At 46.1% G+C, this 229,954-nt stretch overlaps 8 protein-coding genes and 1 long non-coding RNA gene across 34 annotated transcripts; 3 read left to right on the top strand and 6 right to left on the bottom strand.

Annotated features, from left to right (window-relative positions):
• Positions 1–344: 344 nt before the first annotated feature.
• On the top strand, positions 345–8,711 carry LETMD1 (LETM1 domain containing 1). Of its 12 annotated transcripts, none has more exons than XR_008665979.1 (10): positions 364–833; positions 1,001–1,152; positions 2,732–2,847; positions 3,670–3,752; positions 5,293–5,479; positions 5,603–5,704; positions 5,808–5,960; positions 6,468–6,564; positions 7,361–7,479; positions 7,676–8,711. XR_008665979.1 is itself a non-coding variant. In XM_055337043.1 (10 exons), exons 1-9 carry the CDS (start codon positions 571–573, stop codon positions 7,439–7,441), a joined length of 1,278 nt encoding a protein of 425 aa, XP_055193018.1. In that variant the 5' UTR covers positions 364–570; the 3' UTR covers positions 7,442–7,479; positions 7,676–8,711. The 12 variants fall into 12 exon arrangements, 11 of the variants coding, with proteins under 11 accessions (XP_055193024.1, XP_055193025.1, XP_055193028.1 ...); XM_055337043.1 differs by having other exon boundaries at positions 7,317–7,479; XM_055337049.1 differs by having other exon boundaries at positions 345–497; positions 7,317–8,711.
• A 2,933-nt stretch (positions 8,712–11,644) lies between these two features.
• On the bottom strand, positions 11,645–25,335 carry CSRNP2 (cysteine and serine rich nuclear protein 2). The gene is made up of 5 exons (XM_055337041.1): positions 25,199–25,335; positions 19,906–20,142; positions 18,525–18,784; positions 14,636–14,932; positions 11,645–12,654 (listed from the first exon to the last, which is right to left on the bottom strand). The coding sequence occupies exons 2-5, from the start codon at positions 20,054–20,056 to the stop codon at positions 11,731–11,733; spliced, it is 1,632 nt and encodes a 543-aa protein (XP_055193016.1). The 5' UTR covers positions 20,057–20,142; positions 25,199–25,335; the 3' UTR covers positions 11,645–11,730.
• Positions 25,336–25,622: 287 nt separating this feature from the next.
• On the top strand, positions 25,623–33,797 carry LOC129517317 (uncharacterized). Of its 3 annotated transcripts, XR_008665981.1 has the most exons (3): positions 25,623–26,090; positions 27,181–27,261; positions 32,042–33,797. It is a non-coding gene; the product is annotated as an uncharacterized LOC129517317 (long non-coding RNA). The 3 variants fall into 3 exon arrangements; XR_008665980.1 differs by lacking the exon at positions 27,181–27,261; XR_008665982.1 differs by lacking the exon at positions 25,623–26,090 and having other exon boundaries at positions 26,098–27,261.
• TFCP2 (transcription factor CP2) lies at positions 33,717–92,421 on the bottom strand. Of its 8 annotated transcripts, XM_055337060.1 has the most exons (16): positions 91,738–91,867; positions 68,450–68,544; positions 51,586–51,737; positions 51,040–51,116; positions 49,283–49,388; positions 46,110–46,216; positions 43,687–43,839; positions 42,563–42,673; positions 42,124–42,212; positions 40,257–40,323; positions 39,770–39,863; positions 38,757–38,847; positions 36,841–36,965; positions 36,270–36,412; positions 34,586–34,637; positions 33,717–34,163 (listed from the first exon to the last, which is right to left on the bottom strand). In XM_055337060.1, the coding sequence occupies exons 2-16, from the start codon at positions 68,536–68,538 to the stop codon at positions 34,126–34,128; spliced, it is 1,494 nt and encodes a 497-aa protein (XP_055193035.1). In that variant the 5' UTR covers positions 68,539–68,544; positions 91,738–91,867; the 3' UTR covers positions 33,717–34,125. The 8 variants fall into 8 exon arrangements, with proteins under 8 accessions (XP_055193035.1, XP_055193031.1, XP_055193030.1 ...); XM_055337056.1 differs by lacking the exon at positions 68,450–68,544 and having other exon boundaries at positions 36,853–36,965; positions 91,738–92,421; XM_055337055.1 differs by lacking the exon at positions 68,450–68,544 and having other exon boundaries at positions 33,717–34,160; positions 91,738–92,421.
• Positions 92,422–99,617: 7,196 nt separating this feature from the next.
• On the bottom strand, positions 99,618–129,503 carry POU6F1 (POU class 6 homeobox 1). The gene is given in 12 exon segments (XM_055337140.1): positions 99,618–102,912; positions 103,913–104,081; positions 104,642–104,783; positions 107,902–108,105; positions 108,713–108,841; positions 109,337–109,540; positions 109,542–109,609; positions 110,164–110,389; positions 111,281–111,402; positions 115,747–115,942; positions 117,718–117,812; positions 129,189–129,503. Coding segments are annotated over 11 exon segments (1,854 nt in total). The 5' UTR covers positions 117,766–117,812; positions 129,189–129,503; the 3' UTR covers positions 99,618–102,566.
• Positions 129,504–146,955: 17,452 nt separating this feature from the next.
• DAZAP2 (DAZ associated protein 2) lies at positions 146,956–151,204 on the top strand. Of its 2 annotated transcripts, none has more exons than XM_055337025.1 (4): positions 146,956–147,071; positions 148,096–148,214; positions 148,646–148,814; positions 149,759–151,204. In XM_055337025.1, exons 1-4 carry the CDS (start codon positions 147,059–147,061, stop codon positions 150,079–150,081), a joined length of 624 nt encoding a protein of 207 aa, XP_055193000.1. In that variant the 5' UTR covers positions 146,956–147,058; the 3' UTR covers positions 150,082–151,204. The 2 variants fall into 2 exon arrangements, with proteins under 2 accessions (XP_055193000.1, XP_055192999.1); XM_055337024.1 differs by having other exon boundaries at positions 146,957–147,071; positions 148,646–148,891; positions 149,759–150,035.
• Positions 151,205–152,046: 842 nt separating this feature from the next.
• On the bottom strand, positions 152,047–168,922 carry SMAGP (small cell adhesion glycoprotein). Its single transcript, XM_055337023.1, has 4 exons — positions 168,543–168,922; positions 167,792–167,863; positions 153,518–153,598; positions 152,047–152,796 (listed from the first exon to the last, which is right to left on the bottom strand). Exons 1-4 carry the CDS (start codon positions 168,889–168,891, stop codon positions 152,618–152,620), a joined length of 681 nt encoding a protein of 226 aa, XP_055192998.1. The 5' UTR covers positions 168,892–168,922; the 3' UTR covers positions 152,047–152,617.
• A 4,417-nt stretch (positions 168,923–173,339) lies between these two features.
• Positions 173,340–205,592, bottom strand: BIN2 (bridging integrator 2). 5 transcript variants are annotated; one of them, XM_055337240.1, is made up of 13 exons: positions 205,494–205,592; positions 197,195–197,275; positions 188,263–188,317; positions 187,875–187,969; positions 187,211–187,306; positions 185,313–185,420; positions 184,683–184,768; positions 183,459–183,534; positions 182,510–182,592; positions 178,817–179,531; positions 177,089–177,169; positions 175,489–175,563; positions 173,340–174,349 (listed from the first exon to the last, which is right to left on the bottom strand). In XM_055337240.1, exons 1-13 carry the CDS (start codon positions 205,572–205,574, stop codon positions 174,320–174,322), a joined length of 1,662 nt encoding a protein of 553 aa, XP_055193215.1. In that variant the 5' UTR covers positions 205,575–205,592; the 3' UTR covers positions 173,340–174,319. The 5 variants fall into 5 exon arrangements, with proteins under 5 accessions (XP_055193215.1, XP_055193214.1, XP_055193216.1 ...); XM_055337239.1 differs by having other exon boundaries at positions 178,817–179,534; XM_055337241.1 differs by lacking the exon at positions 205,494–205,592 and adding an exon at positions 198,337–198,351 and having other exon boundaries at positions 178,817–179,534.
• Positions 205,593–208,344: 2,752 nt separating this feature from the next.
• CELA1 (chymotrypsin like elastase 1) lies at positions 208,345–227,280 on the bottom strand. The gene is made up of 8 exons (XM_055337166.1): positions 227,147–227,280; positions 226,423–226,505; positions 225,310–225,410; positions 224,289–224,414; positions 222,728–222,864; positions 221,102–221,247; positions 209,223–209,372; positions 208,345–208,452 (listed from the first exon to the last, which is right to left on the bottom strand). Exons 1-8 carry the CDS (start codon positions 227,229–227,231, stop codon positions 208,435–208,437), a joined length of 846 nt encoding a protein of 281 aa, XP_055193141.1. The 5' UTR covers positions 227,232–227,280; the 3' UTR covers positions 208,345–208,434.
• Positions 227,281–229,954: the final 2,674 nt, after the last annotated feature.

Consider the following 229,954-nt stretch of genomic DNA (forward strand, 5'->3'; position numbering starts at 1 on the left):
GCGCCGCGGCTCCAGGCCCCGCCACGGCGCCGCCGGGCACCCACCGCGTCGACGCCCCGAAGCCGGGGATACGGGCAGACGGCGAGGGCGGCGCTAGGAAACCCTTGGGAATCGCGGGGCATCGGCAGCGCCCTCGGCGAGAGACCGTCCTCAAGATCACAGACCCTACGTCCTCGCGGCCTCGGCGACGGCCCGCTTCCGGCGCCTTTAAACCAGGAAACACCGGCTGCGACCAATCAGGGCCCTTCTCGCGCTACGTCGCCTTAGCACCGCCTCCTCGCCGGCGAGCGCCCGACGGCCACCAATCAGCACTCAGGGTGGGCGCAGGCGCCCTGGCACGGGCGTGACGTAAAGGCGACCTCCCTCGCGGTGAAGATGGCGCTCTCCAGGGTGTGCTGGGCTCGGGCTGTCCTGTGGGGCTCGGCGGCCACCCCCGGGCCTCATGTCCCTCGGAAGCTGCAACTTGTTCGCTGTGGCCTGGCCTGGGGGGCCCCTCGGTGAGGGACCTGGGACAAAGGAGAGCGTTTCCGACATACAGGCCCTCCCTTCCAGTGTCTCAACCTTGTTTGCATGCTGGTCTCTAGTTGTCAGCATCCCACGCCCTGGCCCCGGGGGTTTTATTCTTCGGCTTCCAGGCCCTCAGGGCTGTCAGTGGCCCGTGTCCGAATTCCCCAGTGGCCTGGACTCCTCCTTCAGCCTCCCTTTTCCGGCTCAGGCTCCACGGCTACTCCTCCGGATCCCATCGCGGGCCTTAGCTTGCTGTTGAAACGGCCCCTGCAGCCTCATCCCACGCCCGACGTCCCTTCCCGCCGGATCTTTCATCGGCCCGATATGTATGTTTCCCGGGCCGATTGCTTAGCTCTCCTTGAGCCCAAGATCTTCCTTGGATTTCGGAAGGTTCAGATCTCAGCACACGTCCTCTGAGCCTGGTGTTTGACATTAGTTCCCAAGGGGGCTCCGGGGACCGATTCCCACCTAGTCTCTTTGATCTTCCTTGTAGGTCTTCAAAGCTTCACCTTTCTCCAAAGGCAGACGTGAAGAGCTTGATCTCTTACGTGGCGGCCAAGACCAAAGTGATTAATGGGAAATATCATCGTTTCTTGGGTCGTCATTTCCCCCGCTTCTATGTCCTGTACACAATCTTCATGAAAGGTAAAAACCCCCAAACAGCGATCCCTGGAGTCCATTCCCGGGCAAAGTCCAGGAGTGTTAGAAAAAGGAAGATTATTTGCATGTCGCGCTGCGTGGTGTGAGCTGGGGTGTTGTAGAAATGCTTGGCATTAAATTCTTAGAAGTTTAGCACTTCTGGTGAATATTTCTAGAAAAAAAGTGTTAGGACAGACGTCTTTGACCACATCCAGGGGGGAATGTAGGTATTTTTGCACTTTTCGTAGCCACACGCAGCTGACTGTTGTAGCGATTCTTTGACGTGCACCAAGCCAGGCATCTATGGCTGCACAGACCTGCCCTGTGGTTTATCAACTGACTTGGCCCATAAGAAAGTGTGGTCTGATGCTTGCCATAGATCTGTCCTAGATACGTGTTGTGGATATACTCACGTTCTGAATGTTTTCGTTCAGATCAGAGCTGTGCTAGTTACTAGAATACGGTGCGATGATGATGACAGGTGTCCACTCTTGCCAGACTGCCTGGGTTCAAATCCCAGCTTGTCACTGACGATGTGATTGGACTAGTTACTTAACCTCTCTGTCTGTTGGTTTTCTCATCTGTAAAACATGGAAAATAATAGGACCTACCTATTGACCGCGTGGTTGTGAAGTTTAAATAAAAACACCAATACATCTAAAGTACTTAGGGCCCGATCATCATATGTGCTCAATAAATGGGTCTATGACTATAATACTTTTATCATAACAGCAGTTACAGTAAACTGCCATATCGTCGGCTGTGAAAATTATCAGGATTGCTCCTAGCTTCATAGACTTGCAAAATCTGAAGTAGAAGTAGAATGGCTGCTTTGTCTGCTACCAGGTTTATAACTAGGATTAAACAAGAAAAGGGTCTGGAAGAAGAATTTTGGTTGGTTGGTTTTTAATTACAGAAAATTTTAAACATACACAAAAGTAGAGAGAATAATACAATGAATTTTCACGTACTCAACCTTACTTCAACAGTTTGCAACTTGTTGCCACCGATCTTACTTTATTTATACACTTGCCTTCTCCTATATGATTTTGAAGCCAACCTAGGCATAGTGTCATTTCATTCATAAATATGAAAGCATTTTTGAAAACTAAAGTCTTAGACAAAATGTAAGAATTATCATCAGATGAACAGAAAAATGCAATCATAGAAATATGTTGAATTAATACTATTTCTAACAGTGTTCCTGAAAGGAGATAAGTTAATATCTTGTCTGGGGAATACATAAGGGTAATTGAGGAAGACTTCTCAAGGTTATGGAGCTTTTGAATTTTTATTTTAAAGTGGGAGTGAGTAGTGAACCAGAAGAGGGAGAGCATTCCATAAATAGATCACAGAAGGCCAACTTGGCTGGAAGAGAGGTGATGTGCCGGGGGGGAAAAAGAATGAGAAGAGAGATATAGGTTGGCCTCACAAGAGTTTCGAATGTCCTCATTTGGAGCTGTGACTCAGAGTGGTATTGGGGAGGGACAAGTTTGTGTGTTGTTAGTAAACAGGGAGTTGGGAAGTTGTGATAAGATTCAAACTGGGATAACATCACACTCTGTCCTCTACTTTAATGAGGCAGGATTGCAGATGTTTTGGGCTGATGCCAAAAAGGCTAGAAGAATAAAGACAAATATGTGGAAGCACAATATAAAGTTTCATCAACTTCCATACCGGGAGATGGAGCATTTGAGACAGGTACGGGCCAGGGGCAGATACCCAGAATTTCATGGTGAGGTAATTAAAGTTAACCAAGATCTCAAGGTTTTGTTTTGGTTTGGTTTTCTATCTTGTTCACCACTGATCAGCCTTCTCCCCTCTGCTGTGAGATCAAAGTATTCATCTAAAGGAGAGCATCAGGTTATTTGTCAGAATTTTTTTTTTTTAAGATTTTATTTATTTATTCATGAGACACAGAGAGAGAGGCAAGACACAGGCAGAGGGAGAAGCAGGCTCCATGCAGGGAGCCGGATGCGGGACTCCATCCCAGGTCTCCAGGATCACACCCTGGGCTGAAGGCGGCGCTAAACTGCTGAGCCACCCCGGCTGCCCAGTCAGAATTGGTTTTATTCCGAGTTGTAGCCCTCTGTAACAGAGCTCCATAAAGAGCATACTGGCATACTTGATGAATAGAAGTCGTAAATACTAAAATGTAGTTCATTTCCGAATATGTAAATATCTGCAGGGATTAAAAAGGCAGCGGGAAAGTAGTATTTGGTGGTGACTTGAGTAGTTTTAAAGCTGAAACTGAGGACCTAGGACCCATTCGTCACATCAGGAAAAATGTGTTGAGGGATTTGGTATAATGTCAGGCCCTGTACTAGACATTATTTGGGATACAAAAATGAACAAATCAGGGCTTCTGTTCTCAAGGAACTTACCAGGTAGAGGTAGATAGAAATAACCTTGATCCTTCTCTGGGCTGCAGTAGGAGTTAACTGCACAGTGTGGGGGAGGGATTGTTCACTGTCTTAAGAACTTACCTGGGTTAAAACTGCATCTGTGTTTATTTCTGCTTAGTTCCGTCGAGACGTCACCAAGTGTCTTTTCCTAGGTATTATTTCCATTCCACCCTTTGCCAACTACCTGGTCTTCTTGCTAATGTGAGTATAGACTTCTATCTTCCCAGAATATTGAAGAAGCAAAGATTTTTTTTAATTAAAAATTATTTTAAGAACTTTCCATTTCAGAAGTAGGCAGAGATTATTGCACTAACTGCTCCAATCTTCTAATTAGCCACTCAGTAACACTTGGATTACTGGATCAGCTGTAGGTATAGGTAGCTTAGACTTTTCTTGTCTCTTAGCTGCCCCTATATGATATGAAATAAGATTATGATCTTTTCCATCATCCCTTGAGGCAGCAACCCACTCCCTGGAAGCATAGCAATTTGGGAGATTTTTTTTTTTGGAGAGAAATGCATTGCATATTCTGATAACATAAAATAAATTTTTATTACTTTACTTTGGATCCAAAGATGACAGTTTTTGTTTTTGTTTTTTTTTTAATAATTTATTTCTTTTGAGAGTCAACAAGAGCAAACAAGCATAGTGGGGAGGGGCAGAGAGAGAGAGAGAATCTCAACCAGACTCCCCGCTGAGCATAGTGCCCAACAGGCGGCTCGATCCCACAGCCCTAAGATTATGACCTGAGCTGAAATCAAGAGTCAGATGCTTAACCAATGAGCCACCCAGGTGGCTTTTAAACTATGACGTTGCATGTTATTTTAGCTCTCTGTTGCTGTATGGCAAATAACTGTGCGAAGCTTAACAGCTTTTCCTGGTTTTGTGGGTCAGGAAATTGGGCAGGTTTCAGGTGGGTGACTGATTTTTCTCTTCCATGTGGTGTTGACAGAAGTCCTTCAGGGGCAGTTAGCTGATGATGGTCTAAGGTCACTTTTATGTCTGGTGCCTTAGCAGGGAAAGCTGGAACTCTGAATCAGATTGCCTGCATGTGGCCTCTTTAATATGGTGGCCTCAGAGTAATAGGACTTCTTACATGGCAGCTCAGGGTTCCAGTGGTGAGTGTTTTAGCAAATAAGAATCTGCGTGGCCTTTTATAACTTAGCCTCGAAGGTCACAAAGACTCAACTCTGCTCTGTTTTATTGGTTGAATCAGTCCCCCAGATTTAAAAAATAAGGGGACACAGACCTCACTTCTCAATCAAAGGAATGTCAGGGATTTGCAGCTGTGCTCTGAAACCACCACCCGTGCGGAAAAATAAATTAAAAAAACAAATTTGCCTGTAACATTTTATATACACATACGAATCGTGCTGTAGTTTGAAGTTGTCAGCATCACATCCAGTGACCGGCTCTATCTACAACTCTCTCCAACTCTATCCAAGATATGTTCTTCAAATGCTTTAGTTCGAGTGAAGTCCCTTTTTCTAATCACTGCAAGCGAGGCTATCCCACTACTGCTTCCTTTCACATAACCTCAGTAACGTTGCTTGAAATTGTGCTTCAATGTATCTTTAAACCTCGAGCTGAGACTCATTTACAGAAAAGAACAGTGGGCTTGGGAAGTAACGTCTCCGTCTCTTCTTCCCAGTGTTCATGTCTGCCAAATGCTTTCGGGGAGCTCTTTGAAAGGAAAGAGGCCTGTTTCAGCAAGTGACATTGTGATTCCTTCTCCTTTCAGGTACCTGTTTCCTAGGCAGCTACTGATCCAACATTTCTGGACCCCAAAGCAACAGATTGATTTCTTAGATATCTATCATGCTCTCCGGAAGCAGTCCCACCCAGAAATCCTTTGTTATTTAGAAAAGGTTATCCCTCTCGTTTCCGATGCAGGACTCCGATGGCATATGACAGAGCTGTGCACCAAGGTATTCCTTCAGCTACCCCTTCCTGCAAACTGTGACTCTTGTCAGACCCTGTTTGCACTAAAACTAGGAAAGAGGGCCAGGCAGGACCTTCCTAACCTCTACCAATCTCTCACCTCTCCCAAGATACAGCATGGTACCCACCCAACAGTACATGATATCCTGGCTCTGAGACAGTGTTTCTCTAACCATCCTCTGGGCATGAACCAACTCCATGCTTTGCAAATGGTGAGCACTTTGAGGCTTTCTGTGTTCCGCAGCCTCACCTTGCCTCAGGTTTTGCATGTGGTAATGACTGTTGACTTTGCCCTCCTGTGCTGTTGTGTTACAGAAAGCCTTGAGTCGAGCCATGCTCCTCACGCCTCATCTGCCTCCTTTCTTGTTGAGACGCCGTTTAAACACTCAGATGGCTGTAATTCACCAGCTGGACAAAGCTTTGGCAAAGCTGGGGGTTGGCCAGCTGACTCTCCAGGAAGTGAAATCGGTAAGAACTTACTGCAGTAGCAACCCTCAGTCCTTGGTGGGCTCTCGAGCCAGCTCACGGGGCTGGGAGCTTACAGAGAGCTCCCTGTTTTGCTTGTTAGAACAAAACCCAAACTCTATTCTTTCACCTCATTTCTGTGTATTTTTTTTTCTCAGTGAATTTCACTCATGGAAAGGAATTGCCCATAGTAATTTTGATTTATGTTTCTTTTCTTTTGGCCCTTAAGAAACTAAGGACACCCTTCTTTAGACCTTGTGTTTTAGGTGATGTAGGCCTCTTTGGTCGTCCTCTTGTCTGTCCCTCGTAGTTCAGCTCGCCATGGGGAAAGCTTCCTTCTGGGCATGGGGTTGTGACTTATTTATATATATATATATATATATATATATATATATATATATATATATATATTATTATTTAAAGGAGATTTTGAATTATATGTGTGTTTACAGTTCATGGGCATATTTGCTATGTGACTGTGGAGGACTGTTTCTCTTCTGAGTGATACAGGCTTGTTATCTTCGTGGTCTGAATTCTACCCATATTGCTGAAGAGAAGTGTCGAACGTGGCTGGGAGAGTGGCTACAGATTTCCTGCAGCCTGAAAGGTAAGACACATCCCTATGGTTATGCCATTAAAATCCACAGAATTGTATTTTATTCTAAGATTATTTTGGAGTAGATTATTAATTACTGTAAAACCCTCGTTTAATAGACATCTCTAATTGAAAGGGTGTAAACTCTTGCCTACAGGGGCTAAGCAGGTAATGAAGTAGACTCTGCAAGACATGAGGGAGTAGTGGGGACTGTGGGAGCCCAAGACTGCACACATGCCCGTCTGAAGCAGTTTCTCAGCCTCGGCACTATTGATGCTAATGTCCTGTGCCTTAGAGGGTATCTAGCAGTATCCCTGGTCTCTACCCACTAGATGCCAGCAGCATCTTCCACACCAGTTCTTCTTCTTTTTTTTTTTTTGTTAAGATTTTATTTATTTATTCATGGGACAGAGAGGCAGAGACACAGGCAGAGGGAGAAGCAGGCTCCCTGCAAGGAGCCTGATATGGGACTTGATACTGGGTCCCCAGGATCACACCCTGGGCTGCAGGCGGCGCTAAACCCCTGCGCCACTGGGGCTGCCCTTCCACACCGGTTCTGACAACCAAAAACGTCCCCAAACATTGCCAGATGTCCAGTAGGGGACAGGAGAACAGAATGATCCCTACTGAGAAGCACTAGCCTAAAGGCATTCAAATTCAGAACAAAAACACTCAGTTGGTTAAATAAAAAGTACCTGAGGCTGCGTATTAGGCCTGTGGGTCTCTTGTTGGATCCTTCGGCTAGGCCTTGATGTTTTTCTAAGCCTGTGAATACCAGGGCAGGCCCACTAATCTCCTTGGAGTCCAGAAATGTTTCCAGAGCACCCGCTCCTACCAGAAGAATCCCAAGGGTGACTGTGGTGTTGTGTATCATCGTTACCATCTCTGAATTTTCTACTGCCACCACATAAGAGTCAAGAAGTGAGGGTGAGTAGAAAGGAATATCTGGTGGAAGGAAAGGAAGGTGTACATGCGGGGACTGGAGTGAAGCAGGGAGCATTGAGAACAGTAGTCCCTGGTGTCCCACGTTTGCACTTGGCTTCCTGCCTCCAGTATCAAGCCCCAAGGCAGTTAGAAAGCTGAGTGTTCCTGGCCAAACCATTAACGCTGATGGTGTTTACAGAAGCTGAGCTGTCCCTCTTGCTACACAACGTGGTCCTGCTTTCCGTCAACTACGTTGGGACAAGGCGCTGAGCGAACACGGAGTGGATGGCATTGTCCTGCAGCCACATAGTCACAGCAGCGTGGTACCAAACAGCACTGGGCGGCAGAGTGTGTGTGCACTCTTAGGTGTGCGGGAGGCAGAGGAGCAGGTGCCACAGGCTTCGTAGCGTGGTACCCATGTTGGAGCTGGAACTGAAACAAATCCTCTCTCCAGAGGGGGCCCATGTGAGGTCTCTTCCCAACTTCCTCAGAATCAGCCTGAGCTGCCTCTGTACTGGGCTTTAATTGTGATGTTTGAAGTCCAGATCCTAGAAGTGAGCTTTTGCCCCAGGTGGAAATCCTCATTTGGCCTAGGACTTACCCACGGACGGCCACACTCATTACAGCTGTGTTTTTGGTAGTTTCTGGCTGGTGAGGGGAATAGCACTGTTTGAATTGGAGCATTGACATCTATGGGTGTACCTCAGTGCTGCCCTCAAAACTTTTTGTTATGACCAAAAATTGGCTTTTTTTTGGTTCCTTCACTGGGTTAACCACTCCCTTTCCTTTCCAAATCCTTGAACATCTTTTTATTTTTTTTTTAAGCAAATAGTTATTCATGTACGGGAACATTCTAGTGGAAAAGATAGAAGGAAATACAAGTGTTTCTTGACCCTTCCCTTATTTATAGCCTTCATGCCCACCCCGCGCCCCCACCCCCTTGTCTTAATTTCTGGGCTGTGCTGCCGCCCCTAAGGATCTTGAACTCTGCTACCTCCACTGTGCTACAGCGGTCCAGCTGTGATGGACAGTGGCCACCATCTTTGGGCCATGGATTAAATCTCTAAGGTAGTAGTGACTGCCCCGCGGGGGGACCAGGAGAGGCCTGCATTGTGAGTAAGTTGGGTTTAGCTTTTGTCTGTGTACATCAGTGGCTTGTAGTAACTTATTGTAAATGCATGAAGCACTGTTTCAAAGCCAAAGTAAAGACTGCCTGAAACTGGTTGCTGAAATGACTTATGCATCTAATTATTTTGCTGAAGCTCCTCTGACAAGACTGACATAAAACCTAACTAATGGGGAGGTAGCTGGTTGGAATAGAAGCTTCTGTTGGGATGGAAGTTCGGAGGGAACTGATTTGACACTGATGCTCTTTGCTGTGTTTTAAGATGGTAACAGGGAACAGAGGCTCTGGAATTAGCAAGTGAGCCCCCAGTGGAGGGCCTACAGGAAGGGAAAAGCTCCAACAGGGCAGGACCAAGGCCTGCTTCAGCTGAAGAGGCACATAAGGGCAGATGCTGCAAGTGAAGCTCTTGATGCTCCAAAGAGAATGTTCTATTTTCCCCACCATGATGTTAACATTAATCTCAAACTGACCTAATTAGATTTATATAGGACTCTAGAGAAACACCCTTTCTCTAACAAGTAACCAGCCTGCCAAGATAAAAAATAACACACTGGTCTTTTGAATATTTCTTTAATATTACATTTAAATATTCTCTTTAAATACAGCATTATCACAATGTAAAGGACCTAAAAGGCAAAAAAAAAAAAAAAAAAAAAAAAAAAAACCTTTTTCAGAGAACCAGACAAGCTTTGGATTCACATTGAAAATACTACCTGTATACAGTATGTGAGAAAGGAAACTGGAAAGAATGAGTTGCAGTAATAAATTTCTTTTGTCGAGGCCTAGATGGAGCAGGGCCGAAGCGGTCTGCTCCTGCGATCAGAGGCCGAGGCTTAGCTTTTCTAGCAACCGTGAGCTAGAAGCCCGTCCAGCTCAGGTAGCACCAGAAACGAGATGGACTAGGTCGTAGAAAAGGCCCTTTGCTTGACAAGACGGTTAATGTTCGATGTTAATATTCAGCATTTAAAAATGGGATCGGCGGGAGTCGGAATTGTTAACGGAGGGATGGACTTGGGTTAAGAAACTAGTTTTTCAAATACCGCTTCTTGGCCTTTTGGCTAAGATCAAGTGAAGAAACTAGTTTTTCAGAAAAACCAATTATCTTGGGGGTTGGCAATCAGTTTAACAGATTCAGATTCTTGGGTTGATCCCAAAGGCTAGTGTCTCTTCTGGAGCAGCTGGAATCCGCTTCCTAGGTGAGGCTGGAGCCTCCCTAAGGAGGGAATGTGTAGAGCCCACCCTCCCCTTCCAACAGACTCCGCAAGAGTCTTCTCCATAGCCGAGTTTGCAGGGAAGCTTCAGTCTTGTAGTCGGGGCTGCTGAAGGTGGGAAAGTGGGGCTCCGCTTAGGAGAGCGCTAGATCTCAGGTACCTAAGACTCTCTGCTTGGTGAGGCTAAAGGATGGGGGGAGACAAGGTCCTGTACTTAAGAACTCCCCTCCACTGTAAAACCAAGCACAACCGGGAATGAACAGGAGAGGCAGACTGGGCTAAAGGATGTGTCTGTTTAAGTACAAGGCCTCGCAGGCTCAGTTTAGAAACGTGATAGGCCAAATGCTGCTGTGACACACATAAAGGGTGCTTGAACGTCGCACGGGAAAAGGCTCCGTGAGGAAGGTAAGTGGGAAGAGGTCTCTCCCCCACCAAAACCCAAAAGGGGTTCACTTGTTCTTTCCTGGTTCATAAACCATAATAAAATTGAGGCATGACGTAAAGGATGCTAGAGAAGTGTGTTTTGCTCCCCACTGTCTCCGTTTTAAAACGGAGGCAGAGATAACTGGTAATAAAAAGAACTCCGCGGTGTTCAGCGGAGCACATCCTGGAGCATAGGCCGGACATAAAAGGAGCAGACACCGTGTCCCCCCCACCGAGGTAAGAAGTGAATTTGAGTCCCGCTTTATAGATCGCAAAGGTTATAGTCAGAACTTGAGTTCTTGGGAAGCTGGGGGCTGTATTTAAGTTTGGCTTCCAATTTTCATGTATCAAGACGGAGGGATCCAATAAACCTTGGCAGTTCTGGGGCTACGGGGAGGGAGGAAGAGGAATAGTATAAGGACTCTAACCCTGTATATCCAAGGACCACAAGGGCAGAAACAGAAGAAATAAGAACAAAAACTAGTTGGTGACTTTGGGTTGCCACATCCTATATTCCTTTAAAGCTCAAACCTCCCAGAGTGGGGGGAAAACCTGGGTGAAAAAGCAAGCGTGGCACAAATAGAGTCTTCTTCCCAGACAGCAGCCTGTTCCTGCTGCCTCTTCCGGACGTAGTTAACGCTCCAGATGTGCCTCCCGTGGGCCGGGAGCCCCAGCCTAACGCTGCCCGGCACAGCTAGCGCTGGACTCCTACCGAAGACTCGGGCTCTTTGGGCCACGTCCCCAGCCAATCTAGCTTTTTCTTCAAGGGAAAAGGAAGGAAGGGGGGATAAAAGACAAATAGACAAGTTTAACTCTAGTACCTAAGAACATGTGAAAGAAATAATTCAAGTTACAGACCAGGACTCCCCAGTGTGGGGAACAGGTCAGAGAACACGAAACATGTCAAATATTAACTTATTTACCAAACGGGGGGGCCAGGGAAGGCAGGTTAAATTTTGATAAATCCTGGAGGTTTTCTTCAGAAGCAGAGACCCTTCCATCCACTCCTCTCTAGACCTGACCAGGTGATTCTCCAGCGGACTATGATACACCAAGGTGGGCTGCCGGAGTGGCTGAGGGGGGACTCGAGCTTGTTCCCCACCTGGAGCTCAGGAGAGGAGAACGGGCTTTTCCATGCTGTTCAGATTACTGTGTTCTGGTCCCTACATAAAGATTAGCTGCTTGAATTACCCGGCTTCTCCTGTGAGATCCTCATTCTTCGTTCCAGTGGCCCCGAAAAGCTCAGTATTGGGCACCATGCAGCCTCCTCTGCCCCGAGACTCTCCCCCAGATCAAGCCGGGACCGGTCTCCTTGGTTCTGTTTACCCTTTAAAAAATACTTTTACAAACAATTCTTTCCCACCCAGCCCCCAAAGACCCCAATAAAATAACATGGGAGTAGCAGCTGCTTCTACAGTTTTGTTTTGAAATGGTGTTAGATAAAATAAGGGAATAAATAGAGAATGGGTACGAGGCAGGCCCGCCATCCCTGGGTCACACTGCCAGAGGGAGTTCTAGGGAAGACTCTTCGGGGGGCCTGTCCTCGCTCTGCTGTGAGGTCTTCTCCGCCACACAGCCCTCTTCATGGTCCGTGCGGAAGGGGAGGCCCGAGGGGGGCCAGGAGGGGCGGAGGTCTTCACTCTCAGGCTCCTCGGGGTCACAATCTTCGGGCACTAGCGCCTCTAGGGCGGACGCGTTCCCCACTTCTGATTTACACAGGGCAGCGGGGTCTGTGGGGCCGCAAGCCACCAGTGAGGTAACCGGGAGAGAGAAGACACTCAGATCCTTCTCCTTGGGGAAGGAGGCCGGGACTTCTTCCGGGCCGGGCTCTCCCTTCAGCCCCAGGACCGGCCTCTGCTCCACCTGGTAGTAGACCAGGGGCCCACTGTTCAAGTAGGAGGGGCTGTTCACCGCCGAGGCAGCCGCGGGGTCGGAGTTCTCGGCAAAGCACAGGACGGAGGAGCCCGGGGGCAGCTGGGCCTGGATGAGGATGGGGGCTGCGAGGCCCGGGCACAGCTCTTCGGGCACAGCCAGGGGCTCCTCCAGGATGCACACGCCCAGGCTCTCGATGCTGGAGTCCAGGCTGGCGCTGGAGCCGCTGGAATCCTCCTCCGCCTTGAGCCGCTCCAGCTCCTCCGCGCTCTGCAGGTGCATCACCGCGGTCTCGTTCTCGGCAATGAACTCCTGGAAGTCCTGCGTCTCGGAGCCCTGCGCCCCGGGCAGGCTGCAGCCGGCGGCGGGCGACGGCTCCTCGTCTGGGGCTGGCGGGCGGCTCACCTGCCGCTTGCTCTCCAGCTCCAGCTTCATGATGGTGTGGAGGTAATGAGTCCGGACCCGGATTGGATTGAATTCAATGCGCCCAGCCATGTTCCCACAGCCATCCCGGGAACAGCCACATGGGAAGGACATGCGATCCACCTGAGGAGAGGACAAGAAGGTTGAGGGAGGAGGAGGAGGAGACCCACAGAAGACCCACAGATTTAATGACGGGGACGGGAGGCAGTGGCTGGGGATTCGAGGTCTTACAACAGGAACAGCCAGGACAAACGTAACCTGCAGACCAGCTGCGTTTCAGTTCCAACACAGCCGCTAATGAGCGGTGTGCCCTCTAGAAGGGCCCTTACCTCCCGGGCAACCTGGGGGGCCCAGTCAGTTAAGCATCCAACTCGCTTTAGGCTCGGGCCATGATCTCAGGGTCGTGGAATCGAGCCCTGCATCGGGCTCTGCGCCCCGCACGGTCTTCTTGTCCCGCTCCCTCCCCCTCTGCCTCTCCCCCTGCCTGTGCTCGCTCTCTAATAAAGACAATCTTTAAAAGAAGAGAAAAGAAGAAGGTCCTTTATCTCTCCAGGGCTTTGTTTCCTCTTCCAGACAAAATGTAGCTAAAAATCACATCAAAGGGCCTTTCCAGTTAGAAAGTCCAGAGACGCTGCTCTGAAAGCTGACGGTTCTCAGAGAAGACATTTTTTTAAATATTTTATTTATTTATTTATTCATGAGAGAGAGAGAGAGAGAGAGAGGCAGAGACACAGGCAGAGGAGGAAGCGGGCTCCATGCAGGGAGCCCGACGTGGGACTCGATCCCAGGTCTCCAGGATCACGCCCTGGGCCAAAGGCAGGCAAACCGCTGAGCCACCCAGGGATCCCTTGAAGACATTTTTGCGCCTCAGAGACCTTCCCAGAATTTACCTAGTTTACTGAGAAAACAGGCTGGGGCCTAAGTCTACGGACTGCCTTCTGCGATGACAGGGAAAGGAAGCAGAAGATCTAGCTGGTCTAAAGGAGCACATTCTAGGGAAACTAAGGCAAAGTGCCTCAGTTGTGCCGGGGTGCTCTACTGATGGTTCAAACATGGTAACGGCCAGCTTTTCACAACCTGCTTCATTTTCCCCTGATGGTTTAGGTCTGGGGCAAGTACTGCAATAATTAACCTACAGACCAGGAACACCTGGAAAGGAGCTCCTCTACCTCCTTATCTCCCTTTTGGACCCCCAAAAGGAACCAAAAATAAAGCGTAAGCAAATATGTGTATATATATATATATATATATATATATATATATATATATATATGTATATATATAAGTCACAATGTCTTCCTATGATATCAACTTCTAGAACTCTCCATTCCAGTCCTTAGGAACAGTCCAATTCTTAGGACTACTCTCAGGACAGTATAACTGATTCATTATGGGACTTTGGTCTGAAAAGCAGTACTTGGCCAGATACGCTACAGCTATTACCGACCTAAAAATAGGAAAGAAGAGGGTCATTAGGGAACCTTCAACCACAAGGACTCAGCACCCACATCCTCAGTATACAAGTTCCAAATAAATTTCATCTTTTGGGATGGTACTGCTGCTTTCAACGGAGATGAGCCTTCTAAGCGGTCCCTTGTCAAACCAGCGAGCGGATGACGGCTTCTGTCTTTTAAGACCCTGGACTCCAGCTCTGCCAAGCCGCGTCCGATCCTGAACTACAGGAACCTGACAATTATTTTGGGTTTTACAGAACTGGAGCAGAGGTCCTGTGAGTGTTTGCAAGACAAAATCCGGAGGCCTACCTCATCTCTCTGCTTCCTTTCATCTCATGACATCAGTCCATGTTTAAGGAACAGCTACTAATGTTAAACTCACCAACCCGTCTTCCCCCATCTGCTGACAGCTGCTGCTTACCACTTCCAGGATGAGACACAGCAAAAGCTAATGGCTCTCTCCATGGCCTAGGAATCCTGCCATGCTTGGCTTTCTCCTTGGTGGGGGAGGGTCGTGGAACTAGGCAGTGCTGCCCGTCATGGGAGTCCACCCGTGGATGACAGGCAGCCTCCCACGTTCACCAGGACCCACATCATGCCCCCTGACTCCTCTAGTGTGGATATCACCTCCCAGGCCAACCTGGACTGACCTGGCATTTAATCCCAGCCTGACTACAGGCACAGGCTTCTGGGTCACAATAGAGGCGACAGTCACAACCACACTCTTCCCGAGACAGGCGGATGGCTCTAAGCTCTTGCTTCTCTTCGGCGTCAATGCGGTGGACCCCTGAAGCCCTCAGCAAAGCTCGTCGCCGCTTGGTAGGCAGGGGCTGCAGGAAGAAGTAGTCATCCACCTCCACATTTTCCACATCAATGTCTTCGTCTGAGACGTCATCCAGGGTCAGGCCATCGGCCTCCACCGACTCCACTGTCCCATTCTTGGTCAGCTGCCGGGAGACGGGAAGGAAAGGTTAGCCTCGAGTATTATGGGCAGGCACCTTTTTTTTTTTTTCTAAAGATTTATTTATTTATTTATGATAGACATAGAGAGAGAGAGGCAGAGACACAGGAGGAGGGAGAAGCAGGCTCCATGCCAGGAGCCCGACGCGGGACTTGATCCCGGGACTCCAGGATCGCACCCGGGGCCGAAGGCAGGCGCTAAAGCCACCCAGGGATCCCCGGGCAGGCACCTTCTCACAGAGCAGCAGGGTCCAACTGAACTTCCTGCACTGATGGAAATATCCGTGCTGCGAGCAGCACACGTGCCTACTGAGCACTGTGAATGTGGCTGGTGCGAAGGAGAACTTAATTTTAGTTCATTTTAACTAAGTCTAAGAAGCCGCACGTGTGGCTAGTTGCCACCATACTGGAGAGTTGAAGAGCATAAATCTAGAGCAGGAAGGCAGGAAGCCCAACGTAGCTCTAACACCTGTCAACACAGGAGGGATCACCTTTCTAGACCAAAGTTTCTCAAAGCCTGTGTCTCCTCTTCCCTCATTTTCCCACAAATACACCCTCCATCCTCAAACTTGTGTCCTGTAACGTCAGCTAAGTTGCCTTCTGACACAGGGAGGTCTGTCAGCGGCTGGATGCTCCTTGTATGTATAGATAACCTTGCAAAACACCCTTCAATCTGCACCCCGAAGGACCCAAAACCACATTCGGGGAACGGTAGTACAGGCTACCAGGTCTTTGTCAAGGACCCTGAGTCCCCACAGAGTGAAGACTTCTCTGCACACACAGAAGGGCTTCACTTCGCTGGGAGGAGAAAAAAATGAGCAAATTATTAACAGCTATCCAAGAAAGCCCTCACTGCCAACCCACAGCCTAGAATACACTTTCTCCTTTCTAATCTTTTTTGATTTCAAAGAAGAATGCCGTATGGGGAGTAGGGTGGCATGCGAAATACTGAGGTACTATCCACGGGCAGAAGTCTGGGTTCTCTGGGCCAAGACAGAGAGCCAGGCAAGGAGTCTTCGTGGAAGGGCAGGTTGAAGACAATCTGGCTGAATGAGTTCTGAAAACTCACTAGAGAATTCAAGGAAAGAAAATGAGACTTTGTAATTCCCAGAGGTCTGGAAGCTACCAGCAGGATGAGAGCCAAGCTCCTGGAGGGGTTGGCTTATTTCATCAGACCCAGCCACAGGTTAGTGCTAGTAAAGGGACAGCTCCTGGGAGCGAGATGATGCAACGGCGGGGCTCATCAGCTCCACACCTGTTTGTTTGTGGGAAGGTGGGAGAGAGAGGGGACAAATACAGAGGTGCTTCTGGGGGTTTCCTGGCCTGTTAGTTCGGTACCAGGCAGACCCGCGATGAGGGGCCCTTCTGCAGACCTTGGGGCCCCTCCTCCTTCCTATTTTGCCAGCAATGGCTTCTTCCTTAGCACGCTCCCTCCTGCTGTCCTCTCAAGGGAAAGAGGTTAGAGATGCAATAGGAAGAAACCCACGTAGATATAAGAATTTGATGTAACACAGTAGAGGTGGCATTTGAAACCAAGAAAGAGAGTCCTCTGGTCATTAGATGATATTGGGATAACTGGATGGGCTTTTTGAAAAATAAATAAATAAAGCTGTACTAGTAAAGCATACTACCCATAATAATGAATTCCATATGAATAAAAGGCCCAAATTAGAAAAAAGTAATAATGAGGGGCGCCTGGGTGGCTCAGTGGTTGAGTCGCCTTCGGCTCAGGGTGTGATCCTGGGTCCTGGGATCGAGTCCCACATCGGGCTCCCCCCAGGGAGCCTGCTTCTCCCTCTGCCTGTGTCTCTGCCTCTCTCTGTGCCTCTCACGAATAAATAATATCTTAAAAAAAAAAGTATTAGAAAAATGATAGGTAATTGAAGCTCAGAGCATCAGGAGGTTTTTTTTTTTCCTTTTGTGACAGCCTGAAAAGGAAAATAAATATTAGATGGTACATCAGAGATGCGAAAGATGTATTTTTTAAGTCTCCCCTGCAGTGTACTGCAGTCAGGAAAAATTTCTAAGAAAAGCAAGCGCATTGGCCCTGGGAGAGGGCAAAGGAAGCGTCGTCTCTCGACACGGAAGGATCTATTAGTTGCCACCAGGGCTGCCGTTCGCTAAATCAGCTACTAGGTAGGAATCCTAGGTAGGGATCCTGTGTCGGCCTTGGGTTTGCTTAGCTTTGTCCCTAGACCTGCTCCCGGTGGGGGGGCACAGAACAGGAGGGAGTCGTGCTGTGACAGGCTATCCCTCTATCAGATCTAGGAGAGAGGTTTCTTTAGGGGAAGGGAAGAAAGCCTTCACTGCAAATGATGAGAACAGTGTTTATTTCCCGGGCCGTTGCTATAGCAGCAGGAAGGTGACAGGGTCAGTGATGGAATTCCTCAGACACAAGAAACGGGACGCCTCGGTGTCATTCCAGTTAGAAAAACAGGTGTGAGGCTCCGGGAGTAGGCTGCGGGAAGGGGAGCGCGCTGTCAAAAGGAGAAAGGAATGAGATGTCGTTAGCTCACGTCCTCTGCTGTGGGTTCTCCAACCACACCATGTTTTGGGGTGGCTCGTTCGGGTCTCATCTGCCACCCTGCAAATAATGCAGCCACCTGTTTTAATATGGGTCACATGTTTGGGGCCCACAAGAAACTTGGCTAGACCTACAGCAGTGTCTCCAGACCTGGAGCCGGGAACTCGTGGGGGGGCGGGGGGGATTTTGTGGCCTGATGCGAAGTATGGCTGTGGAGTGCTGCGTGGTGCCGAGAGCAAGCGGGTAGCTGTAAAGAGCCATCCTGTAAGGCAGGGGTCATCCTCCAGCCTCACTGTCGCCTCCTAAACTTGAGGAGCTGGGGTGGCATCAGATGGCAGGCCTAGAACCAGACAAACTGAAACAGCTATTTGGCGATGCTGTGGTTTACACCTCAAAGACCATCACCTAGAGGTGACGGGGGTTACAGACAGGGGGGCTACATGTGCAGGGTCTAGCAGAGAGAACCTGTTGGTTTGTTTTAAAGATTTTATTCATTTAGAGAGACTGAGCGAGCGAGCTAGTGAGAGAGAACGAGCAGAGGAAGAGGGAGAGCAGGCTCCCCACTAAGCAGGGGGCTCAACACGGGGCATGCTCCCGACCTGAGCCACAGGCAGATGCTTCACCCCCTAAGCACCCCCCAGGCGCCTGAGAAAACCTGTTCTGTGCATTGGGACAATAGACAGTCATTTAACAAGAAACTGAAACCTCATGCTTCCTCAGGTTCCAAGGGTGACAGACTTGAATGTTTTCAGGTATTCGCATCTTAAACTTTAAAAAAATTTGCTGAAGGGGTGAGGTTAGGGAATTCTAGGGAAGCCACTTTGCTCTCCTGCGTAGACTCCCCACCAGAGACAAAAAAGAATGGGGTTTCAGACTGAGCTTTGATTCCAGACCTGAGACTTCTCACTAGAAAGATCGGGAATCTCAACATGCCAAGGGCAATAATCAAATTACAAGGAAGAAATAAATAATCCAGAAGAAATATAAATAATCTAGATGGTTCCCCACTTTATCTTGGCGCATGGGTGTACCCAGACCCCAGACCCCTTAGGCACCTTCATCTTCTTGGCGTGGAGTTTCTCTTCCTTCAGGTGTTCACGGAGAATCTCCCGATGGTTCACCTCCTGCTCCTGAGCAAACTCACAGAGTGTGTAGCTGCGTACGGAGTTGTGACGCTGGGCCATGCCCAGCGAGCTCCCACCCTGGCTGGGCACGCTGGTGAAGCCCTGGCGCCGGGCGAAGTAGTACACGGTCACCTGGTCAAAGCGGACATTCTTCCTCCGCAGCTGCTTCTGCCGCTTGAGGATGGATGTGGCTGAGAAGGGAGCACAGAGCGGTTTTACCAACCCTGAAACGGCCTCCCTGGGGCCCACGTTCTTTCTCACCCATCTAGGCTCAACCGTTGTCCAAAGCGCTCTCTGTACCTTGAGACATGTCCAGTCTTCACATCATAAGCGCACAGTTGGGAGGGGCCCTGAACATCAGCTGGCTCATACCACTCCCGCCACACTGACTTCACCCAAACAGATGACCACAAAATCTAATTTTGGACATCAGCTGGGAAGCGGATCTCTAGGTAATCTTTTCAGGATGTAACCATCTCTATAGCTTCTCTGTCCGATTCAACCACTATTAGCCACGTGTGGCACTTTACGTTACTCAAAATAAAATTTCAAATTCAGCTCCTTGGTTCTACTAGTCACGTTTCCAGTCTCCTGGCTACATATGGCTCCCATACTGGACAGTGCAGGTGTAGAAGAACTCCGCTATCATAACGGGGACCTCTGTGGGACGGCTGGGGTTGGTGTATAGCTGGGGTTGGTGTATCTCTTCTTTAAACAGCCTGACGGTGAATACTTCAGTCTCTGCAGGCCATCAGGTCTCTGCCACAACCACTCAACCCTGCCATTGTAGCATGAGAGCAATTCCAATGTATGTGGCTGTGTGCCAATAAAACTTTATTTACAAAAACGGGCAGTGGGCCAGATTTGGTCCGTAGGCAACCTCTGTTCTATAGAATCAGAAGTTCTTTCCAAGAAATTAACTGAGCCATTAGAATTAAGAAATCTGGAGTTGCCCCAGTTGACCAGGCAGTAATCACTTATGTCCTTCTAGATCTACAATTGTGTGGGACTCTGGTGGGTCAGGGTAAAATCCTGGACCTCTCCTCCCTCAATTTAATTAAGCCCTTCCTGGGGAGCCATAAACCATGGCATAAAAAAAGGAAAAAAATCAGCTAGAGTAGGTCAGGCCTAAGTCTATGATACGAGAGCAATAAAGTCCTCCAAAGAGCAAAGTTGGGCTAAGAGTGGAAAAGATCATGGTTAGCGGAAAATCCCCCAGCTGGAGACAAGGAGCGGTCTCTTTCTCAAGGACTGCAATGGGCTCTGATGCCTGGAGGATGTGGGTGTAAACGGGGTGGTGGGGCTCACTCACGTGTGAAGCTGGCGGTTGTAGGAGGATTGAGGCTGTCACAGCTGTCAGCACTGTCACTGCTGGAGATCTCATCGTCTGAGTTGGAAACTGATGAGCCCACATCCACATCATCAAACTTCCTCTTGAGACTCGAACCCGTGAATGCATCCATTGGTTTCAAAGGGGCTTCCTTGGGGAGCCCACCACGTTGGCCCCAAAGCCCCTGCTCACCACCAGTTAGCCAGGTGCATTAGGATTCTGCCCAGGGGAAAAGAGGAATCAGCATTCCCGTCCTGAGCCAGACCCCTCCCAAGTCTATACACGCAGCTCTCCAAGTGAAGAAAGTCCCTGAGCTAGCACTGAGGTCTGGTCTCTCGAGACTAGGTCATTTCTTTACTTATCCTGGCCAATATTCTCCTACTTTTGTTTCCCTTCAGCCCCTGCGGTCTCAGTCATTCGTAGAATAATGAGATGAGTAACAGCAGCACCTTTCCGAATAGAGTGGAGGCCTCTGGTTCCAAGCCAGCTGGGCTCTGGGTTTCATTAGCCCGGGGAATAACGGGAATAACGGTAGCTGCTACGGTGCGCACACAGGAGCGCTCTCCAAGGGGCCAGTGGGAGGGACTAGGGATCAAAGGCAGAATTAGGCTGTGCCTAAACCTAGACTAGATCCAATTATTTTTCCTTTTTTTTTTTTAAATTTATTTACGATAGTCACGGGGGGCGGGGGCAGAGACTAGGCAGAGGGAGAAGCAGGCTCCATGCACCTGGAGCCCGACGTGGGATTTGATCCCGGGTCTCCAGGATCGCGCCCTGAGCCAAAGGCAGGCGCTAAACCGCTGCGCCACCCAGGGATCCCCCAATTATTTTTCCTAGTGAAAATTTAGCCTGGCTTTTCCCAAAGTATATATATTAAATAAACTAGTTCCATGGATATTAATAGCTTTACATGGCAATAGGACTGGTGTGTCCAAATAGTTTAGACAGATGCTTAGGAGAGGACTGCATGGAGGCTTTTAATATACTAATGAGCATGGTGAAGGGTGAGAGCAAACATAGTGCACACAGGGGTCCCCACATCTCCTTATGGAACCCTGTGTTTCCAGAGTATCTTGGGGGCAAGTGATTCTTGGAATGCACTTTGGGAATTAATACGCTCTAGGCCCTAAGTTTCAGAGTATATCAGAAGCCAGGGAGACACTTTACCCAGATCTTCACAAGGGTGAAGTTTCTCACCAGGCTCCCAGAAAGGTCAAATTTGGTTCTAAAGAATGGACTGAAGATTAGAATCTGCACTGCCTTCAGAGCCCAGAATCTTCTCCAATCTCATTCAGCTCCATAAAATAGGGCTCAGCTGGTCTATCCTCATCCCCTGTGCCAGAACAACTTAGCTTTACAATCTTAGCCCTCTGTAAAGAACCCGGCAAGGGGAAATCAAATGGCAAAAGAAGGGACAATTGACTATGGTTACGTCAATATGGCAGGCAGCATTTGCAACATGTCACACACACAGAGTCTGGGATAGTCCATTTCCCAGGTACACATCTTTCTCCTTCTCCATCTTTGGACTTAAGTTCCTAAGAATATGAATCTGCTGGACAGAAATGCTGTTAGAGCTGGAGCCACATGTGATGATACGAAGCCTCCCTGCTTTGCCTCAGTAACGCCAGAAATCTCCCCAGACTATGATCTCACTAGTTGCTAATTATGCAGCAGGAATAACAACACTGCCCAGAAAGACAGGGCTGCATTACTGCGGAGCAGCTACCCAGAATATACTGTGGTGTCAAGAGATGCCTGCTACAGAGCTGTTTTTCTGGACTGTGTCTCTCGGAAGCAATTTGCCTGCTCTTGGATCAGCTCTACATAGTCAACCAGACCTAATAAGTACTTTAGCGAAGATATTTCCTGATCTGTCTAGATCTCATCAAAATTCTGCATTTGAGTAACAAGATATACCTAAGAAACCTCAGCCATCACAGGTCTCAGACAAGCACGTTCCTGAAATAAATTTGGCCAGGGACGGGGGGAAAAGAAAATCAAGTACTTGTTAAGAATTGTAATGAAATTTAAAAACAAACCTAAGGTGTCAATTCTGTTCTTCAGGTTACTGATCTTACCATTAGAGATCACATTCCTAGGATATATTAAGAACGGAGAGAGCCAGGGACCTTTTAATGGGTTAAGATTTGAGCTGGGTTTAAAGATACCTATTAACTAACAAATTTTGCATTCCATCCTGTGGGGGTGGGGGTGGGGGTGGGGGTGGAGGTAATCTTTACAATGGAGAGCTTATGTGAGTGGGATAAAAAAAAAATAAAAGAGAATAATGTTGACCACTGAATTGAATTTTTCCTCCCCACTTAAAAGCTTTATCAACCACATGAAAACTCAGACTGAGCTGAAAAATCTGCTTTCTCAGAAAGGGCTTAAGTCCAGCTTCAGCTTTAACTGAGATCTCTAGTGTTGCTACTGGGAAAGTAGCTTCTTCCTCAGTCTGGAAGCATGCAGGGTGTCATGACTGGAAGCAAATGTGCAGTCCTGTTCTTTCCTCCAACGTCCCTTTGCTTCCAGTAGGGTGGCTTCCCTCTAAGTATTTCTCTGTAAGCCCTGCATGAGGCTGGGTTTGGTCCAAAACCATCTTTATTATTAAAATTCTCACTGTCTTAACCCAGTTGCCCTCAGGGGTATCACTTCCTCTGGTGCGGCAAGGGTTGCTGGCTGCTTGTTCCATTCTCCTTTGCCCTTTTTTCTATGTCTTCCCCACTTCCAATCCTGGAATAGTGGCTTCTGGGCAATGATAAGAGGTAGGTAAGAAAGAGGAAGAAAAAAAAAAAGAGAGAGAGACAGAAAGAAATAAAAGATGTGAAACCTAGGAGAAAGATATTTTCCTTAAAATGCCGGAGAATAATCTGAACCCATGGCTACATATGTAAATGATGTGTGTACTGACTTGGCTCTCCTCACCCTGGCCAGGATCCATCTGATTCGCTTTCTGACATGCACCCCATTATATATAATCCATCAATGCTGTCCTGACCACAGTATAAGTTTCAATTTCAACCCAGCCTTCCTTGTCCAACTCTGGTGTGAACCTGACTCGTCAGGAAGAGATGCTCATTGGGCACCAAAAACAAACCTCCCATCCACTTCCACAGTGGCCTGAAGAGATCTTTCTTTGCAACCGAAACAACTAGAATAGGTCCCACAATTTCCAGCTCATCCAATCAACCTTTCTAACTGATTAGAAATCAGTCATTCCCACCTCTCTCAACCATTCACTGGTAGAGAATCAATGCCTGTGTTCAAGAGAAACAGTTGTGAGTTATACCCTTAAACCGAACAGAACCCTTAAACCCATACAGAAATCATGAAGGTGAGACTGGAAATGCAGGTCCTAAGTGACAGTTAACTGCCAAAATGACCAACTCAAACAACAAATGCTTTTGGAGAAAAGAATGCGAGCCCCTATAAAAGCTTTTTAATGCCAGTTAAATGAAAGGGCAGCTGACACTTTCTGGCTCCCTGCCTTATGGCCTTTTCTCAACTGTTTCTAGCTGAGTATTTCCCAAAGGTATAAGAAATACAGCATATCCACGGTAAACAAGAGATACGCGGCTAGCGCCAAATAAAGATCTATAGTATATGTGCACTTTAGTACTGGATCTAAGCCTTTTCAGTCCTGTAGGATTCCTTTAACAATCTGTCCAAAAAAAAAACAACAACCAAAACCCCCCCAGCTTTTGTGAGGCTAGCAAAAGAGGGATCACCCAGAAAAATTTCTGTGGATTCAAAATATATTTCCAAAGTTTAGTAACGAAGGCCTCTCTCTTAAAGGAGTATAAAATACTAATTAAGACAAGGTATATCTCACAGGAGAAAGCCTCTCCAGGCCACTGGAATCCAACCTTCTTGGAAAGGTCAAGGGACCAAAATCTCCGGTAAGATTGTCAGGGTTATCTTCGGTAGCTGGGTTAGAGGAAGGAAGGCTTGTTGCTAAGTGTTAGGATAAACCTGAGTAAGATGACCTGACCTGTTTCTCCTTTTACAAGATATTGCAGTTGATTCTCATATACCATGAATTTCATGGATCCATGTGTCCTTGGGATTACCAGGATCATGAACTCATAAAGTGCTTGAGTGTAAACATACTGTTTGGGTATTTTAAGGAAGCCCTCCCTTCTAACCCTCACTGTTTTGTTTGTTTGTTTGTTTGTTTGTTTGGCCCATTCACTGACACAAGGTTAAAACTTGGCTTTCCACGTCTAAACTACCATGGTATGGAGGACACAAGATCTTGGTGGGAGACCAGGAACATGATGCTGCAGGAACCATTAATTCTCAAGGATATCCAGTCACTTCTAACTCTGGCGCACACCAACCTCCTCCTGGCTTTGGAGATTAGCAAGATGTGAAGTCCGTAAAGAAAATGAAAATATGAACCAACCACGGGTTTACCTGAAACTGAAAACGGCAGGACAAGAGGACACACTGTGTCTCTCGGGGATAACTCCTAAACATTTCGCACTGGAGGGCGGTCTGTGTGTGTCACACTGCCACTCTAACCCCTTTAGAAGGATAAATCAAGACCATGGCACTCAAAGGGATGGATGGCAGTCGGCTGCGTGTTTGGGCCTATGAAAAATGATCGAGCTGGGAGCCAGGGCAAGGGATGCTTTCGTCCCCCCCCCCACACACACACACACACAACGCCAAAAAAAAGAAAAGAAAAAATGGGAGAGACGTGAGGAACCTGAGCCGAAAGGACAGGTCAAGGCATCGGTTCCCTTTAATGGGCACCCCTGCTGAGCCCTTGGGCTCCCGGCCCATTTCTCCGATGCCCGCTAACCTTCCCGCTCATTCCCAGCGTCTGCGGCCCCTGCCCAGCCTTCCCCATCCCTTCCTGCCTGCTACTCACAAATTCCCCACCACTCCTCCCACATTTTCCCCTCCTCGCCCTCCCCTTCCTTCACTTCCCTCCATCCTGCATCACCTCCACTCCGCTCCGCGCTCAACCCTCACCCGCAACCCCGCCGGCTCCCGAGCCGCCCCCGGGTCGTGCCCCGAGCTGCCCCCGCAGCCGGGGCCCGCGTCCTCCGCGCCCCGGGCTCCCACGCCTCTCCCGACTGCTTCCTTCCCCGCGGCGACCCGGCTCCCCGCCCCCCGGCCGCTCCCGAGCGAGCCTCCCCCGTTTCTGACCCCTCCAACCGCGCGGCCCTGGGGGGGCGGGGGGAACCTCTCCACAGCCGCCCGCGGGCCGATCCCGAGAAAGGACGAGGCGGCACCCTCCGCCCCGCACCCCCAGGCCCATTACCGGCCCCGCCGCGGCTGCCTCCTCCCGAGATGGTCTCTGCCGCCCCCGCGGCCGCCGCCGCCGCCGCCGCCGCCCCAGCCCGGGTGGGAAGCAGAGAGGACAGAGCGAGTCCCGGGCCCGCGGCGACGGTCGGGGAGTTCCCAGGGCGGCAGGGCTGGGAGGGAGGGCGGGTGGGCAGGTCGGCCGGCAGGCGGCGGAGGGCGGGCGGCTCCAGCGACTCGGGCGCCCCCGGTAGCAGACGCCCAGAACCGCCCCGGCTCCGGCTAACAATAGGCTCCGGCCGCAGCGCTCCGGCTCTTATAGGCGCCGGCACGTCCTGCCCGAGCCCCGGGGCAGGCTGGGAAATGGAGTCTGCGTGCCAACCCCCCCCCGCCCCCCCGCCCCCGCGGCATGCCGGGAGTTGGAGGCGGCGACCGGCGCCGAGCCCGAGAGCCGCCGCCTGCGGACGCGCTTCGGGGGCGAGGTCCTCGCTGCGCTGGAAGCTGGGAAAGCGAGTTTGGCGCCGCTGCAGCCCTTCGGGCCGGAAGGGGGACAGCCCGGGCCACAGACCTGCGGTGACTGAACGAGGCTGCCCCCGACGCTCCCCCGTTCCTCTCGTCAGGAGCGCACTCCCGTGCGTAAAGGCCGTAACCGCCTCAGGCTCGCCCCTGGGAGCCGAGGCGGCCGCCCGGGAACGGCGGCGGGCAGGGCGCGCGCCTCGCCGCAGCGCGTGTGGACCGGCGGATGGCTTCCTGTCAGAACCGACCTTCCGCGGTGTCCGAGCCTCACCACTTTGCGACTCATTTTTAAGGTGTGGAAAACGGCGTCTGATGCGGAGGCCGGGAGTTCTGCGTCGTTTGCCAAGGAGCCCCAGCCCAGGTCTCCTCTTCGACGCGTAAGGCCCCGCACTGTGGTAGGTGCCCCAGGTGCCCCTCCCTCCCCTCCCCCACCACGGCTCCGTGCTTCCCTCTACTTTGCCCCTCCTGGACGAGATTTTACTCATTTATTCACGAGAGACACACACGCACGGAGAGAGGGAGAGGCAGGCTCCACGCAGGGAGCCCGACGCGGGACGCGACCCCGGGTCTCCAGGGTCACGCCCCGGGCCCAAGGCGGCGCCACACGGCTGAGCCCCCCGGGGAGCCCCGGTACTGTTTGCACTACGTTGGCCCACTAGCCTCCTTGCACTTCCTTCAGGGATGGCGCTCTCCCCCCAGGGCCTTTTGCCTACCACACGGTCCCTAGCAGGCCAGGTAACACACACGCCTTCACTTAACTAGTTGCTGAAATGTCCCCATATCAGATTTTCCTTTAACCATTTTTCTGAAATGGCGCTTACATCTCTTCTTAGCATTTACCACTTGATGTATATTTTTTCAGTCCTCTCACAATTGACTAAATTCCAGGAGTCCTACGAATTGCTTTGTTTATTGTATGGTGAGCAGCACCCCGTACAAAGCCTGGTATTTGACATTTAGGAACTCACTAGATGTTTACTGGGTATTTATTGGTTGGATGGCAGGACTTAAACTCACGTTAGGATGGTTCCATAGCCTAGTGCACTTTTCACTGCAACCAAGAACTATGGAGCCAGATCTGCTGGCTATCCAAGGCATCTCTCAGCTTTATTTTATTTTATTTTTAAGTTATTCATGAGAGACACACAGAGAGAGGCAGAGACACAGGCAGAGAGAGAAGCAAGCTCCATATAAGGAGCCGGATGCGGGATGCGGGATGCGGGACTCCATGCCGGGACATCCGGGATCACACCCTAAGCCAAAGGCAGATGCTCAACCGCTGAGCCACCCAGGCGTCCCATCTCTCAATTTTAATACTAAGAACTGGCTTGGGACAAAATGCCCCAAATCGCAGTCCTCCCGCCTCGGTGACATGAGAGGCTCCATGAGGCCAGGAAACAACAGTGCAAGATGAAAAAGCAGATCACAAAAAAGCAGGCCTTAGCTTACCACGCACTGATCATCTCCCTATCTGCTGAGATTTAGGTATAACACGTGTTCTGGAGCCAGACTGCCTGAATACAAACCCACTCCTCCTCCATCAGTAGTAGTATGACCCTTGGCAAGGTATGTAACTTCCCTGTAACTTAGCTTCCTCATCTGCAAAATGAGGAAGACAGTATGGAGCTCAAAGGGGTTCGCGAAGTTTACTTAATATGGTATAAAATGTTCACAATATAGTCAGTGCTATGTAAATTTTCATGATTGTCTTTCCCGGACACACAGATCATAACAGCTCCAGGCTACTCTGTAGAATCAGTGAGCGGAGTTATCAAATACTAGCCAAAAGGTCACACTGGATAGGTTAAAAAAGCATCTCATATGCCCACACATTCACAGTTTGAGTCATGGAAATTCATCAGGGTACCATTAGCCTCAACGCCCATGATTTGTAGGTTAATGACACCAGGATAGCCAAACCGAAGTTAGTGCATCACTTGAAAACAAGCAGAATCCAATTTGGCAGTAAGCTCTACATCAGTCGGCAGCTCACCTGGACCTGTAACGTCACAACTACAGATCATAGAGCCACTTGTTCACCATGTTTCATGGTCTTGGTAGAATCACTAGATGAGTTACTACAATGGTGCCTCTGCCTCCTGCCTTAGCAGGGCCTATAGAGGCCAAGTGACCAGAAGCTCAAATGCAGAATAGAAACTACAAAACCAAAGTGAAAAGAAATGCTAATAGCGTTTGATCTGCCCAATACTAAATGTTACTGCTGTGTTCCAAATCACCTGCAACGTACATATGAACCAGCTCAGAATGCACAAATCACGAATGGGTGGTTTGTTTTTGGGACAAAAATGTCAAAGCAGAACAGGAAGAGATATAGAACCAAGATCATCAGCCACAGATGAAAACCAAAGGTCAGATTTCATGTCCTGGGCAGTGTTTACAAATCTGTCTTGTAGTTATGCCTCTACACATAGAGGTGATTTTGTAATCAGTAGTATTCTAAGTTTATTGAGCAATTGGATTAAGAGTACTAAATACAAAAGAAAACTGTTCTATGCTCAATATTCTTTTAAATCTCCCAAACAATCCTATGAATTAAGTATTATCTCCTTTTTAAGATGAGAAAGTTGAGGTTTAGGAGAATATTTTGTTCAAGGTCACATCCAGGAAGAGCAAGATCTGAGATTTGAACAGAGGTTTATCTGACACCAAAGTATATATTGTATCAACTATTCTTTACCACCAAAACAAGAACACACTCCCTGGAGGGGAGGGCAGGGGAGTTGGAAATTAATAGGTCAGAGGATACTATGTGTAAGCTGCTGCTGCTGCTTCTTTTTTTTTTTTTTTTTAAAGATTTTATCTATTTATTCATGAAAGAGACACACAGAGAGAGGCAGAGACACAGGCAGAGGGAGAAGCAGGCTCCATGCAGGGATCCCGGGACCGGGATCATGCCCTGAGCCGAAGGCAGACACTCAACTGTTGAGCCACCCAGGCGTCCCCTGTGTGTAAACTTCTTAGAGAAAAATAGTTAACCTGTAGATTTAGCCCTGAGGTTGACATTACCTTACTAATTTATATTTAACAATAATCCAGATCTAGAGAGGCAGGCACCTTCCGTGACTAGTTGCACAACAAAAAGATCAGTATCAGGACTTAAAAGTGCCACAGCAATTTAAAAGCACAAACAACAAAGAAGCTACATGCTTCAGGAAGATTTCAAAAAGGACACACACAAATTGATTAATATAGGTGGAGAACACACACTCTACTTAAAAAAGCAAAATAACAACTAAGTTTAAGGAGGTAGAGTGCAGGGGGTGAGTTTAGTGAGGGCAAGCTTGATAAGCCTAAAAGAAGTGGATGAAAATTTGAAGTTATAAAGATATGTAGGGAAAGATAAATTAAAAAATCAGACATTAGGGGATCCCTGGGTGGCTCAGCAGTTTGGCGCGATCCTGGAGTCCTGGGATCCAGTCCCGCGTCGGGCTCCCAGCATGGAGCCTGCTTCTCCCTCTGCCTGTGTCTCTCCCTGTGTGTGTGTGTGTCTATCATGAATAAATAAACAAATCTTTTTAAAAAAATGCTTTTCTTAAAAAAAAAATCAGTTCAGAGAGAAAACAGGAATCTGAAGTAATTAAAATGAGGAATGTTTACCTCATCTTAATACAAATATATGAAAACACAGATTCCATGAGAAATACTGGTTAGTACTCATGCCCCCAAAAAGCCCATACAGTACAAAATAGTATAATAATATAAACACAATGTTTTTTAAATAGCAAGTTTCCTTATAATTTATATTAATGCAACTGAAAATTTTAATTCATTGAGACCTTTTAAATATCTGAATTAGAGAATGCAAATGCTAGACTTAGGTACAATTTGTTGGCTAGGCCTGTGTTCTCAGGAACAACACAGAGGAGATGTAGAAGTGAAAAGGAGAGATGAAAAAGGAAGAAGTGGAAAGAGATGGATGTTTAAGGTCAAAGGTAACATACAAGGTCATTAAATGAAGCAAGAAGGAGAAATAAAATATTCACAATACAGAAAAATAAAAAACAGATGCTGGTGTCACAGGGCATCTTCTTTCCAGTTCATTCCATTTTGTAGTGGTAGAAAATTCTTCCTCATTTACACCTTAGAACCTGTATAATGAAACAAAAATTTAATCGCAAAACTAAAAATAAATGTTCTAGCTTTAGGGAAAGCCTTAGCCTACAACTGAGAACATAGATCATTTCCAGGAGAAGCAGAATGGTGCAGGATACTCTGTATGAAATGGTACATAAATGATGCAGCTAGGTGGGGCGTTGGTAGCATTCCTGTTGAGATGGGAGTTCTTGTAACGGGCCAGTAGAGGCCACAAACAGATCAAATTCCTATAGAGGAGCCATCCATAGCCAAAGAAGCAGAAGGACAATTCAGTAAAATGATAAAACAGCCCAACTTCAGCTCTCTGAGGAAGTTATCTGGAATTGTTAGGTATTGGCTGGAGAAAAAACAACTACAGTGAAGAGGGATTAAGTTCAGTCTTGACCTCAAATATTTGCACCCCAAATTTGTGTTACTTTCAAAACCAAAAGCTGAACCTTCACTCAGTCCTTCGCAGTAGTTTACAAGACAGCCCGAATCTCTGCAGCACCCCTGTACAAGACTTGCTGAGAATACTTGGGGACAAAGGGTTTTCAGAACACTCCTCCATTAGGCATAAATTAGAAAGGACTAGTTCCATTTTACCAAGCCTTCTTCACTCGCCAAGCTTCCCAATGCTCCTTCAACCCAGTGGTGAAATCACACTCTACCCTTCACAGCACACCTAGTGCCTGACTGTGTCTGACACCCAGAAATAATCAAGAGTATCTGCCCCTTCGTGTGGACCTCACTCTCAGGTCTCTCAGGCTCTGGTTGTCTTGTATTTGTTGTACTGTACTCTTTCAGGCACTATGACCATTTCCATTTCCCCTCCCTTTAAGTAGCTTCCTGAATAAATCATTTATGGGGTAAACATTCTGACTAGGCCATAGTATTGGACAACCTTATTATTTAACAGCCATATTTATGTAACGACTAGTACCTAATCCTTGAAGTTCTGCAATGACCTACCCTCTCTTTTATTTCCCAATAACTCCCTTTTAACTATCAAGTCTTTAGACAGCTGATTCTTCTGGATACAATCCATCCCTTCAAGGGAACAGTACATACAATACTAAGTCGAATAGGAGCCTACTGCACTTCTTAGGAGGGCCTAAAACCTAACCGTTCTCCTTCTCAAATACCCTCACTCTAATAAAACCATTAAACCATCTGCACAGTTTAAATATCAACTGTCACATTGTTAAAAAGATAAAATCCAGTAAATTTTACTTCCAGGAATATATCTTAGAGGTACATGCAAAAAACTTATGAAGATGCACGTTCAAATGCACTTAACCTAAACATCATAGGGAATGGCCATCTTTAAAAAAGAATGATGTGGGATCCCTGGGTGGCGCAGCGGTTTGGTGCCTGCCTTTGGCCCAGGGCGCGATCCTGGAGACCCGGGATCGAATCCCACATCGGGCTCCCGGTGCATGGAGCCTGCTTCTCCCTCTGCCTATGTCTCTGCCTCTCTCTCTGTCTCTGTGACTATCATAAATAAAAAAAAAAAAAAAAAAAAAAAAAAAAAAAAATTAAAAAAGAATGATGTATACTATGAATTCTAATAATAGATGTTCAAGATATGTTAAATACAAAAAGCAAATTGCAGACCGTTAGTGTAACATGAGCCCATCTGAATATTTGGAGGGGGGCAAGGAGGGAGGTACTTTTAGCCATGATTATCTATCTATCTATCTATCTATCTATCTATCTATCTATCTATCTATCATCTATTTAAAAGATTTTATCTACTTATTCATGAGAGACATAGAGAGAGAGAAGCAGAGACACAGGCAGAGGGAGAAGCAGGCTCCATGCAGGGAGCCTGACGTGGAACTCGATCCTGGGACTCCAGGATCACATCCTGGGCTGAAGGCAGGCACCAAAACTGCTGAGCCACTCAGGCGTCCCACGATTATCTCTTTAGAGTGGGACTAGGAGGTAAGTAAGAAGGTAACCCTTCTTTATTGTTTGAATTTATCACTTTATGTATTATTTTCATAATAAAAAAGCTAGTTTAAAATTTTCATTTAATTGAAAGGATCAGTAATAGTAAATAGATGTGACTCTTAAAAGCAAGTTGAATAGCAACATTCTATCAATATACCAACTCTTACTAATTGTATAGCATTGGCACTATAAATACTTTTTGGAGCTAAGGAAAGCCTAAGCAATTTTCTGGTTAATTTAGGGATCTGTGATTGCAAACATGTATAAATTCATTTCTTTTTTTTTTTTTTTTAAGATTTATTTATTTGAGAGAGAAAGCGTGCACAAGGTGGGAGAGGGACAGAAGGAGAGAGAGACTCTCAAGCAAACTCCCTGCTGAGCACGGAGCGAGAGCATGATCTGAACCAAAATCAAGAGTTGGACACCCAGCTGACTGGGCCACCCAGGCACCCCCAAAAAATTCACTTCTAAAATAAATTTGAGATTACTCTGAAAAAACTCTAATCCCAATTAGTAACTGTAATTCATGGTAAATACATTAAAAAGAATTCTGTATATCATTTGCAGTAACGAAGAGTCACAGATTCTGAAGGGACCTTAAAAGTCATCTAGCCCAACCCTCCTAACCTAATATTTAGATAGAATAATAAAAAAACAAGAAACACCAAAATCAAAAAAATAATAGCAGCTTGCTGAGGAAAGAACTGACTTCTCTGAAACTGAGAACAGTCCAAGGAATATAATACAACCAGAAATATCCCCCTTTTCAAACAGGGACATCTGGTAATCAGTACTTTCATTAAAAAAGTATTTTGGCCTAATATGTCAAGTTGCCCAGGGCGGTTTTATCAGTCACTTGACTTCATTTTCCAGTTTCAAAGTTTTCAATTTGTTTCAAACCAAAAGAAATCAGACCATACTGTGGGTTGATTTTAATGAACAAAATTATCTGTATAAAAACATTTAAACTTTATCAAATGCTTTAAAAACACACACGCACAGATCCAAATCCATTACATAATCTTTGAACATTATCTCTTTTCACCTCAACATGAGTGAAGGGACTTCTGGATAAAATTCTACATGTGAAAAAAAGACAACCCATAGTCTCACACATGTATGCGCGCGCGCGCACACACACACACACACACACACACACACTCTTTAAGAACTAAAATACTTGGGAAAAGTGTGACTGGGATGGGAATGAATTTCTCAGAAAGCTTCTATAAAAGAACACTACACAGGTAAAAGAAGTTCCTATGCCAAGGGAAGATGCAGAGAGGGGAAAAAGAAAGCAGGGCTTAGCCAAACTCATTAATAAATAGTTTGAGAAGTTCATTCAAGAACAGTGAATTGGGGGAGTTACAGAGGACCCCTCATTTTCACCACCTCAGAGTCTGTGAATCTGATAACCGATGATGCTTCAAAAGTACGTTACGTTCTCGGTTTTTTACAGGTCTTGATCTATTCATCATTATTTAGGTGTGGTTTGTCCCTGTCAGCGGTGGATTCCTCAGTTGTCATGCAGTGCTCTGCTGTCCTATCCACCAGAAGAGCCATGGTCAGAGACGGCAGCAAGCGTGACATCGCAGCTGGTGGTTAAAGAGCCAAGATTGCCCGGGTTTGGATTTCAGCGACACTATGTGCTAGCTGCCTGTCACTCGGCAAGCTCCTCAGCCACTTTAGGTCTCTGTTTCCTCACGTTCAATTAGGGATCATTATTGCCTACTTCATAGAGGATTGTTAAATAGGAGCTCAACAAGGTAATCCACTTAAAGGATGTGTCACACTACGAGGCACAAGCAAATGCTCAGTAAATGTCAGCTAAAATTACTATTAGTCTTGGTATTACAGGGCAACCAAAAGAAAAATTCTATTTCTGTATTTCTCCTCTTTGGTGAGGTTTTCGGGGGCCAACTGTGGCAAAAGCCAGTACATATGATGCAAAAGAGACTGAGGATCTAGTCTTAGGAATATAGATGTTCACTTTTATATTAAAAAAAAATTACATGGCTCCATATCACAAAATTTAACATCTTTCCATTAAACATCACACAATTATCATCATCATTATGCCCTACAAACACCCTAAATGGTGTGGAGTTTCTAATGATATTCAACAACAACAGAGTCCATAAATTTTAACTAAGAAACGGCTTCGGAAATGCACATTGGGCAATAATCTGTGTGTGCCACAGGAGCACGGCCCACAGATGGCTAGGGTTCTGCTTCTTTGGCCAGGACTCCCCCATACACAGTCGGGTGGGTCAGGTTCCTGCAGACCTTCAAATCTCCAGGAGCGAGCGACTCCCCTCAGGAGGGAAGCTTGCAAGAGGTGAAGGAAGCAGCAACCACTGAGGATGGAATGCCCGGCACCTACTTCAGTATGATATGATAGCTATCATTGGTTTCTGCTGTAAAAAAAAAAAAAAAAAAGAAGAAGAAGAATCTTTAGTCACTTCTAAAACACAGCAGGAGGAAAAATATATGGTAAGGATCTTTTGAGAAGGGAGGAAAGGAAAAAACAGCAGGACAAAGGGCAACATACTTAATTAGCACAAAATGCTTACAGTAAATATGCGTTATAAAAACAATTGCTTTAGTTCCTCATTTGACCACAGAAAATGGGAGGGAATGGGAGAATCATCAGTTACACTTTGTCTACCCTGATGATGGCAAGAAGCCAATTCATACAAAGGAATAATCTCCAAAGCTGTCACTTTCCCCACTTCAAGTATGGTGTTAATACTTTCATTTTCTCCTCAAAGAAGTAAAACCATGAAAAAAAAAAACTCAAATTCCATAGAGAGAGGCATCTGTCTTACTATTTTATTACCTTTCATTGTGTCCAGAATAAAACAGGCTTCTTCCTGAAAGTTCTGTATCATCTGAGAAAAGTAAGAAAAGTTGCTAATTATTAAAAACTTGGGTTTGCTGCATTTATTCAGACTATATGGCTTTTCATTATATTGGATTTAAGGGAAAAATAATCCTTTGTTTTGTGTTCTCCCATTCAGCTTTTAAGTTTTAAAACCTTAACAGTCTAGGGGTGCCTGGCTGGCTCAGTTGGTAAAAGCACACAACTCTTACTCTCAGGGTTATGAGTTCAAGTCCTAAGTTGGGCATTGGAGCCTACTTGAAAAAAATTTTAAAATAAAAAAATAAAAATAAAAGCTAAGCAGTCTAAAACAACTGATCTTAAAATAACAGTATGCGTTTTCCTGGGTTAACCTCAAGTTCCAAGGGTACTTGGACACTGATGGGCTCATTCGGGAAAATCCAGGTATGTATCTTCCATATATACTCTTACCCCAAACCATGGGAGCGCCTCTTTGATTTCCCCTACCCACTTTGCCTTCTAAACTCCCTTCTCTCATTTTATAAAATAAAGGCATAAGTTTCACCCTCCTGGAATCCTACCAAGCTGCCCTGCCCCAGGGTACAAAAGTCCCCAGGATGCCAAAGTGGACTGTTAATGTGAACTTTAATGACTGGGTAACAAAGTCTTATGTGAGTCACATGGTTTCTAATTCTTTCCTTGCACCAGAACCAAAGACTGACCTAATCACTGTCAAATGATAGGTGAATCAAAATAATTCTTTGTAACATCACTATATAATTTCTGGCACCTAACGCAAAAAAAAAAAAAAAAAAAAAAAAAAAAACAACAACAACAAATCCAGTGATGCTGTTATAAAAAACTCCATCCATTCCTCTCTGTCAATTTGTGGGAATCAGATTCCATAGCACTTATATCTAGGAGGATAAAACAGAAGGAAGTGGTGCTGAACTCTTTCATTCTAGAAATCAGTAGAGAGTATTCATCTATACATGAATTAATGTGGGCAATCCCATCCATCTCATTAATAGATACACTTCTAATACATTTTTCTTAATGTTTAATAATTTATCAAAACATGTAATACATTTATGTTTATTGATTATATAATTACGGTGATCATTCTATTCAGAAGAAATAATTTTTAAATTTTAGTGAAATTCTTTTGTTGAAGCAAATCTGTTTCAAAGAAATATGATATAATTAATAAAAGATGTTTGAGCATAAAAATAGGTTTTGGAAAGATAAAATTCTATGGGAGAAGTGAATTGAAATAGGAGCTCAAGGAAACAAAGAAAGGATACAAAAACTTAAAAATTATATCCATGTATTTCTTTAAGACAGTGATGGTGGTATTAAATCACTCTTCTATTTAGGTTACATGGAATATAGTTAGAATAGTGATGTAACCATTTCATTTTTAAAGGTTATATAATATGCCCAGAAATGACATATTTTGCAACTATTTAAATTTAAAACAAAAAAAAAATTTTAAGTCAACCTAAAAATGTGCAAGAGGATACGTGGTTTTTAAAAATTATTTTAGAAAGTAAGTAAGCAAAAACATTGGAAAAGCCCTGGTCTAATCAACAGAGCTCTGTGCCCCCGTAGGACTGCTCTTGCTCCTGTCACATGCCCTGACGAATTGTCATGTGGTAGTTCAGCTACACCGAAAGTCTACCTCGTCACTAATGAGCACATGGATTCCTGTTGGCCCCTGCTTGTAGATCTGGCTGATTTGGCGAGGGGAAATGCTGAAAAGCTGAGCAATTTTTTCGGTCAGTTCAACAGCAGTCAGTTCTTCTAGATAGATGGCGTGGTACACTGCAAAAGGGACAGAGCAATGGCAGTCAGTACACGTTTCTCTGCTCTTAAAAAGGTAATCTGATTACTAGGAACGCCCACTTTTCTAAAGGACTCAGAGTCAGACTGCCTGAGTTCAAATCCTGGCTTATCCACTTGCTAGCTGTGTGACTGCAGTGAGTTACTTACCATCCCTAAGCCTCCTTTTCCTCATCTAAGTGTTAGTGATAACAATAAGCCTACTGTAAAGTAGAGATGCCGGTTGTAAAAATTAAAGCATGTAAATGTGCTGAGAATAGAATATATATGAGGAACTCAATAAATGTTGGCAATTACCATTATTCTAGGAAATGCTGAAACTGCTGTTGGAGGAATTCCCATGGCACAGGCTCATAAGTCATCTCCTCCCCTTTCTTAACGTGTGTCCTGGCCTGTCCAGAACGACCTACCGAAGAAAGTACCATTTGAGTCTCCATCCTCATGCTTCTGCTGTTGCTGCTGCTGCTGTTGCTGCTGCTCTCTCAACTGCAAGGATTCCTGACAAACATAAATGGTTAGCCTTGGGCGCACCATCCTGAGGAGGAAAACAAGGTTGTTAGTCTTACGGTTTTCGTGGGAAGCACCTTTTAAGGGAGAACTTGTGTGTCTACATTAACACTATGGAGTTGTGGAGTTGAAAACTAGCAGCCTGTGGACTAAGGAAGCTCATTTGCTGTTTGATTAGCTCTTCATTGGGGTGCATGTGAGCATGTGGGTGTGCGCCCACGTGTGCGTGTGTGCATTTTAACTGAATTTGTTCCAACATCATATAAACCTCTGAAATTCTGGCTTTTCTTGAAAAATTAGATCTGGCAATCTGAGACCCTCATTCTTACAAGAAAACAATCGGCTGTTCTCCTTGCATGATGCATGCATTCTTTAGTATATCCCAGATTTGACTGTTGCTCATTATTAACATGTAGCCTCTGTAGTCATTTGAGCTTATGATCTTTGATGTAAACATTAGAAATACTCAAAACGTGTGAGCCACTGTTGCATGGGTCCAGTTCAACATATACCTTCTCCTTAGAAGTGCCACTATAAAACAGGGAATATTATTTCCCTCAATTACCTTCTCCTAAGTAGTCTAATAAGCCTCCTGTCCATTTTTACTTCTTAGACACCGGTATTCAATTATCTCTTAATCTGATCATCTCATTCCTATTTTTAACTGTTCTTTTATTTTTTAAGAGGGCGTGGATGTGTGCACCCATGAGTGGGGGTGGGGTGGGGTGGTCAGGAGGTGGGAAGGTGGCTGGAGGAGGAGCAGAGGTGGAGAGAGAATCTTAGGCAGGATCCATACCCAGCATGGAGCCCAAGGAGGGGCTCCATCTCACGACCCTGAGATCATGACTTGACCTAAAATCAAGACTTGGACTTAACCGACTGCACCACCTAGGAGCCCCTTAAATGCTCTTCAAATAATATGTTTTTAAAAAATGAAAATCCATTCTTTTTTTCTCCAAATCATGAACTTCTGAATTTTTCCTCTTTCTTTAAAATTTTCCGAGATCAGAGCCAACCTGATTCAACATTTCTTGTGATGTACCCAAACAAAATACTTCACAATCTGTTTCATTAGTTAGTCACTGATTTGGTTCTGTGGCATTAACCTGTATGTTTTTTCCATTAATATTGCTGCCTATTTCAAAGTGTAAATCCCAAATAAGGCCTACAAATTGCTCTGTACTATAGTTTGTAAGTAAACACTTAAGTAGTTCCTCTCCAATTCAAGAATGACCTCAAGTTAAATTGGACTTGGGGCCTTTGCACCTGTTGTTACCTCCTGCCCAGAGTGTTCTTCCATCATATGACCCCACAGCTTCCGTCCTTCTCATAATTCAGTGTAAACACCCCCACCTCAAAGAGGTCTTTCCTCACCATATTCTGGGTACTCTATAGGTTATAACCTTGTTTTTGTTTATTTCTTTGGTTTTCCTTCAAAGCACTTTTTACTATTGAAAATACTATTCATATTTTTATCTCATTCCACATTAGAAAGTAAACTCCTAATAATGAGTCCCTTGTCTGTTTTGCTCCCCAATGTATCCCAAGAGCCTACAATAGAACCTAGCTCACAATAGGGGTAGAGTATTTATCAAATGCAAAAACTACCTAGAACTGAAAAATGGGATATCATGGGGAATTCCTTGGATCAGCTATAGAAAAGGGTATTTTTCATATTCGTTGATTTGGTACACAGCTGGCATTCAAAAAGAATGTTTTGACAAAATGTAGTTAGCTGTGCAGAGAGTACTACGGAGAGTCCTGAATCCAAACCCATTTGAAATCCAACCTCACTGATATTTTTACACTAATTACATACCGGCCTTTTAATGCATTAAAAAGTCTGATTCCATCTGCAGGGCCACAGATTTGGATCACATCATCTCTAGTTAGTTTCAATAAATCTGCCCCTAGAATAAATATAAGAAAACGGGTCATAAAGGCAAAGACTGTCTTTGTAATGACCATTGAAATGGTTATGTTATGTTACAGTCCATAATCTTTTGCATAATACATAAGCCTCTCCATGACCTGGCCCCTGTTTCCTCTCCCACCTCAACTGCCACCCAATTACCTTACCCACTTAACTATATGCTTTCATCACACTGATGATATCTAATGAGCAAGCTGTTCGTCCAACCTAAAATATCCTTCCACTGTCTGACCAACAGACTCTTCCTTATCCTCCAAGAGTTACCTTAGGCATTATACATGTTCCCTAACCCCAGACACTCCCCCAATACCCTGCTTTATACCACTTATCTACTGCATCACAACAATTTTTTTTTTCAGGGCTTTATTTTGATTTGATTGGGGTTTTTGATTTGTTTTGGGGTTTTTCTGATACTAGATGATGAATGATCAAAAAGTATGCCTTACCCTTTTGTGTATTCCTACCATACCTGGTACCCAGAAGGTGCTAAATAAAAGTGGAATGTACAAATAAAATACAATACAGTGATATCAAGGGGGAAATTTCAAACTACCTACAAATGCCCTTGATAAAATACTGTAAGGAATATACATTTTAAAAAGTATTGTGTAGAATAAATATTTTTAAATTAAAGTAAGTTTAAACTAAGAAGTCTTTCCTCTTAAATATTCACAGCACAGATGCAGCTGGTGAGACAGTCTGAAGGGTTCTATGAAATTCACTTAATTCTAAAAATGCACAAAGATCTCTCTCTCTCTCTCTCTCTCTCTCTCTCTCTCTCTCTCACACACACACACACACACACACACACACACACACCCTCACATGTATACTAGAAGGCCGTAGAATGTAAAGGAATATCCTGTGCTGAGAAAAACAATAGGACAAATAAATTTAACCTGAGAAGTTTGTAAAAAGCCTTGTGAACGTAGAAAAACGATTTCGATGCAACCACTGCTGAGCTTCCTGAGGTGTGGTTGTTGGCAAGAGGTTCTGAAAGAGAAAGCAAGCATTTCCCCCCCCCCCTTTTTTTGGTAACTAAAGAGATTTATCTCTTACATCATTAGGTAACACAAAGCCAAACACACCCACACTCAAGCCTAGTTTGCTTGGAAGTTGTTTATACCTCATTGATCTTCTTTCCCTGACCATGTAAGAAGCCTATGGAATTCCATTCTTATCTTCCTTACTAGACTGTAAGCTCTTTAAATGCAGGGGTCCCTACATTAACTTGTTTCACATCTCTCGTCCCTAGCATAGAGTCTAATTCATAGTCAAAATTCAATAAATCTCTGTTCAATGAATAAATATTACTCCTTAAAAGTTGGGCATTTCTACTGAACTGTGGAGTCATCAAAGTATTAGTAGACATTGCAAATAACTTACATTTAATTTGAGACTTACATCTGTGACTGGAGGGGGTGGCTCTGGCTGGTGGTTTGGTGAACCATTTCTAAAGAAACATTGAAAATGAAAAGGATGAGTCCATGACACAAACTAGAGTTCATCACTGATTCTTCACCCTAACAGTCTAAGCTAGAGATATTTTTTCTTTTAAGATTTTATTTTTAAGAGCAGCCAGGGGTGCTCAGTGGTTTAGCACTGCCTTCGGCCCAGGGTGTAATCCTGGAGACCCAGGATCGAGTCCCATGTCAGGCTCCCTGCATGGAGTCTGCTTCTCCCTCTGCCTGTGTCTCTGCCTCCCTCTCCCTCTCCCTCCCCCTCTCTCTCATGAATAAATAAAATATTTTAATAAAAAAAAAGATTTTATTTTTAAGTAATCTCTATACCCAATGTGAGGCCTGAACCTATAACCCTGAGTTCAAGAGTTGAGTGCTCCACTGACTGAGCCACCTAGGCACCCTCAAGCTGGAGATCTAAAAGAATCTGTGCTGTTGCATAAAGCACTCTTAGTCTTATAGTCAATACTTCTCTTACCTAAAACATGACTCTTAAATCCTATATAATTGCCTATGAGTGCATGTCTGGCTCAGTCAGAAGAGCACGTGACTCTTGACCTTGGGGTTGTGAGTTCAAACCCCACACTGGATGTAGAGATTACTAAAAAAAATAAACATTACAAAAAAATTGCCTATAAGTAGACTGCATAATCCATATGTATGGTAAGAGATTTTTCTTTCAAAACATATTTTCTTCTTTTTCTTTTTTTGCCTTAGCTGCAAAATTCAAACTCAGTATTCAAATTTAGTAATTAACTTATCACCAGGCCCAATTATCTATTCCCTCTATAACTCCTACCTATTTTTATTCTTAATTGTTATATTTTGAATATTGACGCTACCTTAATTACTTTTAGAAGCAGACTGAACAAAGAACCTACATTGAAAAACAAACATTACAACCAAAAAAAATCACACATTTAGTAGCCTATTTCAAATTTCAATATGACTTACGTAAAATATGTGTTAAATGCTAAGACTAAAGATAACTTATTTTAACTGGCATAGGCAACTGTACAAACTTTCAATTATCTCTGATGATAAAAGACAATGAGCAAGATTAAATATATCCTATAGATAATTATAAAATTTCATTTTGGCTATCATCTTAAACCTTCTTCCCAAATTATCAAAGATCCATAATTATTAGGTATTAGGATTATCTTAAAAAGTAATAAAACAGGAGTGCCTGGGTCGCTCTGTTAGTGAAGCATCTGCCTTTGGCTTGGGTCATGGTCTGGGGGTCCTGGGATTGAACCCAGCATCAGGCTCCCACTCAGCAGGGAGTCTGCTTTTCCCTCTCCCTCTGCCCTTCTTCCTCCCTGCTTATGCTCTCTCTCTCTCTCAAATAAATAAATAAAATCTTCTTTTATATCTTAAAAAAAAAGTAACAAAACAGATTTTCGTGTTTGTACAACTATATTTCAGTTCCTTAGGACCACACTAGTGAAAGTATGCACAGGAAGTGAAATGACCACAAGGTAAGCAGTGACAGAAGTGAAAAGCCCAGAAAATCAGTCTCTGAAGTCACTACAAATGGGCCATAAATGTTGTTTTCTTTTTTTTTTTTAATGGTGTTTTCCAATAGGAAGAAAGAAGAGGAGGAGAAAGGACTGCATAAAACTCTTTTCAATCACTTTTGAAGATAATCCAAACCTCAGCTAATCCATGGATCCATCAAAGAGTGACTGAATAGAAGGACTTATTGATTTAGAAAGAGCTTCTATAGGAGAAGATAATGAGAGAAGACATATTTAGGACAAACACAACCAAATTTCATTTCCTACACTTACCCTTCCCCAAGAGAAAAACTGCTGTGGGAACTGTTGAAGCCAGGTGATGGGGAATTATTGACATATGTGATCTCGGGCCATGGAGAACACTAAAAACAAAGAACAACTTAAATACTGAAAAAGTACAGGTGACCCTAGTGTCCCACCGAAACATTGTTACTTGAATAGCACATCTTCATCAGCAAATCTTAACTGCACTAGTAAATCTTGACCAGGCTAGAAGTTGTGGGTTTTGTTTTTGTTGTTGTTGTTGTTTTCCAATTGAGATATAATGGACATACAACACTGCATTAGTTTCAGGTGTACAACATAATGATTTGATATACATATATAGTGCAAAATGATGGGATTTTCTTTTGAAAATAAATTCGGAATAAATTGAATTTTGAGAATAAATTGAGAATAAATTTGAAACCATCACCAAAAAAAATCCTTTTACCTCTGTAAGTATAGTTGTCTCATAGGAAGGCTGATATTTCTCCTTTTCATGAGGTGTTCGTTTCTCCATTTTCTCCCGATCTGTTTTTTGCTTCCTGTCTGCACCTTTGGGCTAAAAAGAGAAATGTTTTGTTTTGACTCATCAACTGACATTTGACCCAACAATATTATTTCTAAAGCTTAAACAGTCACACGTGAAACAAGGATGTATGTATAATGATGTAAAGACAAGATGGATCCTTGCATCTAAGTCTGAAAATAGGAAATTTAACTGTGTGATGGAATTGAAAAAGAATAAGAGACCTAGGGACACCTGGGTGGTTCAGTCAGTTGAGTGTCTGCCTTTGGCTCAGGTCAGGATCCCAGAGTCCTGGGATCGACCCCCATGTCAGACTCCCTGCCCAGTGGGGAGTCTGCTTCTCCCTCTCTCTCCCCAGCTCGGGCTCTCTCTCACAGTCTCTCTGTTAAATAATAAGAGATCTATAGCTATGGACATGGATCTCTAAAGCACATAGCAAACTGAAAAAAAGCAAGCTTCATAACAATTCATACAGTACAGTCCTATTTATGTTTTAAAGACAAGAAAACATGTGTATACTTAGGTACACACATATATAAAAGCATGGAAGGGAACTAGAAGGATATATGCGAAAATATGACCTCTGGGAAAGGTTGGGAAGTAAGGGTAAAAGTGGTAAAGGGGGACTTCAGTCCGAATACTTCTGTATTAATTAATCCTTTGCAATGAGACTACATTTATCTGTGTGATAAAAACAAAGACCAAAATAACAAAAGAAAGTCAAGTACCAATGTAATCAAAGCTATCAACATTTCATAATTTTGTGAGCTTTTACAAGAGCTTGTAATTTCAACAGACTTTAAGAGCTTTCAGCGAAAATCCGTGTTTTAGCCTCTACTTCCCTGTCCACGTTCTCCTTCTCCCATGCCTATCCCATATAAATTCATTACCAGGCATCTCAGGAATTATTATCTCAAGAACTCTGGCCTAGACTAGTTTTCACAGTTGTTGAAAAAGGAGAAGTTAACTTTCTGACTTTGTAATTAATGTTAAAATTGAAAAATGAGGAAAATGGATACAAGGGACAGCATGACGCCCAGGAATACCTTGAAGACTTTGATCTGACAGCTGGCTGAGTGTAAGTGCTCAGTATACTCCCCATTTTCATTTTCCTTGAAGGTATCAATTTGTACTCGGAACGGCACTCCCTTTTCTCCTCCATGCTTCCTCATAGTGAACTCTGTGCTAATGCAGTGTACCTACAAAGAATACAACATCCAGGTTTCAGTACTGCTAGCTAGCCACTTCAGTCAACAATATTTTTTGAGCAACTACTAACAGCAAAACCTTTAAAAACACTATGAACACCTATAAAAAAAAAAAAAAACCTTTCATGCTAGGGGACCTGGTCGGGTCAATGGTACAGTATATGACTCGTGGTCTCCGGGTTATAAGTTCAAGCCCCACATTGGGTGTAGAGCTTACTTAAAAACATCTACGTAAATAAAATCTTAAAGAAAAAAAAAAAACCTTTTAGGGATGCCTCACTTAAGCATCTGACTTTTGATTTCGGCTCAGGACATGGTCTCAGGATAGGGAGATTGGGTGCTATGCTCATAAGGAGTCTGCTTGAGATTCTCTCCCTCTGCTCCTCCCCCTGCTTGCCTGTACATCCTCTATCATTCTCTTTCTAAATAAATAAATAACATCTCAATAAATAAACTTTAATTCTCTTATTGATCTTAAAGAATGTATATTCTAAAGGAGGAAATAAGGAAAATTAATTAGTTACAAATGAAACAAAGTAAATATACAGATCCAATGCTAACAAAAGCTACTAGGAGGAACTACGTTCATTAACTGCTTCAGAGAATACAGAGTTAATATAAAAGAGAAATGATTTCTGTTAGTAAAAGTTTCCTGCACTTTAAGGTAGAGTTTAAAAAGCAGAGGCACCATTCATGCTGGGAAAATAGCAAATATGAAAGGTCACAGGCAATAGTGGAAAAAAAGGTTTGCAAAGGTTTGCTTGCTACTGCATAAAGTGAAGACTTTGGTGAATCTTTTTTTTTTTTAATTTTTATTTATTTATGACAGTCACAGAGAGAGAGAGAGAGAGAGAGAGGCAGAGACACAGGCAGACGGAGAAGCAGGCTCCATGCACTGGGAACCCGATGTGGGATTCAATCCTGGGTCTCCAGGATCACGCCCTGGGCCAAAGGCAGGCGCCAAACCACTGCGCCACCCAGGGATCCCGACTTTGGTGAATCTTAACAGTGAAACCTTGACTGATCAAATATTAGCTTAGGTAAGTTAATTGTTTAAACTCTCAATTTTTAACTTAAAAGTTGTTAATTTCTCTAAGCCTATTTCTACCCTACAGGATTATTGCTGAAATTTTTAAATAAAATAATGTATACAAACTGTTTACTTAACACAGTGACTATCTAATGGTACATAATAAACCACAGCTTTCTTTATTACAAATAAGAATTTTAAAGGAGGGACGCCTGGATGGATCAGTGGTGGAGTGTCTGCCTTTGGCGCAGGTCGTGATCCCAGAGTCCTGAAATAGAGTCCTGCATCGGGTTCCCTGTGAGGAGCCTACTTCTCCCTCTGCCTATATCTCTGCCTCTCTCTCTGTGTCTCTCATGAATACATAAATAAAATCTAAAAAAAAAAAAAAAAAAGAATTTTAAAGGAATCTACCCAACAGACATAATTGGATATATATAAACAACTTTTTTTTTAAGATTTATTTATTTATTTATGATAGACATAGAGAGAGAGAAAGGCAGAGACACAGGAGGAGGGAGAAGCAGGCTCCATGCCGGGAGCCCGACATGGGACTCGTTCCTGGGACTCCAGGACCGCGCCCTGGGCCAAAGGCAGGTGCTAAACCGCTGAGCCACCCAGGGATCCCCCCACCCTTTATTTTTATATAAACAAACTTTAAGCATAAAGGTGTTCAAAATAACTTTACAGATAGTAGGGAAAATTTAGAACAATCTAAATAATAATAGGGAAGTCATAGTGTATCCAAAGAATGGAATATTATACAGCCATTAGCAAGCATCTTTTTTGTTTGCTTGTTTTCTGTTTTGTTTTGTCATACAAATAAATAAATTGGGGAAATTAAAAGGGCAATTCAGACATTCCTCACTGCTCTCAGGCAAGTGTTGAGGAATCTAGACTTGATAGGCTAGAACCCTGTAAAATTTCAAATTCAACATGTTTTATCCTTCAAGAAACAAACTGGGTGGCTCAGCTGGCATCCAACTCTTGATTTCAGCCCTGGTCATAAACTCAGGGTCCTGGGATCAAGCCCTAAGTCAGGCTCTATGCTCAGCAAGGAGTCTGCTTGCATTCTCTCTCTCTCTCATCCCTCTGCCCTTCCTTCTGCTTCCTCTCTCTGTCTCTGTCTCCTAAATAAATAAATAAATCTTAAAAAAAAAAAAAGGAAAAAGAAGAAACAAATTGGTAGTAAGAGATGCTCTTCATAATGGGAATCCCATTTGCAATGCCCTACCTGAATAAACACAGATGTCCTCTTTGCTGGGTCCCACAGGAACTCCACTGTATTCAGTTGGGTTGGATTAGCTCTAGGATCGATTATACCCACGGACATTGGGATATCTGAGAAACAAAATGGTAATCATTGAACAATTCTGAGGGCCACTGGGTTTAAATAAGATAGCACTGATTGTTTTATTACTGGTCCCTAGTTACTAAGATTTTTATGTATCACACCCTAACCCTCTTTTTGCCAATGAAAAGGGTTTGATTAAAGCTAAAATGGACCTAAGTACTTTCTTTCTGAGTATCTTTTTTCCACTTTGAAAGGTTTTTTAAATAAGACAATTTAAACACAGTTTCCTTTTAATTTGCCAAAATTCTACTTAAAGATAGATTTAGTCTACACACTAGCTCCAGTGTCATGAAAATTGTAACTAAATCTGCTTCACTTACAGTTTTAAGATTAGTGTTACTGATAGAAGTATACTAAGGAGATTGCTATAGAAAGATAAAGCAGAGTGTCTGAAAAAAGGCAGAAGCATTGTATTACAGATAGAAGTGGGAAAAATTTAACATAGAGATTGATGCTGGCCTTAAAATTATCAAATAACCCTGCTATAACAGAGGAACAAATCTGATACTCAAGAGGGAAGCAAAAATGAGCTCTGGTAGAATTCTGCTTTCCATTCTACATAGCATATAATCAAATATCATTTCCTGACTTCTATTAATATTCAAACTGGGGAGAGAAAGCCGGGCTGATATCTATAACTATACTACCATTTGGGTCCAACAGTGTTAGTTGTGTTGGATTTATCCTAAGGTCAATTTGTCAAATGGATATCAGGATATCTGTATTAGAATCAGTGTTTTCTCAGGTCAAATTAGTAAGTACTTAGATTTGTTTACTAGTAGGAGATAATAACCAACAAGAGATCAAAAACATAGATGCCAGTATTAAAGTACATTCATGAAGAGAGACAGCATGTATGTTTGTAAAGGAACTTCCCTATGATTTAAGAAAAATAAATTCTACTCTGTGTAGCAAAGCAGTAGGGGAAGAATCTAAACTGCAAATCAAGAGACATAGATTCTAATCCTAGGTCTCTTAGTTTAGGTAAAACAAACCACTAATTTGCCTCTCAGTTATTAGTAAAATAAAAGAATTTGTAGCATTTGGGGAAAAACCTGGCCCCTTTTATACATACACAAAATAAAACATCAGACCCTGAATATCCAAAACAATCTTGAAAAAAAAGTAAAATTGGAGATGTCACATTTCCAGATTTCGAAACTTCCTACAAAGTTACAGTTATCAAAACAGTGTGGTACTGACATAATGATGGAGACACAGACTAACAGAACACAACAGAAAGCCCAGAAATGAGTCCTCACATACATGGTCGAATGATGGCTGACAAAGGTACCAAGACCATTCAGTGGGGAAAGAATAGTTGTTTCAACAAATGGTGTTGGGAAAACTAAATATCCACATACCCGGAATGAAGGTGAACTCTTACATCGTATACAAAAATTAACTAAAAAATGAATCAAACACCTAAATGTAAGACCTAAAACTATAAAACTCTTGGCAGTATATATACTTCCAAGTAAAAGCTTCGTTGGATTTTGCAATATTCTTAGATATGACAATAAATGCATAGGCAAGGCAATAAAACTAATTAAATAAACTGGATTACATCAAAACTTAAAACTTTTATGCATTAAAGGACATTATGAACATAGTAAAAAGACAATCCACACAGAATGGAAGAAAATATTGCAAATCATATACCTGATATGGGATTAATACCTAGAATACATAAAGAATGCCTACAACTCAACAACAAAACCAGATTCAAAAATGAGGAAAGGACTTGAATATACATTTCTCCAAAGAAGATATATATATAGCCAATAGGCACATGAAAAGATAACCAACATCACTAATCATTAGAGAAGTATAAATCAAAACCACAATGAGATAACCACTTCATATCCAATAAGATGGCTACTATTAAAAAAATAGAAAATAGTACTTGTTGGCAAGGAGGTAGAGTATTTAGAACCCTTGTTCACTTCTGATGGGAATAGAAAATGTGTAGCTGCTATGGAAACAGTATGGTGGTTCCTCCAAAAATTCAAAATAGAATTATATATATGATCTAAGAGTCTCATTTCTGGGTATATACACAAAAGAATTGAAAACAGAGACTGAAATAAATATTTGTATACCCACGTTCATAAGCTGCATTATTCACAGTAACCAAAAGGTAGAATCAACCCGGATATCTACTAAAGGATGAATGGATAAACAAAATGTGGTGTATATACACAACGGAACATCACACAGACTTAAAAAGGAGGAAAATTATAATGCATACGACTATATGGATGAACCTTGAGGATTATGTGAAGTGAAATAAGTCAATCACAAAAAGACAAATACTAGATGATTTCACTTATCTGATGCACCTAGAGTAGTCAAATTCATATAAACAAAAAATACAATGATGGTGGTCAGGGGCTGGGGAGAAGAGGGAAGGAGGAGTTATTGTTTAATTAATGGGTACAGAGTTTCAGTTTTGCAAGGTGAGAAAAGTTCTGGACACGGATGGCAGTGATGGCTGCATAATGTTAATGTACTTAATGTTGCTGAATTATTTACTTTAAAATGCTTTATAATGGTAACTTTTACCACAACTAAGTTAAAAAAACAAAAACAAAAAAGTCATCCTAAAATAATGGATGCAATTGTTATGGAACTGAAGGATCTACACTTCCAACTTCAATTTTGATATTATCGTCCCAGTAGTTTTTTATACTTAGTCAATAAACATTTCAGGGATTATGCTAATTGAGCCCCTGAAGCATTCTGAATCAATGTAAACATCAAGTAAAGAAACCAATTCTTGGGACACCTGGGTGGCTCAGCGGTTGAGCATCTGCCTTCAGCTCAGGGTGTGATTCTGGGGTCCCGGGATGGAGTCCCACACCGGGCTCCCTGCATGGAGCTTGCTTCTCCCTCTGCCTGTGCCTCTGCCTCTATGTCTCTCATGAATAAATAAATAAGATCTTAAAAACAACAACAACAAAAAAAAAAGAAAGTAAAAAAAAAAAAAAAACCACAATTTTCAGACCACACTTTTATAGGCATTTCCTGGGCAAGAGATTCCCTTAACTCACCAATATCAAGAATTCTATCTCCAGGTCGATTCCACCTCCAGCCCTCCAGCTGCTGATGTTCAGTATACTGCAGTCGTCGGTCATGGAACACTACACGGAATATACTCTGAAAGGAAGCAACAAAATCAAATGAGAGTGGGATCCTTTAAAAATCAGTGCTGATAAAGGAAAACTACCAGAATTCACCTCCAGTAGGTTTCTAGATACAATCTAAAATTATTTTTCTTGGGATCCCTGGGTGGCGCAGCGGTTTGGCGCCTGCCTTTGGCCCAGGGCGCGATCCTGGAGACCCAGGATCGAATCCCATGTCAGGCTCCCGGTGCATGGAGCCTGCTTCTCCCTCTGCCTGTGTCTCTGCCTCTCTCTCTCTCTCTCTCTCTCTCTGTATGACTATCGTAAAAAAATAAATAAATAAATAAAAATTAAAAAATAAAAAAAATAAAATAAAATAAAATTATTTTTCTTAAGATCTGTTTCACTCTAAAACCCATGCCATACTAAACTCTTTTCAGGGTAAAATTTATAATTGCTCAGATATAATCTCTATAGTTAACTGAAACCATATTTAAAACTTGGCTTAGGGCATCTGGGTGGCTCAGTGGTTGAGCATCTGCCTTTGGCTCAAGTAGTGATTTTGAGGGGATCCCTGGGTGGCTCAGAGGTTTGGCACCTGCCTTCGGCCCAGGGTGTAATCCTGGAGTCCTGGGATCGAGTCCCACATCGGGCTCCCTACATGGAGCTTGCTTCTCCCTCTGCCTCTGTGTGTGTGTGTGTGTGTGTGTGTGTGTGTCTCATGAATAAGTAAACCTTTTTAAAATAAATTTAAAAAATAACAATAGAAATAAACAAAAAAAATCTTTAAAAAAAATTGGCTTAAACATTAGTCCTCATGGATTGGGAAAAAAAAGACTCTTATTGGAAGCATTTATACTTCTCCTTACTGTTACCATGTAATATCCAGCTCAGCTCTTTGGGTATATATGAAAATCTCACCAGGTTCCCTGCTTGCTAACCCACCATGCAGCACTGAGGGTAAGCAGGGGTTAATGCTATCAATTTTCTTTTTGTTACTCTTATTTGTGGAGGTGCTTATTAATATCCCTCCCATCAACTTTTATAGTTGCTAATCAAATTCCCCTGTCCCAATTGTGCTGTGAATTCATTGCTATAAGTCTAGACTAAGAAAACTGTTATTTGGGGATCCCTGGGTGGCGCAGCGGTTTAGCGCCTGCCTTTGGCCCAGGGCGCGATCCTGGAGACCCGGGATCGAATCCCACGTCGGGCTCCCGGTGCATGGAGCCTGCTTCTCCCTCTGCCTGTGTCTCTGCCTCTCTCTCTCTCTCTCTGTATGACTATCATAAATAAATAAAAATTAAAAAAAAAAAAAGAAAGAAAACTGTTATTTGTCGATAGTAGTTTCTGTTTTTCTTGCTACTAGACCACGTATCCAAAGAGACACTGGAGCTTCTCTAAAAATCTCAAGGTGGTTACTCTATTCCACGCCAAAGAGCTTCAATGGACCAGGAGACTACTTTGACATAGAATGGTAAGCCTTCTGTTTTTACAGCTCTATAAAACCCATGTGAATGGGGGTGGGCTCACTCGTACTCCAAAGAAATAATGGTTTACCACTCTGCCAGCAAATTGTAGTAGGTAAGAGATACCACCAAGCCCTTTATGGAAGCAAAAGAACATTACCCAAAAAGGGTCAATAAAAGGATATTGTGCAGAGGAATGATTTACTCATTTTCTTTTACCTTCACCAACTTGCCATTAATTTCTGGAAGTTCTCCAAGTTTCCTATTGTCTAGCATACGAATTTCATAAGACTGTCCTGGAAGAAAAAGTAACTACATATTATATTCATAGATTCAGATTCAGAAAGAATAAAATTCAGCTGGTTGAATATACAAGAGTATAATATTATTAGTATTAGTAACAACTATAATCCTTTACTATGTGCCAGGAACAGTGCTAAGTGTTTTCATATATTATATCATTAATTGATATAATTTTCAAAACTATTATCAATCTCACTTTTACAGATAAAAGAATTGAAATGTAAAGAGTTTAAGTAGCTTGTCCAAGGTCACACAACTGGTCAATAGAGCTGGGTCAGGATTGAAAGAGGGAGATAGGAACTAAAAACGGGCAGGTACACAAAAGAAGGTAGCAATACACATCAAATATGACATTAAATGGTCACATTAGAAAGATGTACTTTTTACATATAAGTATACCTAATAAAATATCATCAATCCAGCAGATCTTCAATAACACTAACAAATAAGGAAGTATCTAACCTTGATTGAGATACGTCAGAGTTTCATCGTGGAGTTTCACAGCTGGAGAGGTGGCAGCACAAAGCACATACTGAAAAGGCAGGATTTTATTCTCATTATCAGGGGGCAAACTTGATTCTTCTTGCTTAAAAATGGGCAATGCAAGGACATCACTGAAATAAAGCAAACAACTTAGGTTAACATGTGACAGTGGTGCAAAAGTGGATTTATGTTGACACAATTTAACTGCAATTTGCTTTGGAAAAGTATAAACATTACTCACTTTGATAAAGTTTTTTCCCATTCAGTTCAGATTACCTGCTGTGCTATCCCCCTCACCATAACAATGTGGACAATGACAAATATTCACTGCTATAGCCATTTAGACAGGGGTTCCTAAAAGGGCTCTGAAAATTACATGCAGAGTTCCAAAATGTCAATTCCGGACACTCAGTAATGTATTTGTTCTTAGAAAGGCACCAACTAGGGACCCCTGGGTAGCTCAGTGGTTGAGTATCTGCCCCTGGCTCAGGGAGTGATCCCTAAGTCCTGAGATCGAGTCCCACATTGGGCTCCCCGCAGGGAGCCTGCTTCTCCCTCTGCCTGTGTCTCTGCCTCTCTCTCTCTGTGTCTCCCGTGAATAAATAAATAAAATCTTTAAAAATAAAATAATAATTTTTTTAAAGGCACCAACTGCAGTTATCTTTATAACCCTATCAGCTGATCTATGTGAGGACTAAAACAAGACTCAGAATTAATTCCTAGGAGCCACTTGAAAAGGACAAATCAACGACCAGGATATATTTCAAGATCAGCTTAGATTCTGTGAAATACAACTAACTAAAAGTGCTGTGTTTCAGTCCCTAAAAGCCTTAGGCAAATCTTAGACAAGCTCTCTAGTCTTCATTCCTTCATCTATAAAATGGGAAATCACATTTGCTGGTCTAGAGTAAGTATTTTGGAAACCATAAGGGACTAAAATTGATGTACAGGATTAATAATAATTTTTCCTCATAAACTCTAGTCATGGATTAGTGGGAAAGAATATCCTGGGTCCTCTTCTGGAGACCTACTGTTGTGATCAATATTTGTCCCAGACCAGACTTTAAAAGAATCTTAAAAGATGTACCAAATTAAAGAGTATTTCCAATTATCTCAAGACATGCCACAAAATTCTCAAAATAAAATGTTTTAATTAACTGTAAAGAATTTGTGTATGTATTCACTAGAACAACTAAAGTTAAAAAGAATGACAACCCAAATGTTGGCAAGGATGTGGAGAAACCAGAACTCCTGTTCTTTGCCAGGAGGCGTTTAAAATAACAAAAGCAAAAAATAAAAAAATTAAAAAAAATAAAATAACAAAAGCAATTTAGAAAAAGATTTGGCTGTTTCTTATAATAGTAAACATCTATCTGCCCTTTGATCCAGCTATTCTATTCATAGATATCTATTCAAGAGAAATGAAATTATAAGTCCACTCAAGGCTTGTACACAACTGCATATGGCATAAAAGCAAAAATTGGAAAGAATCCAAACGTTTATAATTAAGAAAACTAGATGCACAAACTGTGGTATATTCATACAATGGAATACCAGCAGTCAGCAAAAATGAAGGAATGCAACAACATGGATGAATCTCACAGACATAATACTGAACAAAAGAAGCTAGACAATAAGAATATATAATGTACGATTCCATTTATATGATGTTCTAAAATAGGCAAAACCAAGGAGAACAGTGGTTTCCCGACAGGGCAGAGATTGACTTAGAAAATATACAAGGGAACTTTCTGGGGAGATAAAAATGTTCTATACAATGCTAAGTGTGTAGGTTACACAGCAATTCTTTATATGCATTCTCAGCAATATGCATTCTCCCCCAAAGGTATGGAATTATGACAGGTAAAGACAACCATTGAAAAGAAAATGGCTGAACTCATGTAAATCTTAGAGACATTATAAATTCTTATTGGAGAAAAAAATAAGCAGAAAATGTTCTATTGTCCTAACAAATCCACAAAGGAGTAATGAAAATTTAATGGCATAAATGCTTAAAAAAAAAGAAAAAGAGGAGTGGAGAGGGAAGAGAAAAGATATTCCTCTTTCTGCTGATGTCTAAATAGCAAGACTACATGTTATTAGTTGAATCAGGGCACCCAAGATGCAAACCAGTTTTTTTTTTTTTTTTTTAGATTTTATTTATTTATTCTTGAGAGTCAGAGAGAGAGGAGAGGCAGAGACATAGGCAGAGGGAGGAGCAGGCTCCATGCAGGGAGCCCTATGTGGGACTCAATCCCGGGACTCCAGGATCATGCCCTGGGCCAAAGGCAGGCGCTAAACCACCGCCACCCAGGCGTCCCGCAAACCAGTTTTTATGAACAGAAGTTTCTTGTTGCTAAAAAGTATTTCAAAGGCTAGAAAAACAAAGGGTGCTTTCCTCTCCCTGAGGTCTGGAGGTATATATGCTTTGCTCAAAGAGTTGGGGTTGAAGGGAGAAGGTGAAGAATCCTTTTTTCTGCCCATATTAATGTCAAGTGAAACATACTACTGATCCCTTGAGACTATATAACACTGGAGAAATACTGGGTTTTCTAAAAAAGTACTCCAACCCAGTTCTTCCACTTCTCAAAATGAGGAAGCTACCAATGCTCTCACAACAAATAGTACAGAAAATAAAGCAAAACACTACAAAACTTCAGAAACATGATGTTTGGGAGACTTTGTTGTCCTATCATGCTCAATAAGTATCTCAATACATATCATTCTCAAATACACACATCTGATGATTCCTTGAAAGATTAATGAAGATTATCAGGAATCAAGGCAAATCGGATTTTGCAACGTAGCAACAGCTCAACCTTTTAGAGTGTAGGGCGTTTTCTTCTTCTCAAATATTACTACCTTGCAAGGCTAATTAATACACAGCAATAGTCCCTAGTCTTCTCAATATAATGTGGCTTTACATCTAACCCCTCATGACTAACCAAAGGACTGTCATTTGATGCTGAAAATTTTTAAATTTATTCTAAAAGTTACCCCTAAAATTAACGAACTCAAAACAGGCAAACCAAATACACAAAATTTTATATTCTCATCAGAGATATTAAGATCCTGAAACCTCAAATATATTTGAGTTACTCATGTTCTTGCTACACTACATTTCTTTTACCTTGCTGTGGGAGCAAGAGTACCATTCAGTTTCACATTTCTAGGGACAGAGGCTAAAGGTCACACTGGTGAACACAGCGCTAGGACTCTGTCTATAGCAAAGCAGTAACAGATTAAGTAAGCAACAATTTTGGAAATACAAAAGTCTGCTCCTTCTTAGAGGTAAACTGAGCATTGATTAGGAAAACCCACTGTGGTGGAGTCGAAGTAGTTGGTACCAATGTATAACTTGGCATTTTATTACATTCTCCAATTGCTTCATGTATTCTAAGCAATCTTTACCCCCAATATGGGGCTTGAACTCACAAACCTGAGATGAAGTGTTGCATGCTCCACCGACTCAGCCAGTCGGGCACCCCTGCTTCATGTATTTAATTTATTTCAATGAAACATAAGCTATTTGAAGGAGTAACTTCTCTTTTATGTACTTAGCAAGTATTTGTGGATATGATTTATAATTTTGCTTGCATTCTCCAGAACACTCAGCACTAGTACACCATGATCATTTTGGAGTCTGACACCTCACCATATCTCTGATCAAATATAAGGTACAGGGATCCCTGGGTGGCGCAGAGGTTTAGCGCCTGCCTTTGGCCCAGGGCGCGATCCTGGAGACCCAGGATCGAATCCCACATCGGGCTCCGGGTGCATGGAGCCTGCTTCTCCCTCTGCCTATGTCTCTGCCTCTCTCTCTCTCTCTCTCTCTCTGACTATCATAAATTTAATAAATAAATAAATTAATTAATTAAATAAAACTAAGGTACAGAAATCTCACCTGATAAAAAGATAAGTTGAGTATATGTTAAAAATGTGCATCGCCAAGTGTAAATTCACACCATGAATGGAAACACCAGAAAGCATCTGAGTGAAGGTAACAGAGGAACAATAGCATAATCAGGAGTGATCTTTCCTGTACATAACTGGGATTCCGTAAAGAGCCGCTTCATGGTCTCCTGAGCCATAAATCACTCTTCTGAGATACGGCAGCCTCTGAAAGGTCTGTACCAATTCACAACTAAGTACGAATTTACTTAACATTTTCCTCAGGCCTACCATCTGCTGAATGCCCTTTCTTAGAGAGCCCAAGAAGGGAGAGGGAAAGGTTTGATGAGCTCTACCTTGCATAAGAGAAGCAAATAGATAGTTTCCGTTTTCTTTGATGCTATGGACAACCTAACTTGGCATAATATGAAGTCCTGAACTTCTTACTTCCCTCATTTATGCCCTCATTTAGCTCCACCAGGATGAAAAGAAAACACCTGAAACAAAACACATCAATACCCCTATGTCAGTCCCAGGGTGAAAGGGCAAGAACTAGAGAAGCTACATTCTACTCTAAGGTCAACTTCAAAAGAAAAAAAATCCAGTAAATAACCAGTCAGAACACCTTGAAAAAAGAGAGGAAAGCAGCATAATTTCCTCTCTTGCTTTGGGAAGATTTGTGGGAAGGTTAGAAGGGCAGACCAGGGAGACCTGGTAAGAAGAGATGGTCCTGCAAGTTTCAACACAAAGCCAGTGAAATGTCCTTACTACTGAGTAATGGTAAAATAAGAGTACTTTCTGGTAGGAGCCCTCTGTCACAAAAAGTAATAAATTGAAGAATCTCATTCAACTAAAAAGCACCATATATAATAATTTAAAATTTGTTGGGATGCCTGGGTGGCTCAGGGCGTGATTCTAAACTGGGGATAGAGTCCCACATTAGGCTCCCTGTGAGAAGCCTGCTTCTCCCTCTGCCTGTGTCTCTGCCTCTCTCTCTGTGTCTCTCATGAATAAATAAATAGAATCTTTAAAAAAAGAACAATAATAAAAAAACTAAAAATTGTCTTGCTAGGGTGCCTGGATGGCTCAGTTAGTTAAGTGTCTGACTCTTGGCTTCAGTTGAGGTCATGATCTCAGGGTTGTGAGACTAAGCCCCCCTCCGCACTGGGTATGGAGCCTGCTTGGGATTCTCTCTCTCCCTCTCCAACCCCTCCTCTACCCTCCCCTCTAAAAAAACTGCCTTCAGGGTGTCTAGGTGGCTTAGTCAATTAAGCAGCTGATTTTTTATTTTGGCTCAGGTCATGATCTCAGGATTGTAAGACTGAGCCCTATATTGGGTTCAGCAAGGAGTCTGCTTCTCTGCTTTTCTCCCTCCTTTCCCCACAAAGAGCCTCCTGAGGCTCTCTAAAATAAATATATTTAGATAAATAACAATAAATTATAAATAAATAAATCTATAAATAAATACATCTTTTTTTAAAAATTGCCTTGGGGCGCCTGGGTGGCTCAGTTGGTTAAACATCTGCCTTCAGCTTGGGTCATGACCCCAGGACTCTGCATCGGGCTGTCTGTTCCAGGAGTCTGCTTCTCCCTCTTTCTCTGCCACTCCCCCTGCTCCTGTGCACACGCTCTCCCTCATAAATAGATAAAAACTCTTTTTTAAAAAAACTGCCTTGCTAATTATTCTATCACCCAGAAGGCAGGAGAAATGAGTGGAATTTTAATTCTGAACTGAATTTGACGAAGAACCGATCAGAAAGAGGAAGTGGTGGGAGCCTGAAAAGGAAGTAGCCAAGCCAGACAGGTAAAAAGAATAAAGAACACAGCCAGAGGTGGTTCCTAATCTCTTAGAGAACAGGCTTCAGAAAACAGTGACAACAGGACCCAAGCCCATGGCCCGAGATAATAAAAGGAGAGACAACAGGATTGAGGATCTTAAAGATGAAATTTTGCTAATCTCACATTATCTGAGATAGAAAAAAGAGGGGAGGTACCTAAAGAGGCTGAAGCTAAAAGGAAAGCTCACCATCAGCTCAGAATTTAAAGTACACGCTCAAGAAAAATATACATAAAAGGAAAGAAACTATTTATTTATTTATTTTTTATTTATGATAGTCACACAGAGAGAGAGGCAGAGACACAAGCAGAGGGAGAAGCAGGCTCCATGCACCGGGAGCCTGATGTGGGATTCGATCCCAGGTCTCCAGGATCGCGCCCTGGGCCAAAGGCAGGCGCCAAACCGCTGCGCCACCCAGGGATCCCCAGAAAGAAACTTTAAAAAATGGCATTGATATATATAAGAAGCTGGAGCTGAAGCCCAGAATGTGCTGAGACTTAAAAAGTATGAAGAAGGGCTGCCTAAGTGTCTCAGTCGGTTAAGTGTCTGCCTTCAGCTCAGGTCATGGTCCCAGGGTCCTGTGATCCAGCCCTGCATCAGGCTTCCAGCTCAGTGGAGAGCCTGCTTCTCCTTCTCCCTCTATTGCTCGCCCTGCTTGTGCATATGCACTCATTCCCTCTCTCTGTCAAATAAATAAATAAAATCTTAAAAAATAAAAAGTATAAAGGCAGCACAGGTCTACCCTTTGATGTAAATAGCATATTACTAATAATTATATTTTTTAAAGATTTTATTTATTTATTCATAAGAGACCCAGAGACAGAGGCAGAGACATAGGCAGAAAAGAAGCAGGCTCCATGCAGGGAGCCCGATGCAGGAGTAGATCCTGGGATTCCAGGATCACACCCTGGACCAAAGGCAGATGCTCAACCGCTGAGCCACGCAGGCATCCCAATACACTAACATATTAATTGTATTTGGGAAGGACACAGGGATCACTAGGAACCATAACCAAACTAACTCATTTTCCTTTTCTTAATATAGTGTGACGAAGGAATAATGTAAACATAAATATTTCTGGATTTTCGAGGTGAAAAACATGAATTTTGTAATAGTTAAGTGGCTTCATAGATCACTACACAACCATACCTAAAGAGTGCAAATAAGTCTAGAAAGTTTAGTAGTATGGCACAGGACCCCAAAGGAATCTGTCCTCTGCAACATTTTTTAAAATAACTTGGATGGGGCGCCTGGGTGGCTCAGTTAGTTAAGTATCTGCCTTTGACTCAGGTCATGATCCAGGAGTCCTGGGATTGAGCCTGAGTCTGGCACCCTGATCAGCTGGGGGTCTGCTTCTCCTTCTCCTTCTCCTTCTGTTCCTCCCTCCTACTCCCCCTCTCAGGTAAATAAAATCTTGAAATAAATAAAATTTAAAAATAAAATGACTTGAATAAGGACATTAAAGAGGATGATGGCCGAATATATAAATGATAGGATGAGAAAGCAAATATCCTGTATGATAGAATCAACTTTTAAAGTAATCCTAATTGGGGGATCCCTGGGTGGCTCAGTGGTTTGGCACCTTCGGCCCAGGGCATGATCCTGAAGTCCCAGGACTGAGTCCCGCGTCGGGCTCCTGGCATGGAGACTGCTTCTCCCTCTGCCTGTGTCTCTGCCTCTCTCTCTCTCTCTCTCTTTCTCTCTCTCTCTCTGGCTCTCATAAATAAATAAAAATAAAATCTTAAAAAAAAATAAAGTAATCCTAATTGGTTGGAACAGGAGGTAAGATTTAATAAGGATAAATATAACATCACGCACTTAGAACTAAAAAACAGCAAAATGTCCCAATACATGTGAGATAGACTAGGGGTTTAAAAACTCTATTTCAGGGACACCTGGGTGGCTCAGGGGTTGAGCGTCTGCCTTTGGCTCAGGGCGTGATCCCGGGGTGCTAGGATCGAGTCCTGTGTCAGGCTCCCTGCATAGAGCCTGCTTCTCCCTCTGCTTGTGTCTCTCCTTCTCTGTTTGTGACTCTAATGAATAAATAAATAAAATCTTTTAAAAAAATCTATTTCAATGAGACAAAGGTATAACAATGGCAGCCAAAAATGCTGATAGTAGGTTTCATTAAAAACAAAGTCTGATAAGGGAAATGACATTCTTCTCTATGCAAATCAGACTACGCTTGAGCACTGGGCTTAGTTCTGAGTGTGGAACTTTAAAAAGAATACTTTAAGGGGTGCCTCAGTGGCTCATCAAACATTTGACTCTTGGTTTCATGTCAGGTCATGATCTCAGGATTGTGGGATCAAGCCCCACAATGAGCTCTGCACTTAGCACGGAACCTGCTTGTCCTTCTCCCTCTGTTCTTCCCCCTGCTCTCTCCCTCTCTCAGAAATAAAAGTAAAATCTTTAAAAAAAGAAAGAGGACTTTAAAAATCTAAGAAAAGAATAAGTGAGGGGACCTAGAGTCATGCCATTTGAAGAGTAAGTGAAGGAAATGAGGATGTTTGTCTGAAGCAAAGTCTTGTTTGGTCTGCTCCATAAAGAGAATTAATTATCAGTTCAGGATTGGGCAAGGTGACCTTTAAAAAATGCCCTCTGTGGCGCCTGGGTGGCTCAGGGGTTGAGCATCTGCCTTTGGGTCAGGGTATGATCCCGGGGTCCTGGGGTCGAGTCCCGCATCAGGCTCCCTGCATGGAGCCTGCTTCTCCCTCTGCCTGCGTCTCTGCCTCACTCTGTATCTCTCTCTCATGAATAAATAAAGTCTTTAAAAAATTAAATAAATAAAAAATAAAATATGCCCCCCAAATCAACTCTATAATTTTATTATTCTAAAAAGAATTAATGTTTTGAGTCTGTTCGGGTCTTTGAAACTGCACTGGGATAATCCTAAGGATCCTACATATTATTAGGAAGTACTAATTGGTATACAGTAGCCTCTAGTAGGCAGGAAATATCACCATTTCCTTGTGATTATAGTCAAAAGTATATTCTACAGCATCTGCTATAGAAGGTGGCAGGCAAACGATAACTATACAAGCCTATATATTATTGGCGAGACCAAACGGCTTGTAAACCTGTCTATGCTTTTTTAAAATTTCATTTTGACCTTTGTGTATTTGCCATGACAAAACAAGGACTAACCAAATCATAATAAAGGCATGAACAACATCTAGGCATGCAAAACTTTCTGTATACCAAATCCAAAAGACTCATCACTGTAGTTTTCTCTAACACAATTTCTAAAAACAGTATTCTCAGTTAATATCAAAACATAAAAAGGTTTTTAATTCTTAGAAAAACTCTACATCTTATTTAGCCAAAGGTGATTTTAATGAACTGTGCTCTCAGAATACATTCTGCTAGGGACGCCTGGGTGGCTCAGCAGTTGGACATCTGCCTTTGGCTCGGGGCATGACCCCTGGGTCCTGGGATCCAGTCCTGCATCGGGTTCCCTGTTGGGAGCCTGCTTCTCCCTCTGCCTGTGTCTCTGGCTCTCATGAATAAATAAATTTTTTAAAAAATCTAAAAAAGGGGCAGCCCAGGTGGCTCAGCAGTTTAGCGCTGCCTGCAGCCCAGAGCCTGATCCTGGAGACCCGGGATCGAGTCCCACATCAGGCTCCTTGCATGGAGCCTGCTTCTCCCTCTGCCTTTGTCTCTGCCTCTCTCTTTCTCTCTCTGTCCCATGAATAAATAAATAAAATCTTTTTTAAAAAGTCTAAAAAAAAAAAGAATACATGCTGCTAAACTATGTATAAACTAGCTGAGTAAGTGGAATACAAGTGTCCTGAGGTACTGGTAACTCCCTTTTTAAAAAGAAAACTTCAATCATTCATTCAAATTTATTGAGTACCTACTAAAAACTACATATCAATTTTTTTTTAATAAAATTACTTTCCTGTTTTATTCTTTTATTTCCCCTTCCTTCGGTCTTCCATGTTTCAGTAATAGGCAATGAATGGCACATCTTTTTAGTTCTTACGATTTTTTAATGCAGTTTATGACATCATCTATTCCCCATCCTGTACTCACTTCTCCTCCCATTTCAATTTACTAAGTTCTTTTCCATTTATGCTTAACTTGCACCTAAATAGTTGCTAGACACTTCCTACCTATGGAAGAGCAAATGCTAAACAAAGAGGTTGGGGGAAAAAGGAAAATAAATGAAATCTAGATGATTCAAATGTGGCCTTGTTTTTTTGTTGTTGGTTTTCTTCTAATGGGGAGGGGGCAGAGGGTGTGGACGAGAAAGAACTTTTTTAAAAAGATGTATTTTGAGAGCGCAGGCACACATACACAGGCGGGGGTGGGGATGGTCAGGACAGAAGGAGAGGGAGAAAGAATCTCAGGCAAACACCACACTGAGCGTGGAGCCAGACTGAGGGCTGGATCTCATGACTGTGAGATCACGACCCGAGCAGAAACCAACAAGAGTCGGACACCTAACCGACTGAGCTTAACCACCCAGGCATCCCGGGAATGATCTTTAAGATGGATAGTTAGCTTTCACGTTTGTGTTTTGAGGAACCTTAAATCGCCAGGTAAGAAATCTGGCTACCCTGCTGGAGAGACCATATGGAGTGGCTGGCTAAGTGCAGAGGGAGAGGCCTTAAGGCTATGTGGAAAGAGACAGCCAGCCAGCCCAGTGTCCCAGCACAGCCCCAACATTAGACACATGAGTGAGCCACCATGGATGTTTCAGCCCAGGTCCCCAGATGACTGCATCCTCACCTGACACCACATGAAGCAGATCAATACGCAGATTCATGAGAAATCATAAATTGTTGTTTTAAGCGACTACATTTTGGGGGTGGTCTGTTAAGTAGTAAGAGGAATAGTTCCTGTTCCAATGTTTTTATTTATTTATTTTTTTAAAGATTTATTTATTTGTTTGTTTGTTTATTCATGAGAAACACACACAGAGAGAGAGAGAGAGAGGCAGAGACACAGGCAGAGAGAGAAGCAGGCTCCATGCAAGGAGCCCAATGTGGGACTCGATCCCAGGTCTCCAGGATCACATCCTGGGCTGCAGGCAGCGCTAAACCACTGCGCTAAACCGCTGCGCCACCGGGGCTGCCCTGTTCCAATGTTTTTAAAGAATTCTTAGAGCACCTGGGTGGCTCAGTCAGCTAAGTGTCTGATCAGTCAGCTCAGGTTTTGATCCCAGGGTCCTGGGACTGAACCCTTTGTAGAGCTCTGCACTCAGTGGGGAGCCTGTTTCTCCCTTTCCCTCTTCCTCTGCCCTTCCCCCTGCTGTGCGAGCTCTCTCTCAAATAAATAAAATCTAAAAAAAAAAAAAAAAAGAATTCTTTATAGCCAAACTTATAGTTGTGGTGAATACATAAAGATATTAAATCATACTTATTTAGAAGAAATATTAGGGACGACTGGGTGGCTCAGTGGTTGAGTGTCTGGCTTCAGCTCAGGGCATGGTCTCAGGGTTCCGGAATTGAATCCTGCAGCAGGTTTCCCACAGGGAGCCTGCTTTTCCCTCTGCCTAAATCTCTGCCTCTCTCTGTCTCTCATGAATAAATGAATAAAATCTTTAAAAAAGAAAAGAAATATTAAAAAACTCACACACACAGGGAAAAAAGGTACATTCCAAAAGGCACTATATGGTATTTCAGGAAAAATAAACAACATATCACACAACCATCTCAGAATACAGTATGACAACTCCAATCACTTAAATTACCTTTTAAAACAATCCAATAGGGCAGCCCCGGTGGCACAGTGGTTTAGTGCTGCCTGCAGCCGAGGGTGTGATCCTGGAGACCCAGGATCAAGTCAAGTCCCACATTGGGCTCCTTGCATGGAGCCTGCTTCTCCCTCTGCCTGTGTCTCTGCCTCTCTCTCTCTCTGTCTCTCATGAATAAATAAATAAAATCTTTAAAAAATAAAAATAAAAAAATAAAACAATCCAATAATTCCAGTACTAGGTATTTACCCAAAGAAAACTAAAACACTGATTTGAAAAGATATGTGCACCCCTGTGTATATTGCAGTATTTACAATACCCAAGAAAGCAACCTAAGTGTCTATCGATAGATGAATGGATAAGGAAGAGGTGGTACACAGACATGATGGAATATTATGCAGTCATCAAAAGGGATGAGATCTTACCATTTGTGACAATATGGATGGACCTAGAAGGTATTATGCTAAGTGAAATAAGTCAGCCTGAGAAAGACTAATACCATATGACTTCACATATACCTGGAATCTAAAAAACAAATGAATAAACAAAAAGCAGAATCAGACCTAGAGAGAACAACCTGATGGTTGACAGAGGGAAGGAGGGAGCAAAGGATGGTCAAAATGGGTGAAGGGGAATGGTAGATACAGGCATCCAGTTATGGAATGAATAAGTCACAGGAATAAAAGGCACAGCATAGGGAATACATTCAATAATGTTGTATTAGCACTGTATGGTGAACAGATGGCAGCTACACTTGTGGTGAGCACAGTATAAACATATAGAGAAGTTGAGTCATCGTGTTGCCCACCTGAAACTAATATACTATGGTATATCAATTATACTCAAATTTTAAATATTTAAATAATAAATAAATAAAATTAAAATTAAAATAAGTAAATAAATAGATAAATAAATAGATAGATAAATAAATAAAATTAATGCCATAAAAACTACACTGCCAATGAAACACTTATTTTCACTCTTCTGGTAAAGAATTTGAACAATATGGTCAGATCCAAAGAATAAGCAACTGGGTAAAAAAACAAAGTGTGAGAGACAGTATGAGAAAAAGAAAGAAATATAAATGTGCAGTTATCAGTCTGGCCCCATTAAGAGAATGATAGGACAATCACCTCTTTCCCTCCATCTTTTTCACATGCTTTAGTCTTATGGCTTTCAAATTTTTCTGAATACCATTTACATTAGGTAAGTCATGGGGGGAGGGGTGGCACAGAGGGAGAAGAAGAGAGAATCTTAAGCAGGCCTGACATGGGGCTGGATCTCATGACCCTGAGATCATGACTTGAGCCAAAATCAAGAGTCGGACACTTAACCAATTGTGCCACTCAGGTGCCCCAAGTAAGTTATTTTTATATTAAGACCCAGTACAGGGACACGTGGGTGGCTTAGTAGTTGAACATCTGCCTTTGGCTCAGGCTGTGATACCGGCATCCCAGGATTGAGTCCTGCATCGGGCTCCCTGCACGGAGCCTGCTTCTCCCTCTGCCTATGTCTCTGGCTCTGCCTCTCTCTGACTCTCTTGAATAAATGAATAAAATCTTAAAAAAAAAAAAAAAAGACCCAGTATATGTGTCTACAGAACTGAAACAAATTTCATAAAACAATACTTATTAATTTGGTATTTTCTTTTTATTTTTAAGATTTTATTTATTTATTCATGAGAGACACAGAGAAAGAGAGAGAAGCAGAGACACAGGCACAGGGAGAAGCACGCTCCATGCAGGGAGCCCGATGTGGGACTCGATCCCAGGTCTCCAGGATCACACCCTGGACTGAAGGCAGTGCTAAACCGCTGAGTCACCCGGGCTGCCCAATTTGGTATTTTCCTTTTTACTTCATTTTTAAAGCGTTGATCACAACCAGAGTATCTTTCCCTTAAAACTTTGGACTGAATTAAATCAAGTTTATTTACAGTCCCTTTATCAGTACTCAAAAAACTAACAATGGGGCTGATGGCTCAGTGGGTTAAATGTCTGCCTTTAGGTCATGGGATCAAGCCCTGAGTTGCGTTCCCTGCTCAGCTGGTTGTGTTTCTCTCTCTCTGCCCATCCCTGCCACGTCCCTGCCACTTCCCCACCATGGTTTATGTGCTCTCTCTCAAATAAATAAACAAAATCTTTTTTTTATCTTTTTTTTTTAACTTTTATTTATGATAGTCACAGAGAGAGAGTGAGAGAGAGTGAGAGAGGCAGAGACACAGGCAGAGGGAGAAGCAGGCTCCATGCACCGAGAGCCCGACGTGGGATTAGATCCCGGGTCTCCAGGATCGCGCCCTGGGCCAAAGGCAGGCGCCCAACCGCTGCGCCACCCAGGGATCCCAAATAAACAAAATCTTAAAAAAAAAACAAAAAAAAATTTTTTCTAAAGTACACAATAAAAGACAACTCTTCCAGATCATAATGTCATTTAGCTATTTAAGAATATTAATTAAATATCCTATTTAAGGATATTATCTACTTTAACAGATAATTAAACAAATATAGACTCACATAGAGAGTAAACACAGATGATACTCAACAGAAATGTGACTCTTCCCTATGACCCAGCAATTGCACTACTGGATATTTACTCCAAAGATACAAATGTGGTGAAACAAAGGGACACCTGCACTCCAATGTTCATAGCCGCAATGTCCATAGGAGCCAAACTGTGGAAGGAGCTGAGATGTTTTTTGACAGATGACTGGATAAAGAAGATGTGGTGTATGGATACAATGGAATATTACTCAGCCATCAGAGAGGATGAATACCTAACATTTATATTAATGTAGACGGAACTGGAGGATATAATGCTGAGTGAAATAAGTCAATCGAGGAAAGACAATTATCATATGGTTTCACTCATATTTGGAATATAAGAAATAGTGGAAGGGGCCACAAGGGAAGGGAGGGGAAACTGAATGGGGAAAAATCATGGAGGAAGACAAACCATGAGAGACTCTTAACCCTGGGAAACAAACTGAGGGTTGCTGAAGAGAAGGTGACAGGCATTAAGGAGGGTACATATGATGAGCACTTGGTGTTATACTATATGTTGGCAAATTGAAATTAAATTTAAAAAAAATAATAATTTTTAAAAAAGAAAAAAAGTGACTCTTCCTCCACTCATTCTTATCAGCTCCCTTTTGGCTCTCTCATTTTTAAACTCATACAGCACATAACTCTCCACTGCAAAGCAATGAAGAGCACTGCTAAATCTAAAGGCCAGTATGTTCGCACTGACGACTGGGTTGAAAATTGCAATCCCAATCCTGCTTTTTAAATTGGAAAATATTTGGAAGTAAAATTGTTTTTAAGTCATCTTCTGCTGTAACTCGTAGACTGAATTACTAAATAATAGCAGTCAGATCTGTATAAATGGTATATAAATATCAGTGGCTGTTAACCTCAACAACATAATAACAATTAATGGTGGGCCTGAGAAGAGTGGTCAGAACTTCTTTCCAGGCCATATCCTGTGCCAATTAAATCAGAAGCAAGGAGGGGGAGGGATGGATGGTGAGCGTAATTACTTGGTGCTATGTCTTTTGTGTGTGTGTATGTGTGTGAGTGTGCATGCACGCTATGTCTTAATAAGCCAATGTAATGGGTTTGATCTCTATGTCATATAAGATGACCACCTCTCTATACCAAAATCTTTTTTTTTAATTTTTATTTATTTATGATGGTCACACAGAGAGAGAGAGAGAGAGGCAGAGACACAGGCAGAGGGAGAAGCAGGTTCCATGCACCGGGAGCCCGACGTGGGATTAGATCCCGGGTCTCCAGGATCACACCCTGGTCAAAGGCAGGCGCCAAACCGCTGCGCCACCCAGGGATCCCTCTATACCAAAATCTGATTTTAGAGGTTCTCAGTGAGCCATCTTGAAACATCACCTCTAAAGGAAAGGTTGTTTCTTCAGGTCTATGCATATCTATCACCAAATCCAACTACTAGCGGGAAAATACTCAGCTTGACACTGAATCTATAAATCTCTTTAATCTTTTTTTAATTTCCATATATTCAGCAAATAGTCTTTGAGCCCTATTTTAGGTGGCAGGATGACAAAGCAATCATCAGGTTATGGATGAGGTCCCCTTATAAAGTATAGCATCATTGTCTAAATGTTTATCTCTGCACAGCAATAAATCATACTGCATTATTCTACAAATACCTATTATTTTCCTGCATTCCAGTTCATTGTCCTTACAGTATTACACACACTCAAGTAAGCATAAATGAATTATTTTAAAATTTAGAGCAAAAATGATATAACTCAAAAAGGCTTTAGTATATCTCTAGCAGGTGTTTTATACAACTCTGCCCTAAGTAGCTTAACTCCACTACTCCCTTCCAACTTCAAACCTGGAATGCAGACTGTCCAGTGAGTAGGACATTAAAATGCCAAGTGAGCAACAGTTAAAAACACCACATCTGGATTTTATGCTAAAACTGCCCCGGATACAGATATGGGTCATCTGATAAGTCTTTCTTTAGAAATAGTATTTCTAGAACTTTTTTCCAGATCTCAATAGTGGGCTTAATGTTCCTTAAGCACTTTAAGAAGTACGTATTAGGGATATAAACCATTCTATTTCTTCAGCACAGTTTATGAGAGACCAGTGGTTTGAAAGTTGTTGTTCACTATGTAGATTTCAAAGTTTACTCCAAAATGAAGCTAATATCTCTTCCCCCACCTAGTCTCTGAATCTTCCTCATTTCTATTCTGCTGAATTATTTGCCATTTACTACTTCTTTACTTCTACAAGCAATGTGCTTTTTATTTTCCCTTAGCCTAGAAAATCACTAAAAAGTTCTCACTTCAAACTTGTCTGCAAGCCTTATTTTGGAAGCTGAAAAGTATCTGACCAATGTCAGATACAAATCTACTTCCAGAAAACTTGTAAGATATTAAAAGTTTAATCAAAGAAATCTGAATAAAAAAAAAAGAAATCTGAATCAGCAAAGCCCTATCTCAGGAGATTTGCCAGATATAGGCCTGCTTTCTCAGTTTTTTTCCTACATTACAGGATTAGCTCTTAGCAGCCTATAAATCTCATTAAAACACTGCTAATTGAAAACATCACCTGTGGCATCATTAATACCCATCTCTTTTATTAAATTTGGAATTACTGACTCTTCCCATTAAGTAATGAGTGGCAACCTGCAACAATATTCATGGGTTATTTATTCCAAGACTGACAATTTTGATAAAGTGGAACTCCCATTTCAGTATTCAAAATCTGATTACTATCACAGTATGACCTACATGGGAAAACAACAAGGGAAACCACACTTATGGTGCTGAGCCTCAAAGCTTCTTTTTAGGTCCACATGTCTACCAGTTGTTTTGTTTTGTTTTTTTTTCCCTCCAGTTCAGCTTCCCTCCCTCTTAATGGGTAAGTATCACTCACCACCTATCCTTTGGAGTTCTTCCGCTTTGCTCATTCCATCCCACTACCAAGCCTAGCTTCAAAGCCCCCAAATCTCCCAGATCTTCCATTCCTCCCTGCAGTGAAAGACAAGCAAAGATTTTTGTTTTTTTAAGGCTTTTAACTGCTAATGACATTTGGGAAAAATCCTAAAACTCCCAGAGCATTAGTCCTATGAAATGTTTAAAAAGGCTTTAGCTATCGCCCTCCCCTTCACGCTCACAGTGGTAGGACTTATGAAAATTGCTCTTCCTTCAGACCATATGTTTGATGAAAGCCAAGTCTTCTAAAATGGCCAACACACTCCCAGGAGGTATCTCAAATTAGGCCTGATGATGTAATCAAAGCAGAACTGTTATTTGCTACCTTTCTTTTATAGATAGTAAATAGAAGAAATGATTTGCATTTCTAAGGATATGCAGAGCAGAAGATAGCAGTTCACTAAGCTTCAACCCTTCTCAGGAATGATAACTAGCTTCTTATCATTATCCTCCAATCTTCAGTCAGAGTAACCTTTAAAAATGTAAATTTAAAATGTCATTACTCTGTTTACAACTTTTCATGACTTCCCAGGGAAATCATGTCAAGGTACTAATTTCTCAGCTGAGCTCCTAAGGTCTTTCAAAGTGGACCCAGCTTACCTTTTCACACCTCATCTCTCATTACATGTCCCACATCTCTGTTCCCCTTTCAGAAGTTCCAGCCAACAAACTGCAATTGTTTTCCCTTATGCTCCTTCACTCCCAACTCAACTACTACCACAGATTTTTTACATATAAATTCACATTTAACCCACGTAATAGTGCTGTGGGGCAGAAGGAACAGTGTCCCCCTCCTCATCTGCCATTTGTAGAAACTGAGACTCAAGTAATATGAGATGTTAAAATTTTGCCCAAGGTTATGCAGCTAGTGAAGAGCAGATATAAATTCAAGTTTATGCATCCATTCACTCAATAAATACTTACTTTGCACTTATGTGCCTGGTTGGCACTGTTTCAGGCCGTGGGAAAACAGTAAACAAATTTTATCCAAATTTTGTCCTTTTTTATTACTCAAAGACTGGCATAAAGCAGCACCTGTTCAAAACATTCCTGAAGGAAGGTGCCTGGTGGCTCAGTCCATTAAGCATCTGACTCTTGATTTCAGCTCAGGTCTAGATCTCAGGTGATGAGATCCAGCCCTGGGGGGTGGGGTGGGGGTGGCAGCGCATGTGGAGAGTGGGGGTGGTGTGGAGCCTGCTTAAGACTCTCCCCCTCTCTGCCTCCCTTTCTCACTAAAACAAAACAAAACAAAAACATTCCTGAGGAAAAAACACAATCAAAAGCTTCTGTTCAATGCTCTAAAGATATTTCTAGAGATGGTGTGCTCCAACACTTCCATGTAGCTATTTGTTCGATTCATACTAAGAGAATGATAGTATCAATTAACTGAGTTCACTAAAAGGACTCAAAGCTTTTGCAATAATGAACTCCCATGCCCAGAAGCTAAATTTCAGATTTTTGTCTGGCTGGTTCTTTTTCATCATTCAGGTCCCTGCTAAGCTGTCATGTCTACAAAGAGACATTCCTGACCACTCTACATACTAAAGTAGATCCTACATATTTTCATCATGGCACTTCTTTCTGAAATTTCCTTGTCTATCTACTCTTTCATAAAAATGCAAGCTCCAAGAGTGCCAAGACCTCATTTGTCTTGTCACCCTAGTATCAACAAGACCTGACCATAGTGGGTACTCAATAAATACTGTTTAAATAAATAATTAAAATAATAATAATATACCCATTAGAAAATCTGGGTCTTGGGGCGCCTGGGTGGCTAAGTGGCTGAGCACCTGCCTTTGGCTCAGGTCGTGATCCCGGGGTCCTGGGATCCAATCCTGCATTAGGCTCCCTGTAGGAATCCTGCTTCTCCCTCTGCCTATGTCTCTGCCCCCCCCCTCTTCCTCTCTCTCTCTCTCTCTCTCTCTCTCTCTCTCTCGCTGTCTCTCATGAATAAATAAAATCTTAAAAAAAAAAGAAAATCTGGATCTTTATATAATTAGGCTATCCAACAAACATGATTGGGTTATACTGTGGACAAACAGTCCAGAAAATGCTATCATTTATTATCAAAACTGCACCAAGTACTTGGCTACCTATAACCCCTGTAAAGAACTCCTAAGTATTTCCATGCTACTTGCAGTTGCCTCTCCACACCCAATACGACTAGTTAAATTTGTCATACAACACTTTTAGGCATCTTCCACTATCAAACCTACAAACCTACCTACCTTTTGCTCCTAATACAATGAAGGCAAAGTCCTTCTAGGAAACATTGGTCCTTACCCATGGACTTGGAATCTATCCATTCTCAATTACCAAGAACTTTATTCCTTTGATTGTCCCAAAGCATATACCATCAATCTCCCTCTACTAGAATATAGCCAATGTAATTATGTTTGAGCATCTCCTCTAAAAAAAAGTCCTTCTACATCTCCTTCAACTACTGCTATACTTCTCTGTACCTTCTGTAAATAAAAGTCTCTATATACATAGTATCTACTTCCTCATCCCTGATTCATTCCTGGAACCATGACAGTTAGGCTTTCACTTCACCTTTCCATGGAAACACTCTCCTAACTGGCCTCTGAACATGTTTTCCTGATTTTCTTCCCACCTCACCCAAAGCATCTCTCCAATTCCCTTGTGGCAACCCCTCTTCTACAAAATCTCAGGAATTGGTTTTGGTATTCTCTTTCTGTACTCCCAGATGATCTCATTAATTCTCAGACATTTAAAAATCACCTTATTCTGATGACTCCCAAACACATCTACTAGGTCCAGACTCCTATTCCGAATTCCAGATTTAAATATATTTAAACACATACATAATTTTGCCTCCTTGATGCCTCTCAGGGATATCAAATGGACTGGATTCAAAGGAGAACTCTTGATTTTCCTGCCCAGCCTACCTCCCTGCCATGTTCCCCACCCTTGTATTGGATGGCAATATGATCCATCAAAATGCTCAAACTGGGCAGCCTGGGTAGCTTAGCAGTTTAGTGCTGCCTTCGGCCCAGGGCCTGATCCTGGAGACCCGGGATCGAGTCTCATGTCAGGCTCCCTGCATGGAGCCTGCTTTTCCCTCTCCCTGTGTCTCTGCCTCTCTCTCTCTCTCTCTCTCTCTCTCTCTGTCTCTCATGAATAAATAAATAAAATCTTTAAAAAAAAATGCTCAAACTATGTGCACCTGGCTAGTTCAGTCCGTAGAACATGAGACTCTTGAGCTCTGGGTTAAGGTTGAGCCCCACGTTGGGTGCAAAGATTACTTAAAAACTTTTTAACTTTTATTTTTTTAAATTTATTTAATTAAATAGGCTCTACACCTAATGTGAGACTTGAACTCACAACCCTGAGATCAAGCATCCCATGCTCTGCCAACTAAACCAGCAAGGCACCTTACTTAAAATTTTTTTAATCTTTTATTTTTTAAAGATTGCATTTACTTATTTGACAGAAAGAGAGTGCAAGCAGGGGGAGTGGCAGAGGGAGAGGCAGAAGCAAGCTCCCCGGTGAGCAGGGATCCCAACGTGGGGCTCGACCCAGGACCCTAGGATCAGGACCTAAGCGAAAGATGCTTAACCCAATGAGCCACCCAGGTATCCCTAAACTACTAGAATTTAAACCAGAGCATTTATTGTAATTTATAGTAACAATAGCTAGCATTTATTGAACGTTTACTGTTTGGCTGACACTGTCCTAATTATTTACATATATTAACTCATTTAATCTTCATAACAACCCCATGAGGTAAGTACTATTTTTAAAGCAAGAGAGGTTAAGTGACTTGCCCAATTCTAATGGAACCAGAATATAAATTCTAAGTCTAGTTCCAGAGCTCAGTATGGTGGGCTGCCTCTTACAAAAAGGAGACTAAGGATATGGAGATCAGTCCAAAATTAATGCAATAGTTCAAGTAAGAAATAAGAATCTGAATCAGCAATGAAAGTAGGAAGACAAAGGAGACAAATTCAAAAGATATTCAGATAAAACCTAAACAGAGTGCTATATCATGTTCAAGAACTGAAAGAGTGAATATCATAAAGATGTAAATTTTTCCCAAATTGATCTATAGATTAAATTCCAATCAGGGGGATCCCTGGGTGGCACAGCAGTTTGGTGCCTGCCTTTGGCCCAGGGCCCGATCCTGGAGACCCGGGATCGAGTCCCACATTGGGCTCCCGGTGCATGGAGCCTGCTTCTCCCTCTGACTGTGTCTCTGCCTCTCTCTCTCTCTCTCTCTCTATCATAAATAAATAAAAATTAAAAAAAAATAAATTCCAATCAGTATTTCAATAGATTCAATTTGATAAGTTAATGCTAAAATTTGTACCAATGAGCAAAGTCAAGAAGAGCCAAGATTTTTTTTTTTTTTAAGATTTATTTGAGGGAGAGAGCACACATGCATACAAGTGGAATAGGGGGAGCAGGAGAAAGACAAGCAGATTCAGAGCTGAGCACAGAGGCCAACGTAAGGCTCAGTTGAACAACCCTGAGATCATGACCTGAGCAGAAACCAAGAGTCAGATCCCCTGGGGCAAGACACTCTTAAGAACAAGATTAGAGATTTAGGGACACCTGGGTGGCTCAGTGGTTGAGCATCTGCCTTTGGCTCAGGTTGTGATCCTGGGGTCCTGGGATTGAGTCCTGCATCAGGCTCCTCACATGGAGCCTTTTTCTCCCTCTGCCTGTCTCTCTCTCTCTCTCTCTCTCTCTCTCTCTGTTTCTCATGAATAAATAAAATCTTTAAAAAAAAAAAGATTAGAGATTTACCCTGTCAAATATCAAGAATTATTTCAAAGCATTAGTAATTAAGACAGCATGGAATTGACTCAGATGAATTAACCTATTTAACAGAATACAGAGCCCATAAGACAACCCTACACATATAGAAATTTCATTTATGATACAGCTGGTATTGATCAGTGAAGAATGTTTGGACTTTTGAAAAAATAATGTTGGAAAAAGTCAACATCTATATAGGAGGGAAAGAAATGGAATTGGATCCTTACCAACACCCAATAAAAAAATCATTAATTAAGAAAAAAAATCATTAATTTAAAAAAATAATTCTAAATGGATTAAAGACTTAAAGAATGAAAATATATAACTTTTATTTTTAAAAGATTATTTATTTATTTATTTATTTATTTATTTGAGAAAGAACACAATGGGGGGGGCACAGATGGGGAGGGAGAGGGAGAGAGAATCTTGAGCAGACTTTATACTGAGCACAGAGCCCAATCGGGACTGGATCTCAGGACCCCTGAGCCAAAACCAAACCTGAGCCAAACCTGAGCCAAAACCAAACCTGAGCCAAACCTGAGCCAAAACCAAAAGTCTAACACTTTACAGACTGACTCACCCAGGTGCCCCCAAAATGTAAAACTTTTAGAAGACAATAATAGGAGAATAATTCCTGGCCTTTAGAAGACAATAAATAGAATAAATCTATGGCCTTAGTAGGGATAAATTTCTTAGATGAAATAAAAATCACATGTCATAAAGTTTTCCTTTATTTATTCATAAGTTATAATACACTAAATTAAGAACCCTGGAACCAAAGACACATAAAATGCAATGATAATCCACGAACAGGGAGAATAATGGCTACACAGATAACTGACAAAAGATGAGGACTCAAAATATATTGAAAATTCCTATAAATTAATATAAAAGGACCAACCCCTCCTCCCACCAAAAAAACTTGAACTCTTACTTCTCAGGAGAAAACATGAATGGATAGTAAACATTTAAAAGGTGCTCAGATTCATAAAAAGTCAGGAAAATGCAATGAATTCCATACCCACTGATTAACAAAAATTAAAACACTGACTAAAGTATTGGCTAGGGGCGCCTGGGTGGCTCAGTCGGTTAAGCGTCTGCCTTGGGCTCAGGTCATGATCCCAGGGTCCTGGGATCCAGTCCCACATCAGGCTCCCTGCTCAGTGGGGAATCTGCTTCTCCCTCTACGCCTCCCCCCTGCTTGTGATCTCTCTCTCCCTCTCTCTAATATAAATATATAAAATCTTTTAATAAAGTATTGGTTAGGGGATCCCTGGGTGGCGCAGCGGTTTGGCGCCTGCCTTTGGCCCAGGGCGCGATCCTGGAGACCCGGGATCGAATCCCATATCAGGCTCCCGGTGCATGGAGTCTGCTTCTCCCTCTGCCTGTTTCTCTGCCTCTCTCTCTCTCTCTCTGTGACTATCATAAATAAATAAATTTAAAAGAAAATAAATAAAAATAAAGTATTGGTTAGGATATATAACAATGTAAACACATAAACTCTGAGTATACCAGGGAAAACAATTTTAGCATTATTTTGTATTTTAAAGATACACAAACTCTGTAATCCAGCAATTACATTAATCCTATGCTCACTCTGCCTTGAATATCTTCTTTCTCCATCTTTGCATGGCCAAACCTTACTCCTCTTTCAGATACCCCTTCAGGAGGTAGAAGTAGTATTTCTATGCTCTGAACTCCTATACCACTTTATAAGTGTTTTAGCATATCAATTTCTAGCCTGTATCATACCTATTTATCTACAGGTCTTATGTTCTCTAGCAAATTGTAAGCAAGTAAAGACAAAAACCTGCTCAATTTGTCTTTTAATCCTATAGCACTAGATATAAGAGCATATGGGAAAGACTCAAAGCTACACAGTCAAGCTGTACAAAACCTAGCATTCAGAAGACATCCAAATATTTGTTGAATGAATAAAAATCTGCTGAGTGATTGAATGAATCAACCAAGACTTGATATGCACACAAAGCATGAACCGGCAGTGAAAGGCAAATCAGAGCAGTACTTTGTGTAATCAAAGTCCCCAATCTATTTTTCTCCTAGATTCTAGCTTGATGATACATCAGGAGAATTAAGTATCAGCTACAAAAGGAAATGACTACCAACCAGGCAGACAAAGGACAAAGGAGGAGGGCAGGACAGGAGGCGGTGCAAAAAAAAAAAAAAAAAAAAAAAAAAAGAAGGTATCAAAGTAGAAAAAGGCAGGAATGGCAATACTGTTTGATTGGAGGGCATCTTCTGTAAGAATTATGAGAGCAAAAAAAAAAAAAAAAAAGAGCAAAAAACGTAAGGAAGCAAAGAAAAACTTACAGAGCTTCGCTTAAAAAAAGGCAATGAATAACAGGACAACTTAAAAAGATGAGGAAAGCTGGCCAGCAATCAATTATGTGCTGGACACTTTTTTCCTTAGACTTATTATGCAGTATTTCAGACATATAAAAAGGTAAAGAAGTATAACCAATACCTGTGTACACTCTACTCCACTTAAGAAACAGAGCACTAACAGTTGAAGCCCTCTGTATCTTTCTTCCATTATATTCCCCTAGACCTCCAGAGGCAACAGTAACCTGAATTTGGAGTTAAACATTCTTACTCATTTTTTTAACACTTTTTCAGAAGTAGTGATAAACTTTGTGGCAATGGGAAGAATCTCCCCTAAATACACTATCATAAGAGACCCAAACGAAAAGGGAAAGTAAAGGAACAGGGAATAACAACAGACCAATTCTAAGATTAAAAAAAAAGAGAGAGAGAAAAATAAAATAAAAATAAAAATAATAATTAAAAAAAAAGAGAGATGGAGGTTTAGAAGATGGATAGGTAATAGTTGAAGGGGGAAAAAGTGAAGGCCAACAGTAATGAGAAAGGACAGCAAAATGAACGAACAAAACTCAGCTTTGATAAATAGTTGCCTCAGAAACTGTTACACTAGTTGCCTTTGAAATAAAAGTCAATGAGTGAGTTCAGTTTCACATACCCAACAAATCCACACAAACTACCTGCCAGGTACCCCCATTCTAAAACGCTAGGGATATACTGCCTTCGTGGAGCACTTATTCTAGTTGAAGAAACAGGCAAACAAATGAATAAGACAGGAGATGTTCAGAGAGAGGCAGAGTACCGGTGAGGAGAAGGTGCTTGCTATTTTCCATGAGAGTGGCTACAGAACCTCTCTCTGATAAAGCGACATCTGAGCAGAAACCTAAAGGAAGTAGGGAATGTAGAAGGCTGTTTCAGGAAGAGTAAGAACAAATGCAAGGGCACTGAGGTGAGAGTGTGCATAGCATCCGAGGAACTCTAAGACGGCCAGATGTGGCTGGGACAGAGCATGCCATGAAGAATCGATACAGACAAGATGATCTGAAGGGCATCCCGTGTACATTGGTACCAGAACAGAGGCTTTAATTCAAAGTGAGATGCAAAATCATTGGAGAGTTTTCAGGAGAAAAGTAAAATGATCTGCTCTACATTTTATTCTATTTATTTTATTTTTTTGCTTTTCATTTTAAATAAAGTGATTATATAATGCAGCATTTAAACAGGGACACTCTGGTGAGTGAATGAGGGTGTTATCAGTAGTTACCTCAGGACAATAGACATTTACAAGATCTTAATTTTTTCTTAAGACCTTAATTTTAAAAAGCTTCTTTGCAGAACCAGTTTGAAGCAGTTCTTCCAGCCAAATCCAGAACAATTTGATCAAAATATGTAGTGGTAGTAAAAGATTTTAATATTTTGAATAAAGTAAAAATCTCCAAAGCGACATTGTTAAAAATAAGAAGGGAAAGTTCCTTCCTATAGTAGAAAGTCAATCAATAGGGGCACCAGGGTGACTTAGTCAAGTGTCTACCTTCAGCTCAGGTCAATCCTGAGGTCCTGGGATTGAGCCCTCAGCAGGGAGCCTGCTTTTCCCTCTCCCTCTGCCTCTCCCCCCCATTGGTGCTCTCTCTGGCTTGCTTGCTTGCTCTCTCTCTCTCTCTCTCTCTTAAATAAGTAAAACCTTAAAAAAGAAAGGAAACCTAATCAATAAATGTAGAAGGAAAGACATAGTTAGAAAATCATCATTTAGGTGCCTGGGTGGCTCAGTCGGTTAAGCATCTGCCTTCGGCTCAGATCAAGATCCCAGGGTTCCAGGACCGAGCCACATATCGGGCTCCCTACTCCCTCCTGCTCCCTCCTCCTCCCTCTCCCACTGCCTGCTGCTCTCCCTGCTTGTGTTCTCACTCTGTCAAATAAATAAATAAAAACTTTTAAAAAATCATTTAGCAATTATAAAGAAATTAATTAGGGTACGAATCATTCACAAATGCTAAAATTAGTGGATGAAAGCTTGAAAGTAACAGGATATTTACTCAGTCTCAAGAGATCCCCCCACAAGATACTAATTACAAAAGGCAAAATAATAAATTTACAATGGAGAAAATTAGCACACACCACCTTTATTAAGTAGTTCAAATTAACATTGCCAGTAATGGGATCAATCAGTAACATGTACATCCTGATGGGATACACAGAGAACTCAGCATCCCTTAGGTAGTACCACCCAAAGTGCATAACCCGAATCTATCATGAGCAAGCATCAAACAAACCCAAATTGAGGGCTTAGTCTACAAAATAACTGGCCTGTCCTCATCAAGTTGTTAATATAAAAATACAAAGACTCAGGAACTGTTCTAGATTAAACGAGACAAAAGAGATATGACAACTGAATCGGTACATGATCTTGGATGTTTTTCTGCTATAAAGGACATTATTGGTATAACTGGCAAAATTTGAGTAAGGTCCACAGATTAGATCACAGTATTGTGTGTTAAGTTCCTAATTTTGATCACTATATTATAGTTAAGTAAGAAAATTTCATGTTTTTTAAAAACACACACTGAAAAAAAATTAAAATAAAATAAAATAAAAATACACACTAAAGTGGGACACCTGGTTGGCTCAGTCAGTTAAAGTGTCTGCCTTTGGCTCGGGTCATGATCCTGGGAACTTAGAATGGAGCCCCACGTTGGGCTCCCTGCTCAGCAGGGAGTCTGCTTATCCTTCTTCCTTTGCCCCTCTCCTCCACTTGTACTCTTTCTCTCTTGCTCTTTCTCCCAAATAAATAAATAAAATATTTTTAAAAATACACCCTAAAGTATTTAGGTGTTAAGGGTACCATATCTATAACTTAAGCAGTTCATTTTTTTTTTTAATTAAGTAGGCTCTACACTCAGCATGGAGTCCAATGTGGGGCTCAAACTTACAACCCTGAGATAGAGACCTGAGCTGAGATCAAAAGTTGGACACTTAACTGAGCTACCCAGGCATCCCTTAAACAGTTCAGAAAAATAATAATAATTCTAGGTGTTGGGAGAGGAAAGAGAGGGCAAAAGATAAAACAAATACAGCAAAATGTTAACATTTGAGTAATCTTGGTAAAGAGTTTTTATAGATTCTTTGTACTGTTTTAGTAAATCTTCTGCAAGTCTGAAATTAATATTTTTATTTTTTATTTTTTACACACACTCATAAAAGTTTCTGTGTAGATAACAGGCTGTGGGGGGGGGGGTGATGAGTGCAGTGCTGGAAGAAGGATTGGACCAATTAAAAGGCTACTATAGATTAAGGACAGAGAAGGTCATCAAAGATGGCAAAGTAGGAAGCTCGGAATTATTCCCTCCACCAAAATAACTATTGAGCTGGCAAGAAATGCTTGAAGCAACTATTTTGGAACTTTGGAATCCAGTCAAACACTAGCAGCATCCAAGGGAATGCTTGATGAAGAAATAAGCTGGGAAATTTTAGTGAATTTCAGCATTTTGGAATATTATCTATCTTCCCTGAGCTCCCAGTCCCTTGGCAGACAGCTGTGGGGAGAGTAGCCTGAGATCCTGTTGCAGGCTGCTGGTGTAAGGGTGGGTATTAGGGACTCTATCCTCCAAAAATTAAGGTTATATGTTTTGATCACTACTTTTGATTGCTGAGGAGCTGGCACACAGGCTAGCCACTGTTTTAACCCCATTTGAGGTGGCTTCCTTAGCAGAGTCAGACAAGGGGATTTAAAGAAACATTCTTTTTTTCCTCTTTTTAGATTCAGGCATTTAAGAAAATTTCTGTCAAGTCACTGGCTGACCATAGAGATAACAGAAGAGACATCAGTGACCATATAAAACAAGGAACAAACTCTTTGCAAAAATATTTTGGGAAAGTCACTAAACAAATGGATGGCTTCAGCTTTTTTCTTTTTTAAGATTTTATTTATTTATTCATGAGAGACACAGAGGAAGAGGCAGAGACAAAGGCAGAGGAAGAAGCAGGCTCCCTGCAGGGAGGCTTTGTGGGACTCCATACCAGGACCCCAGGATCATGACCTAAGCCAAAGGCAGGCATTTAACCACTGAACCACCCAAATGCCCCGACTTCAGCTTTAGTCAAGTAACAATAGTAATCTCTAGGGAGAGAGTAGAATCTGATTTCCAGAGTTACTGTATTTCAATACTCAAAATGTCCAGTTCTAAACAAAAAATTACAAAGCATACAAAGAAAATCATGGCCAATTCACAAGAAAAGAGAAATTGACAGAAACTATGCTTGAACAAGCCCAGATACTAGAGTTAATATACAAAAACCTTAAATATACTCAAAGAGCTGAAGGAAATGATGGACAAATAAAGGAATCAGGAGAACAATGTATGAACGAGTAAAGAACAGCAATAAAAGACAAAAGTTATAAAAAGGAAACAAACAGAAATTCTGGACCCAAAAGTATAATAGTTGGAATTAAAAATTCACTGGGGGGGGGATGCCTGGGTCCCTTCGACTGGGGCATGATCCCGAGGTTCTGGGATTGGGTCCCACATTGGGCTCCCTGCAGGGAACCTGCTTCTCCTTCTGCCTGTGTCTCTGCCTCTCTCTCTCTGTCTCTCATGAATAAATAAATAAAATCTGTAAAAAAAATTGTTAAAAATAAATAAATAAAAGTTCACTACAGGGATTTAGCATCAGATCAGCAGAAGAAAGAATCAGCAAACCTGAAGATAGCAAATTGAGATTACTCAGATTTAGGGGCAGAAAGAAAAATGAATGGGGACGACTGGGTGGCTCAGTGGTTGAGCACCTGCCTTTGGCCCAGGGCATGATCCTGGAATCCCGGGATCAAGTCCCACATCGGGCTCCCTGCATGGAGCCTGCTTCTCTCTCTGCCTGTGTCTCTGCCTCTCTCTCTCTCTCTCTCTCTCTCTGTGTCTCTCATGAATAAGTAAATAAATAAATATTTTAAAAAAGAAAAATGAATGAAGAAAAATGAACAGAAAATAAGAGGCCTAGGGATCCCTGGGTGGCGCAGCGGTTTGGCGCCTGCCTTTGGCCCAGGGTGCGATCCTGGAGACCCAGGATCGAATCCCACGTCGGGCGCCTGGTGCATGGAGCCTGTTTCTCCCTCTCCTGTGTCTCTGCCTCTCTCTCTCTGTGTGACTATCATAAATAAATTAAAAAAAAAAAAACATTTAAAAAAAAAAAAAGAAAAGAAGAGGCCTAAGATACATCATCAAGTGCAGCAATGTACGTACTATGAGAGTCCTAGGAGAAGAGGGAGAGGAAGAGGCAGAAAAAAATTGAAGAAACAATAGTTAAAAACTTTCCAAATTTGATGAGAGACATGAATCTACACATCCAAAGAGTTCAACAAACTTCAAAAGGATAAATACAAAAAGAGCCATACCAACATACATTATATTCAAACTGTTGAAAAACAGAATCTTCAAAGCAGTAGAAAGTGACTCATCACATTATAAGGGAATGAAACTATTTTCTCATCAGAAACCATGGAAGCCAGAAGCCAGTGGAATGATACATGTAAAGTGCTGAAACTAAAAACCAAGAATTCTGAAACAAAGGAAAAACTAAAATATTTCTCAACAAAAGCTACAGGAGTTTATTGCTAGTAAACCTGCCCTACAGGAAATGCTAAAGGGTATCCTTCAGCTTGAATGAAAGACTAGATGGTAACTCACAGTCATATGAAGAAAAAAGATCATTACACAGGTCACATAGATAAATATAAAGGTTAACATACTGTATTTTTGTTGTATAACTCCTCTTTTTGCTCCCTATATGATTTAAAAGCATAAGGGTACCTGACTGGCTATCAGTGGAGCACACGACTTCTTATTTCAGGGCTGTAAGTTTGAGCCCTATGTTTGATGCAGAGCTTACTTAAAAATAGAAAAGGGAAGGGAAGGGAAGGGAAGGGAAGGAAGGGAAGGGAAGGGAAGGAAGGAAAAGGAAAGGGAAGGGAAGGGAAAGGGAAGGGAAATGGAAGAGAAATGGAAGGGAAAGGGAAGGGAAAGGGAAGGAAAAAGAAAAGAAAAGATAAATCTATGGTAACAGGCAAACAATGTATAAAGACATAATTGGTAACAATAACAGAGTGAAAACAGAATTGGACAGGAACAGAAGTTAATGAATGATGTTTTGTTTTTTTTTTTTAAGATTTTATTTATTTGACAGAAAGAACGAGAGAACACATACAAGCAGGGGGAGTGGCAGGGAGAGGAAGAAGGAGAAGTAGGTTCCTTGCTGAGCACGGACCCCAATACCTGCTCCAACACAAGGCCCTAGGTCCCATGACCCAAGCCAAAGGCGGACACTTTTTAACTACTAAGCCACCTGGACACCCCAGTATGCTATTTTTTTTCAATTGAGTTATAATTGATATATAACATGCTAGTTTTAGGTGTAAAGCATAATGATTTGCTATTTATATATATTGCAAAATGATCACCACAATAAGTCTAGTTGGTATTAATTCAAATTAGATTGCTATACACTTAGGATATTAACTGTAATCCCCACAGTAACCACTAAGAAAATAACTTGAAAAATATACCCCCCCAAAAAAGGGGGAAATAAATAGGAAATAAAAATGGTACCTTAGAAAAAAATCAAACACAAAAGAAGAGTCACTGAGGAACATATATATATATATATATATATATATATGACATATAGAAAACAAATAGCACAAGGGCACTTGGGTAACTTAGTCAGTTGAGCATCCAACTCTTGATTTTGGTTCAGGTCACAATCTCAGGGTTGTGGGATCAAGCCTCTGTCAGGCTCTGCACCCAGCATGAAGTCTGTTTGTCCTTTTCCCTCTGCTATTCCTCCCACTGTGTGTGTGTCTCTCTCTCTCTTAAAAAAAAAAAAATAGCACAATGGCAGAAATTAGTCCTTCATTATCAGTAATAAACTGTAAGTACAAATGGATTAGTTCACCAATTAAAAACAGATTGGTAGAAAAGATTTTTAAATGACCAACCACATGCTGCTTATGGAAGACTCACTTTAGATACAACACACAAATAAGTTAAAAGAATAGAAGAAAATATTCCATGCAAATAGTAACCAAAAGAGACCTTCGGTACTAATCAAATATTAAACAAAACAGAACTTAGTCAAAAGTTGTCACAAGAAACAAAGAAGGACTTTTATATTGATTTAAAGACAATTTGTCAAAAAAAATAATTATAAACATTTACACACCAAATAACAGAGCCCCCAAATATAAGAAGCAAACACTGATAAAACTGAAGGTGAAAACAGACATTTCTACCACAATGATTAGAGACTTCAATATCCCCAGTTTAAATAATAAATAGGACATCTAGACAGAAGATCAATAAGGGAACAGACGACTTAAAAAACATTTTAAATCAACTAGACCTAACAGACATATACAGATTACTTCAACCAACAACAGGAGAATATATATTCTTCTCAAGCACACATAAAACATTCTCCAGGATAGACCGCATGTTTGGCCAGAAACCAATTCTCAATAACTTAAAAAAAAAAAAATCAAAATCATACCAATTTTCTCTGACCACAATGGAATGAAGCTAGGAATCAATAAAAGGAAAACTATAAAATTTGCAAATATGTGGAAAATAAGCAACACACTCTCAACCAATGAGTGAAAGAAAAAAACATCAGTAGGGAAATTAGAAAATACTGAGACACATGAAAACACAATATACCAAAAATTTATAGGGCAAAGTGAAAGCAATACTTGGGGAAATTCAAAACGTTAAATGCTTACATAAAAAGGAGAAAGACTTCAAGTCAAATAGTCTAACTTTACATTTTAAGGAACTAAAAATAAATCAATAAAAAAGCAAACTAGATCCAAAACCAGAAGGAACGAAATAATAAGGATGATGAGGGAAAATGAAGTAGAAAATTTAAAAGAATAGTAGTGAATCCACAATACCAAAGGCCAGTTTTTTAAAAAGATCAACAAAATTGCAGGGCACCTGGTTGGCTCAGTCAGTTAAACATCTGTCTTCAGCTCAGGTCATGATCCCAGAGTCCTGGGATTGAGACCTGTATCAGGCTCCCCACTTAACAGGGAGTCTGCCTCTCCCTCCAATTCTGCACCTTCTCTCTCTCTCATTCAAATAAATAAATAGGGATCCCTGAGTGGCGCAGCGGTTTGGCGCCTGCCTTTGGCCCAGGGCGCGATCCTGGAGACCCGGGATCGAATCCCATATCGGGCTCCCGGTGCGTGGAGCCTGCTTCTTCCTCTGCCTCTCTCTCTCTCTCTCTGACTATCATAAATAAATAAATTAAAAAAAAAATTTAAAAAAAAAAAACAAATAAATAAATAAAATCTTTTTTTAAAAAAAATCAACAAAACTGACAAACTTTTAGCTAGACTATCCAGGAATAAAAAAAGAGAAAAGACACAAATAAATCAGAAATGAAAGTGGGCTATTACCACCAACTTTATAGAAATGAAAGGATGATAAGAGAACACTATGAACTTTACACCAAAAAATAATATAGATACAAAAAAAAATTTCTAGAAGCAAAATACCAAAACTGACCTAAGAAGAAATAACAAATCTCAACAGGCATATAACAAGAGATTGAATCAGTAATCAAAATCCTCTCAACAAAGAAAAGTCTAGATCCAGATGCCTTCATTGGTGAATTCTACCAAACATTTAAAGAATTAACACCGATCTTGCTTAAACTCTTCAAAAAAGAGAACACTTTCTAACATTCTACAAGGCCCACATTTTCCTGACATCAGAGCCAGACAAAAATGCCAGAGGAAAAGGACACTACAGACCAACATCCCTGAATAAAAACACAAAAATCCTCAACACAATACTATCAAACTGAATCCAATAGCACATTAAAATGATTATACACTGTAACTAAGTAGAATCTTCCTAGAAATACAAGGATGGTTCAACTTAAGGAAATCAATGTAATATACCACATGATCATCTCAACAGACACAGAAAAGGCACTGAACAAAATTTAACACCCTTTCATAATGAAAACACCCAGCAAAACCTTGAAGACATTATGCTAAGTGAAAAAAGGCAGTCACATAAGGACAAATTTGTATGACTTCATTTATAAGATTCCTGGAGTGTTAAATTCATAAAGACAGAAATCAGAATGGTGATTACCAGAGACTAGGCGAATTAGTGATTGAGTAGAGGGTTTCAGTTTGGGATGATGAAAAAATTCTGGAGATGGATGGTGGTAACAGTTGCACAACAATGTGAATGTATTTAATGTCAATGAACTAATTGTACACTTAAAAATAGCTAAAATGGTAAATTTTATGTTTCTTTTTACCACAATAAAACACACACACACAACCAACTAGGAATAGAAAGAAACTTCCTTAACATTAAAAGCACATTAATGAAAAATTCACAGCTCAATGGTGAAAGACTGAAAACTTTCCCTCTAAAATCAGGAATAAGATAAGGATGCCCACTTTCACCACTGCTATTCAACATTGTACTGGAAGTCCTTGCAAGAACAATTAATCAAGAAAAAGAATAAAAAGTATACAAACAGGAAAAGAAAAGTGAAGCTATACATGATTCTACATATAGAAAATTCCATAGGTGGGCAGCCCCGGTGGCTCAGCGGTTTAGGGCCGCCTTCAGCCCAGGGTGTGACTCTGGAGACCTGGGATAGAGTCCCACATCAGGCTCCCTGCATGGAGCCTGCTTCTCCCTCTGCCTGTGTCTCTGCCTCTCTCTCTCTCTCTCTCTGTGTGTGTGTGTGTCTCATGAATAAATAAATAAAAATTTTAAAAAAAAGAAAATTCCATAGGATCCAGAAAAATACTAGAGCTAATAAATGAATTCAGCAAAGTTGCAGAATATGAGATCAACAAAAAAAAAAAAAACAGTTGTTTCTATATACTAGCAAAAAATGATCCAAAAAGGAAATTCAGAAAACAATTCCATGTATAATAGGATCCAAAAGAATAAAATACCCAGGAATAAATTTAACCAATGATATCAAAGACTTGTACTGATCTTCTTTGACTTAAATGGGGTTATATCCCAATAAATCCATCCTAAGTTGAAAACATTGTCAGTCAAATATATATTTAATGCATCAAACATCATAGCTTAGCCTAGCCTACTACTTTAAATGTATTCAGAACATTTACATTAGCCTAAGATTTGTCATCTTACACAAAGCCTATTTTATAATAAAGTGTTGAGAATCCTATTACTTACTGAAATTCATACTGAAAGTAAAAAATGGAATGGATTTCATTTCCTTTTCCAAAAAAAGGATTCAGAATAGTTGTAAGCATATCATTTATTTACCCTCTTGATTGCCTGGCTAACTAAGAGCTGTGGCTCACTGCACTGCCCCACATCATGAAAAAGTATTGTATTGCATATCTTCAGCCAGTAAAAGTTCAAAATACAAAATCAGAAGTACAAGTTCTACTGGATGTGTATCACTTTCACACCATTGTAAAGCCAAAAAATCATAAGTTGAACCATCATAAGTTGGAGACCATATGTTGATGGGGCACCTGGCTGGCTCAGTTGGTAGAACATGTGACTCAATCTCGGGGTTGTGAGTTTGAGTTCCACGTTGGGTGCAGAGATTACTTAAAGAGGGGAGGGGCACTGGGTGGCTCAGTCAGTTGAGCAGCCAACTCTTGGTTTTGGCTTAGGTTCATGATCTCCTGGGTGGCAGGATCCAGGTCCACAACAGGCTCCACACTCAGCGGGGAGTCTGGTTGAAGATTCTCCCCCTCTGCCCCTCCCCTCATGTATTCACTCTCAAGTGCACACACGTGCTCTCGCTCTCTAAATAAACAAATAAATAAATTTTAAACAAAAAAAAAAAACAAAAAAGACTTGAATAGACACTTCTCCAAAGAAGATACACAAATGACCAGCAGCAAGCATGTGAAAGGATGTTCAACTTTATAGCCATTAAGGAATAGCAAAACACAATCACAATGACATACCACCGCACATTCACAAGGATGGGTCTAATCAGAACAACAAAAAATTAAAATAGGAAAATAAAAGCAGAAATAAGAAGTTCTGGTAAGAGTATAGAGTAACAGGAACACTTGTACGTTGCTGGTGGAACATAAACTGGTTCACCTATTGTATAAAACAGTTTGACAGTTATTGAAAAAGTTTAGTATCTACTACACACCTATTAGAATAGCCAAATCTGAAACACTGACAACACCAAATACTGACAAGGATGTGGAGCAAAGGGAACTCTCACCAATTTCCAGTAAGAATGCAAAATGGTACAGCCACTTTGGAGGACGGTTTGGCAGTTTCTTACAAAACTACACATACTCTTACCATATCATCTGGAATTGCATTCCTTGCTGTTATTTACCCAAAAGAGTTGGAAACTATCTCCACACAAAAAACCTGCACATGGAAGTTTCATAACAGTTTTATTCGTAATTGACAAAACTTGGAAGGAACCAAGATGTCCTTCAGTAAGTGAATGAATAAACTGATACATCCAGACTAGACTATTATTGAGCACTAAAAAAAGAAATTAGCGGGGACCCCTGGGTGTCTCAGTGGTTGGGCGTCTGCCTTCGGCTCAAAGCGTGATCCCAGAGTCCCGGGTTCGAGTCCCGCATCGGGCTCCCTGCATGGAGCCTGCTTCTCCCTGTGTCTCTGCCTCTCCCTCTCTCTTTCTGTGTCTCTCATGAATAAATAAATAAAATCTTTAAAAAAATTGTACACAAATATTTATAAATATCTCATGGTCATCTCCTTTAAAAACAAAATGATACATCAGCACTATTCATAATAGTCAAAAGGTGGAAACAACCCCTACATCTACCAGTGGATGAATGAATAAATAAGCTGTGATACCTACATATGTATTATTCAGTCATAAAAAGGAATGAAATACTGAAGTGCTGATACATGCTATGATGTAAATGGACCCTGAAAACGTGATGCTAAGTGAAAGAAGACAAACACAAAAAGTCACACATTATAGGATTTCATTTATATGAAATATCCAGAATAGGTAAATCCATACAGACAGGCTGCCAGGGAAAAGGGGGGGCGGTGGAAATGGGGAGCAATTGCATAAGAGGCACAGGATTTTCTTTTAGACAGATGAGGTGGTGGTTGTAATATTGTGAATATACTAAATAACACTGAATAGTTCACTTTAAAATGGTTAATTTTTAAGACGTGAATTCCATCTCAAATTTTAAACAATGAAAGATGGAAAATTCTTTTTAAACTAAAAATTTGGGGCACCAAGGTGGCTCTGTTGGTTAAGTGCTTTCAGCTCAGGTAATGATCCTCGGGTCAAGCCCCTCATCAAGCTCCCACTCAGCAGGGAGTCTGCTTCTCCCTCATCTTCTGCTCCTCCTCCTGCTCATGCTTATACAAGAGCTCTCTAGCGCTCTCTCTCTCTCGCTTGCTCGCTCACTCTAATAAATAAAATCTTAAAAAAAATAGTAAACTACAAAATTTAATCTTTTTTACTTTTTTTGTAACAGCTCTATTTTGATACAGTTCATATACTATACAATTTACCCATCTAAAGCATATCATTGTCCTTAGTGTAGTCACAGAATTGTGCAACTATCATCATAATTTATTTTTATATACGTATTATGTATTTTAAGTAATCTTTATGCCCAACACGGGGCTCGAACTCATGACCCCAAGATCTAGAGTCACATGCTCTATCGATTGAACCAGCCAGGTTCCCCTCACCATTATTTTAGAACATTTCTATCAACATCCCTCCTGCCCCCCCACCCCCAGAAAACCCAGGACCATTAGTGGTCACTTCCTATTACCTCTTTCCCCAAGCTCTAGTCAATCGCTATTCTACTTCTTGTCTCTGTAAGTTTGCCTATTCTGGACATTTCATAAAAGTGGAATCATATGTTGTGTGGTCTTTTGTGACTGGCTCCTCTTACTTAGCATGTTTTTGGGGAATTTCATTTATTTTAACTAGAAAATGTGTTCTGTGTATTAAAATGTAAGGAAAAAAGTAAGAAGAATATTAAAGAACCACTCAGAAAAAGAACTTTACTAAAAAAAAAAAAAAAGAAAGAACTTTACTGAATACAATGGCAGATCAAGAGTCCAAAAAGGAAATCCAGGACAGCCTGGGTGGCTCAGCGGTTTAGCGCTGCCTTCAGCCCAGGGCGTGATCCTGGGGTCCAGGGATTGAGTCCCACGTAGGGTTCCCTGCATGGAGCCTGCTTCTCCCTCTGCCTGTGTCTGTTTCTGTCTCTATGTCTCTCGTGAATGAATGAATAAAATCTTTAAACAACAACAGAAATCCAGTAAAGATGAACCTTTGTAAAATATAAATCAATAGATTTGAAGTGAAACCATTATAAGATGCAGCAAAAAATATACAAATTAGGGTAAAATGAATATATTAAGGAATATATCTTACAAACAAATAGATGGTCAAAGAGAACATTTTCCCTAATAAAGGTGTAGGAAAATTGATTACAAGGTTTAGTTAAAGGGAGAAACACAAGAGTAAAGAATCATTGTCTCGGTGTATGAAAACTCCTCTAGTCAGTGTTTCTTAAAATGTGGTCGCTGGACTATCTGCATCAAAATCTAAGAACTCGGGGCACGTGGGTGGCTCTGCGGTTTAGTGCTGCCTTCAGCCCAGGGTGTGATCCTGGAGTCCCAGGATCGAGTTCCACTTCTGGCTCCCTGTGTGGAGTCTGCTTCTCCCTCTGCCTGCGTCTCTGCCTCTCTGTCTCTTATGAATAAATAAATAAAATCTTTAAAAAAATACAAATTAATGCAAATGATTAAACATGTATCAGAGTCAAGAGAAGAGTGACAAGAGCAAAATGCATAAAAAAGAGGAAGGTGAAAGAAACGAAGACAATATACTTCAAGTTTTGGCATATTGTGCTCTAGGGAAAACAAAGTTATGTTTGAAAACTCTTATAGAATTGATGTAGGAAAAAAAATTCTAAATGTGTAAAAACACAAAACATGGTACTAATACCAGTGATGACCACTCGGGTATATGACATAGGAAAGCATTTTTAAATGTAAGGTTGCCTGGTACAGAAGGCACATAACAGATGCACACAATGTTTGTTGACGATGTTAACTCTTTTTTTTTTTTTTTTTAAGACTTCATTCATTTATTCATGAAAGACACAGAGAGAGAGAGAGGCAGGGACACAGGCAGGGGGAGAAGCAGGCTCCATACAGGGAGTCCGATGCGGCACCTGATCCCGGGACTCCAGGATCATGCCCTGGGCCAAAGGCAGGTGCTAAACTGCTGAGCCACCCAGGGATTCCCGATGTTAACTATTTTCATACAGTTTCAAGTACAGTAACATTTAATTATCTTCATCCTCCGATAATCTAGAGAAAACCAAACTTTTCGCTGTGTTAGTCTTTACATGAACAGCAGGACAAATTGTCAAATATTATGTCAGCTACTGCTGTACAAGATCAGGATTGGGACATTTACTTTCAGACCAAGCTAATCTCTATTTTTAAGGGCAGACTTATGTAAACAAGGACAGGCAAAACTAGAATTAAATTTCTCAACCCTAATTAGCACTGCATGATAGCACTTAAATTTCCCTGAAAAATCACTATAATACATATACAAGGATAGCCTTTATTATTCTGAGTACTGAAGATGAAGTATTAAGTTCTAACTCATTTTACTTCAGTGAGGAAAATCCATTTTGGTTTGACAGGGACAAAGACAAGAAGTTTACATTACATAACTCAAAGGATCTCACTATCAGAATATAAAATTTGTCCACTTCCCCCCTTTAAAAAAAAAAAAAAAAACACCCTTCCCCTAAAAATCCGTAAATTCAAACTGTGATGTTCTAAAGTCTCTTGAAAACTCACTTATTGGGGATCCCTGGGTGGCTCAGCGGTTCAGCATATGCCTTCAGCCCAGGGTGTGATCCTGGAGACCTGGGATCAGTCCCACATCAGGCTCCCTGCATGGAGCCTGCTTCTCCCTCTGCCTGTGTATCTCATGAATAAATAAATAAAATACTAAAAAAAAAAAAAAAAAGAGAGAGAGAGAGAGAGAGGGATCCCTGGAATGGCTCAGCGGTTTGGTGCCTGCCTTCAGCCCAGCGCATGGTCCTGGGGACCCCGGGGCGAGTCCCGCGTTGGGCTCCCTGCATGGAGCCTGCTTCTCCCTCTGCCTGTCTCTGTCAATCTCTCTCTCTGTGTGTCTCTCATGAATAAACAAATAAAATCTTAAAAAAAAAAAAACTCACATATTTATCTTCAGCCTGAAAAATGCACTTGGAAACCCAATTATATTCCACCCCACGCTAAGGTGCAGATGTCTCAACAGTCCCAGAATGACTCTTGTAGGCCTCATAAATGAAACCAACTCTACTTGGGGAATGAAGCAGCTCACGCACAGCAAATAAATTACACGGGAAGAAGTCACGCTACTTTCGCAGATTTTTATTTGTTATCAACATCTGCCTGGATGCACTTATAAAGCCCAGAAGTATCTAAAAGTTATCCGAGACTTTTCCTTTTCCAAGCTTATGTTTCAAAAAGGCAGACAATTCCCAGAGTGAATCCGTAGAGCCGGCCAAAGTACCGACGCGTGGACTTGTTCGCCCAAGGAAGGTCTCGCTCTTCCTCCCCACAAGCAGGCAACCGACCTCCATCACTCAGCCCCAGCTCCCCGACTCCCGAACATCCATCCCTAACAGGCCCCACGTCGCCCCTTGTCGCATCTCTAAGTCTCCCGCGTTGGGCACGACAGACAGACACCCTGTGCACCTTCACCTGTTTTGCTAACCAAGGGCCCCTCTTGCATCTTCCACTGACCCCGCACAGACCTGACGCTGCCCACCACCTCCGGCTTCCTTTCTTTCACAACAGCCCCTATTCAGAGCAACAAAGAAACGAGTCCACGTTCCCTAACCACAGCTTATTTAACTCTATAAACACCTCCCCCTTTGTCCCCACCCCCCACCCCCTACACACACACACACACACACACACACACACACACACACCACCTTCCATTCTCTTTCCTGCTTTTGTTATTTAGAAGAGTACAAGGGTCTGGATCAAAAAAAAAAAAAAAAAAGCAAGCAAGCTCACTCACCTCATGCTATAGGCACCAGCACCCAGTTCCTGGCCGATCCCGGACAGACTAGCGTCGAAGTCCTGCACCAGCCCGGATTCAATCACCTCGTCGGCCAGGGGCAGCTTCAGGGCCCAGGCCATGCTGGCTCCTTCCCTGCCCCAGGAGACCCCGCTGCTCCTCGTACAAAGGCGAGCGGTGGGGTTCTACCCCACGGGGCGGGGGGCGGGGGGCGCGGGCGCAGGGCTGTCGGGGACGCCCTCCCACCCGAGGTCGCCCACGCAGACCCCTCGGGCCGACCCCAGGCCGGAGCCGCACCGCCCGCACCGCTAATCCCAGCTCCGGCCTCCACCTCCAGACTCCCTCGCACCCAGCCCTCCGCAGCCGCGCGAGGGCCCCTCGGCTCCACCGGCCCCGGGCCCCCGAGGCAGCCCCGGCCTCCCCCGCTGCCCTCCGCACACACCCGCAGCAGCGACCCGCTGCCCGCCCGGCGCGCGCACCCGCCCCGGCACCTCCCCCCCGCCCCCCGCCAGGCCCCTTCTCCGGGAAGCCCCCTCCCTCCGGGGACCCGCGCCCGCTCGCCCGCTCGCCCGCTCGCCGCCTGTCTCCCCTCCAGGCCTCGCTTCCGGTCAGCCCCGCGCTCACTTCCGGTCAGCCCTCCTCAACCCCAAGGCCCTCAGAACCAAACCCAGGGGTCCGCCGAGCCGACTCCCCGCCCCCTGCAGCAGCCCCCCCGCCCCCCTCACGGCCTCGGAACAGGGAAGGGGAGAGCCCAGCAGCGGCTGGAGACCCAGGCTCGCCGGGGTACCCCCCACCGCCCCCCCCGGCGCCAGCCAATCAGGGCGCCCTCTTCCTCTGCGGGTCCGGAGACCGTGACGTCACCCTGCGGCTCGCCAATGAGGAGGCGAGCCCGTGGACCGGGCAGTGCTGATAGGCTAGCTGCGCGGGATGGGCGGGGCGGGGCGGTCCGGGAGAGGGCCCCGCGTGCGGCGGGTGGCTCCAGTTTAAAGGGCACTGCCTGGGGCTACCTGGCGGCTGCCTCCCGCGGGCTCCCAGTCCGCGCTCTGGGGCGCGGGTGCGGCCTGCGCTCCGGGCCTACCGGACCCGCCCCGGGCCCTGGAGGATCGCGGGCCGCCTCCCCGGGGCTCCCTCCCCGTAGGCGCTCCTCTGCGGCTGGAATACTCCCTGCCCTTAAGCCCCCCTCTCCGAAGGTCAAGACTCCGCTTCTGCTCACTTTCCGCGTTCCCCCTAATGCATTTTGGACGGGAAAGCAGGAGATGGCTGAAAGTTGTAGTTTTTAAAAGGTCGTGGTCTGAAGATTTGGGATTCGGGCTGGCGGCTTCGCTTAACGGGTCTGGTGACTCTCGAATCATCGTTTACTCTCGTGGAGATAGAGATTCCTCGTTTGCAAAGTGGGGATAACCATACCCGGTCCACCTTCTTCCTTTATTTAGGACCAAATAATAATGTCCATTGTTTATTAAGCATCAACTATATGTCAGGAACTTTATGACATTATTAGTATCCCTCAAGACAAGCGCGTAATTGCGATTATAATTCTTTTTTTAAGATTTTTTTTAAAAAGATCTTATTTATTTATTCATAAGAGACACACAGAGAGAGGGGGAGAAGCAGGCTGATGTGTGGGACTCAATCCCAGGACTCCTGGATCACGCCCTGCGTGGAAGGCAGGTGCTCAACACTGAGCCACCCAGGTGCCCCCCCCCTCCTTTTTAAAGATTTTATTTACTTATTTGTAAGACAGAGGCAGAGACATAGGCAGAGGGAGAAGGCTCCCTGGGTGGAGCCTGATGCGGGACTCTATCCCAAGACCCCCAGGATCACTACCTGAGCCAAAGGCAGCTGCTCAACCACAGAGCCATCCTGGGGTCCCTATAATTAGAATTCTAAAGCTAAATATGATGACCCTCATTTTACCAGTAGGGAAAGAAGCCCTTGGGCTTAAATTCGCCACCGCTAAATTGCCATGCAAACTTCAGAGCTTGATTCCCAAGCCTGGTATTTTTCACTATAAAATATTGCCTATATGTTAAAGTTTTGGTTCATTGTTGTATTCCATTATTGAACTTTTTACAATTTGTCTTGAGTCGTATATATCTGCCTTTTTCACCAGACTGCAAGTTTCTAAATAATAGAAAATAAATCTTTTTCAGACTTGTGTTCTATATATCTCCTAGTAGTTTCTGCTTTCAATAGGACTTTTAAAAAATGCTTATTGAATTAAAAAAGGAAATAAAGGAAAGAGGTTGATATGAAGTTAATAGCGTGCCCCCAGTTTTCAGCCACAAGATTCTCTCTTTGAGGGCTCTAGGCTTACCTTAATAAGCCCTGGCATCCAAACCTTTGTTCGTTCCTGGAACATTTAATATCTCTTCAAGCCATTTCTTTTTCCTTTGAGCCAGTTTTATCTCAAAACATGTGCCTATAAGTAAAATAACTGGTCCTAGGCTCAGAAACCAAAAGAGAGATGCCATAATCAAACTCCTTTGTACAAATATTATATCCAGGGATCCCTGGGTGGCACAGCGGTTTGGCGCCTGCCTTTGGCTCAGCGCGTGATCCTGGAGACCCCGGATCGAGTCCCACGTCGGGCTCCCGATGCATGGAGCCTGCTTCTCCCTCTGCCTATGTCTCTGCCTCTCTCTCTCTCTCTGTGACTATCATAAATAAATAAAAATTTAAAAAAAATTGTACAAATATTATATCCAGAGTATTTTTACACACCTGTTAGATGGAATCATGCCTCCTTGAGTAACAGCTCCATCACTACCTGCATAAACTGACCAAATAACTTTAAATCTCTGATGTAATAATGAGAGGCTCATATTTACTGAGCCCTTCCTCAGTGCCAAACCCTGACTAGGTGCTTTATGTATATAAGCTCACATCACTCCTATAAGAAAGGTACCATGATTAGATTCATTTCATAAATAAGGAAATTGAGGTTTAGAAAAATTAATAGCTTGTTCAGGATCACCCAGTTTGTGAGTAGTGAAGCCTGACTGATCTCACAGTCTGGACATCTAACTGTCATACCACTCTGTCCCTGGGATGGTTTTAACCTAAAAAAGATCTGCTTCCTGCCTGTTCTTTTCAGAGATGTATTCTGAAGCTTGTGGAGGTGAGGATATTGAATTAGCAAAAATTGCACACATGAAGATACCTTGGATGAAACATTTTTTTAATATGCAGAAAAATAGGTCAAAATGAATGGATTTAAAATAAAATAAGGAGGACACCTGGGTAGCTCAGCGGTTGGGTGTCTGCCTTCGGCTCAGGGGCTCAGGGCGTGATTCTGGGTTGGGGATGGAGTCCTCCATAGGGCTCCCCACAGGGAGTCTGCTTCTCCTTCTGCCTGTGTCTCTGCCTGTCTCTGTGTGTCTCTTGTGAATAAATAAATAAAATATTTTTTAAAAATTAAGAAGTAAAATAAAACAAGGAATATTCATAATAGCCATTTGCAAGAGAAAATTACCATATCCGGAATCTTATGGACTCCTGTACTCTGGAAAATGTTTAGAAAAAAATAGACTTCTCCTTCTCAGAAATGTTTGAGCTTAAGTTTAAATTCTTTTTTTTTTAAGATTTTATTTATTTATTTGAGAGAGAGAGAAAGCACAAGCAGGGGGAGGGCAGAGGGAGAAGCAGATTCCCCACTGAGCAGGGAGCCCTATGCAGGACTACTCCATTCCAGGACTCTGGGATCAGGACCCAAAATGAATGCAGACATGCAACTGACTGAACCACCCAGGCACCCCTTAAGTTTAAATTCTGAACCAAAATAAAGACCACTAAAGTACTCCTTACCATTTATTTAATTCTAAAATAAACTAGGATAAGATAAGACGTAATTCCTAAGCCTTGGCCCCTCCCAATTGGAATGCAGACCAGTCTTGAGATTTATGTCTGTGAGCCCAGATCCCCCTGTGGGGAAAAGATTTTACAGACTATTCACCCCTGGAATGCGTGACTGGGGGGAGTGGACTTTTTCCTTCCTTTCACTTTCCTTTTTTTTTTTTTTTTGCCTTTAGCCTTCCAAATGTAACTAAAAGTGAAATTGGAGTGCCAGGGCTGGAAACAGTGGTTTCAGGGGCAGCCCTGGGAGCTCTGCTTCCAAGAAAAGATCGCCAGAGATTCCCCAAGAAATCCAGTACCACCTATCAAAAAAACAAATTTTGTATGCATAAATTTATCCCACAACAAAAATCATGGTTCTTATTAGATATAATAAATATGAGTAATTAACTAGGGCACCTGTGGCACAGAGCCTGTGGACCACTGGGTGGAGTTAAGGCTTATCTGTAAAGGGTTCATTTCCCTAGATTAGGTCCTGAAACCAGACGCTGTTTAGATGAAATTGAAGGGGTCCAGAATGAGCTTCCCCAAATGTGCATTTTTGGCTTGTGGATTGTTTTGAGCTGAAGTCAATCAAGGCCTGCAAAGCTAAGGAAGAGCTTTTATCTTCCCTTTAACTGCCTAAAATAATTTAGATAGAGGGCCTAGTCCAGGAAGAGAACTATCATCAGAGATAACTACAAAGAATATGAGCTAAGTGGGAAGCTCAATAGGGCCTGTTTGTTCAGATTCCTGTCTGGCTCCATTGTCTCTGCTTGCCATGGCAAACATTTGCTTACCGAATATTTACTCTTCCCATCTTCCTGTAAGTTATCTTCCTCCCCTTTGAAGTCTCAGACCCCTCGTAGCTCAGGATGGCATACAAGCCCCAATTGCTTGCCCACCTGTGGGTCTCATAGTCTCAGGGGGCTGTTGTATACATGTAATTAGATTAGTTTTTCTCCTTTAGTGTGTTTTATGTCAATATAATTAATAGACCCACCAAAAGAACCTAAAAGGGTAAAGAAAAATTCTTCCTCCTCTACAGAACACAGCAGAGCTTACCCTGGAGGGAAAAAACACTTGGAAATCCCACCAAAAAGATCAGGACAGAAAATCAATTCCCAAGTTCTATCCTGTATGGGGTAAGGTTAAGCACACAGGCTTTAGAGGCAACATACCTGGATTCAGGACGTGGTTCTGCAGCTCACAAACCACGCAACTTTGAGTACATTCCTCATCTTCCCTGTGCCTCAATTCCTTACCTATAAAATGGTTATAGTGACCGGCACTGAGGAGGGCACTTGATGGGATGAGCACTGGGTGTTATACTGTATGTTGGCAGATTGAATTTAAAACTTTTAAAAATATAAAAAATAAGGTAAAATAAAATGGGTATAATAGTAGTTCTTACTTTACAGAATTATGGTGAGCATTAACTGACATAATGCATGTCAAGTGCTTGGAAGAGTACTTAGCACATGATCAGTGATCAGTAAACATTAGCTATTATGACTGACAAAAAGGAGATCCTAGCACTTGTCCTGCCTACTTCTCAAGACAAGCAAAATATATTCTCATAAATATTTGGTCTTTACCCACAGTTTCTGGCTCACAGCTTCCAAATCCCTTGGAATTTCCTGAACAACAGAGCTATGGGAGCATCTTTTGTGCTATTTGGTCTGTCTGCAGTTTCTGAAGAGGCTTTAGAGCCATATCGTGATTCATAACAAGTTCCTTTCCATCACAGCAGGGTTTATTAATGAAGGTGACTTTTGGAAAGCATTTAAGGATGGGGCCTCGTTGCCAGGGAAACTATGAATAGTGGGTTGGAACTTTCAGCCCCATCCCCTGATTCCTGGGAAAGGGAGAGGGGCTAGAGTCTGAATCAATCACCAATAGCCCCTGAGTTAATCAACCATGCCTATGCAATGGACCCTCCATCAAAATCCCAAAGGAGGGTGTAAAGAGAGCTTCCAGTTTGAGAAACAGAACCGTTCCATGTGCCACTGTGCCAGGGCCCTAAGCTCCATGAACACAGACGCTTCTTTGTTCTGGACCTTGCCATATGTATCTCTTCATAGGGCTGTTGATTTGTATCCTTTGATAACCTGCATAATAAGGCAGTAATCTAGTGAGTAAATGGGTTTCCTGAGTTCTGTGAGCCATTCTAGCAGGTTAAATGAACCCAAAGAGGGGGTCATGGGAACCTCTAATTTACAGCCAGTTGGTCAGAAGCATAGGTAACGTACTCACAATTGGCATCCTCTCGGAACCTCCAATTTGTCGCTGGTCAATCACAAGCCCAGATAAGAACAGTCTTCTGGGCTTGTGATGGCATCAGAAGTGGAGGGTGGTCTTGTGGGACTGAACCTCTTACCTGTGCTATCTGATGCTAGCTTGAGGTAGATAGTGTCAGAACTGAGTGGAATTCTGGATACCTTGTTGGTGTCCGAGAACTGCTTGTTGGTGTGGGGAAGCCTCCATACGCATGTCGGATTTGGGTCCAGGAACCTAAAAAGAACATCTCAGACCTGGGAATAGAAACTGCAGTTCTCCACAAACCCACCCCTCTTCCTTTCAGGCTGTCCTGGGCCAAATGCCAGGAACCACATTCAACTGGTTTGAGCCAGAGATATCAGTTTCCACAGTCTCTTCTGGTGGGAGCTGCTGGGAAAGGCCTTTCTCAGGTCAGGGCCAGTTGCTGCCCAGATTCCATTCACTCCCACATATGGGAGTGAATTCACTCTAAACCCTGCACAGATTCTGCTGAGAATCTCCTGTACCTGCTTTCTCCCAGTAGTGTGAAGTCAGGGACTCTGCTCTCATCATTTCCTAATGCATTCAGTCATCTTTCTGATGTTTCTCAGGCACCTGCTGTGCGCCCTGGCCTGGTACTGAGGAGTCCCAGCCTAGCGTGGACAGCTAATATTAGGGTTGTGAGATCTGTGCAGAAGCAAGCGCTGGCTTCTCTTGGACTTTTCTGCCCCATTGTTTCCGAGTCCTGTAAAGCTCCTCTGATCTCTAAGCCTTACATCAGAATGTTAGGCACCTATTGTCCCTTGGGCAGAGGAGACATAGTAGAGCCTGCATCTAGAATCCAGCATAGGGCCTGGCTCAGGGATATTGGTTGGGTGGAATCAAAGGTGATGTCTTGCTCTCAGTTTAGATGATGGGAGCCCAGACCTCATAATACCAGGTAGGTGGAAGGGGGAGGAGGGAGGGCTGCAGGGGTGCACAGCATGAACCCAACTCCTAGGAGGTAGACAAGTAAAGAGAGGCCCCTCTCTAGCAGTCATGCTCTCCCTGCTCTAAGCCCAAGTGCCACGTCTGCCTCTAACATTTGTAGGCCTAAGGAAGAGCACAGATGAAGAGCCACCTACCGTGTAGCTAAATCTGTATAAAGTATAAGTTAATTATGAATGATCTAGACTTGCGTCACGATAAGCATACCTTCGTAATAACCTGGAAGACGAGGTTTGAATTTAGACTTCTAGCACTCTTGGAAGTTCTGTGCTAGTATGTTCCGCAGTCTTGGTCCTCAGTCTACAGTCTGCTTCTCTTCCCTCTGGCAGAGCCACCTCATGAGGGGGTGGGTGTGTATTTATACAAAGGGCTGTGTATTTAAGCAAAGGACTTCGTGTGTATTTATAAACCCTGCAGCTCGCATATCCACTCTCCATCCCCCCAGATCCCTGACAAATAGCTGCCCCTTGGTCGCCTCTTGGGCCTGGGAGTGTGCACACCAATGGCACAGCCGGTCCAGACCCAGACAAGAGGGGACGGAGAGTAGGCTTTGCAGGGAATCCTGAGGTCCTAGAAGGAGAAAGGGCACATCTTGGCCCGGCATTCCGTGGGGCTGACCATGGTGGGAGGGTCATGGCAGGGCTTTCTGAAGGGAGAGTCCAGGGCACTGACCCGCACCCTCTTGCAATGGGGTTTTCTAGGCTACAATCTCTGATAACAAGGGCAGCTCCCTGGCACGCACCTGGCTTCTCCCTGTCAGCCCCACCCCGCGAGGCGAAGGACAGACAAGCAGACCAGTACAAAAGAAAAATACTGTTTATTCCACACAACTACACCAAGTGCTTCATCCCCATTCCTCCCTCCCCGCCCGTCACTCCAGCCCTTGGCAGGCTTTGCCCCATGTCGGGGTCAGAACCCCAGTGTCAGAGCCTGGCCTTAGGGGACAGGAAGGGAATCTAGGCAGAGGAAGGTGATAGGGTCCAAGGACATGAAAAACGTGAGGGTCTCTCATTCCAAACTCAAGCGTGTTCCTCAATCGCGTGGGGCCAAATTCTTTCCTGGGCCCCCACTAGATGAAATGCCGTGGACAGTGCAGGCTCAAAGACCCCAGCTGATTCACTAGGCCATGGAAAGTTTTGGTCTTTCTTTCGCTTAAAACAAACAATACCACACACAAACAGATCATTTCTGTCCCTTCTCCTGCCTTTCCACGGCAAAGGGGCCACGAAGCTCTGGCTTCTGTCCAGAAAGGTGCTTTCAAAACAAAAATTATATAAACTCCCTTCAGAGCCTGATGCTACCAGAAACAAAGCAAAAACCCCCCCTTGGGTACAGATAGCTACTCCTGAGGACCCTACAGTCGGGGAGCAGTAGGGACAGCAGGGCTGTGAGCTCTGCCTTGGGCCATTTCGGGGGGAGGGGGGCACTCTGCAGTGGGAATTCAGCCTGCAAAAATTCTGCCCCTGGTGTCATCCCTCCGAAAGACCTACCCATCCTTCCTGGAGAAGAGAAACCGGTTTCATCCTTAGCCCAGCCTCGGGAAGACAAATTTAGAAAAAGGAGGAGCTGAGAAAGCATGGCCGGGCCTAATTTAGACCAGAACTTCATTATCGCTTTCCTTTCCCAGACCAGGACAGATGGCATCCTCCTGCATATCTCCTGCCATGGACACACCCGGGATTATACGCTACTCCCAGGGCTCCAGCTGTGACCCACTTGTCTCTCCCAAAAAAGAAAGCATAGCTGAACACAAGTGCTTGAGGGCGACAAACCTGCCTCCCTGTAATTTATTGGAGTGTGAGTCACTGAGGCCTTTACAAGCTCCAGGACTTTAACTCTTCTGACGGCCAACTTGTTTACAGCGACCCTCCCAGGTGAGCTCCGCATCTCCCTGAGACAGAGTTGATAACCCTAAATCTGAGGGTGAAGCCCCCCCTGCCCCCGCCATGGGACACGTATTCTTTCCTGGGAGGCTGGGGCAGTTAAGGTGCTCGCTTGCTTCCTCACTCCCACCACACTCAGGGAGGCCTGGGGGGTCTGAACACAGTGGGGCAGGGGTGGCGGTGTGTGTGTGTGTGTGCGGCAGTTTGACACAATTGTCCTCTCACTGGCGGGGCACCAAGAGTGTGGCCACTCTGCAAGGTCGGGCCGGACACGGACCAGGAAACAACAGCAAGCCAGAGGAAGCTGGACGAGGAGGTGGCTCTGCATCCAGCGGGGGTGGGGACATGCCCTTGCCACCACGTCAGGGTGTGTCATGTGAGGGGCAGTGCGGGGCAGCTGCTGCAGACCCGGCCCTGTGACTGGTGGCCCTTTAGGGACAGTCTACACAGCAAGTCTAGGTTCATCTAAGCAAACCTCCTAGTGCTCCCCTGACCTCCCGGAGCAATATACTGAGTTCCAGGGACTGTCCAGCCACAGCGAGGCTGGGAAACTCACTTAGCAGCTTGGATGAGACGCCAGCCCTCAATGTGCCATAGCTGTCCTCTCTACAGGTGACACCCATCCTGCTTTGGGGGGTCTTCTTGACTCAGAGGAGCATGGGGCCGGGGGTGGGGGGATTGCTTGCACAAACACGTGGTCTAAGACTTTGGACAAAATAAGATTTCTCCTCCGGTATCCAAGGCTCAAAGTCACAAAGAAAATTAGAGTTAAGTCACCTTCCGCAAGAGACCTTCCTGGGCTGCCGTCAGCTCTTTCTGGATGTTGACCTTTTCCCCAGGGTCTTGCTGTCAGGTTTAGGGTTTCACTTGCCCCTTGTGAGAAGGCCCAGTACTGGGTTGGGGGTGAGTGGGAGGACAAGAGAAAGAGAGTCAGATCCCTTCCCTCTTTTTTCTCCAGGTGCTGGGGAAAAACAATTGGAAGCTTGGGAAGCACGATTTTTATAGGCCGCCAGTTCTTTATAAGCCTCACTGTTTAGTGGTGGGGGGACAGCCATGGGCAGAAATTAGACTAAAATCTGGGAGGATGGGCTTATTTATTTAGTTCCCAACCTGCTGTAGACCTAGGTCAGCTCCTGGACAGCTAGAGTTCAAAGCTGCTTCCTTCCAACACGGATCACACGTGAAAAGGTTCTGCTTTAGTGCAATTTCCCCCCAAAGGAATCAGGAAGAAATGGGAAAGGAGATCACATGTTCTGGCCCCAGGGCTGTGGGAACCTTCTGACCTTGAAGGCAAGGCGGACACTGAGCCTGACCTTCTGAGCAGCTCATCACACTTTTCAGAATTGTGCCTCTTGGGTCCTTTCAGGGACAGTGTGCCTGGGAGGTGAGGCTGTGGTTCCGCTGGACAAGCTGCTGTACCTGCCACGCTTACACAGAGGAGCAAAGGGGAAAGGAGGGTGGAGAGAGAGAATGCCATCAAAAACAAGAGCTAATGGCCAGGGGTCCTCAGAGGCTGCGGTGGCCCTGCCCCAAAGACGGAGAGTTTCTGGTTCCCAACCAGGACTCACCCTTTGAAAACCACATTAGCAAAGTGCTTCTTTAAGTGACACCACTTAAGGGAGGGGTCCCTTGGCGTGACCGGCCCCGAGAAGAGCCTGGAGTCCTCGGGTGGGCCCCTCCGCCCTCCCCAGGCTGTGAGATATGTGGAGGACAGGAGGGAGGCAGTGGATGCACATGCACACAGTGGACTCTCACGACCCCGGACGAGCACAGCTGCCCGTGGACAGGTGCTGTCACGGCAGTGGCTGCAGCCAGGTGCCAAGGGAATAGTACAAAGTGCTGGAACGCAAGGCTGGGGGCCGAGCCCTAAGGGATCTGAAAGACATTCAGCTTGCTGGTGTTCTTGAGCGTCTGGCGCCGATTGCAGAACCAGACCCGCACGACCTCCCGGTCGTAGTTGAGCTCCTTAGCAATCTCGGTGATCTCCTGGCCTGTGGGCAGCGGGTTCTTCTCGAAGTAGGCATTCAGAGCCTCTATGGCCTGGGGGGTGAAGGAGGTGCGGCGTTTGCGTTTCTTGGAGGGCTCCCCTCCCACAAACTCCATCAGGTTCTGCTGCCCTTCCTGGTTCCGGAGTTCGGCTTCATTCAGCCACTTCTCCAGCACTGGCTTCAGCTTCTGGGCACTCTTGGGTGTGATGTCCAGCTTCTCGAACCTGTGGGTGACCCAAGGCCCGGAAGGGACAGTGAGAATGTCCTACACCCCACACTGGGGAGTACTCTCCGCGAGGGGCTGCTCCTCTCAGGACCGGTGACACTGTACTCAGTGTTCCCCTCCCCAACCCCACCAAGACCACCCTGGCCCAGCCCAGCCCAAACTCCTCAGGCTGTCCTGGATCCCAGGTCATAACAGGGAGACCACTCCCATGGCCTTAGTTCAGTGGTGCAAGGATGACAGGGCAACTGCCCTATGAACAACTCCGGAACATTCACACCCAAATGAGTGGGGTCCTTGGAGAAGTTGTCTACAGAGGCCTTTAGAGAGGGCACATGGATGTCTCAAGTGCCACAGTCCCCAATTCAGTCTCACATCAGCATCATCAAGTCAGACTACTCTTTCCAGCCAAGCCTAGATGCGACCACAGAACTGCCAACAGGGCACCTGGTCCAGCACTCTCACTTGTCTAATCCACGGGCTTGGCAGGAACTTTTTGGCCATCTCTGAGCCATGTGCTCATTCTTTTTGAGACCCTCCGCCCTCCTCTGTGGCTAGCACCAGAACCAGTCCGAATGCTGATATCCCTTTCTAGCCATGCCTTGGAGGAGGGAGAGATAAGAGCATAAGAGGGGGAGTAGGGGGGTCGTGGTTGAGAGCTAAGTCAGGACCGGAGGTCCCACTTTTGTGAGCAACTTCATAAGCTGTACTCCTTTCCCTGTAGGGTTCCGAATGGATTAGGGTCTCGGGGTCCCCCCACCAAAAGACCATATAAACGCTCAGGATTAGAGGATAAACTTCAGAGGGCCTTCAGACGGACTAGATCAGTCTTTGGCTACTCTAGGTGTTCATGCCTAGGCTCAGAACAGCCCTCCCGGGCTGGAAGGAGGTAGGAGCAAGGGAGAACACAGAAAGGATCCATGCACCCGGGTCCCAGTGAGTGTCTAGTGACATCAGGTGTCTGAGCAGGCCTTGACCTGGTCCAGAGCAGCCTTACTCACCGGCAGATAGCTGACTGGCTGTAGGCTGGGCCTTCCGTGGCAGTCAGAGCCTGACCCACCTGAGTCTGCGTGAGGCCCAAGGACAGCCGTCGGATCTTAAAGTTCTTGGCAAACTCCCGGATCTCTTCCAAGTTGATTCCATCCTCATCCAGACTTGGGGTATGTGGCTCTGGGCCAGAGGAAGGGACCAGGGGTGAGTGTGTAAGACAGATGATACTACTGCTTATCTAGCTTATCAGCCTGGCCTGGTGAAACAGTGAGGGAGGAGGACATTTGACAAAAGGCCCATGTACCCTTAATCCCCTCATCACCCCTATTTCCAAAGCAAACAGGACTTGGGGGAAAGGAGCCTGGACTAACCTGTCTGGAAGTAGGGATCTATTTTCAAGTTCTTATAGCTCTAATGGCCGGCCCTCCCCCGTTCTCCTTACTCCTTAGCCCCAAGCACACCTGCACACTTTAGCTATCTACATTCCTCAAGCACTAGGTGAGAGACCAAGGGAGAGACAGCCAATGAGTTGGCTTCTCAAAGGAGCAGCCTCCACTATCATCATGCTTAGAATCCAGCTCCGCAGGACTGAGAATAAGAAAGCCAATCCCTGGCGTCAGGCCTTTGCTCTTCCCCTTTGGACTCTAGAAAGTTTATTAAAGACAGCAGCATCTAAACGTGCAGGGGTATCTGAATACATGCCTCTCCTCTCCTCTACAACCTTCTCTGGAGCCACTTACTCGATACCAACTGGCTGACAGTAGGGGTCTCAGAGCAGGTGATTGGAATGGGAGCAGAGGCAGATGGCTTGGCCGCTGGGGCGGGGCTGGTGATGACCACCGCAGGCTGGGGCACAGCTGGTGTGGGCTGGATGGGCTGTACCTAGGAGAAGAGAGCCAGTGAGTCCCTGGTCTCTGCATGGACCACAGGCAGGGCAAAATGGTCACGAAATCCTCACTCACCTGGCACACTCCTACCTGCGCCCCATCGCAAAGCAAGACTAGAAGCTACTTATTAGTACCCACCCAACAATAATGACCTCTGAAATAAGCACAGCAACATGGTGCACTAAGTTGAAGCCTCATAGTCAACTTAGGCAGCTCAGAGGCCCAGAGAGGTTCAGGACACATGGTCAAAGCCCCAACAAATGTCTGCCCTTGAGATAACTGCTCTCAAATCTGTTCCCTCAGAGCAGAAATGTAAGCCTGATTCTAGGGTCTTCCAGGCCCTGAATGTCCATTTAACAGGGAACTGGCAAGTGACTCCTGATATTTCCCTACAGTGAGATTCTGTGCAGCTATTAAAAAGAACATGGTGGGCAGCCCAGGTGGCCCAGCGGTTTAGCGCCGCCTTCAGCCCAGGGCGTGATCCTGGAGACCCGGGATCGAGTCCCATGCCAGGCTCCCTGCATGGAGCCTGCTTTTCCCTCTGCCTGTGTCTCTGCCTCTCTCACTCTGTGTCTCTCATGAATAAATACATAAAATCTCTTTTAAAAAAAATAAAATAAAAATAAAAAGAACATGGTAAATCTCTTAATTACACACAAAGAGCTCTGGGTCACAGTGCTAAGCGGAAAAAAAAAAAAGGAAAGCAAAACAGGTTTTATAGAACAATTCCTATAAAATATACACATGAATTTCCAGGAAAAAAAATCTTGAGGAACATAAAGCAAGTTGCCAACAGACATCATCTCTGAAGGTAGAATTGGAAGGGATTTTTACTTTTTTCCATTATACATAATATTGGAATTTTTATAAAAATCACATATTTATCAAGAGAAACTATAAATATATAAAATCAAATAAATAAATAAATAAATAAACAAATAAATAAATAAAATTGGTACTTTTGGTATGATTTTTTTAAAGTAAACTCTACCCCCAACATGGGGCTAGAACTCATGACCCTGAGATCAAGAGTCACATGCTCTACCGACTGGGTCGGCCAGGCGCCCTAGTATGATTTTAAAAAAATAAAAAATAAAAAGCTTCCTGGGGGGCAGCCCCAGTGCCCCAGAGGTTTAGTGCCGCCTTCAAAAAAAAATAAAAAAATAAAAGCTTCCTGGGGGGCCTGGGGGGCTCAGTAGGTTAAGTGTTTGCCTTCAGCTCAGGTCATGATCCCAGGGTTCTGGGATTGAGCCCCGAGTCAGACTCCCTGCTCAGGGCGAGTCTGCTTCTCCCTCTCCCTCTGCTCCTCCCAGCTTCTGCTCTCTCTCTTGCACTCGCTCGCTCTTTCTCTGTCTCTCAAATAAATAAAATCTTTAACAATAACAAAAGCTTCCTAAAAAGTGCAGATTTCTCTAGGATGGGTCCTATTCCGGGCTTCTACCTCTTGGGACCTATTAAGCCCATTCTCTCTTCATCCCCAGAGCCTTATTAACCTTAGGTCAGGGCTCCTCGTTTCTTGCCTAGAACTGTTTCAGCGGCTTCCTAGCAGGTTACAAGGACTCAAGTCTCACTACAATTCAGTTCTTAGCTCCCCCTGGATAATAGGTAATTTCTTTCTTTCTTTTTCTTTTAAGGTAATTTCTTTTTTAAGTAGGCTCTAGCCCAGCTTAGAGCCCAACTCGGGGCTTGGACTCATGACCCTGAGATCAAGACCTGAGCTGAGATGAAGAGTCAGATGCTTAACCAACTGAGCCCCCCCCCCAGGAGCCCCCCCACACCCCACGTAACTTCTTTTTAATACACATCTAGCCACTTCCCTGCTAAAGGCCCTTTCATGAGTCCCCACTATATTCAATAACAGTGATAAAATAAAAGCATCATTTTTTCAGTGCTTCCTGTGTACCAGGGTGTTAACTGTCTTATGTGTAATACATCTGTTAACATTCATAACCTTCTAGCACACCTGAGTGGCTCAGTCAGTTAAGCATCTGCCTTTAGCTCAGGTTGTGATCCTGGGGTCCTGGGATAGAGCCCTGAATAGGGATCCCAGCTCTGTGGGGAGCCTGCTTCTCTGTCTTCCCCTGCTCTCGTTCTCCCTCTCAAATAAATAAATAAAATCTTTATTTAAAAAAAACATTCATAGCCTCTGATAATCTCCATCTTACAGATGAGGCTAAGAGGTTATTCACAAAGCCTGGAAGCAGCACACCACATTGGAGAGTCACAACCTCCGCATCACCTAAGAACTTGCTAGAAATGCAAATTCTTGGGCTCCACCCGAGACCTACTAAATAAGAAACTCCGGGGGTGTGGGGGGAATGTGTGTGTGTGCTGGGAATCTGCATTCCAAGTCCCCCAGGTGGTGGTTCTGAGACCCACTCAAGTTTGGGAGCCCCTGCTCTGGCACATTGTAATTCCACAGTTATATAGAGGTAGACCCACTCTTCCATCCAATTCATCCCTTTAGATTAGTTCGACACCCCTTCTCTATGAGGTCTTGCTGAACTCCCCAGTCTGTCAAGAGCTCCCTTCTCTGGGTCCCCACAGCACCTTATCATGTCCTTATCATAGTCTCTGTCATGCTGGCTTGCAATTGCCTCCAGCGCCAGGCTACCTACGGCTAGGAAGGGCATCATCTTACTCATCTCTAGATCTTTAGCACCTGGAATCTAGTGGGCACTCAAAACTGTTCCTGCAATGAACAAAGAAAGGAAAATTCAAAGCCACAGTGCACAGTACAGGAGTGAAGTGGCAGGGGTGGAGAATAACCTCCTGGGGCTTTTCTGGCAGTTTGTTCATCCTGGAGCTAATGGAGGCTCAGTTTCCTTTGACCACCTCCCTGGCCTTCTCAGCATGGCACTGGCCTCTGCGGGGACATACACGTGTTTTTTGTGTGTGGGGTGGGTGTGGGTGTGTGGGGAGTGCTCTTTCCCTGGACAGAGTATATGGGGAGTCGCTTGGGCCTTCACTTTGGGGTGGTACTCTGTTTCCCAGGGACTTCAGAAGATAATCTTGTCCTGCCCTGGAGTCTTGAGGGAGGCAGCCCATGCCAGACAGCACTGCCTGACCCCCACTGCCCCACCCCTGCCCTCGCCCCAACCCAGCCCTTGTACCTCGCTCTTAGCAGGGGACTCAGGCGTGCTTGCCTTCCGGACAGCCACAGGTGGAGGCAGGGGGCTGCTGGCCAGGGTCGCAATCACCTGGCCCTGGGCATTCAACAACAGCTGGGGTGTCACAGCCTGGACCTGCAGGCTCTGGGCTGGTGCTGGGGCTGCCACGCTAGCCGAGTTCACTACCCACGGAAGCGCTCCAATAACCTGGGGGGAAACAACGCAGGGACCCCAGGGGTGAGGCCAGTGTCTGGTTCTGTCCCTTGCCCAAATCCCCACGCTGGCAGGGAAGGGACTTAACTCATTTAACCCTCCTGGACCTCAATTTCCTCATCAATAGAGAAAAGGGTTCATACTCTAGGAGCTGCTTCCTTCAATCTATCTCTAGAGCGGTGGTGGAGCAGGAATAGGTCTGCACATGATTCGCACCGCCGTGGACGTGAATCCCTGCCCTACCTTAATTTCTCTGAGCCTCAGCCTTCTCCCCTGTAAAACGGGCGTGAAAATCTCCACCTAACAGACCTGCACTCAAAATGAGGGGAGATAATGTGCGAGAAAGCGCCTAACACAGAGAGCCTGGCCACAAAGTGGGTGCTCCACCAATGAAAACCCCCAACTAGAAGTGAGCACCTGCAGGGCAGGGTGGTGGCTACACCCCTGCCTGGGCTCAGCATCCGCAGAGAGCTGCCACACAAGAGGTGCGACCAGCAGCTTGACACCCTGGTCCAGCTCCTGGGGCCCTGAGCTCGAGTCCTGGCCCTCCGGGCAGCGTCTCCACGGCCCCCACCCCTCAGCCCTGGCTTTGACCACTTGCCTGTCCCTGAGCGTTGGTGAGGATCTGACTGCTGATCCCCGGCATGCTGGGAATGGCGTTGGCAATGACCGGAGTGGTAGTGAGGGAGCCTAGGATCTGGGTCTGTCCCCCGAGGGAAGCAGCACTGATCTGCGGGGGGAGAGAGAGCCTTGCTCAGAGGCCGACGGGCCAGAAGGAGCCCAAGGCTGGGAGGGGAAGGCTGAGTGCTCTTGGGGGGGTGGGGAGCCAGGTGCTGGGTGGACGTGAATGGGGACCGGTGGGGCCGCGCACGGAGGAGCAGCTCTGGCCAATGTTTCAGGCCAGGCCTGGCAGGACGGAAAACCCAGGCCCGGGGCGGCTGATGTGATTCTAGCCACATCCCCGGGCTCCCCCGCCACGCGGGGCGTGGGCCTGGGGCTCCTCGCAGCTGCAGCTCCCGGGCTGCCATCCGCAGACGTCACCCCACCCTCCGGCCGGTGCAGCGGGCGCAGCGGGCGCAGCGGGCCGGGTTCCGGAGGACTGGCCCGGGCTCTGGGCGCAGGTGGTCCGCGCTGATGGGGCGGGCGCCTCCCCGCGCGGAGGGCCGGGCGCGCCCCTGGCCCACATCGGTGCGTCCCGGGCGGCCCGGGCGGGGCGGCGGCTTACGATTCCCGGGCTCAAGGCGAAGCCTGCAGGCTGCACGGCGATCTGCGGGGGGGCGTCCACCGGCTTGGGCGCGGCGGCGGCGGCGGCGGCGGCGGCGGGGGGCTGCGGCAGGAGGGCGGGCGCCGTCTGCAGCAGCGGCTGCGGCTGGAAGAGCGGCTGGGGCTGGGCCGCGGGCCGCGGCGGGGCGGGCGGGGCGGCCGGGACGGCGGGCGGCGGGCGCGGCGGGCGCGGCGGGCGCGGGGGCCGGGAGCGCGGCGTTGAGCACGGCGGCTGCTGCGGAGCAAGGCAGAGACACGGCGCTCACCCGCCTGGCCGGGCCGGGCGGCTCCATCCCAAGGGACCTGGCCCACGGGGGAGGGCGGGGACAGCGAGCGGGGCGGCGTCCTGGGGCAGCTCGGGCAGCGGCATCTCATCCCCCCCGGGGCCGGGCCGGGAGCTGTCGAGGTCCGGAGGTCCGGAGCCAGAAGCCGAATCTTGCGCGGTCCTTGCAGGAGGCCTTGCAGGAGGCCGGCCGGGGGGTGGTGGGCTCCGGCGCGGGGGCGCGGGGGCGCGGGGCCCGGGGGCGGGGGCACGGGGCGTCCCGGGTGGCCGAAGTCAGACAGGCCTGCGGCGCCGGCCCGTGCCGGGCGGGGCCTGGAGTCCCGAGGTGGTGCGGCCGCTCCGTGGCCGTGGCCGGGGCCGGGGCCCGCGACACCGGGTCCAGACTCCAGGGCGGGCTGTGGCCCCGCGGGGCGCGGGTTCTGAGTCCAGCATGGCAAGCGCGGGCGCAGGGGCGGCGGTATAGGGCGGTGGGGGCCTGCTGCCGTCCTGGGGAGAGCTGCCGTTACCTTGCAGACCGGCTAAAGGTGGCTTGAAAACGCCCCCCGTGGGAGAAGCAGCTGTCAGTCCTGGGAGGGCGGCCACGGTTGCCGTAGGAATTGTCCACACGGCCAGCCCCTGCTGACCAGCCACTTGACCTGCAATACTGATGGGGATAAGAAGAGGTTGAGTAACTGCCCCTGCCGGAACCATAACTCCTGTCAGAACTGTGGCTAAGTTTTCCTGAGTCAAGACCTGCAAAAGCAAACAAGATTTCAAAAAAGAAAAGAAAAAAATAAAAAAAATCAACATCGACAGCGCAAACACCGGGTCTCTGAGACCCGGTCGAGCACAAACAAAGCATTCTGAGGGCCGTGGGGGGAGCGGCGGCGGGAGGGGGGGGAAGAGACCCGCCCCAGCCCCAGCCCCAGCCGGAGGCCCAGCCCTGGGGGTGCCTGGGCCGCACTAGCCTGCCTTCAGAGAAGCTGCGGGGGGAGACAGGGCCTGGCCCCGCTCCCGGGACAGCAAGGGGGCACAGGCCTCTCTCCCACCGCGGTCCGTCGCCGCCTAGGCCTTTCCTGGGCCTCTGCCTTTCCCACAGGACCGGGAAGCAGGGGCAGGGCCCATACAGAGGCCCGCGGGATGCTCTGATGGGGGGCTACCCCCGCCAGGGGCCTTGCAGGTCTGCGCTTGTAGCCAAGGGCCACCGGGAGCTCAGCAGGGCAGGGGCGGGGGTGGGGGGGCTGGCAGGCAGCTCCTCGCTGTGCTGGGGCTGCCCCCTGGCTCTAAATGAGGACTCTGAGCCACGCATTAACTCTTCCAGGCATCCACCGGAGGGTACCAGGCTCATTGAGTCCTGAGAGAAGTGGAAACGCCGGTGGCCTTAAAGAGTTAATGTTATCTCTACAACCCTTGCTGGACCCAAGGACGGGACTTGGCAAACACACATCTAATCTTCCCAACGGGGCCGGATCTGGGGTGGGGAGAGGCCAGAGGTGCCCAGGAGGACATTCTCCCCTTCAAGCCGCACCCCCTTCCCTGTTCTGCCCGTGAAACTCCCAGATCCCACGGCCACCCCACGTTGGCCATCCCACGCTTTGCTTCCAGCCCCAGGGCCCTCTGTTCAGCTCTCTGGGTGGCCCTTACCTGGGGGGCAGCTTGTACAGCCAGTGGTGTCAGGGTCTGCGATGCCTGAGGCTGGCTCGGGGCTTGGCTGAAGGTGGCAACAGCGGGGGCAGGACTCGGAGGGATCCCCGGGAGAGACTTCACTTCATGTGGCATTGAGAGAAAGGACAAGGAGTGAGCCTGGTATGAGTGGAGGGGTCACCAGATAGAGCATCCCATTGCAGCTTGAGGTGGCAACTCTCAGCCTCACATTGTATTTCTGCATAACCCAGGGCCAATCACTGGCCTTCCCTGGTCCCGGAGACACTTCCCAAATGTTACAGGTAGAGGGAACGGGAGGCTGGGGAGCCCTGTGCCAGACCTGCAAGGGGGGTAACCTTCTTCCCACATCTAGCTGGAGAATATGCAGGCCTGTGCACAGTTGGCTCTCGGTCGCTCCTTTCCTGACTCCACAGGACATGGTGACCTATCACAAAATCAGTAGAAGGCTCTAAAGTGAATGACTGTCAGGCCAGGAAGGAGCTAGAATGGATGGGAGCAACTTCCCTTGGCTCCAACCCCTGAACCATTGTCCGCACCTGGAGGCAGGTGCTGGCTGGGGGAAGGCTACAAGGACTCCCAGAGGGCCAAGTCCTTGAAGTGACAATCCCTGAAAACTGGACAGGTCTTTGCCCCACTCCAGAACACAGGGGCACTCCAGGCTGGGCAGCGGTTCTCTGCCGGTGCCTGAGGTCTGAAGCCCGGGTGAGAAGCTTCACTGAGCTTCTAAAGGAACTTCCCATGAACCAGAGCTTTTCACCCAGGCTATAGCTTCCTCTTGCTCCCCCGACTTAGTCAGGTATTGGGGACCCCTGCAAGGAAACCTCTTCAAAGCCACACAACAATGAGGAGGGGGTTATTATATAATACAGGGTGAGACTATGTATTGGGTGACTGAGGTTAGACCAGACTGGCGGCCTCTTACTACTGGCTGGGCATAGATTTCCAGGCCCTGACCTAGGATGACCGAATCGGAATATCCGGGAGTGGAGGCCAGCAACCTCTCCTCTCTCTTCTTTTAAGCTCATTTGTGATACAGCACACAGCCAGAGTGGGAACCATTGAATTAGATGACCTTCCAACCCTGCATTCCCAGCTTCTGTTTTAATCTCAAAAGGCAGCAACCTAACTCAGGACCGTAATGTTTACAGTATATAATGAAAAAAAAAATCCAATTGTTTAAGGAATTAAAGAGACAAACAGGCAAGAACTAAAGCCTTCTAAAATTCAAACAGAAAACAAAATGGTAGGTTCATCTCCCCAGGAGGGGAAAGACAATCCTATTGAAAAAAAAAAAAATCAGAGGATATATGGATAGATACTCTGAATCTATGAAAAATTTAAAAAATATTTTGCTTGGCAAAGTTTTATGCAATCGAAAAAAAGGAAAGCGGGAAAATGGGTATGTGATGAATATGAATGAGAAAAGCTTACCATCTAAAGGAGATAATCATTTTATTAGGATTTATTTCCAAAGTAGGACCCAGGGCCCAAGGGTTTGCATACATTTAGGGCTTTTGTCACTTCTGCGAGACTGCTTTTCAGAAAGACTGAGCCAATTCACAGAACCATCAATAATGTACCTATTTCTCCACAGTGCCACCCACTTGAGGTTTTATCACTGTTTATTTTTCTGGCTTAACAGGCAAGTGGTACCTTATAGCCAATTACTTGTCCTCTCATGATGTGGGACTCTATCTCATTGACAGATTTTGTATTTTTCCATGTGATGACTTCTCCTATGTACACAACTGATTTCTCTTCAAAAGGAATTCTGGTGGACTACACCTCAAAGGAAAAAAAAAATTTCAAAGGACCAGTACAAAGACACGCAAAGCAGCACCAGTTATGACAATGAAAAACCAGACGGTTTGACAATAGCCAAAACCAGAATCAGGTGTGTGAATCTATGTCAATAAAGGAAATGGCCATAGAAATAATATGGTGATAAGTGTCCTACTACTGTCTACCTTTGGTGGCCACAACTATAAAAAAATATACTCGTGAGGCACCTGGGTGGCTCCATGGTTGAGCATCTGCCTTGGGCTCAGGTCGTGATCCCAGGGTCCTTGGATCGAGTCCCACATAGGGCTCCCCGCAGGGAGCCTGCTTCTGCTTCTGCCTCTGCCTGTGTCTCTGCCTCTCATGAATAAATAAAATCTTTAAAAAAAAAGTACGTATTTGTGACAAGGACTTGGGTAGTAATTTAGAGTTATAGAAATCACTAGATCTTTTTCATCCTGAAAAAGTTTCCCAATACTGGGACACCTGGGTGGCTCAGCAGATGGGTGGCTGCCTTCAGCTCAGGTCATGATCCTGGGATCTGGGATCGAGTCCCGCATCGGGCTCCCCGCATGGAGTCCACTTCTCCCTCTGCCTGTGTCTCTGCCTCTCTCTCTCTGTGTGTCTCTCACGAATACAAAAAAAAAAAAAAAGTTCCCATTACTTAGTTTTGTTTTAAGAGGAAACTCTTCTCAGTATTATATATCTGGAAAGACGGCAAGGCCACAGTCTTTGGCCTAAGTTGGCAGCTTCTTAGGAGGTACTGTCAAAATACCTCCCTTACCTTCTTGATGATAACTAAAATTCCTTTACAGAGAATAGGATTTTCGTGAAAGGCTTCAGAATACAAACCTCTGGAAGGAGAAGCACACTACCATGAACACTCATGCTAAGATATAAATAGCTGATTCAGGATCCATTCCTGAGAGCAGTTTGGACAAGGAACAGAATTAAGGCACCAGAAGAAATGAGATACAGAAGATGAGTAAAAATGGATGAGGCACCTGGGTGGCTCAGTCAGTTAAATGTCCGCCTCTTGATTTCAGCTCAGGTCCTGATCTCAGGGTCATGGGATTGGGCCCCACATCGGGCTCCATGATGAGCGTGAGCCTGCTTAAGACTCTCTCTCCCTCTGCCCCCTCCCCTACCTCCCTCTTAAAAAAAAAAAAAAAGTAAAAACGGAAATCAGGACACTGTGGATAAACTTACAAAACCTCCCAAATTTTCTGAAAAGGGGCCCCATCCCCACCACGGAAAAGAATCATAAGGGTGGTCAGATGTAAAATCCCTTTTGCTGTCTGCTCTCCAGGGCACTGCCCCCCAGGAGGTGATGCCCATCCTGGCCTGAACACAGAGCAGAGCATTTCCAGGCTAGGGGGACATGGTCATGGGTTCTGCCATTCCTTCATTCAAAAGGAGAAAGAATAACTGTGGGGGATCCCTGGGTGGCGCAGCGGTTTGGCGCCTGCCTTTGGCCCAGGGCGCGATCCTGGAGACCCGGGATCGAATCCCATGTCGGGCTCCCGGTGCATGGAGCCTGCTTCTCCCTCTGCCTATGTCTCTGCCTCTCTCTCTTTCTCTCTCTGTGACTATCATAAATAAATAAATAAATAACTAAATAAATAAATAAATAAATAAATAAATAAAAACTGTGGGTTATTAGGGTCTCAAATGAATCTGCATACTGATTTGCAGGTAGAATAAGGGATGTGAGGTCTTGCACTTTCTTATTAGGGAGTTGCTGTTTCCCAAAAGCCTCATTAGCTCTCTTCTTGCCTCCTCCTTTGGCCCACCCCCACCAGCCCAGATCTCCAATCTAGGGAAGGGGAGATAAGCAGAAGGCCAGGGGAGATGAACCATGGAATCTGAGGGGCCTGATTAGGGAGGTCCCAGGTTTCTAGCAAAAGAGGTCTATGCTGCAAGGTTATCAACGAGAAGAGTCCAGGAAAGGGTGCCCCACAGCCGGCCAGAGAGGCATGCCTGGCACCAGTCCTAGCCTCTAGAACAGCCCTGGTTGTGTCACAGCTATGCTGCAGGGTAATTAGGAGAGATGCTGTGAGTGGATCATCTCTCTCCGTTCCCCATACAGGAGAATCACACTCTTGCCCTATAGTTGCCCTTAGAGGACAGCACAAGTAAGACCACCAGGCTTGACTCACATCAGCCCAGCTGGGATTCTGGAAGGTCCTACCTAATCCACACCCTCAGTCCAGGGTAGGTAACATGCCCTCTTCTCCCCAGTTGTTGGGACCTCCCAGATCTACCACCAAAGGTACTGAGTCAGAAGGGCTGTCAGGATCCTAAAGGTCTAGTCTGCTCTGCATTGGGCCCAACGGTCTGGCTTAGACCTGGAGCTCTCCCTCCCTGAGGTTAATTCAATCCCCTCAACTAAGCCTTGCCATTCTCGTCCCACCTCACCCTGACCCCTCCCAGTACAGATGTGGAAGTGATCGAAACCAGATCTAGAGTTCCAAGGCCAACGAGGGCAGGACAGCCCTAGGAGCTGAGCAAGAAGTCTAGCTGTGGCAGAGGCTGTCCAGTGGACAGGAAGCCAACAAGACCTTAAGGCTGGCTACCTAGGCCCCAGGGACTCATGCCAACTCTCCGAGGAGCCAGAGAAAAGGACGCAGGTAGACCAATGCCAGATGGGAACGATGGCCTCGTACCAGTTGCCTCTGCAGAGGAGTCCGGGTTGTCTGGCCCAGCCTCACCAGCTGGTTCACTGGCTTCGCCAGGGCCTCTGCTCTGGGAGCCCTCGGCAGCCACACCCTCCAGCCCTTTGCCCTCCTCCTCAGCAGAGATCTGGGCATCCACTCCAACCTCCAGCACGCGGATGGTCTCGTGGCCTGACATCACGATGACCTGCAAACAGAGGACAGGGGGCTCTGCTGGTGGGGAGCAGCCAGTCTAGCTCCTGGGGAGCAGAGCTCTGGGTATGGCTGGGGTGAGAGGGGAGGGCACCTCAAGATGCGGACATCCTGGGCACCTGGGTGGCTCAGCGGTTTAACGCTGCCTTCAGCCCAGGGCATGATCCTGGAGACCCGGGATCGAGTCCCACATCAGGTTCCTGCATGGAGCCTGCTTCTTCCTCTGCCCGTGTCTCTGCCTTTCTCTCTGTGTCTCTCATGAATAAATAAATAAAATCTTTAAAAAAAAAAAAAGATGTAGACCTCATGCCTGAGGTTCATGCGCTCTGTGACAATTCCACGGTCTGTGGCTGGGCCGCCGCTCCCTGATTCCAAGAAAAGAGCTTCTGAAAGGAACTGGGGGCCTGGTGACAGGGGCAAAGCTTGACACATGCTGGGAAAGGCCCCACAGAGCCAAACCACTTGGGGATATTTCTATTTGCCCCCCTCCTGGACTCAGTTCAGGGAGTGGTAAGTGGCCGATCCCACAGCCTTGCAAGGGTATCCTCTTAGCTGCTAGGATATTGGAGTGAGGTTACGAAGGCCCCTAACACAGAACCCACTGCTTAAGCTGGGCCAAGAGGCAAATTCCTCTTCACTTCTCTTGAAACCTCATAGAAGTTCCCTCAAAGATAGAGGGGTGGAAAACGAATATTCCACAACGTTGAGTAACTTTTTAAGCTCATGATTCCTTTATTTCCAAAACACTGGGGTAAAGGCCAAGATTTCCCTGCAAGCTAACTTCCTGAAACGAGGGTCAAGAATCCTGTAGATGCCGGCTCTTGCCCCACCTCCTGGACTGGAGCTTTGTACCCTGTGAGCTGCTCGTCCAGTCGTGCCATCGGTGGGCACGCTCCAGCCTCGAGGGGACCTCCCACATGCCAGTGGAGCAGCCCCGGGGCCTCCTCAGAACACTTAGTCTTCTTCTCCTGCTCAGACAGTCAGGACTCCCCAGCTCTTTACCTCCGTCACTGACCTGCTTTGAATTGGGCCATTCAAGCATCAGGGACACTCTGTATACTCAAAAGCTCTCTCAGGCCTCCCCTGCACTTGGCCTGTACCCGAAGGCACTCCCACAACCTGGTCCATAAGCCTGAAAATTGAATCCAGCCAGAGATTGCTGGAAAAAGTGACAGTGTGACCCATCAGGGAGGTATGAATGAAATAAACCTCCAAAAGCAGTTCCATTTCTGATTCAATCTTGAGCTATGAAGGACTTCGGTCCAATTGCATTTTAAGAGATTAATCCTTTTTTCCTTTTAAAAAATTATGTAATAAACATGTTCAGTACAAAAAACTATGAAATATATAGGAAAAAATAGAGTAAATTATATTAATGTCTATATGTTTTCTTATGTAAACTTATACATTATTTGTATATATTTTAAATTTTTTATTTATTTTTTAGATGTGGGGCTTGAACTCACAACCCCAAAATCGAGTCACATGTTTTACTGACACCCCATACATATTTGTATATTTTATTTATTTGTTTGTTTGTTTATTTTAAAAACAATTTGTGTATTTTAATTTGATTTTTTCAAGTTACAGCTTAAACCCCCCGACTCAGCCCCTGAGAAATCCTTGCTGGTAGCTACACCTGGATGGGTGAAGTGACCATGAATTTTGGTAGGAAACAGATACTGATGGGCTCTGTGGGGTCTTCCTCCTGGCCACAGCCCCAGTGTCCATGCCCCTCACTCCCCTGCCTCTTCTTGCCCCAGAATATACCTGCTCATTGACAGTCAGAGATGACTCTGCCCCGGCTCCAGGATCCATGGTCACTTGTCAGGGTGGGGTGGGGGCCGGCCCACACCTAGCACATCCTGTGGGAAGACATGGGAAACGAGGGAAGAGCAAAGGCTGATGTGACACAGTAATACAACTTCTATATCATCTCAAAAAGTCAGGAGCAGAATGGTAGGAAGAGAGAATCTAAGTTCTCTCAAATATCTGTAGAAGTAAGGAAATAAGATTCTAAGGACTTTAAAACTGAAATGGGACACCTGTGTGGCTCAGTGGTTGAGCACCTGCCTTTGGCTCAGGTCGTGATCCCGGGGTCCTGGGATCGAGTCCTGCATCAGGCTCCCTGCATGGAGCCTGCTTCTCCCTCTGCCTGTGTCTCTGCCTCTCTCTCTGTGTGTCTCTCATGAATGAATAAATAAAATCTTTTAAAAAAATTTTTTAATTAAAAAATAAAAATGAAGTGTCTTCCTACAGCATCCCAGGAGAACCTACACTCAGGAGGAAACCAGGGTGATAAGAGGAAAGAGAGGGCCAGGCATCTGTCCCTGGTAGTCGCCCAGTCTGCAGGGAGAGAGCAGACCCAGGGGAACCCAAGGTGACTTTGGCCGCGATATTGAGAACCAAAGACACCGGAAAGGAACACTCTATCAGAGGGCTTCTCAGGGGAGGAGTCTGAGCAGACTTCCTGGAAGAGATGGTAAAGACAGGAATATATCAAAACGGTAGTCCCAAACATGAATATGCACACTCATTGCTGGAGCACTTAGTAAAAAATACAGACACCAGATTCCCCTGAAGTAAGCATCCCCAGAGAGTCTGATTCAGCAGGTGGGTCCCACAGAATCGGCTCTTAAGTGATTCTGTGGCAGTGGCCTAATGACCCTACTGGCCTTTAAAATTGGAGGCTGGACAACATCCCAGATGGCCGAGCAGCCTGCCAAGGCCGTAAGGGAGAGTGGGAGGAGCCCTTGCGAAGAACAGAGTGGCTGGAGCCACATCCACAGTCATAAGGAATAAAGGTATAAAGGGGACAAATAGCTTTAGATACTTACATAGAAAAGAAGGCAATTAACATTCGCTTTGAGCGCTGCTAGTGCTAAGTGTTTACGTGACACTTATTCATGTCATTACTCACGCCAGCTGGGGTATGGGGACATTATTACCACCACGGTACAGATGAGGAAGCTATCAACTCAGAGAAATGTTCTAGATTCCAGATCCTTCCCTTCCTCCTCCTCTTTCAACCCTGGGTTGGTTGGTCGGTTCTCCTTTATTTTTGCAGTCGTTATTTTATTGATTGGTGCAAAATTCACCACTGTGTCCATTTTAAAGTGTAAAACCCAGTGGAATTTAGTAGATTCACAATGTTGTGCAACCATCACCGCTATTTAGTTCCAGAACATTTTCATCATCCCCCAAGGAAACCCCACATCCATTAGCAGTTACTCCCTTTCTCGGCCACCCCCAGCCCCCGGCAACCACTAATCTGCTTTTTTCTCTACAGATTTGTCTCTTCTCCGTATTTCATATAAATGGAATCATACAATGTGGCCTTTGTGCATGCCTTCTTTTACTTAGCAAAATGTTTTCAAGGTTTGTCCATGTTGTAGCATGTATCAAGACTTCACTCCTTTTTATAGCTGCGGAATAATGGATAATATTGGGTGGGCTTGCTGTACTCCCCGCCACGGCTCCGGGAGAGGCAAACCAAGATTTCATTTCCACGACAGAAAGTGCATCAAAGTTCTCTGTGACTTTACCCAGGACTCCCCAGGCCTGCGCCGATCCACGACCTCCCCACACAAGCAGCTCAAGAGAAGAACCTTCTAAGTGCAACACTTAGACGATGATTAAGGAAAACAAGATCTTTGTTTAATCCCTGTTACAGCCTGGTAAAACGTCTTCAGGTAGAGAATGAGGACTATTAGAGCCCCTCAAAGAAACCAGCGTCTTCACCCGAAGAAAACTGTGATGGAATATCGAGAATATTTTAAACACAGAGATAGTAAATTTGAAGGAAGTACGTATTCTGCAAAATACCTTCAACAATATCGATGCCTGTGAATCTATCCACTTGCTCCTGGGGCAGGCCGTGGTCTCCAAAGATGATTTTATGAATGAGAATCCCCAAACCAGGATTCAATGAAGAACAAGCAAAACTGGTGAAGCAGGTTCAGGAAAAGGAAGACTTTCTTCAGGGACTAAAACTAGCATAATGTATAGACCAAAGAATGACTTGCATCAGTTACGGGGTTGCTTGAAAAGAAGTGGAGAAGCTGTAGTCAGCTTTTGCTTTCTTGAGGGCCAGTCAGCTGCATCTGGCCCTTTCTCAGTTGCTAGGCCACTGCAGGTGAGATGACCAATTGCTGTACTATAACAGAAATGAGGAAAACTTACAGGTGTTTAATTCATAATTTTTCCCCATGGAGTTCTTTGAAAATGATAATGTAATTAAAAGATACTTGTACAGTTTTAAAAGATATTATACATTTTTTAAAAGATTTATTTATTCATGAGAGACACAGAGAGAGAGGTTGAGACACAGGCAGAGGGAGAAGCAGGCTCCATGCAGGGAGCCCGACGTCGGACTCGATCCCGGGTCTCCAGGACCAGGCCCTGGGCTGAAGGCGGCGCTAAACTCCTGAGCTACCCGGGCTGCCCGATTATTATACATTTTATTTTACTTTATTTTTTCGATATTATACATTTTAAAGGGAAGATATAAACCATTAGGGCTTAGAGACAGGTATTATGATGAACCTTAATTTAGGGCACTCTGTTATATAAATAAATGGAAATGTAGTATTTTGAATAAACTTGCCAAAGAAGACATGACATTTAAAGAAATGTGAAAAAAAAGTGTTTTAATCATGATTTTAAAAATTTGGACAATCCTGGAAGTCAGTTTTAATATATTGTTCTGTTTATTGTGGTAAAAAGTTTTATTTTGGGGCGCCTGGGTGGCTCAGTTGGTTGGGTATCTGCCTTTGGCTCAGGTCATGATCCCAGGATCCTGCAATTGAGCCCCGAATCTTGTGGGGCTCTCTGTTCAGTAGAGTCTGCCTCTTCCTCTGCCTCTGATCCTCTCCCTGCTTGTGCTTGCCCTCTCAAATAAATAAATAAAATCTTTTTTAAAAAGTTTTATTTTAAAAGTTTATTTTGTTTTTAAAGATTTTATCTATTTTGAGAGAGGGAGAGTGAGCAGGGCAGGGGACAAACCTAAACTGGTCTAAAATGCCTGCCTCCCTCCTACTTTTATGATCCTGGTTTCCATTCATTTATCACCTATTGCATCTGGTTGGTCTAGTAGGCAATTAAACTCATCTATTTTGAAAAAAAAAAAATCAACCATATGGATACACCACATTTTGCTTATCCATTCATCAGCGGATGGGATGTTTGGGTTGTTTCTACCTTTTGGTTATGTGAGCAGTGCTTCAGTGAATTTTTCTGTATAAGCTTTTGTTTGAACATTTGTTTTCAAGATTTTGGGGTATATACCTAAGAGTGTAATTGCTGGCTCACCTCTTCACCAGAATGTTCCCTGGCCAAGGAGGCAAGAAGAACCATGAGGTTCCTTCTCTAACTACCTACGGTAGTCATCAAGGGAAGGGCAAGAAATTCAAGACATCTAGAAATTTGGAAAAAGAATAAATAAGGCTTCCCTTTTCAGATAGGACAAGGGGATTGTAGGAGGGGCGGAGGAATCTGTGGGAAGAGCTAGTAGGCATCTTCCACCCTCACTGGGGCTCTAGCCTCATTCCTGGGTGATGTCCTCCTCCAGATTTTGTCCACAGGAGCCTTCTATGAGTTTTGCCAAGAGCTTGGCCATTGACTACCACTTCTGCATGGGAAATGGGATGAGCTGTGCCATTTATTACATATGGAAGTCAATCAGCAAGTCATTTGCAAGGGCAAATAAATGGCAGAGACAAAAAACTAAGAAGAAAGGTGTGTAAGGTAAATTTGGGTCCATTACAGCTGGATACATACATTTCGGGGGAGGGGCAGAATTTTCCAATTCCAAACACCTTTAGGCAGGAGGGACCAGGAGCCATCCGTTGTGGGGCATCCATCCATCCATCTGCCCGAGAGGGGCGTAAAGCCTGCTCGTAGTCTTGTCGTGGCCACTCACAGGGTGGCTAAGCGAGTGTCCGCTTCGTGGCTGTGTTATTCGGGAGAGTCGAGCAGCGGAGAGGCTCACGTGACTCTAACACCCCTTCCACTCTCAAAATTCTATGAGCTTCTGTGAACCCGGGTCCTCAGCGTCTAGTCCTTCGTGACGGGAAGAGGCAGTGCCGGCCCAGGGCCTCCTCCTTCGTCTTCTTCCTCCAGTGAGATGAGTCGGAGACACGTGCCTCACACCTGGCACAGCGCCTCGGCTGGGTCCCAGGGAGTTCGTTTATCCCTCACTTTCCTGAGCTAATATCTAAAAACACAGGTAACCTCGGGAAGGGAATGAGCCGTGGGTGCTGAGGCATTTGCCCACTGTCTGAAAATCCAGAGATCCGGGACCATCCAGGAGTTCCAGCGGAGGGGACCGAGTCAGGGGCCCTGGTTCTGCGTGTCATTCTCCTCTGGATCCACTCTGGGTTTGCTTCGGGCGACGTCCTAAGGCACCCAGGAGGAGCATCAGGGGAGCTCAAACAAATCCGAACCCCCTGGGGAAGCCTGAGGTCCTACTAGGAAAAATGCTGAAATGTTTCATCCTTCACTTACCCAACAAATACTTCAGTGGCTCCTACAGGCTGGGCCCTGGGGATACAGCGGGGGAGAAGACAGTCCCCAGCTTTATGGACAAGGCCTCAGTCTAACACTGGAGTCATGCAGAGAACTACAGCCCAGTCTGCTTCAACGTCGTGGTGCATGAGCAGGTGCTACGATCCACAGAAGGGACCCCTACCGCAGTTTCGTGTGGTCCCCTTCTCCTTGTTCCAGGGTGGCATGTGGTTCAGACAGGACATCTTATGTATGAAGAATCTGATGCCATGCGGAGGAAAATGGAAATTCTTGTATGGGGTGCAGACTTTTAACTCAGACTCATTTCTGTGGTTTTCATCCTTCCCCTAACAACACGGCAGCGGTTTTCAAGGTGTAAAATACCTTGTTCTACAGTCGTTTTCGGAGGTGAAGGACACCCTGCGTGAAGTTAGGGGATTCTTAGGAATGGCTGGTTAAGCTGAAATTAGTTTTACCTGTATTCAATTGAAAGAAAGCCACATTCGGGGCACCTGGGTGGCTCCGCGGTTGAGCATCTGCCTTTGGCGCAGGGCGCGATCCCACATTTATTGTGGGAAATCACCTTTCAAAAATCTGCCATAACTCTCTCAGGTTAGGTTGCTTGTCGGCATCAGTATCTCCAGCTCTATACTACTTTCTTAATTTCTTTTTAAAAGATTTTATTTATTCATGAGACAGAGAGAGAGAGAGAGAGAGATGCAGAGACACTGGCAGAGGGAGAAGCAGGCTCCCTGCGGGGAGCCCGATGAGGACTGGATCCCGGGACCCTGGGATCATGCCCTGGGCCAAAGGCAGATGCTCAACCGCTGAGCCACCCAGGTGTCCCTCTCTACTACTCTCATATTTAAACTGCGTACGCACTTACCTCTGGCAGAGCTGCCATGCAAAAGGACCACAATGACAGGACACAGGAGACTGGCACAGATCAGTAACTAGGGCTGAGCTGAATGGTGTCATCAACTCTTTACCCCCTCCCTAGATGGGCTAACTCAGTCACACGAAAACCAAATCGCAATCTCCGGCTGGGACCTTACCTGGGCACCTCAGCCTCAGACATGCATACGCCTACTGATTATTCATATCATCTCATACTCAACATGTTCAAAACCAAACTCCTGATTTCTTTTTCAGGAGCCCAACATGGGGCTTGAACTCATGACCCTGAGATCAAGACCTGAGTTGAGATCAAGAGTCAGATAGTTAACTGACTGAGCCCCCCCAAACTCCTGATTTCTAACCCAAACCTATTCCATCTGCATGCAGCTTTCCCCATCTGAGCCAATGGGCAGCTTCATCCTTCCATAGATGCTCAGGCCAAAACCCTGCCATCATCCTTGCGTTCTCTCTCACCACGCACATTTACTCCTTCACCGAACCCCATAGGCTCTTCCTTCCAATATGGTCAGAATTCCCCCACTTAACACTGCCACGCTGGTCCACATGGCTTTAGTACCTGGTGTGAAGGGTCACCGCATCCCCACACACAAGCATTAATCACCCCGTTCTTAATTTGCTAGAATCCAGAGAGGCTGTCACTCCTAAGTCATTATTGCCTGATGGATTTTCTGCATGTCCCCCCCATCCTTCTCCATTTCTGGTGCCCGGACACAGATTTCCCCGCTTATACGTGCTGAAGAACGATAGTCATTTATGGTTTATCAGGACCCATGTCCTTTACACACAATATTATTATAGCCAGCTCCCTCTGGAGACAGACTATTGGGTTCATAATCTCAGCTTTGGTATTTACTAGCTGTGGGCCTCAGGACAAACGCTTTAACTTTTGTGCCTCAGTTTCTTCATCTGAAAAAATGAGAGATATAGTACGTGCTTCATAGGGTTATAGTGAGGACTGAATAAATTAATGCATGTAAAAAGTTTAGATCAATGCCGGGCATATAGTAAAGGCTCAGAAAATGGTAGCTGTTATACAAATTTACATACATACATTATATACATAGTGCAAATATGCACTGAAATTAGGGGTGCCTGACTGGCTCAGTCGGTTAGGCATCATCTGCCTTTGGCTCCCATCATGATTTTAGGGTCCTGGGATTGGCTCCCTGCTCAGTGGGAAGCTTGCTTCTCTCTCTCCCTCTGCCTCCTGCCCCTGCTTGTGCTCTCTCTCTCAAATAAATAAATAAAATCTTAAAAAAAGAAAGGAAAGGAAAGGAAAGGAAAGGAAAGGAAAGGGAAGGGAAGGGAAGGGAAGGGAAGGGAAGGGAAGGGAAGGGAAGGGAAGGGAAGGGAAGGGAAGGGAAGGGAAGGGAAGGGAAGGGAAGGGAAGGGAGGGAAGGGAAGGAGAGAAGGGAAGGAGAGAAGGGAAGGAGAGAAGGGAAGGAGAGAAGGGAAGGAGAGAAGGGAAGGAGAGAAGGGAAGGAGAGAAGGGAAGGAGAGAAGGGAAGGAGAAGGGAAGGGAAGGGAAGGGAAGGGAAGGGAAGGGAAGGGAAGGGAAGGGAAGGGAAGAGAAGAGAAGAGAAGAAAAAAAGAAAAGAAACTTGACCAATTGTGTGACTTTCCACAGGGGGGCAGGTTACTTCTCTGTTTTCTCAGGGATCAATAATAGGACAGCTTACCTTGGAATTATTGTGTAAAAAACTAAGAACAATTAGCTATTATTACTCCCATTTTTATAGCTAGAAAGCTGAGGATTAAAGAGAGATAAGGATATAAGGCTTTGGAGGGAAACCGAGATTCAAATTCCAGTTTGGCCATGAAACAGCTGTGTGACTTGGGCAACTGTCTTAATCTGACGATTAATTTCTTCATCTTTAAAACGGTGATTATGGGGATCCTTGGGTGGTGCAGCGGTTTGGCGCCTGCCTTTGGCCCAGGGCGCGATCCTGGAGACCCAGGATCGAGTCCCACGTCAGTCTCCCTGCATGGAGCCTGCTTCTCCCTCTGCCTGTGTCTCTGCCTCTCTCTCATAAATAAATAAAAATTTAAAAAATAAAAAAATAAAAAAAAATAAAACGGTGATTATGGGACACCTGGGTGGCTCAGTGGTTGAGCGTCTGCCTTGGGCTCAGGGCATGATCCCGGGGTTCCAGGATCCCAGGGTTCCAGGATCGAGTCCCGCATCGGGCTCCCTGCATAGGGCCTGCTTCTCCCTCTGCCTATGTCTCTGCCTCTCTCTCTCTCTGTGTCTCTCATGAATAAATAAATTATATCTTAAAATAAAATAAAATAAATAAAATGTTGATTAAATGGGAAAACCTTATGGGATTGTTAAAAAAAAACAGTGATATGAGATCACGTAAGTGAAATGCTTAGCATGGTGCTCTTATTACGATCCCCAGTTTTATGGACAGGGAAATGGAGGTAGAGAAAGACCAGGTGACTTGCCCAAGGGCACAGGAAAGTCAACGGCAGATTCAAAATTCAAGGCAGTGTCCAGCTGCCCCAGACCCTATCCTCCTAGCACAATACCAAACCTCCTCTCTGGAATTGGAAGGGGCCCTATTCTGGCTCCCAAGGATCAGGACACTTTGGAAAATAGAAACTCTCAGGTCTCCTCCAGTGCCAGCCCTCCACCCCATCCCATCCATAAGCAGAGATAAATGCCTTGCAAAGCTGGTGACCAATCAGGGAGGCATTCACATGGGCCATAATAAAGGGAAGGAGAAAAAGACAGGAAAGTCGTGACCAATTTTAATTCCCCTTTTCCAAACATCACATATAATTTTAGACATATATAGGCAAGCAGTAAACACGAGTTTAATAAGGACACATTTAGATTTAGTTTCTCCTCCTGTTGCCTTTCCCTTGTGCCCAAACATGACTCATCCTAGGCAGGGTGAAGGGAGGGGGCAAATGAAATGTGAAAAATAGAAAGTAGATATACTCCCCCACTAGACCGTAAGCTCCAAGAAGACACATCCATTTATTTATTTATTTTTAAAAATATTTTGTTTATTTATTTGAGAGAGAGTGAGAGAGCACAAGCAGGGGGAGAGGCAGAGGGAGAAGCAGGCTTCCCACTGAGCAGGGAGCTTGATGCGGGGCTGGGGATCATGACCTGAGCCAAAGGCAGATGCTCAACCGACTGGGCCACCCGGGCGCCCATACGTCCATTTATTAACATACTCCAGTGCCTAGTGTATGCTTGGTATATGATGGGGCGGGGGGTGTCAATGATCATGAGCCAAAAATATAAACTAAGAAATCAGGTCATATCATTTGGCCTCCTCATATTTCCTACCTTCTCCCTCAAAACACAGATCCTCTTTCCATTTTTTTTTTTTTTTTGCCCCCATTCACAGCACTAGAACTACTTAAAAATTCAAAAAAAAAAAAAAGTAGCAATAAGTTCTGGAGAATCCTAACCACATCTACCCTCCATAATGTGGCAATCCAGCTTCCCTCCCATTCCCTCTGTGGCCTGACTGACCCTCATTCTGACACAGAAAGAGCTTGAGGCTTAAAGGCAGAAGAGCCAGGTTGAGTAGTGCTTCTCCTCATGTAATCTCTCTAAGCCTCAGTTTTCTTATCTGTAAAATGGGGCTAAATTATAGTACCTCCTCATGGGTTATTGTAAGGATTAAATTGGTCACATTTAGGTAAGGCACTTAGAACTGGGCATGGCACACAGCAAACACTACGTAACCGTTACTACTATTGTTATTTATTTATTTTAGGTAGGCTCTATGCCCAGTGTGGAGCCCAATGCTAGGCTTGAACTCACAACCCTGAGATCAAGACCTGAGCTGAGATCAAGAGTCAGATCCTTGGGCAGCCCCGGTGGCTCAGCAGTTTAGTGCTGCCTTCAGCCCGGGGTGTGATTCTGTGGAGACCCAGGATCGAGTCCCACGTCAGTCTCCCTGCATGGAGCCTGCTTCTCCTTCTGCCTGTGTCTCTGCCTCTCTCTGTGTGTCTCTCATGAATAAATAAATAAAATAAAATAAAAAAGAGTCATATGCTTAACTGAGCCACCCAGGCTCAATAATAATAATTGTTATTTTTAATTGAAGTAAAGCATGCATATAAAGATATTTTTTTAAGATTTTATTTATTTATTCACGAGAGACAGAGAGAGAGAGAGGCAGAGACACAGGCAGAAGGAGAAGCAGGCTCCATGCAGGGAGCCTGATGTGGGCCTCGATCCCCGGTCTCCAGATCACGCCTTGGGCTGAAGGCGGCGCTAAACCACTGAGCGACCTGGGCTGCCCTAAAAATATTCTCAATTGTTAAGTATTAAAAAATGTAAACGACTACTATTACGATATTAGAGCCAGTAAATCTTTTTTTTAATAGCCAGTAAATAAGAGGGCTATCTCATCTCCCTTTCCCTCATAATGCAGAGAAGCAAATTTCTTCTGATTCACTTTTTAATTGCTAGGTAGTAACCTTCAAAAGGGAAGACATAGCTCCCCTTTCTCCCTCGCCCCCCCCCCTCACACACACACACACACACACACACACACACACACACTATCATTCCAGGATATTACCTTGCATGTTTTCATATTTATGACCTGCCTCCTTGACCCTCTAACCTCTACCACCACCAGCTAAACTGAAATGAAAACTATGCCCAACAGGGTAAGTTTTATCTGTATTGTGCGCAGCGCGGCACATACTAGGGATTTTTGTTCAACCATCGAACAAGACGAAGTTCCACCACACACATGCAAAAACAAAACAAACAAACAAACGGGTCAGAGCACTATTGCTCTGAGCACCAGGATTTCAACCAAAATGGAATACGTGGAATTATTCCTGGGCAGGCCCTGCTTGGCACCGTTGGCCGCCTTAGAAAACCAAGAAAAGGGGAGGAGGGATACGTGTCTACAAACAATTAAAGAGCAGCCTCTGCTTTGGGAACAAGGCGTCTGGAAGCGCAGAGGAGGCCAAAATCTCTGCAAAGAACTTCTTTTCATTTGCCCAGAAAGGCTTCCAGACCGTGTTCTATTCCCCCCCCCCCCCCCCCCCCCCCCCCCGCTGCAGCAGAGGCTATTCTGCGGGGCCGGGCTTCCAATCACAGCTGCGTGGGGGATCCCAACGCCAAACTGGGGGTTACCAGGCACCCGGGGGCCCCCTCGGCCTTGCCAGGTGAGAACGGACAGGAAGCACCTACCGGGCCCATTATTATGACTATTTATTAATAATAATATCGTTATTAAATATTTATGAAGTGCTCATGCTCCGCTCGATGGGGACCCTCCCACCGTCCCCGCTCGCTCCCGGCCGCGTCTGGGCTCCTAACCCCGGGTCCCAGCGGGGCCCTCGGTGCACGGGGCCGGGGCCACCTGTCGCGGGCCGCCGGGGCCGCCGCCGTTGACCTTAACCGCCGGGAACCCAGGCGTCCGGGCTCTCGGCTGGGGCGGGAATCCGCTCCCGGTGGCCGCGGCGTCCGTGTGGGTACCGAGGGCTGGGTCCGCGGCCCCCTGGGCTCCCGGGAGGGGCCGGGCCCCAGCTCCCCGCCCGGTGCACCCGCCCCCCCCCCGGGGCCCCGCCGGCCCGCGGGCGGCCGAGGGCGCGGCCCCGGGCTCTGCGGCCCCAGGCGGGCGGCCGCGCGCAGCCCCGCTCCCCGAGCTCCCCGCCGCCCCGGCCCGGCGTCCCGGCACCCCGGCCCCGCGGCATTTTTCTCTCTTTATCATAAATATATAAATTATGCTAATTACGGGCATTGCATATTAACCAAACCCGAAACCTCCCCTGCCCGGCCCCCTCCCCCTCCGTGCAAACCCCTCCCCGCCCCGGACCCCGCTACTTACCGGAGCCCGAGCCCGAGCCCGAGCCCGAGCCCGAGCCGCCTTCGCCCCGGGTGCCCGGCGGCCGCCGGTTACAGACGCATCTCCCAGCCCGGGCCGGGGGGCCGGGGGCCGGGGCCGGGGCCGGGGCCGGGGCCGGGGCCGGGCGGCCGCCGCCCGCAGACAAAGGAGCCAGAGCGGCTCGGCTGGGCTCGGCTCGGCCCGGGAGCGGGTCGGGACCCGGCGCCACCCGCGGGCCCCCAGGCCGGGCTGGGCTGAGCCGAAGGGGACTCCGCGGGCTGCGCTGGGCGGAGGGGGCGGCCGGGAAGCGGGCAGGGGGAGCGGGGGGGGCGGGCAGGTAGATAGATTTCCCTCCTTTCCCCCCTTCCACAGCCCCCCCTCCTCCTCCCCCCCCCTTTTCCCTCCTTCTGCTACTTGGATTTTTTTAGCTGCTGCGTCATGAGCATAATTTATGCAAAGAGCTTTGCCGCATGCTGCACCGCGCGCGCCCGCCGCCGGGGGGGAGGGGGGAGGGGGAGGAGGGAGGGGAGCGCGGGCGGGAGCCGGAGCCCGAGCCCGAGCCCGAGCCCGAGCCGTGGGGGTGGGGGTGGGGGTGGGGTGGGCGCGCCGGGAGGCCCCGGGCCCTGCGCCCCCGACCCGCGGAGGCCGGCGGCCGGGCGCGCGGCTTGGTCTCATCCGGGGACGTGCGACCGGGGGCGCAGGGCCCGGCGGGGGGGGGGGGGTCCGAGGCGGGGACCCCGGCCCCCGCCGCCCTCCCCGGCTCCCCGGACTGCGCTCCTCGGGGGCGAACGTCGGTGGGGCCCATCCCCAAGCCCCAGGCCGGAGCCCCCTCGAGGGCGTCCAGCCGGCGTCGGACCCCGCTCGGTCCTCCAGGTGGCCCTGCCTCCGCTCCATTTCAGGGAGGGGACCCAGGGGGACCGCGACCCCGCGGGGGCGGCCGGCCGTGGGCTCGGGTCCAAAGACGACTTCCCTGCCTTCTCGTCCAAGTCGACGAGAAAACGTTTAAAAAAAAAGGGGGGGGGGATCCCTGGGTGGCTCAGCGGCTTAGCGCCTGCCTCTGGCTCAGGGCCTGATGCTGGGGTCCCGGGATCGAGTCCCTGCAGGGAGCCTGCTCCTCCCTCTGCCTGTGTCTCTGCTTCTCTCTCTGTGTGTCTCTCATGAATAAATAAATGAAATCTTTAAAAGAAAGAGAGAGAGAGTGAGTGAGAGAGTTAAGTAGAACGGAGAAGAACAACGTTCTGCTTTGCCGGTGGTGATGGCGCCGAGGCTTGGGTTATCTGGAGGCTTTTGCAGGTAGAGGAAGGGATTCGGAGACGTGGAGTTTGGGGCACAGGGTAAAGCAGGTTGGAGTAGTTAGAAGACCAAAGTGGGGAGAGGGAATGAGGGGAGGAGAATTGAGGGAGACTCTGCAAATTCAGGGAATGGGGATCCCTCAGTGTAGGGGCCTGTCGTCCATCTGGGCTGTACCCCCTCTGCCCACCTGCCTCCCCCTCCCCAGTTCCGTGATACCAGGAATGGGGACACAGAGGACTTAACATACAGGGAGGAGAAGGGATGTGGAGCCCTCTGCCCTCCCGGGGCTGTTCTTTAAGGCCCCTGGTGGAAGACCCTACGGGGCAGAAGACGGGGGGAAGCACCGGGTGGCTCCAGACCATCACTATGACACGCGCTTCTAGAAGATACCTGGGGCTGGCTCACAGCCAGAGGTCCTGCTCACAGGAAGCTTCCCTCTCAAGGCCTGACCTTACGAACCTGGCCAGCAAGGTTCGGGTTCTATCTTGATTGCTGTTTCCACGTGGGGGTAAGGAGCTAGGGCTGGTGGCGGATTTATAAGAAACCAGTGGATTAGGAGTCAGAATAATTAGGGTTGAGTCCCAACTCTTCCGCTGGCCGTCCAGGCCAGTAGTTTAACTTCTTCATCAGTTATAAAATGAGGATTCTTGCCTATAATCACCACTTCATAGGGTTAAGAAGATTAGTAGTGGGGCTGTATGTGTGAGCACTCTGAAAACCATAAGCTCTGTTCAGTTGTAGGGGCTCAGTACCTGTACCATAGTTGCATCCACTTTAATGGCCTTGAAAACCCTGCCCCATGTCATGGTGTCCTCTCTCTCAGGAGTCTTGTTTGGTCTGTGTGGAGTCTCTGGCCTTTCCCCTCAGACTGTAAATTCCTCGAGAGCACAGGCTGTGATGTACTCATTTTTGTATTTCCTACTACCCTCTGTGAAGGAGGGGCACAGTTGTGCTATTGAACGGTGTCACACGAAGGCAGAAACTCTAAGTCTCAAAAAAAAGAAAGAAACTCTTAGTCTCTGTGACTTGGTTTGGCGCTACACAACGATGAAACGCCTTGAATGACATGAATATCAAGGATAGTTGGAAGAAAGAAAGGGGTATGATGGAAGGGAGACCTACACCAAAATGTTAACTGTGGTTTTCTCTGGGGAAAGGAAACCTTTCACTTCTACTCTAAATATTTCTGCATTGCTTGAATTTTTGATGATGAGCATATATTCAGTTTTTTGTACGTTAAATTTTTTTTTTAAATCAGGTTTAACATACGCACACAGTAAAGTGCCTAAGTCTTAAATGTACAACTTGGATTTTTTCATAATTATCACCGCCACCCACAACAAGATACAGAGCATTTCCAGGGCGCCTTGGCTGGCTCAGTCTGTAGACGATGCGACTCTTGATCTCAAGGTTGTGAGTTCAAACCCCATGGTGAGCGTGGAACCTACCTAAAAAAAAAAAAAAAAAAAAAAGCACTCCCAACACCCAAGAAGACTCACCTGCACACTTTGATAGTCAATAAACTCCCAGTTATCACTATTCTGAATTCTATCACCATAGATTAGTTTTGCTGGTTCTTGAACTTCATGTAAATGGAACCAGGCAATATGTGCTCTTGTGTCTGCCTTCTGTCACTCAACATATGTTCCTGAGATTCATCCATGTTGTTGTGTCTAGCAGTACTGTTTGTTCTTTTTTTACTGCTGTATATATTCCATTGCATAATTATGCCACAATTCATCCATTCTACCATTGATGGGCATTTGGGCCACTCCTGTTTTTGTCCCTTATGGATGAAGCTGCTAGGAACATCCTGGTACATGTCTTTTGGTGAATACACGCACCCATTTCTCCTGGGTAAATACTGAGGAGTGGAATTGCTACGTATGAGGTATATGTTTAACTTTTGTAGATACTGCTAGTTTTCAAAAATATTTGAACCGATTTATGTCCTTAGTTGTAACATATGAGAGTTCTTGTTCCACATCCCTTCCAACACTTGTAATACAGTCTTTACAATATTGCAGTACAGTCTTTTTGGAATAAGTATATATTTGATAATCAGAAAAAAACTTCAACAATATAAATATTTTCATGAATGGGTAGAGAGAGATGTTGCCAGTGGCTTCCTTCTGCTTCCCATGCCAAATAAAACTCTTCAGCAGTATCCTAAGACTGGCACATTTTCTTTTTCTCCTGCACTCCCACTTCCCATGCCTTCTGAGCCTGCATTTCTTTAACAAAAAGTTATCATCTACTGTGTGCCAGACACTGGGCTGGGTGCTAAGTGTCCAGTGGAACACAAAACAGACTGCTCTCTTGGAATTTATAGTCTACAAGGGAACCAGGCATCAAACAAACAAACAAAAAAATCAACACAAATATATCATTACACATGATGTTTAAGAAAACGAGAAGGTGGTAAGAAAGAGAGTAACAATGGGGGGGCAGGGCAGGGCAGACCTCTGAAGAAGTCACATATAAGGCAAAGTTTGAAAGACGGGATAAGCAAGAGGCAGAAGGAACAGAAAAGGCAGAAGCAGAGGCAGAGCAGAGGTCATGAGTCACAAGGACTTGGTGTTCAAGAAACAAAGAGGATCAATATGGCTGGAACCCCGCAGGCGAGAACTGCACAAGATGGGGCTGGGAAGACAGGTAGGGCCCACATCAGGAAGGCCCGGCCCTATACACCTCCCATCTTTCAGTTTAATTAGGTTCTTTCTTTGCAAACTCCACTCAAGGTTTATCTCCTGCCAAAAGCCTTCTTGAGTAATACCACGTTGCTCTAATTAGTATTATTTTAATTACATCATTGTTCCAATAACTTCATTATATAATTTGTAGTTTATAGGCCATTCATTCTTTTTATGGAGAATATATTGGTTTCCCCCACAGATGTGGGGCTGGGGCCTCACGTCTCCTCTTTTGTCTGGTCTCCTCCAAGCGCTTAGCATATCAGGGGGACAGCAAGAGGCTGTTGACAGGAAGAGCCTCCCTTGGCTCTGTACTCTATTCCTAGAAAGCTCTGGGAACCTGAGCAAATAAATAATCCCTGGTGTCCCTCATTTGAGAGCTAGCCCAGTTCCAGGTCTTCAAAAATTGTCATGGAACAATCAGATTTCCCCAGGATCCATGCACATTTTTCCCCAACACCTTTCTCGGGTCCAGAGTTAATTTTCCCCTCCCCCCCTCCACTCACCAGATTAAAGGCCTCACTGCTGTTGCTAAGGGAGTGAGGCTGGGCAGGTGAGAGTGGGTGGGAGGGTGCTACAGCAGGGGGTGTGGGGGGTGGGGGGGTCAGGTTGGTCAGCAGGAAAAAGCTCTCAGCGATGCATTTCCAAGTGCTCCTCGGCCAGTCTATTCCCTTCTCTGTGCTACCTGCTTGTTCTCTCTGAAAGCTTTGAGGATTTCCTTTCTTTTCTTTTTTCCTTTTTTTAAAATCTCTTAAATCTCTGGAGTCTTACATCTTACCACGTTACAGCTGGTGGTCGGCCGGTTTTCACAAAACAGGGAATCTGTTGTCCATCTTGACTGGTCATAGCGAAGTCCTTGCGAGGAGAATGGGTGATGAAGGACAAAAGTCCCTGAGCACTGGGATATTTTAAGGTGAGAAGCCAGAAGGTTGTTTTGTTTTTGAGTTTCTGAAACTTGTAATGTGACACAGAGTGTGGCTGCGCATACTCTGCCTTTTTTTTTTTAACAGACCTCCCAACCTGAAATGCATATATTTTATTCTATTTACTTTAATTTTTAGCAATGATGTAGAACTGTATTACTAGGCTGCTGTCACTCTAACAGATCACCCTACCAGCTCAAAGGGTAAATATGTGGGTTTTTTTTCATAATTTTTGTACAGTAACAAGGTGAGGAACATTTTAGCTCATAAATTATTTACCAAAGCTCACAGGCATAATAGGCTGTGTGCATATTCATCAGGCCATCATCCATTATTCATAAGAAGTTCACTTCAACTGTTAGAAGAAAATGAGGTTGTTGATTGAAATGCTGAAGAAATGTGGTCTTTTGTTCTCCCCCCTCCTTTCTCCCATCTGAGTAAGTCTGGAAGTTTCCATCAAAAAATGATATTGTAGGAAAAAGAAATTTATTCCTGACATGCAGATGTGTAGATAAGAGGGGAAAGAAAAAGCCTGGAGTAGGAAATAAATTGGCAGAATCAACCACCATTCATTTAACTTGGCTAAAGGCTCCTGATTCCTGCTTGCCTAGAGATTGTGCCCAGGAAGTGGCCAGAGGGAGTATCCTTCCTTGCAATAAAAGAGCACTTCAGCAAATCTGATAAGAGTTTATACCTCTATTAACTAAGATGCGGGTTGCATTCTGCAGCTCAAGAAGTATTTATCGTTTATCTTCTTCGACCTTCACACCAAATCTGTGATACAGGAATAATATTCAAGATGAGAAAACTGAGGCTCAGAGAGGTTAAGTGGCTTGTCTAAGGCCAAACAGCTGCTGAGGAACAGACCAGGAGTACAGCCTAAATTTTCCTTCACATTCCATGTTTTTTATATTCGGTTTTCCTAAGTCCTTCAGATGACAAAGTCCACCAGTGCCAAGATAGAAGCGTTTCCTTTTTTTTTTTTTAAATATTTTATTTATTTATTTATTTATTTATTTATTTATTTATTTATTTACTTGTTCATGAGGGACACACACACACACACACACACACAGATGGAGACACAGGCAGAGGGGGAAGCAAGCTCCATGCAAGGAGCCCGACGTGGGACTCCATCTCGGGTCTCCAACATCACACCCTGGGCTGAAGGCGGCTCTAAACTGCTGAACCACGAGGGTTGCCCCTTAAGATTTTATTTATTTGAGAGAGAGAGAGTGCACACAAGCAGGGGGAGGGACAAAGTGAGAGGGGAGAAGCAGGGTCCCCATTGAGCTGGGAGCCAGATGTGGGGCTTGATCCCAGGGCCCCAGCATCATGACCTGAGACTAAGGCAGATGCCTAACGGACTGAGCCACCCAGGTGCCCGAGATAGAGGCATTTCACAATGCTTTCCACGAATTGTCGTTTAGATCTTGATTCCCTTTTTTATATCTTGATTATTTCTATGAACTACAGAAGCAACATAGGCTTGAAAGCACCACGGAAGGGGCACCTGGGTAGCTCAGCAGGTCATGATCCCTGGATCCTGGGATCGAGTCCTGCATTGGGCTCCCTGCAGGGAGCCTGCTTCTCCCTCTGCCTGTGTCTCTGCCCCCTCTGTGTGTCTCATGAATAAATAAAAAAAATCTAAAAAAAAAAAAAAGAGAGAGAGAGAGAGGAGGCATCAAATAATACAAAGTTCTATGTAATGGAGATTAAAATGTCTCTGGTGCATGAACAGGTGGTTAACTGCCATTGACTGCCCACCGCCATCGCCCCAGAAGCAAGTAGGAGAGGTTATAATCCAATCAGATCCACAGATCTGCATTCAAAAGTGACCTTGGTCGCTTACTAACTGTGTAACCTAGGGCAAGTGAGCTTTTTAAAGCCATAGTTTCCCATTTGTAAAATGGGAATAACACTCTAAGGTTTTGTAAGGATTGAAGGAGATAATGTATATGAAACCCAAGTGTCAGCATTTTCATCTTTTTTTTTTTTTTTTTTGTATTTCCATTTTAAAGGTCACCTCTCTCTAGTGGATTCAGGGAAGTGGAATGAAAGGCTAGGTTTGGGGATCCCTGGGTGGCGCAGCGGTTTGGCGCCTGCCTTTGGCCCAGGGCGCGATCCTGGAGACCCGGGATCGAATCCCACGTCGGGCTCCCGGTGCATGGAGCCTGCTTCTCCCTCTGCCTATGTCTCTGCCTCTCTCTCTCTCTCTCTCTCTCTCTCTCTCTCTCTCTCTCTCTCTCGCTGTGACTATCATAAATAAATAAATAAATAAAAAATTGAAAGGCTAGGTTTGTCTCACGCCTGTCTCCCAAATCTACTGCTTGACCTTCTGTCTCATTTGGTCCTGGGCCACTCACTGGGCTGCTGGGTACAGCCTAGAACTCCAGTGTGGTTCTTCTGGATGAAATACAACTATTCATGGTGGGGCAGAGCGGTGAATTCTCCCTAACATGACTACACAAGTGTTCTTTAATGAAGGCTTGGAAGACTAAAGGGAATTCCAATAGGGGAAAGCTTAGAAATTTACCTTCAACTTTTCCTATAATCCAAGTGAAAAACAGTTAAGAAGTTCAATCCTTTTTTTTTTTTTTAAGATTTTATTTATTTATTCATGAGAGACACACAGAGAGAGGCAGAGACACAGGCAGAGGGAGAAGCAGGCTCCATGCAAGGAGCCCCATGCAGGACTTGATCCCGGGACCCCAGGAGTTCGCCAGGAGCCAAAGGCAGATGCTCAACCACTGAGCCACCCAGGTGCCCTGTGAAGCTCAATCTTTATTAAAGGGTCTGTTCCTTTCATGGATGTACCCTAGACCCTAACCTGGCTCCCTGTCCTCAGGTCGGCCTCCCTGCCTAGAAACTCGTCCTCCAAACCTCCACTTCTGTCTGGGAAGCCCTGAGGCCCTTCCTCTCTCTTGTTCCTCAGCTACCCCCAGTACATTTCTGTAAATCTGACAAGTTCAGTCTGGAAGAGATGAAGGGGTGGGGAGTAGTGTGTGTGTGAGGTGGAGCAGGGGAAAGGCAGCACAGAGCATGTGTCCCAGTGAGCTGTGCCACATGGTCCACCCAGCAGAACTGTCTAGGGGAGGCTGGCACCCAAGTCCAGAACCCTTCCAGTCTCTTGGCCAGACTGAGATGCAGATGAGGCTCGATTCTTCTGATTGTCCTTCGGAAAGTTAGTAACCTTTGGAAAACAAACACACATCTCGAAGAACAAAATGAAGTCTTCACCCCCCATAACAGCTAATGTTGCGATGGCCGTTACTCCGTTACCTTGCATTTTTAACAAGCATGGGACGATCCTGATGCAGGTGGCTTGCGGTTTCACATGGAGAAAAACTGATCAAAGCCCCAAAAGAAGAGACACTGCCCCAGGATTTACTAGGCTGCCCCTGCCACGGTGGAGTTAGCCCTTCACATTATTATGCAGAGCAGTGTTAGAGCCTCTCCTACAAAGGCTTGCCTGGAATAAGAAAGGAGGGTCCATTTCTGAGTCATATATCTTGTAATCCTTGTTCCCTTAGTTACACAAAAACCAGCCAAAGCTCTGAAAAGGCTGCTTCAGAGAGCCTGATTGGATTCTTCCCCAAACCTCTGCCCTCCCTTTTTGGGGTGGACAATAGGAGGTAGTTTGTTCTTGCAGTTACATGAGTCAAGAGCATAACACATAGTAGGTGTTCAATAAACGTACACGAAAAACCTCTACCCAGCCTGATTAATTGGGAGTCAGGACCCACCAGGAGGCAAGGTGCTTCTCTGAGCCCTCAGACCACAGCTTACCCAGCTCTACTACAGCACTTACCAAGTTCTGCCCTAATTTTGCTCCCAGCACCTGTCTTGCCAGGCAGGTTAGCAGTTCATTAGCCATCATCCTTGGCTTTTCCCAACATTTGTTTTTAAAAATACCTTTATTGAGGTAAAACTGACACACAATTAACTGCACATTTAAAATGTACAATTTGATACATTTTCACATACATATTCACCCATGAAACCATTTCCACAATCAAGATAATGAATACATCCATCACCTCCGGAGGTTTCCCAGAGTCCATCTCTTTCATGGGTCCCTCCCTCTCCCAGAGGCAACCACTGATCTGTTTTTTGTCACTACAGATTAATTTGTATTTTGCAAAATCTTATATAAATGGAATCCTACAGGGACTCCTGGGTGGCTCAGTGGTTTAGCGCCTGTCTTTGGCCCAGGGCGTGATCCTGGGGTCCCCCAGATCGAGTCCCACATCAGGCTCCCTGCATGGAGCCTGCTTCTCCCTCTGCCTGGGTCTCTGCCCCTCTCTCTCTGTGTCTCACAGGAATAAATAAATAAAATCTTAAAATACACACACACACACACACACAAATGGAATCCTACAGTAATCACTTTCTCTTGGTCAGGTTTCTTTCACTCAGCATAACTGACATTAGCCATGTTGTGTGGATCCATAGTTTATTCCTTTTTATTGTATGGCAATAGCATTTCTTCACCCATTGACCTGTTGATGGTCATTTGTGTTGTTTCCAGTTTGGGGCTGTTATAAATATCCTAGTAAGTCTTTGTGTGCCCATTATACTTTCATTTCTCTTGGGTTAATAGGAGTGGAATGGCTGGATCATACAGTATGTGATGCCTAACTTTATTATTATTATTATTTAGAAATTTATTTTCTCACAGTTCTTTTTTTTTTTAAAGATTTATTTATTTATGATAGACATAGAGAGAGAAAGAGGCAGAGACACAGGCAAAGGAAGAAGCAGGTTCCATGTCAGGAGCCCGACATGGGACTCGATCCGGGGTCTCCAGGATCGCGCCCTGTGCCAAAGGCAAGTGCTAAACTGCTGAGCCACCTAGGGATCCCCTGTGATGTCTAACTTTAAAAAAAAATTATTTTGCTTGGGACGCCTGGGTGGCTCAGCGGTTGAACGTCTGCCTTCGGCTCAGGTCCTGATCCTGGGATCTGGGATAGAGTCCCACATCGGGCTCCTTGTGGGGAGCCTGCTTCTCCCTGTGTTTCTGTGCCCCCCCCCCCCGTGTCTCTCATGAATAAATAAATAAAATCTTAAAAAAATATTTTGCTTATCGTTTACTTATTTTATTTCAAGTTTTTATATACATTCCAGTTAGTGGGGCACCTGGTTGGTGCAGTTGGTTAAGTGTACGACTCTTGGTTTCGGCTCAGGTCTGATCTCAGAGGCAGGAGCAGGCTCTTCCCTCAGCAGGGAGTCAGCTTGAGATTCTCTCTCCTTCTTCCTCTGTGCACCACCCTCCAATTAAATAAATAAATAAAACTTTAAAAAAAGAAGTTTCAAGGCACCTGGGTGGCTCAGTGGTTGAATGTCTGCCTTCGGCTCAGGTTGTGACCCCAGGGTCTTGGGATCGAGTCCCGTGTCAGGCTCCCTGCATGGAGCCTGCTTCTCCCTCTGCCTGTGTCTCTGCCTCTCTCTCTGTGTCTCTCATGAATAAATAAATAAAAGCTTTAAACAAAATCTCCATTAAAAAAAAATTCCAGCTAGTCAAAATATAGTGCAATATTAGTTCCAGGAGTAGAATCCAGTGATTCATCACCTACAGACAACACTCAGTGCTCAGCATAAATGCATTCCTTAATACCCATCACCCATCTAATCCATCCCCCTGCCCACCTTCCTCCCAGAACCCTGTTTGTTCTCTATAGTTAAGAGTCTGTTTTATGGTTTGTCTCTCTTCCCCCATGTTCATCTATTTTCTTAACCTCCACGCAAGTGAAATCATATGGTATTTGTCTTTCTCTGACTGACATATTTCACTTAGAATATACTCTAGTTCCACCCACCTCGTTGCAAATGGCAAGATTTCATTCCTTCTTATGGCTGAGTAATAACCCACTGTGTGTATATACCATGAGTTCATCCATTCATTAGTTGATGGACATTTGGGCTTTTTCCATAATTTGGCTATTATTGATAACACTGCTATAAACATCAGGGTGTATGTAGCCATGAATCAGCTTTTTTTTTTTAAGATTTTATCTAACAGAGAGCATGCACAAGCTTGGGGGAGAGGTGGCGGGGGGAAGGTGGTGGAGGGGGAAGAAGCACCCCCTCTGAGCAGAGGGCCTGACATGGAGCTGGATCCCAGGACCCTGAGATCATGACCTGAGCTAACGCAGCCATTTAACTGACCGAGCCACCCAGGCAGCCCTGATACTTTTTGCTGGATCATAGGGTAGTTCCATGTGTATGTTTAACTTTTAAAGATCCTGCCATACTGTCTTCAAAGTGGTTGTACCATTTTACACTCTTATCAGCAGTGTGTCACAGTTCTAGTAACTCTACATTCTGACTCCCGAAATATTCAGGCTTTTTACATTAGTCATTTTTATAGGTGTGCCAACACTGCTTTAATTTCTTGGTAAGCATTCATATGGTTCAAAAAGAATTTTTTAAAAGATTTATTTATTTATTCACGAGAGGCAGAGACACAGGCAGAGGGAGAAGCAGGCTCCACGCAGGGAGCCCGATGCGGGACTCGATCTCAGATCCCAGGATCATGACCTGAGCTGAAGGCAGGCGCCCAACCGCTGAGCCACCCAGGCATCCCTGGTTCAAAAATTTTTATTTTTATTTATTTTTTATTTTTTTAAAAAGATCTTATTTATTTATGCATGAGAGACATAGAGAGAGGCAGGGATACAGGCAGAGGGAGAAGCAGACTCCATGCAGGGAGCCCGACGTGGGACTAGATCCCGGGTCTCCAGGGTCACACCCTCGGCTGAAGGCAGCGCTAAACTCCTGAGCCACCCTAGTTGCCCTGGTTCAAAAGTTTTTAAAGATTTTAAAGGTATACAGTGAAAAGTGAGACTTTCTCTCCATGCCAACCAGTAGTCACTTTTAAAGGTATCTTGTGTATTCTTTACTCAAATGCTAACAAATATTCTTGGTTTTCCTGCTTGTTTACAAAAGGCATTATGCTAACCACACTGTTCTGAACCTTTTCTTTTTTCATTAAAAAAAAATATTGGGGACACCTCGGTGGCTCAGTGGTCAAGTGTCTGCCTTCGGCTCAGGTTGTGATCCTGGAGTCTCGGGATCGAGTCCTGCCTGTGTCAGGCTCCCTGCATGGAGCCTGCTTCTCTCTCTGCCTGTGTCTCTGCCTCTCTCTCTCTCTCTGTGACTATCATAAATTAAAAAAAAAAAAAATTAAAAAAAAATAAAATCTTAAAAAAAAAAACATTTGGTTGAGCTTTCTCATTCTTTATTGCGGCCACACAGTATTTAATTGTATGGATGCACTAAGATTAATTTACCAGTTCCCTATTGATGGACATGTGACTTCTTTCTAAACTTTTGCTATTATGATGCTGCAGTGAGCACCTTACACACAGTGTTTCTCATGGATGCAAATATAGCCATAGGGATAATTTCTAGAAGTGGGGCTGGTAATACGTAATTTTGATACTGCCAAATTAACTCAATAGTTGTGCCAATATACACTCCCACTATCAATAAATCAGATTGTAGTCAGAGAAGGACAAATACCATATGATTTCACTCATATGTGGAATTTAAGAAACAAAACAAACAAGCAAAGGGGAAAACTAAGAGAGACAGAGACACAAACCAAGAAATAGACTTAATTATAGAGAACTGAGGGTTCCCAGAGGGATGGGGATTGGGAGGATGGGTGAGATAGGTAAGGCCTGCACTTGTGGTGAGTACCACCTAGTGTTGTATGGAAGTTCTGAATCATTATTGTATACCTGAAACTAGTATTACGCTGTATGTTAAGTAACTGGAATTGAAATAAAAACTAAAAACAAAAAACAAACAAAAAAACCAAAAATAAACAGCGTGTCTGTTTATTCACAAAACTAAAGTTAGCAAATGTTTGGATTTTACCAATCTGGTAATGGTGTTTGTGTTTAATTTGCCTTTTTCTTATTAAGAGTGAGGTTGAACATCATTCCGTACGTTTAAAAGCCATTTGTAGGGGCACTGGGTGGCTTAGTCAGCTAAGCAGCTGCCTTGGGCTCAGGTCGCCAGCCCGGGGTCCCGGGACCCAGCCCTACATCCGGCCCTCCGCTCAGCAGGGCGCCTGCTGCTTCCTCTGCCTGCCACTCCCTCCCCCGGTTTGTACTTCCTCTGCCAAGTAAATAAATAAAATCTTAAAAAGAAAGTAATGTATTTCCTTTCCTTTGAACTGCCTATAAATGTCATTTGCTACTTTTTCTAAAGGCTGGTCATAGACTTGCTGATCTCTAGGAGTTCTAGGACTGGGAGAGTAGTCCTTTGTGATACAAATCGCAAGTATCTTCTCTCCAATTTGTCATTTGTCTTTTCACTTCATGTAGTTTTCATCCCTGACATTAATTCTCTTAATTGATCCGAGACGTTAATCCTGAGCGTTAGTCCAGTTGTTTCTGCCTCCTAAACAGTTCTGGAATACTGCCTTCCTTCTTTCTACCGCCCCCCCCCCCGCCCCTTCCCTGGGCCAGTCTGCCATGTCCCTCTCCAAAATTACTACATCGATTCTAACCGCTCTCCCAGACATACTTCCACTCTTGTCCTTTCTAATCTACTCTACATTTTGTAGCCAGAAAACTGTTTCTAAAATAAAAACACGATCATGTCAGTTTTTTGCTTAAAACTCTTGGGTGGCTAACCAGGGCTCTTAGTGGGAATCCAATGCCCTTAGATCAGATCCTCCGTGAGCTCCAAGGTCCCCCACATGGTCTGGCTCCTTTTTGTCTCTTTAGCATCATGTCTGACTAGTCCTCACCTCCCATTCCCCGCTCCTGCCATACTGAATTGTTTTCAAGCCCTCCCTTCCAGTAAGCTCTCTCACGTTTAGGCCTTTGCATAAACTGTTCTTTCCTGAGGAATGCCCTTCACTTGCTAAACTTCCACTCAGCCTTCAGACGTCCCTGCCAACAGGAAGCCCTCCCGGACCCCAGTGGAAGAGATTAGGTACTGGGATGCCTGGGTGGCTCAGGGGTTGGGCCTCTGCCTTCAGCTCAGGGCTTGATCCTGGAGTCTTTGGAGCCAGTCCCACATTGGGCTCACATTGGGCTCCCTGCATGGAGCCTGCTTCTCCCTCTGCCTGTGTCTCTGCCTCTCTCTCTCTCTGTGTCTCTCATGAATAAATAAAATCTTTAAAAAAATATTTTATTTATTTATTAATGAGAGAGAGAGAGACAGACACAGGCAGAGGGAGCAGCAGACCTCATGCAGGGAGTCCGATGTGGGACTCGATCCTGGGACCCCAGGATCACGCCCTGGGCCGAAGGCAGGTGGGCCTAAGGCAGGTGCTAAACCGCTGAGCCACCCAGGGGTTTCCCAAAAAATCTTAAAAAAAAAACAAAAAACAAAAGGAAGAGGTTAGGTACTAACACCCCTGTCCTTATGTCAGCACTACTAACGTTACGATTATCTATTTACTTCTCTGTCTCTCCCATTAGGTAGACAAAGTTCAGGAAGGGTAGGGACTCAGCCTGGTTCTTCACTATTGTTTCCTAGTGCCTATCACAGGGCCTGGCACATAATAGGTGCTCAATAAATAGTTGCTAAATTAATTCAAGAAATGATGTCTGATGAATGGCTAGGTGAACATTTCATCTTGGTGGGGGAACCCAGGAGAATGAAGAAAACAGAAAGGTTCTTGACTCCCGTGCAAGAAAGGAAGTAGCCAGTTGCTCCTTCATTCCACCTGCCAGAGAAAGCAGTGGTCTTGACCCTTCCATTTCTCTTGATAATCTCATTGAGCTCTGCCCTAGCTTGTTCTATACCCAGGTCCCAGAGGAATAAGTAAAATACCTAGGATCCAGTAGAGGAAACACTGACCAATATGAGGGCAACTTGTCTTAGCTGTAGCTAAGTCCTAGAGGCTTCCTGAGTGTCACAGTTTGCCCTTTAACCACTGGACCATGGAGAGGTGGGGGCTGGGTTCCAGTGGAGGGCTGGAGCAAAGAGCTATGCTTGAGACAGTCTGGGGCAATGGCTATTCACCATCCAGTGTAAGTATCTGAATTTTTTTTAAGAGTTTTATTTATTTATTCATGAGAAACACACACAGAGAAAGGCAGAGACACAGCCAGAGGGAGAAGCAGGCACCATGCAGGGAGCCCGATGCAGGACCCAATCCCGGATTCTAGGATCATGCCCTGGGCTGAAGGCGGGCGCTCAACCGATGAGCCACCTGGGCATCCCACAGGTGCAGTACCTAATTAATAAGCAGTATGGGATAAGCGGGAGCTGAACAGATGAGGACCAAAGTCAGGTGCTGACAGACAACCAGAACTAGTGTCTTGATTCAGGGGTCACTGCTTACACTCTCACTGATGCAGACTGCTTTAGTCAACACAATTTTGGGGTCCCGGAGGGCCACAGAGAGAAATAAGGATAGAAAACCTTTCCTAGGTTTAGTCTTTTATTTTCTGAAGCCTTGAGCATGGTGTACAGGTTAGATTAGTGACCTCTCTGGTTTCAGACTTTGAGGTGGAATCCGTTTTTTCTTTCTTTTTTTTTTTAGATTTTTATTTATTTACTTATTCATGAGACAGAGAGAGAGAGAGAGAGAGAGAGAGAGAGGCAGATACACAGGCAGAGGGAGAAGCAGGCTCCACGCAGGGAGCCTGATGGGGACTCGAGGATCACGACCTGGGCTAAAGGCAAACACTCAGAACCACTGAGCTGTCCAGGTGTCCCTTTGGGATGGAACCAATTTAGGATGTAATTTGGAAAAGTTAGGATACAAGTAACATTTGTCTGGTCTGACCTTCAAGGATTTATTTGCTCCTTTACTTGCCAATTACTGATTATAAACTTCATGCTAAGATAAGTACAGGGCCCTGGAGATAGAAGTGTACTGCAACACACTGTTTTCTTAAGCTGTGGGTGCTAACTTGTTAGTGGGATGACAAATCACAATCAGATCTGAATAAAAAAACAAAGCAAAACAGGAGAATAGAAAATAACTACAGTGCACTCTGCATAGAACAAGTACTAGGCTAAAAAAATTGTTACAGGGGCAGACCCGCTGGCGCAGCGGTTTAGCGCCGCCTGCAGTCCGGGGCGTGATCCTGGAGACCCTGGATGAGTCCCACGTCAGGCTCTCTGCATGGGGCCTGCTTCTCCCTCTGCCTGTGTCTCTGCCTCTCACTCTCTCTGTATCTCTATGAATAAATAAATAAAATTAAAAAAAAATTAAAAAAAATTGTTACAAATGTGTGTGTGCATACTGGGTCATGATTTAAAGCATATTATTGTGGTCGGAAAAATTTTGAGCCTCTGCCCTAGAAGGTGAGCTCCAAGAGCACAAAGGCTTTGTTGTGTCTCAGAACAGTGCGGGGGCGCGGTGTTGGGGTCTCACTACTGAGCTGGACCAGTGAAGGTTTAACACTGTGCTGCCTTCGGGAAGGTTAGAGTCAGACATACAGGGAAAGGTCAATATTACAGGATTTTCAATACTAGTATTAGTCTGAACCAAATTAAGAACATTGTGTTCTGGGCAGCTGGATGGCTCCTTCAGCCCAGGGTGAAATCCTGGAGGCCTGGGATCGAATCCCACGTTGGGCTCTCTGCATGGAGCCTCTTTCTCTCTGATGGATAAATAAATTAAATTAAAAAAAAAAAAAAAAAGAACACCTTGTTCTGGGGGCGCCTGGGTGTCTCAGCAGGTTAAGCATCTGCATTGGGCTCAGGTCATGATCCCGGGGTCCTGGGATGTGCAGCCCCTGCATGGGGCTCCCTGCTCGGCGGGGAGTCTGCTTCTCTCTCTCCTCTGCCCATCCCTCTGCGGGTGCACTCTCCCTCTCTTTTAAAAAAAAAAGTCTTGGGATCCCTGGGTGGCGCAGCGGTTTGGCGCCTGCCTTTGGCCCAGGGCGCGATCCTGGAGACCCGGGATCGGATCCCGCGTCTGATTCCTCTCTCTCTCTCTATCATAAATAAATAAAAAAATTAAAAAAAAAAAAAACCATTTTAAAAAAAAAATGTCTTGTGGGGCAGCCCAGGTGGCTCAACGGTTGGGCGTCCGCCTTCGGCCCAGGGCATGACCCCAGGGTCCTGGGATCGAGTCCCACGTTGGGCTCCCTGCATGGAGCCTGCTTCTCCCTCTGCTTGGGTCTCTGTGTCTCTGGTTAATAAATAAATAAAAATCTTAAAAAAAAAAAAGTCTTGTTCAGCTCCATCTCTGTACTTGCGCAGAGGCGGCGTATCTTAAAATGAAGGTTGCTCGGGACACTGCTGCCTTAGAGGGTGGCACCCCTGCCCTTAAGGACAGTGAGGGTAGGGACGAAGGGAGAGAGAGAGGGAGGCTACAGGAGGCGGCAGGCCGGGCCCCGCGCGGGGCCCCGGGGCCTCCCTCGGGCAGAGGAGCAGCGACGCAAGTGCAGGCGGGCACCTGCCGGCGGGACGGGCAAGGCGGCCAGGACCCACTGACGGCGCCCGCCAGCCCGCGCAGTACAGGGGCCGGGGCCGGGGCCGGGGCCGGGGCCGGGGCCGGGGCCGGGGCCGGGGCCGCCGCCGCGCTCCGCAGGTGAGTTCACCTTGAGCTGCTGCGCGGAGGTGGAAGCAGGTTCCGGGGAGCGGCTTCAGCGGCTCTGCCCCCGAGCGCCCCAGAGAGGGGGGGGGCGGAAAAAACAAAAACAAAAACAAAAACAAAACAAAAAAAAAAAGCCAACAACCGTGTTTGGAGACAATACCTGCATTCGGTTTTCCTCCCGTCGCGGGACGCGGGTGGGGGTTGGAGGGCGAGACCCAAGGGGCGGGGCCGCCGCGCGCCCGGGGGCGGGGCCACGCGCGCCCGCCCTCCAGCTACTGGACGCCGCGCGGGAGGGGCGGGGCTTCCGGTGGCGGCGGCGCTCGGGCGTCGGGTGACGCGAGGCGGCCGGGCCGTCACGTGACACGGAAGTGACTACGAACAGGAAGAGGACGAAAAAAATAACCGTCCGCGACGCCGAGCCGAACCGGACCCGCAGCCACCATGAACAGCAAAGGCAAGGGCAGGGGGCGGCCGGGGCCGTCGGGGGGACAGTGCTAGCCTGGAGCGAGCGGGCCCGGAGCCCGGGGTCGCCAAGCGGAGGCTTGGGGCGCGCTGCGCCTCCCTCCCCGGCCGGCTGCGGTCCCGGGGGCCGCGCCAGACGCCTTCGTCATCCCCGAACTGCGGCTGCTCGCTGCTTCCCGGCCCTTTCCTCCTTAAACTCTGTGGCGCAGTTTGGAGCTGCGGGCTCGGGTGGAGGGGCGGGGGGGGTGGGGGGGAGGCTTGTCATGATGGGCACCTGCGGGAGCAAATGGGGAGCTAGAGCAGGGATGCGGGTCGGCCAATGGCGCGCCGGCGGGGGCGGGGCTTCGCGCTCCGGAAGCAGAGGCCGGCGCCCGGGCTTAACCAGTGCGGCGCCGGCGGGCGGGCCCCGGGGCCCCGGGGGCGGGGGGGGGGTGGTGTCCTCCCTCCGCGTGCCTCGCGCGGCCGCCCGAAGTGCCTCTGGCTCCTGGGACGGTGCCGGCGTCGGGCCCCACACGGTCCTCAGCTGTGCCTCTGGACGGTTCCCGTTATCCTCCCTCGGGTCCCGAGGGTTCACGTCCAGCGCGCGCTGTATTCGGAGGTCGACCTTGAGTAGGGAGCCGCGGGGCAAATAACCCGTCACCGCCGTGACCCAACGAGGTCGTGGCTCGGTACAGCCAGGCCTGTGGCGACCACCCGGAGCCGGGGCAGCGCGTCCCTGCCGTTGGGCACGGGCAGGAATGGGGCCCCACACCTGCCCTGCATGGATGGAGAAGCTCGGTGTGCCAGTGGGAGGACTGCCCCGGTAGGAGTAGGGATAAGGGTGCGAAGAGAATATTCTCTTGGCCCCAGAAATCAGCCCCCCCCTCCCCCCCCCCAGAGCGGTCTGTCTACACATCTCCAGCTTGCTGCCCCTAGGGCAGCTACCCAGGATGCTCTGCCCCATTTTGGTGGCTCTGTGTGGTAGGCAACATGAATTTTCTTTTCTTTTTTTTTTTTTTTTTTTCCTTGTCTTCCAGGTCAATATCCAACGCAGCCAACCTATCCCGTGCAGCCTCCTGGGAACCCAGTGTACCCTCAGACCTTGCATCTTCCTCAGGCTCCACCCTATACTGATGCTCCACCTGCCTACTCAGAGGTGCTTCCAGTTTACTAGACTTGAACCCAATGCTCTTGGGTCACATCTTCAGTCCTTAGCTAATAAGCCTGACTCCACCCATATCTATTCAGTGTCCGTAAATAGGAGAAGGGAGGGCTCACGTGAATAGTCTGAAACACTGAACACTTTAGCAATTTCTGTTGGGGTTCAGACTGCATCATCTGATTGTTTCATGTTTGGTTTTTGTTTTTTTTTTTTTTTTTTGGCACCAGGTGAGGTTAAGAAGAGCTCGCGTTCCTTGAGCCTCACGTTAGCTATAGCAGGAAGTGATGCAGGAGGGTACTGAGTGGCAGTGGAAAGGCAGTTTGTGTAACTCAGAGTGTAATCTGCACAAGGACAATCGAGAATTGACGCGTGGAAGGGATCTAAAATCGAAATGTCATAAAGTAACCTGTTGCCTTCTCTTCTAGCTCTATCGTCCGAGCTTTGTGCATCCGGGGGCTGCCACGGTCCCCACCATGTCAGCTGCATTTCCTGGCGCCTCACTGTATCTTCCCATGGCCCAATCTGTGGCTGTTGGACCTTTAGGTTCCACAATCCCCATGGCTTATTATCCAGTTGGTCCCATCTATCCACCTGGTTCAGCAGTGCTGGTGGAAGGAGGGTATGATGCAGGTGCCAGATTTGGAGCGGGGGCTACTGCTGGCAACATTCCTGTGAGTATGACCTTATCAGAACAACTCAGCTCTTATGTATTTTAACTTTTTTTTTTTTTTTTTTTTTTTGTATTTTAACTTTCTGAAGAGATTACATATTCATCCTTTCACCATCCCTGGGTAATAGCTGTGGTATGGGTATAAGCACGGACATCCAGTAGTTGGGCAGAAAGCAGCTGAGGGGGCAGGAGAACTGTGGCAAGTCAGTAGCATCTGGCACATTCCCCGGGGCCTGAGTTAACCAGATTCCTTTGTTTTCCTATACCTCTTTAAAGCATTAGGAGTCCTGCCTGCTGCTTTTGCAGTTCTACTTTGGTACTGGTCTAGTAATACTCCTTATTCAGCCTGTAACATTTACTTCAAATTTGCCATCAGTATGGCATTCCATCAAGAAACCTGATAAAAGAAAAACGTGATGAGTAAAAATGGAGAAAGACACATGATGAGATGAGCACTGTGTGTTATATGTAGGCAACTTGAATTTAAATAATTTTTAAAAACCTGAAAAAAAGTAGAGAAAGCACAGTCCCCTATTAAGTGGAGTTTAGAAAGATACTAGAGATTTTAGTTATGTTGCCTGCTTAGCTCCCCCCTCTATAAGAATTAGAGCCCAGGTGGTCCTTGCCTCAAAGCCATATACCTGAAATGAGGTGAGAATGCCTTTAAATGAGTGGTAGGCTCTTTTTCTGTCTGTACCTTTAGGTTCACAGAGAATATAGACCTGCTTTACAACCCACGTTGGCAGAACTAGCTTTAAGATATGATTGGTCAGGACACTGCCATCTTCCTAATGGATCCTGTTTCACCTGTGTCCACTTCCCTTGTCTCAGCTGCCCTCTGCCCATCAACCTTGTCTTTTCCTTTCAGCCTCCACCCCCTGGATGCCCTCCCAACGCTGCTCAGCTTGCAGTCATGCAGGGAGCCAATGTCCTCGTAACTCAGCGGAAGGGAAACTTCTTCATGGGTGGCTCAGATGGTGGCTACACCATCTGGTGAAGAACCAAGGCCACCTCTATGCCGGGAAAGACATCACATACCTTCAGCACTTCTCACAATGTAACTGCTTTAGTCATATTAACCTGAAGTTGCAGTTTAGACACATGTTGTTGGGGTGTCTTTCTGGTGCCCAAACTTTCAGGCACTTTTCAAACTTAATAAGGAACCATGTAATGGTAGCAGTACCTCCTTAAAACATTTTGAGGTAGGGGAGGCATCCATTCATAAAATGAATGTGGGTAAAGCAGCCCTAAGGATCGTCCTTTAATTCCTCCGGAGTAATACTGTACCATACTGGTCTTTGCTCTTAGTAATAAAACATCAAATTAGGTTTGGAGGGAACTTTGATCTTCCTAAGAATTAAAGTTGCCAAATTATTCTGATTGGTCTTTAATCTCCTTTAAGTCTTTGATTTCTATTACTTGTTATAAATGAAACGCATTAGTTGTCTGCCTTTCCATCCTTTGCCCCATGTCCCACCCTCAACCCTAGTCTTCCAGTTCCTTCCCGCCAATCTCCATTGAATCAATGGTGCAGGACAGAAAGCCAGTCAGACTAACTTCCTTCTCTCCTTGCACTTCTCCCCACTTGCCATCTTTTAACTAGTCTTTCACAAGGATCCTCTGAAACCCCCTCTGTGCCCCAAGCACAGACCCCATTACTTCTGCTTTTGCATCTCCTCAGGCAAAAGTGGAGGGTGCCTCTCTGGACCCTCCTCATAGGTTGTTTCTTCATCTATGAACCAAACCCAAATTTGCTCCGGTGCCAGAAAAACAGAGCTCCATTTGAACAAAGGGTATCCATGCAAACTGTACTGTAAACTGGTTTGTTTAAAATGTGGGGGCAAGGAGGAGGATGCATTTCAAAAGCCTGATGACGTCCGAGCCAAATTAGGGGAAGTTTCCCCATCCAAAAATTGGTTACCAGTTATCAGAGTATCTGATGCAGGCACTCATGGCTCCTGAGAATTCCTCAGCTGGGGTAATGGGGTCATACTATGAATCCCTCACTACAAAATGACTTGAGTCCAGCGAAATCTCATTAGGGTTAAGAATATTTTCAGGGATCCTTAATACTTTGATTTTTGTTTTCTGAAATTGGATTTTATTTTATTTTATCTTATAATTTCAGTTCATCTAAATTTTGTGTTCTGTACATGTGATGTTTGACTGTACCATTGACTGTTATGGAAGTTCAGCGTTGTACGTCTCTCTCTACACTGTGGTGCACTTAACTTGTGGATTTTTTATACTAAAAATGTAGAATAAAGACTATTTTGAAGATTTGAATAAAGTGATGAAGTTGCATTACACCTCACCTCAAGGATTCTTTACTCAACTTGTTTTTAGATTTCTTCTCTCTTTATCTTTTATGTCCCACCTAGGATTCAGATAGGTGCTGCTGTCATTTCGGGGTTTTTAAAAAAGATTTTATTTATTAGAGGGAGAGCATGAGCGGGAGGGAGGAGCAGCCAGCACGGTACCTGATGGCAGGGCTCCATCCCAGGACCCCGGGATCATGACCTGGGGAGCTAGGATTTCTATCAAAACACTGTCTTTTAAACACATCTCATTTGGGGACTAAGATCCAAGGAGCTTCTCGGCTTGATTCAAAGGGCACTGGTGGGAAAAGTGGTAAGGAGATGGTTGCTGGTTCCCTCTGTGTAGACCCAGCATGGGTCAGGGAAGGGGCATCTGGGGGGCTTAGTTGGTTAAGCATCTGCCTCTTCAGCTCAGGTCATGGTCCTGGGGTTCTGGGGCCAAGCCTTAAGTTGGGTTCCCTGCTCAGCTCCCTGCTTCTCTCTCTCTGCCCCTCCTCTCCTCACTCATGCTTTCTCTTGTCTGCTCTCTCTCAAGTAAATAAATAAAATCCTGAAGAAAAAAAAAAGGTCTGGGAAATTCTAGTCCTTGCCAGGGTGAAAGGTAACCATTTCATCTCCCAGGGTATGTTTCTGATGAGACTCCCCTGGGACAAGTTTCTCACGACCGTCCTGTTTCAAACTCCTGAGATTGTTCTGGGAACTTCTGAAACTTCTCTGGGGTTTTGTTTGTTTGGGAGAGAACGTATGCCAAGCAGTTAAATAAGCAAAAGAAAATGTCCATAAAATTTAAGCACGGATACGTCAAAATATAAAGGTAGTTACTTTTTGCACATGAGAATCGGATTTCTTTACCAATGAACCTTTTTAATTGTGATAAAAATAGCATCAGTATATGGTGGTTGGGGAATAATGGAAAGGAAGGGCTCAGGTGAGGAGATACAGCACATTCATCAGGGGGTGGGGTCTTTAGTCTCCTGCCCCTCCCACTTGGCCTTTTACCATGGTATCCAGCACCTGGGAAGAACTTCTCCACACACTATTTCTGCTCAGGCTGTCCCTAGTTGACCAGGCAGGGGACAGAGAAGCAGCCAGTGGGCCTAACTCTCCTTCCCTTCGACCGTGAAAACTGAAGATGACCGGGCACATAACTCATGGTGGCCTGGTGTCGCTCCACCTCGTTGGGCAGCCGCAGAAACCAGCTATACTACAAAGGCCTGGTTAGAGACCCCATAAATAGCTTTCCCTGGGTCCCTGGCATCAGTCATGTTGGCATTTGGGCCTGTGTCCTAGACGGAGCTCAGGTCTGCTCGTATCAGTCGATGCTTCTCACTGGCTTCAGATAAAACTTTCACCTAATAAATAGTGTGTTAGCACTGGAGCCTGAATGAGCTCCTCGGGGCCGGGAATCATCAGATGAAATACTCCTCCTTGTCCCTGCCCTTGGCTGAGTCACTCTCCATTTGGAGGATGGCGCTGGGCTCGCCTTCTGCAGGTTCGTAGGTGACGTAGCTGCCTTTGTTCTTGTACAGGTAAAAGAAGATCAAGATCACGACTGAGAGCAGGGTGAGGAAGACCACGGTGATAACCACTTGGAAAGGAGAGGGAAAATGCAGAGATGTTTCAGGATTGAGGAGGTCTCAGTAATTCACGGGGCCCCCTGAATTCAATGATCCCCTCACTTTTTATAAGCATCCTCCTGTTCTGGTTAAGCAGCATCCAGTTCCAAATCCACATTCCCCCACGTGTCCAACTTCCATGGTGCATGATTATCTGGAGTATCCTAGTGCTTAAGCTAAGGACACAGGGCTTTTGATTTCTAACAGGACAATTCCCTCTCAACCAGTTCGTGAGGATTCTGATAGAAACAGGAAGGGGGGCGGGGAGGAAATAGCTTGTTCCAACGGGAAGGCATTTTAAAATCCACAGCCTCCTGTAGGGATTTCTCTGATCCCTCCCCTCCTCGTCCTCCCCCACTTGACAAACCACACATATCCTCATCCCTACCCACATACTGGAGTGTAGTGCCTGTACACACTTACATCTATTTGTGGCCACTTCCCACGTTTACTGGCAGTGTCTCTGGCGTGAAGCCTCTAAGAGTCTTTTATAGCTGTGTCTGTGTGTGTGTGTGTGTGTAAGATAACCTACATGCCAAAACGAGCCTATTAATGGATTTGGTCTCCAATTTGCGGTGCTTTCCTGCACAGGGAAAGTCCTCAATCACCACACCGGGTTCCCAGTCAACGGAGCGAGATGGCCCTTGAATTCACTCAAAAAGTCTCTTGGATTTGGCTCTGGGCCTTTGTTACCTGCAATGAGGGCTGTGCTGGCCTCGGCTTCTGGGGACAAGGCTTCAGTGGCCTGCAGAATTGGGGTAGTCATCGGGTCCTCTGGAAAATTTAGAAAAGTGAAAAAAGGAAATGGGGTGAATTCCTTTGTTCTAAAACATACACTTGTCCTTCAAACTTCACCACCCTACCACTTTTCTAATAAAAAATTCATCGTTCAACTCCTATAGTACATCCATATAGAAAAACCTGGAGAACAGAATAGAAAATAAACTACCATCCCAAGACATTGAGCATTTTGATGGGGTTTCTCTCTGCCTGATACAGTGGTTAAGAGTATGGGCTCTGGAGCCTAGCTGCTGAGGTTCGAATCTGAGCTCTGTCCTTTACTGGCTGTGTTACCTTCAGAAAACTATCCTAACCCCTCTGTGCGTTGGCTTCTTCATCTGCAAAACAGAGATAACAGTATCTACTCTATAGGGTAGTTGTACAGGTACTCAATAAGAGTAAACTATTATTACAAATGCATACTTTTACATAGATAAGATCAAATAATGAGGGATCCCTGGGTGGCTGAGCGGTTTAGGTTTAGCGTCTGCCTTCGGCCCAGGACGTGATCCTGGAGTCTCAGGATTGAGTCCCACATCAGGCTCCCTGCATGGAGCCTGCTTCTCCCTCCGCCTGTGTCTCTGCCTCTCTCTCTGTCTCTCATGAATAAATAAATAAAATTTTAAAAAAAGATCAAATAATGAGCATATACACACACACACACATTATATGGGCACATGCATTTCTTTAATGTTCTTACAAAACTCTTTGTAAACATTATTTTTACTTAGTTTTTTTTTAAATTGTAGTTATAAAAATAGGCTCCATGCCCAACATGAGTCTCAAACTCAGGACCTTGAGATTGAGAGTCACGTATTCTGCTGACTGAGCCGGCCAGATGCCCCAACATTATTATTTCTAAAGATTTTATTTACTTATTCATGCGAAGCAGAGAGAGAGAGAGAGAGAAGCAGAGACACAGCCAGAGGGAGAAGCACGCTCCATGCAGGAGCCCAATGTGGGACTCGATCCTGGACCCCGGGATCACGCCCTGAGCCAAAGGCCCCAAAATTATTTTTAAATAATGAAATAATGTTTCTCCCTTATTAACACCCTTTCCTACACTACTTCAGAGTAGGCCCTGTATCTGAAAGGTTCTGAAACAAGGCTTCTCCTACTCTAAAATATATCTCATACCTTCTTCTGCTATTGGTCTATCCATCCTTTACAGCCTGAAAGTCCCACCCCTGAAGTCACTACCCAGGGTCGGAACACTCAGAACTACTGGTCTCCAGAAGTCCCTTTGAAAAGAATTTACGTGGGCGTTCAGGGAGTCCTTTAGTTGTGTTCCTAGTTAGCATCGTAGTGTAGGGATTTGAAAAGGCACCGGGTTAAGGTTACTGCGGGACAAGGTATCCTGGGGAAAACCGGCTGGCCGACCGGAATCGCCCACAGGAGGCCTTATTCAATATTCGTTCAATAAATAATAATAGCAGCACTCACTGACAGGTACTGGGCTAGGCGCGCTGGGGATAGGATGGTCAGCGCAAGGCCCGCCTTCGTGGAGCGGACCCTCCACCACGCCCTGGCTAACGACAGCGACACAGGAGACCGAGGCAATAAGAGGCCTGCAGGAGGGCATGGGACAGAGGGCCTTGATCGAGTCTCCCGGGGGGTGGGACTGCAGCTGGGAGCTGAAGCGGGGCTAGGAGTCGACAGGGTAGAAGGGACAAGGGGCAGGGCACACTCTAGGCCGAGCGCAGAGCCTGGGTCGACGCCCCGGGACAAGAGTCGGCGCGGCTGGAGCTCAGGGCCGGAGCAGGACTCCTGTCTAATGCCTGACGCCGGCAGGCTCCCGCCTGGGCAGGTGACACGAAGTCAGCAGCGGTAGGCCTGGGCTGGGCCTGGGGCCGGGAGCGCAGAAGGGGCCACTGGTATGGGCCGTGTCTTTACACAGGCCGAGAGGCCCCGGCAACAGGGGAGGCGCCGGCCGCCTAGGGCACCCCCTCTGCGGTCCTCCCAAAGCCTGAACCCCAGCAGGAAGCAACCACACAGGGACGCTGTCGAAGCTGCTGGGGTGGAAGGTCGCCCAGGAAGCGCCTAGGCACTTAAGGAAGTTACCAAACCTCTCCGAGCTTCAGTTTCTTGAGCAGCAGGCAGCTTGGGAGGTGGTTCTGGATGGTTCCTGCCGCTGGTGTTTACACCGGGGAGCGCCCCCCCCCCCCCCCCCCCCGTGGGGCCTGGACCCAGGCACTTGCTTCTAAGGAACAGAGCACAGCCAAAGTGACGGGCTGTCACACTTCCGGGGTCACACTGTGCTGCCTCCTGCCTCGGACTCCCAGGGCCTGCACTCCCTCTTGCCACCATCGCTCTAGAATTCTGTGCAGATGCTCTTTGTTTTGTCTTAAACATTAGAAAACTTAAGATATGCGAAGCGCTGAGAAAAATCATTTAAGTGCAGAAGCCTAAGTGTGAGGATTAAGGAGATTAGGTTCAATCAATCAACAGCAATTTCCTTTGCTCCTACCACGTGTCTGCCGGAGGCACAGTCCAAGATGCGGAGAGAGTGGCAGCGATGAGGCCCACGAGGGACGGGACCATGGAGCTCAAGCTCAGTGAGGGTTCAGAGGATAGATACACGCGACTCCCAGAGGTGGGAGGTGATTGCTAGTTGGGAAATTCTGCAAATGATCCCAATTATTATTATTTTTTAAAATATTTTATTTATTTATTCATGAGAGACGCACAGAGAGAGGCAGAGGCACAGGCAGAGGGAGAAGCAGGCTCCACACAGGGAGCCCGACGTGGGACTCGATCCCAGGACCCCGGGATCACGACCTGAGCTGAAAGCAGACGCTCAACCCCCGAGCCACCCAGGCGCCCCAAACGATCCTAATTATAACAGCTGCCATTTACCAAGTCCTTGCTTGGCACTGGGTGCTTTATATACATACTCACTAACCCTTAAGCGTCAATCACTTCAAAGTGGATGTTTTTATTTGCTAATGTGGACCGCCAGGCCCTGGGAGAGTTAAGTGACATGGCTCATATCACACATGAAGGAACAGTGCATGGAGCCAAGATCTGAATCCATGGCTACCGGCTCCAAAGCCCAAGCAAGGTATTTATACTAACCCTTCCTATTATGGTCCTTTTATTTTTTTCCAGTAGGGAACAAGGGGAAGAGATCATTAAATATGACCATGGGGCAGCACCACAAGCTTTCCAGAAAGCTCGAGGGTTTAAAAAATAGGGGTAAAGGTGGAAGAAACACCAGCCAACCACAATCAACTACACACTGTTGCGCCACAAAAAGCGCGTCCTTAATGCGAACTGGCTCAAGGGTCCCTGGTAGGTGGGGAGCGATGCCAGCGTAATGGGGAAGCCGTGATGCTTCACAGACCACCTTGCTACAACTAGATACAGAAACACAGAAAGACCTTCAGAGACAAACAATTCAAGGCACCTGGTGGCTCAGTCGGTTAAGCGTCTGCCTTTGGCTCAGGTCATGATCCTGGGGTCCTGAGATCAAGGCCCACATTGGGTTCCCTGCTCAGCGGGGAGCCTGCTTCTCCCTCTCCCTCTGCCCCATACCCTCACCTCCTCCATCCCCCCAATTCACCCAGCCCCATTCCTGCTCCCACTCATGCTTTTTCTATTCCATTCTCTCTCAAATAAATACATAGAATATTTTTAAAAAGATCTGAAAAGGGCAGCCTGGGTGGCTCAGCAGTTTAGCACCACCTTTAGTGCAGGGCCTGATCTTGGAGACCTGGGATCAAGGCCCAGGTCGGGTTCCCTGCATGGAACCTGCTTCTCCCTCTGCCCAATCTCGGTCTCGCGCTCTCTCTCTCTCTCTCTCTCTCTCTCTCTGTGCTCATGAATAAATAAATAAAATCTTAAAAAAAAAATCTAAAAAAAAAAAAAGAAAGAAAGAAAGAAAGAAACATACAAGTCAATAGAAGTGCCTTCCTTGGATACAGTTATTGGCTGGTTTCTGCTTACATTAAGCCATCTGGTGAAGCAGTTAAGTACAAATGAAGGAGGTACAAATAAATTTACCTCTATATGAAACCAATGGATTAATGAAGAATAAATAAATAAAATCACACATCAGATTTTTATTTCTGATGAAAACGGTCTCTGTTTTCAAGCAAAGGCTCTCTGGAATCTACTTCTAAAAAGAGGAAGCACACACCTCAGGAATAAAGGCTCATCCATTTTGTAGCATGTGTCAGAATTTCCTTTGTTTTTAAGGCTGAGTAATATAACAAAGGAAGTTCTGACATATGCTACAAAGTGGATTCCACTTACATGAGGTTCCTAGAATAGTCAGAGCCACAGGGACAGGAAGCAGAATGGAAATGGGCACAGAAGGGATGGGCAGTTACTATTTTTTTTTTTTTAAGGTTTTATTTTTAAGTAATCTCTCCACCCAACGCGGGGCTTGACCTTACAACCCCAAGATCAAGAGTTGCATGCTCTACCGACTGGGCCAGCCAGAGGCCCTGGGATGGGAGCTGTTGTTTAATGGGTACAGAGTGCAGTTTGGGAAGATGAAAAAGTGCTGGAGATGGATGGATGGTGGTGAAGGCTGCACAACAGTGTGAATGGACTTCATGCCACAGGACTGTATACTTCAATATTGTCAACTTTATGTTACGTATGAATTTACTATATACCTTTTTCTTCATACAGTTTACATTCTGGGAAGATGGACAATAAATAAAATAAGTACGTAAAATATACATTTATTATTATTTTTATTTTTTAAAGATTTATTTATTTATGATAGACAGAGAGAGAGAGAAAGGGGCACAGGAGGAGGGAGAAGCAGGCTCCATGCCGGGAGCCTGACGTGGGACTTGATCCCGGGACTCCAGGATCGCGCCCTGGGCCAAAGGCAGGCGCCAAACCGCCGAGCCACTCAGGGATCCCCCAAGATACATATATTAGATGTGGATTAGTGCTATGTAGAAAAAAAGAGCAGGAAGGGGTAGGGGGTTGGCATGTGGACAGGGGTGGTCAGGAAGTCTTCCTGATAAGGCGACCTGAGTAAAGACCTATAGAAGGTGAGAAAGGCGGCCAGGCAGAGATCTAGGCAGAGGGAAGAGCAAGTGAAAGACAGTGGTAGCCACAATACTGAAAGGCACTGGGGCTGTTGCACGCTTGGCATGCTTAAGGCACAGCACAGAGGTCACTGAACAGAGCAAGGGAACAAGAGGAGATGAAATGGAGGTTGGGCGTTGTAAGCCATGGAAGGGCTTTGTTTGGCTCTTTTGGTGACTGAAATGGGGTTTGGGGGCAGAGACTGGATTTTTATTTTATTGTATTTAAGATTTTATTTATTTATTCATAAGAGACACAAAGAGAGAGAGAGAGGCAGACACAGGCAGAGGGAGAAGCAGGCTCCATGCAGGGAGCCCGACGTGGGACTCAATCCGGGGACTCCAGGATCACATGCTGAGCCGAAGGCAGACGCTCAACCGCTGAGCCGCCCAGGCGTCCCATGGATTTTTATTTTAAAGTACTGCTTCTTGGGGCACCTGGGTGGCTCAGGGCATGACCCAGGGATCCTGGGATCGAGTCCTGCATCAGGTTCCCTGCAGGGAGTCTGCTTCTCCCTCCGCCTGTGTCTCTGCCTCTCTGTCTCTCTCATGAATAAATAAATAAAATCTTAAAAAAAAAAAAAAGGCAGTGCTTCTCAACCTCTGTTGTGCATAAGAATCCTCTAGGGATCTTGTTAAAATGACTTAGGGGTGTAGGCCTGAAATTCCAAAGACCACACCTTTGAAACACTGAGACCACCATGTTGTGAGGAAGCCCAGTGCTACCTCAGATCTTCCAGCCCCATGGACCTTCCAGAGAATTGCAGCTGCGTGAGCGGGCACAGGGGAAACCAGCCAAATCACAGAATTCTAAGAATAATAAGTTGCTATTGTTATAAGTCACTGGTTGTTGAGATGGTTTATTAAGGTAACTGAAACAGAAGCTGATTTTAAAGGGTCTCTTTTTAAGAACATTTTTTTATTTACTTGAGGGAGACAGAGCAAGAGCGGAATTGGGGGCAGAGACAGAAGGAGAGGGAGAAGCAGGCTCCCTGATGCGCAGGGAACCCGATGTGGGGCTCAATCCCAGGACCCTGAGCTGAAGTCAGATGCTTAGCCCACTGTGGCACCCAGGTGCCCCTTAAAGGATCCCTTTGACTGCAGTGTGGACAACTGGTGGGCTGTGGGAATGTGGAGACAGGAGCAGAAGCAGGTTGTATCCCACCTAAGGGCAAACCTTTTCCTCCTGGCTTAAAAGCATTGACTGAGGGCAGAGCAGCAGCCCAGAGAGAAAGTGGGAGGATTCTGGATACATTCTGACACTAAGACTGACAGGATACAGGGTGGAGTCAAGGATGACACCAAGGTTTTGGGCTGGAGGGAAGGCATGGTGTCACCGAGATGGGAAGCCTGCAGCAGGCACAGATGTGGAAGGGCAGATCCGGGTTCCATCTGGCACATGACTGCTTATCAGACACCCAAGAGCAGGTGTTAAGACCGGAATTTCGGGAAGAGGCCTGGACTGGGGATTCAAAAAGTCAGCATACTGGGCAGCCCGGGTGGCTCAGCAGTTTAGTGCCACCTTCAGCCCAGGGATCGAGTCCCGCGTCGGGCTCCCTGCATGGAGCCTGCTTCTCCCTCTGCTTGTGTCTCTGCCTCTCTCGCTCTGTGTGTCTCATGAATAAATAAAATCTTAAAAAAAAAAAAAAGTCAGCATATTGAAGCCCACGAGGATGGGCGAGATCACCAAGGGAGTAAGTTCAGTAGAGGCCCAAGGGCGGAGCCCAGAAAGGAAAGAACAAAGGAGACCAAGTAGTAGCAGCGGAACAGATCGAGTATGAGGACTGTGGGGCTTTGCCCCGCAGGACTCATGTGCGACCCGACGACAGAAGCTCTGGTGACGTGCTGCGTAGAAGACCCTGGTTGGCAGTGGATTCAAGAGAAAAAAAAAGGGGGGGGGGAAGTAGAGGAACTGAGGTAGAATGTAGATAAACTCCTTTTTTCCCTGTAACTGTGAGCAGAGAAATGGGGCTGTAGTTGGAGGGGGAAGGGAGCTCAAGTTTTTTGTTTGTTTTTTCAAGGATGGGAGAAATGACAGCATGTTTATGTACAGATAGGAATAACTCGGATGAGAGGGAACAGCTGGTGACACATGAGGGAGGGGATGGCTGCGACCCTGTCCTTGAAGGGACGGGATCCAGCGCACGACCGAGGGGCTGGCTGCAGGCGGAGGGCCCGGGCACAGGCGGGCGGCGGGAGCCTTCGGCGGTTCTTTCCGAGAACTTTAACTCGCTCAAGAAAACAGAAGCAAGGTCATCAGTGGGGAGTGAGGATGGGAGTCGGAGTTTAGGGAGAGCCGAAGGTGCTATAGGAGCAAATAGTGTCGTATCACAGAACACGGATGACACTGTTTATAATAGGGGCGCCCGGGTGGCTCGGTCGCTCAAGCAACAGACTCTTGGTTTCAGGGCACGATCCCAGGGTCCTGGGATGGAGCCCCTGGGGGTGGGTGCCCTGCTCAGCGGGGAATCTGCTTCTCTTCCTTTCCTTTTGTCCCTTCCCCAGCTTGTTCGTTCTCTCTCTCTCTCTCTCTCTCTCTCTCCAAAATCAATCCATAAATTAAAAAAAAAAAAAGACTGTCCCTAGGTGGCTCAGCTCTTTAGGGCCTGCCTTTGGCCCGGGGCGTGATCCTGGAGACTCGGGATCAAGTCCCACATCAGGCTCCCTGCATGGAGCCTGCTTCTTCCTCTGCCTTTCTCTCTTTCTTTCTCTCTCTGTGTCTCTCATGAATAACTAAATAAAAATATTTAAAAAAATAAATGGCTTCTTTTTAAAAAAAAAAAACAACAACTATGCTTAAAAAAAAAAAAGAAAAGAAAGGGACACCTGGGTGGCTCAGTGGTTAAGCGTCTGCCTTCAGCTCAGGGCATGATCCAGTCCCAGGATCAAGTCCCATGTCAGGTTCTCTGCGTGGAGCCTGCTTCTCCCTCTGCCTATGTCTCTGCCTCTCCATCTCTCTGTGTCTCTCATGAATAAATAAAATCTTTAAAAAAAAAAAAAAAAAGAAAGTTCAGTATCATTTTTCCCTTATGGTAGTAATTCTGGCTTTTTTGCTAGACTTTTCTGATATACGTCATATTAAGTTCTTGGCAAGGTCTTTGTTTGGGTGACCCACTTTATGGGCGCCTTCCACTGGAGCTTTGTGTAGAAGTGCTTTAGTGCCCTTTGGGTAAACACAGACTCCTGCGGGCCCAGGAAAGGCTTGATAATTTGTGCAAGTCTCCAAACGAGGGGCAACTAACAAACAGATAAACAGATTTCAAACGACCAGGGAAATGGGCCAAACTGAACAAGATGAGAATTTGACAGAGTCTTCCGCCTTGTTCAACTGCTGACAAAGAAAAGAATGGGGGATGCCGCGGCTTGGCAGCAGCAGATATAAAACACAGTGAGATCACCAGAAAGCAACGGGTCCCGGAAGGACATACCTTCAAATGGCAACAAGAGAGCTAGGTTGTAGAATTTTGATGGCTTTTTTTCCCTTCTATATGCTTTCCTTTATCTTCCAAATCTCTTACGATGATGAATACAGTTGACCCTTGAACAACATGGGTTTGAACTGCAAGGGTCCACTTAAAATGTGGATGCCCCCCCATCAATACAGTACAGTATTGTAAATGCATGTTCACTTATGATTTTTTTCCTTCCTTCTTTGAGAGAGAGGGACGCCTGGGTGGCTCAGTGGTTGAGTGTCTGCCTTTGGCTCAGGTCCTGATCCCGGGGTCCTGGGATGGAGGGCCCGCATCAGGCATCCTGTGTGGAGCCTGCCTCTCCCTCTGCCTCTGCCTCTCATGAATAAATAAAATCTTTAAAAGAGAGAGAGAGAGAGAGAGATCATGAGCAGAGGGGAGGGGAGAGGGAGCAGCAGACTCCCTGCTGAGCAGGAGCCCATCAAGGGGCTCAATCCTGGGACCTTTGGGATCATGACTTGAGCAAGGCAGATGTTTAACAGACTGAGCCACCCAGGCAGCCCCTCTTATGATTTTCTTAACAACATTTTCTTTTCTCCAGCTTCCTTTATTCCAAGAATACAGTATATAATACATACACCCATGCAAAATACGTGTTAATCAACTATTTGTTATTGGTAAGGCTTTTAGTAGACTATTAAGTTCTGGGGGAGTCAAGAGTTATACATGATTTTTGTCTGTGTGGGGGCATCGGTGCCCCTATAAGTCCCCATGTTGTTCAAGAGTCAACTCTTATAATCTTTTTTTTTTCCTTAAAGATTTTATTTATTTGAGAGAAAGAGCAAGCATGAGGGGGCAGAGGGAGAAGCAGACTCCCCACTGAGCAGGAAGCCTGATGTGGGGCTCGATTCCAGGACCCTGAGATCATGACCTGAGCCAAAGGCAGACGCTTAACTGACTGAGCCACCCAGGCATCCCTGTTCTTTTATAGTCTTAAAAAATTTAAAACTTGCTGTTACTTTAGGCCCCATTAATATAAATATGGTCTCTAATAATGGAGGCAATAGTGTGGCCCTACTTTGTGACACTCTTAGACCGCTGAGCCATGTCTGGGAGTGACAATTCTGTAGTGAACAGCCAGTGTAGTGAATGGCTGGAAATTGTATCAGATAAGGAAAGCTGGCAAGAGAAAGCCCAGAAAGAAAACTTAGGGAGAGACTAGAACTTGAATGCTATCTTCAAATATGCCGATGGACGGCCTGTGCAAGAGGACCACTGGTGGAAACTAATGAGAGAGAGAGGTCTCTCCCAGAGAAGAGCAAAACTGGTTAAATGCTTCCTGGCATACTGGAGAGAGAATTTTAGCACAGAATGGGTGGTTGACCAGCTGACCCTCAGGATCTTTCTCAGCCTTAGATTTGCAGTTTTTTATAAATTGAAAGTGTTCTAGCAGCATTCTCTTCCAAATAAAATTTGTGAACAGGTGAAATCTCAGTGAAGGCTGTAGTTTAGCTATCAGCATTATACCAAGGTTAATTTCTTGGTTTCCACAATAGGCCATGGTCATGTAAGACACTGACATTAGGGAAAACTGCCTGAAGGGTATATGGGAACTCTCTGTACTATTTTTGTCACTTTTCTATAAATCTAAAATTATTCCAAAATAAAATGTTTACTTTAAAAAAAATCAGGGACGCCTGGGTGGCTCAGCAGTTGAGCATCTGCCTTTGGCTCAGGGCATGATCCCAGGGTCCTGGGATCGAGTCCTGCATCGGGCTCCCCCCATGGAGCCTGCTTCTCCCTCTGCCTCTCTGCCTCTCTCTGTCTCTCATGAATAAATAAAGCTAAATAAATAAATAAATAAATAAATAAATAAATTTTTAAAAATCAAATTTTTGAACTCCACAAAAAGCTGTTTCAGACTAAAGGACACTGGGTATCCTAGGTGCTAGTGACCTAGGATCTTCAGGCTTCAAGTGTCAGAACTGTAATCTGTGGGGGCACCTGGCTGGCTCAGTCAGTAGAGCATGTGACTCTTAATCTAAGGATTGTGGGTTGAACCCTCATGTTGGGTGTGGAGCCTACTTAAAAGAAAAAAAAAGAACTGTAATCTATATTTGTTATTTACAGTTCACAAAACATACATTATTTTATCTCCACTCCACGGTGGTGATGTAAGCAGGGTTGATGTTATCATGGACAAGCTCAGTAAACTGCATCAACCAGCCCAGGGTCACTCAGCTGTTGGCTGAGCTGGGCTTGGAATCCATCTCCTCATTCCAGGGTTCTTACCGGACACACTATCAACTCTCCAGGTTCGGGAAGTATCTCTGCTCTGCCTCCGCTAACCATTTTGTTTATATGTCCACTGGGTTTGGTTCCCTGAGTTTTACTGCAGAATGAAGAGGGTGTTCACCACAGTGCTGTTTGCAAGAGTGACACATATCTGAATGTCCATCAGCAGAGGAATGATTAAATAAATTACAGGCCGTTCATTCCGGAAACACTATACAGTTGTTAAAAGGAATGTGGTAGGATCTGCAGTTACTGGCACAGGATATACGGTTAGATGAAAAAAGCAAATTGCTAGGGCAGTAATGCGTAATATGATTACATGTTTAAAGTAAATTAAAATGAAACTATAAACACACACAGACACATATATATATCTGCATATACATAGAAAAGGTCCAGAAGGCTATTCTTTAGGGGGCATGTAATAGCCTTTTGATGACAAAATAAACAACAACAAAGTAAATTTAAGTTTGGGAAGCCTAGTGTAAAAAGAGGGTGAATGGCTTATATCTCTCTAAGCTCCTGCTTACAGCTGTTACCTTTTTTTTTTTTAAGATTTTATTTGTTAAAAAAATATATTTTATTTATTTACTCATGAGAGATACAGAGAGAGAGAGGCAGAGACACAGGCAGAGGGAGAAGCAGGCTCCATGCAGGGAGGCTGATGTGGGACTCAATTCCGGGATCCCGGGGTCACACCCTGAGCCGAAGGCCGACGCTTAACCACTGAGCCACGCAGGTGCCCCGGCTCTGCTACCTCCTGTTCCTACACCACTTCTCTCCTGTCTCCCTCTCCAAACAGTAACAAATGTTACTCTCTTCCTTCCCTCTCCTCAGGCTTGGAAGGACTGCGACCCTCCTCTCTCAGGTGGGGGGCTTGGGGTGGAGCACCACAACAAGACTTGAGGTTCCACTCAGATCCTAACCAATGAAAGCAAATGAACTTCAAGATCTATTTTGCCTACTTACCCTTTTTTGAGTTGTTGTTAACCCAGTTACCCGTTGGGTTTCTTTGTGGCCCTTGTTTCCAGGCTAAATCTCTTATCACTGAGGCATCAGATCCTTTGCCACCTGAGTCTGCCAACCTACTTATTTAGACCTGCCCAACAAAGGACGACTCCCCCAATTCTCCTTTCCATGGGAATCTGCCCTAGAATTCTGCTTCCTTTCTCTTTCCTTCCCTTTCATGTGCCTGGGCCAGTGGGGTGCAGTGAGACTCTGAGAGTGGTATACCAGGAGAGAAAGAACACAGGCGTTGGAGTAAATCACACTTGGCACAAAATCCTGTCTTGGCCCTTATTAACCATGTGACCTTGGGAGAATTGAACCCCTAAAAATTTCTTAATTGCCCTGAACTTCAGTTATTCCTTCTGTAAAATGAGAATAAAACCCGTTCGTGAGGTTGTGGTAAGGAATAAGCAAGATGAAAAACAAGAAGCCAATTAAAAAACGGGCAAGGACTTGAAGAGATGTCTCTAAAGGAGATATGCAAGAAGAGCAGATGACACATAAAAGATGCTCAGTATCACTAATCATTAGGGAAATGTAAATCAAAACCCTAAGAGATGGCACTTCACACGCATTGCGATGGCTATTATCAAAAAAAAAAAAAAGGAAAGAAAAGGGTAAGTGTTGGTGAGGATGTGGAGAAATCAGAACCCTTGTGCACTTCTGGTGGGAATGTAATATGGTGCAGCTGCTGCATAAAACAGTGTAGCGGTTGCTCAAAAAATTAAACAGATCACCACATGACCCAGCAATTCCACTTCTGGGTATCTACCCCAAAGCAGGTACTCAAGAAGAGATCTGTAAACCCGTGTTCCCAGCAGCCTTATTCACAAGAGCCAAAGGGCGGAAGCAATCTGCCCCTGCACAAATGGACAAAATGACATATGACATGTATAGGTAATGTTGTGTGTTGGATATTATCCAGCCTTAAAGAGGAAAGGACGTTCTGACAGATGCTACAACACGGATGAACTCTGGAGATGTTCAGTGAAAAAAGCCAGACGCAAAATGACAAATACTGTATGATTCCACTTATATGAGGCACCGAGTCAAACGTACACAGAGACAGAGTAAAATGTTGGTTATCAGGAGCTGGAGGGAGGGGGAAGGGGGAGCTACTGCTTAATCGATATAGAGTTTCAGTTTGGGAAGATGACACAGTTCTGCAGAGGGATGGCAAGGATGATCGCACAGGAATGTGATTATTATTAATCAATACTTAACGCCACCGAACTACCAACACTTGGGTTAAAGTGATAACAAGTATATTATATATATTTTACCACAAATTTAAAAACAGAAAGGAAAGAATTGGCCCAAGTCCTAAATTCTCGGCTGCCAAAGCGTCACCTCTTTTCCCCATGGGTGGGTTTATTCTAGGGGTCCCCTGCCTTCTCTTCCAGAACACCTTCCACGACAAACTCAGTCTCTGTGGTTTCACACATGGCACTGACTTGATCTCGAACGCCCACCACACCCTTCTTGGCCCGGGCTACTCTTCAAGAATAAGGGCTAAGGGCTCCGTCCCATGTCACCCCCTCCCCCTTCATGAAGCCTTTGCTGACCAGTCTGGACTTCTATCCGCTCTCCCTCTCGTCTCTCAGTGGACAACGGCCGTTCTGAATCGTGTGCATCACGGTCACAGAGGACAGCGTCTTACGCTTCCCTGGGCTTGCCACTCACCTGTTTCCACATCAGCACAGTGGATGACGGCCGTCCTGATGAATGCCAGGTGAGGCGGTGTACGTGAAAACAAAGGTGTAGAGACCAAGCAAGGCTCGGTTCCTCCCTTACCCTCCACAAAACCACAGTGAAAACCATCAGTGACCACCTGATGCTTTATCTGGCTCAGCTGGGTTACTGGGCCAAAGGCAGGAATTCTCAGTGGGGTGAGAGGTGGATCCCTGCCCGAGCACAGCTGCGGGAAACAGTGGGTTTTGAGGCTGGAGAGTATCATCAGAGGAGTGGACTTAAAAAGCAGGCACACACAAAAAAATAAAAATAAAAATAAAAATAGAAAGCAGGCACAATTCCTTCCCAGACAGGCACCCGTTAATCACACTGACCAAGGATGCGGACTGCTTCCTCGTAGGGGAGCCTGGGCTAGGTGTTTTATAGGGGGTGTCTCATTTCATCTTCACGAATAACCTCGTAGGATAGGAACCATCTCCCCCATTTTACAAATGGGAAAACTGGAGCCTGGAAGGCAGGTCAGCGACTCCGGGCCACAAAGCTTGAAGGGGTAGTACCAGGAACTGGCCCAGGTCCATGCGGGCGAGCCCTCCGGTTGCCGGTTGCCGTCCGCGGCCTCCCAGGGCCCTCCCCCGCGCCAGGCGGCCACAGGGAGGAGGCCCCAAGGACCTGCAGGCCTGGTGCGGGCGGGCTGACACGTCCCCACCACTCGCTCGGGGAGAGCCTTCACCTACCTCCTGGAGGCGCGGTGCTCAGCAGGCTGGTCATTGCCGCGACCCGACGGGCACCTCCGCGGAGGGGCGGGCCTGCGGGAGGAGGGAGGGACGGGCGGGCATGAGGGGGGCCCCTCCCGGCGCCGGCGACCCTGGGGCCCCGGGGTCTTTGGGGCCAGGGTTTCCCGGATTCCCTCCCCCGGGGGGCTCGTCCTAAGCGCTTCTCTCTCGCGCGCGTCTCTCGCCCCGGGTGCGGCGCCACGTGCAGACGGGAGCTCCGGTGCCTCTGAACGAGCTGCCCCGGCCCGTGGCGCGGCCCCACCTCCCCTAAGGGACGCCTCGGGGTCCCGGCGAGGTCGGCCAGGGGGCGCGCCGCTGCCCCGCTCCGCCGCCCGGAGCCTGCGCGCCGCCCGCCACTAGGGGGCAGCGGCGGCCGGGAGGGCACCGCGTGGGGGCAGGGCCGCGGCCCGGGGCGTGGAGGTGGGGGCTCGGCGCCCCGCAGCCCGGCCCCGGCCGCCGAGCATCCCCCCCGGGCCGCCCCCGGGCCGGCGCGGACGTCGGGGCTGGCGCGGGGCGGGGGGGCTCCGGGTGTCGGCCCCGGCCCTCCGCTCCCTCGCTTCCCCGGCCGCGCACACGGTTCCCGCCCCCCCCCCCCGGCCCCCCCCCCCGCTCCCCCGCTCGCGCACTCGGTCCCCGGGCAGCCCCGGGCGCCGGCCGTCGGGACGGGAGGCTCGGCCGCCGTGCGCTCGCGGGCCCCGGGCTGCGCGCTCACCGTGGGTGGCTCGGCGGCCGCGGAAGGGCCCGGGCCGCTCCTCTCCGGCGTCCTCCGAGCCGGGCGGGCGGGGGCGGGGGCGGCGGGGCGGCGGGGCGGCGGGCTGGGTGGGACAGGAAGACGCGGAGCAGCCGCCCTCTGCAGGGCCCGGGCCGCCGGCCGCCTCCGCTGCCCCGCGCCGCAGGGCTGCCTCCGTCCGCCCGGCCTCGGCTCCTCCTCCCGCGCCCGAGGGGCCGCCGGCCGGGGTCGGCTGGGAAGCGCGGCCCGGAGCCGTCCGCTCGCCCCCGTCGACGTAATTCGAATTTCCTGCACGTGGGGAAAGTGACACCCACGGGCGTTTGCATAGCATTTACGTAAATAGGTCGGAGTGAGGAGCCCGAGCCCAAGCCGGCTGGGCGGGGCACGGGGGGGAGGGGGAGGGCATGGGGGAGGGGCGGGCATCGGGTGGGAGGGGGGCACCGTGGGGAGGGCACCGGGCATGGGGCAGGGAGAGGGCATGGGGCAGGGGGAGGGCACGGGGGCAGGGGAGGGCACGGGGGAGGGGAGGGTACCGGGCATGGGGAAGGGGGTATGGGGGGAAGGGCCGGGCATGGGGGAAGGACATGGGGGGAGGGGGAGGGCAGGGGGGGTGAGGCCACTGGACAGAGGACAGGGGGATCCCTCCGATCAGATGATCCGATCGTCCAGTCCGAGGCTCCTGAGGCTGGGCCTGTGCATGTGCAGGCCGAGAGCCTCACAACCTTTGGAGACAACCCCCCACCCTTGGTCAGCCTTGCGACTTGGGGCGAGCTCCCTGACATGCTCCCAAGCCTCCCCTCATCCCTGGAATGACAGCTCTGGCACCCGGTGGGCACCTCACCTGGCGCGACCGGGCCATCAGGCCGCAGCCATCCCGACTCGCTTCTCCTCTCCTGGGGCAGGAATGTTCCCAGACTGATGAGCCCCTGACTAAGGATGTAAGGCTAAAGTGACTTCGGTTTCATTTCTCTACCGAGGGCGATACCTGCCTCATGAAGTTCCTGGGGGGGGAGGGGGGCGGAGTTCTACATCTGAAGCCTTGGCCCTCACCTGGCACAGAGAAAGCGCTCAATACCTGCTAGCTTTCATCTTGGCTTCCTGTTAGGGTTGGGGCTCAAGGGCTGGTCCCTGCCCTGCATCCCGAGATACGACTTCCTTGCTTATTCCCGTGAGGGGTTCTCTAGTTTTGGGAATCAGTGTCTTGCAGACTGAGAGGTCTCGTGCATGTTCATTTGGGGAACTGAGGCTCACAGTCTGAGAGAACAGAGGAATGGTGTGAGAGCAAGAGTGAAAACGTAAATAAAATAAGCAAGGGTGGTTGCTTTCATTCCCAAAGATATTATTTGGTTGGTAGAAACCAGAGGAAAAGAAGAGTGAGCTGATGAAATTCATTTTATTCAAATATATTTTTTTTAAAGATTTTATTTGAGAGAGGGAGAGAGAGAACAGGAGCAGGGGAGCGGGGCAGAGGGGGAAGCTGACTCCCCACTGAGCAGGGAGCCAACCTGAAGGACGACAGGGAGCTTGATCCCAGGACCCTGAGATCCTGACCTGAGCCAAAGGCAGATGCTTAACCAAGTGAACCAGTTCCACCCAGGAACCCCTATTTAAATATATTTTTCAAGGCACAGTAGTTATCAGTGAGAAACAAAAAAGCCCATGTGTGGGAAAAGTAGCAAGCCAGCCAAGAAAGGCAAAGAAAGTAACACGTAGGCAAGAGGTATAGGAAAGTTAAGAAACAGGTCGGCCTGGCCTGCTCCCACATAAAAGACTATCCAAGAGAAAAGGAGGTTCAAATCCTTAGGGTTAGATTCCAAAGGTGGATAATTGCTTGCATGTACTGAGAAGCTCATCATGAATCACAGGAAAGGTTGAGATTTCTGGTTATCTGGCTAATCTCCCCCACAGCATATTCCGTTATGTACTGAAGATTGTCTTGACCAGACCGCAGACTCTGGAGGCCATCCAGCCCAGGGACTCTACTGAAATGCCATGTTGCCTTCACTATTTGATGGTTAATCACTCACAAGTGATTGAGTGATTCCTCTTTATTTGTTTTTAAGATTTATTTATTTATTCATTATAGACAGAGAGAGAGAGAGAGAGAGAGAGAGAGAGGCAGGCTCCATGCAGGGAGCCCGACACAGGACTCGATCCTGGGACTCCAGGATCACGCCCCGGGCCAAAGGCAGGTGCCAAACTGCTGAGCCACCCAGGGATCCCCATGATTCCTCTTTAAATGTAACCTTTAAGGGACCCCTGGGTGGCTCAGTGGTTGAGCATCAGCCTTTGGCTCAGGACATGACCCCAGGGTCCTGAGATCGAGTCCTGCATCAGGTTCCCCGCAGGGAGCCTGCTTCTCCCTCTGCCTGTGTCTCTGCCTCTCTGTGTGTCTCTCATGAATAAATAAAATCTTTAAAAAAAATTAACCTTAAAATGTTTGTTGATACATGACTTTACCCCTGTATGTACATACCATTCATTTAAAAAGTGTAAATATGCAAAAAACAAGATCCAATGTGTATTTGCTCAGCACCTAATTTATTTTTTTTTAAATTTATTTATTTATGATAGTCACACCACAGAGAGAGAGAGAGAGAGAGAGAGGCAGAGACACAGGCAGAGGGAGAAGCAGGCTCCATGCACCGGGTGCCCGACGTGGGATTCGATCCCGGGTCTCCAGGATCGCGCCCTGAGCCAAAGGCAGGCGCCAAACCGCTGCGCCACCCAGGGATCCCGCTCAGCACCTAATTTAGCATAAAATCGCAAGCTGAGTGTGTTTTGTTCTTTGGTGTATCCTGTATATCCTGGTTGTGTCACGTTTCCAGTGTTCTCTAGATATCTCACCAGCCTGTCAGTTTTGTCCTTCGAATTGCTGGAAGGCAGGGCCTGGGTGACGTTCTTGCAATTAATTTTATATAGAGATGCGTACAGATGATGAGTGGGGCCTTACCGGCGGTGAACTAGTGGTGTGAACTAGTGGTGTTCTCCAAGGATTTAATGCTAAACTTCAGAAACTTTTATCAACAGACCTCAGGGGCCTCAGGGCAGGGAAGAAGAGATACTCATCTCTGCCCAATTTATCGGCTTCTAGTCCTTTCTTGTGTTGCTGCCAGGATGGCAATTTTCTAAATCCTAGCCTTTCCCCGGGACAATTTTACCATTTTGTAAATCAGGGTAAACAGCTTGGTACCCAGGCAGGACTATCTACCCTAAATAAGCAAAATTATGTGCCCAACATACTGGCTCCTTCCCCTGCCTTCCTGGAAGGTCCTGGAGGGCCATATGCAAATGAAGCGTCAATCTCACAATTTAGTAAATCTCTCTCTCTTTTTTAAAGATTTTATTTATTTATTCATGAGAGACACACGGAGAGAGAAGCAGAGACACAGGCAGAGGGAGAAGCAGGTTCCACGCAGGGAGCCTGATGTGGGACTCGATCCAGGGTCTCCAGGCTCACGCTAAACTGGGCCGAAGGCGCTAAACTGCTGAGCCACCCGGGCTGCCCAATATCTCCACGTCTGTGGTGCCTCCATTGTAGCAATTACGTCCCATGCTTGTCTCCCCCCATCAGACTGTAAGTCCCTAGAAGACCTTGCTGGCACACTCATTTCCTAGGAGGGAAAGCCCTGGAGAGAAAAGGCTTGAATTGGATTTTGCTGGATGAACGAACGTGGGAGGGGCAATTCTAAGCAGGTCATGGAAGGCCTTGCACATCTAGGGGCCTGTACTCCTAGCATTTCCCCCGCCCCGCCAATACCCCTGGACCATCACTCCTGGCCATGATTCTGAGTGCCACGGGAATGGGATGCCTCATGGGAGAGGTATGAAAATATGGGCAGTAGGGCTTTTATGGGGGGCATGCCTATTTCTCCGTTTCAGCCATAGAAATCTTTTGAAGGCTTTAAAATAAGATTAGATTTTAGGAGAATGACTCCTGCATACAAACATTTATTTCCAGCTCCCTAACAGACACATCTACTAGAAAGTCCTGCAAGTTCTCAAGCTCCCTGTATCCAATATTTGTACGGGACACCCAATAAACTCTGTAGAAAGTGTATCATTTGATCAATTTTGACACAGGTATGTACTCATTAAACAATCACCATAACATTACGAATATTTCCGTCTCTCTACAAGTTTCCTTGTGTTTCTTTGTAATCTGCCTTCCTCACCACCACCCCCTCCCAGCACCACCACTGGTCTGTCATCGTAGAAACACTACGTGCCTCTCCATAAACCGAGCCAGCCACATCCTCCAGGGAATCTGGATCTGGAAAGGACACAGAAGCAGAAGGTGGTGGAAGCTGAGTCTTGCTTAGAGGCAGGTCCACACGTTCCTGCGACAGCCATCCGTGGGCTGGTTCCTGTCCTTTCCTGTTCTTTCAGTTCGATGAGCTGCCTCATGTCCTTCCAACATATTCTTTATTGCTTAATTATGGCAGTTTGTTGTTTGCAACCCGAGAACCCCCCGCGCATGATGCCCTTCCTCCTGTTACCATCTTGAGAATGGCACCACCAAAGCCTACTCCCTCCAGCCGCACCCAGAGCGCTTCCTTGCAACTTCAGTCAGGCCTCCGCTTCTAACCCATGGACTAAATCCTGCCCCCCTGCTCCCTGCTCGATAGTCGGTCTCCATAAAGTTCTTTTTTCCTCATCATTACTTCTCTAGTACCTAGTTTGGTGCTCGGTGTGCAGTAGGTACTAATAAACACTTGCTGAATGCTCAAGTGTGACGTCGTCCATAACCCCAGAAACAAAAGCAAAGATGGATGAGCATTTGCATGTGTGTGTTTATTGGGTGCAGGACTTCAAAGTGAGTTTTTAATGTTTTCACAGAAATAAATGATGGATTCTAAATTCCACGCCATTTCCATTATATTATTATACTTTGTACCCTTTCCCTTCACATGGAGTTCCATGTCTCCTTCCATCCTGCTCAGATACTTATTCACACCACACAGCAGTTTGTAAACACTAGCTACAGCTCTAAAATGTAACCCCTCACGGGGGGAATTTGCTTATTAGCTGAAAGTGGGGGCCGGGGTCAGGAAGGAAAGCACCTAGGTGGAGGAAAGGAGCCTGTGGCCCCTGGCATCATTCCCACGGGGGCTGGGTGTCACGGATGGGACTAAAGCTTTCTGAAAGTCCATGGGTTAGAAGCAGAGGCCTGACTGAAGTTGCAGCTTTCTGAACGTGTTTAGAATCAGTAACATCCTAAGTGGAGAACAGGGTTCTGGGCTGAAACAACTCCCTGTGTCTAAAAAAACCCCAAAAAACAAAAAACCACCCCATCCATACACAGTCAGAATAACACTTTATTTAACAATCAGAAAATCTGTTCTTTTGGCTCTAAGTGACTGGTAAGTCAAAGATTTGTTCACTGTCTCCTGAGTATGAGTGGTAGGTAATGTGTCTCTATGTGGATGTGTCTCTATCTACAGATGCTTATGCTTTTTACAGTCATTTTAGGCCCGCTTTACTTAATAATATATAAAGTCTTCTTATTCTAACAGTGCTACAAAGCCTGAATTAAATATTCCCGGAATCTAATAGTTTCTTCTTCCAAGCCTGCCACCCTCCCTCCCCTAAGTCGGCTCCTCAGCCTCCATTAATGCTAGATCTTTAGAGACCACCAGCATTCATATGGCTGGAGAACCTAAAACTGAATGCTAGATCTTAAGTCCCTCCGACCTATATACCCTCCAGCTGAGGGGCTTCTCTGGGGAGGGGTGTGTAGGGGTCTTGGCAGTTCCTCTTCAGAGGTAGTCAGTTTGAACTGCAGATACCTGGAAAGTAAAAGTGACTGGGTTAGATGCTGACCTGCCCTCCCACCAACCACTGGGGGAAGGGGCTCATTTTGCTCCTGTGGAATTATATTTCTTTATTTTTATTTATCTATTTGAGAGAGAAAGAGAGAAAGCACGAGCAGGGGGATGGGCAGAGGGAGAAGGAGGCTCCCCACTGAGCAGGGAGCTCGAGTAGGAGCTCGATGATCCCAGGACTCTGGGATCATGACCTGAGCTGAGGGCAGATGCTTAACCACCGGAGACTCCCAGGTGGCCCTCGAAGGATATTTCTTGTGAGGCACTGGCCGCTATTGAGAGGGGCAGCGAGAAACTGGTTGTTGGAATTACTGTCAAGACTTGTTGCGGACGTTGTTCAGGGAAGGTTTACCATCTCTTTAGGAGGATTCACAGGAGCAACTTCTTTTTCATCTTAGTAGCAGAAATTGTTGCCCTCTTAAGGAATGGGATTATGAATTGGGTGAACTGACCAGGTTTGTCTCTTCCTGGATGTCACGAAGCATGGAACCAACTTTGTGGTCCATCCTCAGTAATTTTATTTTATAGAATGCGTTTTTGTATTTACCTAATTCAGGGCTCTGTTCTATATCACTGTTACTAATGTATTTCTGAGTATATTTTGTGTGTGTATTTACCTTTCTGTGCACCTTTTATATATCTTAACGCCAGTGTTTTTTTTTTTTTAAGAGAGAGAGAGTGCATGCAAGGAGGGGAAGGGAGGGGCACAGGGAGAGAGAGAGAGGATCTTAAGCACACTTCATGCCCAGGGGGGAGCGACATGGGGCTGGATGTCATGACTCTGAGACCATGACCTGAGCCGAAATCAAGAGTCCAATGCTTAGCCAACTGAGCCATTCAGGCTCCCCACTTAGCTCCTTTTTGATGAAAATATTTAGGAGGTAAGGCTATGGTGAGAGGTCAAGAGTTTCAAGGAAATGGGCACAGAGACCACGAAGTCCCAGATTACTCTTGGTTCCCCTGGTTCCCACCCGCTTGACTTTGCCCTGAGGATGTTGCTCACTGCCGGGTTCCCCTTGTAGCCCATGCAGCCACACCTCTGTCCACCCGCATTGCCCAGTGTTACCACTCATCCCATTCTCTGTGTTATCTGGCCTCCTTACCTCCTCCTGAGGCTCGCTTGCCGTGACATTGCTGTCTTCCGGAACTGCAGAAACATGAAGCTGAAGATCTTGGCTCTACAAAAAGAAGAGTTCTCCCAGTGAGACTCAACCTCCCCAGTCTCTCGGCTTAGAAGGGTCTTCTGTACCTTACACTTGACGAGGGTCACAGACAACGCAAAGGGCAAACATACGGTGCTGGTTTACTATGGCCTGAGAGTATCAGGGAAGGCTTTCCCGTCATCCTCTGTCACACATCAAGAGACCAAGATTCAAAGGGTCAAATAACCTGCTGGGACAGGAAACCAGGTCTTTGGACTCCCATTGTTTCCATGATCAGATACTGTATGATCTGTGTGACACGCATCTGTATATAAATCTATGTGGGAGTCCGTGAAGGTATAAATATAGGTGTTTAAAACCACTACCTACCACTTTTAGACCAACCCTCCTCTAGAACGCACCACAGCTCTCACACTGGGATGGTCCTAAGCTATGACGGTTAGGAAAGGCAAATGGTATGATGGTTTCTTGGGGAAAAATTCTGGGTCCTGAGATGGGAACCCAAGATGTGGAAAGCCCTGCCTAGGAACTGTTAAGCCACGGGAAGCCTCTGGTACTCTAAGGCTTAGAATGAATTTATTTTTTGATTGAAATTTCATGCACACACTATAAAATTCACTCTCTCAAAAACCAGAACCAACTGCTAACAGTAGGAAACAGCCATTTGAAATTCTGTTTCTCCTTTAAGTTCCTCCTTATTCCCTCTTCCAGTTCTAGGCTATGAACGGCCCCCAAAGGTAATATCCCACAAAGTTACGATCCTTTCAGAGAACCTCCATTATCTCTCAGGTGGTTCAAATGCTGAGCAAGTACAGATTTTCTCAGTTTTCTTTTTATTTACTGGTTTTTAAATGTGATAATGTCCATAATTCTGCTTGGGGGCAAACTATGACTTATAGCGCGTCTGTGAGGGAAGTGAACAGATCTTGCAGGACATAATAGGGCCTCAAAAGATTGACGACATTGAAAGGCTAGGATCGAAGATGCTCTAGCTGCTTAATTCCATAGGAAAAATACGTCTCCTTTAGCTGATGACCAAGCAATTCCAAAGGAGAGGCTGGGGCTAAGGAAACACTGTAAATCTAAAAAATAATGAGGTGGCTTCAGGGGGGGAGGAGGTTGCATCCTGTATCTCTTTCCCAAGGAGGACAGTGTTACTAGCCTGTTCCTCAAAAATAGACAATATCTTGGCCCCTAGAATCTCCCCTTCAGTAAGGTTACGCCCAAGAGGCAAACAGGTTTTATCCACCAGAGCCAGACGAAAGGCCACTCTTTGGCTGACCCTATACTAAAATCATATAAAGTATTACAAAGTCAAATTTAAGTTAATTTTGAATTTTCCATACTGTTGAATTGTTCTTTTTAGTGCGGAAAAGTGAAAAGTGGCTACCCTGTTTACCCACACCCCCTGCATATTTCTCCCAGCTGGGAGAGCTTCCTCATCCCAGAAGCTGACAGAGGGAAGATGCTTTATGTCTGGCTCTGTACCTCATGTCACTCAAGATTGACAGGGCACTAGTGTTGACTTAGATGTCAGTACCTCAGGGGAGTCCGCAGAGGTGAGCTTATTGTTCTCTTCCTTGTCCTCGATCTTCTTTGTCGTGTCAGACTCTGAAAAATCCTGTGGACCAAAGTGGACAATGTAGGAGAGAGCACCACACCTTCACACCCTGGATGCCACCCTGGGCCCTTTGTCTGTGTTGGCTGTGGTATCCCGGTACCCGCATGGTACCCAAGTCCAGGGAACAGGAGGCCCTCGAGGTAGCCTGGTCAGCCTTTGGTGAGGCATCGGCGGTCACAGGGTGCTGTGAACTGAGGGGCATCAGAAGTCTCGGACTCCCAGATATCCACATGGCTCATGCCCCGGCCTCCTTCACTGCCCAAATATCCCCTCTGACCACTCTGTTTAAAACTACAATTTTGCCTTCACTCCCTGGACCTTCCCCTACTTAATTTTTTCTCTTCTCTTCCCCTACTTATCTTTTATCTCTTATAATTTATCTCTTATCATCACTAAATTGTCATTTTACTTATTTATGGTTTCTTGCCTATCTCCCTTACTCCTCCCAACCCTCACCCACTAGATATAAGATGCAGGAAGGCAGAGAATTTTGTTTTGTTCATTGTAGTATTCCACCTCCTAGAAAAGTGCCCAGCACATAGCAGGGGCTCAGTAATTATGGAATGAATGGATCAATCAGTCAGTTAATCAATCTTGGTGCCATCTAGTTAGATGTTTCACCATAATCTTCTCTATAATGATCTGACAGGAGAGCATATATCCTTAGCTTTTTTTTTTTAAAGATTTAATTTATTTATTCATGAGAATACACAGAGAGGAGAGAGAGGAGAGAGGCAGAGACACAGGCAGAGGGAGAAGCAGGCTCCATGCAGGGAGCCTGACATGGGATTCGATCCAGGGTCTCCAGGATCAGGCCCTGGGCTATAGGCGGCGCTAAACCGCTGAGCCACCCAGGGCTGCCCTATCCTTAGCTTTTAACAGCAAGGAAGGAGGGCTATTTCTCAAGGTCGCCTATGCTATTTTTGTTTTTGGAAGTCCCTGTGTCCCCTTTTCCCTAGATTTAAATTTTTTTTTAACTTTTTTTTTAAAAGATTTTGTTTATTGGGATCCCTGGGTGGCGCAGCGGTTTGACGCCTGCCTTTGGCTCAGGGCGCGATCCTGGAGACCCGGGATCGAATCCCACGTCAGGCTCCCGGTGCATGGAGCCTGCTTCTCCCTCTGCCTGTGTCTCTGCCTCTCTCTCTCTCTCTGTGTGACTATCATAAATAAATAAAAATTAAAAAAAAATACCATTTAAAAAAAAAAGAAGTTGTACCTTGGAAATTTGCAGATGCCATTTTGCTTGCCATAGTCACAAGTGTGACAAACTGAAATGAGACTCTCCTTCCCATCCCCCACTAAAAAAAGTAAAGTTTGTTTAAGTTCGGGATGCCAGTTATAGATTCTTTATATCGGAACTCCCAGAACTTGGAGCAAAGGAAAGAAATTAGCAAGAATCTGCTCATAATAATAATATTAGAGAAAAGCCCTTTGCAGAAGTCAACTACCCTAAGAGTACAGGTCACTGGATTAGTTGCTATGAATATGTGAAACAATCCCCATAACCAAAAAAGGTGTCCAAGAATATCCTTGAAACGGCCATCTACTGACATAAGATCTTATCAGTTGGGGCAAGCTGACTATAGGAAAGATGATCTCCATGAAGGTTATTAAAGGGATTAAAGACTCAACCAGATCCAATCTCACCTCAGATATCTTCGAGGTTGGGGAAGTACAAAGTTCTTCTGGATTCAGACTGTTGATGTTTTCCTTTTCTCTGGCCTCGGGAGTTCTTACTGGCTTCTCTGGTGGCTGTGGGTCCAGTGAAGCATCTAAGGAGGTCCTGGGACTGGTAGGTGAACCCTGCTCAGAGGCTAGAGGGCTGGAGGGTATGTTCCCTGAGGAGTGCCTGGGGCTGGGAGTGGCTCTGGGTGGAGGGGGCCTATTCGGAGGTGCCGAGGTCCTCTGGATGGAGGCTCTCTTCTTTGGTTGTTCAGATCCTTCACTTGAGGTGCGGGTTCGGAGGACTACTTCTGGGAGAGACGAGGGCTGCTCTGAAGGGACAAGGGCCCTGCCTGGTGATGGAGCTGGGGAGCAAGGGAGAACTTCCTCCTGGGACTTGCTGCCCTCAACGGTGGCAGAGGGCTGGGCCTGCTTGGGGCCATTGCAAGCTGGCAGAGGCTCTTCCTCCTCAGAGGAGCTGGCTTCAGACTCTTCCCCCTCAATTTCCTTGTCTTTTAAGGGCTCTTGAATCTCAGATTCGTCTTCTCCCTGGGCCGGATCAGATGGCAGCTCTTCTTCACTTGCTGATGAGGAGTCCCTCTCACTCTTCAGAGAAAGGGCAGAGGGACTGGTAGGTGAGGTCAGGGGGCTGGGGGCTTCAGATGTGCGAACTGGGGAAGAGATGACTAAAGAGCGCCTGCTGCTGGTGAAACAGAAAGAGCATTCAAGATTCAGAAGCAACCCCAACACACCCCCAAATAAATAAAGATGCACGCACATAGTAATAAAACGGAACAAAGCAATGGAAGATATAAGAAGGGTTGTATATACTTTGCAATAATGCTTCTATTATAAAGCGAAAAAGAGGCTATACAATTTTATCCATATCACGATCTCAGTTACGTAAAAATATATAAAGAAAACAAGACTGGAAAGAAACACTGCAAAACACTGATAAAATAGTTTCTCTGTGGGACACATTCTACGGGTGATATACAGCTGATCCTTGAGGAGTCTCTATTTGCAAATTCACCTACTCCCTAAAATTTATTTGCGACTCCAAAATTAATACTCATGATGCTTCTGCAGCCAGCCATGGACATATGTGAGCTTTGAAAAATGAGTGCCCAACAAGCATTTTACAAGAAGAGTCTAACAAGGCAATCATCTGCCTTGGTTCAGCTCTCACACTGCAAATGTGTCCTTTTGGCCATGTTTTTCACATTGTTGTGCTTTTTGTTTGTGATTTTGCTGTTTAACATGGCCTCCAAGTATAGCGCTAAAGTGCTTCGAGCTAGAAGACTGTGATGTGCCCAAAAGAGAAGAAACACATGTTAGAGAAGCTTTACTCAGGCATGAGTTGTGGTGCTGTTGGCTAGGAGCTCAATATGAAGGAGTCAACAACGTGTATTACTTCTTTATTTAGAGGGAGGAAGAGCAAGGGCAAGTTGGGGGAGAAGCAGAGGGAGACGGAGAATCTCAAGCAGATTCCACGCTGAGCTCAGAGCCCACTGTGGGGCTTGATCCCACAACCCTGAGATCATGACCTGAGCCGAAACCAAGAGAGTCGGATGCTTAACTGACTGAGCCATACAGGTGCGCCAACAATGTGTATTAAATAAGGTGTCTTCAAACAAAAACACACACGGGACTGGGCGATGGAAACACTGGGAGCTGGAGCTCACAGGAACCTAACTCTGGGTTTCCCTTAGCAACAATGGTTCAGTATTCACTAATTCGGTGCTCACCGTGACTCTACTGAGCCACACAGGCATCCCAAGTGATCACATTCTTTTTTTTTTTTAATTTTTATTTATTTTATGATAGTCACACAGAGAGAGAGAGAAAAAGGCAGAGACACAGGCAGAGGGAGAAGCAGGCTCCATGCACTGGGAGCCCAACATGGGACTCGATCCCTGGGTCTCCAGGATCGCGCCCTAGGCCAAAGGCAGGCGCCAAACCGCTGCGCCACCCAGGGATCCCAAGTGATCACATTCTTAAGGACCACTGAATTGCATATGTTTAACCAGCATAAGGAAAGTATGAACAATACACACACACACACACACACACACACACACAGAAAAAGTAAGCCCTATAGGTTAAGAACATATTCGCAGAGAGTATCATTAAAGCATTACTATCCAGAATACACACAAAAAAATACCTCCTATAGATGAAATTTTTAAAACAAGGTAAGTGGGTTCCCTAGGTGGCTCAGCGGTTGAGCACCTGCCTTCAGCCCAGGGCCTGATCCTGGAGTCCCGGGATCGAGTCCCAAGTCGGGCTCCCTGCATGGAGCCTGCTTCTCTCTCTGCCTGTGTCTCTGCCTCTCTCTATCTCTGTGTCTCTCATGGATAAATAAATAAATAAATAAAATTTAAAAAAATAAAAAAGGGTAAGCAATCTAAATGAAAAATGTGAAAACAATGATAAATAGGCAAGTCACAGAAAGGAACATTAAATGGCCAATAACAGGAAAAGCTGTGCCAGCTAACTAGCCACTGTGGAGATATGAATTAAAATTGCAAAAAAATTCCATTTCATACTCATTAGTTTGGAAAAATTAGTAAGTCTGATAATGTTACAGGTAGCAAAAATATGGAGCAATGGGGGCTTTTGTTTACTGCTGGTGGGTTATAAGTTAGAACGGTCACTTTGGAGAGCCCTTTGAAAATGACAATGCCTGGTAAGGCTGAAGGGGCCCAAATGCACAGACTATGACTCAGCAGCTCCACTCCCAATATACACCCTAAGGAAATTCCTGGTAATGCTCACAGGAGAAATGTTAAATGTGTCCATTGCAGCTTATTTGTAATAGCAAGAAACTGGAAAACAACCCAAATGTCTATGAGCAGGAGGACAGATAAATAAATTGTGGACTAGCCAAACAACAGCATCCAGAACAGTTATAGAAAGGGAAGACCAGAGCTAGCAACATTAGCAGCCGGATAAATGAACCTCACAAACAATATGAAGAGAACGAAAGGTGTTCCAAAAGTACACATACAGTGTAATTCCATTTTATAAAGTTTAAAAACATGCAAAACCACCTTTTCTGTGTGTGCGTACATGTGTATAAGTAAAGTAAAAAGATAAGTGTGGGAATAATAAATACTAAATTTAAGACCGTGGTTGCCTTGGGCGAGGGGCAGGATGAGTTGGGGCGGTGGGGGGACACTGGGCACTTCAATGATAAGTATAGTAGCTGATTTCTTAAATTTGGTGGTAGCTATATGGCTATTATATTATTCTTTTTATTATGTTATTCTTTATACCTTTTGTGATGCCTGAAATATTTCATACATGAAAAAAGAGGGGCGCCTGGGGGGCTCAGATGGTTGGGCATCTGCCTTTGGCTTGGGTCATGATCTCCAGGTCCCAGGATGGAGCCAAACAGAGGGCAGGCGGGCTCCCAACACAGTGAGGAGCCTGCTTCTCCCTCTCCCTCTGCTTCTGCCCCTGCTTGTGCTCTCTGTCTCTCCCTCAAATGAATAAAAAAAAAAAATCTTTAAAAAAATAAAGAAAAAAATAATTCATATGGAAGCATAATACAAATAACAAACAGTACCAAGCACGGCAAACACAAAGGGAGGGCCAGGATTGGGGATGGAAATGAGAGTGTTGCGTATGCTCACAGGACAAGCCAAGTAGCAAAGAGTCTCAGGAGTTGCTCACCTTGATACTCCCTTCACCACAAAGACTTTGTTGGAATGTTGCTTCTCCAGTTTGCTCATCACCTCATAGAGGCTGTGGTTCAGCTAGAGCCAGTGAGAGAGACGGGTTACTGGCCAGTGGGAACCCGAGACTGGAATATCCCTTCTCTTTTCCCTTTCAGATGGTTTCCAAAAGAAAACCTCCCCACCTTTCACTGTAAAGCTCCTTCCCATCCATCTCTTTGTCCAGGGTCCCGTCCTGCCACCCCTTCTTCCTGGACTGTCTGTGTCATAGGTTTTGCCTCTTCCAACATAAGATAAGTGGCTCTCTCAAGGCTGGGTCCTTGAGGTTTGAGGTCGGATTTGAGGTTCTAGCTTCTCTCAGGTAATCCAGAGAATAAAAACTCACCGTGATATTAAGGAGGCAAACCATAACTTAGCTACCGCAGATGTGGAGAGGAGTATGTGAGTGTGTGCATGAATTTAATTAATGTAACAGCAGAGTCTTGGAATCCCAGGACCAGAAAATGCCCCACGAGGTTGTGTTCTGTGGCTGCCAGTCACTGAGGAGGACTGGCCTTCTCTACTCACGCCCAACTTCCTGAGAAACGGACCTGTGCTTGAACACTGCCCTCTTTGTTCCCCAGCGACAAAAGATAAAGATTTCACAGCTTGGTTCCCCATTTCAGCTATTCCTTCCCTCAGGCCTAACCTCCTTTATTCATCTGAAGCTCAAGTATGGATGCCATTATCCAGTTGTTAATGGAGACGGGGAGGACTCTCTGCTGTGTATACACGTGCTTTACCACAGTTCCAGGCGGTCAGTGAAGTGCTATTGTTTTCATCATGAGAGAAAAGTAAAAACTTGTGGTGCTAACATCAGTACTTAATGAGATGATGTAAATTTGGGCTACTTTCATATTTCCTAAAAAAGCCCACCTCGGTGACTACACGGGCCAGAGGTTTCTCACCTTGCTCATCTCCCTGTAGAAGACATCCCTCAAGTTGGAAATGTTTTGGAAGATGGTCACGTAACAGCCAATACGACTATCAGGAGGCAAAACAAAACAAAACAAATCAAAACAAAATAATGACAAAACCCCCACAACACCTACAGGTAAGGGTTGGTAACGGCAATCTTTGAAATACAAGGTAGGACCTTAAGCCAACACCAGCCAACACCAAGATTCCTCAGAGAAGAGCACCCCGTACCCTAGACTCAGAATGTTCTGGAATCTGATTCTTCAGAGCCAGGCCCATAGCACACTTGACTCTCAGAGGGGTGGGAAAGTCAGAGGAGATACTTATCAGCCCAGTCTGAGACCTGCAGTTGCATGAAGACCTCTTGATTCAGGTTCTTTAGGTATTAAAGTAGATATGAATGAAAATACTCTGAAGGATTTTTAAAGTGCTGTATAAATATAAGCCCACACAATGATAATTATTATAATAAATAATTATTCTTTCTCATTATGCAATACTTGGACTTCTCCGAAGCCGCATGCACATTAGTGGAATTCTACTATAAATAAATTGGGGAAGTTTATGTTTAAAGAAACTGTATTAAACTTCAATGCTATCTAAATAAAGAGTCACATAATTAGTGTTTTAGAATGCACGGAGTTATTCAAAAGGCTGCGTCACACATAGACTAATATTAAGCGGCAATATAAAATAGTGACTACAGCCGCACTACAGCGTATCTTGTACAATGAAGATAGGACACAGACAGAATTTCTACTCAGGTGCCTCTAAACACTTTTACCTCCTGTGAAGCGAAGACGTCATTAATAGAAACAATCATCCCACGGTTTATCTTCTATGTCAATCTGGATGTTCACCAACCAGGCTTGTTTAAAACAATACACACTTACGCACGAAACCAGATATTCCCGGTTCCCATGAGGACGGAAATTTACTTGCCAAGAGCCCTCCTATCCCAGAAACATCTTGCCTTTAGACCGGAAAAGCTGGCAGGGCGAGCCTGGCTATCTGTGCGTTACAGACGAAGGACCCAGGGTCTGGGGTGATAAGACAGTTTGCTTAGTGTCGCCCAGCAAGTCAGTAGCCGGGCTGAGGCGACCTCCAACTCCCGGAACAGAGCTCTTCTCGAGAGGGGACATTCGTGGGTTGCCGGGGAACCTGGGCCTCCAGTGGCCCAGGAGGCCAGGCCTTTCCTGACTGTCAATCATTACCTATGATAAAGAACAGGCAGTTCCTCTAGCAGTTCCTGGTTCAGGTCTTCAAAGACACTCTGGGCTTTGTTGAACTCTTCCTCTGCCTGGGGGGTAAAGGTGACAGGAGTTCCCCTCAATCCGGGGTCTAAGGTGGGAACCAGCCTCCTTGAGTCTCTCCCTGCATTTTTCAGGGACTGGGCTGACTTGGAGTCATGCCCCCCCCTTCCCCAGACCCATGCCCTCCCAAGCCTTGCGTCTCTATCTGTAGAGCATCCGTGTCAGGGGAAGCAGGATTTCCTTCAGGACACTGGATGCTGAATTTATCTTTTCCTAAACCCAATAAAATGTTATTTTATTTTATTTTATTTATTTTAAAGATTTTATTTATTTATGCATGAGAGACACACAGAGAGAGGCAGAGACACAGGCAGAGGGAGAAGCAGGCTCCATGCAGGGAGCCCGACGTGGGACTCACTCCCAGGTCTCCAGGATCAGGCCCTGGGCTGAAGGCAGCGCTAAACTGCTGAGCAACCCGGGCTGCCTGAATTTATCTTTTCCTAAACCCAGCCTGGCCCAGCCACCTGCCACCATTATGAGCGAGGGAGGGCAGGAAGGTTTCGCCAGGCTTTTTTTTTTTTTTTTTTTTACCTTGGCAGTCTTGGCCTCATCTTTCTTCTTGGCATTCTGCACCGCCTCCAGGTGGTGTCGGGCACTGTCGTAGTCCACAAGTTTCCGGCCCCGCTTGGCAATCCTTTCCTAAGCCAGAGTCAGGAGAGAGGCCCTTGATACTCATTTCAGTGGCCAGGATGCAGGCAAACACAGAGGCACAATTCCTCGGTCCTGTTACCAAATTTCACTTTCTAACAGCTTTGTGCCTAAGGGATTTCCCTTACTATTCGGAAAGAATAGGGATTCTGGTGGGAGGTGGGAGGCAGAGTAAAGGGAAATCCTCCAGAGCACATGGAAGCCTGCACTAAATGTTAAGTTCTCCTATGAGCCCACTAAAAACTGGTTCAGCCTCCGGGAGAAATGGCCTTGGGAATCCAGCTGAATTCAAAGTCAGGACTTTGGGGTCTTATTACCAACGCTGTCACTTAATTAGTCTTGTGACGGAGGGCAAGGCGCATCTCTTCTGGAACTTCAGCAGCCTCACCTGCCCTACAGGGTTACTTCAAAGATCAAACGCTGACTACAAAGTGCTTTGAGAACTCTAAAGCATAATAAAAATAGTAAATTATTGTGTGCACTGGAGAGGGCATCTACGCAGTCTCATCCAAACTACAAAACCAGTCATAGATTTTGCAAGAATCTTATCTGGATTATCTGGTCCAACTTCCTGTGTAATAATACTTGGGGCTTCTCTGTAATAATCAAAATAAGTAGTTCACCTTCTGCTTAAAATTGAACTTCAACTCCCAACCTCACGGTATATTTCAGTTTTTGGAAGCTCTATGAGAAACTTAAGTCAGGATCCCTCTAATTTCTCCCTATTAATCGACCAGCAGTGCAGTGCCTGACGGAGTAGATGGGTTATAAATCCAAGCTGAGGGATCCCTGGGTGGCGCAGCGGTTTAGCGCCTGCCTTTGGCCCAGGGCGCTATCCTGGAGACCCAGGATCAAATCCCACATCGGGCTCCCAGTGCATGGAGCCTGCTTCTCCCTCTGCCTGTGTCTCTGCCTCTCTCTCTCTCTCTCTCTGTGACTATCATAAATAAATAAAAATTTTAAAAAAATAAATAAATCCAAGCTGAATGAATCAATGAATTGCTTTCTGTTTTCTGAAACAGTTTAGAATAGGCTGCATCCCTCTTTCACCTAATAGACCTCCAAGTATTGGATGAGAATTATTATGACTCCTCAAAGTTTCTTCTTCTCTACAGTAAACATATCGGCTATTTTTTTTTTCACCACTAAAGGGGATGCCCTGACCTGGACCTAATTCACAACCAGTTCAGGGACGCCTGGGTGGCTAGGCGGTTGAACGTCTGCCTTGGGCTCAGGTCGTGACCCCAGGGTCCTGGGATTGAGTTCCGCATTGGGTTCCCCCCGCAGGGAGCCTGTTTCTCCCTCTCCCTGTGTCTCTGTCTCTCATGAATAAATGGCACCTTTTTTTTTTTTAGATTTTATTTATTTATTCATGAGAGACACAGAGAGAGAGGGAGAGAGAGAGAGAGAGAGGCAGAGACACAGGCAGAGGGAGAAGCAGGCTCCATGCAGGGAGCCCGACGTGGGACTCGATTCTGGGTCCCCAGGATCAGGCCCTGGGCTGAAGGTGGTGCTAAACCACTGAGCCACCCAGGCTGCCCCTAAATAGCATCTTAAAAACAAAAACAGTTAGGATCTAGTTCACCGAAACCTAATTCTAAACGTGCCCTTGACACCTCTAATCCTCTACCCCAACCTCCTGTCCAGCCTCCTACTTTTAATCCTTTTTCCTAAGCCTCATTCCTAACCATGGGCTGCAACTCTATTTGCGATGCTTACTCTATGTTTTCTAACTTCTGGGGGCCACTCGTGACCCACCCTTGACTTTGCAGATTGATTACCTTAATCTCGCTGAACTGGGCTACGTAGTTTTCCATGGTCCTCAATGCCTGGTCAGCTAGTTTCTCTTCATAGTCTTCCCAGAGGAGATCATTATTCTGTGGGGCAGAGGCAGGGGGCAGAGGTGAGGGCCCCGCTTCTCGGCAACCACTGCACACCAGGGAAAAACCCAAATTCTTCCTGCCGCAAACTTCCCTTTTGAAGCACTGTGTTTAGACTGTCGTGTTGGGTTCTGGCAAAGGGTCAGATGAAGAAACAGCCCTACCCCCAGGAACTGCCCTGTAAGACACTGGACATACATTCAGGGATCAAGAACAGAAGAGATGGTCAGAGTCTTGGATTCTAGAGCCCGAGGGACAAGGAAATTGGAGAGGAAAAAAACTGCATGAAGGTGGTTTTCAAAGACAACCAGTTGGGTTTTCCGTAGGTACAACCCCCATAAAGCGGGGAAGCCGGCCTTCCACGGAGGAATCCGCAGATTAGGGAAAGCTTGTTTTTACCTTCACGGTTGTTGCTTTTTGCTACAGCCCAGGGCTGAAGCTATACAAATGAAGGATGAGGGTTGGCTCCTTTGCTTTCCTATTTGCTCCGATGCAGAAGCTAAGAGAAGGCTGAGGGGAGGGCAGGAGTGAGTCCTGAAGAGCTGTAAAGCCAGGACACTCTTACCCCTACGATGGCCTTCAGCTCCTCGTGACCGTCCCACTCGCTGCTGTAGATCTCCTGCAGCGTTTCTGACACTCTCTTGGAGCTTTCATGCATCACTGAAAGGAGAGGAGTCAGTCCTACCCTACGGTCACCCCAGAGGGAGGCCAGTAGCATCATACCGGAGCACGGGCAGATCAGTGGGTCCATTTCAGAAGGACGTGCCCCAGAAGGTTTGGGTGATCTGTCAGGAAAGCTGGACGGGGCTGGGACAGGAAAAGTTGCTTCCCTGATACCCACAAGTTCCAGGAATCAGGGGCAGGCGAGTGATAAAACGCCTGAGAATGGCTGTTTTTCTTTCCGACCTCAGAGTTCTCAGGAGCTTGATTCTCCCGTGGAACATACGACCCACCTTTGACTGCACTAAGGAAGTTCTTCAGGTCCTTGTAGAGCTTCTGGCCTTCTGCCTGAAAGGGACAAGCGCTTTGGTGACTACAGAGATATGTTTGGAAAGATGCATTAGAGGTCAAGGTAGAAAAGTAGGTTAAAAGCAGAAATCAGTCCTGGAATTTGCAAATGTGATAAATTAGCCTCTGTTCTCTTCACCAAGAAGTTGTGGGTTGTCTTTGGGGGGGGGGCAGGTTTTTTTTTTTTAAAGATTTTATTTATTTATTCATGAGAGAGGCACAGAGAAAAGCAGGGACACAGGCAGAGGAAGAAGCAGGCTCCATGCAGGGAGCCCGATGTGGGACTCGATCCCGGGACCCCGGGATCACAACCTGAGCCAAGGAAGATGCTCAACCGCTGAGCCCCCCTGACGCCCCAGGAGGGGGCAGTTTGTTTGGAGACTGTTCCCTCGGACGGGCAGGTCTTCTTTTCTCTGTTCTCCCTTCCAGTGAACAAAAGCCTATACCCCAGTTCCTCTGCTGAAAATTAAGGGTCCTGTGTGACACTATCACTTTGTGACCCTCTGGCTGACATGTCCCTCACTGGGTAGGTAAACTGCCACCATCTTCTGCAAACACCGGGCCTTCTTCCTCCCCTGAACCCTCACACAGGCCATTCCCCTCCTCCCGATGTCCTTCCCTGCCTCGCCTCCCTTTCCCCTTCCCTCTGCCAGTCACGTGTTTTACACCTCTCTTCCAAATGTCTTATCACTGAGTTTCCTCCTGTTCCAACTCCGATGGCCTCATCCTTAGCTCTATCCACCTACCCAATCCTATCTTTGCTCCCGAGTCTGAATTCTCACTTTTTTAAGGCTGGGACTCCCACGCACAGATTAGGTCTCCTCCCTGTTTAAAAAAAAGAAGAAGAAGAAGGGAGAAAGGAGAGGAAGGTATCATTTAAGTTTGGAAGTTCAAATCTCCACCCAACAGATGAACCACTTTTAACTTGGACAAATGTTCATTCAGCCTCTGCAACCAGAAACTCATGCCCTCTTGCTGAGGCTGTGCTTCGGTTTTAAATAGTGCTGCTAGAACTTTTGCCCCCTGGTCTTGGGCTGGCCTTCTGTACTCAGAGCGGACCTGACTTCTCTTGCACATATGTTGGAAGACATCTTTCCCATACCCTGCACCAAGTCTTCTCTCTCATAGGCCTCCTCTATCATCCCTCACGGGGTTATTTAAAGCCCCTTCCCCAGGGGGCTTTGGCTCAGGTCATGATCCCAGGGTCCTGGTAAGGACCGAAGGGGCAGCCTACTTAAGGGTCAGGGTATGCTACGGGGCCAGGCTATGGGGCAGAAGAGTGATCCTCACACTCGTTCACGGGAAGGAGTGTTTAAGCTAAGATGCATGATGCAGTACACCATAAAATACTTGTGAACTTGTTCATTTGTTTTACTTGCTTGCGTTCATCACTAGGTAGGCTATTGAGCATACCAAGAGTATACAAAAATTTATGGGAGAGAAACTGAAAATCAGAAAATTCTATCTAACAACTTAAATTACAATTTTTTTTATCTATGGGGGCAGGGGGTAGTTGCACCTGGGTGGCTCAGTCGGTTAAGCATCTGACTCTCGGTTTCAGCACAGGTCGTGATCACGGGATTGGCCCCCACATTGGGCTCTGCACTCAGCGGGGAGTCTGCTTGGGGTTCACTCTCTCCTTCCTCTGCTCCTCCCCTGCCCCCACTCTCTCTCTCTCAAATAAATATATTTTAAAGTTTTCATTTTTCAAAAGGACTTTATTTATTTATTTGACACAGAGAGAGCACAAGCAGAAGGAGCAGCAGGCTGAGGAAGAGGGAGAAACAGGCTCCCCATCGAGCAGAGAGCCCGATGTGGGGCTCCATCCTGGGACCCTGAGATCATGACCAGAGCCAAAGGCAGACACTTAACCAACTGAACCACCTAGGTACCCTCAAATAAGTAAATTAAAAAAAAATTTTTTTTATCTGTGGAAATCTTTGCAGGAAAGATCATTATTATGTAAATTTAGCAGCAGAAAATCTAGGTCAACTCGGTCAAAGAAAACTGGAGTAATTATTTCATCCATCTTTTGGCCTCACTTCTAAGCTATTCCAAACTCTTGACTGTATGTCAGGTTAAAAGTGCTTGGGGCTGAATGCCAGGGCTCAAGGGACACGAAGCCACAGACAGTCTCAAGGGAGTCTAAGACATCGTCAGAGAGGTAGAAGAACTGCCATTGTGTGATGTGTCGCAGCAAGTGAGGATCAGAAGAGCATCAGAGAAGTGACCAAGGAGGGGCCAGATGCTTACAGAGAGGCCAGAGTGCAGGCAGAACCAGTCATAGTCACTGGACTTGGTAACTGGAGGTCACTGGTAGCCTTGAGAAAGTGCTTTCAATTGCAAGATGGAGACAGTCACCAAAATTCAGAAACACTCAGCATTCACTAGGAAGGATGTTTCACTTCCTCTTTGCCTTTTCATTCATGGAAAAAAGTGTAAATAGCCTAAGATGTCCAACGTACATAGAATATTTTAAATATAGATACAATAAGTGGGTATAAGTTTGAGAGTTTTATTTTATTTTATTTTATTTTTTGTTTGAGAGTTTTAAAAATGTGATAGCTGAAGTTTGAAAGTTTTGAAAGAGCTTGGGGGATTATAAAAATTAACAAGGATTTCAAGTTCTTTTTTTTTTGAAGGAAAAGAACATGGGCTCAACTTTTAACTTCACCAAAATACACATCTAAGTAACAAAAGCTGTTAAACCATCTTGCATAATTACTACAAATGAAATAATAATGGTTTTTATCCCGCTAGATATTATATGGCCTGGAAAATCAGATCAGCAATCAAGGCCACCATGCACGACTAGGCAAGTTGTATGTACGCTGTTCAAAACCAGAGGGTTCTGTTGATACCAGAGTCCCTAAAATGAGAATGCCTTCTGCCTACCCCTGCCCCTCACAAGAGACCAACTCCACTTCTGTGTTTTAGGATCAAGCCTCTAAGGCCAAAATTCCTCCTTTATGCTCTTGCTGTTTCCTTTGAGGAGATAAAGTGTGGGTGTGGGTGCGGTGGTGGCAGTGGAAGTCAGGCGGCAGGACACTGAGTGTCATTTTATTTCTCTGGCCTGTCTGTCCCTGACCCCACCCCCAAAACGTTCTCAGACTGAAGAGTCCCAGTATCTTTCATTATATATATATATATATATATATATATATATATATATATATATATATATATATTTGACAGAGTGAGAAAGCACAAGCAGGGGGAGAAGAGGGAGAAGAAGGCTCCCCGCTGAGCAGGGAACCTGATGCGGGGCTTGATCCCAGGAGGCCAGGACCTGAGCCAAAGGCAGTCGCCCAACCAACCGAGCCACCCAGGCGCCCCATCTTTCTTCTTTCTTGACAATGACTTTGATAGTCTTAGGTTCCCCCTTGTTCGGGAGTCAAAGGCTTGCAAGTTAGTCTACTTTTCTGGCTTCATTTTCCTTCTCTATGAATATTGGGTAAGACCATTTCTAGCCCTGTTTCTTACGTTTTTTTTTTCACTTGGGCTCTCTGAGTTCTTGCTGAATTCTTGGCAGCGCCATAAAGAGTCGTCAGTGCTCCCTATCTCATACATGAACGGCCCCAGCCCCAAGTTAATGGACCATGCACTCTGGCAGCTTGTCTGAAGCACACAGGCAGACAAAGCTCTGTGCTTAGAAAGTCCCTGTCCTGGGGTTCCCCACTTGCTGGAGAGAAATGGACTCAGAGAAACCCAAACACTCAGCAAAACAGTAAGTAGCATGATCAGTCTTGAGCAAGTGCTGAAAATGCTTGTTTTGATGGAGGTCCAGAAGGGAGACAAGAAGCTGAACTGTTAGGTTTGATTTGATTTATCTATTTACCTATTTATTTATTTGAGAGAGAGAGTATGTGTGAGCATGAGTGGGGGAGGGGCAGAGGGAGAGGAGGAGAGAAAATCTCCAGCATATTCCCTGTGAAGCCTGATGTGGGGCTCGATCTCAAGACCGAGGTCATGACCTGAGCAGAAATCAAGAGTCAGAGGCTTAACTGACTTAAGCTATTCAAGTGCCCCCATTAGGTTTGATTTTACAGGCAATGAATTGGAAGCAGCTGTCACCACCAGAAAGATGAGATTAAAATATTCCTTGAGGAAATCAATTCTTCCTATTTAATATGGTTTGGAGAGGAAGCAAAGCAGAGCCCTCAAAGAAAACCTACCTATGGACATTTGATTAGGGGCAAGGCCTTGAAATCAGGCTGGGAAGCCTGGGAGGGATATTTGTTTATTAATAAAAGTTTACCTACAAGTTGGTTGTGGTAAGGGACTGGGCACATGCCCAACAGGTCCAACTTCTGGAATACTCCACTTTCAGTCTCCTTGATCTTGCCTTTCTCCCTCCTGTTCATCTTAGCCAGCCCAGGTGCCGTGTCAGACCGGACTGTGTTGTCGCTGTCTTTGTCCTTACAGGGTGAGAGCCTGAGGACAGCTGTGTGTCCTCTTCATGCTGAAGTCCCAGAGCCTGGCACAGTGCCCAGCGTGCGGCAGGCTCCCATGACATGCTCATGAAACGACCTTGCCAGGCCTGCTCACATAACTGGTGTTACTAGAGGTAAATCATTGTCCCAGGAGAAAAGTTTCCCTTACCCTTATTCTACCTCCGTTTCATTTCTCAAATAGATCTCCTGCCCCCTTCAGGTGACATTCAGCTGGTGGCCTCCACGCAGGGAATGCTGAGGGGACTGGCACATCTGATCCCCTTATTCTTCTTGATGGCCCCTCCTTCATCTACCCAAGCTTTCTACCCACACACCTGCCTTCAGTAGATCCAGCCTTTAAGGCAGAGAGGAAGAGGGAGGACCGAGGGACAGAATGGCCAAGAGTCAGAAACCTCATGACCTGGGTGTTGACTTAGTCCTGTTCTGTTCACGCTGCCGTTGGAAGCAGAACAGCAACTGCCGTTGAGCAGAGGCCCACGGAGGCCTCCTAGACAGGCGCAGGCGGAGAAGCACAGGGTTTAAGTTGCAATCCTAGCTCCGCAACTCTTCCGCCTTTCCCTTGATTAAATCGCTTCTCAGATCCTATTTCCGGCCCCCCTCCCCCTGGGTTAGACTAAATCAGTGGTTGCCAAATGCTGTTCTCAGACTAGCTACTACATCATAATTACCTAGAAAGCTTAAAATAAAACACAGATTCCCTAGTTAATGATCAGCCAAGGCTGTTCATGTCACACCAAAAAGGAGACAAGCAGACATTAGGTGCCTCCAGATGGAAAAATATCACACCTATAATAACAAGTATTCCTGCCACCCAAACAAACAAAAACAAAACTCTGAATCTCCTCAAGCCTCTAATCTAACTATTAATTTACAGAAACTGCAAGAGACATAGGAACATGTTTAACAATGCGATGGGGCTTCAATCAGTCAAGTTTAGACTGCAGGAAGCTTTGAGAAAACAACCCGGTGTCACCAACAAATAAACTATAAGCAGGGAGGGATCAGACACCCGCAGATGAAGAGATTTAACTTTCAATCTGAGAGACTTAAACATGCCAACAAGTTGCTGATTTACACACACACACACACACACACACACACACACACACACGACATAACCACATTGAACATTGACTGGATATCTTATATTAAGAAATTATTGCTACTTTTTGAAGATATCACCTAATCTCACATTTTAGTGGGATATCTGAAAAGATATTTGTATTATATCTTTCTTTTTAAGATTTATTTATTCATGAGACACACAGAGAGAGGTAGGGAGAGAGGCAGAGGGAGAAGCAGGCTCCCTGAGGGGAGCCGGACGTGGGACTGGATCCGGATCCCAGGATCACAACCTGAGCCAAAGGCAAACGCTCAACTGCTGAGCCACCCAGGCATCCCTTGTAATATAATGTTAACTGAAAAGAGCAAGTTATAAAGCCATTATCAATGGAACAATCCTACTTTTGTAAACCTCATATTTATTAACCGCGGGTTTACTTAGAGATCATACATATTCATAGCAGAATGACCGAAAGGATGTAAAACAACAGTGGTGGTAGCATGGGAGGGTGTGAAATCAGGATTAAAAAAAAATTTATTCATTTATTTGAGAGAGAGAGAGAGTGAGAGAAAACACAAGCGGGGGCGGGAAGGAGGAGCAGAGGGAGCCGGAGAAGCAGGCTCCCTGCTAAGAAGGGAGCCCCAACTTGGCTGGATCCCAGGACCCTGGGATGATGACCCGAGACAAAGGCAGACGCTTCACTGACTGAGCCACCCAGGTGCCCCCAAATCAGGATTTTTTAATTCAGGTTTTTCTTGTCCTTTCTGGTTTGTTGTAATACGTAAATGTCTCTTAGAAAAATATTTTTAGGTGTGATAATGGCTTTGTGTTTATATTTTAAAAGAGCCTTTATTTCTACAGACTGATAATAAAATTTTTATGGATAAAATGATGTGGTATGTAGAATTTGCCTCATAGTAATCAAGACTGGAAGAAAGTAGGTAGAGACATAAATGAGTTGATTATTAAAGCTGAGAGATGGGTGCATACATGTGGAGTAATTATACACATTTTCCTTTTTTTAAAAAAGATTTTATTTATTTATTCATGATAGACACAGAGAGAGAGAGGCAGAGACACAGGCAGAGGGAGAAGCAGGCTCCATGCAGGGAGCCTGATGTGGGACTCGATCCCAGGACTCCAGGATCACACCCTGGGCTGAAGGCAGGGCTAAACTGCTGAGCTACCCGGGATCCCCAAATTTTCCTATCTTATATATTTGAACTCTTCCATTAAAACTACTTTAGGGGTGCCTGGGTGGCTCAGTCGGTTAAGCATCTGCCTTCGTCTCAGGTCATGATCCCGGGGTCCTGGGAGGGAGCCCCTGCATCGGGCTCCCTGCTCAGCAGGGAGTCTGCTTCTCCTCTCCCTCTGCTGTTCCCCCACTCATTCTCTCTCTCTGTCAAATAAATAAATAACATCTTAAAAAAAAAAAGAAGTAGATGGCCAGCTTAATATTCCATGGGATATTTCACTTTCTGTCTCATGTGCCTGGCATTGTGCATAGTCTCATTTAATTTTCACATCAGCCCCAGAGGTTGCAATCCCCTCTTGATAATAGGAGGAAGTTATGGGATGCCTGGGTGGCTCAGTGGATGAACGTCTGTCTTTGGCTCAGGGCATGATCCTGGGTCCTGGGATCGAGTCCCACGTCCAGCTCCCTGCATGGAACCTGCTTCTCCCTCTGCCTATGTCTCTGCCTCTCTCTCTCTCTCTGTGTCTCTCATGAATAAATAAATAAAATCTTTAAAAAAAAAAGGAAGGGAGTTATTAATTTACATGAATATCCAGTTGTAACGCAGTTCTCCTACTTAACTACTCAGGTCACGGTTCACAGGTTAAGGGCACAGGCCCCCACTAGACTGCTTCACTTCAGACATCAGCCACTGGCCACCTAGACTTCTGACCAACGCTACAAATCTGGGGGTTCCTACTAGCCACGGAGCTTCCATAATCCATGAGAACAACCCACAGAACTCAGGAGAGTGCTCTATTTATTTTTATTTATATTTATTTATTTATTTATATTTATTTATTATTTATTTATTTATTTATTTATTTATTTATTTATTTATTTATTTATTTATTTATTTTTATCTTTATTTTTTTTTTTGAGTGCTCTATTTATAATTAAAGTTTTATTATAAGTGATACAGACCAGGACCAGCCAAGCGAAGAGACACACAAGGTAAGGTCTGGGGGAGTTCCAGACAAGAAGCTTCTGTGTTCTCAAGACATGTCACCTTCTCAGCATGTTGGTACAGGATTACCAACCAGGGACGCTCAGCCATGCGTCAGGTGTCTAGAGTTTTTTTAATGTGATTGCACTACATAGTGAATCACTGGCCACATGATTGAATTGAATCCCTAGCTCCCTTTCTCTCCCTGCCACTGGAGGTCAGGCTGATTTCACCTGTCTCCAAGCCCCAGCCCTCTAATCACCTGGTTCATCTTTCCAGCCTGACCCGCCACCATCCTGAGTCATTTGTGTAGCATACACTGACTTACATCTGGGAGGCCCACCGTGAATAACAATCACATTCCTATCCCTCAGGAAATCCCAAAGACTTAGAAGCTTCTTCCCAGGAACTGGGAACAAAGGCCAGCCAAATTCTTTACTGGATGATATCAGTAAATTGAATTATATGGGAAATAATTCTTTAAAATCATACTAAAAGGACATTCACTGTAATCTAACTCCGCAGTTGACTGTATATCAGAATCACTTGGGAAATATTTTTAAACGCGAGATCTCTGGTAGTAGGGCTTGGGAATCTGTACTTTTAAACATGTTTTTTGTTTGTTTTGGATGTTTTGGGTTTTTTAAAACAATGCTTTCTTAATTTTACTTGAGACAGAGAGGGTACACGTGCACAGAGTGTTTGTTGCTGAGAATGACATGTGAAAGATGGGGGTATTATTTAGAAATGAGGGCTCAGGTGAGGCAGATGGAGTGGACAAAGAGGCAACAGGAAAAATAGGGTGCTGCTCAGATGAGAAGAACCAGAGGGTGGGAAAGAGGCACCCTGGGGAAGCGGTAAGCCAAAAACAAAGGTGGCAGGAGCTCACTGCCACTTTGTCTAAGAACCTGGTGATGCCCCTGTGGTCTGGGGGAACCACTAAGAGAAAAAAAAGAACACTTACCTGTCCCCCAAAATGCAGGTCAGCAGGAACGAGAAAGGGAAGCTTCTCTGGTACCCAGGGAAGGGGTAAGCAGCAGGTCACCCTGCAGCCCTTACCCCTGGGGGAAGGATGGGTTAGCAGGGATGCCTGTTGGTTTGCAGGACCTGCTGCTCTTCGATCACCCAGCCCTCGTCTTCTTTATCCCTCCAAGCTTCCCTTCCCCACCCTCTAGATTACCTGTTGATGATAGAAGTTGTTGGCACTTTGTTCAAACCGTTCATCTTTGGTTTCCACAGTTTTCCCCAACTTCTGCAACACCTGGGAATGTGAGTTGGAAAAGTCCCTAAGGTTATAGTCAGGTCTCACTCATCTGTTGGCCTCATATGACCCTGGCTTTCAGAGTCTCAGATGCAATTAAAAGGCTGTGCTCCTCACAGCCCAATAGAATTAAAAATATAGCACACTGCTAGAAAAACAAACAAACAAACAAACAAACCTACTAACAACCACATTTTGTGATTCTTCTCAAATTGGGATCCTTCTGCGGGTATGCAGCAGTGTGCTAGGGGGTATATATAAAGCCTGGAATAAGTATGGCACATGTGTTGGGAATGACATTTATTTGCAGTGGGGTTTTTTTTTGGGGGGGGAGAGTATTATATTAAAAAGAAGGATTCATAAGAAGAATGTAAAATGTGCATTGCTTTTATTTATTTATTTGCTTATTATTTATTTTAGATTCTATTTATTTATTCATGAGAGGCAGAGAGACACAGACAGAGGGAGAAGCAGGCTCCCTGGAGGAAGCCTGATACGGGACTTGATCCTAGGACCCGGGATCATGACCTGAGCCAAAGGGAGATGCTCAACCACTGAGCCACACAGGTGCCCCACCGTGCATTGCTTTTATTTATTTATTTTTATTTTTTTGTATATTTTTTTATTGGAGTGCATTGCTTTTAAAGATAAAATACAAGCCTTGAGGACTTTTCACTTGAGAGAGAGTCTTCCAGCCCACAGCCTCAGATATTTTTCTAGACAGATGAGGTCAGAGAGGCAGGCAGGAGACTTCTTAGGAGGGCCCTTGGGAAAACTCTGAGGCGCTCTGATATAACACATTCAAATAAATAAAAGAAGCTCAAAACGAATGCTTTCCGTGTCTATCCCCTCTCTCCTGGGAGCCCGAGAGCCAACCACCCTACTGGTCTCAGTGCTAATGCAAAGGACAAGGAAATGAGAAAGATACAGTGAGAAAGAACTGGCTTTTCTACCTGTAGCCTCTGTTTTGAAGGGAGGCACCACCACCACCACCCAACCCCCCCCCTTCCAAAGGTGCAAGTAAGAATCTCAGGGGTTACCCTCCACTACTTTTCGCTCACCTCTTTCATCGAGTCCCTCAGCTACCATCTCTGGAAACCCTCCCATGCTTCCTAGTCTCACCGCCATGGCTTTGTTCTGGGCGCTGGCTGTGCCTCGCCTGGCCGGCTACAACAGGCCTTTCATGCTGCTGCTCAAGACCTTCTAATGATTCTCCACTCGTCTGCTCAACAGATTTGTACTAAATGCCCATGCATGTCTGTCAGCTGGAGTTCAAACTCTAGCACGCAGACAGGTCTCAACCATCTGAGTCCTCAGTAAGCCCCACTTCTCATTATTCCTCCCTCTTTCAGGTCTCTCTCCCTAACACTTTAATTTTAGTTTCCTGAATATGGTTGCTTGTTGTAGATGCTGGGCCCTCTTTCTGGAATAACCTTCTCCTTCTTGTCTCTCAGACAACTATCTAAAAAACAAAAACAAAAACAAAAACAAAACCAGTTTAGGGGCACCTGGCTGGCTCAGTTGGAAGAACAGGCGACCCTTGATCTCTGGGTGTGAGTCTGAGCCTCATGTTGGCCTGTAGAGATTACTTACACAAATAAACTTAAACAAAAATTTTTTTAAACCCAATTCATACTCCATATCCTTTATGACACTTAACATTCCACTTCACCCCCGTTAATCGAGTTAATCACTCCCTCCTAAGTGTTTGCAACTTCTCCACCTTGCGTACACTTCTATTACTGTTTTTTGTTATTTGAGTGTATCTAGCTGTGTCTTCTAAGCTGTGGGCTCCCTGAGAATCGGGTGCTTGCCTTACTCACCTAGATTTCTCAAGGTTCATCAAAGATAATATTTAATACTTCTTTTTTTTAAGATTTTATTTATTTATTCATGAGTGACACACAAGAGAGGCAGAGACCCAGGCAGAGGGAGAAGCAGGCTCCATGCAGGGAGCCCGACTTGGAACTCGATCCTGGGTCTCCAGGATCAGGCCCTGGGCTGCAGGCAGCGCCAAATCGCTGCGCCCAATATTTAACACTTCTAACAGGAAGGAGAGTGGGAGTATTCTAGGAAGGGACTGACGGGCTGGGCCTTGAACTAAGGTTTTGCTGAATTATAGGGTGCCTGGGTGGCTCAGTCGGTTAAGCATCTGCCTTTGGCTTAGGTCATGATCCCAGGGTCCTGGGATGGAGCCCCACATCCGGCTCCTTGCTCAGCGGGGAGTCTGCTTCTCCCTCTGCCATCCCCCTTCTTGTGCTCTCTCTCTAATAAATAAATAAAATCTTAAATCTTAATCTCTCTAGTGGTTACGATCAAGGGCTCCAGAGTCAAGCAGATATATGCCCCACCTTGACTTTTACACTTATGGGTATAAGCCTCTGGGCGAATAAGCCTATGATATGTCTCTTGAGCCTCCGTTTACAGAACTTCCTTCTCCCCACTAAGTTAACAGCATCTCCTGGAGTTGTTGGGAGAATTAAATATCACACCTGTAAATGCTTTCCCGTGCTGCCCTGCAGAGAGTGCTCAATACAAATCCACTCTTGTTATGTCCAGTTCAACTCCCTCCCCTATGAGTACCTATTTCCCTTCCAGTTTAGCCAATATGTTTGTCTGTGTCTCCTACTCTGCTTCACTCAACACCTGGCCTGGGTGTTGCAGGCCAGAGTCTTCCCTGACTCAACCCCCCTCCCTCCCTCACGACACTGTCCTCTACCAGAAAGTTGCAAAACCACCCTAAGTGGTAAGCCCAGCTCTCACTTCCTTCCTGCTACTCCTCCCTTCCTTTGCCTGAGGCATGGTTCTTCTTCGGTAGAAGGTGCTAAAAGGATGGTCAGTTCAGTCTGGAGTTAATGCAGCACAGCTGACATCCCCGAACCCCAAAAGGCGCAAGGCAAAAAGGCTTAGAAGGGGTGCGAGTGTGTGTGAACACTCCCGCCTCCAATTCCGAAACTGAGAAAATGAGTGTGATTACCCTGAAAGCATGACCCAGTGCCCTGAGCCCAAGGTCATTTGTTGCCATAAGCAACAGGGCCATGTGCCAGGGTGCTTCTACTACGGGGTAAAACGTTCTTCCTGGACAGAAGAGAATGCACAGGAGCTCAACAAATATCTGGAAGAATTAATAAGTTCCACCTTTGGATCACTTCCTGATGAAAGCCCACCCAATGCTAGTCCCTAAGTTCTACACTAAGATTTCTCTTTTTTAAAGATTTAATTTATTTATTCATGAAAGACACACAGAGAGGGGCAGAGACACAGGCAGAGGGAGAAGCAGGCTCCCTGTGGGGAGCCGATGTGGGACTCACGCCCTGGGCTGAAGGCAGAGGCTCAACCACTGAGCCCCCCAGGTGCCCCTATGCTAAGAACTCTGCCCCAAGGGGAATATGGACATTTGGAGAAAAAGAACAGGAACAAGGGGCCAAGTGAAGGTGGCAAAATGCTAATACTTGGTGAAAAAGGTAAAGAATATTCCAGGGGTTCACTGACCTATTTTTAACTTTTGTGTGGACTGGGGTATGAGCATAAAGCTTCAAAACAAAATCATTGCAGACATGTTTGGTGGCTACAGTTCCCTACCTTACAGTTCCTTATCCTTCCTCACAATCATTATGTTTTAGTTATCTCTCTCAATTGGGGTAATTTGAACAGGGCCTGGATATCAGATATTATGGAATTTTGTTAAGAATGTTGTCTTAAAAAAAAAAAAGAATGTTGTCTTAGGCGCAGCCCTCTGCCCCTCTCTCTCTCTGTGTTTCGAATAAATAAATAAAATCTTAAAATAAAAAAATAAATAAAGATTTTATTTACTTATTCATGAGAGACACACACACACACAGAGAGAGAGAGAGGCAGAGACACAGGCAGAGGGAGAAGCAGGCTCCATGCAGGGAGCCCGACATGGGACTTGATCCAGGGCCTCCAGGATCACACCCTGGGTTGAAGGTGGCACTAAACCGCTAAGCCATCTGGCCACCCCAAATAAAATCTTTAAAAAACAAAAAAAAAAAACAAAAAAAACAAGAATGTTGTCTTAGGTCTGACAACGATGTTGTAGTTTATGGGAGAAATCCTCATTTCCAGGATATATGCTAACGCAGGCCCCTCCTTATCAGGGCCCCACTACAGTTTCCATCCTTCTCTGCCACCACTCCCCGCCCTCCAGTTCAGCTGCATTTCTCACTAGTCTGCCCAAAAGGATTTCCACACTCCATGCCTTGCTCACGCCGGCATTCCTCAGCTGGAATGTTCCCCACCCCCTGCCCGAGGAGCTACTAACGAGCCATAATTCCTACCTCGAATTCCACCTCAACTACAAACGCTCCCTGGGCTCCCTCGGGTCTATTCACTCTTTTTCTCTGAATTCCCGGAATGCAGATCTCTCAGGTGACTCATTTCACTCTTTTTTGTTTTAACTTGACTGTAAGCTCCTGACAGGTGAGAGGGCCTCTTACTCATCTCCAAGGTGGGTGCAGCCCAGGGTCCCAGAGAAAGGAATCCTTAAGTATTGTTGACCTAACCCTCTGGGAGACAAGTGAAGTGAAAGTCAGGAGGGGAGAAGACCAACAAAGGAGTCGTAAACAATGGCCCCTTCTCAGGGGAGGGGGGAGAGATTGGCCGCAGAGAACCCCAAACAGATGGCAAAAGCCCTCGTTTGAAATGTGAAGTCTCTTACTGTAAAACCCCAATTCAGCCTCACGTTGGGTCTGGGTGGAAACTGGAAAATGAAACAAGAAGAATGCTTCATCCCCACTGTGTAGAAGAGCCACGGGGCCTCCACTCCTACCCCAGAGGAGGAGGCCGGAGCAAAACCTCTACTCCCAGTTTTGCTCCTGGGAGATGAGCAGGAAGTGGGCAGGCGCAGATGTCAGGATGGTCTATCAGGAGCCTCTAAGGAGAGCAGCCTGAGGTTGGGAGCCAAAGGCAGGACACCTGGCTTTCAGGGATAGTTCTGCCACTGGCCAACCTGTTTCGAGTCTCGTTTCTTCATTTCTAAAACTGGGATATTAATAACACGCTCAGAGTGTTGCTAAGATGAAGTGAGATCCTATCATGAGAGTGTTGGCTCCATAAAGAGAGAGATCATGTCTTTTTTAGAATTTCCCTTGCCTTGTCACTCGTAGGCACTTGATATTTGACTACTTGACACCTGCTATGTAGGATTCAGAAGATTACTGCCAACTGCTTCCAGAAAAACTAGAGTTCCACGGACTCCTTTCTTTTGACTGTAACTTTCTCTCTCTTTCTTTTGCCTTTGAAAGAAACCTCCCATGGGCAGCCCCGGTGGCTCACAGGTTTAGCGCCGCCATCAGCCCAGGGCCTGGTCCTGGAGGCCCGGGATCGAGTCCCCGCCTCGGGCGCCCTGCATGGACCTGCTTGTGTCTCTGCCTTTCTCTCTCTGTGTGTGTATGTCTCTCATGAATAAATAAATAACATCTTTATTTTTAAAAAAAAATTTGTTTATTCATGAGAGACACACAGAGAGAGGCAGACACATAGGCAGAGGGAGAGAAGCAGGCTTGATCCCCAGACCCAGGATCACACCCGGAGCCAACTGCAGTCACCAGAGCCAAAGGCAGTCACTGAACCGCTGAGCCACCCAGGCGTCCCTAAATAAAATCTTTAAAACAACAACAACAACAACAACCTCCCAAGGACTCAAGGACTCTGGCAGGCCGGGTTGAGCTCCTCCCCACATCCCAGGCCATTCCCACCATCGCAGCAGCACCCACCCTCTAGGGTGCCCCCACTGCACCTCTCAAGTTCAGTGTCTGCCTGCCCCTGTGTTTACGTCTGGGTTCAGAGCATCTTCCTGTTTTCTGACTTAATCTGAAAGTTACCTAAGGCAGATGTGAAGTGGCTCCTCTATTTTGGGTGTGTGTGTGGGGGCTCAGACTGGGAAGCACAGGGTGTGACCTGGGGTGGCTGGTTCTCCCTTTGGGGAATATCTGCCTCGGAGGTTCAAGGCAACCCTTGGCCCTTCTGGCTTTGGCATCGTTACCACGTTGAATTTGAAAATCACTGAACATCGACTCTCTCATTTTACAGATGCAGAATCTGAACCCAGAGCGGGGACATTATTCATCTAAAGCTTTGGAGTCTGTGCTTAGGAAAGGAAAGAAATCCCAAACCAAGGGCATAGTGTTGACGACGGGCTGGACAAGGACGAAGGTGAAAGAGGTAAAATCGATTGCTGTGTCTTTTTTAAATAATTATTATCCATCAGGTTTTTTTTTTCTTTTTGGTCTTCTGGGTTTTCTTTCTTTCTTTCTTTCTTTCTTTCTTTCTTTCTTCTTCTTTCTCTCTCTCTTCTTTCTTTTCTTCTTCTTTCTTTCATTTTATTTATTTATTCATGAAAGACACAGAGAGGCAAAGACACAGGCTGAGGGAGAAGCAGGTTCCATGCAGGGAGCCCAATGTGGGACTCAATCCTGAGAGTCCAGGATCACACCCTGAGCTGAAGGCAGGCGCTAAACCGCTGAGCCACCCAGGGGTCCCCATGAGCCACCCAGGGATCCCCGGTCTTCTGGGTTTTCTCTGTTTTTCCACCCCATAATGTAGCTGGTATTCCTGTTCCTCCACACCATTTCTAACTAGACCCACCCACACGCTCTGATCTTACCGGATTCGTAACTAGACAGCCCTTGAAGAGGCTGAAACCACCATTAAGGCGAAGCGGAGGGCCGGGAAGCAGTGCCCTGTAGCCACACACAGTCTTTCCTTTTCCTCCACTCTCACGTAACCCCGCTTCCTCGGAGACAGCAAAAGGAGAGTCCTCTACCAGAGTGCCTGCCCGTGTGTTTACGTCTGGGTTCAGAGCATCTTCCGTTTTCTGACTTAATCTGATAGTTACCTAAGGCAGGTGTGAAGTGGCTCCTCTATTTTGGGGGTGGGGTGGGGGTGCTCAGACTGGGAAGCACAGGGTGTGACCTGAGGGCTCACCACCAGGTGGAGCCACCCTGACAGGTGGAGAGCAGAGAGGTTGGGGTCAGAACGGAAGAACATGACTCTGGACAAGTGGCAACAAGAATGTCATTAAAATGTGTAGAGAAGGGCAGCCTGGGGGGCCCAGCGGTTTAGCACCGTCTTGAGCCCAGGGTGTGACCCTGGAGACCCGGGATCGAGTCTCACGTAGGGCTCCCTGCATGGAGCCTGCTTCTCTCCCTCTGCCTGGGTCTCTGCCTCTCTCTCTCTCTCTCTCTCTCTGTTTCTCTCATGAATAAATAAATAAAATCTTTTAAAAAATAAGATAAATAAATAAAAGAAGTAGGGGCACAGTGGTTGAGTGTCTGCCTTTGGCTCAGGGCATGATCTCCGGGTCCTGGGGAGCCTGCTTCTCCTCTGCCTCTCTCTCTCTCTCTCTCTCTCTCTCTCTCTCTCTGTGTCTCTCATGAATAAATAAATAAAATCATTAAAAAAGTGTGCGGAGAAGTGTTCCAGGTGGACAGGCTACCTAAATATTTGCTAGTGCTGGAGCAGGGCCACCCAGAGCCAACCAAGGACACAGTCGAGAAAGAGATGCTCCTTCACCACCCTGGGCCCGGTACTTTCCAACTCCAAAGGGAGGGCACAGAAGGCAGATCTGGGCTGCTAACATCAATGTAAGCAGCGCCCGGGAGCCGGGCAGGGCTGGGTGCGGGGAGGGAACCGTCTGGAATCCCTCTAGCCCTTGCCGATGGGTCCTTCTGGCTGACAGCACAGCCGCCCATGGCTCTCAGGACTGCGGGGACCCCACCGCCTTCCAGCCTTCAGCTCCCCCATCTGTGAAGTACCATCCCCGTGGACCCCCAGGCCCAGAACCGCCACCTTCGCTCCTTCCTCCCACCTTTCCTGGGGCGCCCTGTTGTTTAGGGTCCCTGTCTCCTCGGCGTCCCCGTCTTGACCCAGATCGGGGGACATTCTCTGTTCTCTTTCAAATCTGATTTATTTGTTTGTTTGTTTGTTTATTTATTAAAAAAAGATTGTATTTATTCATGGGAGACACAGACAGAGAGAGGGGCAGAGACCCAGGCAGGGGGAGAAGCAAGGTCCCTGCAGGGAGCCCGGTGGGGGACTCGATCCCACGACCCCAGGGTCGCGGCCTGGGCCCAAGGCAGGTGCCCAACCGCTGAGCCACCTGGGGATCCCAAATCTGTTTTAAGGGGACCCCCCCCGCCCCGGGGCCGGCCGCACCCTGCACGCCCCCCTGGCCGCGCGGCCACCCGCCGTCGCCTACCTTCTCCTGGGCCCTGCTCAACTTCTTCTGCACCTGCTTGGCGAACAGGCCGGCGGCGCCCCCCGCCCTGCCCTCCGCCATCCTGCGCCCCGCCGCCGGCCCCGCGGCCCGTGGTTTTCTGGAGGCCCCGGAGGAAGTGCGGTTCCCGTCATGCCTCGCATCCGCCCGTGGCCGGGGCGCCCCGCCCCACGCGGCGCGCGACCCCCCCCCCCCGCCCCGGCTCCCAGGCCCGGCTCCCAGGGGCCTCCCGGCGCTCGGGCGGGCGCACCTGCCGGACCCGGCTGGATGCGGGGCGGCCGCAGGCGGCGCTGCCTGGAAAGCTGCTGCAGGTGCGCGGCCCGGGCGCCCGCCGTGGGACGCTTGCCTTAGGGCTGGCACTAGTAGTAGTAGTAGTATTTTTAAAGATTTTCCGTATTTATTCACGAGAGACGCAGAGGGAGAAGCAGGCTCCCTGCAGGGACCCCGACGCGGGACTCGATCCCGCGACCCCGGGGTCACGCCCTGGGCCCAAGGCAGGCGCTCAACCGCTGAGCCCCCCCGGGGAGCCCCTGTTATGTCATTATTGAATGTGGGTCGAGAGTCATTGGTGCCCGGAGCCAGTTCGCCCTCGCTGACCGTCAGCCCCGGGAGGTTAACTGGGACGAAGGGGTAGAGAAGATGGCCATTGGCATCGGCAACGCGAGGCTTGTCTCCTGGTGGCCCGGGGTCGGGGTAAAATGCACGTCGTGGTCCAGGCCGCGGGTTTGCAGGACGGAGGGAGAGGTTGGCTGTAAGCCTACAAGTGGTAGGGGCAGGTGCGGGCAGGTGCGGGCAGGTGCGGGCGGGCAGGCGCGGGGGCACCACATCTGGGTTCAAAAGGGAGGGACAGCTGAGCCCAGGGTAGAAATGGGGGGGGGGTGATCTTAGGGAAGGAGAGGATCTGGCTGGGAAAGGGATTGAGGAGGAAAAGGTGGGAGCCCGCGCTTAGGGAGGGGGGCAGACTGGAGGGTGTGGAAGTGGGGATGGGGCTGCCCACATGCCCACATCACACCTGTGGCTTCCCGCGAAGGCCTCCCGATGGAAGCTGACCCGTTGGAGGGGAGAGCTGGAAATGAAGACGTAGGCTTGAAGCAATCCTTTACGCATGGATCTTTACAGTGGAGGTAATGACCCTCCAGGAGGGGAAGAGGGTCAAAATGACTTCCTGGCGGTGGAGAGGGAAGCTGGAGGCCCTTGTCTGCTCTCGTTTTCTAGGACATTCCCCCAGATAGACATACTGCACTCAGGGTCAGCTGGGTGTCAGGAAACCAAGGATAAATTTAAAAAAAGAAAGAAAGAAAGAAAGAGAGAGAGAGAGATATCTGTCCTCAAGATGCTTAGAGTCTGGAGGTGGAGCTAGGTGGGTAATGAGATGATTATAATGTTATGTGCTTAATGCATGTACAGGGATGGATACAAAATTGTCAGGTACTAGGTCACTCGGGTTTGTTCTGGACGGCAGCTGTGGGGATGGTCTAGAAGGGGGAGGGTGCAGCAAATGGAAGGACTTGATATTGGAGGGGGACAGGCTCAGGGGACGGTGGGACGGTGGGACTGTGGGAACACCGAGAGAAGATGGCCATAACAGGTCTGTCACTGGCAGAAGGAGGCCAACACCCCTGTCACTCTTGGGAGTCCACAGCGTCCTCAGCAATGCAGCCCAGCCACTGCCTCCTAAGAGACCCTCTTCAGTGCCAATCTCTTAGGAACTGAAATTGGTGGTCACCGAATCACGTGGTTTCAGAGCAGGGACAATCTTTAGACGTTACCCAGGTGAGGAAACTGAGTCACAGAAAAAACTGGTGACTTGCCCACTCGTTACCCAGTTCCTCGGTGTTGGAACTGAGATGGGAATACAGATGTCCTGACCCAGCTTCTTATAGTGCATACGCGGTTCCAGAAGGCTCTGCTGACTTTGCAGCCTACAAATGCCAGGACCGGTCTTTGCCAGTTTTTCTGGTTATAATGTTAACCACCTATTCCCTCTTGTCTGGTCCTGCGTGATGGCTATGAAAAGCTGCCCCTCATCCTCTGCGCCTTCTTTCGGTTCCCCCTTCAGTCTATTGTAGGCCACTCCAACAGACTGAGCCCAGGCCCGAATAGAGCAGAATTATCAGCTTCCCAGTTCTCTGTGGTTTGCAGAACCCTGGATCCGGTTGTCTATTTTAGTCTCAGCCTTGAAATGCTGACTCACACTTAGTTGGAGGCCCTATACTGCTGTTTCTTCACCCTTTTTGTTCAGCTCAACCTTCCCTTTATTTGTTCGGCATCTTCTTTTCTCCTTGTTTCTATTCTTGCCTCCCTAGTGTCCTTTGTAATTCGTCACTCTCTTGGTCTGCTGGCGCCTGACCTACCCCTGAATCCTACACTCCTATCTCTAGAGTGTCCTAGTCGTTGCCATTCACCCGGAACTTTGGGGTGAGCACCTGTTCTAGGCACTGAAGCGGGGAACGAAAGAAGGGTGAGGCCACAGCCTACCTGGAAGAGTCGGGGCACATTGAGTCACTCGAGAACATTTGAAAGCACTCTGTGCCTTTGAATATAGCAAATACACGTGGAAGAGCAGATGGGCCGATCACCATTGATCCAAAAGGAAGGAAGATCCGAAAACAAGGCAAAAAGGATCATGTAAAACTACTCCCACTCGGCTTAGTCTGTGAACTGGTAGAGGTGGCAGGAAATGGAAGAAGCAGCGCAGAAATGTGGTGAAATCCCACTGTGGGTCCCAGAACTTCATTTCCTTTGGAGGGCTCAATTACAAACCAAAAAAAAAAAAAGACACAGGATGAGAATGTATATTCTGTTTTATTTGTTTTTCTGTATCTGGCTCAAAGGTCTCTCAGAACGTTTTTCCCCTGATGGCCTCAAGTCCTACTGTGGATCCAGGCATCACTTAGGAAGGCCTTTGGGTTCAGGAAGATGTTCAGTTGGAGGCAATGACCTGAAGGCAAAGCCAATATGTCCCCAGTCAGTAACTTCTGCCCACCTCCCTTCTGTTTTCTTCCAGGGCTCCTGATTGAGGATGGCCCTACACTGGGTTTCTGGGGGCGTTGCGGGGGAGGGCAGGAAGTAGATTTCAGCTGTGTCAGGACAGTTCAGTGTTAGCGGCACATACCCAGCACTTAGTGGCAAGAGCAGGCCTTGAAATGGTTGTGAATCAGAGATCCTGCCAGCAGACTCCAGAGTATGTTTGAAGGCTGGAGGGCATAGTGGGATGATGGTGAAGCTCCACCATCAAGTCAGTGTAGGTAACGTCTCACTAACCCTCAAGCATTGTCTGTAGCAAGAGGGAGGTACAACCTCTTGCTAAAAGGTAGAACGAATCCTCATGATGCCCTGAGCAAGGGCTCATGGGAGAAAATGTTAGGGACTCTTCCCTTGCCCAGGAACACGTGGGCCATTCTGCAGCCATGTCTCCCTTTGGCTTTGACTTAGGACAGCACTGATATGTGCCCAGTTGAGGTCTGTGGTTGGCACCGTCTTACCCTAAGCAGTAAACGCGTTGGTGAGGCCTGAGTGGGTACACAGAGGGGACCTCAGGACGGCAGCATTACTGAGGGGGAGTGTGCCGTGAAGGCAAAGGCAAGGAGTTAACAGATGAATGTGGTGAGGACGATGGCGGCCTCCCTTGTCCAGCTTTTGCTCCCCAACCCAGCCAGAGCAGGGGTCTTCAGGAGACCCGGTTTCAACCTGTCATTGGAGGAGACTCACGTTGTTTATCCAGGTGATGTAAGCAGAGACCCGGGTGAAGACTGTGGGCTTCCTGGAGACGTTACAGCCCAGGCTGGACACAAAGCTGGTCACTCCATGGACAGTGTACTTGCCATTCACCGAGCAATGGAGGGGGCCCCCAGAATCACCCTGCAGGGAGGAGAAGGTAGGTCCTAAAACTCCATTTTAAAATCTTTGAACCTGGGGTATCCCGGGTGGCGCAGTGGTTTAGCACCGCCTTCGGCCCAGGGCATGATCCTGGGGACCGGAGATCGAGTCCCACATCGGGCTCCCTGCATGGAGCCTGCTTCTCCCTCTGCCTCTGTCTGTGCCTCTTTCTCTCTGTGTGTTTCTCATGAATAAATAAATAAAAATTTAAAAAAAATTGTTTTTAAAAAATAAAATAAAATAAAATAAAATCTTTAAACCTTTACTTTTGCTTATACCCCCTCCACATTTCTGCTTGTAAAATCCTGTGCGCTTTTAAAGCTCCAGTTTGAATCCCTCCTTCCTTCATATCCCCACAATCCCGATGAAATCTCTTCTTCTTATCGGAACAACCGCAGTACCTCTTCCTTTCTTTTGCTGCACTCATGTCATGTTCTGCCTGTATTTTGGTTTCATAATTTGTTTCTACCTGCCACGCCTACCTACGAGCTGCTTGAGACAGGAACTGTGTCTTACTGATACGGTTCCTCTCCACAAGGGCAGCATAGAACTTTGGCATTTTAAGCTCAGTAGCTTTTATTGACTTAAATAGAACCTGGGAGTGGGGGGAGTAGGACGTTCTAATGTTTTTTTTTTTCATCTCCAGCATTTAGACCAATGGTTCTCATTAGACTTAGAGTTTAGACACAAGGTGGGTAGTCAACACGTTAAACTAAACTGGGGTAAAGAAAAAAAAAACTGGGGTAAAGAGGAGAGAAAATGACATATTGGGTAGTGGTTACATGCTCAGGCTAAGAATCAGGAACCTGGGTTTGTAGAATATGACCTTGATACTCTTCCTTACTCAGCGGCCAGGTTGCTAATTCTATAATTCCGGGCAGAAAATTGAAACACAGTTCTTTGGAAAATCTGACCAGCATAAGAGGGAAGACCTAAAGATACTGCCATTGGAGATCCCCTACTGTAACGGCCTCACTAGGTCGCTCTACAGACCAGGTCACTGTGGATGAATCCCACTGAAGACTCAGAGCTACTGGTCAGCTTCTTATTACCTCACTCTGAAATAAGAGCAGATGTTCAAGGAGTACCAAACATCTGAAGAAAGCCTCTAACCTAACAGTAAAGCTCAAAACAAAGAGACAAAGAAATAAAAAATGAAGGCAACCGAGATTTGCAGGGAGGAGGAAACAAGCAATAAAAAACTACGATAAATATTGCATCCATGATACGAGAACAGCATGCTATTAAATAGAACATTAAGAAAACAAAAAAAGAGCCTTTGGAAATTATGACTATCATCTTAGAAATGAAAGATGGGAAGGGTTGGAAGATAAAATGGAATAAACAAAATATAGAGAGACTTAGAAAATAAGAGGACTATATAAGGAGGTAAATAGGTGAATAACAAATTCTAGAGAGAGAATTTAAACATGGAGGGGAGGAAGTCATAACAAATAAACATTTTCAGAACCAAAGTTGTGGAGTTTCTAAAATGAGAAACCAAGTCTCTTTCACAACAAATGCAAATAGACCCATACCAAGACACAAAAGACAGGGGTCAAGAGAGGATAAAATAAGTCCCTTACAAACTGGTGGACAATCCGGGGCTGAATTTGCGATAAGTTGAGTATATAGTATGCAAATTACAAAGAGTTATTAACTCCAGGAAAAACAAAGTTCTGCAGGAAATGAAAAGTAATTTTAGAATATAATATGGATGAGAGGTCAGGCATGAGAAAAGAGGTACTCTTGCCGTTTGCAAGGACGCGGATGGACCTCGAGGGCAGGATGCTCAGTGAAACAAGTCAGACAGAGAAAGACAGATACATTGTGATCTCTCTTCCATGCGAAATCTAAACGCAAAACAAAACAAGCTCACAGACACAGAGGACAGATTGGTGGTTGCCAGGGGTGGGGCAGTGGGGGTGGGTGGGTGGAGAAGTGGAAAAAAAAAACTGCTTCCCTTTGTCATGAACTGACTGATTTGCAGCATCAAATAGCGTTTAAGACAAGAAAGAGAAATAGAGGGGGACCCGCAATAAAACACACACACACTCTCGTGTGTGTCAAGCATGTCTCTGGAAGAACAGACAGCCAAGAGCAGCTGTTGACTCCATGAAGATATATATAATTCACTTATAATGCTACTTTTGATCACAAAGAACTCTTCCAAAATGTTCCAACTATTAAAAAATGACAACAGGAAAAAAAAATGACAACAGGCCCAAAATAGCATCACTTTACGCTAAGCCCTTCCAAGACTTAATACCTAACTTAATTGTAGCTTCTGCTTCTCCCAGAAATGTGACCTTTAACCAGCCAACCTGGAATTTCCCTATCAGCACTAAGAGGGCAATCTGCTGATAGACCTCCTAAAACAAGACATTCTTTGCTAAGAGTTTCCTTTTTCCATTCTCTCTTTGCCTTTGAAAACTTTTTCTACAGCTTAATGAAGCTCCTTTCTAGTTTCTAGATTTGATGATATCTGATTCACGAATCATTGGCGCCACTTTGATCTCTAAATTTATTCAGCTGAGTTTTTGTTATTTACCAGATTTGGTGGCAGAGGCCAGACCAAAGGACACTTCTGACAGCTTTGAGGACACCAAGAAACAGGCATGGTGGCATTCTGCGAACACTTGTTTACGGTCTTTCTTACCATTTCCAAGGGCGATGGGTAAGTCCCCTTGTCAATTCCATCATGATTTTTAAAAATGGGCCTTTTAAAGTCTTTTTATCATTTACGAAAAATTATTGTTTTACTCAGATGATTTTACAAAAGCTTCCTGCAAATGTATTTTATTTTCAGAGAAATTCATGGAAAAGAATCTGACAAGTACTCTAGAATACAGGTTTCTGATGTTTTGATACTTTCAGATTGAGCAACAGACCTGGATGAAAATATCCAGAACTAATGGAAAAAATGGATTCAAACGGGACAAATGTTAATTACATGGGCCTGAGTGAATTGAGGAGGATGATTATAATTTGTACGACTTCTTATTTAAAGCGTGGCTGGTTCTCTAACGTTTTGCTTTTCCAGATTTCAGTAAACCTTTTATTCCTTTCTCTTCAGCTATCAACAATTTGGTAAGATACATCTTTGTGACCAAAGATGAAACATTTGGTTTTGTGACCAAAGATGAGACATTCAAGAATTCTCCAGTATTCTTTTCATGACAATATACCATCAACCCTTGCATAACATGGGAGGTTAGGGACACTGACTGCCCCTTCCTGCATAGTAAAAAAATTCCCATATAATCTTTTACTCCTCAAAAATGTAACTACTGGGAGCCTACTACTGACCAGAAGCCTTACTGATAATAGAAAGTTGCTTAGGGCAGCCCGGGTGGCTCAGCAGTTTGGCGCTGCCTTCAGCTCAGGGTGTGATCTGGAGTCCCGGGATCAAGTCCCACATTGGGCTCCCTGCGTGGAGCCTGCTTCTCCCTCTGCCTGGGTCTCTGCCTCTCTCTCTGTGTGTCTCTCATGAATAAATAAGTAAATAATTTTTTAAAAGTTGCTTAACACGTATTACATGTGTGTTCTATACTGTATTCTTACAGTAAAGTAACATAGATAAAATAAAATGTTATTTAAAAATCATAAGGAAGAGGGACGCCTGGGTGGCTCAGCGGTTGAGCATCTGCCTTTGGTCCAGAGGGTGATCCCGGAGTCCCAGGATCGAGTCCCACATTGGGCTCCCTGCACGGAGCCTGCTTCTCCCTCTGCCTGTGTCTCTGCCTCTCTCTCTGTGTCTCTCATGAATAAATAAATAAAATCTTAAAAAAATAAAAAAACATTAAAAAATCATAAGAAGAGAAAATACAATTATTCTGTATTTATTGAAAAAAATCCACATATAAGCAGACCCACACAGTTCAAACCCATGCTGTTCCAGGGTAACTACAGTTTGTTATTTACATAAGCTCCATGAAAATCTGATCTTTTTGTAACAAGACACAATTGGAAACATTGGTTATATTACCAAAGTTCTAATTAGAATATCATATTTGAGAAGGTTGTGCATTAGACTCAGATATGACCCGACAGTTTTAAGGAACTAAAGTTGACTTTACAGAGCCAATAAAACCTCATGGAAAAATTGACCTGGTACTTTGCTTACAAGGGTCCAGACGGGGGTAATCCCTGTCTTAAAAAGAGCTTATGTCAAAACGAATAATATTAATTAATTGGATTTAAATAAAGTAAAATAAAAATGTTTAAAAAAGAGCTTATGTGGTCGATCACTATTCTTGCTGCACTTATGTAAATAATCAGGCAAAGTTTAATGCAAACAAATTAACTATAAAAAATGAAGGTAATTGTAGAGAGAAGAAATTATGTTTACACCTCATCTGTATTAGATTCTAATCCTATTAATTGTCTTTGAGGTTCAATTATATACCTGTAAATTGGACTGGATCCTGAATTCTTCTAGTATCTTAAAAAATCTGACTGTGATTTCAATTTCTTTTTTTTTAATTTTAAAAAGATTTATTTATTTGAGAGAGAGAGAGGCATGAGCAGGGAAGAGGGGCAGAGGGAGAGGGAGAAGCAGACTCCCCGCCAAGCAGGGAGCCCCCTGTGGGGCTTGATCCCAAGACTTCGAGATCATGACCCAAGCCGAAGGTAGATGCTCAACCAACTGAGCCACCCACCCAGGTGCCCCTGTGATTTCAATTTCAAAATATTGAAACTACCACTTCTAATTTTTTTCTCGCCCTTCTGATTTGGAATCACTAAGAAAAAAGACTGCCCTTGAATCTCCTTGGAAGGGACTACACCACGTCCTCCTCACCACCCAGATGGCAGCCAGACTCCAGGGACTTAAACCTTGGATCTCATAGCGGGAGAAGGCTCCATCTGACATCTGGTCCCACACAAGTGTCACAGACTTCCCAATCAAAGTGACTAGGGAGAGAAGTAGCAGACATCCAGGTAGACTGCTTCTTCCCCATAGGCCAGATCAAGACTTCATACTTCAGGATCCCTGGGTGGCTCAGTGGTTAAGTGCCTGCCTTCAGCTAGGGGCGTGATCCCGGGATCAAATCCCACGTCAGGCTCCCTGCATGAGCCTGCTGCTCTCTCTGCCTGTGTCTCTGCCTCTCTCTCTCTCTCTCTCTCTCATGAATAAATAAATAAAATCTTAAAAAAAAAAAAAAGAGAGAGAGAGAGAGGGATCCCTGGGTGGTGCAGCGGTTTAGCACCTGCCTTTGGCCCAGGGCACAATCCTGGAGACCCGGGATCGAGTCCCACGTCGGGCTCCTAGTGCATGGAGCCTGCTTCTCCCTCTGCCTGTGTCTCTGCCTCTCTCTCTCTCACTGTGTGCCTATCATAAATAAATCAAAATTTAAAAAAAGAGAGAGAGAGAGACTTCATACTTCAGCTAAATATGAAGCCTGCCCTTTCCTTTACTCTGGTGCTGGAAAGAGAATACCATCATCCACATTTCCTGGGCCATGGCTAAGGTGTGTGTGTGGGGGTAACCTCTGGAACTTAGAACAACTTTCTATTTCAGGCTAAGAGAAGATCTAACTGACCCCTGGCTTGAATGGGCAAATGTAACAATCCCTGAGAATGAATCCACTGACAGTGCCACCTTATTGAGAAGTGGTTTGTGTCCTGAGATGGTTTATCTTTGTCTATGGTGGTTATCACTCTCCTTGGGCCTACAGAGGACAGGATAGCTGGCACACAGCCAGGGAGTGCCTTTTAGGTTATCCAAGTCTGCCTCCAGCTTTCTGCAAATGAACGGAGACACTTCACTGTACAACTCCCCTGGATTTACATCATCGAGTTAGAGGAAGAATTGAGTTAGGAGGGAATCATCGAGTTAGAAAGGAATCATTCATGACTCAGGATTCACTTCCTTTGGCAGGGCCACACTTTCCTGGTTAGGAGTAGAGTAAATGTACATCAGAATATGATCAGAAACCTCTGTAACTCTTGAAGATATTGTAGAATCTGTTGCCAAGACAATAGCTGCCCAACAAAGACCCTTAGACTCTCTGGCAAAAGTTGTTCTCTATGATTGGATAGTCCTTAATTATCTTTAGCTGAGTGAGGGGATGTCTGTGTTGTGGCCAATACCACTTGATCCACCTGGAATAATCCACTCCAGATAATCCTCCTCCAGATCCACTTCTGGAGGAGTTGAAACTCAGTTATGTAAGATCACTGAGCAAGCCACTTGGCTTAAAAGGGTAACTCCTACTACAATGGGGTCCTCAACACCCAAATGGATCAAAATCACATAAGTCAAAGAAAGACTCCATTATAGGGTTAATCCTGCTAATAGTAATCATAAGAGTCTCCCTGGTCCATTGTTATCCTCTCAAAAGCTTCAAATGCATGTTCACAGCCATTAACCACGAAGCAAATGCTCTCCCCAAAGCGGGGGCACCAAAAAAAGGAATGAAGAGAATGAGCAACTTAAAGGTTGTGAACCCGAAGTCATGTGGCCTGTGAACAGCACGGAGGCCAAGCAAAGAACCATCATGACCTCTGAATACTGCACAACACAAAATTTCACAAAAATCTGTGACAACTGCAGAGCAGTAGCTGAGAGTGGCACTAATGCCTTACATTTTGACCATACCTCTCAATTAGGCTGAGGATCTGATGATCAAAAGTGGGGGATTTTTTTTAAAGGAGAAACAAGTTTTTTTTTTTTTTTTTTTTTTAAGATTTACTTACTCATTTCAGAGAGAAAGAGAGAGTACAAGTGGCAGAGGGAGAGAGAGAATTTCAAGTGGACTCAGAGTCCCACACGGGGCTCGACCTGGTGACCTCAAGATCAAAACTACGTGATCACGATCTGAACCTAAACCAAGGGCCGGTCGCCCAAGTGATTGCACCACCCAGGTGCCCCTCTTCCACCCAAATACTAATAGGGGTCTGAGAGGATTCCTGGGCAAGAGGAATGGAAGGTAATTAAATTATATATAATACTAATGTCTTCTGCTAATTGAACTGAAAAGAAACACAGGGGCACCTGGGTAGCTCAGTGGTTGTGCGTCTGCTCAAGTCGTGATCTCAGGGTCCTGGGATTGAGCCCCCCCCCAAGTCTGCTCTTCCCTCTGCCCTTCCTCCACTTGTGCTTACTCTCTCTCACTCACTCTCTTTCAAATAAATGAATAAAATCTTTTTAAAAAACCGAGCGAATCCTATATTCACTTAGTCATTTGCGTGGTCTCCAACCTCCTCTATCAGTAACACCTTGGAGGCCAATCATTGTCCCACTCACTTTAATTAATCCAGACTCCTACAACCCTTGTTCCTTCATTTTCAGCAAACTGACGCCTAGGTTAGAAGCAAATAGAAAAAAATGCGGAACACCTGCCATCCTCCAGCCACCAGCCCACACACTCTCATAGCCACGCACATTCTGGTGTCCCTCGTCCTGTGCCAGCTTCACCTGTGCTCTTGTTTCCACCTCTCCTCCTCCTCTGGGGTCTTGTCCATCCACTATTTCCTCTCTCTGGCTCTACACATCTTTTCTTCTCTGCCTGTTAACATACTCAGTTTTAACCTACTGCATTCACCTCCTCCATGACCTGTCATCCTCCTTAACGCTACCAGACTGTTTTGTGCGTGTGTCCCTTTCCTTCATCCAAGATTCTTGGAAGAGCATTCTCCATTCCTTACTATGTTTCTCATTGTCTCTTCATTCACCTTCAATAAAGCTTCTCCCTCCTCTTCTCTCTCTTTTTTTTTTTAACATTTTATTTATTTATAGAGACACACACACAGAGAGAGAGATGCAGAGACACAGGCAGAGGGAGAAGCAGGCTGCATGCAGGGAGCCTGATGTGGGACTCCATCCCGGGTCTCCAGGGTCACAACCTGGGCTGAAGGTGGTGCTAAACCCACTGAGCCACCAGGGCTGCCCTCCCTCCTCTTCTCTACTGACACAGTCTTGCAGTGACCCACCAGCTGTCCGGTAGGCACGTCTAGTTGCCTACCGTGGCTCCTTGATGCACTGTATGACACACCGTGTTCCCTGAGATTCTAGAAAACCCTTATTCTCTCGAATCCCTTCTTAAGTCTTACAGGTTCTTTGTCCTCCACCAATCCTTGAAGCACTCAAGTATTCCTGTTATCACAGTTCTTTCCTCAACTCCCCGTTCTTTTCTCATTCTACAACTTTTCGCCAGTGGGATGGGGGTGGGTGGAGAGTCAGGGGTGGAAATCTTCCGCTGTATATGGAGCCCGGCTCTCTCCCTGAGCTCGACTTCTTTTTTTTTTTAATTATTTTTTTTAATTTTTATTTATTTATGATAGTCACACACACACACACACACACACACACACACACACACAGAGAGAGAGAGGCAGAGAGAGAAGCAGGCTCCATGCACCGGGAGCCTGACGTGGGATTCGATCCCGGGTCTCCAGGATCGCGCCCTGGGCCAAAGGCAGGCGCCAAACCGTTGCGCCACCCAGGGGTCCCCCCGAGCTCGACTTCTTATATCGAGTTGCTTACTGGGCAACTTAGCTGAATATCCCCCCGGGATTTCAGACTCGATTTGTTCAGAACCAAACTCATCACCTTCTCTCCCAAGTCCTATAAACCTTCTCTCATTGAAGGCAGCAAACCCCTCCCCAAATCACCTAAACCAGATGCCTAAAAGTCACTCCAGATCCTCCTTCTTTTTCCTCTTCTCTACTACCCTAGTTCAAGTCCTCAAATCTATTGCCTAGAGGATTACAGTGGTCTCCTAATCTGTCCCTCGGCCAACCTTACCCTCTTCAAAGACATGCGTACTTGTCATCAGACAAGGCTTCTAAAAGGCAAATCTGATCATGCCATTCTCCTGTTCATAACTCATCAATGGTTTCCCAGTGCCGAAGAGATAAAGTTCATGCCCCTAAGCTATGATGGAGGTCCAGTGCAGGCTGCCCCCAAATATGCCACTTTGGGATATTGACTATTTTGAATTAAAGTTACTTAAGGGGCACCTGGGTGGCTCAGTCAGGGAAGCCTCTGCCTTTGGCTCAGGTCATGATCCCAGGGTCCTGGGATCGAGCCCCTATTCAGCAGGGAGCCTGCATCTGCCTCTACCTGCCACTCCCCCTGCTTGTGCTCTTTCTCTGTCAAATAAACAAATAAAATCTTAAAAAAAAAAAAAAACAAAAAACAAACCCAAGAGACATAATTTAAAAAAATAAAAAAGTTACTGAAGAATAGACAGTGTAAGAAGGACATTTTAAACCTACTTTGGGGATCCCTGGGTGGCTCAGCGGTTTAGCGCCTGCCTTCAGCCCAGGTCGTGGTCCTGGAGTCCCGGGATCGAGTCCCACATCAGGCTCCCTGTGTGGAGCCTGCTTCTCCCTCTGCCAGTGTCTCTGCCTCTCTCTGTGTGTCTCTCATGAATAAATAAATAAAAAATCTTTAAAAAACCCCTACTTTGTTCCTCTGAAAGCAGAAAATAAATTTGCCATGTGCCAGGAGGTAAGGAGACATCCTTATCGCTAGAGATGGGAATTTAGGGCTTATAACACACTCTGTTACTTTACCCTGTAGCTTCTTCACTAATTTACCCCAAGCCCAAACTTCTTTGTCCTGTCAATTCTTCATACATTTATTATTTCTTTGTCTAAAAGGTCTTTGTCTTTGAGTCTCATATTTTTATGAGCTTCTGCACAAATGAAATTAAATTTTTCTCCTGTTAATCTGTCTTACGTCAATTTAATTATTAGATGGGCCAAAGAACCTAGAAATGAAGAAGGGAAAATTTTTCTTCCCCTGCACATGGCACTTGAGGCTCTAAGTCAAGAGACTCCTGCTTGCCTCTAGCATCATCTCCTGACATCCCCTGGTACGGTAATAGTTTATATTCTCGCCTAGGATCAGCATACTTTTTCTATAAAGGGCCAAATGGTAAATATTTTAGATTTTTCAGGCTATAGAGTCTCTGTCACAACTATTCAACCTTCCCAAGCTCTGAAAGTAGCCATAAACAATACATAAATAAGCAAGTATGACTGTACTTATTCCAATTACATGTGTTTTTAAAAGAGATTTTATTTATTTATTTGAGAGAGAGCACAAGCATGGGAGTGGCAGGGAGAGGGAGAGGGAGAAGTAGGCTCCCTGCTGAGCTGGGAGCCCGAAGACACTGGGCTCAATCCCAGGATGCTGGGATCATGACCTGAGCTGAAGACAGACTCTTAACCATCTGAGCCACCCAAGTGCCCCTCCAATTAAACGTTTTTTAATGAACCTTGGAATTTAAATTTTTCACGTGTCATGACATCATTCTTTTAAAACTTATTCTCAACCATTTAAAAATGTAAAAACGAGGGCACCTGGGTGGCAGAGTTGGTTAAGCAGCAGACTCTTGGTTTCGACTCAGGTTGTAATCTCAGGGTGGTATCAGGCCCGGCATTGGGCTCCTCACTAAGTGCAGAGTTTGCTTGAGATTCTCTTTCCCTCTCTCTCTCTGCCTCTCCTTCTTGTATGATCTCTCTCTCTCAAAATAAATAAATCTTTAAAAAATCTTAAAAAAATAAGGTATAAAAACCATTCTTAGGGGATCCCTGGGTGGCTCAGTGGTTTAGCGCCTGCCTTTGACCCAGGGCACAGTCCTGGAGTCCCGGAATCGAGTCCTGCGTCAGGCTCCCTGCATGGAGCCTGCTTCTCCCTCTGCCCCCCCCATCATGAATAAATAAATAAATAAATCTTGAAAAAAATCTTAGCTCATAGGCTATAGAGAAACAGGCAGCAAACTGGATTTGGGGGTTTCTGGGCTCTGACCTCTGCTCTAGCTGTAGGGAATGCCCTGCAATTCTCAAAGTGTTCTAGATGGTTTCTTGGCCCATGCCCTCATTCATGTTGTTCTCTCTGAATAGCTTTTCTCCTTTTTGCCTGGATTCTCCTATTTAACCATCAGGACTCACTACAGACTCTGCTTTCTTGGGGAAGGCAAGTCTTCTGACCATGAGAGATACAGGTAAGTGCCTATGTTTTAGGTTCCTATATTGCCCTATGCATATTTTTTTAATAACACTTTCCCACGTTGTATAATAATATCCTATCATATGTCTGCTCCTGCCATTCTTCCACTAAACACTTGGTTTGAGTCATCTTTGTATCCCTAACACTTAGCACAGTGCCTTTAGTAGGTAATCGAGAACATCTGTTGAATTGTATTAAGAAATCTGTAAGGTGGTATATTGCTGATTGCTCTCGTCTAAATGGAAGAAGGTTCTGTTTATCATACATATAAATGATGTAACACTATTCTCTGTTCTTTCCCCTGCCATAGTCACCTGTATATACGCCTGGAAATGCTACTGAGGTAAAGGGGTAGTGGTGGAGGAGCTACAAGAAAAGCTGAGGTTGATGGGAGGAGAGCTTCTTTTACACAATTACAACCACCACTCTGGGCCGTGAAAGGCCTAGGTGGCTAACAGCTTCTAAAGAACACGCACATACATCAACACACCAGTGTGGGGCCACACACAAGCTTTTGAGGTCAGGACATGGGCAGGATGAAGTTTAGGGTTCCTTTCAACTTTGAGATGCTGTGAGTAGAGAGTTACTGGCACAGACTCATTCTCACCCAGACCCCAGAGTAGAAAGTCAAGTCTGTGCATGGGGGTGGGCGTAGGTGTGGAAAAGGGAGTGAGGAAAAGGTGGGGGGTGGGAGGCAGAGGGGGAAGGACCTCGGGTGGGATTTCTGCCCCTTCCCGCGTGCGTTCACCTGGCATCCAGAGCGAATTCCGTCTCCTCCAGCGCACACCATGGATTTCTTCACGGTGGAGCCCCAGTAGGAGGAGCTGGAGCAGATGGCGTAGTCCACGGTGGGCAGGTACGCCTGCTGCAGAGCCTGGGCCAGCTGCCCATTGGCTGAACAGGACACACAGAGTTGGAGGTCAGGCCCAGATGCTCTCCAGGGGAGAAACCTTCCACAACCTGCCAAACCTTCCCAAGCTCTGATGAAAGCTCCTGTCTCTGCCCATTGTGTGCCACAGATCCCCCCCTTCCCCCTCTTTATATGGAAGCTACAGGCCTCTTCCTTCAGGGGTCATCCCCTATCACTGTTCCCAAGCTCCAAACCACCAAGCTCTAATCTCCTACTCCTGCTTTAAAAAAAAAAATGTTGTTAAAGCAACTCTAATGGTCTTATTTGTTGATAACTCTCCCGCCTTCACCTTACACTGCGAACCGCACGAAGCCGACCTGGGACTGCACACCCTTATTTTCATGTCATAAGAGTTCGGTGCAGTTTTCCTTTATTTGGCTCTTTGGACTTTCCAAAGCCTTTGAAACACGAATTATTTCTTTGTATCCTTACAACAGCCCTTTCCTGTTACAGGTCAGGAGGTTGAGCCATTATAACCTTAAGTGAACTGAGAGGAGCTGCGTTGGAGGGGTGTCTCTCTCTCAGCTCCAGGTTTTCCCAGTAGACTGGCTGCTCACGGCAAGGCCTGGCCTCACCTCCAGAGCCCCAGTACTGCCTCCTGGCCCACAGGCTTCTGTGTTGGGCTGACTTAGCCATCTCTGCTCATAGCCCTCCTACCTTTCCGTGTTGTCTGGATGGCATTCCCTACCAGAAATCTTCCCATGATGATCAGAAGAGGGCTGAGGCCACTTCTGCCTTCATTTCTCTGGACCTACGGCTGCCTCTGGTTCCTTCACTCCAACCCACAGCCCAGCGACTCTCTATGGAGGTAGCATGATGGTGGCATGACCACCAAAGTGGGAGCCAGGACGCGTGGGGCCTGGCCCCAGCTAACTAGCTACTAACTGGTCAACATGATCTTACACAAGGCCCTTAATTTTGTTGGGCCTTAGCTTCCTTATGTACAAAATGACAGGCGGGAGTGCCTGGGTGGCTCAGTCAGTTAAGCACCCGACTCTTCATTTCATCTCAGGTCGTGATCTCAGGGTCGTAACATCGAGTCCCCTGTGGGGCTCCACGGTCGGCACGGAGCCTGCTTGAGATTCTTTCCTTCTCCTTCTGCCCTCCCTGTCACGCTTGCTCGCTCTCTCTTTCTCAAATAAATAAATAAATCTTTTAAAATAAAATAACAAGCGAGTACAAAATATTATCTGAGGTAAGGTTTTTGGGTTTGTTTTTTGTTTTTTTTGTGGTTTTTTTGGTTGTTTTTCTTTTTTCTTTTTGGTTGTTTTTTAGTTATGAGTCTATGACTCCAACTTGACCATTCCATGGCCCGTACTTGGCTTCACTTCACGCACCAGTTGTTTTATCTCTGGTTCCTTGTTTCTGGCTATGAACACCTAGGACCACAGAAGAGTGTGCCCCGGAAGCTCAGCTGCCTACTCAAGATCCCAGCCGTGGATGGTGCCAGTGTAGGTGACTTACTCTTGGTCCGGCCCCAGCCTGTGATGTAGCAGGGACTGTTGTTGGCCAGGATGGCTCCCTCCTGCGGCAGGACACCCAGCTGGACATAGCTGTTGAGGGTAACTTTCTGGGCCAGGCGCAGCAGGGCAATGTCATAGCTGTGGGAGGAAAGGAGCCAGCTCAGACCTTCCTACAGGTCAGCCTAGGGGCAGGCCCTCACTGAGCCTTCGTGACCCCGCAGCATTAGAACTAACCGCTTTCAGGGCGCCTGGGTGGCTCAGGCAGTGGAGCCTCCGACTCTTGATTTTGGCTCAGGTCATGACCTCAGGATTACGGAGGGGGGCACTTGCCAGACTTTCTCTTCCTCTCTTTCCCCCTACTCATGCTCTCTCTCTAAAACAAATAAGTTGGGGCGCCTGGGTGGCTCAGTGGTCAGAGCGTCTGCCTTCGGCTCAGGGTGTAATCCTGGGGTCCCGGGATGGAGTCCCGCATCCGCATCCGGCTCCCTGCTTGGAGCCTGCTTCTCCCTCTGCCTGTGTCTCTGCCTCTCTCTCTCTCTCTCTCTCTCTGTGTCTCAGGAATAAATAAATAAAATCTTAAAAAAATAAAAAATAAAATAAAGAAGTCAATCTTTAAAGGAAAGAAAAAAGAAAAGAAGAAAAAATTACTAAAAAAAACCCCCAACATTCATGACTTTGCAGGAGGAGGGGTGGCACTCGCGGGGGCTCCAACTTGAGTTGGGTAGTAGGGCATTCCTTGTTTAGCAGCAGCGCCTGCTGGTGAGGTCTTGGTATTGCAGTTTTGCCGTGACCTTTGCCACCCAGGGGAGGGGAGCTTACATCTTCCAGTTATTGGGGGTGGGAGCCAGAAAAGAGCAGAGTGGCAAGATCTTGGTAGTAGAGAAGAATTCTCAGAGAAGAAAGATGTAAAATGCTGCGTGGTCGGAAAGCTCTGCAGAAATATCCCAGTCACTTGGACCCCCCCCGCCCCCACACTCTAGAGAATCAACCATGATTTTAACTACCTTTCCTTTCCTTTAACACCTTTCTTTTTCAAAGGCGTACAGCACAGTCTTGCAGTTTTCTCGTATAAGATTAATTTTTAGAGGGATCCCTGGGTGGCGCAGCGGTTTGGTGCCTGCCTTTGGCCCAGAGCACGATCCTGGAGACCCGGGATCGAATCCCATGTCGGGCTCCCGGTGCATGGAGCCTGCTTCTCCCTCTGCCTGTGTCTCTGCCTCTCTCTCTCTCTGTGACTATCATAAATAAATTAAAAAAAAAAAAAAGATTAATTTTTAGAAACTTATTTTTGCTGGCGTGCTCTACTCCGTAAGACGCATAATAAACAGCAGCACACACGGAAACACCCAACTCTGCAGAGGAGGAGCTCCAGGTAACCCAGATCATGCAGGCCAGCCTAGATGAAACAAATCCCTCGGACCTTCAAAAATTCTCAAGCCTCCCCAAATCTGAATTCTCCGAGGCCTTCTGAATGAACACGAGGGACGCCAAGGCCGTGTTGGCGGCCAGTCAGTCCCTCTCCCTCTCCCTCCCCGCCCAAGGCCAGCCCAGCCTTGGCCTACCCGGCAGACACGTCATTGCTGTTCCAGTACGGATGCACCACAATCTTCTGCACACTCGCGGACTGCTCGGTGCCGTCGTTCTGGCTCAGGTTGTGCTCTCCAACCACCACGCGGAAGGTCATTGGTCTGGAGTGACGGGAGAAAAGGAAATCCTGGATGACTCAGGGGGTCTTTCCCCCTAGGGGAAAGCTGGGAAACCATCTCAGGTCTTGTCTGCAGGATGGGGAGCCTTCTTCTCCGGCCTGGGCAGAGAGCAGACCAAAGAGCCTGGAAGGGGAGGAGGTCACAGGCCCTCTCATCCTCCAATTTATTCACAAGCGAGGGTGACAAAAACTGCCATCGACCTCATTGCCCAGTTTATTAAGCGGAACATCATAGACTGAATATGTCGTGACCTGGGGGAGGTGTGGTGAGCGAAAGTGAAATAACTGCTCTCAGCCCACGGAGGGATGTGGAGGGAGGTTATAAACCAGTAGTTCTTAAAGCTTGAGCCCTGGGCCAGCAGCAGCGGCGTGACCTGGAAGCTTGTTGCAGAATGTAGATGACCAGGCCTCAACCTGAACCTACCCGTGCGAAGCTCTGCTGCCCAGGACCCAGCAAGGACCCTGTGCCTTGCGGGTGATACTGGTTCATGCTCAGATTTGAGAACGATTGTTCAAGACCATGAAAGAGATGGTTACCAGCCAGTCATTGACCAGCCACTGAAACATTCGCCTGGTCAGAAATCCTCGCGGTAACTGTACGAAGTAGGTGTTACTACCCCGCGTTAGAAAGAAGAGAGTGAGGGCCTAGAGAAGCTAAGAAACTCGTCCAAGGTCACTAAGGTAGAAGAAGGTAGGATGGGATTTGAACCTCAGCTTGCCTGCTGCCCAAATCTCTACTTTTCATTATATTCTGCTACCTCCCCCAGGCCCCCCAGTGCTCAAAGTCCTGCCCCACGTGCTCAGAGCTACATATCCCTCCAGAAGGGCCAGACGTCCCCCCTTCCAGGCTCAGCAAAGCTGCTTTTTGTTTTTCCCACCTGTCCACGCAGTGAGCAGCTGTCATCACCCAGTTCTGTCTGAGGAGGGTCCCTCCGCAGGTGTGATACCATTTGCCCCCGGACAGGTACTGGAGGGAAATCTAGAAGGGGAGGAGAGAAGAGAGAGAGAGGCTGGTGTTTCTTAAAAAAGGCTTTGCCCCACACTACCTGTTACACTTCACTCCCTGCCCTCCTTCAGAACAGTCTCCAGCTCCGTGGGCTAGAGGTGGCCCATGGGTTTCATCCGACCTGTCAGTTGGTACTGAGTGGTTGCTAGTGGCTCCGGGAGTGGTGGCGAGGAGGGCTGGCAGCTGGGCCTGGGGCGGCAGGAAGGAGCGCTGCCCTGGCGGGGATGTCTGCCGTGGAGACGTGGCCATCGGTGGCTCCGTCACCCACGCCCACAGGCTTAGGCCTCCTGAGCTCCCCTTCCGAGGTCTTTAAGACACACCCTGTCCCCCGACTTTAGGGCACAGTCCGAACTACCCCTGGAATATCCATTCTCATCAGCTCGCAGCTTCTTCAGCACCTCCTATTCCACAATAGCTCTGCCTCTGAAAACTGGGGTGCAAGCGTTTGTGAATGCCATTTCATTCTCATTGTAGCGACCCCTCTGAGTTGGGTGACCATTCCCCGGTTCATGTGCCAGTTTTACACCCTTAGAATTGCTTAAATCACAGCCTGGCTGCCCTGTTGCAAAAGTAGAAACTCTGAATAGGCAACCAAAGAAGCGACATGCTCTACTTGGGGGTGTGCTCGAAGGCCGAGGCTCACGGTGTGGAGTGGTGTGTGTGGGTGTGGGGGGGTCTGAGGTGTGGGTCCGGCGCTCAGTCCTGCTAGTGTGGCGCAAGTGGTGTCTCTGCGAACGTAAACGTGGTTTGTGTTTGCGCACGTGCCTGGGACAATGAGTGCGGTTGGTGTTCACATCGCCTCCTGCAAACCTTTTGCATGCCTTTGCCACCTAAGCCTGGTCCCGTTCGTCTTTTAAATCTAGAATCCGGACAGTCGGAGAGCTTCTTGTTGGTAAGGACGGACACAGGCGCGCATCGTGTCGTGCAGCCCAGCACACAGGCGACACGGCCCTGCTAGGAGTCTGGAGCTGGGAAGGACACCCACCTGAGAGGGCCAGGAGTTCCTCGGGGCCTCAGTCCCTCCAACTACCCGGGCATTGGTTTCTGGAACGTCCTGGGTGCTGTGTCCTTTGTGGGGCAGAAGAAAAGTGAGTGATGACTAAGCATGGGGTCAGCTCAGGGTGGGGGGCAGGGTGGCAGTTTGCTTTGTCTGCAAATTCACGTTCCTCCCTAGCAAATGAGGGGCCCAGCTGAGAGTTATGAGAGCCCCTTTGGAAAACAGGGGAGTCCGCGTGACTTCAGCCCTCCCCGGGGTCCTCTGCAGTCCAGCGTGCTATAAAGGGACCCATCCCACAGGGGCTCCTGGGGGCCTCAGCCTTGCTCAGGGGTCATCCCACGGCCCGAGGCGACCTCCCCCCTCCTCCTCCACCCACACATCCAGGGCCTTGGCCGGGTTCTCCAGGGGCAGGGACAGCAGTGCGCATCCCGCTCAGGCACCTGCTGAGCATGTCTTCCTGTCACTGAGGGTGGTGAGAAAGCCCAGGCCCCGTGAAAGAGGCTCCTCTGCCCTATGACCCAAGTCCTGCCAACCAGGGGGTCCTGCACGAAGAGTCGCCCCGACTGTCCCTATCATGGGCTCCAGGAGGATAAGGTTTTGGCGAGTGATCCATCCTGCCCTGGGACAGGGAACAGGCCTGGGTCTAAGGAGAGCTTTGACCCTCCTGTCCAAATGCTCCTCCTTAAAGAACTCAGGCCGATGACCCACTTACCATAAAGGACCAGGGTGCTGAACACCAGGAAGCGGAGCATGTTGCCAGCTGAGTAGACCACTGCCCCCTCGCCATGAATTGCCATGAACCAAGCCCTCTTTATATTCCTCTTATCAGCAGCTTTGCTGACCTCCTTGCTGCCAGCTGGCAGGGCTGCGGATGGAAGGCGGGAAAATCACAGGTGACATGGAAATACAAATGAAAAGATTTATTTTCAAGTAAACTAATTTGTCTGTTGTTCAAAGACAGAACAAGGTCAGGTTAGGGCTGAATTAATCATCTGCTTTCAGTTGAAAAGCATCCAATAAACTCTTTTTCAGAAATCAGAAGGGAGGGCGCCGGGGTGGCTCAGCGGTTGAGCGTCTTGGGTCTTGGGATCGAGTCCCGCATCCTGCTTCTCCCTCTGCCTGTGTCTCTGCCTCTCTCTCTCTCTCTCTCTCACATGAATAAATAAAATCTTAAAAAAAAAAAAGAAATCAGAGGGGGGACCAGGACTGGCCTTTCCCTCAGGTGCTTCCCTTGAGGACTGTCACTGCCTTACTGTCCCCAGGGACACTCTAAGTGCAGAGGTACATTCCGAGCTCTAGGAGGTGGAAGCAAGGGGTAGGTGTGTGGGGCGGGGAAGAGTGTTTAGCAAGCAGGGAGGTGGGACATGCCCCCAGGACGCAGACAGAGGTGTAAATGCAGGGGACAAAGCCAAGTGATAGGGTGGAGAGAATCCTGGTGGAGGGAGGTACTAAGAAACAGGCTTGGGGAGGCTCAGCTGGAGAGCCAAGAACAGCTCCCAGAGAGGGAGAATGTGAGGTGGGTGAGGTGGGGGAGCTCCCAGGAGAGGGATAGTCTAAGGGCTGTGAACTTGGAAGCCCAGGGGGACTCATGTCCTGCAGAAGAGGGAAGGTCAGAAGAGGAGGAAGGAGGGACGGGCAGGTGGGCAGAGGACCCGGAGACAGGCCCATGAATGAAGCTGTGATTTAGGCGGAGAGAAGTCAGGAAACCTGGAGGGAGGCAGGAAAGTCACCTGGTTCCCCTGGGGGCCTCTGGGGCCTAGATACTTTCCAGAATTCAAGTTCTGTGCCTGCAGATGCTGGAGAGGCTGGAAAAGGCTGTTGGAAGGAGTCTGCACTGTCCCGGAGCGATCCCACGATGGGGCTCAGGTCCCCTGGGGCGGGGTGGGGGGGGTCTTTTCAGTCCAACTCCCACCTTTCTAACAGAAGTAGATGGGGAAGAGGGCTGAGCTTGGCTGGGGAGCCAGGGCCTCTTTTGTCATCCTTCCCTCCCCCCTTCCTGCCTGCTCTGGCCTTAAGGAGACAGCTCTGGCCCTAGGACAAGGAGCCCAAGGGAGGGTTTAGGGCCGCCTAAAGGTTACCCCTCCCTATCATATACTCCAAAGTGAGCCTCTAAGGGCAGGGTCAATGTCTATCAACCTCTGCACCTTTGGCCTCGCTAGGAGGAGTCCAATCTGTATTTACATAAAAACCAAACTCCTTAGGACGACACCTAAGGCCCTGACAGCCACACCTAGCCTGCACGTGGGCCTCGGCTCCCGTGCTGCTCAGACTCTTCTATTCTCACCCTTAGGGTTAGACATTGTGGGGGTTTGGTTTAAATTTCGAGGCACTGCGTTTCTTCTGACCAAGCAATTCTAATTCTAGGAATGCACCCTTCTGCAATGAACACAGGCACAAAAATAAATGCACAAGGATGTGGATTATGTAGTTTGTCACCAAGTTGTCACAAAATTGGGAAAAGCCCACGTATTTATCAGCAGGGGAAGGTGAAAAAAATTGGATTTAGCTGTATTATGGAATACTCTCCAACTTTTAAAAAATGAGTTAGACTTAAAGGAACTGACGTGAAAAGATGTCCTTGAGAGTAAGTGGGGACATCAAATTGCAAATGATATGGTCCTGGGTGTATGTATAATTGTATATTCGTAGAAAAGGGGGATGGAAGGGTTTATATACAGAAGTTATTACTTCCAGAGTGAACCAATCGGTATGGAGGCGTTGTAAAGATCGATTTCACTTTTGAAACTCTTAATTTTCTGTATTATTTGGCTTTTCTACAGCATTACTTTTGTAATTAAAATAAGAATATTGGGACGCCTGGGTGGCTCAGTGGTTGAGCGTCTGCCTTCGGCTCAGGGCGTGATCCTGGAGTCCCGGGATCGAGTCCCACATCAGGCTCACTGTGAGGAGCCTGCTTCTCCCTCTGTCTCTGTCTCTGCCTCTCTGTGTCTCTCATGAATGAATAAATAAAATCTTTTAAAAAAATAAAAAAATAAGTTAAAAAATCTTCTGGGATATTTAGCTATTTTTGGCAATGGCGCCAATACTCATCAAGTGGGAAATAGATCCCAAAGAGGGACCAGCCACTCATCGCTAAGGGGAGGGTTTTCTGGGGCCAGGAGATAGTAGCACAGGGCTAGTGTCAAGGTTTTTAAGGTTTTAGGTTAACTCTGAGAATGCTCAGTGGGGTGACTTCTTTTTTTTTTTTTTTTCCAGAGGGTGATTTTTAAGGAAGAATGTAGATCTTGGGTTAGGGCGAGCCCAGCCTCAGCTGAGGGGAGATTATGGAGCCTTATACCACCCCATCAGAGCCCTTGCCCTCTTCTTGACCACCTACCTTCCCGTCTCCCACCCCCAAACCTGGGCCGAGTCTCTAGGTGTGGTGTTTGCTTTTTTCTCTTTCTTCTGCTGCACCTCTCACTCCCTGTGGGTTACTCTTAGCTGACTGCCCCCTGGAGAGGTTATGGTGTTTTTGTGTTAGGGGTGAAGAAACTTGGCACCACAACAGAGCACATTGGTT

Source organism: Nyctereutes procyonoides, unplaced genomic scaffold, assembly GCF_905146905.1.
Source record: "Nyctereutes procyonoides isolate TBG_1078 unplaced genomic scaffold, NYPRO_anot_genome, whole genome shotgun sequence".
NCBI classification, from domain to species: domain Eukaryota; kingdom Metazoa; phylum Chordata; class Mammalia; order Carnivora; family Canidae; genus Nyctereutes; species Nyctereutes procyonoides.

Coding starts and splice junctions, on each gene's coding strand:
- LETMD1 (XM_055337042.1), top strand. CDS start 571: ATGCTGGTCTCTAGTTGTCAGCATCCCACGCCCTGGCCCCGGGGGTTT. Junction 2,848..3,669: donor AGATGGAGCATTTGAGACAG/GTACGGGCCAGG, acceptor ATTTCTGCTTAG/TTCCGTCGAGACGTCACCAA. Junction 5,961..6,467: donor CTCTCCAGGAAGTGAAATCG/GTAAGAACTTAC, acceptor TGAGTGATACAG/GCTTGTTATCTTCGTGGTCT.
- CSRNP2 (XM_055337041.1), bottom strand. CDS start 20,056: ATGGATGCATTCACGGGTTCGAGTCTCAAGAGGAAGTTTGATGATGTG. Junction 14,933..18,524: donor TCCACGCCAAGAAGATGAAG/GTGCCTAAGGGG, acceptor GTCTCCCGGCAG/CTGACCAAGAATGGGACAGT. Junction 12,655..14,635: donor AGGCTGGGATTAAATGCCAG/GTCAGTCCAGGT, acceptor TCCTCTCCTCAG/GTGGATCGCATGTCCTTCCC.
- TFCP2 (XM_055337054.1), bottom strand. CDS start 91,859: ATGGCCTGGGCCCTGAAGCTGCCCCTGGCCGACGAGGTGATTGAATCC. Junction 49,389..51,039: donor TTAATGGCAAGTTGGTGAAG/GTAAAAGAAAAT, acceptor GCTTCCTTTCAG/AGTATATTCCGTGTAGTGTT. Junction 43,840..46,109: donor GGACATCTGTGTTTATTCAG/GTAGGGCATTGC, acceptor TATTCTTTGTAG/GTACACTGCATTAGCACAGA.
- DAZAP2 (XM_055337025.1), top strand. Junction 148,215..148,645: donor CTCCACCTGCCTACTCAGAG/GTGCTTCCAGTT, acceptor CTTCTCTTCTAG/CTCTATCGTCCGAGCTTTGT. Junction 148,815..149,758: donor TGGTCCCATCTATCCACCTG/GTTCAGCAGTGC, acceptor TTTTCCTTTCAG/CCTCCACCCCCTGGATGCCC.
- SMAGP (XM_055337023.1), bottom strand. CDS start 168,891: ATGCTATGCAAACGCCCGTGGGTGTCACTTTCCCCACGTGCAGGAAAT. Junction 153,599..167,791: donor GAGCACCGCGCCTCCAGGAG/GTAGGTGAAGGC, acceptor TAAATTTTCCAG/AGGACCCGATGACTACCCCA. Junction 152,797..153,517: donor CAGCACAGCCCTCATTGCAG/GTAACAAAGGCC, acceptor CTCCTTTCCAAG/TGGTTATCACCGTGGTCTTC.
- BIN2 (XM_055337239.1), bottom strand. CDS start 205,574: ATGGCGGAGGGCAGGGCGGGGGGCGCCGCCGGCCTGTTCGCCAAGCAG. Junction 187,970..188,262: donor CTTCCTTAGTGCAGTCAAAG/GTGGGTCGTATG, acceptor CTCTCCTTTCAG/TGATGCATGAAAGCTCCAAG. Junction 175,564..177,088: donor CCTCTGCGGACTCCCCTGAG/GTACTGACATCT, acceptor TTCTTTTTGTAG/AGCCAAGATCTTCAGCTTCA.
- CELA1 (XM_055337166.1), bottom strand. CDS start 227,231: ATGGCAATTCATGGCGAGGGGGCAGTGGTCTACTCAGCTGGCAACATG. Junction 225,411..226,422: donor GGAACTCCTGGCCCTCTCAG/GTGGGTGTCCTT, acceptor CTCCCCTTCTAG/ATTTCCCTCCAGTACCTGTC. Junction 209,373..221,101: donor GAATTCGCTCTGGATGCCAG/GTGAACGCACGC, acceptor TCCTCCCTGCAG/GGTGATTCTGGGGGCCCCCT.